General features: G+C 35.6%; 1 pseudogene; it reads right to left on the bottom strand.

Moving 5' to 3' along the window:
- Window positions 1-122,196: 122,196 nt before the first annotated feature.
- Window positions 122,197-233,177, bottom strand: LOC131860340 (caffeic acid 3-O-methyltransferase-like; annotated as a pseudogene).
- Window positions 233,178-288,358: the final 55,181 nt, after the last annotated feature.

Genomic DNA, 288,358 nt, shown 5'->3' with positions numbered 1-288,358 from the left:
CCTATTTGGGTTTCCACGTTAAATCTGGTGTTATGAGGTTTATGATGTTCATATGCTTTTGAGTTTGCATGTTTAATAGTTTTAGTTATATTACTGAAATATATGTTACCGAGGTTGAATCTGATGTTTTTATGGAAGATTAAGTTTGTATGATTCACCCCCCCTCTGATCTTGTTGGCTATTCGATCTGTACTTATATTAAGTATCAGAACTATCATCGGTAACCCATATAGTAACTCGGTAAACCCTTCTATTTACTCTGTTCTTTGACTATTCTCTGAAAACCTTCTCGGTGACCTCTGTGTCTCTGTAACAATCTTCTTACACACATACATACACACTTAACTCATGCTGTATAAACAGATCTCTTAAAATGGTGATCGAATTCATTGCTTTGATCTTACAAACAAGATTCCTCGAATGAATAACTAAACAAATTATTTCATTGGTTAGATTGACCTTAAAATCATACACAATCTTCTAGTGCAATTTCCAATGTAATAACGGTTTGATGTGCGTCGATCTTGTAACATGTTTTCATATGCATGTCTAGGTTCAATGTATCTAGTAACACGTTTCACTCGGTGTATGTCAACTTGGTGTGTCATCTTTACTGCTCGGTAGCCATGAAAAGATACTCAGTAGACAGCTCAGTGTGTACTGCATTCTGTGACTGCTTTCTTCTGTAACCGGCTAGACTATGCATACCGACTTCTCTATGTATACCGACTGCATGATTTGGTAGTGCTAAGTGACTAGAGTATATAGTATGACTTTGAATATAAGAACTAATGGCAACTTGATAAGTAGTAACAATCTCCCCTTTTGACATTAGTTGAGATGTTTGACAAAAACTACTTTCAAAGTCATAACTCAAAAATCTATATACATTGCAAAATGACTATACTTGACAATATATACAATATTCAATGAAATAGTATATTCAGATATACTCCCCTTATCATTATACTATACATAACTCTAATTTTGCATGCTCGGTTCTATGCTTGTGTGCTCTACTTATTGTTCTTGGATACTCTACATACTCTGCTCAGTATACTCCCCCTGTATACAATACTCTGAATACTATATCAAAACTATATCACCAAAACTATATCACTCCCTCAATATATTATATTACTCCCCTTATATAGTATCACTCCCCCTTTTTGACAAACATCAAAAACTTAATTTCCATTCGGGGGTGGTAAGTGATCAAAAATAGATTTATACTTTTTCCGGGTGTCGGTGAGTGCGACAGAGAGTGCATCCTTTACACTTTCCATTAAAGAAGTTTGTGCTTGAATATCAGCCAATAAGGATATTAAGCCATCAAGAGTGCTTCCCTCTTGTGTAGTAGATGGGCATGTAGCTCAGTTAATCTATTCTTGAACTGATGAAAGATGAGGAAGGAATAATGTCTTGAGTGTCATTATATCCATCCTGATCTTATGTTCTTCATTTCTTAGTTCTAATTGTTGAGCCATGAGCTGTTGAAGCTTTGTATAAAAATTCTAAACTGAATTGGGCTTGGTGGTCAACTTATTTGAGAGATCAGTGATCTCTTTCTCAATTGCATCAGTTTTATTCTTGATTTCTTTAATGAATATAGAAAATGTACAAAGTTTCTGAAATAAATAAAGAATATGCTTGAGTTGAGGGGACAACTGAGCAATGAGCTTGACAAGCTTGACTTTCCCAATAGCTAGAGCTTTTTGTACCTCTTCTATCATTTTTGCAGTAAGCTCCTTGTCTTTTAGCTTGCTCAAGTATTCAGATGCATCAACTCCAGATGTTTCTATTTGATTAAGGAGTTCATCCAGTTGAATGTGGATGGCTGCATCGATTGACACTGTAGCTGAAGGTAGCATATCTGTCAGTAGTGTCTTCACCTTCTGAAGTACTTTATTCTTCTTTTGAATGGCCATTTGTTTTTCTTGATCAACCTTTTCTTTGCATAGTTCACCAAAATCAATAAGTGCTCGCCCCTTTAATTTTGAGATATCCACATTGGGCAACACTATTGGTTTAGATAAATTAACTTTGAAACTATGCTTTTTCACCTTCTTCTCATTACCTTTGGTTGGGTGGACCAAGACAATAGCTTGAAAGGCTTGCTAACCCTCGGTAGGTTGCTCGGTAGAGGCAACACTTTGGTTGGTTCCTGTAGCCGCTATGGTGTCTTTTGGTGTCTCGGTACTGGGTGTCTCAGCTGCTATATTTTCAATGCTCGAGGGTGCTTGAGAGGTCTGTTCTTGATTTGTACCTTCTCCTATTTCAGACTGGTGACCTTCAGTGCCTTGTGCTGTACCCTGAGGAGCTTCAGTAGAGACAGGTTGATTGAGCGGTGGGTAAGGCTGAACTTGTTCTAAAACGGATTCACTAGATACAAGTTTTGCATATGTAGTGCCTTCTATCATTTCCTACTCCAGTGCTTCTGCATCCATGACATCTTCATCAATTTGAATAGTGTCAGCCAGGTCTTGCTTGGTAGCATCAGGACCTTGTTCAATGACATCAGGATCATGTTTGGTGACATCAACAATTTCAACTTTAGATTGTTCACCGACATCCTTGATTTTGAAGATTTCCTGCCATTTTTCTTTTGTCTCATTTTCTACATCAATATATAGCCCATTCATTAGTTTTAAGGCTCTTTGTTTGACAAGAAATTTTGAATTGTAGGTTGTCAAATGTTCCTTTATTTCTGCTACAGACATATCAGGAAATAGATGGACTAGACTTCTTTCTCTAATTTTTTTCTCTAAGTCCATTGCATATTTCCAGCTATTATCAATATGCAAGTAAAGTTCATTTGGAAGTGACTTTACTAGTTCTAATGGAGCTAGCTGAAACTTTAGAAGTGTGCAAATAACAGCTTCTTCAATTTGTCTCTTCTCATCATTATTCCTAGTCTCATACTTGACATATCTAAATCCTCCAAATCCACCATATTCTTTTAGATTGGCACAGAAGTTTTCAACACTATGTATATTTACCTTCTTGCTCTTTACAATCTGGAATTTGTTTGCATCTTCAGATTCTATATCACTAGACTCTTTTGCCAAAATGAGTCTCTGAGTAGATTTCTTGTAGGTCTTGGTTACCTTGGGAGCAGTAACACTCTTTTGTTTCTTACTCGGTGATGCAGCTGATGCTCTTGTATTAAGTCTCTTTATTGGAGGTGGAGTCGGTAGGGCCTTTGAAGTGTCCAGTTTCTTTCTTTTCAACACTTTACCCTTAGGCAATTCAGTGCTTAGTGTTATAGTTGCCTCTTGAGCTTCAGATTCCTCTTCGGTGATGGCAAGAGTGCCTTTGATAGGTGTAGAGGAGGAGTCTTCTCTGAATTTCTCAGATAATGCCTTAATCATCTTTGTAGCCTTTCTTGTAGCTTTGGGTACTACAATGCTCTTTTTTACCTTTTCCTTAACTTCTTCATAAGTTCCATATCTTAGCTCGGTAGCATGCCTTGGTAATGTAAGATATGCATCAATTTGCTATTGTGTGATATCAAAGTCAATCTCATAACCCATTGATGGCAAAGATTGAGTTCTTGGTTCCACAACATTCACATAACAATAATCAGTGTCTACCTCAAAGCATATATTATCCTTATATTTCTCCACTAGCTTGGGTGGAATCCGGTACCTGTTGTGCATTTTCTCTTGATATTTATTGAAATAATCATCCATTATATCATTGAAATTATCACCTAGTTTCTTGATAAGGTCATTAATTTGATGGGTGATTGGTCGGTGTAGCTCCCAAACTACTTTACCGACTGATGGAAAGAATTTCTCAAAGCAGAAAAACATGCATACAAGAAGTGAACCAAACTTTAGTGTATTTACTGAGTTGTTTTTCTTTGGCTTCCTTATTGTGTTCAAATTCTCAAACAGGTTCTTTAATAACACTTCACATAAGTCAACTTTCATTCCCTTTTTCACAATTTTATAGGCTAAGTCAACTACTGCACAGGGTACACTATTTTCCCTTGCTGATTGGAAAAAACAGTAACCAATTACTCTAATGGAAAACTTAAGTTCTGCATCAGTGACATTGTTCAGTTTCAGTCCTCTGTAATCAGATTCTACTCCGATTAAACTGATTAACTCCTTCTGTGATATCATCTTCTGAGCTCATGCATGATCATAGATAGGATAACTGATGATCACATGAATGATTTCCTTGGTTATTTTGAATGGTTGCTCTTCTAGCCACATGAAATCATCATGAACTCTACTCAAAACAAACTTAACCCAATGGGGCTTGAACACACAAGGGTAGGTTAGGGATTCAGTCAATCCCTTGATTTTGATGTGTTCATACTTGTTTAATACACCATCGGTACATAATTCATCATAGGTGTGTCTAATCTCAACATGACCGAGTTCTTCAACACGACATTTGGTGAAGAATCTCACATCTTCAACTAACAAGCCTTGATTCGAGATGAGTGAAAAGGCAGTTTTGTCATCCGGTTCAGAGGTGACTTTAGGAGTCAAAGTGTATTTCAGTGAGGGCTTCTCTACATTCTTGACAACTATGGGATCTTGGATCTTGGGCGCCATTATAGATTTTAGGTAAAAACTTAGCAAACTATCCTTAGGGTTTGACAGTTTACAAATGACAGACGCTTCACACTCAGTAGATAATAACAATTTGATAAGATCGGTAAGCTAGCTTAACAGTGTGATGAGATTTGATGTAAATACCTTGAATTCGCTTAGAATGAGGTTTTATCACCTTGGAATCACTCTGCTTTGCTCTTTCGAAAACTCGATAAGTGTAAATGATCATGAAAATGCTTTTAAGTACAAAAAAAATACCTTATCGGGCTCCATGCGGGTTAGGTCAAAGATATTAAATGCATTCCCTTCACCTTGTAACCGATTTACTCTCTTTTTTTTTGTTTTAACCGAGTAACCAAATTTCCTTCATTTACCAACTTGATAGGCTTCCTGTATTCACCGACTTGATAGGTTTCATGTAAAGTACTTTTGATAGAATTTCAAACTTACTAATGCATCTTAACTATGCAGATTTTGAATTTAGTACATAATAGAATAGGAACTATTATGATTTTATCCTTCAGAGAATGCAGTCCCTTCATACCTTTTCTGATTAATTTGGAATAGGTGCACCTAACTCGGTAGGTAAGGTGCTTTCTTCATTTGACACAATTTCCTTCTTTTTCCAAATCATCTTTAATTTCTCTTTTATTTCTTCAGTGTCTCTTCTAGGTTGATCTCTACAATCTCTAGCTAAATGTCCAACTTTGTGACAATGAAAACATGCCATACCAGGATTTCTCCATGATCTTTGGTTGTTCATTCCAAACCTTATAGAACAGTTGGCACTTATATGTCCATATCTTCCACAACATTCGCACCATATCCTTGTATTGTAATCCCATGGTATTGCTGCATATTGTCAGTAAGGATTTGTGTGAGTTTGGTAACCTCTAGTGTTTGCTCGGTGTGCAGACCACATGTAGTTCTTTTGCTTAGACCAACACTTCTCGGTACTATGTCCATATCTATTGCAGTTTCTACAAAACCCTTTGAATTTTTCTTTTTGATAGTTGATAACAGACTTTGTCCTACATTGGTTAAATGTGTGACCATATTTATTGCAATTGTAACAATAACCATTGGACTTAGTGATATACAGTTGCTTACCTTTTCTAATTTGGCACATGTTGGCAGTATGACCTTGATTTCCATAGTAGTAGCAAATAGGCTTCTTTCTTTTGATGTTATTCCTGTTTCCAACTTGCTTTGATGATTCTCCTCTCTCAGTAGTATGAATTCCTTTGTAATCGAGTCCTGCATCTTTGTTGGGTCTTCTTGTATTCAATTTCTCATCCAACATCTTTGATGCTTCATAACTCTTCTTCAATGTTTCTTTGGATTTCTTCTCTGTTTCAAGTTCATCGATCAACCTTGATACTTCGAGTTTCAATGCTTGATTTTCATCATTCTTCAGAATTGCTTCATGATGTGCATAACCTAGTTGATCTGTTATATTTTGTTGAATCCCAGTCAACCTTATGATTTCATCATTCTTATTAGATACTAAGACTTCAATTTGTTGTTTCTCTCTCTGTAGATCTCTTGCTTTATCCTCAGTTGTCCTCAATGCATTTAGATTTTCAGTCATCTGTGTACTGAAATGTTCATGTTCTCTTTTCATTGCTTTTAGTTGATCAGCCAATGCTTTGTTCTTTTCTTTCAATACCCCAATCATTTCTTCAGTCTCTTCAGATATACTCTTCTCAAATGATGTCTCAATTTGTTCCATTAACTCTTGAGAATCCTGCAAGTCATCAGATAATCTTCTTCTTACTTTCAAAGATTTTGCATTTTCCTTTGCATGTCTAAAATCACTTGATTAGCATGATCCAACTCTTCTTGCAGATATACAATCCTTTGAGATTGTTTATAGCCTTCTATTGATAAGATCTTTCTCTTTAGGTAGTTAAACCCTTTTCCAAGATTCAAGCTCTGATACCAATTGTTAGGCCCAATATGGAAAGCTAATGTACTGAGAGGGGAGGGGTGAATCAGTACTCCAAAAATTTTCTTGAATAATAACTTTACTATTATGCATAAACAGAATAGTGCAGTAACATAAAATAAAGTTAAAAAAAATAGATAACAATCATACATGATTCACTCCATAACACATATATTTTGGTTACGCAGGAACTCTTGGTTAGAGAGAAAAATTGCGGTGGGGATGGCACCCACAACTTCACTGCTGCAATAATAAAGAGTGCTCGGTTAGAGCTACAGTTTAGCTATTTCTGATAGCTTACCCTATTAGGAGTAACAAGATCTGTTAGATCTACCTTGCTAAAGGATTTTACAACATTTAATCTGAATGCTGCACCTGGTTAGAGGCTTTACAATTTATAGACTTGATTAGAGTCTTTTACCCTGTTAAAGGTTTCTCTTTCAACTTCACAATATTACAATAAAATCATTACAAATATCTGCAACTTTACATCTGAAATGTTATAGTAGATTCTATGTACTCAGAATAGATTACCTTGCTTATAGCATACCTTAGTAACCCATATAGTAACTCAGTAAACCCTTCTGTTTACTCTGATCTTCGACTGTTCTCTAAAACCTTTCTCGGTGACCTCTATGTCTCTATAACAGTCTTCTTACACACATACATACACACTTAATTCATGCTGTATAAATAGATCTCTTAAAACAGTGATCCAATTCATTGCTTCGATCTTACAAAAAAGATTCCTCGAATGAATAGCTAAACAAATTATTTCATTTGTTAGATTGACCTTAAAATCATACACAATCTTCTAGTGCAATTTCCAATGTAATAACGGTTCGATGTGCCTCGATCTTGTAACACGTTTTCATATGCATGTCCAGGTTCAATGTATCTCGTAACATGTTTCACTTGGTGTATGTCAACTCGGTGTGTCATCTTTACTGCTCGGTAGCCATGAAAATATACTCGGTAGACAGCTCGGTGTGTACTGTGTTTTGTGATTGCTTTCTTCTGTAACCGACTAGACTGTGCATAGTGACTTCTTTGTGTATATTGACTGCATGATTCGGTAGTGCTAACCGACTAGAGTATATATTATGACTTTGAATATAAAAACTAATGGCAACTTGATAAGTAGTAACAAAGGTAACCTTTAACAGGGTTTTAACCTCTAACTGGGTATTTAGCCATCCCTTAACTAGGTGATCCCTAGCAGGATTGGTTCCTAGCAGAACCAGTTGTAAAGTCTTTAACCGGACTAGGCTCCTAACAGAGCGAACTTCAGAAGAGTTCAAGAACAACTTGTGGGTATTCATCCCCACCGTTGTTTTTTCCAGTTGGGTTTTCACGTGAAAAAATATTGTGTTATGTGTGATGCTTTTTCATGTGATGTTTTATTATTTTCTATTGAGCAGTAATGCAAGCTGATCCAATGGTCATTGTATTTCTGATGTATTACGTGCTTAAGCATATGGGTGAAGTTGAGATGAGATATTAGGTTTTGAGAAGATCTAGATGTTACCAGTTTATGTCTTTTATAGTCATACTATGTTTTAACAGTAGTGCCTTGATTTAAATTGGTGATATTATTTACCAGTTAGTGCAATTTTTGCAGTTTAAGAAGTTTTTGTCTATATTGATTCACCCTCCCCCCATCTCAGTATCTGTTGGGTATTTACTATTCATCATTATTCATCAAGTCATGCTATGTTTTACTCATGACTAAGCTTACAAAATGTGAACCATCAAATGTTGAAGAGGCTTTAACATGTCAAGCTTGGAAAGATGCAATGATTGAGGAATACCAGTCTGTCTTAAAAAATGATGTCTGGGACATTGTACCTATACCAAAAGAAAAATCAATTGTCTCTTCAAAGTGGTTATTCAAAATAAAATATGCACAAAGGGTAGTATTGAAAAACACAAAACCAAAATCGTTGCCAGGGGGTTTTCTCAAAAGGCTGGAATTGACTACAAAGAGACATTTGCTCCAGTTGCTCGATATACTTCTGTAAGAACCATTATTGCCATTGCAGTGTCTAAAGGGTGGAAGGTACATCAAATGGATATAAAGAACATATTTTTGAATGGTGTTATTGAGGAAGAAGTATATATAGAACAACCTGAAGGCTTTTCTACACATGATAGAAATCTCTATGTGTGTAGACTAAAAAAAGCCCTCTACGACCTTAAGCAAGCTCGCAAGGTATGGTATGAAAAGGATAGATAGTTATGTCTCCAAGCTAGGATATTCCAAAAAAGAAGTAGATTCTAACATATACTTCAAAATATCGAACGGTGACATGTTAAGACTTGTTCTCTATGTTGATGACTTGTTGATAACAGGAGAAGATCATCTCATTGGTAAATGCAAACAAGATCTTGTGGCTGAATTCAATATGAAGGATCTAGGTCTACTATACTATTTTTTGGGTTTAGAAGTATGGAAAAAAGAGAATTATATTTTCCTAAATCAAGGAAAATACACCACTTATATCCTGACCAAATTTGGTATGATAGATTGTAAACCTCTATCTATTCCAATGGAAACAAATCTTCATAAGCTCAAAAGTGAAGTAGTAGATTCAGAATCTACAGATCCTACATACTATAGACAAATTATTGGATCCCTTATATACCTGGTAAAAACTCAGCTTGATATTTCTTATGCTACTAATGTGTTAAGTCAATTCATGTGCGAACCCAAGAAGATTCACCTAATGGCTGCTAAGTATATTCTAAGATACTTGTGTGGTACTATTGAACTTGGCCTGAAGTATAAAAATGTTGAGATACAACTCCAAGGGTACTTTGATTCCGACTAGGCACGCAGTTCCATTGATCATAAAAGTACAACGAGGTGTTGTTTTAGTCTTGGATCAACTATGATATCTTGGTTTAGCAGAAAACAATTAGCAATTGCTTAGAGTTCCATTGAAACCGAATATATGGCTGCCTCAATGGGAGCTCGTGAAGCAGTGTGGTTAGAGAAATTGCTAGTTGGACAATTTGGGAAGCTCCTAAACCCTACTGTGATTCACTGTGATAATCAAAGTTGCATCAAACATATAGAAATCCCTTACCTTTACATAAGAGATATGGTAGAAAGAGATGTTATAAAATTGACCTACATCAACACTGAAGAGAAAAGTGCCAACATATTCACCAAACCTCTTGCAAAGTTGAAAGTGGAGTACTTTAGAGGTAAACTTGGTATGACTAAATTATAATTGAAATTGAGTCATAATCATATGTAATTTGATATATTCATGAATATTTTGTATGCAATCTTGCATGTATGTGTTATGTCATGAAAGGTGAAGATCTTCCATGAGATGTATGTATTAGATCACTATTGTAAGGTGATGACCTCCATAATAGCTTGATTTGTTATCAAGATTGACTACATTAAGTTGTTGTCTCGGAATGTGCCAGAAATTTTGATACTAAATTTGTTATGTTGAGGTATTGATTTGTTGTCATTAAGTGTTGTTCCGAAATGTGTTAGAAATTATGATAACAATCATATCATGATTGACTACAATAATTTGTTGTCCTAGAATGTGCTGGATATCAAGAAAATAAAATTATTGCATCTGTGATAATGATAATTTTATAATTGTCACTAGGATCAAGGATGTTATCTGATAAGACCTTATGTAGTTGTTGTCCCAAAATGCTAGATATCAGATAATTCATCTCTCTAAGATATGAAAAATTTCCCTAGTAAACATTAGTGATTGAATGTGTGTGTGTGTGTGTTGTTCCTTAAACTTAATTCAATCATGTTTTACTAAGAGGGGGTGTTAAGAATGTACCCTCATTTGGATTAAAGAAAACAACATATAGTTTCTGTCAAAGTCTAAACATCATTAAATCCGAGCATCGTTAAGTGTTTTAATGCATAACTAAAATTACAACTCTTGCAATACGAAGAGTCATGTTCTTGTAGGGTCATGACTCTACGTGGAATAAGCCATGTAGAAGTCATTCCTCTATGTGGACATGACATTTCACATCCATACATATACCCAACTTCGATGCTTGCTAGTGATCGATATCAATTACAATGGAAATCTCGTGATCCAGTAAGCAATCGATAATATCAAAGATTAACTAACATAATTTATTCATATCGGAAATCTCATCAAAATTTTGTTCTTCTATATATAATTTTTAGACTATTGTTTCTCTATCTCTGATCTAGATTCCTTAACATCCTCTACCCAACATTCACTAGTATAGATATATAGTCAATGTCTAAGCCCATAAAAAACTCTGCAAACAATTCTTTGCAAAAGGAAAGTGGCAACTAATCCTTTTGTGGCCACATATGATGAGTTGTCAACCATCTAGGATATATGAATGGTGCCACAATTGGATCGGTGCATCGGGTAACTAACTATCCTCTAATCTTACATTGTCTCAGACTTTGATAATGGGGGAGCATAGTATGGACCTGTTTAGAAGATACATCCTTGCTCACGACTTCTCATTTCACCATAACGATTATATGTACAAATAGTGTCAATCATATGTAGCAACTCTTCCCTAATAATTTTTGCCCTTTCCTTATTAGGTCGGGTTGTGGAAAAATCTAATTTGGACGCAAGATTCTCTAGTGCATGCTATAGGGCCTAAGTGGTTTCCGAAAAAGGTCGATCCCTGACATCACTATCACTAGAAGGCATTCAACTAGACTGTCTAGATGTCTGGTTAGTGCCCTCTCAATGAAATCTACCATCTGGTGTCGGATCATCCATGTGGAAAATATATGTATGTACATAATTATAAAAGCAAAGAATTTTCAAAATAATTATTCAAAACTATTTTAAACAATTCAAACTAATTTTGAAAACTATTTTAAACTAATTCAAACATATTTCAAAATGATATACAATTGTAATTTAAAGTACAATTCGAAGTAATTGAAACATTTGATACAAATTACTTTAACGAAATATTAAAATTAAATACATGTGTACATACACATACACATATACAAATTAATTTAAAGAAACATTAAAATTAAATACATGTACATGATACACATACACATATACATACACATACACACATACATGTGTATACACACACATACTATACCTACATACATACATACACACATGCACACATAAATACACACGTATATACATATACATGTACACACATACATACACCCACATACACACATACACATACGTGTAGGTCTCGGGGACAACTGAGAGGGGGGGGTGAATAAGTTGTCTAATAAATTCAAACCAAAATCTTATTAACCAACTTAATGCTTAATAACGGTAAGATAGTTAAGTGTGTTGGTAAACAATGTTAACAGGAAATGCTGTACCAGTAAGAATTAATGCATGAAACATAAGCACAAAGTCAACCATAACACATGACACAAATATTTGTACGTGGAAACCCTGTAAGGGGAAAAAACACGGTGGGAAACCTTCCCCACAATCAGATGATACTACTGCAGATAGTAAGTGTACAATGAGGGGTCTGCACATGCAGAAAGGCCAACAACCTAGAGCTCACTGCTCAAACACAAATGGGAGTCACACTGACTACAGTTGGATGGTTAAATCCAATGAGAATGTACTGCACAAAATAGCATCTTCATATGCTGGATTCAGTACCGGTGTAATGCTGATATGCTTCTACAAAAACCTAGCTTCACCTTCAAATAATGTCTTCATGTATACCTTTGCTTAATCTCGCATATACCTTCTTACAATTCTTTTCCCATTCCACACTTTGATTTTACAAATAGGATCTTACATTTATACCATACCCTAAGACCAATTTTAGTAGGTCGGCTCTACAAGATATTACAATAAAACATTTTACAAATAATACAATATCTGATACAATAACCGATTGAACATGTCGGCTTAATGCTTTTATAACAATAATAAATCATCTCCATAGCGTGCCATGCTGATCTGGAAAAGATAAACCTGCCGGTGTAACCCTAGATAACTTGGACTTATTTGTTGGTAAAAGCAAATATGCAAATAAGAATATACCAATGATATTACTTCAAGGAAAAGTGTCCACATGATGTCTTCGACATTACCAAGTGTCTTCCATGTCATTGCAGGTACCGGTGAACATTATATCATGTCGATTAACCATATACCAGTGATTGTTGAATAGTTTACTGATTGTCGACGAATGTTGCTAGTTCTCCAAAGTAGGCGTATTTAGCAGGTGTTGACATCAATGACAAAACCATACCAAAATACCAACAATTTCCCCCTTTGGAATTAATGGAAACACAAGATGGAAAAACCATCAAAGTGCCAAAATAGAAATGCCAAGTTCAAAAACCAATTCTCCCCCTGGGAGTAATATGTGTTTATACAAAGATTTATTTACAATACCAATCTCTCCTCAAAAAGATAATGCATTTTTCATCTATTTTTCCTTAATGTTTTTCCATATATCTCTCCCCATTTGACATCAAATGCCAAAGTCACAAAAGGTTCAAGTTCATACAAAATACCAACCAATTCAATATACCAACTTCTCCCCCTGAGAAGTAGCTTCCTCATTAAATACCGGAATAAAAGATTTGTCCATTTAATTCTATCGGTTGATGACAATCATCAACTGTCTAAGTCTCTACCAGTGGAGGTAAGACTCCGAGTTGATCTTTGAGATACTCAAAAGTTTCCTTAGGCAAAGGTTTTGTAAAAATATTTGCAAGCTGTTCTTTAGTATTCACATAAACCAGTTTTATTTCCTTTTCTTCAACTTTTTCCCTTAGAAAATTCAGTTTGATAGAAACATGTTTTGTTTTAGAATGTAATACTAGATTCTTAGATATATCAATTGCTGCAGTGTTATCACAATATATAGTAATAGGTTCCTTGCATTTTACCTTTATGTCTTTCAACATTTGCTGAAGCCAAAGTACCTGTGTACAGTTTGTTGCTGCTGCAACATATTCTGATTCTGCTATTGATAAAGATGTACAACAAAGTTTCTTACTTAACCAAGAAACTAATCTCTTTCCAAGAAAGAATGCTCCTCCTGTGGTTCTCTTTCTATCATCCACATCTCCTGCCCAATTTGCATCTGTGTATGCATATAGATCAAAATTTTCATCTTTAGGATACCATAATCCAAGATTTGTTGTGCCTTGTAAGTACTGAAAAATCCTTTTTACTGCTGATTCATGATTTTCCTTGGGATTACTCTGAAATCTAGAAACTATACATACTACATTCATAATATCAGGTCTGGTTTGTGTCAAATACAGTAAACCTCCTATCATAGATTTGTATCTAGTTGGAATAACAGGTGTAGATTCATCCCTTTAAGATAATTTGTTATTTGTAGTCATAGGTGTGCTTACCGGTTTAGAGTTCTCCATCCCAAATTTCTTGAGTAGTTCTTTCAAGTACTTAGATTGACTCAAAAATATGTCTTTATCAGTCTGTAAAATCTGCAATCCTAAAAAGAATTTTATTTCTCCAATCATAGACATTTCAAATTCATGCTGCATTTTAAGAGAAAATTCTTTGCATAATCCATCTTCTCCTCCAAAGATTATATCATCAACAAATACTTCCATAATCAAAATGTCATCATTAGTTACTTTGTAATATAAATTGCTATCTGCATTTCCTTTAGTAAAACCAATTTTTAAAAGATACTTATCCAATCTTGCATACCAGGCTCTTGGAGCTTGTTTTAGTCCATACAAAGCCTTTCTTAATCTGCAAACCATATCATTGTTATCTATCAAAGAAAATCCATCAGGTTGTTCAATATAGACTTCCTCTTCAAGATCTCCATTCAAAAATGCACATTTAATATCCATTTGATAAACTTTGTAATCCTTGTGAGTTGCAAAGGCCAAGAATAATCTAACTACCTCAATTCTGGCTATCAGTGCAAAGGTTTCATTGTAATCAACTCCTTCTTTCTAAGAATATCCCTTACACACTAGTCTTGCTTTATTCCTGACAACCTTACCATCTTCATTGAGTTTGTTTCTAAATACCCATTTGGTTCCAATTACATTTTTATTTTCAGGCCGGGGAACTAATGCCCAAGTATTATTTTTCTCAATTTGTCCTAATTCTTCTTCCATAGTTTTAATCCAAAATTTATCTTCACATGCCTCATTGATAGATAATGGTTCAATTTGAGAAATAAGACATATTTCTTCATTTGCCAATCTTCCTCTTGTCATGACTCCTTTAAATTTGCTTCCAATTATCTGATCTTTAGAATGATTCAATCTTACATACCAGGGTGTCTTGGTCTGTTGTTGTTCTTCAATTACTAAGGTATCCTCTGATGATACCAGAGTAATTGGATCATCATTCTGTACCAGTCGATTTACTGTTGGTTCATTTGTCATAATTTCTGTTACCGGTACAGAGTCTATATACCTTGAAGTTACTCTAAATTGTTCATCAATCTTTACATTTGTACTCTCAACAATTTTCTGTAATCTTTTATTAAAGCATCTATAGGCTTTACTCTTAGCTGAATAACCAAGAAATATTCCTTCATCACTTCTAGGATCAAACTTGCCAATATACTCATCTCTTCTAATATAACATTTACTTCCAAAAATTCTGAAATACTTAAGAGTAGGAGTATTACCAAACCATAGTTCATGAGGGGTCTTACCGATTTCACCTTTGATGTGAACTTTGTTGAATGTATAGACAGCAGTGCTTGCTGCCTCTCCCCAGTACACATGTGGTAGATTTGCTTCTGATAACATACTTCTTGCTGCATCCAAGATAGTTCTATTCTTCCTTTCAACAACTCCATTTTGTTGTGGTGTCCGAGGTGCAAATAACTGTCTTTTGATTCCATTTACTTCACAGAATGTATTAAAATCTCTATATGTGAATTCTCCTCCTTGATCTAATTTTAAACATTTAATTTTCTTACCGGTTTCATTTTCAACCATTGCTTTGAATAGTTTGAACTTCCCAAGTGCTTTTGATTTTTCCCTGAGAAAAGTAACCCAACACATTCTAGAATAATCATCAATAATTAGCATGAAATATCTATCACCTTGTAAGCTTTTAGTTCTAGCCGGACCACATAAATTAGTGTGAATTAAATCAAGAGCATTATTGGATTTTTTTGGAATACTTTTGAAACTAGTTCTAACTTGTTTTCCAAATTGACATTCCTTGCAAATTGTATTATGAGGTTTCATAATTTTAGGTAGATCTCTAACTGCCTTAGAAGTACTGATTTTTACCATACAATCAAAATTTAAATGACATAGTCTTTTATGCCATAGCCAACTTTCATCTATATGTGCAATTAAGCATGCCTTTTCACTATTATTCAAATGAAATATATTACCTCTAGTTTGATTATCGGTTGCAATTTCCAAACCAGTTCTATTCATGATTTTGCATTTTCCATTTTTAAATTGTAACTGAAAACCTTTCTCAACTAATTGACCAACACTTACAAGATTATGTTTTAGTCCTTCAACATAGTAAACATTGTCACTGTTATGTTTACCATCAAGAGATATTGAACCCTTACCTTTGATTGAATAGGCTTTGTCATCTCCAAATCTTACTAAACCTCCATTGTATTCTTGAAAGTTCAAGAATTTGCCTTTGTCTCCAGTCATGTGATGTGAGCATCCTGAGTCAATAATCCATTCATCCTTTGATTCAAATTTAGCTGCTAGGGCTTGTTCTACTAGCTGAGCAATAGGTAATAGTTGATCTTCAGTTATAGCAACAAAGACCCATCCGTTGTCTGTTGGATCTTCATCAGAATCATCAGTCACACCTTCATCAGCAATGTAACAAGATTTATCTTTGTTTTTCTTAAATCTGTATCTCTGATATTCAGGATTAGGTTTGTATGTCCTTCTAGCTTCTTCTCTTAGTCTAGCATGTCTATTAGGGCATCTTGAAGCCATATGACCAATCTTATTGCAGTTGAAACATTTAAAGGGTGCTTTACCTTCATACTTACTTCCAATTGGACCTTTTGGCATTTTTCTTGCAAATAGTGCTCCAAGTTCTTCAAGTTCTTCATTCTCCTTCCTGGTTTTTTCAAGTTCTCTTGCATAAAAGGTTCTCCAGTCTGATTTGTCAAAAGATGGGGTAGATGATGTTGATGCTTTGAAGGCCAAATCAGTTTTTATTGTAGCAACAGGACCAAATTCCTCAATTTCAAAAGCTGAAAGTTTTCCAATCAATGTATCCCTAGTTACTGATGTATTAGGCATTGTTCTCAACTCATTAATAGCAGTAACCTTCATTTTATATGCCGGTGGCAAACCTCTTAAGATTTTTGAAACAATCTCATCTTCACTCAAGGTTCCTCCACAACATTTGATACCTAAAACAATTTCATTTACTCTTTCCATAAAAGCAAAAATTCTTTCATCTTCTTCCATTTTCAGATGTTCATACCTGACTCGGAAGCTTTCAAGTTTTGTAATTTTGACTATGGAATCCCCTTCATTCAGTGTTTCCAAATGATCCCAAATAGCTTTTGCAGTAGATCTATCTGATAATCCCATGATTTGTTGATCTGATAATGCGCTCAAAAGTGCTTCTGTTGCTTTGCAATCATTTTCTTCATCTTTACCTAAAGTAATAGGAGTAGGCTGACTAGCTACAATAGTAGTATAACCATTCTTAGTAACTTCCCAGATGTGTTTACCAATGCAATTCAGATGTGTCTCCATTCTGATTTTCCATATTCCATAGTTGGTTCCATCAAGTTTAGGACTATCCTTTCTGAAATAATTAGTAGACATTGGATCTCCTCAAGTTGTTAAACTTAAAAAAAGAGGACTAGGCTCTGATACCAATTGTAGGTCCTGGGGAGAACTGAGAGGGGGGGGGGGTGAATCAGTTGTCTAATAAATTCAAACCAAAATCTTATTAACCAACTTAATGCTTAATATCAGTAAGATAGTTAAGTGTGCCGGTAAACAATGTTAACAGGAAATGTTGTACCGGTAAAAATTAAATGCATGAAACATAAGCACAAAGTCAACCATAGCACATGACACAAATATTTGTACGTGGAAACCCTGTAAGGGGAAAAACCATGGTGGGAAACCTTACCCACAATCAGATGATACTACTATAGATAGTAAGAGTACAAAGAGGGGTCTGCACATGCAGAAAGGCCAACGGCCTAGAGCTCACTGCTCAAACACAAATGGGAGTCACACTGACTACAGTTGGATGGTTAAATCCAATGAGAATGTACTGCACAAAATAGCATCTTCATATGCTAGATTCAGTACTGGTATAATGTTGATATGCTTCTACAAAAACCTAGCTTCACCTTCAAATGATGTCTTCGTGTATACCTTTGCTTAATCTCGCATATACCTTCTTACAATTCTTTTCCCATTCCACACTTTGATTTTACAAATAGGATCTTACATTTATACCATACCCTAAGACCAATTTTAGTACGTCATCTCTACAAGATATTACAATAAAATATTTTACAAATAATACAATATCTGATGCAATAACTGATTGAACATGTCAGCTTAATGCTTTTATAACAATAATAAGTCATCTCCATAGCGTGCTATGTTGATCTGGAAAAGATAAACCTGCCGGTGTAACCCTAGATAACCTGGACCTATTTGCCGGTAACAGAAAATATGCAAATAAGAATATACCAATGATATTACTTCAAGGAAAAGTGTCCACATGATGTCTTCGACATTACCAAGTGTCTTCCATGTCATTGCAGGTATTGGTGAACATTATATCCTGCCGGTTAACCATATACCAGTGATTGTTGAATAGTTTACTGATAGCCGGTGAATGTTGCTGGTTCTGCAAAGTAGGTGTATTTAGTAGGTGTTGACATCAATGACAAAACCATACCAAAATACCAACAATACGTGCATGAATGTATGCATACATACACATACATACATACATGCACATACACATGCATGCACACATACTTGCATCCGTACATGTATGGGTGTATGTATGTTTGTACATATGTGTTTATGTGTGTGTACATGTGCACATATGTGTGTATGTGTATATATACACATGCATGCATGTGTATGTGGGTGTATGTGTGTGTGTATGTTTGTGTAAATGTATATGTATGTGTGTTTATGTGTGCATGTGTTTATGTATGTATGTAAGTGTATGTATTTATGTGTGTATGCATATGTACATGTATGTGTGTGCACATATGTGTATGCATGTATGTATGTCTGTATATATACATATCAATGTATGTATTTATGTATATATCATGTATGTGTGTATGTATGTATGTATGTGTGTATGTATGTTTATGTGTGTGTGTGTGTATGTATGTGTGTGTAAGTGTATGAATGTGTCTGTGTATACACACATAAACACACATACATACATACACATACACATGCATGCATACATACACACACACACATACACACACATATACACACATATACACACATACATACATATACACGTACATACATACATACACACAAACATACCTGCATATACCCATGCACACACATGTACATCTATGTATGCATGTGTATGTGTGTGTATATGTGTGTATGTGTATGTGTATTTGTATGTATGTGCACGTGATTTTTGTGTGGGTGTGGGTGTAAGTGAATGTGTCTATGTCTTTGTATGAGTACGAGGATTTATTTTTTATGTGTAGTGTATTAATTATAATTTTTTATGGTTTATATGTAAGGGTAATGAGAAAATGATATAATTTTTTAATTATTTAATAGGTATATGTGCATAGTTTTTTAATAGTTTCATAGTGTCGGTTTTCACATTTTGCTAGGTTTAATTTTTTTTTTAACATTTTTCTAATTTTTTCCTTCTAAATTTAAAAAAAAACAAAACTATTCAATAAATAAAATTATAGAAATAAATATATTAATTTTTAAATGACAAATACAAAACAAAAAAAAAAGGAAAAAAAAATGAACCTTCTTGGAAAAATGGGGGCTAGAAATAAGCTCCTTGTGAGTTCGGCCAAACTCCCAAAGCTCCTTAGGGTACAAATGGGGGTCGGTGGGGAAAATATCAGTTTATATAACCGATAGTCTGGTCAGACTCCTGGCACCATTTCAGTGCCACACAAGCGCCACGTGGCTTGGGTGTAGTCTGGTCAGACTAAGTTCGGTCGGACTACCCATAGTTGGCTTAACGTGTGACACAGGTTCATGCATTTACCCCCTACTCTTTGGACTCTATAATGCACTTGCTACTTTTCAACAAGCTATCTTGGCCATTTTTCTAGACTCGACAACATGTGTGAAAGTGTACATGGATGATTTCACTATCTATGGGAAAGATTATGAAGAGGCATTGAGTTGTCTAAACCAAATATTGAAGATATGTAAAGACCACAAATTATCCTTGAATCATGAAAATATTTTATTAATGATGATGGAGGGAATCATCTTGGGTAATCACATTTCTGAAGGAGTCATGATAGATTCTATAAAGGTAGAAGTTATTCAATGAATCCCAATATCCTAGAATGAAACTAATATAAGGAGTTTTTTGGGCCATGCAGGTTATTATAGAAGATTTATTTAAAGAAAGACACAAAATTCAGTTGGACAAAAGAGTATCGAGAGCCTTTCGAAGCCATTAAATAAGCCTTGACAATTTCTCTTGTTATAAATGTACCAATGTGGCAACAACCCTTTCATATTCACGTTGATGCATCCAATCCAACAATTGAAATTGTCCTCGGTCAAAAGGATGAGTCTAGAGAAATGCATGAAATCTACTACATCAATAAGAATCTCAATCCACCTAAAATGAACTACACAATAATTGAAAAATAATTATTGGCAATTATTTTATGCAATTAATAAATTTAGACATTACATTATATTGGTTACAAAAAAATTGTCAATATGGACCATGCAACTATCAGGTATCTAATGAACAAGGTTGTAATAGGAGAAAGTATTGTTAAATGGTTACTAATACTTCAAGAATTTGGCACAACCAATGTTGATAAACTAGGAAAAGACAATGTCATAGCTGATTTTCTATCAAGAATGATTCTATAACATAACGATGAACCAACCAAGGATACATTTCTAGATGAGAATTTGTTTCCCGTTTTTATCCAATCGCCTTGGTTGATATTGTAAATTATTTGGTGACGGGGAAGTGTCCTTCTCAATTTAGCTCAAAACAAAAAATGAAACTAATTTGTAAGAGTTGTAGGTTTAAATGGATTAATGGCATGTTGTTTAAAATGTGTCTTGTCCATCTTAGAAAGAACATTGAGATATAAATGAAAATTATATCACTAATATACATATACAATTTAGGATATGATGAATATACAATACTACAAGTTGACCTAACTCCATGTATAATGTATTATATGATGTAATGTTCATGTGAATATTCACAAATTATCAATTTTAGTTATATCTTCTTGTCTCAATGTATTTTAAATAAAATTTTCAAGAGACTCAAGCCCATATCCTTGACCTATACCTACTGTTTCCAAAATTTTGGTTCCAATGTCAAGACTTTAGTTAAGTGATAAAGGAAAGGTTGAATCAATACATAAAGGAAATGTCAAATGAATACTATCATTTGTGAATGCAAAATATATTAATAAAATATTATCTAAGACATGGAAAACAAATAATAGGTAGAAATAGAAATACTACACATATGTATCACACTTTTATAAAGAAAACAATCAATACTCATACAAATTTTCAAATTGAAACACCTAAATGTGAAATTTATTAATTAAATTTTAAAATTATGTTAACGCATTTAAAATGTAGTCTATAAGATACATTTAAAAATAGTTGGATTTATTATTTTTTTCTAAAATTTTAGGAAACAATGAGGTGGATGGCACATCACCAAAAAAAGAAAATCGTTTTTCTCCTCATAGATTACTTGAAATGTAGTGCATGAAAAAAAAGAAAAAAAATTCAATGACTTTTTTAATAATTTTTAAAGTTAAACTTAATCAAAACATTACAATTTTCATTAGATATCAATTTTCAATTAAATATTTTATGATTTAAAAAATGTAACCTTGGAGAGGATTCTCTCCTCTAATACACTATGTTTTTCAAAAAATCTAGACATATTTGATATATATTTACTAATAATTAAATAGAATATGTTGACCAAATGTGAACACAACGTGACTTCTTCATCTAATCAGAGGAAGAAAATTTTATGTGAATGAGTTTCTCATGATGAAAGGTGTGAAAAGAGATAGAGACACTTTGATCGACTATGAATCTAATGTAAGTAATTTACAAACAATTTTCATTCAGAGAATTAAATATGATCTTCCTCATTGAAGTCAATATGTTCCCAAGTTGAATCTGATTCCAAACATGGATTTTCGCCCACCAAAATATGTCCAACATCAACATTTTCTAACTCATGGACATCAATTGGAGATCCAATCTTAATGGGACTTTCAATCATTGCACCATCTTCAACAAAAATATTTTCCCAACTTGAATCTAATTGTGTGAGGCCCTACCCCGACCCATCCTATCTTTTCAGTTATTTTCATGTTGGAACTATTATGGATGCTTTATTTTGATACATTATGGATATAGAATTTTATATGGTGCCACGAATTTGGTAACATTGATATATATTGATGCTTCATTTCTATGCTTTGTGGATATAGAATTTTATATGATCCTAGAATAGGGTAACATTGTGATGATGTATGTCATTATCTGATTTGTAGGACCTTACTATGATGCTAGAAATATGTTTGCATATCTTATAAATGGATTAAATTATGAGGATTATGATGGATTTCTTATGTGAATTGCTTTGATATGTGGCAGTTGTATTGTATAATGTCAATTCGATGCAGAATGATTGTATTGTATTTTTAATTATGTGTTTTATATTATATGAGGCTATTGGAAAGTACTAAAGTTTAAATTGAGATGCACAGGAAATTATCCATGTGACCATCGAAATATTATGGAGAATCAAGCCTAGGCCTATGTACGTTCGTAAAACCAGGGGTTGTCTATTTGGAGAGACAACACCCCGTATGTATTGTATTTTATTCGTAAACGTTAAATGTTGCATGAGTGTAAATTGTATTTGTTGAATTGTTTAAATCAGTCAAGGGACAATTGCCATGTGTGTATTTGTGATGTGGAATTATTTTGTAGTGTCACTTGACACCTATGTTGTGTTGGCAATTTGTCATGTCACCTTTTTGGAGAGTTTAATTTTTGTTAATTGTTATATCTCCTAATTATCCTTGAAGGAACCAAGAAACCTAGGTTAGTGAGCCACAAGGAGGGTCAACTCAGAGTTGACCCGTAGGTTAACTTTAGGTGGACTTTCTAGGGGTTAAACCAACTCCTAGAGTCAATTTTAGAGCATTTTTATTAGGCCTCATGGGGTACCTGTGGGCGAAGGCCAAAATTGGCCATGTGTCTTTCCCTTAGGGCTTGTTTAACCACCCAAAAAAGTGGTTTTCCCAAGACGGACGAATTCCATCTATAGGAGTGTCATCCTTGGTAAGATAACCTTCTTGATAGGTGTAATCCCTCTTCCCCATTTCATTCACCTTCTCTAGGTGCCTTGGTTAGGGAGTGTGTAAGACCTAGGGAAGACCAACCAATGGGAGTCCCTCACTCTATCCAAGAGGTTGGAAGGAGTGAGAGAAGCCTTCTTAGGCTAGGAATTGAAGCTTAGTGAGCTAATCACCCACTCTCCATCTTTGGAGATTTTGGACAATTTTTGGAGGAAAACTAGTGGGGATAGAAAATCTGGGCTAAGTGTTGCAAAAAAGATTGTGGATTGGGCTGCACTTCATCAAACTTTCCCCTAGAATACCCTTTGCAGAGTCAAGGTTGGTGTTTTGTTTTCTTACTTGTGTACTTGAGAATCTATTGTAGAATGCTTGAATGGAAAATGTTGTATTTTTATTTGTGTTGTACTTGTGAAAGCTTTATGTGATTTCTTGCTTATTTTCTGTTTATGCATTGTTGTGTTTTGGGAGTGTCCAAGACCATCTTTCCCTTGGGAGGGCAGATTGGTCTTGGGGGTGGAAGAAGTTGGACAACCTTACAGTGAGAGGCTCTCTTCATGAGAGTGATCTCAAGGGTTTTTCCATTTGAACCTTGCTACATAGTTTTGTTTATGCATTCGGGGGTCATAAGGGGAGCAAGCAAGGCATGTTTACCTTTTGGGGGGTCATAAAGATATGGGGATTGAGATGAGCTTTGTTGTGTTTTCATGGATGTCATGAGTTGGTTGTGAGTTACTATCTAGCAGAATCTCCTCTAGGGTACTTGGTCCACTTCCACCCTAGTAAAACATCACATTATGTGATGAGCTTTCATCTTGGGAAGGGAAGGTGTTTGTTGTGTTTGGTTTTCGCCTTGTTTGTTTGTGTTTGCTTGAGTGTAACCTGTCTAGGACTTGGTTCTCCAAGCTCGGGGGTGGTTTCTAGTAAGCCTAGGCTGGGAGGTGAGCACCCCATGGTCACAACCCTAAATTTTAAATGCAGGTTGCTTGGAAGGGAAAGCTAGGAGCTGCAGAACTTTTTAGTTGAAGGCAAACAAAATAGGGAAAACAATATTGTATTTTGTAGCAGAAATGTAAATAAGGAGCTTTATGTTATTTTTTTTTGTTCTCCATAAAGAAATGTATTAATGTATTCAAGTCCTCATTATTAGGAATGAGAGACTAGTTGGGCTATTTCACCCATTGGTGGGCTATTGTATTTGAATATTCTATGAGAAAAGTGCATTTTATTTAAATTTTGTTATCTATAATTCTTATGTAAATTTTATTAAATTCTGTCTCATAATGAATTCTGTTATTTTGTTTATCTCTGCAAATTTTGTAAAGAAAAGAAAAGTAGAAAGGCTAAAGTAGGCAAGTGTAAATTTATCTGTTTTCTATAGTTAACTATGCTAAATTATTTTGAAAAAGAAATTGTTAGCTTAAAAAAAAAATCTATTACTAGAAAATGAAAGAAAAAAAAAGAAATGCAATGTGTTTTGAGTAATTTCCTACAATATTTAAATGTTGTTATTTCTGTCATTTTTATCTCTATTTAGGCATAGCTTAAAACTAATCTATAAACAAAAGAAATTTGTTGTAGATAAGCCTGTTAGTATAACTGTCATTATTCCTAAATGCTGCATATTAAAATAAATCATACCTTGGAAATGAAACATAAAATCACTGAAATGCTGCCATTATTTCATCCATTCCTGCAAGCTTTAAAAAAATAAAATTATATAGATATATGTATTGCTGTAAAAAAGAGAAGAAGAAGAATCCATGCTTATGTATAAATTTATTCAAAAAAAAATAGAGATTTCTAAGCCTAATAACTTGATATTTACATATATATTTATATATACATACATATATATAAATATATATATTCATGCATTTAAAAATATAAACAAATGGAAACATTAAAATATGTTTAGAACTGAATATATATAAATACATATTTATATATAGATGTATATATATATATATATAGATGTATATATATATATATATATATATATATATTTTAAAAAGAAAAAAATAATAATAAAACAAAATCGGGGGGGGCGGGGGGTGGGGCAGCGCGGGAGGTGCCGTACTGTGTGTAGACACAGTGGAATGGCCTGCGGTTGCCACTATGCTACACACAGTGGGTGGTGGCAACACCACCCGCCACTGTGTGTGCACATAGTGGGCGGCGCTGCCCTCCACTGTGTGTACACATAGTGGCGTCCGAGGGAGCCCGTGCCACCACCTCTGCCCACAACCCTCTTCTCCCTCCTTCGGCCTCCGCCTCTCCATGGCTACCGCTATGCCCTAGCTCAGCCCTATACCTACACGCACACAAACACACACACCACGAAACAAAAAAATATAATATATTAAACACTAACCCATTTAGCCCTTATTATAATTTTTATTTTAAACTTAGGGTTTGCATGTAAATTTGGGGGGCGGGGGGGGGGGAATTTGAATTAAGTTTTTAAATTATAACTAATATTTAAGGTTATATAATAGTTGAATTATATTATATCATGGAAATAGTTCGTCCTTTTTATTAAAAGATTTAAATTTTAATATAGTCTATTTTTATAATTTAAAATGGAGGATTAATTTCATTTACATTAATCGCATAGTTGATTTAAATTATTCAGCTAGGGAAATTATATAGTTATTTAAAATATTCGAATTATATATAGACATTAAGGTTAATATTGGGAAAAAAAAATTTATAATTGAAGATTATTAGATATTTTTAAGAATTCTTAGCCCTTGACGCCAATGTGGGCCTGATTAAATTTATCATCAAATTTTAAGGTTTGGGGAAATTAAAATTGACTTTAGCATTATATCGGATTTAGTTGACAATGACATTGTAGAATTTCGAACCCTTATCGGTTAGATTTGAATAATGAATTTGCATATGCTTCAATTAATTAATTTTTAAATAAGCATTATCATTATTTGGTCGGGGATGATTTAAATGCATTTGAGATAACTAATTATCCCTTGTTTTTAATTAGTGACAACTTAATTAAGATAATGGAACTAACTAACTAAATTGCGACATTAATTTATCTCCACTAATTAAAGTTGCTCATTTGGGTTGGTTAATTAATCCAACCTTAGAAAACAATTTTATTTTCATCCTAGTTAAGACAAAACTCTATTGAATTATTTTAATGTAGGATATGTTATGAGTTTATGTTATTTAAAAAAAAATTTGTTGTTCCGTTTTTTGCCCAAAAGTTTGGGCACAACACTTTGGTATCAGAGCAAGGTTTCCAACACTAGGAACCTTTCTCCATTATGTTTCGTTTTAATTATTTTATTAATTAAATTTTACCCGAAAATTATTTATTTATTTTATTTTTATTTTATTTTCTCATTAGGATGTCTTCGACTACACGACAAGCTCGCAAGCACGGAAGGGGTCCTAAGCATACACGTATGGCACGCGAGGATGTTGATAGAGAGGAACCTGTTCCAGAAGGGAACCTGAAAGCCCCTCCCAAAACACCAGTTGACCCAAACTGAGACATCTTACTAGCACTTCAGAACCTGATTGGGATAGTGCAGGATAGGCTTCCAGCAGTCGACCGTCATGCAGATAATCAGAACTTAGGGAGTCATAGGTTAGTAGATAGGGAAAAGAGTAGGAGTCCACCTCCTAATCCCATAAAGGGCAAGGCTGAGCATGAGCCCGAGTCCATTCACCTACCCAGACCACCTCCAGTAGTAGAACTTGTGTACTTTGAGAGAGCACGTTGGGAACCAAGAGATCTGATTAGAGAGGTTTTGCACCTCTAGCCACCATCTTTTGGGGGATCTACCAACGGGGTAGAAGCTGAGGCATGACTTTTGAGCCTAGATAGGTACTTCACATTGCATTCTTATGAAAGCAATCTTAAGGTATGAGTTACAGTCCACCTTCTGAGATCGACGGCCTCCACATGGTGGAAACAAGAGGAATTCAAGTGTGATCTAACTGCAGACACCCTCACATGGGAAATCTTCACAGAGAGGTTCAGGGAGAGGTACCTATTAGAGCACTTCTGGCAGCATAGGATTGATGAGTTCCACAACCTGCAGCAGAAGGGTCTCTTAGTGACCCAGTACGAGAGAAATTTTATTGAGCTCCTACCTTATGTAGACTACCTGAAGGACAATAAGCTTCTCGTTAACCATTTTATCAGAGGAATTAATGCCAGGATAGCAGGACTGGTGAGGATGGCCGCTCCAGGGAGCCTTTGGATTGCCATGGAGAAGGCCTTGATAGCTGAGGAGATTCAGGTCAAGCCATAGTACACGAGGGATTGGTTTCAGAACCGAAACCCAGCACCCTAGTCTTTCGGGTTTCAGAAACCCCAGTGGAAAGGCAACCACAGAAATGCATCGGGGTCATATAAACACCCTCTGCAGTAGCAGTCACAATAGAGTCAAAGACAGAGGCCCCCTCAAGGACAGCAAGGCTCTAGGCCCAAGCAGTGACAGTCACAGGGTCCTAGGCATGACCAGAGAGCACAGGGTACATACACACCTTCAGTATGGGCTCAGCAGTCCTTTAGGGGTGGGTACAGTGGTTCTAGTAGGACAGGTGGGTAGCCTTTCTCTAGGCCTCAGGGCGCGCAGTTTCAGGCACGTGGTGCTTGTTTCACATGTTGAGCCATGTGGCACATGGCGAGAGAGTGTTCGCAGGGTCAGATGATAGGTAATCAGAGGATGGCAGCATCAGAGCCTATAGTAGGAGATATGGGCAAGTCCCATAGAGTCTTCGCAGTGTTTGACAACTGCCAGGCAAAGCACCAGGCCACAGTTATTGAGGCTACAGGTAAGATCAAAGGTAGTGGTATTTCTATATTATTTGGCTCAGGAGCGACTAACTCCTTTATATCTTCATTGGTTGTGGAGCGTTGCGGGCTAGTGGTAGTTAGGCAAGGTGTCATTTGGGAAGTGGATTTACCATCAGGGGCAAGAGTGTCAGTGGATTCAAAAGTTAGCGGATGTCCACTCTAGATTGGTAATACCACCATCGTAGTAGACCTTAGAGTTATGCCAATCGGATCTTATGGCGTCGTACTTGGCATGGATTGGCTTTACACCCATAGAGCCAAGATGGATTGTCTCTTGAAAAAGATCGAGTGTGAGGATGATCATTGTTCTCCCATAGTAATCACTGGGATTTAGAGACCCGTGTCTCTTCGTATGATTTCTGCTATGCAGCTTAAGCGGAGCATGTGAAAGGGATGCCAGTTGTTTGCTATCACTATCAGTGATATAGAGGAAGAAAATGAGAAGGAGCCTTCCATATATGATCATCCCATCCTTGAGGCATGTGCAAATGTGTTTCCAGCCGAGCTACCGGGTATGCCACCTAGCAAGGAGATTGACTTCCACATAGATTTGGTACCAGGAGCTGAGCCAGTTTCAAGAGCACCTTATAGGATGACCACACATGAGCTTAATAAGCTCAAGATGCAGCTAGAGGAACTTTTAGAGAAGGGCCACTTTCATCCTAGCGTCTCCCCTTGGGGCTTACCAGTCATCTTCGTAAAGAAGAAGGATAGGTCCCTTCGGTTATGCATGGATTACAGGCAACTTAACAAAGTAACCATCAAGAACTATTATCCCTTGCCCAGGATCAATGATTTGTTTGATCAGCTTCAGGATGCTAAAGTTTTTTCCAAAATAGATCTGAAGTCAGGGTATCATCAGTTGAGGATTGTGGAAAGTGATATCCACAAGATCATATTTCGCACTAGATATGGCCACTATGAGTTCACTGTGGTCCCATTTGGTCTTACAAATGCTCCAGCTATATTCATGAGTCTCTGTTGGTATTTTGGTATGGTTTTTTCATTGATGTCAACACCTACTAAACACTTACCAACTCTGGCATTTTGGAGTATCAGCAACATTCACCAGCAAGCATGTGACTTTTGTACAGTCACCGATATATAGTACACCGACAGGATATAATGATCACTAGCACTTGGAATGGCATGGAAAACACTTGGTAGTGTCTAAGACATCATTTGGACATCTTGTCTTGGAGAATTGGTTATTGGTATATTCATATTTGCATTTTTGCTATTACTGGCAAATAGGTCCAGGTTATGCACCAGCAGGTTTATCTTTTCCAGATCAGCATGACACGCTATGGACAGGATTAATTATTGTTGTAAATGCATTAAGACGACATGTTGTATCGGTTATTGCATTGGATATTGTATTTTTTGTAAAATATTTTTATTGTAATATCTTGTAGAGCCGACCTACTAAAATTGGTCGTAGGTTATGGTATAAATGTAAGATCTTATTTGTAAGATCAGATATGGGATGTGAAAAGGAATTGTGAGAAGGTATATGCGAGATTAAGCAGAGCTATACACGTAGACATCATTCGAAGGTAAAGCTAGGTTTTTGTGAAGACAATCAGAACTACACCGGTACTGAATCTAGCATATGAAGATGCTATTTTGATCAATACATTCTTATTGGATTTAACCATCCAATTGTAGTCAGTATGACTCCCATTTTGTGATTAAGTAGTGAGCTCTAGGCACTTGGCCTTTCTGCATGTCCAGACCCCATTTGTATACAATTACTATCTGTAGTAGTATCATTTGATTGTGGGTAAGGTTTCCCACCATGGTTTTCCCCTTATAGAATTTCCACGTACAAATATTGGTGTTATGTCTTGTGGATGACTTTGTATTTATGTTTCATGCATTAATCCTTACCGGTTTGCAATTAACTATTAAAATTGTCTATCGAAATATTGGACTAGTTTACTGGCATTAAGCATAATGTTGGTTAAGTTGTTTTTGGTTTGAATTTATTTGACAACTGATTCACCCCCCCCCTCTTAGTTGTCTCTGGGACCTAACAATTGGTATCAAAGAATAGTCCTCTTTTGCAGAAGTTTAACAACTTGAGGAGATCCAATGTCTACTAACTATTTCAGGAAGGATAGCCCTAAACTTGATGGAACCAACTATGGCATATGGAAGATCAGAATGGAGACACATCTAAATTGCATTGGAAAGGACATCTAGGATGTTACGAAGAATGGTTATACTGCTCCTACTCATAGTCATCCCAATCCACCCAGCTTAACTAAAGATGAAGAAAATGATTGCAAAGCAAGAGAAGAACTTTTGAGCGCATTATCTGATCAACAAGTCATGGGACTATCAGATAGGTCTACTGCTAAAGCTATTTGGGATCATTTGGAAACACTGAATGAAGGAAATTCCATAGTCAAAATTGCAAAACTTGAAAGCTTCCGGGTCAGGTATGAACATCTGAAAACGAAAGAAGATGAAAGGATTTTTGCCTTTATGGAAAGAGTAAATGAGATTGTTTTGGGTATTAAATGTTGTGGAGGAACCTTAAGTGAGGATGAAATTGTTTCAAAAGTTTTAAGAGGATTGGCACCGGCATATAAAATAAAAGTCACTGCTATAAATGAGTTAAGAACAATGCCTAATACATCAGTAACTAGTGATACATTGATTGGAAAACTTTCATCTTTTGAAATTGAAGAATTTGGTCTTGTTGCAACTATTAAAACAGATTTAGCCTTTAAAGAATCAACATCATCTACAACATCATTTGACAAATCTGATTAGAAAGCCTTTTATGAAAGAGAACTTGAAGAAAGCAGGAAAGAAAATGAAGAACTTGAAGCACTATTTTCAAGGAAAATGCCTAAAGGTCTAGTTGAAAGTAAGTATGAAGGTAAAGCACCCTTTAAATGTTTTAACTGCAACAAGATTGGTCATATGGCTTCAAGATGCACTGATAGACATGCTAGACTAAGAGAATAAGCTAGAAGAATATACAAGCCTAATCCTGAATATCAGAGATACAAATTTAAGAAGAATAAGGACAAATCCTGTTACATTGCTGATGAAGGAGTGACTGATGATTCTGATGAGGATCCGGCAGACAACGGATGGGTTTTTGTTGCTATAACATAAGATCAACCGACACCTACTGCTCAACCGATATAACAGGCCTTGGCAGCTAAAGTTGAAGTAAATGATGAGTGGATCATTGATTCAGGATGCTCACATCATATGACAGGAGACAAAGGTAAATTTTTGAACTTTCAAGAATACAATGGAGGCTTAGTGAGATTTGGAGATGACAAAGCTTGTTTGATCAAAGGTAAGGGAACAATATCTCTTGATGATAAGCATAACACTAACAATGTTTACTATGTTGAAGGATTAAAGCATAATCTTCTGAGTGTTGGTCGATTAGTTGAGAAAGGATTTCGGTTACAATTCAAAAATGGAAAATGCAAAATCATGAATATAACTGGTTTGGAAATTGCAACCGGTAATTAGCCTAGAGGTAATATCTTTTATTTGAATAACAGTGAAAAGACATTCTTAATTGCACATATTGATGAAAGTTGGCTATGGCATAAGAGACTCTATCATGTAAACTTTGATTGCATGGTGAAAATCAGCACTATTAAGGTAGTTAGAGATTTAACTAAAATTGTCAAACCTCACAATACAATATGTAAGGAATGTCAATTTGGAAAACAAGTTAGAGCTAGTTTCAAAAGTATTCCAGAGAAATCCAATAATGCTCTTGATTTAATTCATACCGATTTATGTGGTCTAGCTAGAACTAAAAGCTTACAAGGTGATAGATATTTCATGCTAATCATTGATGACTATTCTGAAATGTGCTAGGTTACTTTTCTTAGAGAAAAATCAGAAGCACTTGAAAAGTTCAAATTGTTCAAAGAAATGGTAGAAAATGAAACCGGTAAGAAAATCAAATGTCTAAGATCAGATCAAGGAGGAGAATTTACATCCAAGGAATTTATTACATTCTGTGAAGTAAATGGAATCAGAAGACAACTATCAACACCTCAGACACCACAACAGAATGGAGTTGTTGAAAGGAAAAATAGAACTATCTTGGATGCAACAAAAAGTATGTTATCAGAAGAAAACCTACCACATGTATATTGGAGAGAGACAGTTAGTAAAGCAGTCTATACATTCAACAAAGTTCACATCAAAGGTGAAACCGGTAAGACCCATCATGAACTATGGTTTGGTATTACTCCTACTCTTAAATATTTCACAATTTTAGGAAGTAAATGTTACATCAGAAGAGATGAGTATATTGGCAAATTTGATCCTAGAAGAAATGAAGGAATATTTGTTGGTTATTCATCTAAGAGAAAGGCATATAGATGTTTTAACAAAAGATTGCAGAAAATTGCTGAAAAGACAAATGTAAAAAATTGATGAACAATTCAGAGGAACTTCTAGGTATGTAGACACTGAACTGGCAATAGAAATCTTGACAAATGAGCCTACTCTGAATCCACCAATACAGAATGAAGATCCAGTTACCTCGATATCATCTAAGAATTCCATAGTAACTGAGGAACAAAAACAAACAAAGACACCCCGGTATGTCAGACTGAATCACTCTGAAGATCAGATAATTGGAAACAAATATAAAGGAGTTATGACAAGAGGAAGATTGGAAAATGAAGAGGTATGTCTTATTTCTCAAATTGAACCATCATCAGTTAATGAGGCATGTGAAGATAAATTTTGGATCAAAGCTATGGAAGAAGAATTAGAATAAATTGAGAAGAATAACACTTGGACATTAGTTCCCCGGCCTAAAGATAAAAATATAATTGGAACCAAATGGGTATTCAGAAACAAACTTAATGAAGATGGTAAGGTTATCAGAAATAAAGAAAGACTAGTGTGTAAGGGATATTTTCTGAAAGAAGGAATTGATTACAATGAAACCTTTGCACCGGTAGCTAGAATTGAGGAAGTTAGATTATTTTTAGCTTTTGCAGCACATAAGAACTACAAAGTATATCAAATGGATATTACATGTGCATTTTTGAATGGAGATCTTGAAGAAGAAGTTTACATTGAATAACTTGATGGATTTTCTTTGACCGATAACAAAGATATGGTTTGCAGGTTAAGAAAAGCTTTTTATGGATTGAAGCAAGCTCCAAGAGCTTGGTATGCAAGATTGGATAAGTATCTTTTGAAGATTGGTTTTTCTAAAGGTAATGCAAACAACAAATTATATTATAAAGTGACTAATGATGACATCTTGGTTAAAGAAGTATTTGTTGATGATATAATCTTTGGAGGAGAAGATGGATTATGTAAAGAATTTTCTATTAAAATGCAGCAAGAATTTGAAATGTCTATGATTGGAGAAATAAAATTCTTTTTAGGATTGCAGATTTCATAGATTGATAAAGGTATATTCTTAAGTCAATCCAAGTACTTAAAAGAGTTACTAAAGAAATTTGGGATGGAGAACTCTAAACCAGTAAGCACACCTATAACTACAAATGAAAAATTATCACTAAGGGATGAATCTACACCTGTTAATCCAACTAGATACAAATCTATGATAGGAGGTTTACTGTATTTGACACAAACCAGACCTGATATTATGAATGCAGTATGTATTGTTTCAAGATTTCAGAGTAATCCTAGAGAAATCATGAATCAACAATAAAAAGGATTTTCCTGTACTTACAAGGTACTATAAATCTTGGATTATGGTGTCCTAGAGATGAAAACTTTGAATTATGTGCATACACAGATGCAAATTGGGAAGGAGATATGGATGATAGAAAAAGCACCACCAGTGGAGCATTCTTTCTTGGAAATAGACTATTTTCTTGGTTGAGTAAGAACAAAGTTGTACATCTTTATCAACAGCAGAATCAGAATATGTTGTAGCAACAACTAACTGTACATAGGTACTATGGCTTAAGCAAATGTTGAAAGACATAAAGGTAAAATGCAAGGAACCTATTACTATCTATTGTGATAACACTACAGCAATTGATATATCTAAGAATCCGGTATTACATTCTAAAACTAAACATGTTTCTATCAAACTAAATTTTCTAAGGGAAAATGTTGAAGCAAAGGAAATAAAACTGGTTTATGTGAATACTAAAGAGCAGATTGCAGATATCTTTACTAAACCTCTCCCTAAGGAGACTTTTGAATATCTCAGAGACCATCTTGGGGTCATACCCCCACCGGTAGAGACTTAGGAAGTTGATGATTGTCATCAACCGATAGAATTAACAGAGAAATCTTTTACTTCGGCTTTGATGGGAAGCTACTTCTTAGGGGGAGTAGTTGGTATACTAAATTGATTGGTATTTTGTATATGAACTTGGCTTGGTAAGAACTTTGGCATTTGATGTCAAAGGGGGAGAGATTGGTATGGAAAAACACAAGGAAAACACATGTTGCTCCCAGGGGGAGAGATTGTTGTTTGGGAGAGATTATTACTCTCTATATCTGTATTTTGATTTCTGGTTATGGTCTCTTTCAGAGATTGTTGGTTTTTTGGTATTTGGCATTTCTGTTTTGGCACTTTGATGGTTTTTCCATCTTGTGTTGCCATCAATGCCAAAGGGGGAGATTGTTGGTATTTTGGTATGGTTTTGTCATTGATGTCAACACCTACTAAACATTTATCAACTCTGGCATTTTGGAGTATCAACAACATTCACCGGCAAGCATGTACACCGGCAGGATATAATGATCACCGACACTTGGAATGGCATGGAAAACACTTGGTAATGTCGAAGACATCGTCTGGACATCTTGTCTTCGAGAATCAGTTATTGGTATATTCATATTTGCATATTTGTTGTTACTGACAAATAGGTCCAGGCTATGCACCAATAGGTTTATCTTTTCCAGATCAGCATGGCACGCTATGGAGATGATTAATTATTGTTGTAAATGCATTAAGACGACATGTTGAATGGGTTATTGCATCGGATATTGTATTGTTTGTAAAATATTTTTATTGTAATATCTTGTAGAGATGACCTACTAAAATTGGTCTTAGGTTATGGTATAAATGTAAGATCTTATTTGTAAGATCGGATATGGGATGTGAAAAGGAATTGTGAGAATGTATATGCAAGATTAAGCAGAGCTATACATGCAGACATCATTTGAAGGTAAAGCTATTTTTTTGTGAAGACAATTAGAACTACACAAGTATTGAATCCAACATATGAAGATGGTATTTGGAGCAGTACTTTCTTATTGGATTTAACCATCCAATTGTAGTCAGTGTGACTCCCATTTTGTGATTGAGTAGTGAGCTCTAGGCGCTTGGCCTTTCTGCATGTGCAGACCCCATTTGTATACACTTACTATCTGCAGTAGTATCATCTGATTGTGGGTAAGGTTTCCCACCGTGGTTTTTCTCCTTACAAGGTGTCCACATACAAATATTGGTGTTATGTGTTGTGGATGACTTTGTCTTTATGTTTCATGCATTAATCCTTACCGATATTGCAATTAACTATTAAAACTATCTACCGACATATTGGACTGGTTTACTAGTATTAAGCATAAAGTTGGTTAAGTTGTTTTTGGTTTGAATTTATTTGACAACTGATTAACCCCCCCCTCTCAGTTGTCTCTAGGACCTAACAGTCTCATGAATAGGGTATTCCACACCTTCCTCGACCGATTTGTGATTGTGTTCCTCGATGACATATTGATATATTCTTGGAACGAGAAGGAGGATTAGGAGCATTTGAGGCAGGTTTTGCAGTGTTTGAGGGACAACCAATTGTTTGATAGTTTGTCGAAGTGCGCTTTCTTTAGATCAGAGGTCAAGTACCTAGGGCATGTTATATTCAGTGATGGGATCTCAGTTGACCCATCAAAGATAAGAGCTATTATGGATTGGCCAACACCAACTAGTGTGACAGAGGTAAGGAGCTTCATGGGTTTAGCAGGATACTATAGACACTTTGTTGAGGGATTTTCCAGAGTTGCACACCCCATCACATCCCTCCAGCGAAAGGGAATGAAATTTGAGTAGACAAAGAAGTGTGAGAGGGATTTTTCAGGATCTGAAAAGGGCACTCACTAGTGCACCTATTCTTATTGTGCTAGACCCCACGACCGATTTCATGGTATGCACGAATGCTTCCTTAGATGGATTAGGAGCAGTCCTTATGTAGGAGGGTAGGGTTATAGCGTACGAGTCTAGGAAACTTAAGACTCGCAAGTTTAACTACCCTACGCATGACCTAGAGCTTGCAGCAGTAGTACATGCACTTGTGAGGTGGAGACACTTCCTTTTGGGTCATCACTTCGAGGTTCATTCAGACCATCAGAGTTTGTAGTACATCTTCACCCAGCCTAACCTTAATGTATGTCAGAGGAGATGGATGGAGTTCCTTTGTGAGTATGATTTTGATGTCCACTACATCAAAGGGAAGGAGAACGTAGTTGCTGATGCCTTGAGTAGGAGACGATATTAGGTATACACCATATCTATGAGCACAGATTTGAGAGATTGTATATTGTAGCGGTTGCCACAGGATGGATGGTACCTAGAGGTGTGTCAGAGGATCCGATCCCAAGAGATCTTGGAGGGGAAGTATGTGGATTACTCTTTAGAGTCCGATGGATTACTATGCCATAGAGGGCACATCTATGTACCTTCTCCCGGAGGATTGCAAGAGTTCATTATCATGGAAGATTATAGAGCTCCTTATGTAGCGCATCCCGGGGTTAAGAAGATGCATGCAGATTTGAGGCAGTTATATCATTGGCTAGGTATGCGGCAGCTTATCACTGAGTTAGTAGCCCAATACCTTGAGTGTCAGAGAGTCAAGGCGGAGCACCGCCATCCTAGTGGGTTGCTCCAATGTCATGCTATACCAGAGTGGAAGTGGGATACTATATCCATGGATTTCATCATTGGTCTTCCCATGTCATCTTATCACCATGATGCTATCTTGGTGACAGTTGACAAGTTGACCAAAGTAGCTCACTTCTCACCAATCTAGACTACCTTCATAGCTCCAACAGTGGCATAGGTGTTCTTGCGAGACATTGTTAGACTTCATGGTGTTCCATGCAAGATTTTTTCTGACAGGGATTCCCTCTTTACTTCTTCCTTTTGGAAGGCATTACAAGAAGCTATGGGTACCAAGCTCAATTTCGGCACAGCCTATCATCCGAAAATGGATGGGCAGACAGAGTGGGTTAACCAGGTGTTAGAGGATAAGCTCCGCATGTACGTCATGGATCATCAAACCAGATGGGAGGAGTACCTTCATTTAGTAGAATTTGCCTACAATAATGGGCATCACACTTCCTTGGGGATGCCACCTTTTCAGGCTTTGTATGACAGACCATGCAGGACACCTTTGAGTTCGGATCATATTGAGGATAGAGTAGCCATAGGCCCTGAGATGGTTCGTGATATGGAGCAACAGGTAGTTTTGATTAGACAGTGCCTTAGTGAGGCATAGGATAGGCAGAAGAAATATGCAAATGCAAAGACGATAGACCAGAGTTACATGGTTGGGGATAGATTCTATTTGAGAGTGCGGCCGCATAAGAGTCCAATCCATTATGGAAAGGGTTCTAAGCTTGCACCTCGCTTTGTTGGACCTTTTGAGATCCTTGAGAGGATAAGACTAGTTGCTTATCACCTAGCTTTGCCACCTAGCCTATCACACATCCACGATGTGTTTCATGTATCAGTTTTGAGGAAGCATATCTATGACGAGTCTCATATTTTAGATTGGGATACCTTACAGGTGGAGTCAGATGGGCAGCTAGCTTTGGAGCCCATTCACAATTTGGCTTGCCAGACGTTGGCCCTTCGAGGTTGAGAGCTGGACTAGGTTAGGGTCCAGTGGGATTGCTATGATGAGGTTACAGCTTCATGGGAGGATACAGCACATATGAGATCACAGTACCCTCATCTTTTTGATGAACTCCAGGAGGACGTTCATGCCTAGAGGGGAGGGTGTGAGGCCCTTCCTTGACCCATCCTATCTTTTCTGTTATTTTCATGTTGGAACTATTATGGATGCTTTATTTTGATACATTATGGATATAGAACTTTATATGGTCCGATGAATTTGGTAACATTGATATATATTGATGCTTCATTTCTATGCTTTATGGATATAGAATTTTATATGATCCTAGAATAGGGTAACATGGTGACGATGTATGCCATTATCTGATTTGCAAGACTTTACTATGATGCTAGAAATATGTTTGCATATCTTATAAATGGATTAAATTATGAGGATTATGATGGATTGCTTATGTGAATTGCTTTGATATGTGGCAATTGTATTGTATGATGTCAATTTGATGTAGAATGATTGTATTGTATTCTTAATTATGTGTTTTATATTATATGAGGCTAATTGAAAGTACCAATGTTTAAATTGAGATGCATAGGAAATTATCCATGTGACCATCGAAATATTATGGAGAATCAAGCCTAGGCCTATGTACGTTGGTAAAACCAGGGGTTGTCTATTTGGAGAGACAACACCCCGTATGTATTGTATTTTATTTGTAAACATAAAATGTTGTATGAGTGTAAATTATATTTATTGAATTGTTTAAATCAGTCAAGGGACAATTGCCATGTGTGTATTTGTGATGTGGAATAATTTTGTAGTGTCACTTGACACCTATGCTGTATGTTGTGTTGGCAATTTGTCATGTCAACTTTTTGGAGAGTTTTATTTTTGTTAATTGTTATATCTCCTAATTATCCTTGAAGGAACCAAGAAACCTAGGTTAGTGAGCCACAAGGAAGGTCAACTCAAAGTTGACCCATAGGTTAACTTTAGGTGGACTTTCTAAGGGTTAAACCAACTCCTAGAGTCAATTTTAGAGCATTTTTATTAGGCCTCATGGGGTACCTATGGGCGAAGGCCAAAATTGGCCATGTGTCTTTCCCTTAGGGCTTGTTTAACCACCCAAAAAAGTGGTTTTCCCAAGATGGACGAATTCCATCTGTAGGAGTGTCATCCTTGGTAAGATAACCTTCTTGATAGGTGTAATCCCTCTTCCCCATTTCATTCGCCTTCTCTAGGTGCCTTGGTTAGGGAGTGTGTAAGACCTAGGGAAGACCAACCAATGGGAGTCCCTCACTCTATCCAAGAGGTTGGAAGGAGTGAGAGAAGCCTTCTTAGGCTAGGAATTGAAGCTTAGTGAGCTAATCACCCACTCTCCATCTTTGGAGATTTTGGACAATTTTTGGAGGAAAACTAGTTGGGATAGAAAATTTGGGCTAAGTGTTGCAAAAAAGATTGTGGATTGGGTTGCACTTCATCAAACTTTCCCCTAGAATACCCTTGGCAGAGTCAAGGTTGGTGTTTTCTTTTCTTACTTGTGTACTTGAGAATCTGCTATAGAATGCTTGAATGGAAAATGTTGTATTTTTATTTGTGTTGTACTTGTGAAAGCTTTATGTGATTTATTGTTTATTTTTTGTTTATGCATTGTTGTGTTTTGGGAGTGTCCAAGATCATCTTTCCCTTGAGAGGGCAGATTGGTCTTGGGGGTGAAGAAGTTTGACAACCTTAGAGTGAGAGGCTCTCTTGATGAGAGTGATCTCAAGGGTTTGTCCATGTGAACCTTGCTGTATAGTTCTGTTTATGCATTCGAGGGTCGTAAGGGGAGCAAGTATGGCATGTTTGCCTTTTTGGGGGTCATAAGGATATGGGGATTGAGATGAGCTTTGTTGTGTTTTCATGGATGCCATGAGTTGGTTGCGAGTTACTATCTAGAAGAATCTCCTCTAGGGTACTTGGTCCACTTCCACCCTAGTAAAACATCACATTATGTGATGAAGTTTCAGCTTGGGAAGGGAAGGTGTTTGTTGTGTTTTGTTTTCCCTTTGCTTGTTTGTGTTTGCTTGAGTGTAACCTATCTAGGACTTGGTTCTCCAAGCTCGAGGGTGGCTTCTAGTAAGCATACGCTGGGAGGTGAGCACCCCATGGTCACAACCCTAAATTTTAAATGCAGGTTGCTTGGAAGGGAAAGCTAGGAGTTGCAAAACTTTTTAGTTGAAGGCAAACAGAATAGGGAAAGCAATATTGTATTTTGTAGGAGAAATGTAAATACGGAGCTTTATGTTTTGTTTTTTTAGTTCTGCATAAAGAAATGTATTAATGTATTCAAGTCCTCATTATTAGGAATGAGAGACCAGTTGGGTTATTTCACCCATTGTAATAGTGGGCTATTGTATTTGAATATTCTTTGAGAAAAGTGCATTTTATTTAAATTCTGTAATCTATAATGCTGCTGTAAATTTTATTAAATTTTGTCTCATAATGAATTCTATTATTTTGTTTATCTCTACAAATTTTGTAAAGAAAAGAAAAGTAGAAAAGATAAAGTAGGCAAGTCTAAATTTATCTCTTTTATGCAGTTAACTATGCTAAATTATTTTGAAATGGAAATGGTTAGCTTAAAAAATAAATCTGTTACTAGAAAATGAAAGAAAAAAAAAGAAATGCAGTGCATTTTGAGTAATTTCCTGCAATATTTAAATGTTGTTATTTCTGTCATTTTTATCGCTATTTAGGCATAGCTAAAAACTAATCTATAAACAAAAGAAATTTGTTGTAGATAAGCCTATTAGTATAACTGTCATTATTCCTAAATGTTGCATATTAAAATAAATCATACCTAGGAAATGAAACATAAAATCACTGAAATGCTACCATTATTTCATCCATTCATGCAACCTTTAAAACAAAAAAATGATATATATATATATATATATATATATATATATATATATATATATGTATTGCTCTAAAAACCAAAGAAGAAGACTACATGCTTATGTATAAATTTATTAAAAAAAAAAATGTTCAGAACTGAATATATATATATATATATATTTTAAAAAAGAAAAAAAATAATAAAACAAAATCGGGGGGGGGGGGGGGTGGTATTGGCCGAACCACTGTGTTTATACATAGTGGGGTGGTGTGGGAGGTGCCGCACTGTGTGTAGACACAATGGAATGGCCCGCGGCTGCCACTGTGCTACAGACAGTAGGTGACACCCCACTACTATGTGTATACATAGTGGGTGGCGGCGGCACCATCTGCCACTATATGTGCACACAGTGGGCAGCGCTGCCCACCACTGTGTGTATGCACAGTGGCATCCGAAGGATCCCACGCCACCACCTCCGCTCGCAGCCCTCTTCTCCCTCCTTCGGCCTCCGCCTCTCCATGGCCACTGTCGTGCCCTAGCTCGGCCTTGTACCTACACACACACACAAACACACACACCACGAAACAAAAAAATATAATATATTAAACCCTAACCCATTTCGGGTTAGGGTATGAGTTAATAGAAAAAGAAAAAGAAAGGGTTTTAATAATTACAAAAGGGGGAAAATGCAACCCTAACCCAGTTTCGGGTTAGGGTTACCATTTTATTAATAATAGGAGCATTTAGCCCTTATTATAATTTTAATTTTAAACTTAGGGTTTGCATGTAAATTTGGTGGGGGGGGGAATTTGAATTAAGTTTTTAAATTATAACTAATATTTAAGGTTATTTAATAGTTGAATTATATTATTTCATGGACATGGCCCTTTTTATTAAAAGAATTAAATTTTAGTATAGTCTATTTTTATATTTTAAAATGCAGGATTAATGTCATTTACATTAATTGCATAGTTGATTTAAATTAGTTATCTAGGGATATTATATAGTTATTTAATATATTCGAATTATATATAGACATTAAGGTTAATATTGGGAAAAAAATATTATAATTGAAGATTATTAATTATTTTTAAGAATTCTTAGCCCTTGAGGCCAATGTGGGTCAAATTAAATGTATCATCAAATTTTAAGGTTTGGGGAAATTAAAATTGACTTTAGCATTATATCGGATTTAGTTGACAATGACATTGTAGAATTTCGAACCCTTATCGGTTAGATTTGAATAATGAATTTGCGTATGCTTCAATTAATTAATTTTTAAATAAGCATTATCATTATTTGGTTTGGGATGATTTAAATGCATTTGAGATAACTAATTATCCCTCATTTTTAATTAGCGACAACTTAATTAAGATAATAGAACTAACTAACTAAATTGAGACATTAATTAATCTCCACTAAATAAAGTCGCTCATTTGGGTTGGTTAATTAATCCAACCTTAGAAAACAATTTTATTTTCATCCTAGCTAGGACAAAACTCTATTGAATTGATTTTAATGTAGGATATGTTATTCAAAAAAAAATTTGTTGTTTCATTTTTTTCCCAAAAGTTTGGGCATGACACTTTGGTATTAGAGCAAGGTTTCCAACACTAGGAACCTTTCTCTGTTATGTTTCACTTTAACTATTTTATTAATTAAATTTTCTTTGAAAATTATTTATTTATTTTATTTTATTTTATTTTCTCATTAGGATGCCTCCGACTACGCGACAAGCTCGCAAGCGCGGAAGGGGTCCTAAGTGTACATGTATGGCACGCAAGGATGTTGATAGGGAGGGACCCATTCCAGAAGGGAACCCGAAAGCCCCTCTAGAACCACCTGTTGCCCCAAACCTAGACATCTTACTAGCACTTCAGAACCTGATTGGAATAGCGTAGGATAGGCTTCTAGCAAACGACTGTCATGCAGATAATCAGAACTCGGGGAGTCATAGGTCAGTAGATAGGGAACAGAGTAGGAGTCCACCTCCTAATCCTATAGAGGGCAAGACTGAGCATGAGCTCAAGTCCGTTCACCTACCCAGACCACCTCCAATAGCAGCACCTATGTACTTTGAGAGAGCATGTCGGGAACCAAGAGATCTGATTAGAGAGGTTTTGCACCTCCAGCCACCATTTTTTGGGGTATCTACCGACAAGGTAGAAGCTGAGGCATGTCTTTTGAGCCTAGATCGGTGCTTCGCATTGCGTTCTTACAAAAGCAATCTGAAGGCACAAGTTGTAGTCCACCTTTTGAGATCGATGACCTCAACATGGTGGAAACAGGAGGAATTCAAGTGTGGTCTAACTGCAGACACCCTCAAATGGGAAATCTTCACAGAGAGGTTCAGGGAGAGGTACCTGTTAGAGCACTTCCGACAACATAGGATCGATGAGTTCCACAACCTCCAGCAGAAGGGTCTCTTAATGACCCAGTACAAGAGCAAGTTTATTGAGCTCCTACCTTATGTAGACTACCTGAAGGACGAGAAGCTTCTCGTCAACTAATTTATCAAAGGACTTAATGTCGAGATAGCAAGACCGGTGAGGATGTCCGCTGCAGGGAGCCTTTGGATTTCTGTGGAGAAGGCCTTGATAGCTGAGGAGATTCAGGTAAGGCCACAGGACACGAGGGATCGGTTTCAAAACTGAAACTCGACACCTCAATCTTTCGGGTTTCAGAAACCCCATTGGAAAGGCAACCACAGAAATGCATCAGAGTCCTATAAACTACCTCCTCCACAATAGTCACAGCAGAGTTACAGACAGAGGCCCCCTTAGGGACAGCAGGGCTCTAGGCCCAAGCATTGGCAGTCACAGGGTCATAGGCGTGACCAGAGAGCATAGGGTACATAAACCCTAGGAGCATTTAGCCCTTATTATAATTTTTATTCTAAACTTAGGGTTTGCATGTAAATTTTGGGGGGGGTGGAATTTGAATTAAGTTTTTAAATTATAAATAATATTTAAGGTTATTTAATAGTTGAATTATATTATTTTATGGACATAGTTGGTCCTTTTTATTAAAACAATTAAATTTTAATATATTCTATTTTTATAATTTAAAATGAAGGATTAATATCATTTACATTAATTGCATAGTTTATTTAAATTATTCAGCTAGGGATATTATATAGTTATTTAATATATTTGAATTATATATAGACATTAAGGTTAATATTGGGAAAAAAAAAAATTATAATTGAAGATTGTTAATTATTTTTAAGAATTCTTAGCCCTTGAGGCCAATGTGGGCCAGACTAAATGTATCGTCAAATTTAAAGGTTTGGGGAAATTAAAATTGACTTTAGCATTATATCGGATTTAGTTGACCATGACATTGTAGAATTTCGAACCCTTATCGGTTAGATTTGAATAATGAATTTGCGTATGCTTCAATTAATTAATTTTTAAATAAGCTTTATCATTATTTGGTCGAGGATGATTTAAATGCATTTGAGATAGCTAATTATTCCTCATTTTTAATTAGCGAAAACTTAATTAAGATAATGGAACTAACTAACTAAATTGCGACATTAATTAATCTCCACTAAATAAAGTCACTCATTTGGGTTGGTTAATTAATCCAACCTTAGAAAACAATTTTATTTTCATCCTAGTTAAGACAAAACTCTATTGAATTTATTTTAATGTATGATATGTTATGAGTTTATGTTATTCAAAAAAAATTTGTTGTTCCGTTTTTTGCCCAAAAGTTTGGGCATGACAAATTCAAAGCACGAATTTTCCTCCAATGCAAGCATGACATCAAAATTTTCTAATCCATCGACATAAATCGAAGATCCAATACTGATGGGATTTTAAGTCATTGCACAATTTTCTAGCAAAGGTTGGTAGTATAATCTAATTCACCACAACTCCTAGGTTCTTGTAAATCTCTAAATTGACCTTCAATTTTCTTGGTTTCTTCCTCTGCATTTGGTTGCCCTAGATTATGAGAAGCAGTATTCAAACTACTTTAATGAATAGGCTCCTCACTAATATTGGTTTGGGAAATAGCATCATCTTCATATTTCTTGATGTAAATTTCACCTATGTATAATCCATCATCCAAGTTACGACCCAAGTTCAACTCAGGTAGCCAATTACTTCTCTCCTGTAAAACAGGTGTAAAAGTGGACTCAAAGCCATTTTCATTTATAACTAAATTCACTTCTGGACAACTACAATTGTTTACATTATTCCTGTACGCTAAAGTTTCAATGTCTCCATTTTCATGTCTACCTAGTTACATAACAAAACAAGTTAATATAAATATTAAACAAAAAACTTGACAGAGGAGATAAATAATGTATTGTACCATGTCAAATTAAGGAATGACATTATGGATTGCAGAAGCTCGAAATCTTTTAACAGTAATAATGGGATCCTCTTGTTCAAGCACAAATCATGCTAATTGGTTCAGGGTGTTTTAAAGCAAATGAGGACCAAGAAAAGAATCATACCCATTACAGGTCGCTGGTCCAAATAGTAATTTTGATGGTTCTTGGGCTTCAACCGTGTGCCATTTTTCATTCTCTTGGTTGGACAAAATGATTCCCAATTTCTCTCCACAAAATAAGAAGATAAACTTAGATAATTTATTTATTTGATAATTTATAAAATAAGGCTGTAGCAGTCACACCCACAAGGGTAATGGACATATCGATTGGATCTATAAGTTAAAACGTAGTTTTCAATTTATAATTTTTTAAAATAAGGTTTTACTAATTATAGTGGCCACTGTAATGGATATATTAAACTCATTTTATATTAATCAGATATAGATACATATTAAAATCTTGTTAATAAATAGCAATCACATTTTAGTGTGCGATGTTGAAGAGGTGTGGAAAGTCAATTAGGAAGAAAGTATATTTTTTACATATATTTTCATAATCCATGTGGTCAATTAATAGATGACTTTTATGCACCAAAGTTGTTAAAACAGAATTGATATTTCCCATTCAACTATGCATGTGCTTAGAGAGATATGAACATGATTGAAATAAAGCATTTATATTAGGAAGATAATCAAGATCAATTACCAATAGGATCATGTTATGTTTGCGATAGGGAGTGAAGGAGAGAGGGGGATAGATAAGGATGGAAAGGAGAGATAGAGGGGGGAAGAGAGAGAGGGGGGTTAAGGAGATAGAAATAAGGGATGGAGGTAGAGAAGAGGCTAGAGATAAGATGGAGATAGAGATGGAGATGGAGGTGGAGAAGGATATAGCTCAGTAGAGAAGGAGGGGGAGAGATAAGGAGAGGTGGGACAACTAGATAGATAGAGATGGAAGCGATAAATATAAATACAAGGAGAGAGGGGGGATAATGTGAGAGAGATAGAAAGATCAAGATAGAGATAGGAAGCCACATAGAGAGAGGTAAAGAGATATAGTTGTAGAGAGAGAGGTAAAGAGATGCCAAGATAGAGATAGAGTGAGAGATGGAAGAAAAAATATAGAAAGATTAAGATAGAAAGGCAAAGAGATATAGGTGTAGAGATGTAGGAATAAGGAAAGGAGTGAGGGATATAGATGTAAAAGAGAGGGAGATATGTCTAGAGATAAAAGGTGAGAGAGGAAGATAGAGGTAGAGATTTAGATAAACGGGGAGATTAACAAGTTCGGAGAGAAGAGGGGGAGAGGAAGAGATATAGATAGAGGGTGATATAAAGAGATAAAGAGGAATATGGAAAGAGACTAAGAGATAGGGAGAGTGATAGAGAGATAAGGAGATAGAGAAAGCCACAAATAGAGATGGAGAAAGACAAAGAGAGAGATGAAGAAAAGGAGATATTGAGAGAGGTAGAGAAATAGAGAGCCCAAGAGGTAGAGGGTGAAAGAGAGATTAATATTAAAAGTGACATGTTTATGATTCCATACTATGCATGCATGTCTACCAATGTAGTTGTGATATATGTCATAACCTATTCTAGATCTCTCATTTTGGTACAAGAAAGGAGAAAGTAAGAAATAGTTGTAGAGATTCACTTTATATATTGCAAACGAATTGCTTAAAAGTTTATAAGTAATTTTCAACAAATCCATTTTGTGCAGTTTTTGCAATCATAGCAAGCCATAAGACGAAGATAGAAACTAGGTTCTTATTTGAAACTTTTGACCAATTATCTCATGATGTTAGACATCTTGCTAGCCAAACATTTGTTTTTGATGACTCTTTTGTACATTCTCCTGAATTCCAAGCATCTATGATTCTTGAGTATATAAGAAAACAAATAAGAGAACTAGTGAAGAACATTAACCCAGAAATGCATCCACAAGTGTTTAAGGAATTACAAGATGAAGTAGATAAGGAAATGAAAGAGATGATCCGTGAAAAGGGAAGAAGATTATTGTAAGAAGAAGGGGTCTAAATCCTACCTAGATGGGATATTAGCTCAGCCATAGATTTTCACAACTTAAGGAGCAATTAGAACATGAATGTTAAATTGAGTGTTGGAGCTGTAGATGAGATCTACACCAGATCAAGATTTTACCCTAATAATAATTCTTTGTATACTTAAGAGGTCTCTCAATATTGAGGATCCAAGTCAAATATATGGATATCTTGGTCATAGATTAGAAGACATGAACCTTGTTGAGGTTGCAGACCTGACACTTAATGGAACAAAATTTACAAAGGCTCATATTGAAAACCTGGTGAAAGAAAACACATGGTATAAGAGAGAAAATGAGCACTTGAGACAAGAAAATGTGAAGTTTGGAGATAAATTGCCAATAACTGATGCACTGGATCACGAGAAAATGTGAAGTTTGGAGATAGATTGCCATCTTATTTAGGGACTTATTGGAAACTAGAAGTAATAAAGTTAGAGAAAAGAAAGGAATGGATAGTTCAATAGTGGAAGGCTTCCAAAGCCAATGTTGTCATAGAGTTAATGAATGACATATTTGAAAAACTATTGCTACATGTTGATAGATTTTGGACTGTATTTGTTACAAGGAAGGTTAGAATCAAAAAGAGAGGAACACACAAGGCCATTAAAGAGCATGAGAGGTTACAAGGAAGGTTAGAATCAAAAAGAGAGGAAGTACATGGAAAGTTTAATAAGAAGTTTCAATCAAAGAATAAAATAGATATGATCAAATGAAAGACACTCATTTCCCCTCATTCCTTAAGGATACTGATAGTATTTTCAAAATTCTAGAAGAGTGGAAAATGAAGATTATCTAGATGTTACCACAGGCCACAAGTATTGTCCTTATTAATGACAAGTTGTTGAGAATGAAGCATGTCAATGACCTCAATGGTGTATATGCTAACCAAAAGTATATTGAACATTTGTCATAATTGAATTTATTTCTAACCTACACAAAATGAAGGAGAGAGCAGTTAAGGACTATACTCCACTTAAATAGAGCCTTGCCAGACCCAATGGCGACAGGTGTTTATTGAAGAGTGAGGAAAATGGGGTATCGTCTACATGCATTCAAATATGTCAATCTTCTCAATATATTACGTGTTATATTTTATTTAATTTGTTTTCTAATATTTTAGTTGGAATGTTCTGTGTCATCAAGTTGGTTAGATGAAATCAGCATCTTCAGGCTTTACAATTTTGTTTTCAAATTCCCTCTAGCATTGAGTAAATATTTGTGCTTTATGAGAAATATAAAGATTCTTTTAGCATATATTTAGTTACAAATGGAATCAAATAAAATTTTGCCAAGTGTGTCAATTGATTTGAAGCTTGTTGCTCCCTTGTATTATAAATGAGAAATCAAGAATATTGGCAAAGGTTCTAGAATAGACATTTGGATGGGTAGCTTGTATGTAGTCTAATCTTGTTGCTCCTTTGTATTAAAATTGAGAAATCAAGATCATTGGAAAACGTTCTAGAATAGACATTCGGATGGGTAGCTTGTATGTAGTCTAATTTTATTTTAGTAATGGAATGCAATTTGCAAAAAAAATTTATATCTATGATATTGTATCATTAATTTTGAAAAATTAATGAGTAGATGCTTTAGGATTATCTCTAACTTGTGTCATCTTATTCACATGAACTATTACATTAAGGATGTATTGGTTTGTCTTTGTTCTCTTTGTGTGAATGTGTAATGCATTTCGTAAGTTTCTTTCAAGAAGAGAATTCATCTCTAAGGACATTGTAGTGAATATAAGTATATGTGTTGTGATCATTGTGTATAATTGTGGGTGCATTGCTAATTAACATTTGTATAAAGCATAAGTGTTGGGATTAGATGGCTGGATTTAAATCACTTCTAGATATAAAATATATATGATATTTTACTCCATGGCCCTTGGAATCAAGCACCAATCTATCTTTGTTCCAAATTTGTTTTAAACGTCTCAACTATGAAGATCTCTTTTAAATTTATTTTGTAGGATTAGCTTTAGTTTAGGTTTTATTCCCAATTCTTAAGTTGATGATGATAAACCAAGAATGTAGCCACATTCTACGATAATTAATCATTTCCCTGGTATATTTTCATTGGAATATATCTGCTATATATGCAATATTTTCAAATTATCTGTATGGAAACTTTGAATATTGCAAGGTATAGTCACTTAGGTTTAGTCGAGCCTAATGATTAGGAGATTACTCAATCCTCTAATTGAAATCTCATTCATTGGCCACTAACCCAAGGGTTTGAAGATTGAAAATGACTATTCCGTAGGAAATTCTCAGGCAATCAGATGAAGTAACCAACGAGTAGTTTAGGGTTAGGAATTTCTATGAATTTGTAACCTAGTGATATATAGCTACCAAAACCATCTTCAGTAAGCCTTGAATGAATTCCTTTTATGTGGGTTACACCTGCATAGTCCTATGATCTATATAGGGGTTATTGAGTTACCAAACTATTTTTTGTTCAATGACATTCTTCGGGGCTAAGTCAACAAGTTGGGTTTGATTTTTGTTATAGTCTAATGGTCCATTTTGTTAAAATTTAATATTTGATAAGGTATTACTCTAGGAATACCTTTATGAATCTAAGTTGAATTCAAAATGTAGGAGATATAACCCACTCTCGTAGAGCTGGCCTCTAACCCTCCATGATCTATTAATGAGATGATTTCACTTGCATGAATACAACCCTAGAATTATGAGTTGATTTTAGTTCTAAGAAGTGGAGCAACAATTTTGGGATCCAATAGGATGGACAAAGGTATTAATATTGAGGTCACATTTAAATTTTTACATTGTAATATTTTTTTGTCAAGGATGTTAACAACAACAACTATGTTGTAGATTTTGCATAGTCCTATCTATATGGGTAGGGCCATGTCTAGTCAAGGGTACTAGCACCCTCATAGTACATTGGAGTCTTATACAATACAAATAATGTCTCTACAAGTTTTGTGGTATCTTTTATAAGTGCACCAACATCCTATATAAGTCTAGCATCATCATTTATGTTGTCTCAAAAAACTAACAAGTTTTTTTATTTACTCCTATACAAGCATGTTTAAAAAGAATGAATTTGGTGCCTAAGGCACATTTGGGGGATCTATAATAATCAATTCCTTGGGTTGATTCAACAATAATATATGGCAATATGTTGTAAGTGTATAAAAATACCTATAGGTGTAGGTGTAGGAGAGAGAGAGATAGAGAGAGAGAGAGAGCGAGAGAGAGAGAGAGAGAGATGTCTTTTAAGCTTCTTAGATCAATGGAGGTGAATTACGGTTTTGGGGTAGAAAAGGGAAATTGTTGTGGTGAGAAAGGAAAAGTTTGAATAGGGAGATGGTAAGATGTCCAATTGTGTCCATAAGAAGAGAGAGAGAGAGAGAGAGAGAGAGAGAGAGAGAAATATAAGTATTTAATGGTAGAAACATTGACGGTGAATGTAAGAAAACAATTCAAATGCGAAAAGGTTCATGTTCAAATGGGAGGAGACAAACTGGAGATGATTCACACTCTATGTTCATTAAAAACAATTAAAGTTATGCTTATTGAGAAAAAATGTCAAAAAAATAAAAAATTAAAGTGTTAATTATGTATTTTCCATCTTTATAATTACATAAGCTACTTCTAAATTAAAAAGAAATTTCTACCAAAAAACATATTTTTTTTCTTATATAATTTTTTATAGATTCAACCAAATTATATAAATAATAAGATCCGTATTCTTAAAAAGCTCAAATACACTTTCCCACAATCTATTTATAAGAAAATAATGATATTGCCTATTATCATACACACTAATTAAACTCATACAATATGCCAATTAGGCTCAACTACTTCAGTATTAATTACCATTTGGAAGCAAGAAGATAAATATTTAGGTATCAGGTGGGGCCATTTCACCTACTACCATTAGAGAACAACCACACAACTCATGCCTAATGGCCCACATACATAGTGGATAATAGAGTCACTTTTGATGGGGGCATTTTCAAAATAATGAGATCATTTCTGGAACTCAATAACCTAGACTCCAAATTAACACAACAAATTGGCTTCACACCTCCTGCAAATCATGTTTCTTTTGCAAGGTCTTTGAACTCCGTTGTACTCTCTTTTCCAACTGGGTTGAATGCCAACATGCAAATATCTACATGAAATGTTTTCTTAGCATAGGAAGAGGTCTTTGCAGCCACTGGCAAAATCGAATCCACTGGAATCACTTTTCCATTCTCTACAAAGGTCTTGTGACAATTCTTCAGAAGCTTTATACAATGATCATCACTCCACTCGTGCACAATCCACTATTTCTGCTTGAGCTTTGCACAAAATGAATCTTGAGGGCCCTTCATAGCCCATTTTAGTGAATCTTTCGGTTGTGAGGATCCTCTTTTTGAAAGCCAACCATGTAAAGGTTCCTTCTTTTGGGATAATATTTCTGCTCCAAAATAGTTTTAGTGGAATATCTTGTTTCTCTTGATACCCAAAGTTTGCTAGAACCCTATAGCCATCTTTAGCATTATATTTTCCTATCTTAGAACAAGCCTATATAAGAGAATCTTTCCCTCTTCTAGGATTAATATTTCTTTCTCTAATGAGGTTTTATAGTTGGTTGATTTCAACAGTAGGAATAGGCAATCCCTCCAATTGCTTCCTGCTCCATCCTTGCATTCTACTAGCCCTATCCAAATCCAAATAATCACTAACTCGAGATCCCCAATGTTGTTGAAGCAAATGCTTAGCTATTGAAATATTGAGAGAGTTATCAATGCTTGGATATCCTCCCCATGAGTCTTCCCAGAAAAGGCTAGAGGATCCATCATGGATATCCCAAGACAAAGAGTTTGCAATTAAATTTTTGCATGTGACAATGAAATTCTAGGTCCTAGATCCCTTTGGATGAGATTTAGTCTTAGAAGATTTTGAGGATCCCCATCTGTAAGGTATTTTCTGGCCATTATCCTTACCCATATTTCTTTAGGGTTTTTAATGAACTTTCAAACTAGTTTAGCTACCAAGGCTTTCTTCTACATGTGAAGATTTTTTATTCCTAGACCACCCGTGGACTTAGGTTTCATGATTTTATCCCATGCAATTAGAGCAATTTTATGTTTTTCGTTTGTATTTTGCCAGAAGAAGTTTCTCATCTTTTTAATGATGAAGGAATTCGTGCCAACAGTGAGGGAAAAAAGGATAAAAGGTAGATTGGTAGAGCATAAATAATTGCTTGGAGCATTACTAACCTACCAGCCCATCAGAGCCATTTCCCTTTCCAAGACTTAATATTCTGATCCATCTTTAACTTCAGAGGATCCCAAAGTTTTGAGTACCTCAATCCTCTGTCAAATTGGGATGCCCAGGTGGATATAGGGAAGAATGCATGTTTTACAGTTCCAAATTATTTGGATCTTAACCTCTAAGGGGGTAGGGGTGGAGAAGAATTTTTATTTTATTTTTCTTTGTTGATAATTTCGCCTGAGGCCTTCCCAAAGGATTCCAAGAGCATTTTCAGCTGAATTTCTTCCTTAATCTTTGCTACAGCCAACAAGAGGTTATCATTTGCAAATTCCGATGCCAGTCTATGAAACATCCAACGAGGATGTTATATGTCCTTTGGAATTCTCTCATCTGACGGGTGTCGGAATTCTGATGTCCACCCAGGAAACATCCAATGAGGATGTTGTATGCCTGACAACATTCTCTCGCCGGATGAGCGGTCATGGCTACCATCAAAAGAGTCTCAGGTGTAGTCACAATTTCAACATCCACCCAGGAAACATCTAACAAGGATGATGTATGCCTGATGACATTCTCCCGCCGGATGAGTGGTCATGGCCATTGTCGGAAGAGTCCTCAGTACCATTGGAAGAGTCCTGAGTACTATTGGAATTCTGAAACTAGTTAACGAAACATCCGATGAGGATTCTATATGTCTTATGGCATTCTCTCATCAGGCGGGTGTCAAAATTCCGATGTCCACCCTGGAAACATCTGACGAGAGAATTTTGTATGTCCTGTGGCATTCTATCGTCAGACGGGTGTCATAATTTTGACGTCCACCTAGGAAATATCCGACGAGGATCCTATATGTCCGACGGTATTCTCTCACAGGATGAGCAATCATGGCCGCTATCAAAAGAGTCCTGGGTGTCATACAAATTCTGACATCCACCCAAGAAAGATTTGACAAGGCTATTGTATCCCTGATGACATTCTCTTGTCGCATGAGCGATCATGGCCGCCATCAGAAGAGTCTTGGGTGACCTAGGAATTCCAACGCTAGTCAATGAAACATCCAACAAGGATGTTGTATGTCCTATGGCATTCTCAGTGTTATCTTTTATGGATGGTTGGTAAATATTTTGTGGTTTATATTTGTGCTTAACTATTATATCTATTGTTCCGGTATTTAGTTTATGTATTCTAGTAATAAGGTTTCAATGCTTAAATTTCTATAATCTGTTGACAACTGATTCACCCTTCCTCTTAGTTGTCCTTCGGTTATATGAGTTGTCTAACAACAATAACATGCTAAATATGGTCTAAAGTTTTTGTGGAACCTTTTTTAGAGTGGACATGGAAAAGGAGAGCATAATGGAGCAGGAGCTTTTGTGAAGCATGCACTTCGCCAATATAAACTTAGAGGTAACAGCATACGAAATTCAAGTGAGATAGTACAATGGTGCAAAAATCATTTTGGTGCACGTGACACAACATACAAAAAATGCTATTTTTGGGAAGTTAAAGATATTGATCAATTATAATTGCCAAACAATTAATGGCATTAGAAATTTGCATCAAGTGACGACTACAAGACATAACAAACCTCTTGTGATTTAGGTTAGATAAAAATCATGTTTTTGTGTTGATTGCATTGAAAACAATGCAAATATTCAACAATGTCAGAACATTAGAGATGGATTTGTTTCAAAATGGAAGATGAAACAATTTGTCACAGTGCCTCCTTTTGAAGATAGTGACATTGTAGATATTCATCATCCTAGATATATTCAGTTGATTATGAACGTGTTTCTGATTTAGTTGTGCTAGGTACACTTGCATTTTATTTAAATATAATTACGCTTTTTCATGTACTTTGTTTAAATTTTAATTCAATGTGAATTCTTTTTACATTCTACCATACACATTATAATTTAATTGTTTGTATTTTACCATGTATAGGTGATATTTTTGTTGGGCTTGTAGATCCTAACAATGTAGAAGGCGTTGACTATTACCCACTATGATGCACAAAACAAAAATTTAAATTGACAGAATCAGTGGAAGATGTTGATGGGGAATAATATCCCACTGGATTAGTCATTGGTGAAGGTACTTATTATCAACAAATGAAGATAGATAATAATGGTGTTACATTTACTGAATACATGCCCGGCCAAAAATTTTTGCATTATAGTCATTTAGTTATTTCAACAAGATTACATTTTGAAACTTTACAAAAAAGAGTTTGTGTCCCCCAAAAGTGGAGGTTGCCTATCAAAGATCATGAAAGGATATTAGAGATAGTAAAAGATAGAGGATCCATATTTAATATACCATGAGATCACTTACTTTATTAGAACAAGTGAACTCGTGTATTTTTTGGACCATGATACATGTCGATATTTGCATATATATGTAGACATACATGTATATATATGCATATATATGTATGTACTATTTTTTTGGATCGTCATACATATGTATGAATGTACATTCAAGCCCTTTTTTGGATCGCTATACATATGTACACATACGTACATTTGAGTTATTTTTTGCAACGTATGTACACATGTACATTTCACTTTATTTGTTGCAACTGCTTTGAAATCAAAATTTGCACAATTTGAGTTAATTTATTGAATGCTATCTTATATTGATTTAAATCACTTAGTTAAATTGAATTAATTAATTGATTTGATTAAATACTTTGATTTAATTTGATTAAATCATTGGATGTATTTGAATCACTTAATTGAATTGATTTAATTAATTCATTAGATTGATTTGAATCACTTAATTAATTCATTTATTCGGTGGATTGGTTAATTAATTGGATTGATTAAATCATTGAATTAATTCATTGAACTGATTAATTGATTTGAATTAGTTTTATTAATTTATTGAATTGGTTTGAATTGATTTGATTAGTTGATTAGAATTAATTTGATTAATTCATTGAATTGATTTGATTAATTTTCATTTTTTTGATAAAAGCGGAATATTCCACTAAATTTTTATTATTATATATATATATATATATATATATATTTATTTTTTTACACATGATTCAAAGAGCATACCAGAGGAAAGAACCCCGAAAAGAAAACCTCTGGTCACAGCTCATAAAATAAACCTATAAAACTATCATAATAATTTATACAATCTACCTCTTTCAAAATGCGGTCACCTATAATATTCAACATTATATAGAGGCCATATGGCACTTAGAAGACCCAATAGATAATTCTCAAAAAGTAAACTCCTCTGCTACTAACAATGGAAGAAAACAAATGATCTCAAATCCCTGTTCCAAACTTGAGAACCAAAATCTTTCTTCTAGATTTTGCTCTATAATTCCTTTACTCTACTGCAAAACCAAGAGTCTTTATGCCAAAGAATTCAAATACCATGTGCTAGACCCTTCCAATGGAGGAGAAGAAGGAGGCACCATCTGAATAGGAAAAACTGACACTGGTGAAGACTGAGCAACATGCACTGATTCTATGAGAAAGTGAATTCCTGCAAATATATTGACAGATGTAGCCAAACAATCCGGTGATACATGATCTAATAGAGCTACCATAGAAAACAACATATCATCATATGGGTTAGATATCAAACCATTCCTCAAAATTGGAAGAAGTTCCCCATGCCAACTAGAAGATAATAACTGAGAATGAGAAATAAAACCACCATACTCAAAATCACCAAATTCAAAATGGTAATTAGATAATGCACAATCCAAATCATCAGTAGTGTAGAAATGGGGGTTGAAATATGCATCAAAATTGCCCTGACCATAGCAGAATCCAGAAGCACATCCATACAGATAGTGAGAAAATGAGATGCAATATCAACAAGAACAACCTGAGCTTTCCGTCAGCCATCGCTTTCCCAAAACCTTGCGAAAAGCCAGAGAAATATCTAGCGAATAAACTTGAAACAGACGCCCAAGCTTTTCATCATCCAAAGCATAAGAGTCTTGGAAATCATAATGTTTGCGAGGAATCAAAATGTGGTATCCCACTGATTCCATCAAAAAGAAAATGCAAATCCAAGAGAAAACACAAGAGTATAAAGAGCTCAAATGTCATAATAAGAGAGCAACACAACCACCAAAGGATAGCACAATAAATATTAACTCAAGCAAGCCCAAAAAAATACAAGCAAAAATGCAACGACAAGCCGCCACCTTTATAAAAAATGATGACAATATCCACACGATGCTCATAGCCATAAACCAAAAACATGCCAATCAATAAACCAAGATATCCACACAAGTGAAATCTCCCATATGAAACGAGATAGATCAAATAATCTGCCACCACACAGTAAAATTGAAAGCATGCCATCCGGATAGAGTATAGTCATCGCAATATGAAAACATGAAATTTGTATAGTCATCAAGAATTAAAACAAGAAAATGCCATATGACAGTAATGATAATCGCAAGGCAAATTTTAATCGTGCAGAATATAATTGCCCCCGCTCACCACAAATCCCAGCTAATTTGCAAAAAAGGCAAACATGTACCAAGACTGAGATGACATAGTAATGCAGTCATAATGACATCAACATCACATTGTTGCATGCCTAAGTATAATCGTTATGCAAAGTACAAGGTCAATCTGTTGCAAATGAGATAAAACAAACAAACACAGAGTGAAAACTAAGTGTAGAGCATGATAATAAGATACTCCCACACACCACAAGTTCCAACCAAATGCAAGAAAGGCAAAAACCTGAACCCAACCTGAGATTACACACAGTAATGTAGACATAACGAAGTAATGAGCACCAAAAAGAACAACACCACCACATTAAGCTGCATGCCTGGATGTAATCACTAGGTAAAGCACAAGGTCATGCTTCTACAAATGACCTAGAAACATTTAAATCGGATGATGAGGTAAAGAAATAGAGGCCACCTCAACCAAGCTTTGAATATCCTCATCCAATGCTTTATTAAGCAGGAAGTCTGCCACCTTATTAGCTTCCCTAAAATAGTGAACCATAGTGAAGGAATCAAACAAATCGAGTTGATCAAGAATCCTATCCAACCAATACTTTAAATGCTAGGAGTGGGATGAGAAATTAGTGACCATGTAGAAAACTACCTAAGAATCACCCTCAATAACAATATCCAACAAGTGTAATGAAAGAAGCAAATCAAGACTTGTGGAAAGAGCATGAAGTTTAGCCACATTGTTAGTCCCAAAGGCAATACATTGACATTAAGCTTTTATGATACTAGCCTTGTCATCAAAGACCACAATACCAATGACAAATTTGTCAGGATTACCATGAAATGCTCCACCAAAGTTCAATTTAACATTTGAAGCTAGAGGCAGCAACCAAACCACCTCCGCTCTATTTATTAAAGGACACGGTTGAGAAATTGCCCCACTCAAAGGGAGTGATTGCAAGGTTACCCAATGTTTGGTCACCCAACAATCCCATGGTGTGAAAGTATTATGCAGACTATAACCTTTGTAGATGAATGCCAGGACAGTTTAAAAAATTGACTTCTCTATGCAAAAGAGCACATCTTATAGAGGAGAAGAGTGTTTCTTAAAAATAACATTATTCCTCTCAAACCAAATTTTCCAAATTAGAACAAAATGAGCAATTATCCAAAGATAAGCATAAAATGAAGATGGATATAACAAGGGCCAAATCATGAAGTGAGATCTAAGGTCCTTACTAAGAGTGGACCTCTAATTTAACTTATTAAAAAGCAAATTCCAGCAATGATGAGCAAAGGGACAATACAGGAAGAGATGATCCATCGATTCAAGGGACCCACCACACATGACACAAGGAAAAACCACAGTAATATCCAACCTCTCTAATCTCATGCCAGTAAGAATTCTATCTTGAACAGCCAACTAAGAAAACGCCCCTGCTTTGGGCAAATAGGCAGCTTGCCAAAATAGCTTGAAAGACAATTCATCCCTTTTAACATCTAAAGACAAATAATTGTATCCTTCTTTGACCGAGTATTCCCCTGATTTTGAATAAGTCCAAATGAGCTCATCATCCTTCTCAAAGAAGAGTAATGGGCATTTCTTAAGCTCATCCACAAATGTAGACTTAATATCTTGATCCAACGGAAGAGAATCAATTGACTACCATCTTGCCACAGGCAGGGAGCTTGAGGAATCTACAAAAAAATAATCCACCACAAAGATACCCCAAGAGGATTTAAGGATGGACATAAGAGACGACCAATCCTTAGGACTTGAGAATACAGGGAAGCCATTCCATACTTCATCCCAAAACCTAGCCTTACAACCATTATGGATAAGCCAGGACAATCCTGGAAAAATGATAGATCTACACTCAACCATGAAATTCCAGATAACAGACCTTTGGGAAGTGAAGAAGTAGTAAAGATAGCCTCCCTAGAATAATGATTTAGGTACTCAGACAAAATAGATTCCCATTTAGAGGCTGGCTACTTATAAAGTTTCCAAACTAACTTAGCACCAAGAGCCAAATTGTTCTTACCTAGATCCTTAACCCCAACACCTCTTTTTTCCCTAGGAGCACAAACCCTATCCCAAGCCAATGGGGAGATCCTATTTTTCTTATTAACATTATCATTCCATAAAAAATATCTTACAATTGATCAAAGAGAAACCACAAATTTTTTAGGAGCCTTCAAAATGGATAATAGATCGATAGGAACCGTATTTAAAACAACTCTAATAAGCACAATTTTACCAAAAAAAGTTAACCACTTGTGAGATCAAGAAAGAATCCTGGAGGAGATAACCCCTGAAACCCATTCCCAAAAATTATGCTTCTTTGAACCAGTATAAAATGACAGTCCTAAATACTTACAAGGAAATTGACCCACAGAGAAGCCCTAGAATCGAGACATTCTGGTTTGCACCAGAGGGGAAAAATTAAGGAAGAATTTTTTTTATTTAGTTTGATTAACCATTTGTCCAGAGAACAAAGAATAATAAAAAATGATCTTGTTAATGACCTGAGCTTCCCCCATGGTATCTTTGCCAAACAACAATGTGTCATCCATGAATAAGCAATGAGAATGACTCCTGACCATATGAGGGATGGAAATCCCCTTCCACAAGCCACTCTCCCTGGCACATGAAATTTCTCTATTGAAGGCTTCAGCTAGAATGATAAACAAAAAGGGTGACAATGGATCCCCTTGACTAAGTCCTCTAGACGAGGCAAAAAAACCACATGGAGAACCATTCAAGATTATTGAGAACCTAGCCATGCTAATACAAGCGTCAACCCGTTTGACCCATTTAATTCCAAACCCAAATTTCTTGAGCACAGTCAAGAGTGCCTGCCAATTTACCCTGTCGTAGGCCTTCATCATATCCAACTTGAGAATCATGACCAGAATAGATAACTAAGAGATGGAATGAAGAATCTCATGGGACACAATAGCCCCTTCTATCGTCTCCCTACCAGGGACAAAACCCCCCTGCTCACCTGAGATGATTTTAGGAATGATCTTAGCAAGCCTTAATGAAATAGCCTTATTAATAATTTTATATAAAGTGTTGCATAACACAATTGGGTGAAAATCTACAAAAGACTTAGGATTCTCGCATTTCGGAATAAGAGCAATTAAAGTTGAGTTAAGCTCTCTTAACATACTCCTATTACATCTGTCTTCTTCCAAACCCAAACAAGGATCTTCCCCAAGAAAAGACCAACATTTTTGAAAGAAGAGAGCATTAAAACCATCAAGACTAGGAGCCTTATTAGGTGACATTGAGAAGACAACATCTTTTACTTCTTGAATGGAAAAAGGAGCCATGACATTGCATTATCCTCATCAGTTATAAGCTTAGGAATGGAAGAGGCAAAATTATCATTAAAAATAGATGACTCTTCGGAAAGTAAAGACTTCAAAAACCGGACACCCTCAGTAATAATCTTTGATTCTTCAGTGAAAACAACCCCATCAGAATTCTAAATACAAGAGATCCTACAACGTTGGCATTTCATCTTGGCTGAAGTGTGGAAGAATTTGGTATTTCGATCCCCATCACTCGACCATAAATCTCTAGATTTTTGTTTCCAATATATTTCTTCTCTAGAAAGGATCTCTTCTAACTGAGAATTCAAAGACTTATGCTTATGAAAAGTAGCAGAATCCATGCCACCATTCATAACCCTAGCATTAAGAGCTTCAAGCTCTTCCTGAATCTTAAGCTTCTTAGAAAAAATATTTTTGAAATGCAAAACATTCCATTTCTTGATTTCTTGCTTAAGATAAGAGAGTTTTTTAGCAAACCAAAACATCCTAGTACCCTGAACATAAGGAGTCATAGACCACCAAGATTGTAAGAGTAAACAAAATGAAGGATCACGAAACCACATTGGCTCAAACTTAAAAGAAGTATGACCAAGGGCTTTGTCATCAAAGATGGATAACACAACCGGAAAATGATCTAAGCCAACATAAGGCAAGAATGAGGCCACCACATCCACATTAGAGGAGATCTAATTATCTGACACCAGAAAATGGTCGAGTCTCTTAGCAATCTGTGAGAAATCCTTCAAAGTTTTACAAATCCACCAGATCATTATTTAAAATGAAAGCAGAGAAATCCTCCAAGATATGCTTATTAGGTAGAATTCTCCCACACTTCTCATCATTAGAGGAAATGGCATTAAAGTATCCTCCAAAAACCACAAACTGACCATGAAGGGGGGAAAGAGTGAGGGATAAGGAATCCCAAAGAGCTTTCTTACCCCCAATTGACATTGGACCATAAACATTGAACAACCAGAGTTTAATATTTGAAACACGACTTCTGACCAAAGCCAACATCCAGAAGGGAGAACAAGAAAACAATTTCAAATCAATAGTCATATCCTTCCAAAGGAAGGAAAAACCCCCAGAAGCCCCATTGAGGGGGATACACAAAAATTCCAAGGCTTCCATTTGGAAAACAACAAATCAGCACCTTGGCAACTTAACTTAGTTTCTTGCAAAAGTAACACATCACACCTCATTAAATCCAACTGAAACTTAATGAGACATCTTTTGTTAGGGGCATTTAAGCCCCTAACATTCCAAGATACAAACTTCATTTCCCTCGAGGGGAGGCATCCTCTCCCCTCTTCTCAATTGCTAAATCAGTAGTCTCCAGCTCAAACTTCAGGCAACACTTAGAAGATATAGACCGAGTGAAAGGTTGACTAAAATTTGTTTTTTTCTTACCAGATCCTAATTTTGGGCTCAAGAGTGTAGACTGAATGCCAGCATCAATTTCTAACTGTGTGTAAAAGGTCTTCGGCTTCCTACCCCTCTTCACAGGAGAAGGAGATGGTAAAGTAGTGGATAAAGGAAATTGGACTAGAGGTTTATTAATCATAGGATCCAAGCCCACATTCCCAACTCCATCCCTAGATAAACCCAAAGCAACTTCAACATCCTGAATTTTATCAGATAAAATATCGAAAGGATAGCCAGTTGGGGGGATAACCAAAGAAGAATTTAAATTAACCAAATCCTAATCAATTGCGTCAACTATTTTATCCATATCATCTAAATTCAATGTAATGTTATTATCAAATACCACTTTCTGAACTTTAGAAGTTAAATCTGTTGGCATTATGTGAACTGGTATGAGGACATAATGACATTGTATGTTAACATTGATGTCAATATGTTGAAGAGGTGAGAACCGGCATATGTGAGAACTGGTATAACGCTGTGAACCAACATTTGTGCCAAAGTGAAGCAGTGTGTTTGTTCAAGGTGAACCAACATATGATTATGGGAACTGGCACATGGAAGCTTTGTATGACTACAAGTTGGTAGTCTCAACTTTAGGGTTTCTGGTTGAAGTGCTTCAAGCCTGTGTGGCTCAACTGGTGACTTTTTGTGATGAGTTAGCATTGTAAAGAAGAATAGATCATGGTGCCACGTCATCCTTGTGCGCATGAGGGAGATTTCTCCCTTCTACCTCGAGAAAGTGCAAAGTCTGTAAACGGTGATAACATGTGATGGGTTATCAGCCGCCAAGAAATCGGTAGAAAATAAACGATAGAGAATGTCTTGAGATTGGATCAAGACTGTTGCATTTAATGCAATATGCTTAATGGTCAGTATTGAACCATTTGAATTCCTTAACCTAACAGGTTTAGGGTTTAGGGTTTATGCTACCGACCTATCTATTTCCTATAAGGTCGATGTTGTGTTTCTTTATGAGGTTGTTGGCAAAAGTTGTGTGTGTGTATCCAAGAGAAGAGATACATAATTCTTGCTAGACCAGAAGAGAGAAGTGATACCTGCAGAGTGTAAGTGCAAAAGGTGAAGAGGAGCTAAAGTAGATCTGCATTGGCATTGAGTGTTGTTACCAGATCATTATAAAACTTGTTGATCTCTAACCATTTCAATAGTTGAGAAATCCCTTAACAAGGTAGCTTTAACCGACTTGCTGTAAATCCTTTAACAGGGCGACTCCAACCATTGAGTTCTTGAAATCCTCTAACAAGGTAACCTTTAAGAAGGTTTAACCCTTAACTAAGTATTCTAGCCATCCCTTGTTAGGTCCCAGAGACAACTGAAAGGGGGGGGGGGGGTGAATCAGTTGTCTAATAAATTCAAACCAAAAACCATTTAACCAAATTAATGCTTAATACCGGTAAACAAGTTAAGTATGTCGGTAGAAAATGTTAATAGTAAATTGCTATACTGGTAAGGATTAATGCATTAAACATAAACATAAAGTCATCCACAACACATAACACCAATATTTGTACGTGGAAACCCTGTACGCGGAAAAATCATGGTGGGAAACCTTACCCACAATCAAATGATACTAGTGCAGATAGTAAGTGTACATAAATGGGGTTTGCACATGCAAAAAGGCCAATAGCTTAGAGCTCACTGCTCAATCACAAATGGGAGTCACACTGACTACAGTTGGATGGTTAAATCCAATAAGAATGTACTGCACAAAATGGAATCTTCATATGTTGGATTCAGTACCGGTGTAATGCTCATATGCTTATACAAAAACCTAGCTTCACATTCAAATGATGTCTTCATGTATATCTCTGCTTGATCTTGCATATACCTTCACTTAATTCTTTTTCGCATTCCACACTTGATCTTACAAATAATATCTTACATTTATACCATACCCTAAGACCAATTTTAGTAGGTCGGCTCTACAAGATATTACAATAAAATCATTTTACAAACAATATAATATCTGATGCACTAACCAATTAAACATGTCGGATTAATGCATTTACATCAATAATAAATCATCTCCATAGTGTGCCATGCTGATCTGGAAAAGATAAACCTGCCGGTGTAACCCTAGATAACCTGGACCTATTTGCCGGTAAAAGCAAATATGCAAATATGAATATACCAATGATTAATTCTTCAAAACAAAGTGTCCACATGATGTCTTCGACATTACCAAGTGTCTTCCATATCATTCCAAATATTGGTGAACATTATACCTTGCCGGTGAACCATATACGAGTAACTGTACAATAGTTACTAGCTTGCCGGTGAATGTTGCTAGATCTCCAAAGTGCTTGTTTTCAGTAGGTGTTGACATCAATGACAAAACCATACCAAAATACCAACAATCTCCCCATTTGGCATTGATGGAAACATAAGATGGAAAAACCATCAAAGTGCCAAAACAGAAATGCCAAATACCAAAAACCAACAATCTCCATTTGTCCCCTTGGGAGCAACATGTGTTCATCGAAAGATTTATTTTCAATACCAATCTCTCCTCAAAAGATAATGTGTTTTTCCATAGATATCTCTCCCCCTTTGACATCAAATGCCAAAGCTACAAAATTCAAGTTCATACAAAATACCAACTACTCCCCTCGAGAAGTAGCTTCCTCATCAAATACCGGAATAAAGATTTGTATTTTTAATTTTGCCGGTGGATGACAATCATCAACTATCTAAGTCTCTACTAGTGGTGGTATGACTCCAAGCTGATCTCTGAGATATTCAAAAGTCTCCTTAGGCAAAGGTTTTGTGAAAATATCTGCAAGCTGTTCTTTAGTATTCACATAAACTAGTTTTATCTCCTTTTCTTCAACTTTTTCCCTTAGAAAATTCAGTTTGATAGAAACATGTTTTGTTTTAGAATGTAATTCCGGATTCTTAGATATATCAATTGCTGTAGTGTTATCACAATATATAGTAATGGGTGTGAGGCCTCACCTCGACTCAGTTTGACATTCAGTGGATTTTATATTTTAGACTACTATGGATACTTTGTTTTGATGCATTTTGAGACTTAGAAATTATATGATTTCAGGATATTGGATAACATTGCTATGAATTGATGTTTTACTTACATGCTTTATGAGATAGAACACTACATGATTATTAGATAGAATGATATTGCAATGATAGATGTCGTTAATGAAATTGCAGGACTTTACTTTGAATATAGAACTATGATGTATGTTTAGTTTATGTGAATTGGGATGAAAATTGTTTATGTGAATTTGCTTGACAAAAGATGTATTCAATCTGTGCAGATGAAAATTGTATGCAAGTAATGATGTGCATTGTTGTATTATTGAATTATATTTTACATGAATATTTGGGAGTACTAATGTGTAAATTGAGATGCGCAGGAAATTTACCATGTGACCATGGAAAATTACGGAGAATCAAACCTAGACTTATGTATGTTCGTAAAGCCAGGGTTTGTCTATTTGGAGAGACAACACCCCGTTTGTGTTGTATTTTATTCATATCAGTATATGCTGCATGTGTGTTATGTGTTATTTAAATTTATTGTGTAAAAACCTCAAGAGACAATTTCATGTTTATTTTTGTAAAAGTATTTTATTAGTGTCACTTGACACATGTGTGGATGTAAATTTAAATATTTTATCTTGTCTCTTGATGGGAAAGTGTTAATTATTATTAATTTTAAATAAAATAATGTGTTGTCAAAAAGATATTTTGAGAATATAATATTTGGAGTGGTCAACTTATGTTTGACCCGAAAATAAACTTCAGAGGGGTTTAAAATGGGTTAAATGAACACCTAGGGGTAGTTTATTAGGGTTTCCTAAAGCCCATAAGGTATACCTAGGGGTTAGGGGTAATTTTAGGCAAGTTTCTACTTTATAATGATCTTTTTAATGCTTTAAAAATTGGTTTTTTTGGGTTGAGCGAAAATGGAAAATTGAAGTGAAATCAAATCAAGATTTTTCCCTCTTGGAAGGAAAGTCTTTTTGCATTTTTGCTTTCTTCCTTCTTTTTGTTGATTTTTTTTTTGAATCCTGTGAGAACTCAGAGAGTGAGCTTCTTAAGGAAGATTTTTGGGAATAGCTGGTTAATCACCCACTCTCCATTTTTGGAGACAGAAGAAAATTTGGAAGAAAAATAATGTTATGGGATAAAGAAATTGATTAAGGAAAATAAAGAATTGTGGATTGGGCAGCTCTTCTTCAGATATCATTATAACCTTTGGGCAGATTAAGGTTGGTTTTAATTTTTACTTTTCTTGATTATTTCTGAAAGTTGTTGAATAAGAAAATCTGTATTCTTGAAAATGGATGTTTAAAAAAAAACAAAAAAACTTTTGGTGTTTTGTATTATGAATGAATGTGTTTTGGGAGTTTTCTCAAGATCTCTTTCTCTTGGGAGAGAAGAGGATCTTGAGGGTGGTAGCAGTGACAGCCCTCGAGTGAGAGACTCTCTTTTGAGAGCGATCACAAGGGATCTTTGTGTGACCCTTGCTGCATGGCCTGTTTGTGCAATGGGGGTCATAAGGAGGGTTATAAGGCTAGAATGCCTTTGGGGGGCATAAGGATTATGGGGATTGAGATTCTTGATATTTTATTTGTGCCATGAGGTGGCTTCTTGTTATTACATACTTGCAGATTCTCCTCAGGGTATTTGGTCCACTACCACCCTTTGAAAATGTTCACCACCAGAGTGTGGTGCTGTGAAAGCCAGGTTGGGAATGTGTCTGGAATATTTGTAGGTTTTGTGTTTCTTTGTGTTTGCTTGTTTGTACCCGTCTAGGAATTGGTTCTCCGAGCTCGGGGGTGGCTACCAGTTAGCCTAGGCTGGGAGGTGAGCACTCCGTGGTCAGTTTTGTGTTTTCTATTATGCAGGAAATCTAGAGCAAAGAGGATAGAAATTCATGAAAGTTATTCAGAAGATGAAATTTGAAGATATTTGAATTCAGTTGCAGATGTTGTTTTAAAGTTGTTGTGAATAAATGCCTCATTCAAAAGAAAGGAGAAGCAAGTTGTAATTTTGTAATAATAGATTTGAAGTCTTATTGTTGTGACTGTTCAGAGAAAACATTGCTGTAAATTTGGTAGTATGTATTAGAGATGATTTAAAGAAAGAGAAAAGGCTTGATTTTACTCTTAGAATAATTGAAAAAGAAAAGTAAATTAGTAATGCATGCAAAGCTTCTTGTTATATGAAAGAAATAAAAAGTCTGATTTCATTTAGATTTTTACCTATATTTTAATTGAGTCAAATTAGAAGTTTATTTAAGCTGAAAGCTTTATAAGTATTTTAGTTGGAAAGAAAAATTGTTTTATGTGAATAATCTAATTAAAACAAATATTAATGGATTTCTTATTACAAAAAAAGGAAACGTATAATGTATCTTTGTGAAATACTATGAATTGTATTTTTTGTTAAACATTGATTTAGAAGCTCGTTTTATAGATGCACTTAATATATATATATATATATATATATATATATATATATATATATATATATATATATATATATATATATATTATTGATTTAACTTAAGGTTATCTTTTCCTTTATTATATTAGCTTAAAAATTTGCATGTAATAATTCTCTTTTAAAATGTATATAAATTTTATTTGGAATTAAATTTATCTTTTTATCTATGCATGTTAATTTATGTAAATACCACATATATATATATATATACATATATATAAATATATATACTTATATATATATATATATATATATTATTAAATGTTATTGTTTTATAAAAAAAAAATAATAATAATAAATTGGGGACCCCGCGGGCTCCACTGTGTGTTCACACAGTGGACGACCGCGCGGTGCCCACTGTGTGCACACACAGTGGAGCCGCTTGCGGCTCCCACTGTGTGGGCACACAATGGACGGCCACGGCCGCCACTATGTGGCCACACAATGGTGCCGCCAGCGGCGCCCACTGTGTGGGCACACAGTGGTGCCGCGGCGCCACTGTGCGCTCACACAGTGGTGCGCGCGGCCAGCCGCCACATGAAAACCTCCGCGACCTGCTAGATAATATGGATATGGCCGCCGTAGAGCCTTCGGCCCGGCATGAATCTTCACCTATTAAAAAAAAAAAGGAAATGGGATAAACCCTAGCCCGATAGGGGCTAGGGAAGTTTAATTTTTAAAATATAAAAAAAAATAATATGTATTTTGGGTTTAGGTAATGGTTAAATAAGAATTTAGAACCCTAATTAGGGTTGAGGAATTAAGAGATGATATTTAGAAAGTTGCAATGGATTTAGGAGGTTAGGATTAAAATATTGGTATATAAGTAGAATATATATATATAAATATATATGTTTTCATATATATATATATGGGAATATATATATGTATATATATGTATGTTTTTGAGCTTTATTGATTTAATAAATTAAATTATTGATATTCAAAATATATGCATAATCTATATGTATATATGTACATTTTATATGTACACAATATTGATTTGAAAAATAAAAATTGTAAAGGAGAAATTAATTAAATTGCTAAGACTATATAGTCATAGTAGGAAATAAATTAAAATATCTCTCCTAATACTTTTAGTTTGTTTAATATAATAGAGCTATTAACTAAATATCTTTTGGAGATAGAATCTAAACCAGTAGGTTTTCCGCAATTAGAATAAAACAAATTGTCGATGCTTAGTTCGTTTCAGAATGAGCTCAAATTTAATAATGAAATTTCCTTTAACGCTTGTCGCAAGAGTGTACTTGTTAATTAAATTAGTATCTTTTAAAAAAAAAAAAATTTGTTTTGTTTTTGCCCTAAATTTTTGGGCATGACATTTTGGTATCAGAGCAAGGTTTCCACACTAGGAGCCTTACTCACTTACGTTTCGCCTTAGAATATTTTAAATTATTTTGTTAATGGAATTCTGAATTTAAATAAATTTAATTCTAAAAGAAATAAATTAATTGTTTTGTCTTATTTTCCTCTTAGGATGCCTCCGTTGACACGACAAGCTCACAAGCGTGGACGGGGTCCTAGACGTGAGCGCCTAGCTCGCGATGAGGAAGAGAGGGAGGCATCGGTTCCAGAGGAGAACCCAGGAGCACCCCCCGAACAGCCAAATGAACCTAACCGTGACCTTCTAGCAGCCATTCAGAATCTTATTGGCATTGTTCAGGAAAGGATTCCTACAGAGAACCCTCTGGTTAGGAGTCATGACTCTGGGAGTCATAGATCTGTTGATAGAGAACGGAGCAGGAGCCCGGCTCCGATTCCTGTAGAGAGCCAGGGTGGTAATGAGCCAGAGTCAGTGCATATGCCAGGACCACCTCCTGCGGTGGAACCAGTCTATTTTGAGAGAGGTCGTCGAGATCCAGGGGATCTCATCAGGGAGGTCATGCGCCTCCAACCACCATCCTTCGGAGGTTCTACAGATGGAGTAGAGGCCGAGGCATGGCTTCTGAGTCTTGAGAGGTGCTTTGCGTTGCGTTCTTATGAGAGCAACTTGAAAGCACGTGTTGCAGTTCATCTTCTGAGAGGGACAGCCTCCACCTGGTGGAGACAGGAAGAGTACAAATGCGGATTGGTACCTGATACACTCACTTGGGAGATATTCACCGAGAGGTTCCGTGAGAGGTACCTTTCAGAGCACTTCAGGCAGCGTCGTATAGATGAATTTCATGATCTCCAACAAAAAGGCTTGTCAGTAACCCAGTATGAGAGTAAATTCTTTGAGTTGTTGCCATATGTAGATTATCTTAAGGATGAGAAACTTCTTGTAAACCGCTTCATCAGGGGATTGAACGCCGGGATAGCCGGGCCTGTTAGGATGTCCGCTCCAGAGAGCCTTCGGGTTGCTGTAGAGAAGGCACTGATTGCCGAGGAAATTCAGGTTAGACCACAGGACAATAGGGATCGGTATCAAAATCGAAATCCCGCACCGCAGACTTATGGATTCCAGAAACCACATTAGAAGGGGAACAACCGAAATTCTCAGGGGTTCTCCAAACCCCCTCCTCCACAACAGACACCACAGAACCAGAAACAGAAGCCTCCACAGTATCAGCAGGGCTCCAAGCCCAAGCAGTGGCAGACTCAGGGACAGAAACGTGATCAGAGAGCACAGGGGCAGTACACACAGCCGGCGGGGACTCAGCAGTCCTCCAGGGGTGGGTACAGCGGATCCAGTAGGACAGGAGGTCAGGGATTTTCTAGGCCTCAGGGTGCCCAGTTCCAGGCACGGGGTGCTTGCTTTACTTGTGGAGCCATGGGGCACTTGGCGAGGGATTGCCCTCAGGGACAGGTAGCAGGGAGTCAGCGGATGGCCACTTCAGAGCCGACAGTTGGTGATATGGGCAGGTCCCATAGAGTATTCGCAGCGGTTGACAACCGCCAGGCCGATCATCAGGCCACGGTTATCGAATCTTCAGGTATAATCAGAGGTAACAATGTATCTATTTTGTTTGATTCAGGAGCTACTGACTCCTTTATATCTCCGTTGGTTGTGGAGCGTTGCGGGCTAGTGGCAACTAGGCAGGGTGTCAGTTGGGAAGTGGAATTAGCTTCAGGGGCTAGAGTGTCAGTGGAATCAGAGGTTAGGGCATGTCAGTTGCAGATTGGCAAGACCACCACTGTAGTAGACCTTAGAGTGACTCCACTTGGATCTTATGGAATCGTACTTGGCATGGATTGGCTTTATGCCCACAGAGCCAAGATGGATTGCCGTCTGAAAAAGATCGAGTGTGAGGATGATCATGGTTCGCCCATAGTTATCACCGGGATTCAGAGGCCTGTGTCTCTTCGTATGATCTCCGCAATGCAGCTCAAGCGGAGCATGCGGAAGGGATGTCAGCTTTTTGCTATCACTATCAGTGACAGAGGAGAAGAGGAGGAAAAAGAAACATCGCTCGATGACCATCCTATCCTTCAGGGATATTCAGATGTATTTCCTTCAGAGTTACCGGGAATGCCTCCCCGCAGAGAGATTGATTTTCATATAGACCTAGTACCAGGAGCCGAGCCAGTTTCCAGAGCACCTTATAGAATGACCACAAATGAGCTTAATGAACTTAAAATTCAGCTTGAGGAACTTCTTGAGAAGGGTCATATCCGTCCTAGCGTATCCCCGTGGGGTGCACCAGTTATCTTCGTTAAGAAGAAGGATGGATCTCTCCGATTGTGTATGGATTATCGACAGCTAAATAAAGTAACCATTAAGAATCGATATCCTTTGCCTAGAATTGATGATTTATTTGACCAGCTTCAGGGTGCCAAAGTCTTTTCCAAAATAGATCTGAAGTTAGGATACCATCAGTTGAGAATAGTGGAAAGTGATATCCACAAGACCGCTTTTCGCACTAGATATGGTCACTATGAGTTTACCGTAGTTCCCTTTGGACTTACGAATGCCCCAGCAGTTTTTATGAGTCTCATGAATGGGGTGTTCCGTACCTTTCTGGACCGTTTTGTTATTGTGTTCCTCGATGATACATTGATATATTCTCAGAATGAGAAGGAGCATGAGGAGCACCTGAAACAGGTATTGCAGTGTTTGCGAGATAACCAGTTGTTTGGCAGCCTATCGAAGTGTGCTTTCTTTCGATCTGAGGTCAAGTACCTTGGACACGTTATTTCCGGTGATGGGATCTCAGTTGACCCATCAAAGATTAGGGCTATTATGGATTGGCCAGCGCCTACCAGTGTGACAGAGGTCAGGAGTTTCATGGGTTTAGCAGGATATTACTGACGTTTTGTCGAAGGTTTCTCCAGAGTCGCACACCCTATTACCTCTCTTCAGCGTAAAGGGAAGAAATTTGAGTGGACAGAGAAGTGCGAGAAGGCCTTTCAGGAATTCAAGAAGGCACTTACTAGCGCTCCTATCCTTGTTGTACCAGATCCTTCAGCTGATTTCATGGTTTGTACCGATGCTTACTTAGAGGGTTTAGGGGCAGTTCTTATGCAAGGTGGTAGGGCCATAGCTTTTGAGTCTAGGAAACTTAAGACTCATGAACTTAATTATCCCACTCACGACCTTGAGCTCGCGGCAGTAGTGCATGCACTTGTGAGGTGGAGACACTTCCTTTTAGGACATCACTTTGAGTTGCATTCAGATCATCAGAGTCTTCAGTACATCTTCACTCAGTCGAACCTTAATGCACGTCAGAGGAGATGGATGGAGTTTTTGTGCGAATATGATTTTGACATTCACTACATCAAGGGAAAGGAAAATGTAGTTGCAGATGCCTTGAGTGGGAGACGTCATGAGGTTTAAACCATATCCATGGGCACAGACTTGAGGGACCGTATACTTCGGCACTTGTCAGAGGATGGATGGTATGCAGAGGTTTGTCAGGTGTTACGTTCTCAGGTTACTCTAGAAGGGAAATATGTGGATTATTCTTCGGAGTCCGATGGACTACTACGCCACAGAGGGCGCATTTATGTACCTTCCTCCGGAGGGTTGCGAGAGTTCATTGTCTCGGAAGCTCATAGAGCTCCTTATGCTGCGCATCCTGGGGTTAAGAAGTTGCATGCAGACTTGAGGCAGTTGTATCATTGGCCGGGAATGCGGTAGCTCATTGCTGAGATAGTAGCTCGGTGTCTCGAGTGTCAGAGGGTAAAGGCGGAGCACCGCCATCCAGGTGGGTTGCTTCAGTCTCATGCTATACCAGAGTGGAAGTGGGATACTATATCCATGGATTTCATCGTTGGTCTCCCTATGTCTTCTCGTCGCCATGATGCTATCTTGGTGACAGTTGACAAGCTGACCAAAGTAGCTCACTTTTCACCAGTCCGTACTACATTCACAGCTCCTGCAGTAGCACAGGTGTTCTTGCGAGACATTGTTAAACTTCATGGCGTACCCCGCAAGATTATTTCTGACAGGGATTCTCTTTTCACTTCTACCTTTTGGAAGTCATTACAGGGAGCTATGGGCACAAAGCTCAATTTCAGTACAGCTTATCACCTGGAGACAGATGGTCAGACAGAGAGAGTCAATCAAGATAGACAGAAGAAGTATGCCGATGCAAAGAGGATTGATCGTAGTTACTTGGTTGGAGACAGAGTTTTCTTGAGAGTGCGACCGCATAAGAGTCCGATCCGTTACGGAAAGGGTTCTAAGCTCGCACCTCGCTTTGTAGGACCTTTTGAGATTCTAGAGAGGATAGGCCCAGTTGCCTACCATTTAGCTTTGCCACGTAGCCTGTCACGCATCCACGATGTGTTTCATGTTTCAGTTTTGAGAAAATATATCTATGATGAGTCTCACATTTTAGATTGGGATGCCTTGCAGGTGGAGTCGGACGGGCAGCTAGCTTTGGAGCCCATTCGCATTTTGGCACGCCGGACATTGGCCCTTCGAGGTCGAGAGCTGGACCAGGTTAGGGTCCAGTGGGATTGTTATGATGAGGTTACGGCTTCATGGGAGGACGCAGCACGTATGAGATCAGAGTACCCTCACCTCTTTGATGAACTCCAGGAGGAAGTTCATGCCTAGAGGGGGAGGATGTGAGGCCTCACCTCGACTCAGTTTGACATTCAGTGGATTTTATATTTTAGACTACTATGGATACTTTGTTTTGATGCATTTTGAGACTTAGAAATTATATGATTTCAGGATATTGGATAACATTGCTATGAATTGATGTTTTACTTACATGCTTTATGAGATAGAACACTACATGATTATTAGATAGAATGATATTGCAATGATAGATGTCGTTAATGAAATTGCAGGACTTTACTTTGAATATAGAACTATGATGTATGTTTAGTTTATGTGAATTGGGATGAAAATTGTTTATGTGAATTTGCTTGACAAAAGATGTATTCAATCTGTGCAGATGAAAATTGTATGCAAGTAATGATGTGCATTGTTGTATTATTGAATTATATTTTATATGAATATTTGGGAGTACTAATGTGTAAATTGAGATGCGCAGGAAATTTACCATGTGACCATGGAAAATTACGGAGAATCAAACCTAGACTTATGTATGTTCGTAAAGCCAGGGTTTGTCTATTTGGAGAGACAACACCCCGTTTGTGTTGTATTTTATTCGTATCAGTATATGCTGCATGTGTGTTATGTGTTATTTAAATTTATTGTGTAAAAACCTCAAGAGACAATTTCATGTTTATTTTTGTAAAAGTATTTTATTAGTGTCACTTGACACATGTGTGGATGTAAATTTAAATATTTTATCTTGTCTCTTGATGGGAAAGTGTTAATTATTATTAATTTTAAATAAAATAATGTGTTGTCAAAAAGATATTTTGAGAATATAATATTTGGAGTGGTCAACTTATGTTTGACCCGAAAATAAACTTCAGAGGGGTTTAAAATGGGTTAAATGAACACCTAGGGGTAGTTTATTAGGGTTTCCTGAAGCCCATAAGGTATACCTAGGGGTTAGGGGTAATTTTAGGCAAGTTTCTACTTTATAATGATCTTTCTAACGCTTTAAAAATTGGTTTTTTTGGGTTGAGCGAAAATGGAAAATTGAAGTGAAATCAAATCAAGATTTTTCCCTCTTGGAAGGAAAGTCTTTTTGCATTTTTGCTTTCTTCCTTCTTTTTGTTGATTTTTTTTTTGAATCCTGTGAGAACTCAGAGAGTGAGCTTCTTAAGGAAGATTTTTGGGAATAGCTGGTTAATCACCCACTCTCCATTTTTGGAGACAGAAGAAAATTTGGAAGAAAAATAATGTTATGGGATAAAGAAATTGATTAAGGAAAATAAAGAATTGTGGATTGGGCAGCTCTTCTTCAGATATCATTATAACCTTTGGGCAGATTAAGGTTGGTTTTAATTTTTACTTTTCTTGATTATTTCTGAAAGTTGTTGAATAAGAAAATCTGTATTCTTGAAAATGGATGTTTAAAAAAAAAAAAAAAAACTTTTGGTGTTTTGTTTTATGAATGAATGTGTTTTGGGAGTTTTCTCAAGATCTCTTTCTCTTGGGAGAGAAGAGGATCTTGAGGGTGGTAGCAGTGACAACCCTCGAGTGAGAGACTCTCTTTTGAGAGCGATCACAAGGGATCTTTGTGTGACCCTTGCTGCATGGCCTGTTTGTGCAATGGGGGTCATAAGGAGGGTTATAAGGCTAGAATGCCTTTGGGGGGCATAAGGATTATGGGGATTGAGATTCTTGATATTTTATTTGTGCCATGAGGTGGCTTCTTGTTATTACATACTTGCAGATTCTCCTCAGGGTATTTGGTCCACTACCACCCTTTGAAAATGTTCACCACCAGAGTGTGGTGCTGTGAAAGCCAGGTTGGGAATGTGTCTGGAATATTTGTAGGTTTTGTGTTTCTTTGTGTTTGCCTGTTTGTACCCGTCTAGGAATTGGTTCTCCGAGCTCGGGGGTGGCTACCAGTTAGCCTAGGCTGGGAGGTGAGCACTCCGTGGTCAGTTTTGTGTTTTCTATTATGCAGGAAATCTAGAGCAAAGAGGATAGAAATTCATGAAAGTTATTCAGAAGATGAAATTTGAAGATATTTGAATTCAGTTGCAGATGTTGTTTTAAAGTTGTTGTGAATAAATGCCTCATTCAAAAGAAAGGAGAAGCAAGTTGTAATTTTGTAATAATAGATTTGAAGTCTTATTGTTGTGACTGTTCAGAGAAAACATTGCTGTAAATTTGGTAGTATGTATTAGAGATGATTTAAAGAAAGAGAAAAGGCTTGATTTTACTCCTAGAATAATTGAAAAAGAAAAGTAAATTAGTAATGCGTGCAAAGCTTCTTGTTATATGAAAGAAATAAAAAATCTGATTTCATTTAGATTTTTACCTATATTTTAATTAAGTCAAATTAGAAGTTTATTTAAGCTGAAAGCTTTATAAGTATTTTAGTTGGAAAGAAAAATTGTTTTATGTGAATAATCTAATTAAAACAAATATGAATGGATTTCTTATTACAAAAAAAGGAAACGTATAATGTATCTTTGTGAAATACTATGAATTGTATTTTTTGTTAAACATTGATTTAGAAGCTCGTTTTATATATGCACTTAAATATATATATATATATATATATATATATATATATATATATATATATATATATATATATATATATATATATATATTATTGATTTAACTTAAGGTTATCTTTTCCTTTATTATATTAGCTTAAAAATTTGCATGTAATAATTCTCTTTTAAAATGTATATAAATTTTATTTGGAATTAAATTTATCTTTTTATCTATGCATGTTAATTTATGTAAATACCACATATATATATATATATATACATATATATAAATATATATACTTATATATATATATATATATATATATATATATATATATATATATATATATATATATATATATATATATTATTAAATGTTATTGTTTTATAAAAAAATAATAATAATAATAAATTGGGGACCCCGCGGGCTCCACTGTGTTTTCACACAGTGGACGACCGCGCGGTGCCCACTGTGTGCACACACAGTGGAGCCGCTTGCGGTTCCCACTGTGTGGGCACACAGTGGACGGCCGCGGCCGCCACTGTGTGGCCACACAGTGGTGCCGCCAGCGGCGCCCACTGTGTGGGCACACAGTGGTGCCGCGGTGCCACTGTGCGCTCACACAGTGGTGCGCGCGGCCAACCGCCACATGAAAACCTCCGCGACCTGCTAGATAATATGGATATGGCCGCCGTAGAGCCTTTGGCCCAGCATGAATCTTCACCTGTTAAAAAAAAAAAGAAAATGGGATAAACCCTAGCCCGATAGGGGCTAGGGAATTTTATTTTTTAAAATATAAAAAAAAATAATATGTATTTTGGGTTTAGGTAATGGTTAAGTAAGAATTTAGAACCCTAATTAGGGTTGAGGAATTAAGAGATGATATTTAGAAAGTTGCAATGGATTTAGGAGGTTAGGATTAAAATATTGGTATATAAGTAGAATATATATATATAAATATATATGTTTTCATATATATATATATGGGAATATATATATGTATATATATGTATGTTTTTGAGCTTTATTGATTTAATAAATTAAATTATTGATATTCAAAATATATGCATAATCTATATGTATATATGTGCATTTTATATGTACACAATATTGATTTGAAAAAAAAAAATTGTAAAGGAGAAATTAATTAAATTGCTAAGACTATATAGTCATAGTGGGAAATAAATTAAAATATCTCTCCTAATACTTTTAGTTTGTTTAATATAATAGAGCTATTAACTAAATATCTTTTGGAGATAGAATCTAAACCAGTAGGTTTTCCGCAATTAGAATAAAACAAATTGTCGATGCTTAGTTCGTTTCAAAATGAGCTCGAATTTAATAATGAAATTTCCTTTAACGCTTGTTGCAAGAGTGTACTTGTTAATTAAATTAGTATCTTTTAAAAAAAAAAAAATTTGTTCCGTTTTTGCCCTAAATTTTTGGGCATGACAATGGGTTCCATAAATTTTACCTTTATGTCTTTCAACATTTGCTTAAGCCATAATACCTGTGTACAGTTAGTTGTTGCTGCAACATATTCTGATCCTGCTGTTGATAAAGATGTACAAATTTGTTTCTTACTCAACCAAGAATCTAATCTCTTTCCAAGAAAGAATGCTCCTCCAGTGGTGCTCTTTCTATCATCCACATCTCCTGCCCAATTTGCATCTATGTATGCACATAGGTCAAAATTTTCATCTTTAGGATAGCATAATCCAAGATTTGCTATGCCTTGTAAATACCGGAAAATCCTTTTCACTGCTGATTCATGATTTTCCTTAGGATTACTCTGAAATAGAGAAACAATACATACTGCATTCATAATATCAGGCCAGGTTTGTGTCAAATACAGTAAACCTCCTATCATAGTTTTGTATCTAGTTGGATTCACAGGAGTAGATCCATCCCTTTGAGATAATTTGTCATTTGTAGTCATAGGTGTGCTTACTAGTTTAGAGTTCTCCATCCCAAATTTCTTTAACAATTCTCTCAAGTACTTGGATTGACTCAAAAATATACCTTTATCAGTCTGTGAAATCTACAAACCTAAAAAGAATTTTATTTCTCCAATCATAGACATCTCAAATTCTTACTGCATTTTAATAGAAAATTCCTTACATAATCCATCTTCTCCTCCAAAGATTATATCATCAACAAATACTTCAATAATCAAGATGTCATCATTAGTTATTTTGTAATATAAATTGCTATCTGCATTTCCTATAGTAAAACCAATCTTTAAAAGATAGTTATCCAACCTTGCATGCCAAGCTCTTGGGGCTTGTTTCAATCCATACAGAGCTTTTCTTAACCTGTAAACCATATCATTGTCATTTGTCAAAGAAAATCCATCAGGTTGTTCAATATATACTTCTTCTTCAAGATCTAAATTCAAAAATGCACATTTAATATCCATTTGATAAACTTTGTAGTCCTTGTGAGCTGCAAAAGCCAAGAATAATCTAACTGCCTCAATTCTGGCTACTAGTGCAAAGGTTTTATTGTAATCAACTCCTTCGTTCTGAGAATATCCCTTATACACTAGTCTTTCTTTATTTCTAACAACCTTACCATCTTCATTTAGTTTGTTTCTAAATACCCATTTGATTCCAATTACATTTTTATCTTTAGGTCGGGGAACTAATGTCCAAGTATTATTTTTCTCAATTTGTCCTAATTCTTCTTACATAGCTTTAATCCAAAATTTATCTTCACATGCCTCATTTATAGATGATGGTTCAATTTGAGAAATAGAACATACCTCTTCATTTGCCAATCTTCCTCTTGTCATAACTCCTTTAAATTTGTTTCCAATTATCGGATCTTCAGAATGATTCAATCTTACATACCGGGGTGTCTTAGTTTGTTGTTGTTCTTCAATTACTGTGGAATCCTCTGATGATACCAGAGTAACTGGATCTTCATTCTATACTGGTGGATTCAGTATAGGTTCATTTGTCACAATTTTTGTTGCCGGTTCAGAGTCTATATACCTTGGAGTTCCTCTGAATTGTTCATCAATTTTTACATTTGTACTCTCAACAATTTTCTGCAATCTCTTATTAAAACATCTATATGGCTTGCTCTTAGATGAATAACCAAGAAATATTCCTTCATCACTTCTAGGATCAAATTTGCCAACATACTCATCTCTTCTAATATAACATTTACTTCCAAAAATTCTGAATACTTAAGAGTAGGAGTATTACCAAACCATAGTTCATGAGGGGTCTTACCGGTTTCACCTTTGATATGAACTTTGTTGAATGTATAGACAACAGTGCTAACTGCCTCTCTCCAATACACATGTGGTAGATTTGCTTTTGATAACATACTTCTTGCTGCATCCAAGATAGTTTTGTTTTTCCTTTCAACGACTCCATTCTGCTCTGGTGTCTGAGGTGCTGATAACTGTCTTCTGATTCCATTCACTTCACAGAATGTATTAAATTCCTTAGATGTGAATTCTCCTCCTTGATCTGATCTTAAACATTTGATTTTCTTACCGGTTTCATTTTCAACCATTGCTTTGAACAGTTTGAACTTCCCAAGTGCTTCTGATTTTTCTCTGAGAAAAGTAACCCAACACATTCTAGAATAATCATCAATAATTAGCATGAAATATCTATCACCTTGTAAGCTTCTAGTTCTAGCTGGACCACATAAATCAGTGTGAATTAAATCAAGAGCATTATTGGATTTTTTTGGAATACTTTTGAAACTAGCTCTAACTTGTTTTCCAAATTGATATTCCTTACAAATTGTATTATGAGGTTTCACAATTTTAGGTAGATCTCTAATTGCCTTAGAAGTACTAATTTTTACCATGCAATCAAAGTTTACATGACATAGTCTCTTATGCCATAGCCAACTTTCATCTATATGTGCAATCAAGCATGCCTTTTCACTATTATTCAAATGAAAGATATTGCCTCTAGTTTGATTACCGGTTACAATTTCCAAACCAATTCTATTCATGATTTTGCATTTTCCATTTTTAAATTGTAACTGAAATCCCTTCTCAACTAATTGACCAACACTTAAAAGATTATGCTTTAATCCTTCAACATAGTAGACATTGTCAGTGTTATGCTTACCATCAAGAGATATTGAACCCTTACCTTTGATTGAACACGCTTTGTCATCTCCAAATCTTACTAAACCTCCATTGTATTCTTGAAAGTTTAAGAATTTACCTTTGTCTCCAGTCATATGATGTGAGCATCCTGAATCAATGATCCATTCATCCTTTGCTTCAACTTTAGCTGCTAGGGCTTGTTCTACTGGTTGAGCAGTAAGTGCCAGTTGATCTTCTGTTATAGAAACAAAAACCCATCCATTGTCTGCTGGATCCTCATGAGAATCACCTGTCACACCTTCATCAGCAATGTAACAAGATTTGTCTTTGTTCTTCTTAAATTTGCATCTCTAATATTAAGGATTAGGCTTGTATGTTCTTCTAGCTTCTTCTCTTAGTCTAGCATGTCTATCAGGGCATCTTGAAGCCATATGACCAATCTTATTGCAGTTAAAACATTTAAAGGGTGCTTTACCTTCATACTTACTAGCAATTGGACCTTTTGGCATTTTTCTTGCAAATAGTGCTTCAAGTTCTTCAAGCTCTTCATTCTCCTTTCTGGATTCTTCAAGTTCTCTTGCATAAAAGGCTCTCCAGTCTGATTTGTCAAATGATGGAGCAGATGATGTTGATGCTTTAAAGGCTAAATCAGTTTTTATAGTAGCAATAGGACCAAATTCCTCAATTTCAAAGGCTAAAAGTTTTCCAATCAATGTATCCCTAGTTACTGATGTATTAGGCATTGTTCTCAACTCATTTATAGCAGTAACCTTCATTTTATATGCTGGTGGCAAACCTCTTAAGATTTTTGAAACAATTTCATCCTCACTCAAAGTTCCTCCACAACATTTAATACCCAAAACAATTTCATTTACTCTTTCCATAAAAACAGAAATCCTTTCATCTTCTTCCATTTTCAGATGTTCATACCTGACTCAGAAGCTTTCAAGTTTTGCAATCTTGCCTATAGAATCTCTATCATTCAGTGTTTCCAAATGATCCCAAATAGCTTTAGCAGTAGACCTATCTGATAATCCCATGATTTGTTGATCTGATAATGTGCTCAAAAGTGCTTCTCTTGCTTTGCAATCATTTTCTTCATCTTTAGCTAAGGTAGTTGGAGCAGTCTGACCAGCTATAGCAGTAGTATAACCATTCTTTGTAACTTCCCAGATGTTTTTACCAATGCAAATCAGATGTGTCTCCATTCTGATCTTCCATATCCCATAGCTGGTTCCATCAAGTTTAGGACTGTCCTTCTTGAAATAGTCTGTAGACATTGGATCTGCTCAAGTTGTTAAACTTCTGCAAAAGAGGACTAGGCTCTGATACCAATTGTTAGGTCCCGGAGACAATTGAGAGGGGGGGTGAATCAGTTGTCTAATAAATTCAAACCAAAAACCATTTAACCAAATTAATGCTTAATACCGGTAAACAAGTTAAGTATGCCGGTAGATAATGTTAATAGTAAATTGCCATACCGGTAAGGATTAATGCATTAAACATAAACATAAAGTCATCCACAACACATAACACCAATATTTGTACATGGAAACCCTGTAAGTGGAAAAATCATGGTGGGAAACCTTACCCACAATCAGATGATACTAGTGCAGATAGTAAGTGTACATAAATTGGGTTTGCACATGCAGAAAGGCCAATAGCTTAGATCTCACTGCTCAATCACAAATGGGAGTCACACTGACTATAGTTGGATGGTTAAATCCAATAAGAATGTACTGCACAAAATAGCATCTTCATATGCTCGATTCAGTACCGATGTAATGCTCATATGCTTATACAAAAACCTAGCTTCACCTTCAAATGATGTCTTCATGTATATCTCTGCTTGATCTCACATATACCTTCACTTAATTATTTTTCACATTCCACACTTGATCTTACAAATAAGATCTTACATTTATACCATACCCTAAAACCAATTTTAGTAGGTCAGCTCTACAAGATATTACAATAAAATCATTTTACAAACAATATAATATCCGATGCAATAACCGATTAAACATGTCAGCTTAATGCATTTACATCAATAATAAATCATCTTCATAGCATGTCATGTTGATCTAGAACAGATAAACCTATCGGTGTAACCCTAGATAACCTAGACCTATTTGCTGGTAAAAGAAAATATGCAAATATGAATATACCAATGATTAATTCTTCAAAACAAAGTGTTCACATGATGTCTTTGACATTACCAAGTGTCTTCCATATCATTCCAAATACCAGTGAACATTATATCCTACCGGTGAACCATATACCAGTAACTATGCAATAGTTACTAGCTTGCCGATGAATGTTGCTGGATCTCCAAAGTGCTTGTTTTCAGTAGGTGTTGACATCAATGACAAAACCATACCAAAATACCAACATCCCTTAACCGAGTGATCCCTAACAGGATCGGTTCCTAACAGAACCTATTGGATCAATCTTTAACTGGACAAGGCTCCTAACAGAGCGGACTTCTAAAGAGTTCAAAAACAAGCTTGTGGGTATTCATGCCCACCGTGGTTTTTCCTAGTTGGGTTTCCACGTGAAAAATATGTGTGTCATGTGTGATGTCTTCTTCATGTGATGCTATGTTTTTTCCTATCAAGTGGTGAATCATGTTGCTCTAGTTGCTTACATGGATATCTTTGATGGTAGATTACTTGTTCATGCATTAGGGTGAAATGGAAATGAAGTGTTAGATTGTATGTGAAGATAAGTGTCAACCGGTTTATGCTTGTGTCAGTTATTTTGGGTTTTGCTGGTTGTACTCTATTTAAGGACCGGTGTTACTATTTGTCTGTCAATGCATAGTGTCTGCTAACAAACCAGCTTAGGAGTGTGTTTTTGCCTATACTAATTCACCCCCTCCTTTCAGTACCAGTTTGGTACTATTCATTCATCATTGAGTTATCAAAATCATCATCAGGAAGAAAAGATTGTTAGGGGTCCCACAGATACTAAGAGGGGGGGTGAATCAGTATCTAACCGGTAATAAGAATTTCTTCGGTTAAAACATGCAAAACATAATATAACAATGTACTGGTATGCAAGAAATAATGGAATAAATAGAATTAAGAATATCCACATGAAAAGTACACCATAACACAAGATGTTAACAAGGAAACCCGGTGTGGGAAAAACCTCGGTGGCATTTGTGACCCACAATATTCACTCACTGGCCAATAAGAGAATATTACTTACAATAGGGGCCTGCACATGCAGAAAGGCCAACTGCCTAGAGCTCACTTCTCAATGGGAAGTCACATTGACTTACAATAAGGATTATACTAATCCAATAACTTGTACTGCTTTACAATAGCATCTTCAATGCCAGATTCAGTACCGGTTCCTGCCCTGTTCTTTACATATACCCTTGACCTATATTTCGCATATTAGGTCTGCCTAATATTTTCCTTTATGCTTTTCCATCATTATTACAAATGTCTACAATGATCTCCTTAATATATAAGAGTCATTTTACAATTTGCCAAGTCGGCTTACAATAATAAACAAAATATTGTATAACAAAAATCCTATCGGCCTCAGTGCCGGTATACTTTCTTTCTTCTATGCTGGTGCCGATGTAGAGTGATCTGCTAATGTCAGTGCACTATCTTGTCGGTGTAATGCTTTGCCATTATAATGTCTTGCCAGTGCCATAAGATTGCAAGGTTGCCATCAAATACAAAACCTTCAATCACATACAATGTCTCATTGGAGTGTGCATATGCCAACAATCTCCCCCTTTGGCATTGATGGCAACACTCATGAGAAATTTCAAAAAGTGTTCAAAAGTGTGCAGTCCAAAAACGTTACCAAATAAGTGAGAGCTCCCCTTGAGCATATGATTCCAGTGTTTTGAACTTTCTCATCCCACTACTCCCCCTTTGGCATCAATGATAAAGGTTGTCAAGATGTCAGTAGAGTTTGTAGGTTCAGCTATCCATAACCTCAACCTTGTAGCTGGGTGGTTATAATCTGAAAAAGATCTCCCAAAATTAAGTTTGTACTATCCATAAACTTCTTACTATCTTTTATTGTTGTCTTAGTTCTCTTCACTGTACCGGTGAGATGCTGCAAATGCTCTGCCGATGTTTTGCTTCCCTGTGTTAATGCCTCAGAAATTTCCTTCCATAGAGATGCTAAATAGTCCAATCTTGGACTTAGTTTAGATCTCAAATGTTTTGCCTTATTTATTGTTCTTTCTTTCTCCCTTTCCAATTTGAGTAGTTCTTCCTCAAATTTTGCTATCTTCTCTTCAAAAACTGATAGTGAATCAGGTGAGTTGACAAAGTTGTCTGCAAGTCTATTTATCTCATCCTGTGCCTTGATTATTTTCTTGTCAATATCTACAGTCAAAAAGTTTGTTTTACATGTATCCTTTTACAGATTTTTGTATTCTTTCAACAAACTACATAGTTCCTGTAGAAGTGTGTCAAAATCTCAGTTACACTTCTTTATTTCCTCATCAAAGAATTTTTGTTTTTCAATCTCTACCTTATCCTTCACTGAATCTTCCTTTATTTTCTCAATGTTTTCTGAGATGTATTAACACAATGTATCCAATTGTCCTAAAGAATATTTATTATCTATATTACAATTGGGAGCTATTACCTTCAAAATTGGTATAAAATCATCAGTTGCTTTGTAAGCCTGTGAGTTGCAATCAGTTATTTTCTTGATAGAATCATGTAATACCTCAATCACAGTTGTTGACTTGAATGTTGATGATGATCCAACAATCTAAGTACCGATGGTAGTAACCATGCTTGTATTGACCTCTGGTAGGTCAGTTTGTGTCTACATTTCTTTAAGCACTGGTTTTCCTACTTCACTAGTTACCGATGGCACTGTTTCCTTATGTACCTATTCTGGTTGATGTTATTCTGGAGCCTTTAGCTCTGTTGGTTTCTCTGTATGTTGTGTTGTCTCTATCTGTGACTCAGTCTCTACCTTTTTCTCTGTATCTTCTGTCGATTTCTCTGTTTCCCCTGCTACCAGAGGCTCATTAGCCATGTCTGACTTGTCAGTTGTATCCTTGTCCACTATTATGTTGATCTTCTGAGAATCAACATTTACAATATAAAGGACTTCAGAATTAGGATTGCTATCCTCTACATCCATATTTTCCACTGCCGGTTGATCTTCAGTAGTTGTTGTTTTCACTGGTGGGGGTAGGTTGTCTTTAACTTTGATGCTTGGTGGTCCACCAACTTTACCTTTCCCCTTGTCTCTATCTTTCTGATATACCTTTATAGGTTTAGGGTTCCTGTACTCTTCTTGTTTTTCTTTGTCAACCAGGAATATATCCCATCCATCTTCTATTTCCTCTATCACTTCATTAACTCTTCCTGCCATTAGTGAACTATGCCGGTGTGCGGTAGAGAATATTGACCGGTTTGCTTAAGCAATCAAGTCATCAATTTCCTTTGGAGAGTTTACCGGATATACAACAAGTAGTTTCTCAAATTTTATTTTCTTATCTAATTCTATCACTACTTGTCTTCTAGCCTCAAGTCTTTTGAATAAATCATCAAGAATTTCATTTGCTACTTCCATAAAAAATTTCTTGTACATGTCCATATGCAATATAACACCATTCTCAACTTGTTCTTTCTCGTCAGTAGCTAGAGTGTCATAGATTTTCTCTATGTTCTTCAGTTTTCCTTCCTCAGTGATTTCATTTAGCAGTACATCAAGAGGTGCCAAGTCTATGTTTGACCTTTTCTTCTTCTTAGGTGTCAGCTTCTTCTTTGGTGTGGCCTTTCTAATCGGAGATCTTACTGCTTGTTGTTTTTGCCTTGTTCTTCTAGGTGGAGGAGTGGTTGCCGGTGAGGGATCTCTTTTTCTTATAACTCTTTTAAAAGTTGCTGGCATGTCACCTTCCGAAGAGGTACCTACCAGTTATAGATGAGTTTCAGGTTGTGGAGCTGCCAACTCATCCTCTGTTATGTCAGTTTTCTTCAATACATCTTCCTTAATGGCTTTTGCTTGTCTGGACCCTTTCCTTACAAATGCCTCAACCTTCTTTACTCTTTTCTTTGATTTTATTTGGCTTTCTATAGTCTCAGCACTACCAAATACTTCTTCCTTAGGTTCATTGGGGGCTTCCAGAAGTGCTTTAGCATATGTTTCAACTATGTGGTCATCTGTTTCATAGCCCATCTCGGTTACCCAAATTGTCCTTGGGATGACCGCTTCCATCCAGATTTCATCTTTCTTAATGACAAAGCATATATCATCTTTGTATTCATCTACTATTTTATGAGATAACCTTACTCTTTTCTTCATTTTGGGCTTTAATGCTTGAAAGAATTCATTAATATTGTTCTCCTTGTTCTCACCCATGTTATTGAACAGTTCAGTCAATTGCTTTCCTATCGGTATGTCATATCCAAGTTCTTTATAGCCTATACCGAGAATCTATTTTGTTATGTGTAGCATTAGGCATACTAATATATTTCCAAATCTGAAAGTTCCTTTCTTGTCCTTCTTGATTTTTCCAAGGTTGTCAATTAGTTCATCCCTTAACCATTCACATATGTTGATTTTTGCATTGTCTATTACCATATCATAAGCACTCTTAATGCATAAACTTGAAACTGAGTTAAGTCTATTAGCATGAGTGGCTTTATAACCTAATATCATACTGATGAATCTCACATTGATATCTTTTACATCATTAACCCTTAGAGATCTCTTGTCAAATGTTGCACCAGTTAGTTTTGTAACTAGGTCATTAGAAATCTTCTTGGTTTTATCTGGTCTCTTACCAGTGGTCGGTAACCCTGTGACAGCTTTCATAGCTTCCTTGGTGATTTAATGGATTGCATCTAACCAAAAAAATTCTCCATGTACTCTGCTTAAAACTATCCTAATCACATCCTTAGGAAATTCAGGAATGCTAAGGATTTCTGTAAATCCTAGGGTTTCAATAATCTTGTGTTCATCTTTAATATTACGGTTTTATACATGGTTTTGATTTCCTCATCTCCTAACTCTTCAATGTTGTAGTGGATGTACATTCTGGGGTCTTCAGCATATACAACTCCCTTAGGAATTTGAGAAAATGCACCTAAGTTATCATCCTTCTTTGCTATCTCGGGAACTAACTAAAATACGGGCCTAGGTCTTTTTATTACTTCAACAACAGCAGGGTTTGCTATGTATTCAATTGCAGAGGTGGATGCCATGATTAAATACCTTTTACTGCCTTGGGTGGATGATTGCTTGGAGTGTGCTTGCTTCTTGCTCGAAATACCTTAGCTTGGAATCTTCGCGCTCTTTGAAAATTTGAAATCATGGTGAAATGAAATGGAGCCAAAACCTTACTTTATAGTGTCTTTTCCGCCATCTACCACATTAATTGCATGTTGGTTAAGTATTCACTTAACATTGTCTGCTAGTAATAAGTAATTTTCAACTTCTTATCTCTAACCGAGGGAATAATTAGCACATGTGTCATTTGATTGCCAAACCCTCAAGGAAATTTTCTTCAATTAGATGAAAAACTTCCTACCGGTGGAGCACTGCTCTGTCCTGCCGGTGAAGTATCACTTTGTCCTACCGGTGAAGCATTGGTTGGTTCTACTGGTGGAGAAGTATTCCCAATATTTAGATCAGCTTTTCTAATCCATTGTTTTGAGAATTCTTGCTTAACCTCTTCAACTTTATCTTTACCTTTCAAGCTAGCACTTTTGTTGTCTATCGGTGTCCCTTTACTTCTACAAAATTTAGCAATATGCCCAATCTTGTTACATGCATAACAAGTTACATTATTCTTCTGAATAGCTTTCCCATAACCTATGTCGGTTTGTGTTCTGCATTGATTTGATAAATGTCCAAATCTTCCACAAACATAACATCTCACATTCATTCTGCAGTTTTCAGAGTTGTGACCAACTTTGTTGCATTTTGAACATTGACCGGTGGGTGTGTTGATATTCTGATAATTTCTAGATCTACATTCATTTTCTCTATGACCATACTTATTATAGTTAAAGCATTTTCCATTGAATTTATAAGTATTAGGTTGTCTTACCGGTTTGCTGTGATCCTGAGTATTTGTAGTACCAGAGCTTTCACCAACTTCAAAGCCAATTCCAAAAGTGTCACCTTTAGGTTTTTGATTCTTCAGCAAGGTGCCAAGTTCCTCTGAGCTTTTCTTGAATTTTTCTTTGTGTTGGTTTGCAGTTTCCAATTCTCTTTCCAAGATTTCTTTTTGTCTCATCAGTTCATTTGAGTCATTCTGAGTATGCATTAGATCTATCTTCAACATGTCATTTTCATAGCTAAGTCTTGTGTTCTCATTTGCTGCATCACTTAGTCTTCTGGTCAATTCTTCTTCATTCTTCTTCCTATCCTCAATCTCTTTGCAAAATCTCATAGTCATATCCTGCATTTCATTTTTTGTTGTCATGATCTCTTGTTTCAACTTGCTTATCATATCATTGAGTGATTCCTTTTCATCATTCTCATTTTGCAATTTTTCACAAAGTTCTCTTCTCTTATTTCTTGCAACAGTAAAATTTTCTTGAAGTGCCTGAATGATATCCTGAGCTGCCTTTAAATCATCTTCTAATTTGATATTTTTCAATTTTTGTACATCATAGTCTGTAAGAGCTCCTCCAGGTTGCTTCATCAGATTTTCCATCTTTACTGGTGTCAAGATCTTCCTCAAGTTGTTAGGATTCTAAAAATAGAGGACAAGGCTCTGATACCTATTGTTAGGGGTCCCACAGATACTGAGAGGGGGGGGCGAATCGGTATCTAACCAGTAATAAGAAATTCTTAGGTTCAAACATGCAGAACGTAATATAAAAGTCTACCAGTATGCAAGAAATAATGCAATAAACATAATCAAGAATATCCACATGAAAAGTACACCATAACACAAGATGTTAACAAGGAAACCCGGTGTGGAAAAACCTCGGTGGGATTTGTGACCCACAATATTCACTCACTGGCCAATAAGAGAATATTACTTACAATAGGGGCCTACACATGCAGGAAGGCCAACTGCCTAGAGCTCACTGCTCAATGGGAAGTCACACTGACTTACAATAAGGATTATACTAATACAATAACTTGTACTGCTTTACAATAGCATCTTCAATGCTAGATTCAGTACCAGTTCCTGCCCTGTTCTTTACATATACCCTTGACCTATATTTCGCACATTAGGTCTGCCTAATATTTTCCTTTATGCTTTTCCATCATTATTACAAATGTCTACAATGATCTACTTTATATATAAGAGTCATTTTACAATTTTCCAAGTCATCTTACAATAATAAACAAAATATTGTATAACAAAAATCCTATCAACCTCAGTGCTGGTATACTTTCTTTCTTCTATGTCGGTGCTAGTGTAGAGTGATCTGCTAATGCCGGTGTAATGCTTTGCCGGTATAATGTCTTGTCCATGCCATAGGATTGCAAGGTTGCCATCAATGACAAAACCTTCAATCACATACAATGTCTCATTGGAGTATGCATATGCCATCAAAAATTCTATACAATTAGCCGTTGGGCCAACATCTATTGGTGAATTGATGAGCGGGCCATCTTTCAAAGATGAAGGGAAACCTAGCATTGTCACACCTTCCCCATCCATCTATAAAATTGAAGGGTTATTGCCATCAACTTGCAGAGGAGGAGGATTAGTTCGACAAACCTCATCAAACTTAGAAGTGAGATGAACAGATTTAGATTTTGAAACATTAAGCACAGGCCGCGAGACCTTATCTACAAAAGATAAACCCCTAAGAGAAGCAAAAGGGTCGACATCCATGATTACAGAAGCCTTAGAAAACCATGTAGAATCATAGACAATACTCTGACGCCAAATACCATCAATTGACTTCAAATTACAGTTAGAAGGAATCACAGTAGATGAAGCAATCAAAACACAAATTTGTACCAACAAAACCCCATCCTCGAAAACTGAATGTGAATGGATGAATTTCCCAAATGAATCCCCTATTTTTTGTAAAATATCTAAATCCAAAAATTCATAGGGAAGGCCAGGTAACGAAAATCAAGTGGGTGTTTTTTTAACAATATCTTGTGATACAGAAAAGAGAGGTTTCCAATCTTCTACAAAAATTAAATTACGCCCTACCCACAAATATGATTTTTCCAAAGCCTTCTATTTAGCCTCCACAAAATCAAAAATAACAAGGAAAGTGCTTGCAGAGAGAACCTAAAAGTATAGCGTGCCATACCAGAGAGAATGAATTTCATGATGGAGCATAGAAATAAAAACATTATCTCCCCAAACCTGAATAAGAACTGCCAAGGAATTCAAATCCCGTGCTTTCTTATCAAATGGGGTGTCAGTTGCAGAAATAAACAGCATTGGCGACTAAACCATCTTTGGTGAGGAACCTTTATCTAAAGGTTTATTCCTCATAGCATGGGAAACAAATTTTGGTCGAGCCAAGCGAGCATGGTTTCTTTGAGGGCTATGGTGAGGATTTAGCCGAGGATTTTTTCCAGACCCTCCAATCCTACGGGACTTAGCATGCCTTAGAAAATTCTACCATGGCCCAAAGAAACCCTTAAAATATGAAGAACGCAGTCTTCCCGGATGCCCTCGATGCCATTTCGAATGAACCCTTGATAAAACACTCACTCAAACGCCATTCTAAAATACCCACTACGGGACATGACTAGAGTGATTCCCGAAATGATCACGAGGTGGCAGAGGGTCCTAGAGAGCCTCCTCACCCCAGCGCTGCTTATCCTTAGAAACCCTAAAGTGCAAAACTGCGAATTTTCGTCCATTTTTTACCCTAACTTCATATATTAATGATCTAGATCTCTTAATTCGGTGAATTAATTTGATTAATTCAATGAATTTAATTGATTTGATTTGATGAATTGATTTGAATCACTTTTTGATTTGAATTGATTTGATTAATTTAATAATTAAATCAACAATTCAACTAACTAAATCAAATCAACAATTAACAATTCAACTAACTAATTATTTTGTTAATTCATTGGCTTGAATTTATTTGATAAATTGATTTGAATTAATTTGATTAATTCATTGAATTTAATTGATTTGATTTGATTAATTGATTCGAATCACTTTTTTATTTGAATTGATTTGATTTGATTAATTGGTTTGAAACACTTTTTTATTTGAATTGATTTGAATTAATTTGATTAATTGATTTTATTAATTGGTTTGAATCACTTTTTGATTTAAATTGATTTGATTAATTAAATAATTAAATCAATAATTCAACTAACTAAATCCAATGAAAAAATTAATAATTCAACAAACTAAATATCAAGATTTATCATCTAAAATAACATGATCAATTGTCCCCCTAATGAGTGGTTCAAGGCCAACTTTTATGGGGCGGGTAAAGGAAACCCATGCCTGGTTGGTTTTGGTGGCATCATTCATAATGGGGCTGGCTTTTTTATAGGAGTGGTCGCCTTTCCTTTAGGCATTCAAACCAATCACTTAGCAGAAGCTATGGGGGCACTTCAAGCTATTAAATTAGCCTCCAAGTTAGGGGTTAATTTGCTTTGGTTGGAAGGTGACTCTAAAAACATAATTAACTACCTTATTGACAATAATAAACCCTTGTGGACCATCAAGAACATCATAGACTCTACCAGAGATCTACCAAAAGGGTTTAAGAAATTCCACATCACACATGTCTTTAGAGAGGCTAATCGAAGTGCAGACTGGGCGGCCAATGCAATAGTATAGAGTGAAACCATAATTACCTAGAATGGCAAAAGTGATCTAGCATGTGCGACACGTGATATAGTTATTTATGAAAGATTACATGGTAAGTAGGGACAAATTTAGTATCATTTCCCAAAGCGAAAGACAATGTCGTGGCAACAGGAATTGGCTATGCAGGTTACTAAGGAGGAAGTACAGTCATCATTGTAGTGTAATCTCGCATGCTTTATGGGAAATTTTTACCCTCCCCAAAAATGACATTAGAAAGTTTTGTAGTAATCGAAGTGGCTCTCACAGAGACTCTAGCAAGAAGAAAGTTATCAGTTTGAAGCTTCAGATTGAATTTAACAGAACCCTGAGAGGTAAAAGGAAGAAAACGGAGGTGACTACCACTAAGAAATGGAAGAGTCATCTGCAGGTCTGGAGCATCCTCCATGCTACCAAGATGACGGAATTTATAAAGAAAATGCAGGAGAAACGACCTGAAATCACCAAGATTTTCAAGAAGGGCTGGAACGAAGGGAGTCTCATCATCGAAAATAGGAAAATTAAAGTGATTGAGACAATGATAGCGAAGGCCACTGGCATTCCAATGGAGGGCATCAAGTTTTACACGGACAAAAAAATCTCCGATGCTGCTGTGAAGAAGTTCCTGAAGAATGAGGAGGAAAGGGCTAAGCTGGTGAAGGGCAGCCACACCTACTTTTTACCTAAGGTAATCAAAGTAATTTGGCAAAAGGTTTTACTTGCTATTATGGATTTTATCATGCTTGATGAGAGATATACTATGGTTTATAGCTACCACTTTGTTTTGCTAAATCATTTTAGGCACAAGGATAAGATTTCTCTTCCCTACTACCTTTTTTGCTCCCATAACGCAGGGATTAAGGATGCCATTTCCAATCCCCACATTAAGCCAACAATACATGAAGGCTTGATGGTGATCCTATATAATCACATCAAGAACACAGTCGTCTTGATGAATATTGCAGATATTTTTGACTTGGATGAATATTTTGACGAGTCGAAAGAGGAAGAAGGTGATGGCTATGATACGGAAGCAGAGACTAAAGATGACCCCCAAATGGCCAAAACAAGTAGATGAAAGAAAAAATCAGAACAGGGGAGAAAAAATAGAGGGTTTACTAAAAATAAACAGAGAGGGGAGGATGATAGTTAGAATGAGGAGGAGGAAGGGACTAACAATGGCATGGACACTAGAAGTGAGGAGGCTCAAACCTAGGTGAGCCTGAAACAGAAAAGGAAGAATTCAAAAGGCAGGGAGGTGGAACAAAGGTCGCCTCTTAGGTCTTATTTGAAGTAGAAGAGCATCATGGAGGAGGGCATGGAAATGACAAATGATCAAAACACTAAGGATAGAGAATTTAGTCTAGAGGTCAATCTTAATACCATGGATGTCAAGAACCGGGAAGAGCATCAAGTGGACATAGGCCTTTGTATAAATAACGGGATGAAGAAATTCAAACAAGAATTCAACTGGATTCAAAAGGAAATCAATGGTATAAAAGTCAAGAAAGCCCATGAAGCTAGGAATATCAAAACCTTAAAGGCCCTAGGTTCCAGAAAATTCAACTCCCTCCTAGAATGTCTTAGTGAGATAACCAAGGTGATTGGCAATGTGGAGGAGATTATAAATTCCAACCACAATAGTTTTAATTGCTTGAAAAACAGAGTAGATGCTACTGATCACAGACTGGATGGTATTGAGAATGCATTTAAAAAATTTGGGGAGCAGAGCCACAAGATATTGAAGGCTGCCTCGGTGAGCATAAAAACCCTCATCCGCAAACTGGAGAGATACCAAGGGGAAAAGGTTGCGGACGGTATTATTGAGGTCAAGGATGACACCCTTGAGGATAAGGAAACTAGGGTCAAAAGAAGAACCAGAGCCAGTACTAAAAGGATGCAGAACCAAAGCAAAGAAATAGAGGACATCAAGCGAGCTGCAGAAACTATGGATCAACTAGAGCTGGAAGTGACAAAAATGCTTCAAAATTTGACCTAAGACCGGGCTTCTGTCATTTATTTTTGGGTTTTAGTCCTTTCTGATCTTTTACTTGCTAGCATTTTGTACACCAATTGTCTTTTGTTTAGTTGTGCGTTAATGCTTATTTTTTTATCTTCCTTCTGTACTGGGTTTCAAGGACCCATCAAAACTCTTTTTTCCTTTATCAAAAACATTATCAATTCTACTTGAACTAATTATAAAAATATAACATAGACACATAGATACATGTAATAAACAAACAAGTAATCTCATCAAACAAGTGTGTTTGATATGTACAAGTGTTAGATACATAAACAAACATGTACAAGTGTCTGATATGTATATAGTCAGCTCAAACAAGTGTCAAAGACATATGTTAAAAAAAAGTACATGCATTGTACATATATTCTCATCAAACAATGATAATGTATAAACTAAGTCGGTCGACCCTCCACTGATCCATGTCCTAAATGTTGTCCCTGTAAAAGAAAGTACACGCAAGAACATGTACATATAAGAACATGTAAATATTATCTAACTATAAGTATGCAAATTTTACTTTAACATAAGTACATGAAAATTTTACCTGGTCTGATACATCATCTGCATCAGCAGAGTGTACATTGGCCAAAGGTATCCAAGGAAGAACTCAAAAGTGGTTTAGGAACCTGGATCATATATAATTCAAAATTAAAATTGTGTTAACTAATAATTTTGAAGTTGAAATCCACTATTTAAAATCAATTAAGTAATATGACCTTACATAAAAAAAAACAATGTGTACCTGACTATGACCATGTGCAGTTGTAGAAGGAGGCTAAAAATCTACTAATATCTCCAATGTAATAGGACACTATATATAATTCAAAATTTGAACTATGTTAATAATTTTTCAAGTTGAAATCCACTATTTAAAAACAAATAAATAATATGATCTTACAGAAAAAATAATGTGTACCTAGCGAGACTCAAAGGCTCTTCGGATCCTCCTGATCTCGAATGAAAGGAAGGACACATGGTCAACATCTATATCCAATAATGTATCCTCTGAACTCTCAATAAGAAGACTGGTGTAGTGACCATGAGCTCGAGAAGGAGCTTTAAAAGTAATAGGTAGTAGCAGTGTACGTCCTGGTGGCTTAGGTGTCAGATTGCTTGGTGTAGGCTAAGGAGGAGGTGTGGGATCAATTGATGTATGTGGTGGAGGGGTTGTAGGATGCATCAAAATTCTCTCATCTCTCTCGATATCACCATGAGTTGCTCTACCACCATGGATCCTAGATCCACCTCCGTGTACATGTTGTCTCACCCGTGTTGGTACATCTTCGAGTGAGATCTCAAGAATCAAAGAAAGAAGTGTATATATGAATCCAATAAATCACTAAACAAAAATGCACTCATCTGTTGCAAAGGATCAACCTCTATCTATCGTGCAATGTCAAGTGGAGATGGTATATCTACACAAGCATAAGGATCAATGCTACTACTAGATGTCGCATTTGTAGCCTACAGAATAGTACCATGCGATCACAACAAATATCTCCCAACATGATTAGATGTCATCTAGTCAACTTGAGTGGCAATTTGTGCAATACTAGAGTAGATATGTTGCCTAGCATTATATGTTGTTGCATTTGATGCCTGTGATAACTCCAAACGTTTTGGTAGAACCAAAAGTTTTGGACCAACTAATACTCGTTTATTAATGAGAATTGTTACATCAAGTCATCTAAATTTATCATTGAGCTTCCCTCTCTCCTACCTAGCATTCACTGGTATAGATGTATAAAAAATAAAGTGGCCACTCATCCTTTTGTGGCCACATATGATGAGTTGCCAACCATCTAGGATATATGAATGGTGCCACAAATGGATCAATGCATCTTGTAACTAAATATCCTCTAATCTTACATTGTATCGGACTTTGATAATAGGGGAACATAGTATGGAACTGTGTAGAAGATACATCCCTTCTCACGGCTTCTCATTTCACCGTAAGGAGCATATATCCAAATATTGTCAATCATATGTAGCAGCTCTTCCCTAATAATCTCCGCCCTTTCCTTATTAGGCTAGGTTGGGGAAAAATCTAATTTGGATGGAAGATGGTCTAGTGCATGCTATAGGGCCTAAGTGGTTTCAAAAAAAAGTCAAGCGCTGATCTCACTATCATTAGAATGCATTCGACCAGACTGTCAAGATGTCTGGTTAGTGCCCTCATGATGAACTCTACCATTTGATGCCTGATCGGCTATATGGAAAATATCTGTATGTGCATAACTTTAAAAGCAAATAACTTAAAAAAAAATTATTCAAAATAATTTTAAACAATTCAAACTAATTCTGAAAACTATTTTAAACTAATTCAAACATATTTCAAAATTATATACAATCGTAATTTAAAGTACAATTCGAAGTAATTGAAACATTTGATACAAATTACTTTAAAGAAACATTAAAATTAAATACTGTGAAATCATAGGACGAGATTTTTAAACAATATGATTCACAATTTCACTCCACAAAATAAGAAGATAAACTTAGAGAATTGTGAACAAATATTTTGCTCCGAGCTCTATTATTTATTTGATAGTTTCTAAAATAAGGTTGTAGTAGTCAAACCCACAAGGGTGATGGATGCATCGATTGGATCTATAAGTTAAAACGTAGTTTTCAATTTATATTTTTTTTAAATAACGTTTTGCAAATTATAGTGGCCACTGCAATGGATATATTAACCTACTTTTAAATTAATCACATAAAGATACATATTAAACTCTTGTTAATAAGTAGCTATCACATTTTAGTGTGCGATGTCGAAGAGGTGTGGAATGTCAATTAGGAAGAAAGTATACTTTTTACATAAATTTTCATAATCCATGTGGTCAATTAATAGATGAATTTTATACAACAAACATGTTAATAGAGAAGTGATATCTCCCATTCAACTATGCATATGCTTATAGGGATATGAACATGATTGAAATAGAGTCTTTAAATTAGGAAGATAATCAAGATCTATTACCAACAAGATCATGTTATGTTTGCAATAGGGAGTGAAGGAGAGAGAGGGATAGATAAGGATGGAAAGGAGAGATAGAGAGGGAACAAAGAGAGGAGGGTTAAGGAGATAGAAATACGGGATGGAGGTAGAGAGAAGGCTAGAGATAAGATGGAGATAGAGATGGAGGTGGAGGTGGAGAAGGATATAGCTATGCAGAGAAGGAGGGGGAGAGACAAGGAGAGGGGGGACAACTAGATAGATAGAGATAGAAGAGATAAATATAAATGGAGGGAGAGAGGGGGGGACAATGTGACAGAGATAGAAAGATCAAGATAGAGATGGGAAGAAACATAAAGAGAGGTAAAGAGATATAGTTGTAGACAGAGGTGGAGAGATACCAAGATAGAGATAGAGGAAGAGATGGAAGAAAAACTATACAAAGATTAAGATAGAAAGGCAAAGAGATATAGGTGTAGAGATGTAGGAATAAGGAGAGGGGTGGGGGATATAGATGTAAAAGAGAGGGAGATATGTCTAGAGATAAAGGGTGAGAGAGGAAGATAGAGGCAGAGATGAAGATAACGGGAGATATTAACAAGGATGGATAGAAGAGTGGGAGAGGAAGAGATATAGATAGAGGGTGATATAAAGAGATATAAAGGGATATGGAAAGAGATTGAGAGATAGGGAGATAGAGAAAGTCACAAATACAAATGGAGAAAGACAAAGATTGAGATGAAGAAAAAGATATATTTAGATAGGTAGAGAAATAGAGATCCCAAGAGGTAGAGGGGGAAGGAGAGACTGATAGTAAAGGTGACATGTTTATGATTCCATATTATGCATGCATGTCTACCAATGTAATTGTGATATATGTCATAACCTATTCTAGATCTATTATTTTGGTACAAGCAAGGAGAAAGTAAGAAAAAGTTGTAGAGATTCACTTTATATATGTCAAATGCATTTGCTTAAAAGTTTATAAGTAATTTTTCACAAATCAATTTTGTGCAGTTTTTGCAATCATAGCAAGCCATGAGACGAAGATAGAAACTAGTTTGTTATTTGAAACTTCTAACCAACTATCTCATGATTTGAGACATCTTTCTAGACAAACATTTGTTTTTTATGACTCTTTTGTACATTCTCCTGAATTCCAAGCATGTATGATTGTTTAGTATATAGGAAAATAAATAAGAGAACTAGTGAACAACATTAACCTAGAAATGCATCCACAAGTGTTTAAGGAATTACAAGATCAAGTAGATAAGGAAATGAAAGAGATTATCCCTAAAAAGGGAAGAAGATTATTGTAAGAAGGGGTCCTAATCCTACCTAGATGGGATATGAGCTCAACCATAGGTTTTGACAACTTAAGGAGCAATTAGAACATGAAAGTTAAATTGAGTGTTGGAGCTGCAGATAAGATCTACACTGGATCAAGATTTCACCCTAATAATAAGTCTTCGTATACTTTGGTCTTATATCCACCAGGTAAGAGGTCCCTCAATATTGAGGATCCAAGTCAAATATAAGGATATCTTGTTCATAGATTAGAAGACATGGACCTTGTTGAAGGTACAGACCTGACACTTAATGCAACAAAATTTATGAAGGCTCATATTTAAAAACTGGTGAAAGAAAACACATGGTATAAGAGAGAAAATGAGAACTTGACAGAAGAAAATGTGAAGTTTGGAGATAGATTGCTATCTTATTCAGGGAATGCTCCGTTGCCAATAACTAATGCACTGGATCATGAGAAAAGACTAATGAAGGTTACTTCAAAGGGGTCTTATTGGAAACTAGAAGTAATAAAGTTAGAGAAAAGAAAGGAATGTATAGTTCAATAGTGGAAGGCTTTAAAAGCCAATGTTGTCACAGAGTTAATGAATGACATATTTGAAAATCTATTGCTACATGTTGATAGATTTTGGACTGTATTTGTTGGAACATACAAGGCCATTAAAGAGAATGAGAGGTTACAAGGAAGGTTAGAATAAAAAAGAGAGGAATTCACACAAGATCCTTTTCAGGAGAAGTTAGAATATGCAGTGAAACAAGTTGATAAATGGATAAAAGTACATAGAAAGTTTAATAAGAAGTTTCAATGAAAGAATAAAAAAGATATGATCAAATGAAAGACACTCATTTCCCCTCATTCCTTAAAGATAATGATAGTAGTTTGAAAATTCTAGAAGAGTGGAAAATGGATATTATCTAGATGTTACCATAGACCACCAGTATTGTCCTTAATAATGACAAGTTGTTGAGAATACAAGTGTTTAATTGAATAAAATGTTTTCACTAGAATTTTGAATGAAGCATGTCAATGGCCTAAATGGTGTATATGCTAACCAAAAGTATATTGAACATTTGGCACAACTAAATTTATTTCTAACCTACACAAAATGAAGGAGAGAGCACTTAGAGATTGTACTCCACTTAAATAGAGCCTCGCCACACCCAATGGCCATGGGTGTGTAATAAAGAGTGAGGAAAATGGGGTATCCTTTACGTGCATTCAAATATGTCAATCTTCTCAATATATTATGTGTTATGTTTTATTTTCTTTGTTTTCTAATATTTTAGTTGTAATGTTCCATGACATCAAGTTGGTTAGATGAAATCAGCATCATTAGGCTTTGGAGTTTTGTTTTCAAATTCCATCTAGCACTAAGTAAATATTTGTGATTTATGAGAAATGTAAAGATTCTTTTAGCATATATTTAGTTACAAAGGGAATCAGATAAAAGTTTGCCCAGTGTGCCAATTGATCTGAAGCTTGTTGCTCCCTTGTATTATAAATGAGAAATCAAGATCATTGGCAAAGGTTATAGAATAGACATTTGGATGGGTAGCTTGTATGTAGTCTAATTTTGTTTTAGTAATGAAAAGCAATTTGAAAAAAAAGTTTATGTCTCTGATATTGTATCAACCATTTTGGAAAATTAATGAGAAAATTCTTTAGGATTATCTCTAACTTGTGTCATCTTATTCACATGAACTAGTACATTAAGGATGTATTGGTTTGTCTTTGCTCTCTTTGTGTGAATGTGCAATGCATTTCATAAGTTTCTTTCAAGAAGAGAATTCGTCTCTAAGAACATTGTAGTGAATATGAGTATATGTGTTGTGATCACTGAGTAGAATTGTGGGTGCATATCTAATTAACATTTGTTTTCAAATTCCCTCTAACACTAAGTAAATATTTGTGCTTTATGAGAAATGTAAATATTTTTTTAGCATATATTTAGTTACAAAGAGAATCAAATAACATTTTGCCTAGTGTGCCAATTGATCTGAAGCTTGTTTCTCCCTTGTATTATAAATGAGAAATCAAGATCATTGGCAAAGGTTCTAGAATAGACATTTGGATGGGTAGCTTGTATGTAGTCTAATTTTGTTTTATTAATGAAATGCAATTTGCAAAAAAAAATTATGTCTTTGATATTGTATCAACCATTTTGAAAAATTAATGAGAAAATTCTTTAGGATTATCTCTAACTTGTGTCATCTTATTCACATTAACTAGTACATTAAGGATGTATTGGTTTGTCTTTTTTCTCTTTGTGTGAATGTGTAACGCATTTCATAAGTTTCTTTCAAGAAGAGAATTCGTCTCTAAGAACATTGTAGTGAATATGAGTATATGTGTTGTGGTCACTGAGTAGAATTGTGGGTGCATATCTTATTCACATGAACTAGTACATTAAGGATGTATTGGTTTGTCTTTGTTCTCTTTGTGTGAATGTGTAACGCATTTCATAAGTTTCTTTTGAGAAGAGAATTCGTCTCTAAGAATATTGTAGTGAATATGAGTATATGTGTTGTGAACACTGAGTAGAATTCTTTAGGAATATTTAGGGAAGCTAAGTGCACCTCTCAGGTGGTCTTTGAAAAAGTTTGCGGGGCTATAAAAGAAAACATAAATATTCCTCACAGGAACAATAAACAATGGTTTCTTACTGATATGAATGAAATTGAAAAAGGAATCCTTACTGAATGGAACTTAATCCACAAAATTTGCAGATCTGACAATAAGACTAGGAGAGATAATATTGTTTGGCGATTTCCTGATCATGAATGGATAAAGGTGAATTTTGATGGGGTGGCTAAAGGAAACCGTGGGAAGTCCGGTGGTGGAGGAGTCATTAGAAATTCTTAAGGTGTCTGTATTGCTGTTATTGGTTCTCCTTTTGGGATCCAAAATAATAATGTGGTTGAAGCTCAAGCTATGCTAAAAAGCCTCTAGCTTGCTCAGGTATTCAAATTTAAAAAAATTTGGCTGGAAGGGGACTCCCTCAACATCATCCAGGCTCTTAAAGGTACTAGTTTTGTATCTTGAAATATTACTAATTTAGTTGAAAGTGCTAAAAAGTTATTAAATGACTATGTTAGTATTCTCAAAACTCATACTCTAAGTGAAGGCAATAAGGTTGCGGACCTCTTAGCTAATGAAGGGGTCAATTTAGAGGTGGAGGTTAAATATATCAGAGAGACCCATTGTAAAAGGGATGTTAGAGAGCAATTATTACTTGACCGCATCAATGGGTCAATTTAAAATCATGATTATCTTTTGGGGTCCAGAAATCAAAGACAAAATTTGGGGGCAAATGAACTGTCAATTAATGATTGCTTTTAGGCATCGGTTTTATGATCATATGTGTGATGGGGTTTATAATAATAAGTGCCAGTTTTGTGCGGCCATTATTATTATCGTTAAAACCACGAATGGGACTTTGTTCTGTTATTCCAAAATTTTGTTTAAGAACTTGTGGTTAAATCTACAGATTGTGAGATACACCTTTGGGTACTTCGACTTTCTATTCAATATGGGAGGTAACTTAAACAGGAATGAGCCCTCTAGTTGCAAAAACTGGAAGAGTGAGCGGAAAGTGTGGAGGAGGCTTCATAGATATAGATTCATCGACTATATGGAAAAGCTACATGGAAGCAGAAATTTGGTGTCTCATGGCTTTGCTAGGGGTTGGAACAACAATAGAGTCACCATGTTTGGGGAGACCTGGAATACTGATGAGGATCTGGTTGCGGAGGTCACGGGTCTTCAGAAGGAGGGCACTAAATTCTATAGAGACCGGAAGTATGCTGCTAAAGTAATTAAAAACTTCCCAAAATATAAGGATGAGAAGGCTCAGCTTGCCAAGAAAGACAAGATCTCCTCCTACCTCCCCCAGTAGGTAAAGTCTTTTTGACAAGAAGTGTTAAGGGTTTTGATGGAATTCCTTACTGTTGATGGTAGATTTACTAAAATCTACAATTATCATTTTGCAATTCTTAATCATTTCCACCATGGGGTTAAGATTTCCCTGCCCTTTTACTTAGCTTCTTCTCTGAATGAGAGTTTGGCTGACCACACTAAAAAGCCCAATTCTTACCCCATAGCCCATTAGGGGCTTATTTTGCTCATTTATGAATACCTAAAGGAAAACACTAGGGATAGCAAGGATGATTACCTAGTAACTAATGCACATGTTTCTGAGAGCTGTAATGATTATGAGTCTGTTAATGACCAGTCTAATGCCCCTACCCATAAAAAACAAAGAGTTGATATTGATACTATGGAAACAGAGGTACATTATGATTTGGAGGAGGAAAACAGGAAGGATATTGAGACAAAAATGGAGTGAGAAGGAAGACAACGCTGGAGAAGAGGAGGAAGGAAAAAAAGATGCTAATTCTAAAAACCCTTATTCTAACCCTCTAGGTTCGGATAGCAGGAATGTCAGCCCAAACTCTATGGAGGAAGACAACCCTAAATCTGTGAGCACTAAGCAGGGTAGGGAGTTGGCAAATACTATTTTGAATATTGCTCGAAATTGCACACTAGAGTCTTTCAATCTCCAAAAGTGGGTTATTGACAACATAACAAGCATTCAGAGCAAACAGAGGGACCTGAAAAATAAGATACACAATTTGATTAAGGAAACAAAATCGGGGAAAAAGAGTGAGGAGATCGAAACTAGTGAAGGTGAGGAGGAAATTGAGATGCAGGATTGGTTAGAAAAAGACCTGATAAAAGGGGATTTGAAACATCTGGAGGATGTTATTAGAATTGTAAAAGAAAAGGCTGAGGCAGAAAAAAGATGACATCATCACTCGGGTTGCTCAAACTGAGAAGGATTTGAAAAGCTTCATGTACCATAGTCTTGAGGTCTTAAGAGTTTCGTCACATAATATGAATGCCTTGGTGGATCACTTAAAGAGGAAAAATCAGGATAAGAACTTGGTAATCATTGAAGATGCACCAACCTCCAACTCCACTCATGAAATCTCTAGGCAAAAGACCAGGCAGACCACCAATGACATGGAGAACAAAACGAAAGACATCCAACTGAAACAGGAGAGCAATGATCTGAGCAAAGCTGCTAAGGCCATGATGCTTTTGGTTCAAAACGCTAAGGAGTCTATAAAAGTTTTCATTTGAAATGTAATGCTGGGTTTTGGATGCCAACTTCTCATTGGCTCCTTGTTGTCCTTTAGTCCTAGCTGCTGGTTTTTATGTTGGTCTTTTCTTCTCTTGTTTCTTTCTTGCTCATCTTTCGTATTGTAAGTGGGTTTCGGGTCCCTTAAAACCTGATTTTCCTTAATCAAAAACATTTGTATAATACATAAGTATTCGGATTAGATGATTGGATTTAAATCAATTCTGGATATAAAATATATATGCTATTTGACTCCATGGCCCTAGGAATCAAGCACCAATCTATCTTTGTTCCAAATTTGTTTCAGAAACATCTCAAATATGAAGACCTCTTTTAAATTTATTTTGTAGGATTACCTTTAGTTTAGGTTTTATTCTAATTATTTAAGTTGATGATGATAAACCAAGAATGCAACCACATTCTAAGATAATTAATCATTTCATTGGTATATTTTCATTGGAATATATCTACTATATATGCAATATTTGTAAATTATCTATATGGAAACTCTGAATATTGCAAGGTATACTCAATTAGGTTTAGTAGAGCCTAAAGAGTAGGAGTTTACTCAATCCTCTACCTCAAATCTCATTCGTCGGCCACGAATCCAAGGGTTTGAAGATTGAAATTGATTATTTTGTAGGAAACCTTCAGGCAATCAGATGAAGTAACCAATGAGTAGTTTAGGGTTACAACTTTCTATGAATTTGTAACCTAGTGATATATAGGGGTTATTGAGGTAGCAAACTATTTTTTTTTCAATGAAATTCTTCAAAGCTAAGTCAACTAGTGGAATGGTCCATTTTGTTCAAATTTAATATCTATTAAGGTATTACTCTAGGAATACCCTCATGAATCTAAGTTGAATTCAAAATGTAGGAGATATAACCTACTCTCATAGACTTGGCCTCTAACCCTTCATTATCTGTTGATGACATGATATCACTTGCATGAATACAACCCTAGCCTTACGAGTTGATTTTAGTTCTAAGAAGTGGAGCAGAATGTTTGGGATCCAATAGGATGGACAAAGGTATTAATATTAGGGTCACATTTAAATTTTTACATTGTAATACTTTTTGGTCAATGATGTTAGCAAGAGAAATTATGTTGTAGATTTTGCATGGTCCTATCTATATGGGTAGGGTCATGTCTACTCAAGGGTACTAGCACCCTCATAGTACATTGGATTCTTGTACAATATAAATAATGTCTCTAAAAGTTTTGTGGTATCTTTTATAAGTGCACGAATATCCTATATAAGTCTAGAATCATCATTTATGTTGTCTCGAAAAACTAACAAGTATTTTTATTTACTCCTATACCAACATGTTCAAAAAGGACAAATTTGGTGCCGAAGGAACATTTGGGGGATCTATAATAATCAATTCCCTGGGTTGATTCAACAATAATATATGGCAATATGTTGTAAGTGTCTAAAAATACCTATAGGTGCAGGTGTAGGTTGGTTCAAAATAATGGTGAATTGTGATGTGTTCTCTTGGAGGATATCTCATATGCTCACATGTGGTATTATATTTATGTGTGTGTGCATGAGTGAGAGAGAGAGAGAGAGAGAGAGAGAGAGAGAGAGAGAGAGAGAGAGAGAGAGAGAGAGAGAGAGAGAGAGAGAGAGAGAGAGAGAGAGAGAGAGAGAGAGAGGTGTAATAATTTGATGGTAGAAACATTGACGGTGAATGCAAGAAAGCAATTCAAATGTGACAAAGTTCATGTTCAAATGGGAGGAGACAAATTGGTGATGATTCACACCCTATGTTCATTAAAAACAATTAAAGTTATGCTTTTTGAAAAAAATGTCAAAAATAAATAAATTAAAAGTTTTAAGTATGTATTTTCCATCTTTATAATTGCATAACCTACTTCTAAATTACAAAGAAAATTCTTTAAAAAAATAAAAAAATTCTTATATAAATTTTATAGATTCAACCAATTTATATAAATAATAAGATCCCTATTCTTAAAAAGACCAAATACACTTTAGTACAATCTATTTATAAGAAAATAGTGATATTGCATGTTATCATACACACTAATTAAACTCAACCCTTTCCATGTTGATAATATCTTATAATTAATTGCAATATACAATATGCCAATCAGGCTCAACTACTTCAGTAATAATTACCATTTGGAAGCCAGAAGATAAATCTTTAGGTATCAGGTGGGGCCATTTCACCTACTACCATTAGAAAACAACCACACAACTCATGCCTAATGGCCCACATACATAGTCGATAACATAGTTACTTTTGATGGGGGTGTTTTTAAAATAATAAGATCATTTCTAGAACTCAATAACCTAGACTCCATTAACACAACAAATTGGCTTCACACCACCTGCAAATCATGTTGCTTTTGCAAGGTCTTTGAACTCCTCCTCTATACACTCTTTTCAAACTGGGTTGAATGCCAACATGCAAAGATCTAGATGAAATTTTTTCTTGGCATAGGAAGAGGTCTCTATAGCCACTAGAAAAATGGAATCCACTCCAATCATGTTTCCATTCTTTGGCAAGGCCTTGTGACAATTCTTTAGATGCTTTATACAATGATCATCACTCCACTCGTGCAAAATCCAATATTTATGCTTGAGCTTTGCACAAAATGCATCTTCAGGGCCCTTCATAGGCCATTTTAGTCAAATATTTCTACTGCAACGATCCTCTTTTTGAAATCCAACCATGCAAATATTCCTATGTTTGGGATAATCTTGCTACTCCAAAACAATTTTAGTGGAATATCTTGTTCCTCTTGATTCCCAAAGTTTGCTAGAACTCTATAGTCATCTTTAGCATTATATTGTCCTGGTTTAGAACAATCCCATATAAGAGAATCTTTCCCTCTTCTGGGATTAATATTTCTTTCTCTAATGAGGTCTGATAGCTGGTTGATTTCAGCAGTAGGAATAGGAAATCCCTCCAATTACTTCCAACTCCATCCTTGCATTCTAGTACGCCTGTCCAAAACCAAATAATCACTAACTCGATATCCCCAATGTTGTTGAAGACAATGCTTAGCTTTTTCAATATTGAGAGAGTTGTCAATGGTTGGATATCCTCCCCATGATTCTTCCCAGAAAAGGCTAGAGGATCCATCCTGGATATCCCAAGACAAAGAGTTTGCAATTAAATTTTTGCATGTGACAATGAAATTACAAGTCCTAGAACCCTTTGGATGAGAATTACATCTTAGAAGATTTTGAGGATCCACATCTATGAGGTATTTTGTTGCCATTATCCTTACCCATATTTCTTTAGGGTCTTTAATGAACTTCCAAACTAGTTTAGCTCCCAAGGCTTTGTTCTGCAAGTGAACATTTTTTATTCCTAGACCCCCCATGGCCTTGGGTTTGATGATTTTATCCCATGCAATTAGAGAAATTTATGTTTTTCTTCAGTGTTTTTCCAGAAGACGTTTCTCATCTTTTTAATGATGAAGGAAGTTGCACCAGCAGTGAGGGATAAAAAGGATGCAAGGTAGATGGGTAGAGCAGAAAATAACTGCTTGGAGCATTACCAGCCTACCAAAGAGTTTGCAATTAGAATTTTGGATGTGACAATGAAATTCCAGGTCCTAGATCCCTTTGGATGAGAATTAGATCTTATAAGATTTTGAGGATCCCCATCTATAAGCTATTTTGTTGCCATTATCCTTACCCATATTGCTTTAGGGTCTTTAATGAACTTCCAAACTAGTTTAGCTCCCAAGGCTTTATTCTGCAAGTGAAGATTTTTTATTCCTAGAGCCCCAATGGACTTGGGTTTGATGATTTTATCCCATGCAATTAGAGAAATTTAATGTTTTTCTTCAGTGTTTTGCCAGAAGAAGTTTCTCATCTTTTTAATGATGAAGGAATTTGCACTAGTAGTGAGGGATAAAAAGGATAAAAGGTAGATTGGTAGAGCATAAATAACTGCTTGGAGCATTACCACTCTACCAGCCCATGAGAGCCATTTCCTTTTGTAGGAGTTAATATTTTGATCTATCTTTAACTTCAGAGGATCCCAAAGTTTTGAGTTCCTCAATCCTTTCTCAATTGGGATGCCTGAGTGAATATAGGGAAGAATGCATGTTTTATTGTTCAAAATTATTTGGATCTTAACCTCTAAGGGGGCAAGGGTGGAGAAAAAATATTTTTATAATTTTTCTTTGTTGATAATTTGGCTTGAGGCCTTTGTAAAGGATTCGAGGAGAATTTTCAGCTAAATTACTTCCTTGATCTTTGCTACACCCACCAAGAGGTTATCATTTGCAAATTTTGTCACCAATCAATGAAACATCCGATGAGGATGTTGTATGTCCTGTGACATTCTCTTGTCGAACGAGTGTCAGAACTCCAACGTCCACCCAGGAAACATCCAATGAGGATGTTTTATGCTCAATGACATTCTCTCATCGGAGGAGCTATCATGGCCATCATCGGAAGAGTCCCGGGTGTCTTCGGAATTCTGATGTCCACCCAGGAAACATCCGACAAGGATGTTGTATGCCCAATGATATTCTCTTGCTGGATGAGCAATCATGCCACTATTGAAAGAGTCCTAGGTACCATCGGAATTCTGATGCTAGTCAACGAAACATCTGACAAGGATGTTGTATGTCCTATGGAATTCTCTCATCAGACAGGTGTCATAATTCTGACATCCACCGAGGAAACATCCGATGAGGATGTTGTATCCTTGACAACATTCTCTTGCTGGATGATCGGTCATGGCCGCTGTGGGAAGAGTCCTGGGTGTCGTTGGAATTCCGATGCCAGTCAATGAAACATCCAATGAGGATGTTGTATGTCCTATGGCATTCTCTCATCGAACGAGTGTTGGAATTCTAACGTCCACCCAGGGAACATCTGACGAGGATCATGTATGCCCGATAGCATTCTCTCACCATGTCATCTTAAGACCAAAAAAACAATAATAAATCTGTAAAATGTCTTGAAATATCTTGGTAATGTGTAGAGTACACGTTAACATGATACCAGCCCATAACCTAGATAGGCATCAGACCTATTCTGGGTCCACCATGCTAAATGAATGTCTTGAAGTAGTTGGAGCACCATTAAAGAACATCTTCAGCATCCTAAAATCCATGTAAAGGCTGCACCAACACCAATTATGTGTCATGTCAAGATTCCTCAGTGAAAGCTTTGCTGGTAAAGACTTAAACCAATGTCGATAAGGGTTTACCAAAGTGTATGATAGCATCCGATTACCAAGTCAATACCAATTGACCAAAACATTCTCCAAGAGCTCGTGCCACATATAACCAAACATATTCCATAGATCCAAACATGTCAGAAATGTCCAACAGATGGTCTCTTCTGCCAGTAACACTAGATCTTCTGCCGCTAACCAAAACCTATCTACCAATAACCAACCATAACATCTAGTGTTGACATCAATGGAAAAATATCAATGAAACACATAATCAATTCATCCAATAATACCAACATTATGTTGTCTCCAAAAACTAACAAAAGTTTTGTTATTTACTCCTATACCAACATGTTTAAAAAGGACAAATTTGGTGCCTAAGGCACATTTGGGGGATCTATAATAATCAATTCGTTGGGTTGTTTCAAAAATATAATATGGCAATATGTTGAAAGTGTCTAAAACTACCTATAGATATAGGTGAAGGTTGTTTCAAAACAATGGTGAATTGTGATGTGTTCTCTTGGAGGATATCTCATATGCTCACATATGGTCTTAGATTCATGTGTGTGTGCACACGAGAGAGAGAGAGAGAGAGAGAGAGAGAGAGAGAGAGAGAGAGAGAGATCAATGTCTTTTAAGCTTCTTAGATCATTGGAGGTGAACTAAGGTTTTGGGGTAGAAAAGGGAAAGTGTTGTGGTGAGAAAGGAAAAGTGTTGTGGTGAGAAAGGAAAAGTTTGAATTGGGAGATGGTAAGATGTTTAATTGTGTCCATAAGAAGAGAGAGAGAGAGAGAGAGAGAGAGAGAAAGAGAGAGAGAGAGAGAGAGAGAGAGAGAGAGAGAGAGAGAGAGAGAGAGAGAGAGATGTAAGTATTTGATGGTATAAACATTGACGATGAATGGAAGAAAGCAATTCAAATGTGAAAAGGTTCATGTTCAAATGGGAGGAGGCAAATTGGAGATGATTCACACTCTATGTTCATTATAAACAATTAAAGTCATTTTTATTGAGAAAAAATGTCAAAAAGAAAAATTGAAAAGTGTTAAGTATGTATTTTCCATCTTTATAATTACATAAGCTACTTCTAAATTAATGTAGCATCCTAAAATTGTGACACTTGCAATTTCGACTGCATTTGGGTCTTCATGATGGCGGCACAACGTTGAACCTGAATGGAGATCCCGAGAGGTGGGACCATGGTGCCCAGTGCCCTGGTCCTTCAGGACCATGGCGTCTAGCGCCTTGGTCCCCCAGGACCATGGCGCCCAGCGCCCTGGTCACTGGCCCTATTTTGGGCCCGGTCTCCTTTTGGGCATCGGGTCTTTAAGTTTGCAAATTGGAAAATAATGTTTCCTGGTCGGCCCAAGGTCAAAAAAATCAGTCTATCAACCCTAATTGACAAGTATATAAACTACATTTCCCCTCTCAAAAGGGAGGAGGACATATGTGTGCAAAAGGTGGAAGCGATATTCAAACATTCAAACATTCAAGCATTCAAGCATTCCTTCAAGCAATTGAGCATTCTAAGTCTCCATTCAAGGCTAGGTGTTGCATTCAAGACAAGGATTCAACCATTGAAGAGGAGATCACATACAACATACAACATACTACATACATTACACCTTCGCATGTAAGAATACAAACATTCTTACAACAAGGTATCAGTACTTGTTTACATTACAAACATTTACATTTACAACATTCTCATTTCTTGGTTAATTCCAAAACTAGGGTTTGACCTAAAGGCAAACCCCTCATCCCTAACCCCCCAATCGTCCTCTCTTTTCTGTGTGTAGGTTGCAGGTACGCGGCTGTAATTGAAGATCTGGAATCCTTGTGCAGAGACGAACAGATCCACCTTCGTTTCGCGGATTTTTTGGAGGACCGTGTGCACGCCGGGTGCCATCGTCCTGTCAACTTTCGCTCAAATTTGGAGAACAGCACCGTCTCGACATTTTACTGCTAATTCCAGGTCCGCAGCTTCATCCCATATCCCTATCTCTGTTTATAAGCGAATCTTTCCTACTTTACATGCAGTCTTAGTCCAATCATCCTATCTACATTCTTTACAAAAGAGGGTATCCTTGATGTCTTAACCCTTGAAACTCATTTAGAATCCAATCTTACATTGCGTGGGATTGGATCTTGTGGGTTTCAACCCCTCTTTTGAATGTAAAGTCTCTCCTAAGTGAAAACCATCAACCCTAGTGACCTCCCTTCTCTCTCCTCAGAGTTGGGGAGGGGAGAACGACTAGGGTTCAATTTTTCCACTTTACATTTTGGTGAACCCGACGTGAACATTCTCATTCTGATTATTCATGGTTAGATCTGAAAATTTTGTTTCCTTAATTACATTTCCATGTTTGATCTTTTGGCAAATTTTAGAGGCTAATTGCATAAAAACCCTAAAATTTTCTTTTTAGTAATTAAACTTGTGAAATGTTTAATTGTTAATGCTTGTTTCAGATCTACCCTTCTATTGCAAATTGCCAATTCATATTTGTGCTTTAATTCTGAAAATTAAGTGGTTAAATGTCAAAACCCTAATTTTTAAAACCTTCTTGATTCAACCTTTGACTGATAATTTCACTAATCAAAACACCTCCAAATCGGCTGTAACTTTGGATTCCGCAATAAAATCACTATATCTCTCATCCCTGAAAATTTGGAAAAAAGTTGCGAGGACCGTGTGCACCCCAAGCGCCATTGTCCTCGACATTTTTTCCGAAATTTTGGGAGCTAGATCTTACTGTATTTTTCTGCTAAAATCCAGAATCTTGGCTGATTTCATCAATTCTAACACTTTCAAAATTAAAGTCAAAGTTGGTCTAGTGATTGCTTGGATTAAGGCTTATAATCATTCAAAAATTGTTGAAATTGCAATTTGTGTTAAAATTGTATTTCTTACTCTCCTAGATCTGAAAAGTGTGTTAGCATTCATTCGAAATTTTAGTGTTTTATTCAAATTCTTGCAGTTTGTGACTTTTGAAATTAAGTGTTTAATTGCATCAACTTTGATTTCCACTTTCAAATTTGGATTTTGCATGAAATCGAGTCAACTTTTAAATTTTAAAGCTTGCATTGCTTTCAGTATTCCCTCTAAAATCTTAAAATTCAAAATTTCAGTTTCCCTCTCTATGTCAAAATTCAAATTTTGCATTTTTCAACAATCTTGGTAGGGTTCAATTTTGAGATTGCAACTTTAATTTGGCCTATATACAGATCGTAAAATCACTCAATTTTTTCAGATTAGCTTTAAAATCATCATAACTTTCATCCCTGAAAATTTCAAAAGAAGTTGCCAGGACCGTGTGCACTCCGTTCACCACGGTCCCAGACATTTTTTCCGAAATTTCGGGAGATTGTCCTAATTGTATTTAAAAGCTTAAATCTAGGAGATTGGCTGATTTTATTGAAATTTGCTACCTATAAAATTCAAAATCTTCTCTCTCTCTTTAGTGCATGAGTTTTACAACAATAAGCCCTACTTACACTATTCCCGTTAGATGAAGCCTTAGAATTAAGTCTTTCCAAGGTTTAATTACTGAGGAGATGGAACCTAATTCGAATGGCCTTTTTAACGAGGACATGGGTAATTCCTCTAATCCTCTTAATGATGAAGAAGCTCTCCATGAGGTTTCTGTAGAACAACTTTCGAAATTGGATAACCAATTTGATGATTTTCGACAATGGATGTCTCAAGAATACCCCGATAGCGAAGCTCTTTCATTAATTGAGGGTCTAAAACGTATGGTTCAAAGTAATAAGAATGGAATTGATATTTTGCATGGTATTGCACACATTGTGGATTCGAATGTGATGCCTATTAAGAGTTGTGCCGAAACTTTAGGTTATACACAACCTCCTACCCAAGTTAATCATTCTATTCCTTTGACAACTCCTATTGCTTGTATACCTACTTTTACATCAAGCATAATGACTACTTCAACACAAGACATTCCGCCTATGATCACCAATCATGGGGGCAATCCCTCTTCTTCAATCAACCCTCTTCCTTCATTCAATCCAACTTCTTCATTCATTCCTTCAATGAGTGTTCCTATTATATCACCACAAATGAACATGACGCAAGGGGGCAATTCGTTTAATCATTCTATTCCTCCTTGTAGTGTTCCTCCTTTCCAATCATCTCCTATGACTAACTATCATAGTGTCCCACCACCTTACTCTCTACCTTCTTTCAATAACATAATACCTCCATCACAATCTAACATGTCTAATATGAACTCTTCGACTGAAGCAACCATTAATAATCTTGCACAAACTGTCTCTTCTTTACAACAACAAATTGCCTCTATGAATCAATCTAAGACTAGTGTGCCCACATTTGATGTTGCGAGCCCACTTTCTCTTGACATTGTTTGAGCTATTCCCCCTAAACATGTTGAAATTCCGCATTTGGAGCTTTATAATGGTAAGGGTGATCCTCTAACACATGTTAAGACCTTTCAAACAATATGTACCGATTTTGCTTATGACCAAAGGTTGCTTGCAAAACTGTTTACTAGAACGTTAAGAGATAAAGCCCTACAATGGTATTGCTCGTTGCCTTCTTATTCTATTTCTTCTTTCGAACAACTTGCAAATTCTTTTATTCAACAATTTAAAAACAATATAAGTCCTAAAGTTACTTTGATTGATTTAATGCATTGTAAACAAGGTGTTAAAGAAAAAGTGACTGATTTCATTGGTAGATATAAGCATTTGTATGCTCAAATTTCCTTTCCAGTGCCTGACAATGATATTCAAAGAATCTTTATTTCTAATTTACAAAAAGATATTAGAGAAAAACTTTTGTTTTCTGAGTTTACTTCTTTCCAACAGTTGTGCGCAACTCTTCACAATTATCAACTGACTGTGAGTCAAATGGAACAAGCAAATCCTATGGCTCCGAGTGATAAGGGTGATAGTAGTCAACAAACATTTGGGAAGTTTAAACCGAACAGAGAGTCTATTAAATTCAATGAAAACATCATCAACAACAATGTGAATGCAGCATCAGGTGTGCCTCCTATTTCTAAGTTTTTCAAGAAAGAAAGAAAGTTTACTCCTTTGAATGAATCATTGCATAGTATTATGAATAAGTTATTGGAACAAAATGTGCTTACTCTTCCTCCTATAAAGAAAATAGATCCTGCAAAGATTAATTCACCCTATTTTGATAACAAATCTTTTTGTCAATTTCATCGTCATCCTTGGCATGATACTGAAAAATATTTTGCTTTAAAGGGTAAAATTCAAGATTTGATCGATAATAATACTATCTCTGTTTCTAGTGTGAATGATAAAGGCAACACATCTATAGCTCCTCCTAACCAAAATCTTAAGATTTTTACTGATCCATTTCCTTCTCATACCTCTAATGCGATTGATACTACTGATTCCTCTGTCTCACCTGATGATCTCGTGTCTATGACTCCGAATGTGATTAACTTTGTGGAACAGCAGAAAATCCCTAAAGAACCTTCCATCACATTTGATTCCAGTGAAACTATCAGGGCACCTGATGGTCCTTTATATATAGTTGCAAAGGTCAAGAATACACCTTGCCGTGGAGTGCTTATTGATCCTTCTTGTATGGTTAATATCATTACTGAAAAATTTATTTTTACTTTGCAATTGAATCAAGTGATCTATGACAAAACAAATGTGGTTGTGAAATTATTTGATGCATTTTCTTCTCCTGCAATTGGTTCTATTACATTATCTATTAAGGTCCATAACAAATCCCTTAATGTGAGCTTTGCTATTATTCCATCATCCGAACAATTTCATGTGAAGCTAGGCTATCCTTGGCTATCTTCCATGAAAGCTATTGCTTCTCCTATTCACAAGTGCTTGAAATTTCCCCATAATGGTGAAGTTGTTACTATCAATCATAGCCTCTTTAAACCTACTGAAAGAACTTCTAGCGTTCCTATTGATTACTTTTGGCCTAAACAATTCCAATCTCTTCCTCCGCGAAGTGATCATCTTTTCAAATCTTATCAAAGGTGGAAAAAAGATATGATCCTATCTCTAAGTGAACCTAGAACACCCAAACTTGACATTCCTATCGTTCTTGAGAAGGAAGTTCTTCCATTGAAAGATAAAACTAATGTCTTTCCTCAAGAAGATTCCCAACCCATCCCTATGAATGTGACTATGCCTATATCTAATAAACTTCCTAAAAGTAGACCTATACCTCCTCGTCATGATGGACTTGGTCTCCTTCCTAAACCAAATTCCTCCTTTATATGGAGCAGTTCCTCCTCCTTCCTCTTATGGAGAGAAGATACCTTCCTCTTCTCCTATTATTCAACCTAAGAGACCACAACCTAAACACCCAAATGATAAGGATGAGAACATTCCTCCTCCTCAATCTCCTCAGCTTCCTACTAAGACTAGACAAAATCGTTCTGCACGTGAATGCCGATGAAAGCGTCGTCTTAGAGCTCAGGTAGCTACTTCTCAAACTTTGCAATCCCCAAAAACACCTTCAGCCAATATTATTCCATTTTCTCCTCAGCCAAAAATTGAGCCAAAATCTCCTAAACATAAGATGTATGATTGTCTTGATCCTGTGCGAGTTAAAGATCCTATTTTTATAAATCTTGATGATGATATAGATGAAAATGTTATTCATGATGAAAATGTTACTCCTGTTCATTCTGATAGTGAATATGAATATGTTGATGTTGATAACCATTTATCTAACGAATTTTCTAAAGCACTTATCCTAGCTCCTAGACAAGAACAACGTGGCTTGGAACATGAACATAGCCCTTGTTTTGATCTTGTGATAGCTCCATCTGTTGTGTTGGATGTTCCTCCTCTAGCGTGTTTCCTACCTTCCTGAAATATTGATCAGCAAGATTGGGGGGTAGATGACGTGCTAGACTAGTTCATTAGCATAGCAGACTCTCTCCTCCTCTCTTGATCTCTTTTGTTACTTCTTCTATGTGTTATTTTCATTCTTCTATTTATTGTCCTTAGTGTTTTCTACTTGAGGACGATGCAAAGCATTGAGATCTCTTTTGGTCTCTCTCATGTTGACTCAAAAGACACATGTGTTCCCTTCTTCTAGGTGACCTTCTGTGATTGGGGAATGAAGAACAATTATGCATACATACATATGATATACATGAATTATCATACAGCATACTGACCCTGAGGAAAGCGAAGTCACCTTGTGCTTTGTGTTTTGTGTCTATTATCCTTGGGCTTATCTCACACTTGGGGGCTAAATCCTTGTGATAACATGCTCCTTTCCCTTCTCATTCCTTATATGTATCACTACCTTAAAGCAATCACCCCCGGTGAGGTGTGTGCTATCGCTTTAACGTAGGGGGGCATACATCCCGTTCATATCTTTTCAAGATACTTGAAAATTTCTTGACAAATTTAGCTTTGCCTTGAAAATTTTTGATATCTTTCTTGCATGACTCATAGTGAGGGAACCTTACTACTGACAGTCATGGTTCTCCCTCGTGATCTTCCCTTTTACTTTTTCAATCGAATTCGTAAGATCCTTAGTCCACCGGGGGCTTGGTGTATCTTGCCTCCTTGACGTGGTGAAAGTTTTTCAATGTTGTTTCCTTGTACTTTACCGGAAGTATGAGCGTACGCTTATACTCCCGCTAAAGTGGGAGCTAAATGTAGCATCCTAAAATTGTGACACTTGCAATTTTGACTGCATTTGGGTCTTCACGATGGTGGCACAATGTTGAACCTGAATGGAGATCCCGAAACCTGCTTATGACACCAAAAACTGCATTTTTCTGCACCTTGGCATGATCCCTCCTTGCACCCTGTTGTCCCAGGAGGTGGGACCATGGCGCCTAGCACCCTGGTCCTTCAGGACCATGGCGCCCAGCGCCCTGGTCCCCCAGGACCATGGTGCCTAGCGCCCTGGACCCTAGCCCTATTTTGGGCCCGGTCTCCTTTTGGGCATCGGGTCTTTAAGTTTGCAAATTGGAAAATAATGTTTCCTGGTCAGCCCAAGGTCAGAAAAATCAGTCTATCAACCCTAATTGACAAGTATATAAACTAAATTTCCCCTCTCAAAAGGGAGGAGAACATATGTGTGCAAAAGGCGGAAGCGATATTCAAACATTCAAACATTCAAGCATTCAAGCATTCCTTCAAGCAATTGAGCATTCTAAGTCTCCATTCAAGGCTAGGTGTTGCATTCAAGACAAGGATTCAACCATTGAAGAGGAGATCACATACAACATACAACATACTACATACATTACACCTTTGCATGTAAGAATACAAACATTCTTACAACAAGGTATCAGTACTTGTTTACATTACAAACATTTACATTTACAACATTCTCATTTCTTGGTTAATTTCAAAACCAGGGTTTGAACTAAAGGCAAACCCCTCATCCCTAACCCCCCAATCATCCTCTCTTTTCTGTGTGTAGGTTGCAGGTACATGGCTGTAATTGAAGATCTTGAATCCTTGTGCAGAGACGAACAGATCCACCTTCGTTTCGCGGATTTTTCGGAGGACCGTGTGCACGCCGGGCGCCATCGTCCCGTCAACTTTTGCTCAAATTTGCAGAACAACACCGTCTCGACATTTTACTGCTAATTCCAGGTCTGCAACTTCATCCCATATCCCTATCTCTATTTATAAGCGAATCTTTCCTACTTTACATGCATTCTTAGTCCAATCATCCTATCTACATTCTTTACAAAAGAGGGTATCCTTGATGTCTTAACCCTTGAAACTCATTTAGAATCCAATCTTGCATCGCATGGGATTGGATCTTGTGGGTTTCAACCCCTCTTTTGAATGTAAAGTCTCTCCTAAGTGAAAACCATCAACCCTAGTGACCTCCCTTCTCTCTCCTCGGAGTTGGGGAGGGGAGAACGACTAGGGTTCGATTTTTCCGCTTTACAATTAAAAAGAAATTTCTACGAAAAAAAATAAAATTTTTTGTTATATAAATTTTATAGATTCAAGCAAATTATATAAATAATAGGATCCCTATTCTTAAAATGACCAAATACACTTTAGCACAATCTATTTATAAGAAAATAATGATATTGCCTATTTTCATACACACTAATTAAACTAAACCCCTTCCATGTTTTTTTTTTTTGAACATAAGAGCTATCATTAAAGGGGATAGCACCCTTGTATTAATTTCAAAAAGTTACAAAAAAACATCAAAGCCTGATAGCACGACCATAGTTTCTTTCTACCCATCCATCCCCCTGTAAACAAAGTCTGAATAGACAATTACCAACTAACAACCCTACAGTCTACCTTACTACCCATTCGACCTCCTGCATACCTATTCCCGAAGCTTGAACCAGACACAATCCTGATACAAATTATGCACCGCCATTAAGAGTCTGCGTGATGACCCCTGCAAACTCTCCAATATTGATCACAATCTCTATTGCTCCAACCGAGAACCACTAATTTTCTGAGTTTGTCACTCTCCGGAATGGAGCCATATTCCCATTCCGCACAGCACACCTGAAGACTTCTAAAGAATTCTCACCAAATGTCCTCATCAATTCCTTTAATTCTTCCTTCTCCAATCGCCTGCATTCTGCCCTGCTTCTTTTACTATCATCAGACTCCTCACTCTCTTCATTCTCACTTTCCTCCTCATTGTCCTCAGAATCAGAGGCTAGGAATACATTCGGCTGAAAGTATGTCTTTAGGATACTAATCCATTCATTCTGCGACAGACTTAAAATGGACTTGGCGATGCAGTTCCCATTAACAGGCTTAATAAAACAGCACAACATCTCCATGGCTCTCTCCCTATACTCGATGACATCCACCAGAGGAATAACAAGAACTTCATAGACATTGGAATCTCACCAATGATGCTCAAAGTTGAGAGTTATCTCGACGAGACCCTTAATCACTTCATAGGTGTCCTCTTCTATGATAAATAGGCTGTGGAGTTGGGCATCAAGTGTTTCCTCACAATTCATGCACCCAATGTTGCTGAAGTATGCCATTGGCTAAGATAATATCAGACTCTCTCACACTCAAAGATTTGTGACCAGTACTCAACTTTTCCAGACCATGAGACCAAGCCCTAGAGAAGCAAATTAATAGGCTCTAAGATATCTTGAAGGTCCCATATGTATCTCCATATGCCAGAATGGGCAAGATCATGCAGACGGCACAAATCTGTCCTGCTTGCACTTCTTGTCGATCACATACAACTCAGGTCGCCAACACTACAAGTTTGTGTAGCCAGTCTGCTAAGGTTGGGCGAGTCCACTACCACCTATTCTATATTCACAGATCTAGTTGCAGGAGGCATCATCCAACCCCATCACATCTTCTTTCCAATAAAACTTTTTTGCCTAGTTCCATAATCTCCTTGCTTGATGATTTAGGACCTACTAACACCTCTGCCACATTCGAATTGACACCAAGATTAGCATAAAGATCTACCAATCAATTACCTTCTTGATGGATATGAGACATTTTGTAAGGTCTGATTACTTGAAGTAGAGTGTGTATGCATGGAAGCCATTTAGCTAGTTTCCAATTTAGAAATCTAGAGTTGGTCACTCCATTTATAACTATCTAAGAATCTCCCTTGATCTGCACATTAGAGAAGCCCTTTTGTTTGCAAAGCAGCAAACCTACCTCAAGGGCTCTTAGTTCTGCTTCGTTATTTGTGGCACATCTAATATGTCTGAAGCTTCCTGACAAAATGCTCCCCTCCTCATCCCGAATGACTGCACCATATCCAGCCTACCTAGGGTTACCTCTAGAGGCACCGTCAAACTTAAGTTTTACCCAGTTCCTAGGAGGCTTAGCCCACCTGACTTCTTTTCTGTCAATTTTATTTTTGGGATAATGGAAGATAGCATTCTTGAAAGACCAATTCTTCTCCATTTCCAAATCCCAATCCTTGAATCTGAACTTTCTAGTATTCCTTGATTTACCACAGATAGCTTCTTCAATGGTTGCTTTTAAATTATTAATGACTATATCGATTGGCTTAGATGTTTCTTTGAATATTCATTTATTTCTTTCTTTGCATATAAGCCAAACAATCATTGCAGGGCCCACCAGCCACAGTGATCCCCATTTAGTCTACTTGAACATTGGCCTTGAGACAAGGAAATCCTTAAGGGATGCATTCCTAACTATGAACAGGTTCACCATACTTAGAAACCAATCCCAGCACCTTTGAGCAAATGTGCAGTTGAAAAGTAAGTGGTTTGTCAATTCTTCCTCCCCATTGCATAACACACAGCAGCTTGGTCGATGAATGCCAATGGTCTTGAGTATGTCGCCAGTGAGGACTCACCCATTCAAGGCTATCCACAAAAACGCCCCTGCTTTAGGCAACACCTAGCTATTCCAACATAACTTGCTAGGCTAGTTCGGATTGATAGCTCTATGCCTCTGGACTTCATATCCTAATTGAACACTATACTCTCCTAACTTAGCAACACACCTGAATATACAATCCTCCTCATCTTAGGATAAAATCGCTCTATTTCTCAAAAGACTTTCTAGCCTTTTACATAACTTTGGGTTACCTATTGTTATCTATTTCCAAATTCTTATGCCATGATGATCAACATCCTCAAAATAATTAGCAACCTGCACACCTATGGCTGATTCAATGGTGTTAATCCAATCATGATCTTCGAAGATTTCTAACAGGGGCAACTCACCATCCCAAGAGTCCTGCCAAAACTTTGCCCTACACCCGTTGCCAACTTTCTAGGATATATGGTTCATAATGATGTCCCAACTTTTCCAAAGAAAGTTCAAGCTGGGAGAGCCCTTCACTGTATTAGCAATTGTAAAAATTCAATCAAAGGCCGTGTTTTGGATATTCATTTTTCTTAGCCCTGCACCCCCATCTTCTTTCAGCATACACATGGTATCCCAGTTTATCAATGGATTCCTCTTTTGGTCCTTAGCCCCTTCCCAAATGAATTCTTTAAAAGGCCATCTAGTTTTGTACCAACGAGATTTGACATATGGAAGCATTGCTTAGTATAGATTGGAACCACTACTAACACAACTTATCATTAAAAGTCGACCTGCCTAAGTAATCCATCTATTCTTTCATTGCTTTGATTTAGCCATGCATGAATTTAGAGCATCATCCCATATATGTGATTGTCTACTTCCCATGTCAATTCTGATCCCAAGGTATTTAAGAGGCAGATTAGCAATACTGAAACCCAAGATATGAGCAATGCGATTATGAAATATTCTACTTGTGTTAAAAAAGAATATATGTGATTTGTCCTTATTCATTTCCTAGCCCGACATCAGAAAATATTCCTCTAATACTTCCAAAACTCCTCTAGCTTCCCTTACCAAAGCTTCTCCAAACAGAATCGTGTCATCAGTGAACTACAAATGAGTAATGGGCTCTAGTGCCCTATGAACTCAAATTCCATTAAATTGCCTGGCAGCTTGTTTTACTTTAATTAAGTTTCCAAGAACCTCTGCCATTAGAACAAAGAGAGAAGGGGATAGAGGGTCCCCTTGCCTTAGTCCATTGGTTGCCTTGAGGAAGTCGTCGATCGCACCATTCACTAGCAGAGAAAAATTGACTCTGGAAATACATAAAGAAACACAATCTACCCATTTTTCTAGAAAACCATATTATTTTAATACCTTAACCAAGAATTGCCACATCACCTTATCATATGCCTTTGCAACATCGACCTTTATGATCTTGCCATTTAATTTCTCCTTGTGAATGGAGTGCATGACTTCAGACACAAGAATAATGTTGTCCGCTAGTTCCCTTCTAGGAGTAAAGCCATTCTGATTTTCTAAGATTAGGTGAGGTAAAATCTTCTTCAGTCTAATGACCATAGCTTTCGAGATGATCTTGTATATGGTATTACAAAGCAATATGGGCCTGAAATCATTCATTGAGGTGCATTCCTATTTTTTGGGAATTAAAGCAATGAGTGTGTTGTTCAATTCCTTTACAAACTTCCCTTTTATCTTGAATTCTTCCACAACCATCCAGATGTCATGTCCCAAAAACTCCCAACATCTCTGATAGAATTTCGCAGTCATTCCATCCAGACCTAGGGCCTTGTGTGGGTGAAGCTCAAATGTAGCACATTTAATTTCTTCCATAGTATAAGGTTCACAAAGCATTGATGCCTCATCCTCTAAGACCAATTTGTGTAGGGTTTCAGATAGCCTACCATCTGATGCATTCCAAGACTGATTATTGCTCCCCAAGATTCTCTTGAAATATTCCAGTGCATCTTGATCAATTTCAGCCTCTGTGACTCTCAATGCCCCATTGTCATCTAGCAATGACGTGATTTTATTCTTTTTCCTTCTACCCTTTGAAGAGGTATGGAAAAACTTTGTGTTCCGGTCTCCTTCTGCAATCTATAATTCCCTTGATTTATCTCTCAAATAGACTTCTTCTCTGTTTAGCAGCTCTGTATATTGTTCCTTAAGTACTTTTTCTTTTAGATAATCTTTGCAGTCCATCCCTATAGCCATAACTCTATTATTGATATCCTCCAATTCCTCTTCAATTCTTAGCTTTTCAGTGAAGATGTTTTTGAACGAAAGCTTATTCCAATGCTTGATTTTGTTTTTGATATATTGAATTCTTTTAACAAATCAAAAACTAGGGGAACCCAAATATGTGTTGCTCTCCAACCACTAGTTCTTCAGTAGTTTTGTGAATGAAGGGTCCCTCCACCACATGCTTTGAAATTTAAAATAATTCTTGTTATTGGGAGATTCATGATTAATAGATAGCGTAATCAGTAGATGATCCGAGCTAGCTTGAGGCATGCTGTTAGTATCCATGGAAAAGATGCCATTCACCCACCATTCCCTCACAAAGAAATGATTCAATCATTAAGAGATTTTTGAAAAATTGAGTCCTTTGTTAGTCCAAATGAACTTACCATTTTTGTGGATGACATCCATAACCTGACATTTCGAGATGAAGTTCCTGAAGTCCTCCATTACTTTTGTGTTTTTTTCCAAGACCTCCAACTTTATCATCTATATAAAGAATCATATTGAAGTCCCTGGCCACAACCCCTTCCATGTTGATAATATCTTATAATTAATTGCAATATACAATATGTCAATTAGGCTCAACTACTTCAGCATTAATTACCATTTGGAAGCAACAAGATAAATCTTTAGGTATCAAGTGGGGCCATTTCACCTACTATCATTACAAAACAACCACACAACTCATGCCTAATGGCCCACATACATAGTGGATAACATAGTCGCTTTTGATGGGGGTGTTTTTGAAATAATGAGATCATTTATGGAGCTCAAGAACCTAGACTCCATTAATACAAAAAATTGGCTTCACACCTCTTGCAAATCCTATTGCTTTTGCAAGGTCTTTTAACTCCTCCTCTGTACGCTCTCTTCCAACTGGGTTGAATGCCAACATGCAAAGATCTACATAAAATGTTTGCTTGGCCTAGGAAGAGGTCTCTATAGCCACTGGCAAAATAGAATCCACTGCAATTACTTTTCTGTTCTCTGGCAAGGCCTTGTGAGAATTCTTCAGAAGCTTTATACAATAATCATCATTCCAGTTGTGCAAAATCCACTATTTTTGCTTGAGCTTTGCACAAAATGCATCTTAAGGGCCCTTCATAGCCCATTTTAGTGAATCTTTCTGCTGTGAGGATCCTCTTTTTGAAAGCCAAGAAGCAAATATTCCTGCTTTTGGGATAATCTTGCTGCTCCAAAATAGTTTTAGTGGAATATCTTGTTCCTCTTGATTCCCAAAGTTTTCTAGAACCCTATAGCCATCTTTAACATTATATTGTCCTGTTTTAGAACAAGCCCATATAAAATAATATTCCCGTCTTCTAGTATTAGTATTTATTTCTCTAATGAGGTCTGATAGCTAGTTGATTTCAACAGTAGGAATAGGCAATCCCTCCAATTTTTTCTAGCTTCATCCTTGCATTCTAGTAGCCCTATCCAAAACCAAATAATCACTAACTCAAGATCCCCAATGTTGTAGAAGCCAATGCTTAGCTGTTAGAATATTGAGAGAGTTGTCAATGCTTGGATATCCTCCCCATGAGTCTTCCTAGAAAATTCTAGAGGATCCATCGTGGATATCCCAGGACAAAGAGTTTGCAATTAAATTTTTGCATGTGACAATGAAATTCGAGGTCCTAGATCCCTTTGGATGAGAATTAGATCTTAGAATATTTAGAGGATCCCCATCTATACGGTATTTTGTTGCCATTATCCTTACCCACATTGCTTTAGGGTCTTAATGAACTTCCATACTAGTTTAGCTCCCAGGCTTTGTTCTGCAAGTGAAGCTTTTTTATTCCTAGACACCCCATGGACTTGGGTTTGATGATTTTATCCCATGCAATTAGAGAGATTTTATGTTTTTCTTCAGTGTTTTTTCAGAAGAAGGTTCTTATCTTTTTAATGATGAAGGAATTTGTACCAGCAGTGAGGGATAAAAAGGAGAAAAGGTAGATGGGTAGAGTAGAAATAACTGCTTGGAGCATTACCCACCTACCAGCCCATGAGATCCATTTCCCTCTCGAGGAGTTAATATTTTGATCCATCTTTAACTTTAGAGGATCACAAAGTTTTAAGTTTCTCAATCCTTTGTCAATTGGGATACCTAGGTGAATAAAGAGAAGAATGCCTATTTTATAGTTCAAAATTATTTGGATCTTAATCTCTAAGGGGGTAGGAGTGGAGAAGAATTTTTTTTTCTTTGTTGATAATTTGACCTGAGGTCTTCCCAAAGGATTCCAGGAGCATTTTTAGCTGAATTGCTTCCTTGATCTTTGCTACACCCAACAAGAGGTTATCATTTGCAAATTTAAATGCCAATCAATGAAACATCCGACAAGGATGTTGTATGTCCTATGGAATTCTCTTGTCGGACGGGTGTCAGAATTCCAACGTCCACCCAAGAAACATCCAATGAGGATGTTGTATGTCTAACAACATTCTTTCACCAAATGAGCCATCATGGCCGCTATCGTAAGAGTCCTAGGTGTTGTCTGAATTCCAAATTCCACCTAGGAAACATCCGATGAGGATGCTGTATGCCCGACGACATTCTCTCACCGGATGAGTAGTCATGATCATCATCGGAAGAGTCCTAGGTGCCGTTGAAATGCTGACTCCAGTAAACAAAACATTTGTCGAGGATGTTGTATGTCCTATGGAATTCTCTTACTGGATGGGTGCCCGAATTCTAATGTCCACCCAAGAAACATCCAACAAGGATGTTGTATGCCCGACAACATTCTCTTGTCAGATGAGCAGTCATGGCCACTGTTGAAAGAGTCCTGGGTGCGGTTGGAATTTCGACGCCAGTCAACAAAATATCCGATGAGGATTTTGTATGTCCTATGGCATTCTATTGTTGGATGGGTGTCAAAATTTTGATGTCCACACAAAGAACATCCGTCGAGGATGTTGTATGGCTGACGACATTCTCTCGTCGGATGAGTGGTCATGGCCGTGTCAGAAGAGTCCTGGGTGCCATTGGAATTCTGACATCCACCCAAGAATCATCCAACGAGGATACTGTATGCTCGACGATATTCTCTCACCGGATGAGCGGTCATGGTTGTTGTCAAAAGAGTCCCAGGTACCCTCGGAATTCCGACGCTAGTCAACGAAATATCTGATGAGGATGTTGTATGTCGTATAGCATTATCAGTGTTATCTTTTGTGGATGGTTGGTAAATATTCAGTGGTTTATATTTGTGCTTAACTATTATATCTATTATTCTGGTATTCGGTTTATGTATTCTAGTAATAAGGTTTCAATGCTTAAAGTTCTATAATCTATTGACAATTGATTCACCCCCCTCTTAGTTGTCCTCTAGTTATCTTAGTTGTCTACCAACAACAGCATGCTAAATTTGGTCTAAAGTTTTTGGGGAAGTTTTTTTAGAGTGGACATGAAAAAGGAGAGCATGATGGAGCAGGATCTTGTGTGAAGCGTGCAATTTGCCAATATAAACTTGGAGGTAACAACATACACAGTTCAAGTGAGATAGTAGAATGGTGCAAAAATCATTTTTGTGCAGGTGACACAACATAGAAAACCTCTTGTGATTCAGGTTAGATAAAAATCATGTTTTTGTGTTGATTGCATTGAAAACAATGCAAATATTGAACAATGTCAGAACGTTAGAGATGGATTTGTTTCAGAATGGAAGATGAAACAATTTGTCATAGTGCCTCCCTTTGAAGATAGTGACATTATAGATATTCATGATCATATATATTCACCTAATTATGAGCATGTTTATGTTTTAGTTGTCTCAGGTACACTTGCATTTTATTTAAATATACTTACACATTTTCATGTACTTTGTTTAAATTTTAATTCAATGTGAATTATTTTTACATTCTACTATACACTTTATAATTTAATTGTTTGTATTTTGTCGCATATAGGTGATATTTTTGTTGTGCTTGCAAATCCTAACAATGTACAAGGTGTTGAATATTACCTACTATGATGCACAAAACCAAAAAGTAAATTGTGAGAATCAATTGAATATGTTGATGGGGAACAATATCCCATTGGATCAGTCATTGTTGAAGGTACTTATTATCAACAAACAAAGATAGAAAACAATGGTGTTATATTTACTGAATACATGCCCGACCAAAAAGTTTTGCATTATAGTCATTTAGTTATAGCAACAAGATTACATTTTGAAACTTTACAAAAAAGAGTTTGTGTCCCCCAAAAGTGGAGGCTGCCTATCGAAGATCATGAAAGGATATTAGAGATAGTAAAAGATAGAGGATCCATATTTTATGTACCATGAGCTCACTTAAATTATTAAAACAAGTGAACTCGTGTATTTTTTTGACCATGATACATGTCTATATATGCATATATATGTATATACTATTTTTTTTTATCGTTATACATATTTGCGTAAGTACATTCGAGCTCTTTTCCGGATCACTATAGATATGTACACACTTGTACATTTGAGTTATTTTTTGCAACATATGTACACATGTACATTTGAGTTTATTTGTTGCAAGTGCTCTGAAATTAAAATTTACACAATTTGATTTAATTTGTTGCATGCTATCTTATATTGATTTGAAGCACTTAGTTGAATTGAATTAATTGATTGATTTGATTAAATAATTTGATTTAATTTGATTAAATCATTGGATGTAATTGAATCACTTAATTGAATTGATTGAATTAATTCATTGGATTGATTTGAATCACTTAATTAATTGATTCGTTCATTGGATTGGTTAATTAATTGGATTGATTAATTCATTGAACTGATTAATTGATTTGAATTAGTTTGATTAATTTATTGAATTGGTTTGAATTGATTTGAATTAATTTGATTAATTCATTGAATTGATTCGATTAATTGATTTTAATTAGTTTGATTAATTCTTTGAATTGGTTTGATTAATTGATTTTAATTATTTTGATTAATTCTTTAAATTGGTTTGAATTTATTTGAATTGATTTGATTAATTGATTTAAATAAGTTTGCTAATTCATTCAATTGGTTTGAATTGATTTGATTACTTGATTTGAATTAGTTTGAATAATTCATTTAATTGGTTTGAATTGATTTGATTAATTGTTTTGATTAATTCATTGAATTGAAGCGATTTGATTAATTCAGTGAATTAATTTGATTAATTCATTGAATTAAATTGATTTTTTTGATTAATTCATTTGAATTAATTTGATTAATTCATTGAATTGAATTTATTTAATTTGATTAGTTGATTTGAATCACTTTTTTATTTGAATTGATTTGATTAAATGAATAATTAAATTAACAATTTAATTAACTAAATCAAATCAACAATTAACAATTCAAGTAACTAATTAATTTAATAATTCATTGCCTTGAATTGATTTGATTAATTGATTTGAATTAATTTGATTCTAGTGAATTCATTTGATTAATTTATTTGAATTAATTTGATTAATTCATTAAATTGAATTGGTTTGATTTGATTTATTGATTTGAATCACTTTTTTATTTGAATTGATTTGATTTGATTAATTGACGTGAATCACTTTTTGATTTGAATTGATTTGAATTAATTTGATTAATTCATTGAATTGAATTGATTTGAATCACTTTTTGATTTAAATTGATTTAATTAATTTAATAATTAAATCAATAATTCAACTAACTAAATCAAATCAACAATTAAAAATTCAACATGCTAAATATCAAGATTTATCATCTAAAATAACATGATCAATTCTACTTGAACTAATTATGAAAATATAACATAGACAGATAGACACATGTAATAAACAAACAAGTAATCTCATCAAGCAAGTGTGTCCGATATGTAAAAGTGTTAGATACATAAACAAACATGTACACGTGTCATATATATATATATATATATATAAAGTACATGCATTGTACATATAATCTCATCAAACAATGATAATGTATAAACTATGTTAGTCGATCATCCCCTGATCCATGTCCTGAATGTTGTCCCTGCAAAAGAAAGCACACACAAGAACACTTATATATAAGAACATGCAAATATTATCTAACTATAAGTATGCAAATTTTACTTCAACATAGGTACATGCAAATTTTACCTGGTTTGATCCACCATCTGCACCACCAGAGTCTACATGGGCCATAGGTATCCAAGATGAAGAACTCAAATGTGGTCCAGGAACCTGGATCATATATAATTCAAAATAAAAATTGTGTTAACTAATAATTTTGAAGTTGAAATCCACTATTTAAAATCAATTAAATAATATGACCTTACAGAAAAAAAAAATGTGTACCTGACTGTGACCATGTGCAGGAGCAGAAGGAGGCTGCAAATCTACTAATGTCTCCAATGTAATAGGATGCTATATATAATTCAAAATTAGAATTGTGTTAATAATTTTTCAAGTTGAAATCCACTATTTAAAATCAAATAAATAATATGACCTTAGAGAAAAAATAATGTGTACCTCACAAGACTCGAAGGCTCTCCCGATCCTGCTGACCTCGAATGAATGGAAGTACACATGGTCAAAATCTATATCCAACGATATATCCTCTAAACTGTCAATAAGAAGACTGGTATAGTGACCATGAGCTCAAGCAAGAGGCGTAAAAGTAATAGGCGGTAGCAATGTAGGTTATGGTGGCTCAGGTGTCAGATTGCCTGGTGTAGGCTGAGGAGGAGGTGTGGGATCAACTGATGTATGTGGTGGAGGGATTGTAGTATGCACCAAAATTCCCTCCTCTCTTCCCATATCACCGTGATATTCTCTACCACCATGGCTCCTAGATCCACCTCCATGTACATGTTGTCTCACCCATGTTGGTACATCCTCGAGTGTGATCTCAAGAATCAAAGAAAGAAGTGTATATCAATCCAATAAATCACTAAACAACAGTGAACTCATCCACTGCAAAGGATCAACCTCTATCTACTGTGTAGCATTAAGTAGAGATGGTATATCTAAATGGGCATAAGGATCAACGTCACTACTAGATGTCGCATCTGTAGCTTGCGGAATGGTACCCTACAATCACAACAAATATCTCACAACATGATCAGATGTCATCTAGTCAACCTGAGTGGCAATATGTGCAATGATGGAGTAGATATGTCTCCTGACATTATCAGTTGTTGCATCTGATGTCTGTGATAAGTACAAACATTTGGGTAGAATGAAAACATTTGGACCAACCAATGCTTGTTTATTAATGGGCACTGGTGCATCAAGTCGTCTATATTTATCATTGAGCCTCCCTCTCCCCTAACCATTATTCATTGGTATAGATGTATAATCGATGTCTAAGCCCATATGAAACTCTACAAACAATTGTTTGCAAAAATAAAGTGGCAACTCATCCTTTTGTGGCCACATATGATGAGTTGTCACCCATCTAGGATATATGAATGGTACCACAATTGGATCGGTGCATCTGGTAACTAACTATCCTCTAATATTATGTTGTCTCAAACTTTGATAATGAGGGAACACAATATGGACCTATGTAGAAGATACATCCCTGCTCACGACTTCTCATTTCATCGTAAGGAGTATATGTCCGAATAGTGTCAATCATATGTAGCAACTTCTCCCTAATAATCTTTTCCCTTTCCTTATTAGGTCAGGTTGTGGAAAAATCTAATTTTGACGCAAGATGGTCTAGTGCATGCTATAGGGCCTAAGTGGTTTCGGAAAAAAGTCAATCCCTGACATCACTATCACTAGAAGGCATTCGACCAGACTGTCTAGATATCTGGTTAGTTCCCTCGCGATAAACTCTACCATCTGATGCCTAATAGGCCATGTGGAAAATATTTGTATGTACATAATAATTAAAGAAAAGAATTTTAAAAATAATTATTCAAAACTATTTTAAACAATGAAAACTAAATCTGAAAACTATTTTAAACTAATTCAAACATATTTCAAAATGATATACAATTATAATTTAAAGTACAATTCGAAGTAATTGAAAAATTTGATACAAATTAATTTAAAGAAACATTAAAATTAAATACATGTGTACATACACATACATATACACATACACATACACTTACACATATAAAAATTACTCTAAAGAAACATTAAAATTAAATACATGTACATGACACACATACACATATACATACACATATGCACATACATGTGTATACACACACATACTGTACGTATATACATACATACACACATGCATACATAAATACACATGTATATACATATACATGTACACACACATACACCCACATACACACATACATTCACCTAGACACACATACACGCATATGTACACACATGCATACACATGTACATGTATACATGTATGTATGTCTATACATATGCGTGTATGTGTGTCTACATGTGCACATATGTGTGTATGTGTATTTGTGTATGTGTCTATGTGGGTGTATGTGTGTGTGTATGTATATATGTGTATATGTATATATATTTATGTTTATGTGTGCATGTGTGTATGTATGTATGTGTGTATGTGTATGTACATGTATGTGTGTGCACATGTGTGTATGAATGTATGTATTTCTATATATATGGATGTTGATGTATGTATGTATGTATGTATGTATATATGTATGTATGTATGTATGTATGTATGTATGTGTGTGTGTGTGTATGTATGTTTATGTGTGTGTGTATATATGTATGTATGTGTGTGTATGTGTATGTATGTGTCTGTGTATACACACATACATACACTCACATTCACACATACTCCCATACACACATAAACATACACATGCATGCATACGTACATACACACACATACACACACATATACACACATACATACATATACACATATGTACATACATACACACAAACATACCCACACATACCCATGCACACACATGTACATCTATGTATTCATGTGTATGTGTATTTGTATGGATGTGCACGTGAGTCTGTGTGGGTGTGGATGTAGGTGTATGTGTCTATGTCTCTGTATGAGTACGCAGATTTATTTTTTATGTGTAGTGTATTGATTATAATTTTTTATGGTTTATATGTAAGGGTAATGAGAAAATGAATTTTTTTAAATTATTTAATAGGTATATGTGCATATGTTTTCAATAGTTTCATAGTGTCGGTTTTCACATTTTCCAGGGTTTAATTTTTTTTAACATTTTTCTAATGTTTTCCTTCTAATTTTTTTTTTAAAATTGATAAATTATTAAATAAAACTAATTATAGCAATAAACATATTAATTTTTTAATTTACATATACAAAACCAAAAAAACAACGAAAAAAAGTTAACCTACTTGGAAAAATGGGAGCTAGAAATAAGCTCCTTGTGAGTTCGGCCAAACTCCCAAAGCTCCTTAGGGTGCAAATGAGGGCTGGTGGGAAAAATATCAGTTTACATAACCAATAGTCCAGTCGGACTCCTAGCACCATTTCAATGCCACAAAAGCGCCACGCTGCCTAGGTGTAGTCTGTGCTGACTGAGTCCGATCAGACTACCCATAGTTGGCTTTAAGTGTGATACAGGTTCATGCATTTACCCCCTACTCTTTGGACTCTATAATGTACCCACTATTTTTCAACAAGCTATCCTGGCCATTTTTCTTGACTCGACAACATGTGTGGAAGTGTACATGGATTATTTCACTATCTATGGGAGAGCTTATGAAGAGGCATTGAGTTGTCTAAACCAAATATTGAAGATATGATGATGGAGGGCATGGTCTTGGGTCATCACATCCCAATACCCTAGAATCAAACTAATATAACGAGTTTTTGGGGTCATGCGGGTTATTATAGGAGATATATTTAAAGAAAAATACAAAATTCACTTGGACAAAAGACTATCGAGAGTCTTTTAAAGCCATTAAACAAGCCTTGACAATTTCTCTTGTTAGAAATGTACCAATGTGGCAACAACCATTTCATATTCACATTGACGCATCCAATCCAACAATTCAAATTGTTCTCGATCAAAAGGATAAGTCTAGAGAAATGCATGAAATCTACTACATCAATAAGAATCTCAATCCAGCTAAAATGAACACCACAATTGAAAAATAATTTTTGGCAATTGTTTTATGCAATTAATAAATTTAGACATTACATTATATTGGTTAGAAATATTTTGTCAATACAGACCATGCAACTATCAGGTATCTAATTAACAAGGTTGTAATAGGAGAATGTATTATTAAATGGTTACTAATACTTCAAGAATTTGGCATAGACATTGTTGATAAACTAGGAAAAGATAATGCCATGGCTGATTTTCTATCAAGAATGATTCTATAAGGTAACGATGAACCAATCAAGGATAGATTTCTACATGAGCATTTGTTTCCTATTTCTATCTAATTGCGTTGGTTGATATTGTAATTTATTTGGTGATGGGGAAGTGTCCTTCTCAATTTAGCTCAAAACAAAAAAAGAAAATAATTTGTAAGAGTTGTAGTTTAAAATGGATTAATCGCATGTTGTTTAAAATGTGTCTTGGCCATATTAGAAAGAACATTGAGATATAAGTGAAAATTCTATCACTAATATACATATACAATTTAGGATGCGATGAATATACAATACTGCAAGTTGACCTAACTCAATGTATAATGTATTATATGATGTAATGTTCATGTGAATATTCTCAAATTATCAATTTTACTTATATCTTCTTGTCTCAATGCTTTTTAACTCAAATTTTCAAGAGACTCAATCCCAAATCCTTGACCTATACCTACTGTTTCAAACATTTTGGTTCCAATGTCAAGACTTTAGTAAAGTGATAAAGGAAAGGTCGAATCAATACATAAAGGAAATCTCAAATCAATACTATCATTTGTGATGGTAAAATACACTAATAAAAGATCATTTAAGACATGGAAAGAAAATAATGGGTAGAAATAGAAATACTACACATGTATCACACTTTTATAAACAAAACAATCAATACACACACAAATTTTCAAAATCAAACACCTAAACGTGACATTTATTATTTGAATTTTAAAATAATGTAAACGAATTTAAATTTAGTTTATAAGACACATTTACAAATAGTTGGATTTGTCAGTTTTTCTAAAATTTTAGAAAACAGTGAGGTGGATGGGACATCACCAAAAAAACAAAATCAGTTGTCTCCTCATAGATTACTTGAAAACTAGTGCATGAAAAAAAAGAAAAAAATTCAATGATTTTTTTAATAATTTTTCACGTTAAACTTAATCAAAACATTACAATTTTCATGAGATGTCAATTTTAATTTTTTATGATTTAAAAAATGTAACCTTGGAGAGGATTCTCTCCTCTAATACACTCTATTGTTTTCAAAAAATCTAGATATATTTTATATATATTTACCAATAATTAAATAGAATATGTTGGTCAAACATGAACATAGCGTGACTTCTTCATCTAATCAAAGGATGAAAATATGATGTACATATTGCTTTTAATAAGGACACCAAAGAATGAGTTTCTTATGATGAAAGGTGTGAAAAGAGATAGAGACACTTTGATCAACTGTGAATCTAATGTAAGAAATTTACAAATAATTTTTATTTAGAGAATTAAATATGATCTTCCTCATTGAAGTCAATATGTTCCCAAGTTGAATCTGATTCCAAACATGGATTTTCGCCCACCAAAATATGTCCACCATCAACATTTTCTAAGTCATTGACATCAATTGGAGATCCAATCTTAGTGGGACTTTGAATCATTGCGCCATCTACAAGTAAAATATGTTCCCAACTTGATTCAAATTCAAACCACAGATTTTCCTCCAATGCAAGCATGGCATCAACATTTTCTAGTCCATCGACATAACTCGAAGATCCAATACTAATGGGACTTTCGGTCATTGCACCATCTTCTAGCAAAGTGTTGGCATTATAATCTGATTCACAACAACTCCTAGGTTCTTGTAAATCTCTAAATTGACCTTCAATTTGCTTGGTTTTTGCCTGTGCATTTGGTTGCCCTAGATTATGAGAAGTAGTATTCAAACTACTTTTATGAATAGGCTCCTCACTAATATTGATTTGGGAAATAACATCATCTTCATATTTCTTGACGTAAATTTCACCTATGTATAATCCATCATCCAAGTTTGGACCCAAGTTCAACTCAGGTAGCCAATTACTTCTCTCCTGTAAATCTAGTGCAAAAGTGGAGTCAAAGCCATTTTCATTTATAACTAAATTCACTTTTGGACAACTACAATTGTTTACATCATTCCTGTATGCTAAACTTTCAATGTCTCCATTTTCATGTGTAGCTGGTTATATATAACAAAACAAGTTAATATCAATATCAAACAGAAAACTTCATAGAGGCCACAAATAAAGTATTGTACCATTTTAAATTAAGGAACGAGAGCTTTTAGTACAGGGTAGAGCACCATAGCATCCGGCCAGTCTTAAACCATACACACTAAGCAACATATGAAGTCTAGAGAATGTTAGTCAACTTTGAGTGTTTAACACTTTTAAGTCTAGAAATGTATTAAGCCTAAAAAATGTCAGTCAACTCTCAATGTTTAACACTTTTAAGCCTAAAAGTGTAAGCTTAATGTGTATGATTTAAGCCGTTACCCAGCACCCTAACAAGCTAATGGACAATGCTTGAATCTAATTTGATCCTCTGGTTTGGCCAGAAAATATGTAGTACCGATTGTAGATTGTTTAAAACTTGTGTACCCAATTTATCAGAAGATGTAAACCTAACATTATGGATTGCAGAAGCTTGAAATATTTCAACAGTAATAATGGGCTCCTCTTGTTGAAGCAGAAAACATGCTAATTACTACATCGAAGCTTTGTAAAATGACAGTGTTCTGGTTCAGGGTGTTTTAAAGAAAATGAGGACCAAGAAAAGAATCATACCCATTACGGGTCGCTGGTCCAAATAGTAATTTTGTTGGTTCTTGGGCTTGAACTGTGCACCATTCTTCATTCTCTTGGTTGGGCAATCCCATATTAAATGATCCTATCCATAATCATTCTGTGAAATCAGCCTCTTTTCCTGTATATGAGCCTCCATTCCCGACTTGACCAGATTTTTAAACAAAATGATTCCCAATTTCGTTACACAAAATAAGAAGATAAACTTAGAGAATTGTGAACAAATATTTTGCTCCGAGCTCGGTTATTTATTTGATAATTTCAAAAATAAGGCTGTAGCAGTCACACCCACAAGGGTAATTGACGCATCGATTGGATCTAAGTTAATAATTGACGCATCGATTGGATCTAAGTTAAAACGTAGTTTTCAATTTATAATTTTTTCAAATAAGGTATAGATATAGATATAGATATAGATATATATTAAAATCTTGTTAATTAGATATAGATATTTATTAAAATCTTGTTAATAAGTAGCAATCTCACTTTACTATGCGATGTCGAAGAGGTGTGGAAAGTCAATTAGGAAGAAAGTATATTTTTTACATATATTTTCATAGTCCATGTCGTCAATTAAGAGATGAGTTTTATGCAACAAAGGTCTTAATATAGAAGTGATATCTCCCATTCAACTATGCATATGCTTACAGGGATATGAACATGAGTGAAATAAAGCCTTTAAATTAGAAAGATAATCAAGATCGATTACCAATAGGATCATGTTATGTTTGCAATAGGGAGTGAAGGAGAAAGAGAGATAGATAAGGATGGAAAGGAGAGATAGAGGGGGGACGAGAGAGGGGGGTTAAGGAGATAGAAATAAGGGATGGAGGTAGAGAGGAGGCTAGAGATAAGATGGAGATAGAGATGGAGATGGAGGTGGAGAATGATATAGCTATGTAGAGAAGGAGGGGGAGAGATAAGCAGAGGAGGGACAACTAGATACATAGAGATAAAAGAAATACATATAAATAGAGGGAGAGAGGGGGAGACGATGTGAGAGAGATAAAAAACATCAAGATAGAGATGGGAAGCGACATAGAGAGAGGTAAACATATATAGTGGTAGAGAGTGGTGGAGAGATACCAAGATAGAGATAGAGGGAGAGATGGTAGAAAAAATATAGAAAGATTAAGATAGAAAGGCAAAGAGATATAGGTGTAGAGATGTAGGAATAAGGAGAGGGGTGGAGGATATAAATGTAAAAGAGAGGGAGATATGCCTAGAGATAAACGGTGAGAGAGAAAGATAGAGGCTGAGATGAAGATAAAGGGAGAGATTAACAAGGATGGAGAGAAGAGGGGGAGAGGAAAAGATATAGATAGAGGGTGATATTAAGAGATAAAGAGGGATATGGAAAGAGATTGAGAGATAGGGAGAGTGATAGAGAGATAGGGAGATAGAGAAGGACACAAATAGAGATGGAGAAAGACAAAGAGAAAGATGAAGAAAAAGAGATATTGAGAGAGGTAGAGAAATAGAGAGCCCAAGAGGTAGAGGGGGAAAGAGAGACTAATAGTAAAGGTGACATGTTTATGATTCCATATTATGCATGCATGTCTACGAATGCAGTTGTGATATATGTCATAACCTATTCTAGATCTCTCATTTTGGTACAAGCAAGGAGAAAGTATGAAAAAGTTGTAGACATTCACTTTACATATGTCAAATGCATTTTCTTAAAAGTTTATAAGTAATTTTCAACAAATCCATTTTGTGCAGTTTTTGCAATCATAGCAAGCCATGAGACGAAGATAGAAACTAGGTTGTTATTTGAAAGTTTTGACGAACTATCTCATGATGTGAGACATCTTGCTAGCCAAACATTTGTTTTTGATGACTCTTTTGTAGATTCTCCTGAATGGCTACCTCCCTTCAACAACATCATCCTTAAGATAATGCCAACTGTCTATGAACACCTTGTCCTGGTTCACCAAGGTCAGTGGTGCGAAGGACAGGCCATCCTTGTTCTGTACAATGTATTTGCAAAGAGGAGTTAGACCATAGAGCCTCTCAGGCTTTCTATTCTTATGGTTACAGAACAATTGAGGAGGGAATGACTTGCTAGAACCCTCAGAATCTTATCTAGAGTAATTGCTACATCTGGGTTTATTTTTTCTTGGTCAATAAAAGGAAGAGCTAGAATAATATGTTGATTTTAAAGAGAATTTACATCAAGAAACCACAGATTTCTAAAATGGCTCAGTAGGGCATAAACATTGTGAAAAATAACACTATGTCCATGAGTATGCACAGAAAGAGAAAACCACATCCAAAACCCTGAAATTCTCTGAATTAGAGTGGGATTTGAGTGTTGATTACAATTAATTTATCCTTTTCATAAAATCTATTAAAGTTTTTTCAAAATTTACAAGTCTAATGCTACGTTAAAGTTTCTTTGTAATTTTAAAATTAACAGAGAAATGTAAAAGAGCCAACTATGTGCTCTGTAGCAGCCTAAAAAAAGAATAGACCAACTGAAAACCTATCTGTTTAATCCTCTCCTTGAGGCATGGGCGGAGGCATTGTGGCACAACCTCTTTCAAGACCCCTTCATGGAGGATGACCCCTTCCTCAACCAGAAGAATGACTAGTACCTTGGGCTACCTCGGCCACCACCTCGCTTACTTTGTTCCACTTGGGGACCCTCTGCTTCTATGAATTCTTCTTCCCTGCCCATGTCCTCTGGATTGTCCCCCAGAAACCTCCTTTTTAGAAACCTAAGGGCCATGTAAACAAAGGATTTGTGCTTTTGTAAGTCCTTTCCTGTCAGGTCTAGTGGAAAAGGATAGAATTTAATCAGCTCTCCCGATACATTGAAGAGGATTCTCTCAATTGGAAATGGAGTGCTAGAATCATGTCACACTTTGTTTAGGACTTCTTGCAATTCAAGCAATATGTCACTTGGGAAGAGTTGTCTGGTGAGGTTCTAGACTTCCTATTTATCAAGCTTGAGGTCCATCAGGGAGGTGACAAACTGGAGTGAAACATTTTTATTGTCTCGAGGGTATTCATCTCTGCTGATAAGCCTACTACCAAGAATGAGCTTAACGGCTAGGATGTATGTTGGCTCAAGAACTAAGAGGAGCCTCTTCAATCTCAAGTCTATGATTTGTCTGAAAGAGACTTGGCGGGTTGAGGCAGAGAGAGATGGGGGTATCCACTCAAAGCATGAGATTGGTGTTGGGAAGACACTAATTATGCCATCGCTTAAAAACCTGTAGTAGCTCTAGCTTCTGTGAAGATGGTTGTAGAGAGAATCTGGTTGATAGTCTTGCAGAGGAAGCCAAATAAAAGCTAATAAACTTTGTCTTCAACATGCATTTAATGCAAAATGCCTTGCAATGAATTCACCTACAAAGGTGGCAAGGGATAATTGTCTAGCATCATGCCAAATCTTGAGGCAAAAAAATTTAGCTTGTTACAATGGATAGCACATGCCTCGTACTTGCAATGATGACGGATCACAGGCTATCTTTTCAGGATGAAAGTGGGAAAAATCAATTTTATAAAGGCCAAAATAAGATGACGTTATAGTTGACATGACAATTTCACTTTTGATAAGCTGGCGGAAAAGTTTGAATTTGAAAAGATAGCCTTTTAGACGAAGCTGGTAGAAATTTTTTATGTCTGATGTATGAAAACAAGAATCCACTACTGAGAAATGTTGATATACTCTTTGTAGCATTAACCATTATTAATGTTGTCCTTCTCCCACCAATGTAAAGAAAGGCCTTCTACTGCAGTTTTTGAGAGAGAGACTGCTTCCATGTTAGCCTCTTTGTAGACATGTTTAGCCTCATATTGCTCTAATTTGATTAAAGTCTCAGTTATGTTGTCCAAAATTGCCTGTAGCCACAAATTTTGGGTTATTCTTGATATAATTGCATTTATTTATATCTCTAAGTCTCCCTCTACTATGAGGTTTCTTATCCCAAGTTTGTGCCAATCAAGTAAGCCTAGGAAAAAAGATTTGTATTCTGCTATATTGTTAGTATCTGGTGGCAATGGCATGGCCTTCTTTCCAATTACTGTTCCTATATGATGTCTAACCACATATATCCTATACCTGAAGCACCTGGGTTTCCTTTGGAGGCTACATCAAATTTTAGGTTTAACCAACCCTATTTAAGGGGAGACCATATAGCATCCTTTCTTGCACTAGGTTTTCTCCCAAAGGAAGGAGGAATCTTGATCCCTTGCCAATTGTTTCTTATAGTGTCATCCCAAGAAGAAATGTTTTTGCTAGAATCTATTGAGAAGGCTTGTTTTCAATTTAGTACCTCAATAATTGATGTTTCAATTGAGGATAAAACTTATTCAAATCTTCTTGCTTTGTCATAAAATAGTCTTGGATGAACCTTTCTTTCCAAATTTCCCAAACAAGGCAAGGAGAGATTTCCAAAATCTGACTTAAAGTGCTTTCCATAGAAGGAAGTGGCCAGCACTGAAAAACAGTGACTATATCATTAGGGAGGGTTGTTATACACCCAAGTTTTTCACAAAACCATCACCAACATTTTGAGGCAAATGGGCAATTTAAAAGGATATTGTCTACTATTTCTTCTTGAGCTTTGCACAACATGCATCTTGAGGGCCCTTCATAGCCCATTTTAGTGAATCTTTTTGCTATGAGGATCCTATTTTTGAAAGACAACCATGCAAAGATTCCTGCTTTTGGGATAATCTTGCTACTCCAAAACAGTTTTAGTAGAATATCTTGTTCCTCTTGATTCCCAAAGTTTGCTAGAACCCTATAGGCAACTTTAGCATTATATTGTCCTATTTTAGAACTAGCCCATATAAGAGAATCTTTCCCTCTTCTGGGATTAATATTTCTTTCTCTAATGACGTCTGATAGCTGGTTGATTTCAACAGTAGGAATATGCAATCCCTCCAATTGCTTCCAGCTTCATCCTTGCATTCTAGTAGCCATGTCCAAAACCAAATAATCACTAACTCGAGAACCCCAATGTTGTTTAAGCCAATGCTTAGCTGTTGGAATATTGAGAGAGTTGTCAATGCTTGGATATCCTCCCCATGAGTCTTCCCAGAAAAGGTTCGAGGATCCATCATGGATATCCTAAGACAAAGAGTGCAATTAAATTTTTGCATGTAACAATGTAATTCCAGGTCCTAGATCCCTTTGGATGAGAATAAGATCTTAGAATATTTTGAGGATCCCCATCTATAAGGTATTTTGTTGCCATTATCCTTACCCATTTTTCTTTAGGGTCTTTAATGTAGTTCCAAACTAGTTTAGCTTCCAAGGCTTTGTTCTACAAGTCAAGATTTTTTATTCCTATACCCCCAATGGACTTGGCTTTGGTGATTTTATTCCATGCAATTAGAGCAATTTTATATTTTTATTCAATATTTTGTCAGAAGAAGTTTCTCATCTTTTCAATGATGAAGGAATTTGCACTATTAGTGAGGGATAAATAGGATAAAAGGTACATGGGTAGAGCAAAAATAACTACTTGGAGCATTACCAGCCTACCAGCCCATGAGAGCCATCTCCCTTTCTAGGAGTTAATATTCTGATCTAGCTTTAACTTTAGAGGATCCGAAAGTTTTGAGTTCCTCAATCCTCTGTCAATTGGGATGACCAATTGAATATTGGGAAGAATGTCTATTTTACAGTTCTAAATTCTTTGGATCTTAACCTCTAAGGGGGCAGGGGTGGAGAAGAATTTTTATTTTTTAGTTTTCTTTATTGATAATTTCGCCTGAGGCCTTCCCAAAGGCTTCCAGGAGCATTTTCAGATAAATTTCTTCCTTGATCTTTTCTACACTTAGCAAGAGGTTATCATTTGCGAATTTTGATGCCAGTCAATGAAACATTTAATGAGGATATTTTATGTCCTATGGAATTCTCTCATTGGACAGGTGTCAAAATTCCAACGTCCACACAGGAAACATCCAACGAGGATGCTATATGCTCGACAAAATTCTCTCACCGGATGAGCAATCATGGCCACCGTCGGAAGAGTCTTAGGTGTCCTCAGAATTTTGATGTCCACCCAGGAAATATTTGACGAGGATGTTGTATGCCCAACGACATTCTCCCGCCGGATGAGCGCTCATGGCCGCCGTTGGAAGAGTCACGTGTGTCCTTGGAATTCCGACATCTACCCAAGAAAAATTCAATGAAGATGTTGTATGCTTGATGGCATTCTCTCACCGAATGAACAATCATGGCCATCATCGGAAGATTCCTGGGTGCCTATCAGAATTTTGACGCAAGTCAACGAAACATCTGACAAGAATGATGTATGTCCTATGGCATTCTCTCATCGGATAGGTCTCAGAATTTTGATGTCCACCAAGGAAACATCCAACGAGGATGTTGTATGCTTGACAGAATTATGCTGTCAGATGAGTGGTCATGGCCACCATCGGAAGAGTCCTAGCTGCCTTTATAATTTTGACGCCAATCAACGAAACATCCAACGAGGATGTTGTATGTCGTATGACATTCCCTCCTCGGATAGTTGTCCAAATTCTGACATCTACAGAGGAAACATCCACTGAGGATGTTGTATGCCTGACGTCATTCTCTCATGGGATGAGTGGTCATGGCCACCATCAGAAGAGTTCCTGGTGTTGTCAGAATTCTGATGTCCACCCCGGAAACATCTGACGAGGATTTTGTATGACCAACAACATTCTCTCGCCCGATGAGTAGTCATGGCTACCATTGGAAGAGTCCTGGGTGCCTTCGGAAGTCCGATGCTAGTCAACAAAACATCCAATGAGGATGCTATATGTCCTATGGCATTTTCGGTTTTATCTTTCATGGATGGTTGGTAAATGTTTCGTGGTTTATATTTATGTTTAATTAATATATCTATTGTCCCGGTATTTAGTTTATGTATTCTAGTAATAAGGTTTTAATGCTTAAAGTTCTATAATCTATTGACAATTGATTCACCCCCCCTCTTAGTTGTCCTTTGGCTATCTATGTTGTCTAACAACAACAACATGCTAAGTATGGTCTAAAGTTTTTGTGGAATTTTTTTTAGAGTGGACATGGAAAAGGAGAGCATGATGGAGGAGGAGCTTGTGTGAAGCATGTACTTCACCAATATAAACTTGGAGGTAACAACATATGAAATTCAAGTGAGATAGTGGAATGGTGCAAATATCATTTTGGTGCACGTGACAAAACATACAAAAAATACTATTTTTGGGAAGTTAAAGATATTGATCGATCATAATTTCCAAACAATTAAGGGCATTAGAAGTTTGCATCAAGTGATGACTACAGGAAATAGAAAACCTCTTGTGATTCAGGTTAGATAAAAATCATGTTTTTGTGTTGATGGAATTGAAAGCAATGCAAATATTCAACAATATCAGAATATTAGAGATGGATTTGTTTCAGAATGGAAGATGAAACAATTTGTCATAGTGCCTCCTTTTGAACATAGTGACATTGTAGATATTCATGATCCTATATATTTAGCTGATTATGAACGTGTTTTTGATTTAGTTGTGTCAGATACACTTACATTTTATTTAAATATACTTACGTTTTTTCATGTACTTTGTTTAAATTTTAATTGAATATGAATTCTTTTTACATTCTACCATACACTTTATAATTTAATTGTTTGTATTTTACCATGTACAGGTGATATTTTTGTTGTGCTTGTAGATCCTAACAATGTAGAAGGTGTTGACTATTACCTACTTTGATGCACAAAACCAAAATGTAAATTATCAGAATCAGTGGAAGATGTTGATGGGGAACAATATCCCACTAGATCAGTCATTGTTGAAGGTACTTATTATCAACAAACGAAGATAGATATAAATGGTGTTATATTTATTGAATACATGCCTGGCCAAAACAATTTTGCATTATAGTCATTTAGTTATAGCAACAAGATTACATTTTGAAACTTTACAAAAAAGAGTTTGTGTTCCCCAAAAGTGGAGGTTTCCTATCGAAGATAATGAAAGGATATTAGAGATAGTAAAAGATAGAGAGGATCCAGATTTTATGTACCATGAGCTCACTTCATTTATTACAACAAGTGAACTCGTGTATTATTTTGACCATGATACATGTCTATATATGCATATATATGTATACATACATGTATATATATGCATATATATGTATGTACTATTTTTTGGATTGTCATACATATGTATGTATGCATGTACATTCGAGCTCTTTTTTGGATCGCTATACATATATACAGACATGTACATTTGAGTTATTTTTAGCAACATATATACGCATGTACATTTGAGTTTATTTGTTAAAACTGCTTTGAAATCAAAATTTGCACAATTTTAGTTAATTTGTTGCATGCTATCTTTTATTGATTTGAATCACTTAGTTGAGTTGAATTAATTAATTGATTTGATTAAATAAATTGATTTAATTTGATTAAATCATTGGATGTATTTGAATCACTTAATTGAATTGATTTAATTAATTCATTGGATTGATTTGAATCACTTAATTAATTGAGTCATTCGTTGGATTGGTTAATTTATTGGATTGATTAACTCATTGCATTAATTTATTAGAGTGATTAATTGATTTGAATTAGTTTGATTAATTTATTGAATTGGTTTGAATTGATTTGATTAATTGATTTGAATTAATTTGATTAATTCATTGAATTGATTTGATTAATTGATTTCAATTAGTTTGACTAATTCATTGAATTGGTTGGAATTCATTTGATTAATTGATTTCAATTAGTTTGATTAATTCATTAAATTAGTTTGAATTCATTTGATTAATTGCTTTGATTAATTCATTGAATTGAATTGATTTGATTAATTCATTGAAATCATCTGATTAATTGATTTGAATTAATTTTGTTTTGTTTTGCATATAAGTAGTAAACTGATACAAATAAAATTGTCTTTACTTGTAACTAACTGATTACAATTGTGTGTAGATATGGATCGTTGCTCCAGAAACTATTAGTGCCTATTTATAATTCTATTAAGAAAACACTAGTCTGTAATATGAATTAGCCAGATCACATCTACTCATGGTCCTGAAAGGCCTCCATCCAAGTCGTCCACCCCAAAGGGCCTTCCATCCATACTACCTACTTTCCCTCTAGTAACTGGCTAAGCATTTGAATGTGCTCCATCATTGGGTCTCTAGTTTCCCCAATCTCAATCCCAAGATTCTCCAATGCTAAATCAACAGACTGGTGTTCCCCTCTGGCCTGCCTCCATTTATACCCATTCTCTAACTCATGTATGAACATATTGGCTTGTCCATCTTTAAGGAATGTAAGGAATTTGTTCTTCTCTATCTTCATTGTAACAGATACCTACAAAAAGATGTGATTTAGATTGAGTTCACGAAATGACTCAGTAAGGGCCCTAGCTTTACCTTGGAACTTATCTTCATTTCTAATTTTCCAGATATGCCATAAAATTTCAGTAGATAGAATATGCCAAAATAGGTTAGTACCCTTTTCATTATTTATCTTACAACTTTTAGGCACTTGCAGAACTGCACACTCATGCTTCACCATATTGTAGGTTCTTTTTTGGGAAATTTGCAGATCATATCGAACTCTAAGGGTATCCCAGTTAATAACCCTATCATTCTCAATAATGTATTTAAAGAAGTGAATACCTTTAATGGCCTAGGTTTTAGGAGAGCACCCTTGAGTAAGTGCGATAGGTTTAGTAGAGTGGAAAAGGTTCCACTAGATAGACCTCTCTCCATGAATGTGGTCGCTGCTGCTGGCTCTACTATTGGCGATGTAAGGTCTAATACTTTCCCAGGCTTTCCAAAGAGACTTAAAGACACATGAACCCTGCATTGAGACTTCAAATCCTCTAGCCACTAGGTCACAAAAGGGTAAAGATTTCCAAGCTTTAGCTTTCTTAGGAATGACTCTCATGATGTTGTTTCTAACTATAACTTTCCATGGTTCACTATTGTCAAATGCCTGGAAGATCCATTTTGTAGCAAGAGAAACCCCTCAATGTATTCTCAAGTCTTTTAGCCTAAGCCCTCCCAGACTCTTCTCTATGTGGCACCACCCCCACTTAACAGGGTGTATCTTCTTATTTCCTTTCACATCAGATCATAGGAATTTCCTTATAGCTTTTTGTATCTCTAGGATTTGATAGTTGGAGAACATCTAAACAGAAGAGTAGTAAATGTTGTATGAGGATAATTTTTTTGGAAAACTTGCATCTACCAGCAAGTGATAGATATCAGCTATTTTATTTATTGAGGTTCTTGTCAATTTTGTCTCTAACCCATATCCACATCTCCTTGAGAGAGTGGGAGATGGCGAAGGGTATCCCCAAGTATCTGACTATCTTGTTAGGGCCCCCCCCACTAGATTTCAAACTGGTGTAACCATTCAAGAGGTTGCTCTCTCCACCCAAGTAGTGTAGATTTACCATCAGAGATTTTTGCCCATGAAATCTCACCTAAGAACTTTATTTTGCACATTAGGGCTTCCATCTTTTGCTTGGTAAGTTCAACAAAAAGTGCAGTTTCATCAGCAAATTGAGTATTAATCAGTTCAGACCCATCAGGAAGCATAACACCTCCTATTTTAGGGGATATGGTGCAGTCTCTTAATATATAGTATAGGGCATAAGAAGCAATAACGAATAGTGCAAGGGCAAGAGGCCATCCTTGTCTAATAGACCTACCAAGTTTAATTACTTGAGTGAGAGAGTCATTAATCTCCACCTATGCTGACACATATTTAAGGAGAATCTTCACCCATTTATAATATTCCACCGGAAATCCAAAGGCTTCTAGCATCATCAAAATAATACCCCATTCAATCCTATCACAGGCCTTCTCAAAATCTAAAAGAAACATGGCCACATTCTGCCTGAAAACATTTGCCCAATCCATCGCCTCACAAATAGTAATTATATTCTCCAGGATGAATCTCCCCTTAATGAACCTTGTTTGTGTGGGACATACGAATTTGGGCAGCACGCTCTCAAGCCTAAGAGCAAGAACTTTGCCCAAAATTTTATAAGACACATTGAGGATAGTAATGGGTCTCAATTTTTTTATGAGTGACTTGTCCCCTTCTTTGAGTAATAGCTTAATAGTCCCCTTATTGATAAATTCTCCTAGGGAACCATTCTCATAGGCCTTAGTATATATCTCATTGAATTAATGAGATTAATTCATTGAATTGAATTGAATTTATTTGATTAATTGATTTGAATTAATTCAGTGAACTCGTTTGATTAATTGATTGAATTAATTTGATTAATTCATTGGATTGAATTGATTTAATTTGATTAGTTGATTTGAATTAATTTGATTTATCATTTTTTTCTAAAATTTGAGAAAACAGTGAGGTGGATGGGACATCACCAAAAAACCAAAATTATTTTTCTCCTCATAGATTACTTGAAATCTAGTGCATGAAAAAAAAAACATAATCAAAACGTTACAATTTTCATGAGATGTCAATTTCAATTTCAATTTTTCATGATTAAAAAAATGTAACCTTAGAGAGGATTCTCTCCTCTAATAAACTCTACGTTTTTCAAAAAAACTAGATATATTTGATATATATTTACTAATAATTAAATAGAATATGTTGGCCAAACGTGAACACAAAGTGACTTCTTCATCTAATTAGAGGAGGAAAATTTGATGTACTTATTGCTTTTAAGAAGGACACAAAAGAATGATTTTATTATGATGAAAGATGTGAAAAGAGATAGACGCTTTGATCGACTGTGAATCTAATGTAAGAGATTTATAAATAATTTTTATTCAGAGAATTAAACATGATCTTCCTCATTGAAGTCAATATGTTCCCAAGTTGAATCTCATTCCAAACATGGATTTTCGCACACCAAAATATGTCCAACGTCAACATTTTCTAAGTCATGGACATCAATTGGAGATCCAATCTTAGTGGGACTTTCAATCATCGCACCATCTTCAAGCAAAATATGTTCCCAACTTGAATCTAATTCAAAGCACAGATTTTCCTCCAATGCAAGCATGACATCAACATTTTCTAGTCCATTGACATAAATCGGAGATCCAATACTAATGGGACTTTCAGTCATTGCACCATCTTCTAACAAAGTGTTGGCAGTATAATCTGATTCACAACAACTCCTAGGTTCTTGTAAATCACTAAATTGACCTTCAATTTGCTTGGTTTTCGCCTCTGCATTTGGTTGCCCTAGATTATGAGAAGTAGTATTCAAACAACTTTTATGAATAGGCTCCTCACTAATATTAGTTTAGGAAATAACATCATCAACATATTTCTTGACATAAATTTCACCTATGTATAATCCATCATCCAAGTTTGGACCCAAGTTAAACTCAGGTAGCCAATTACTTCTCTCATGTAAAACTGGTGCAAAAGTGGAATCAAAGCCATTTTCATTTATAATTAAATTCACTTCTGGACAACTACAATTGTTTACATCATTCTTGTATGCTAAAGTTTCAATGTCTCCATTTTCATGTGTACCTGGTTACATATAACAAAACAAGTTAATATCAATATTAAACAAAAAACATGACAGAGGGCACAAATAAAGTATTGTACCATGTCAAATTAAGGAAGGAGAGCTTTTAATTCAGGGTAGAGCATGCCAGCATCCAGCCAGTATTAAACCATACACATTAAGCAACATATGAAGTCTAGAGAATGTTAGTCAACTTTGAGTGTTTAACACTTTTAAGTCTAGAAGTCTATTAAGCCTAAAAAATATCAGTCAGCTCTCAATATTTAACACTTTTAAACCTAAAAGTGTAAGTTTCATGTGTATGATTTAAGCCATTACCCAGCACCCTAACAAGCTAATGGACAATGCTTAGATCTAATTTGATCCTACTGTTGGGCCACAAAATATGTAGTACTGATTGTAGATTGTTTAATACTTGTGTACCAAGTTTTATGGTGGGAAACTTTTGTATCCAATTTATCAGGAAGATGTAAACCTATCATTAAAATGACAGTGTTCTGGTTCAGGGTGATTTAAAGCAAATGAGGACCAAGAAAAGAATCATACCCATTACAGGTCGCTAGTCCAAATAGTAATTTTGTTGGTTCTTGGTCTTGAACTGTGCACCATTCTTCATTCTCTTGGTTGGGCAATCCCATATTAAATGATCCAGCTTGCCACAACAATAACAAGTTCTCTTTCAAATTCAGTATCTCTGTCCATAATCATGAGCCTACACAAAATAAGAAGATAAACTTAGAGAATTGTGAACAAATATTTTGCTCCGTGCTCAGATATTTATTTGAGAATTTCTAAAATAAGGCTATAGCAGTCACAACCACAAGGGTAATGGATGCATCGATTGGATCTATAAGGTAAAACGCAGTTTTCAATTTATAATTTTTTAAAATAAGGTTTTACTAAGTATAGTGGTAACTGTAATGGATATATTAACCTCATTTTAAATTAATCAGAAATAGATACATATTAAAATCTTCTTTTTTTTTTCAATAAAAGTGGATTATTCCACTAAACTTTTTTATTAATATTTTTCATTTTTTACACAGGATTCAAAGAGCATACCAAAGGAAAGAACCGTGAGAAGAAAACCTCTGGTCACAGCTCATAAAATAAGTCTATAGTATCTAACGGATCAATATATACACCCTGCCCAAAACCACATACAAAATGCGGTCACAACACATATAATATCAGTTTTGCATAGAGTGCATATGACAATTTGCCAAAAAAAAAACAAAAAAAAAAACCCCATTGGATAATTTTCAAATGTAGACTCCATAGCTGCTATCAATGGAAGAAGACAAAATTTTCCAAAGTCCTGTGCCAAGTCCCATGAGCCAAAAACGTTCCTGCAAAAAAAGAAAGTATCAAAAAACCTTTGGAAAAACACTATTATATCAAATACCATGACCTCGAACACTTCTTCAGACAATGAACATGAATACTTGAAATGAAAGGGGAAAGTGTGAATAATTATCATCATAAAATTTTACATCGACGTTACTCAAGAAAATCATATGACTATTGCTGCAAACCATCCCATACCCTAGAAAGAATTTCCTCAAAACCCACCTCTCGTTGATTAGCATTGCTATCAATGGCTAAATTTGCCAAATAATCTGCAATCTTATTAACTTCTCTGTAACAATGGGATACCAAGAAAGATTCAAACAATTCTAATTTTTTTAAAATGGGATCAAGTATATACTACAGATTCCAACAATTCGATTTCTTTTTCGTAACACATTGAATAATCACCATAGAATCACCTTCAATTATTAAGTCCTTAATACCCAAAGAGATTGCCATATCCAATCCAAAAGACAAAGCATGAAATTCTGCATAATTGTTAGTTTTAAAACCAATAGCATGACACTTAGCTCGAATAAAATTTGCATTGTGATCATAAATTACCATGCCTACCCCAGCCAGCCCAGGGTTACCACGAGAGGCCCCATAAAAATTCAGTTTAAAGTGCCCCTACGGAGGAGGTTTCCATCTAGCAGAGCATCTCTTACCTATTGCATCATTCTTTTTTAAAATTGAACCATGAGAGGGTAAAACTGATAGCAACTTCCAAACTCTAGTAACTCTACTATCCCAGTGCGAAAAAGAAGTAAGATTTTCCAAGTTCTTATAAATAAATGACAAAGCAACCTTAGAGATTGAAGACTCAATTTTTAATAGAACCTCAGACACAGGAGACCTTGTTTTTTTAAATATCTCGTTGTTTCTCTCTAGCCAAACATTCCAAATCACAATAGATAGAGATATGATCCAAAGGCATGCATAAAAAGATGAAGCAAACATAAAGGGCTAAGATCTAAAATGGGAAATGAGATCCTTACCAATAACAAAGGATATATTTAACTTCTCAAACAAACACTGCCAACATTCATAAGCATAATCACAATGTGGGAATAGGTGTGAAGAAGATTCCAACTTTTTGTTACAAAGGACACAAGGGAAAACAACAGTAATACCAAGTCTGTCTAGTCTCATACTTGTAAGGACTCTATCTTGAACTGCCAACCAAGAAAAGGCTCCAGCTTTGGGAAAACAAGCTGAAAGCCAAAACAACTTATAAGGCCAAGAAGATAAATCTTTAGCAACTATAAGAGAGTTGTAACCATCTTTAACAGTGTACTTACCCAAAATATTCTTTGTCCAAATAAGTTCATCCTCAGAATCAGAAAGAAATACAATTCTATCCCCCAAAATCTTTTCAAAATCTAATTTCATGCTTTGATCAACATCTAAGAAATCAATCGACTTCCATCTAGCTAGCTTAAGGGGACCACTAGTCACAATTTCAAAATAATCTGCTACAAAAACACCCCAAAGAGAGGAAAGAACAGTGATCAGAGGAGACCAATCCCTAATATTCACCAAAGGTGTGTGTCCATTCCATACTTCATCCCAAAATCTGACCTTTCTACCATTATGAACAATCCATGAGAGATGAGGCAAAATAATTGATCTACATTTACAAAGGAAATTCCAAATAGCAGAACCCAAAGGCAAATTTGAGACTTTAAAAATGTACTCTCTCGGTCCATTATTTAAATATTTGGCAAACATAATTTGTTCCCATAAGGAGCTAGGCTTGTCATATAATTTCCAAACCAACTTAGCCCCCAAGGCTAAATTCTGATTCTCTAGACTCCGAATTCCTGTTCCCCCAAGTTCCTTAGGCAAACATACTTTATCCCATGCAACTAAAGGGAGTTTCTTCTTGGCATCTTTATTATTGTTCCAAAGAAAATCTCTAAGAGTATTTTGTAAACTAACAATGGCTGCTTTTGGAGACTTCAAAACAGACATGAGATATATGGGAACAACATTCAAAACAGACTTGATGAGAACAATTTTACCCACCAAAGTTAACCATCTATGATTCCATGAGAGAATTCTTTTAGAAATGACTGAAATAATCTTATCCCGAAAACCAATCTTATCCTATTTAACAAAGAAAGGAATCCCAAGGTAAGTACATGGAAGATTTCAAGTCTCAAATCCCCAAAAGGATTGCAACCTATGTTGAACCAGTTGTGATGTATTAAGGAAAAAAATCTTTGATTTATCACCATTCACTTTCTGACCAGAAAATGATGCATAATTTTGTATTATTCCTTTAATTACTTTTGCCTCAACTAATGAAGCATGTCCAAATAATAGAGTATCATCTGCAAAGAGACAATGAGAAATACTTTGGGGAATATTCTAAATCCTTATACCTTTCCAAAGCCCCCCCACTTTAGCAGCCCTAATAGCCCAACTAAAGGTTTCAGCTAGGAGAATAAACAAAAAGGGAGAAAGGGGATCTCCCTGTCTCAAACCCCTAGAGGAAGTGAAAAAACCACAAGGAGAACCATTAATTAAAACCTAACTCTTCAAGTACATGCACGAACCCATTTGACCCAGGCCTTGGAAAAACCTAACTCTTCAAGTACAACACATAAAGCTCCCCACTTTACTCTATCATAAGCCTTCATCATGTCTAGTTTAAGTATCATGGTTGGGGTTCTTTGGGTGGAAATAGAATGCAACACCTCATGTGCTAAAATTGCACCCTCTGTCGTCTCCCTTCTAGGAACAAAACCACCTTGCTCCAATGAAATGATCCTAGGTAGAATTTTTGCCAACCTAAGGGAAATTGCCTTCGTAAATATCTTATACAAAGTGTTACATAAAGAAATGGGGCAGAAGTCAGCAAAAGTTTTAGTATCCTCTTTTTTAGGAATAATTGCAATCATTGTAGTATTAAGTTCTTTTAAAATGGACCTATTTCTCCTAGATTCCTTGAGAGCCAATAAAACATCATTTCCCACAAAATCCCAACATTTCTGAAAAAATAAAGGAGTAAAACCATCTGGTCCCAGGGCTTTATCTGGATTCATAGCAAAGACAACACTCTTAACTTCTTCTAAGGAAAAGGGAGACATCAACATCTTATTGTCTTCCAAAGATACTAAAGGAGGAATATTAGATATAATATCATTGCTGAGATTTTCATTTTCCAAAAATAATAATGACTTAAAAAACCTAACTGCCTCTGAAGCAATGTCCTCTAGCTCTGTAAATAAATTCCCATTATGACACTAAATACAAGATATCCTATTCTTACATCTTTTAATCTTAGTTGAAGAATGAAAAAATTTTGTGTTCCTGTTACCATATGAAAGCCATAACTTGTTAATAAGTAGCAATCACACTTTAGTGTGCGATGTCAAAGAGGTGTGGAAAGTCAATTATGAAGGAAGTATATTTTCTACATATATTTTCATAGTCCATGTGGTCAATTAATAGATGACTTTTATTGAATGAAGGTCTTAATAGAGAAGTGATATCTCCCATTCAACTATGCATATTCTTACAGGGATATGAACATGATTGAAATAAAGCCTTTAAATTAGGAAGATAATCAAGATCAATTAACAATAGTATCATGTTATGTTTGCAATAGGGAGTGAAGGAGAGAGAGGGGTAGCTAAGGATGGAAAGGAGAGATAGAGGGGGGAAGAGAGAGAGGGGGGTAAGGAGATAGAAATAAGGGATGGAGGTAGAGAGGAGGTTAGAGATAAGATGTAGATGGAGATGGAGATGGAGGTGGAGAAGGATATAGCTATGTACAAAAGGAGATATAAATAGAGGGAGAGAGGGGGGGACGATATGAGAGAGATAGATAGATTTTATGTGCATTCTTGCTAGCCAAACATTTAGTTTTGATGACTCTTTTGTACATTCTCCTGAATTCCAAGCATGTATGATTCTTGAATATATAGGAAAACAAATAAGAGAACCAATGAAGAACATTAACCCAGAAATGCATCCACAAGTGTTTAAGGAATTACAAGATGAAGTAGATAAGGAAATGAAAGAGATGATCCCTCAAAAGGGAAGAAGATTATTGTAAGAAGAAGGGGTCCTAATCCTACCTAATGGGATATTAGCTCAGCCATAGGTTTTGACAACTTAAGGAGAAATTAGAAAATGAAAGTTAAATTGAGTGTTGGAGCTGCAGATAAGATCTACACTTGATCAAGATTTCAGCCTAATAATAAGTCTTCGTATACTTGGGCCTTATATCCACCACGTAAGAGGTCTCTTAATATTGAGGATCCAAGTCAAATATATGGATATCTTGTTCATAGATTAGAAGACATGAAACTTGTTGAGGTTGTAGACCTGACACTTAATGGAACAAAATTTACGAAGGCTCATATTGAAAAACTGGTGAAAGAAAATACATGGTATATGAGAGAAAATGAGCACTTGAGAGAAGAAAATGTGAAGTTTGGAGATAGATTGCCATCTTATTCAGGAATTGCTCTGTTGCCAATAACTAATGCACCAGATCATGGACTGTATTTGTTAGAACACACAAGGCCATTAAAGAGCATGAGAGGTTACAAGGAAGGTTAGAATAAAAAAGAGAGGAAGTCACACAAGATCCTGTTCAGGAGAAGTTTAATAAAAAGTTTCAATCAAAGAATTAAATAGATATGATCAAATGAAAGACACTCATTTGCCCTCATTCCTTAAGGATAATGATAGTAGTTTGAAAATTCTAAAAGAACGGAAAATGGAGATTATCTAGATGTTACCACAGGCCATAAGTATTGTCCTTATTAATGACAAGTTGTTGAGAATACAAGTGTTAAATTGAATAAAATGATTTCACTAGAATTTGGAATGAAGCAAGTCAATGACCTCAATGGTGTATATGCTAACCAAAAGTATATTGAACATTTGTCACAACTGAATTTATTTCTAACCTGCACAAAATGAAGTAGAGCCTTGCCAGACCCTTGGCGACAGGTGTTTATTGAAGATTGAGGAAAATGGGGTATCCTCTACGTGCATTCAAATATATCAATCTTCTCAATATATTACGTGTTATATTTTATTTTATTTGTTTTCTAATATTTTAGTTTGAATGTTCTGTGTCATCAAGTTGGTTAGATGAAATCAGTATCATCAGGTTTTACAATTTTGTTTTCAGATTCCCTCTAGCACTGAGTAAATATTTGTGCTTTATGAGAAATGTAAAGATTCTTTTAGCATATATTTAGTTACAAAGGGAATCAAATAAAATTTTGCCAAGCGTGTCAATTGATCTGAAGCTTGTTGATCCCTTGTATTATAAATAAGAAATCAAGATCATTGGCAAAGGTTCTAGAATAGACATTTGGATGGGTAGATTGTATGAAGTCTAATTTTGTTTTAATAATAGAATGAAATTTGCAAAAAAAGTTTATATTTATGATATTGTATCAATCATTTTGAAAAATTAAATTAGAAGATTGTTTAGGATTATCTCTAACTTGTGTCATCTTATTCACATGAACTAGCACATTAAGGATGTCTTCGTTTGTCTTTGTTCTCTTTGTGTGAATGTGTAATGCATTTCCTAAGTTTATTTCAAGAAGAGAATTTGTCTCTAAGGATATTGCAATGAATATGAGTATATGTGTTGTGATCATTGAGTAGAATTGTGGGTGCATATCTAATTAACATTTATATAATGCATAAGTGTATTAGATGGTTGGATTTAAATCAATTCTGGATATAAAATAATACCAACATTATAATGTCTCAAAAAACTAACAAAAGTTTTTTTATTTAATCCTATACAACCATGTTTAAAAATGACGAATTTGGTGCCTAAGGCACATTTGGGGGATCTATAATAATCAATTCCTTTGGTTGATTCAACAATAATATATGGCAATATGTTGTAAGTGTCTAAAAATACCTATAGGTGCAGGTGTAGGTTGTTTCAAAACAATGGTGAATTGTGATGTGTTCTCTTGGAAGATATATCATATGCTCACATGTGGTCTTAGATTCATGTGTGTGTGTACGAGAGAGAGAGAGAGAGAAAGAGAGAGAGAGAGAGAGAGAGAGAGAGAGAGAGAGAGAGAGAGAGAGAGAGAGAGAGAGAGAGAGAGAGAGAGAGAGAGAGAGAGAGAGAGAGAGAGAGAGAGAGAGATCAATGTCTTTTAAGCTTCTTAGATCATTGGAGGTGAATTAAGGTTTTGGGGTAGAAAAGGGAAAGTGTTGTGGTGAGAAAGGAAATGTTTGAATTGGGAGATGGTAAGATGTGCAATTGTATCCATAAGAAGAAAGAGAGAGAGAGAGAGGGAGAGAGAGAGAGAGGTAAGTATTTGATGGTAGAAACATTGACGGTGAATGGAAGAAAGCAATTCAAATGTGGCAAGGTTCATGTTCAAATGGGAGGAGACAAATTGGAGATGATTCACACTCTATGTTCATTAAAAACAATTAAAGTTATTCTTATTGAGAAAAAATGTCAAAAAAAATAAATTTAAAAGTTTTATGTATTTTCCATCTTTATAATTACATAAGCTACTTCTAAATTAAAAAGAAATTTCTACCAATTTTTTTTTTTTCTTATATAAATTTTATAGATTCAACCAAATTATATAAATAATAAGATCCCTATTCTTAAAAAGTTGGATTACACTTTAGCAGAATCTACTTATAAGAAACTAATGATAATGCCTCTTATCATACACACTAATTAAACTCATACAATATACCAATTAGGCTCAACTACTTCAGTATTAATTACCATTTGGAAGCAAGAAGATAAATCTTTAGGTATCAGTTGGGGCCATTTCACCTACTACAATTAGCAAACAACCACACAACTCATGCCTAATGGCCCACATACATAGTGGATGACACAGTCACTTTTGATGGGGGTGTTTTCAAAATAATGAGATCATTTCTAGAACTCAATAACCTAAACTCTCCATTAACATAGAAAATTGGCTTCACACCTCATGTAAATCCTATTGCTTTTGCAAGGTCTTTGAACTCCTCCTTTGTACACTCTTTTCCAACAGGGTTGAATGCCAACATGCAAAGATCTACATGAAATGTTTGCTTTGCATAGGAAGAGGTCTCTGCAGCCACTGGCAAAATGGAATCCACTACAATCACTTTTCCATTCTCTAGCAAGGCCTTGTGACAATTCTACAGAATCTTTATATAATGATCATTACTCCACTCATGCAAAATCCACTATTTTGGCTTGAACTTTGCAAAAAATTCATCTTGAGGGCCCTTCATAGCCCATTTGAGTGAATCTTTTTGGTGTGAGGATCCTCTCTTTGAAAGCCAACCATGCAAAGATTCTTTCTTTTGGGATAAGCTTGCTTCTCCAAAACCATATAGCCATCTTTAGCATTATATTGTCCTATTTTAGAACAAGCCCATATAAGAGAATATTTCCCCCATTTTGGGATTAAGATTTATTGCTCTAATGAGGTCTGATAGAAGGTTGATTTCAATAGTAGGAATACGCAATCCCTCCAATTGCTTCCAACTTCATCCTTGCATTCTAGTAGCCCTATCCAAAACCAAATAATCACTAACTCGAGATCCCGAATATTGTTGAAGCCAATGCTTAGTTGTTGGAATATTAAGAGAGCAGTCAATGATTGGATATCCTCCCCATGAGCCTTCCCAAAAAAGGCTAGAGGATCCATCATGGATATCCCAAGACAAAGAGTTTGCAATTAAATTTTTGCATGTTGCAATGAAATTCTAGGTCCTAGATCCCTTTGGATGAGAATTACATCTTAGAAGATTTTGAGGATCCCTAGCTTTAACCTATTTTGTTGCCATTATCCTTCCCCATATTGTTTTAGGGTCTTTAATGAACTTCCAAACTAGTTTAGCTTCCAAGGCTTTGTTCTGCAAGTGAAGATTTTTTATTCCTAGATTTTTTCTTCAGTGTTTTGCCAGAAGAATTTTCACATCTTTCTAATGATGAAAGAATCTACACTAGAAGTGAGGGATAAAAATGATAAAAGGTAGATGGGTATTGCATAAATAACTGCTTGGAGCATTACCAACCTACCAGCCCATGAGAGCCATTTCCTTTTCGAGGAGTTAATAATCTGATCCATCTTTAACATCAGAGGATCCAAAAGTTTTGAGTTCCTGAATCCTTTGTCAATTGGGATGCCCAGGTGAATATAGGGAAGAATGCATGTTCTACAGTTCAAAATTATTTGGATCTTAACCTCTAAGGGGGAAGGGGTGGATAAGAATTTTTTATTTTATTTTTTTTTATTGATAATTTGACCTGAGGCCTTCCCAAAGGATTCTAGGAGCATTTTCAGCTTAATTGCTTCCTTGATCTTTGCTACACCCAGCAAGAGGTTATCATCTGCAAATTCCAACACTAGTCAATGAAACATTCGATGAGGATGTTGTATGTCCTATGGCATTCTCTTGTCGGATAGGTGTCGGAATTCCGATGTCCACCCACGAAACATCCAACGAGGATAATGTATTTCCGATGATATTTTCTCACCGGATGAGCAGTCATGGCCACTGTCGGAAGAGTCCTATCATCATAATTCTGACGTCCACCCCAAAAACATCCGATGAGGATACTACATGCCTGATGACATTCTCTCACCGGATGAGCAGTCATGGCTGTCGTTAGAAGAGTCCTGGGTACCATCAAAATTCTGATGCTAGTCAATGAAACATTCAACGGGGATGTTGTATGTCTTATGGAATTCTCTCATCAGATAGGTGTCAGAATTCTGATGTCCACCCAGGAAACATCCGATGAGGATTCTATATGCCCAATGATATTCTCTTGCCAGATGAGTGGTCATGGCCATTGTTGGAAGAGTCCTGGATGCCATTAGAATTCTGATGCTAGTCAATGAAACATCTGACGAGGATGTTGTATGTCCTATGGAATTCTCTTGTCGAACGGGTGTCGGAATTCCAATGTTCACCAAGGAAACATCCGACGAGGATCCTGTATGCCCAATGACATTCTCTCATCAGATGAGAAGTCATGGCCGCTGTCGGAAGAGCCTCGGGCATCATTGGAATTCCGACGTCCACCCAAGAAACATCTGATGAGGATGATGTATGCCCAATGAAATTCTCTCACTAGATGAGTGGTCATCTCCGCCATCGGAAGAGTCCTGGGTGCCCTCAAAATTCCGATGCTAGTCAACAAAACATATAATGAGGATTTTGTATATCCTATGGCATTCTCGGTGTTATCTTTTGTGGATGGTTGGTAAATGTTTTGTGTTTTATATTCGTGCTTAACTATTATATCTATTGTTCCAGTATTCGGTTTATGTATTCTACTAATAAGGTTTCAATGCATAAGGTTCTATAATCTGTTGACAACTGATTCACTCGCACTCTTAGTTTTCCTCTGGTTATCTAAGTTGTCTAACAACAATAGCATGCTAAATGTGGTCTAAAGTTTTTGTGGAACTTTTTTCATAGTGGACATGGAAAAGGAGATCATTATGGAGTAGGAGCTTGTGTGAAGAGTGCACTTCACCAATATAAACTTGGAGGTAACAACATATGAAATTAAAGTGAGATAGTAGAACGGTGCAAAATTCATTTTGGTGCACGAGACACAACATACAAAAAATGCTATTTTCGGTAAGTTAAAGATATTGATCAATCATAATTGCCAAATAATTAATGGCATTAGAATTTTACATGAAGTGATGACTCTAGGACATAGAAAACCTCTTGTGATTGAGGTTAGATAAAAATCATGTTTTTCTGTTGATTGCATTGAAAACAATGCAAATATTCAACAATGTCAAAACATTAGAGATGGATTGAGTTCAGAATGCAAGATGAAACAATTTGTCAGAGTGCCTCCTTTTGAAGATAGTGACATTGTAGATATTCATGATCCTATATATTCAGTTGATTATGAACATGTTTCTGATTTAGCTATGCCAGGTACACTTGCATTTTCTTTAAATATAATCACGCTTTTTCATGTACTTTGTTTAAATTTTATTTCAATGTGAATTCATTTTACATTGTACCATACACTTTATAGTTTAATTGTTTGTATTTTTCTGTGTATAGGGCATATTTTTGTGGTGCTTCTAGATCCTAACAATGTAGAAGGTGTTGACTATTACCTACTATGATGCACAAAACCAAAATGTAAATTGTCAGAATCAGTGGAAGATGTTGATGGGGAACAATATCCCACTAGATCAGTCATTGTTGAAGGTACTTCTTATCAACAAACGAAGATAGATAACAATGGTGTTACATTTACTGAATACATGTCGGACCAAAAAGTTTTGCATTATAGTCATTTATTTATAGCAACAAGATTACATTTTGAAACTTTACAAATAAGATTTTTTGTCCCCCAAAAGTGGAGGTTGCCTATCGAAGATCATGAAAGGATATTAGAAATAGTAAAAGATAGAGGATCCATATTTTATGTACCATGAGCTCACTTAATTTATTAGAACAAGTGAATTCAGAACCAGTATTCATTGATTATGTGATGAGTTATCACAAGTCGTGATGAGTTATCCCTACCGACAAGATTTGGCGGTATTTTTGTCATGAGTTATGATCACTTGACCAGGTACACTACACCTAGGTAATTGTGTTATGATTTCTAGAGACTGACATGAAATCTAAATGCCTATATATTGACATCATAATGCATTATTTTGTATGAGCAAATTGATATGTTATGTGAAAAGGCAGAAGTGTTAAGTCACAGAGTATGTTGGTAAAGAAGTGTTAAGTGCGCAAAAGAGGATCTATACAAGAAATTCATGCTACTACTAGATCACATCACCTGTTGTTTTCTAATCACTGCAACAGTCAAATCCCCTAACCGGGTAATCTCTAACAAGCTTCATTGTTCAAATCCTCTAACCAGGTGATCCATTAGTTTGGATTTAGAAATCCTCCACCGAGGTTACTCCTTACAAGAGACTACCTTTTAAAGGGTATAGCATTTAACTAAGCTCTGTGATCTTTAACAGGATTCGCATCTAGCAGGGCATTTTGTAGACCCTAACAGGTCAGTTATCTATTACTATAGATAGTTAACTTGTGAGTCCCATCTCACCATGGTTTTTACCTATTTGGGTTTCTGACGTATGAACACTTGTGTTATGGTGGATGTTTTACATATTGTGGATGTTGTTATATCATTTTTTATTGCATGCATATTGTTTAACAAACTTGTTAAGTTTATCTGCCAACCAGTGTTTAACATAGTACTATTTTTGGTGTCACTGAGTCACCCCCCCCTCTCAGTGCTTTATAAGTCCATCAATTGGTATCAGAGCCTAACTTCTTTATAGCCTAATTGCTTGGAAGGGAAACCTAAAGCTACCATGGGGGATATGAGCTACTTTGAGATGGCTAGAGAGATTGAGGCTAGTAGGAATGAGCTTGGAACCCTAAGGGTCAAACTGAAAGCTTCTCAAGTGAAAAGAAGAGAGCTAACTGAACAACTGGTAGAAATATTTGTTAACAGTTCTTCAGATGAGGCCAATATTGATGCTTTAGCTGATGAACTGAAAAACTAAACAATGAAAATCTAAATCTAAGGAGAGAGCTATAAGTTCTTACTATCCGCATGAGTCAAGAACTGGAAGCCAGGAGAACTGCTGAAGATCTCACCAAAAAAAAAGATCATGAGATTGCCAATATAAAGTGAGAGAATGCTACTTTACATGAGCATTTGAATGCAGAAAGAGAAGTAAAAGAGAACCTAAAACTAGATCTTGAATTAGCATCATCTCTAAGTGAGAAACTGCCAAAACATAATGAAGATTTCACCAGATAGCTCACTGAAGCGAATGGGAAATTGGAAAAGTTCAACAAAAGTTCCACCTTGCTAGAAGAGAAAATGCAATCACAAAGGAAGAATGGTGATACTTTTGGACTTGGTTTTCACACATTTGAAAAAGATGAATCCTCCAGTACCAAGAGCAACACTCTTAAGAATAAATCTTCTCCTAAGGTCAAAAATCCTATCAATAAGAAGGTCTTTAAACCTGTTTGTTTTGTTTGCCATAAACATGGTCAGACTGTAAATGTTTTGCTGGCATTGTGTTGTCATTGATGTCAAAAAGTATGGGATGACTACCAGTAGAAGAGATGTATGTGCAACACTAATATGGAGAAATATAGGATGTGATATCTTTGATATCACCATGTGTTGCAGAACACCGATAAGGTAAGGAAGATGACCACAGGAGTCACCAGTACATGAGTTAGTGCCTGACTTGTGTGATGAGATAGAAAGATGTCTGAGAGGTTGTTTGTGATGAAGAGGCAGAATATTATCTGAATAACATCAACACTAGACAAGAAGATCAAAAGTATGTTGTGAGAATGCAAAACAATAGGAAGCCCACCTGATGAAGATGCAATCATCATGAGAAGCAATGACTGACAGTGAAAGTACCATCACCAGATCACATGTGTCTATTTGAAGAAATGTTGCACAAATAGGAAAGTCACATGAGTACACTACAGGATGCAGAAGGCAAGATGCCACTCCACTGATAAAAGGAAATTATCGCAAGGTAGGCATGGTGTGAATCACGACTCTTTGAGGTAAGAGAGAAGAGGTAAACGCATGTTGAAATGCTGGTACAGATGAAGTGTGATTTGTTTGTCACTTTGACAAACTAGTAGAGATAAGATCAAAGTTGATCAAGGAAAAGGCATAGCTGAGCAGATGCAGAAAGAGGAAGAGTGAATTGACTGAAGAAGGAGTCTAGTGTAGGTTGATGACTTGTGTCATCAAGAGTGCTTAGCGGTGTGTATGTTTACCGGTAATTTGGACAAGGTGTAGATGAAGAAGTCTTCCCACTTGATGGGAATGTGCATGCATAGGTCAGTCATGTCTGAAGACCAGTTTAGGTATTCCATCGACAGTATAGCAAAGAGAAAACACGAGGAGGTAACTGGTAGAATGTGAGATACTGACAGCGTTAGTAAACTGGCAGGGAAGAGGAACCGGTAGAGTGGTTGGTCAGTGATCCTATCTAGACTGAATCGAAGAGCCAAGTTAATAGTTGGTTGATGTGGATGCCACATGGAGTCAAGGTGGCAAGCTCGTAGATGTTGGTGAAGTGTCATGTAGAGTTAGGTATCTATAGAGGTGTACATTTAATAAGGATCCCCTAATTTGTGGATCAGGTTAGAAGCATGTGGCTTGAGGAAGAATGGACAAAAGGGAAGAATCATGGAGTTGTTGGTGCCTAGATCAAAGCAAGGTAAGATTGTCAGAAGACCTCGAGAAAGAAACAGGAGAAGTATTAATGATGGTTTGACAGATGCAGGTTGAGGTAAAGGATCGTGTTTCCTATATTTGGAAAACATGTATTGGAAGCCATGACAATGGAGGAGATGAATAGTTGGCTATCAGGGAGATCAGATCGACTAAGATCTAATTGGATTTGGTTTGCCTTGACGATGGTGAGGAAACCCTAATTGCCTAGATTTTGAAGTGGGCTTTGGTGGGAAAACCTAGTTATAAATATGAAGGCCAAAGACATAGTTAGGTGTTGTTGTAGAAAAGAATATTGTGCTACTATAAAGTGTGTCACTTTTGCATGTGAGATTAAATTAGCCAAGTGCTTAGAAAGTATCTGAGACAAGAGGCAGAGTGAAGAGATGAATCGGTAGTGGTTATATCGACAGAGAAAGAGGGAAGACAACTGTGGAGAAGGTAGAACATGGACCGGTAGAGTTCATCACTGTTAAAGTGCACAGCAGTGAGGAGAAGATTCTTTAGAGAAGAAAAGTGGAAGAGGTTTACCGGTAGATTTTACCGGCAGTTAAGCAGCAGAAGAGTGATTCGGTGTATTAGAGAAGGCATCTCACCAACAGGGTAAGGTATTTTGAAATGGTTGCAAGATTCACTTGTAACAGAGTAACCACTTATGTATTTGATGTTTTCATTATGATCACTAAGTTGTAGCTCGGTGCAGGGGTTGTAGCTCCTTGGGTTGGTGCCCTAAATAAGGAGTTGGTTCTCCTTGGGTTGGTGTCCTAAACATTGTAATGGTTTTCATTGTGAGGCTAGATTGGAGCAGTAGACTCTAGCAACATTGCTCACCTAGGATTTTCCCATCTTGGGTTTTCCTCGTATATGCTGGTGCTATGTGATGTCACCTTATGTATGTTTGCATTTGATTTAGTCTCTTCACTAACCAGTAGGTTTGTTCATAGTTAGATCTAATAACCAAATGCTCACATAGGATAGATAAAGGGAAAAGTTTGAGAACCATTGATTCATCCCCTCTCCCTCTCAATGGTGAATTGTGCCTAAACATTGTTATTAGAGCGTAGGTTCCCAGTCAAACGGTCTTTCTCCAGCTTGGGTAGATTGTGTCTTAAGGACATAATGGTTTGTTTAGTTTCAATCCCTGCTCCAGTGTTTGATTGATCAAACTATTCTATTTGGGGTTGCAGAAATGGAAGTATTCCTATCCTCTCTAGGGTTTGATGTATGGATGTTGGTTATCAATGGTCTCCCTAAGAATGTCAGTCCTCCCACTAGATCTGAAGAAGAAAGAAGTTGCTTGTGCAATGAAGAAGCCATGAGGGCTATATTCAGTGGGATCACTATTGATGTCTCATAGGTGGACCAGATGGAAAATAGCAAAAAGCTTATGCGAGAGTTTGAAGAAGCTCTATGGAAATGAGCCTACAACTCTAGGATCGGCTTGTGATGATAGGATGAGAAATATATCTCATACCTCTACAGATGATGAAGGTAGATCAGCCAGTAGTTGCAACATTGATGAAGAAGGAACCCACCTCTTCATGACTCAAGAATCTGAATATGAGGTGCAGACATTTGGGAGTGTTAAGGAAAATAGATCCCACCGGCAAGATGTTTTTGGGAGTGATAGTGAAGTTGAAGATGAAGAGGAAGCAAAATTTGATCTTGAAGGAGAGCTTATAAATGCACTTAAAGAACTCAATAGAGTAAGAAAGGAATACAAGCTATTCAAGAATTCTACTATACTAGAGCAGAACCGGTTGACAAAATGCCTTGAGGAATATGAGAAATACTTCTTAAAGATGAAGTCTCAAGCAGAGGACACCAAGGAGTGCCAGTGTGATGATCTAGTATCTAGACTAGAAGTTAAAAATGAATAAAATCAGAACCTTCTTGGAGAAATGGAGATTCTCTGAAACGACCTTAAGAAGTGTCAGGATGAGCTAAAGGTGAGAATCATGTTTGATGGCAACAGGGATGCCTTGGAAAAGATATTAAAGAAGCAGAAGCATGCCAAGGACACTGAAGGGTTAGGTAGTGGTGTCAGTGAATTCTCCACCAGCAAGAATGTACCCCACAATGACATTCAGTTTGTCTCCTCAAATGGAGAGAACAAGGGATAGATCTTCACACTCAGAAATGCTCCTCGTAAGAAGGTTTACCTAAGAAAAACTAGTTAAGACTTTTAGACAAGAATGAAGATTAGTGCTGCAAGAAGAAGGAACAATGCACATCCCAAAGGAAAGGGGAAGATGGAAGAAGACAACTTCACCGGAAGCAAGAAAATGAGAAAGTAGCAAAGAAGAGCTCCTACTGGTAGAGGACAAAGAAATGCTACCACCCACAAGGAAAAACAAGTGTGGCAGAAGAAGAGACCGGATGGAAGAGCTGCATAGAATGGACAACCAAGGATCCATTCTCAAAGAAGAAGAAATAGAGATACAAAATCGGTAATATCTCCCCATGCATGGCAAAATAAATTTGTAAGTCATATGCTATCCTTTACCAGTTACAGCTTTGCATGTAATTCTTACGGCCATAGGGAAGGGGAATGTAGAAAGAGATATAGAAAGGATAATTTAGGATCTCATAGAAATCATACATACGAAAAAAATGTATCCAGAAGTAGATACATGCATGTCCCCTCTCTCGGTTATGTATTTTTTGTTTGTCTTAATTGCAATGGTTTTGGCCATAGGATGTTTGAATGCAAGAAAAGGAACCTGCAGTCACATGGAGGCTGGTATAATAACTATGCTCTACAGAAAAGTGGATGTAGAGCATATGGTAGATAGAGACCTGCATGGAACCAAAGGAGAAATGTCCTTGTAGGAGCAAGAGGCCCACTAGTTTTGGTTGCCAGTCACAACAACATGACGAGGAGAAGATGGTCAAACCGGTATGTCAAGAGATTCCCCAAACATGAAGTTGGGATGGATGTTGTATGCTACTATAGTACTACTTATGGCTATGATGGAGAATTAGGAAATGAAAGGACTCATCAACAGAAGAAGGAAAGACTTGCTCCCAAGCCTAAAAATGGGAAGAAGAATGAGACCAGGCAGGTATGGACGAAGAAGACCATGGACCGACACTGTACATCCAATGCATATGTGATATCTCCTAATTCCTAAAGGAGATACATGGTCTTAGGGGGACTACCACATTGAATTTACCATTCACCCACTCAGTAAAGATGGCAACATGGAAAAACATGTTGTTGCCCATGTGAAGAGAGAACAGGAGAAGATAAGTTTGTATAGAAGCTGCCTTGACTACACACCTACAAATCAGTGATGGATCACTATTGCATGTGTCAATAAGTGGAGGTCAACAATTATTATCAGATGTTAACCAGTATGTATAGGATGTCACCGACATGTATGCTAAGATTTTCACGCATGTTATCCAAGACAATGAAGTTGGAAGATCATTGCAATAGTCCCGGTAGCATGGAGTGAAGCTATGTCTCAGGTGGTGTTGATGAAGACCTGAACGACATGAGTGGGCCCAGTTGCTGATCATGCAGGCTTGCATATCTTTGGGTTTACCGATATATGGAGGAGATTTGAGTACCGGTATTGTACCTAATTGGAGTTGAGAACCTGAGATGTATGACTCAAGGGGAGTTCAAGTGCTCATAATAAAGAGCCTCATAATGATGAGCCAGCCTTCTTGACCTTGTAAGGATATTGATTTCCCAAACTATAGGGTCAGTGCAAGAAGATGAGTCCACTTTTTGGCCAAAAAGTGGAAGTGTTTTCCCTATTTTTCAGATTTTGTCTCACTTGAGCTTAAATTTTGAAACACTTAGAGATTGAATCTTGGAAAAAGTCAGTAATATAAAAGATAGCTCTCTGAGTGTACTTTTCAAATATGTAATTTATTTTAATACCCACATAATAAAAAATAACTTTTTGAATGGAGTTCTAAAAACTATGTTTTAAAAATGCCTATTTCAGGACCATACCATGCATGTGTATGACCCACACTTTTTCACACAATTAAAATTATTTTCTCAAACCATTTTGGGAAATGGTTTGTAACACACTGAAGATTGATGAACATATTTTTCTGTATTTTTTTTTCAAATACCTTTTTTTAAATTAATTTCTTAATGGCCGTAATTATCTTTTTAAAAATTTGACGTGTACGACCCACATAATTTGATGTAAACTTAGCCTTTTTTGAATTTTTTTTTTTAAATTGAAAAGAATTTTGTGTAGATTGATGACATGTAATTGTTTTTTCAAAATTCATTAAAATAAAAAAGTTATTAAATTAAGAAAATTAGTTAATATTTCAAAGTTATGGACCTAATTTAGTATAAATTAAGTGAAAAATAGTTAAAATAATCAATTTTTAAATTAATTTACATATTTAGAATCTAGATAGTATAATCTAAAAAGGGTTTCAATTTCGTATAAAAATTCTCTGATTAGAGGCACGTAAACTATTTCATTTCATCATATTTGTGCTTTCATTCATGGAGCTTTGAATTTGCAGGTTCATGTCTCAGGTGTGGCCATCCTAGGCCTAATCCCAAGGCAAGTGGCGGTTTGTGAATTCAAATTTTACATAACAGGCCCCCGTTTTATAAACGGAGGCCCGTTTCTAAAACGGGGGCCCGTTTCATTTTTTTCCCGTTGGATTTAATAACGGGCCCCCGTTTCTAAATAACCGTTACTGTTAAAAAAAAGATAGATTGCATCGATTTACCACACTATCTTTGAAATCTGTACTGACAAAGATTTTTTACATCATTTGGCAGTAGTTTTTAATATTTTTTACATGATTTTTTGAAGAACTCAGTAAAAAGATATTATTTTTTGAAGACGAGTTTGTAAAAATGGGTTCTAAACAACGTCAAAAGAAAAAAAAGAGGACAATGACAGTGGACGAAATTCAAGCACAAAGAGAGAAGGAGGTGAAACGCCAAAGAGATCGAAGATCACAACAACAATAATTGAATAACACTTCTGAAGCATCTAGTTCAGTGCCCATTGTAGATGAGACCATTGAAGACATCATGATGGATGCAAGAAATGTAGAACCACACACGGGTATGATTGTTGATGCAAATTTTGATGTGGATGCGAATCCTGGTATGTTTTTAAATCCCGATGACTATGATGCCAATCAAATTGCTGATTTAAATGAAGCTGGATATAAATTTCATGCACCAATACGAAAAGAAATAAAAATTGAAAATATTACACCACCCTCTCTAAAAGAAAATGTCTATAATTTGTTTACTATTGATAGAAATGTGCTAGATAATCTTAATGGGTTAGTTTCTTGGAGACAAATCAGAACACATGCGAATAGACTATATAAACAATTTTTCTATAATAAAAAGTTAGGATTCCAATGTCAATTAATGCTACAATTAATAAAAATGTTAAAAATGCGTAAAGTCATGAAAAAAATAGGTATTTATGCAAAACCAAAAAGAAAAGATGAATCATATAAGAAAGTTGTATATACTGTTGCCAGTGCCATCGATTCTATAGGAAAAACAAGTTGATCTAAAGATAAGAATGCAGCACGTAGAGTTAGAACGACTGCTATAGTTGACAAAATGATTGTTAGTAAAAGAATGTTAAGTGATATAAGTGGCTATTTGAACTTACATCGTAGAACCTTGTCAAGAGCGGCCAAAAGAAGAGACACAATTGAAATTGATCCACTAAACCATTCTTGGAGTTTTAGTGGTAGACTTCAAAGGTCAGACATGAAATTAAATGATGAAGCTAAACAATTAATTGCAAAATTTTGGCATGATAACACTAGAGTTTCATCAAATGCTAGAGATGTTTTAAAGTTGAGGGTGGGATCAAAAATTCATGATCCTCATCCAAAACATCTTCTTGACATGACTCAAACTGAATTCTTTAAAAAATTTAGTGATGAATCTGTGTTAATGAATTTACGAACTAGTCAAAGATCATTTGAAAAATGCAAACCCTGGTATGCTAAAATCAATAAACAAAGAATATCTTGTTGTTGTAAAACTCATGTCCAGTTTCGTTACTATTATGATGTTTTTCGATATATACACTGTATGTTGCATGGTAATGATCTTGTGCAGGATTGTGGTGTTTATGTTCCACCTGAAATTATAAAAGATTTTATTGGAAGTTTATTTTGTAAACCACCTAATGAACAATTATTTCTTTCCAGTTCATGCATTTATGGCCTTTGCAATCTATGTGGGAACTATTCTTCGATAGGTGAATGTTTGCATGAACATGTTTCATCTGAGTTTGGACAAAAAATGGTTGATGTTAGGAGATTTAAAAATATAGAATACCCTCTAAAGGATGGAAAGATGGGGAAATGTTTAGAATTGATTACAGAACAGAATAGTGTGAATGCATTTATTAGTGAGTTTAAAACTCATATTGTTCCAAAATATGTGAAACATTCCCAACATGCCCGATGGCTTGATGGACAGTTTCGCATATGCAAGAACACATTTCCAGTTGGAACAATAGTATCAGTTGTGGATTTTGCAGAAAATTATACTCTAAAACCACAAGAGGAAACTCAATCACAATACTACAACTCAGTGCAAGTGGCCATATTTGTGCACATTATATATATACATGACCATGACAGTACAGAAGATAACAAATTTTTTTTGAGGGAGTATCATTTCTATGTTAGCGATAATCGATTACACTTTTTAGAGTTTGTTCAACATTGCTTCGAGGTATTTTATGATAATCTTAAGGAAAGAGAAATTGACATGAAACAACATATGATATGGTCAGATAACTGCACAATAAAAAAATAATATTAAAATATTACTTGAAATTAACTATTAAAAGAATCATTTATCAAATATAGTAGAATTCATAAATTAAGTTACAAACTCTCTTGTCCCTGGGACATGGTCCAGATCCACATGTCTCATGCTGTACAATAAAAAAATAATATTAAAATATTACTTGAAATTAACTATTAAAAGAATCATTTATCAAATATAGTAGAATTCGTAAATTAAGTTACAAACTTACCATATGCTCATCAGATCCTCTAGCAGTATCTCTCTTGTCCCCGGGATGTGGTCCAGATCCACCTGTCTCATGCTGTACAATAAAAAAATAATATTAAAATATTACTTGAAATTAACTATTAAAAGAATCATTTATCAAATATAGTAGAATTTGTAAATTAAGTTACAAACTTACCATATGCTCATCAGATCCTCTAGCAGTATCTCTCTTGTCCCCGAGACGTGGTCCAGATCCACCTGTCTCATGTTGTACAATAAAAAAATAATATTAAAATATTACTTGAAATTAACTATTAAAAGAATCATTTATCAAATATAGTAGAATTCTTAAATTAAGTTACAAACTTACCATATGCTCATCAGATCCTCTAGCAGTATCTCTCTTGTCCCCGGGACGTGGTCCAAATCCACCTGTCTCATGCTGTACAATAAAAAAATAATATTAAAATATTACTTGAAATTAACTATTAAAAGAATTATTTATCAAATATAGTAGAATTCAAAAATTAAGTTACAAACTTACCATATGCTCATCAGATCCTCTAGCAGTATCTCCTCTAGCAGTATCTTGTGCAATATCAACACCAAATGTAGTGCTAGCTAACTCCTCTACAAGGTCAAATTCAAAGTGTCCAATTAAATCTTAAATTAAGAGTCAAAATAAGATCAAATTAAGTATTACATATTAATACCTCAAAGGATGTCGATGTGCGTTCAAATTGGCTCTGATCAAAATTATGAGGATAACCCATCCTAATGGTAGTGTCCACCTGCATACATGCATTTAATGAAATCATATTTAGTGAACATATATATGTGTACTAAATAATTTCAAGTTAAGTTACAATATTGTAAGAGTTCATATTTAATTTAAGAATTATAAGATACATACCATAGATGGTGTCACAATAGTCAGACCCTCTTCTCGATGTGATGTAGAGGGTCCCTCATGACCTGAATCCTAGAGAAAGAAGCATTCAATGTATCAACATGAAAATTTATATAGTATATGATGATAACATATTAACTTAACAAGATAGTATAATGTCTAGATAGAAATTTATACTATACCCCATAAGGTGTGCCGAGTTGTGTTCCAGTAGATGCAATATTGACTCTAATATTAGGTGTTGTTCTTATCTACATAAACAAAATTTATTTAATGAAGTATTAGATTTTATAAAAAAAGAGATGCACTTAGTTTATACCTATATTTAATGAAGTATAAAAAGATTGACATGTACATGTATATATATCTATACCTGGTCAAGATGAACATCCGAGCAAAGAAAATCCATATAAGATGTCATCATACTATCATCTGCTGCATCATGATCAGCTGGAACTGAAGTAGATCCTGCAGCAGCAGTAGGACCTACACACGTCTCATGACAACTCGAACACATATGTGGCATCCATCAAGGAGCAGATGCCATGTGAGTAGCTTACTCACTCAGGTTACCTGTGAGGGAAGTCAAAGCATCTAATGTCGAAATGAATGATGTATTTTGGACATTTGTAGGAATCGATGGAGCAACAAGTGGAACTATGGGTGGATCCGGTAGGGGATTATTACTCCGTACCCCTAATCTATGCTATGGCATTCCACGACCAACACCCTAGAATGACTTAATGTCAAAATAATTTGGTTTTTGGTTCATTACAAACTCATAGTATAATTTCTTCAAAAAATAAAAAGGGACCTCATAATTATGATGTGGTGGATAATCAAAAACCATCCACCATCTATCCCAAAAGTATCTAGCCATTTCTGGATGCACGCACCACCTAATTGAAATTCTTTTCTGGTTAGGTTGCATTGGTTCTCTTGTTTTTGGGTTGGTAAAATATGGACATAAATGAGCTTTGGTTATTTTCAAATCAGTGATTTGCCTATAAGTTAAACCATCGGCATAAAAATCACGCAACTCTTGTCGTCGTCTATGAAATTGATCTAATTGAGAATCAATAGATCTAACTGGCGACAACAGTTTGCATTGATTTTGCAAACTCTACAAGATGGGGTGGCGTGATTTGCTCATTTTGGATAGCAGCAATGTTTTGTTCAATCACTTGTAGGTTTTCATTAATTCATTCTCTTAAACGAATTTCATCCAATCTAGGGGGTTGTTGTGGTGGTGGTGGTGGTGGTGGAGGTGGAGGAGGAGGAGGAGGGGGTTGTGGTGGGGGATTTTCACCTAATAGTTCATCTATGTCAAAGACATCCATGATAACAAAGAACTTCTGCATATATAAAGATATACATGAATTATATACAACTCTATGTCAAAGAAGAATCTATTTTACTAAATTAAAAAAAAAACATTTATAAATATTAACATTTCTATGTTGTTGAATGAGATACACATGAAATATATAATATAATATTGAACTTAAAAAAATATACATGTACATACTATTGAATCTTGAAATATAAAATTTGCGCACAAAACTTAATAAAAACTTTCAATGAAACATCATAAATCTATTATATATTCAATTTAATAAATTCATTTCTTGTAAAATGCATCAACTATTAAAATCAATATAAAATATTTCATACATAAGATCAATAAAGAAGTGAGAAATAAGATGATCTTCCTTCTAGTGTAAGAATATATAGCATGGAAACAATATTACTAAGACAACATAATATTTTGTTAACTTTAACTTAAAGTTATTTTGAAACTAAATTATAATGAGATACAACACAATAATATTAATAAATCTAGAAAAATGCACATGTGTGTTTGGATGCTCCATATTTCTAGTGTTTTAGTGTACATGATAATTTATTAGAATTCAATTACATAGTTTTGAGATAATTGCCATCAATTCATATTACATTGATTAGTCTTCAGACAATCTTAAAAAAAAACTAATCTCCCATGACTATAAATGACCTACTTAAAACATATTATATTCTAAGTGGTTGTCATGTAAAGACAAAACATCAAAACTTTTGAAGAGTTAAGCATATTTCACCATTAAATTTCTCCCATAATCAAATCTACACAAGATTATAATTTACAAAACCTTCAAAAAATATTATTTCCTATAAATCATTTATTATAAAACTCCGCAATCATTTGTTTTCATATATAATCTTTCTATAAAATTTAAGATATCAATTCATACACAAATTCTCTTACAAAGTTGAATAAGAAATGAAACTCTTACATAAAAATCAACACAACATGCCAACAATTAAAAAAAAAATTAACATTGCAATATTTACTTTTAAAATAATCAATTTCAACAATATTTTACACATGCATTTATAATTATCAACTAGAATATTATTTTGACTAACATTCCAAATAAAATTCCTAACATACTATATGATCCTCATTAATACCCATCCATAGTATTTCTTTAACGGATACATCTCCTTCAAATCATCACATCGTAATGCTTTTTATTTTAATAATTGAAAGCTTTAGGGATGCGCTCACGCACAAAGGGGTCCACTATCATACTTGCAAGCACTTAATTATTAAGTCAATGAACAAACTACAACTCAATGAAGCTAAAAAAGTGATGCAAGCCTATTTTTAAATATCCCAATTCCTTTCGCTGACCTAATACTTTTAGTGGCAACCATTTTAAAATTTCGTATTAATCAAAGAGAATATTTTAGGGAAAAAATGCAGTGTTGGCCCTATATGAAAATAAAGGTTTTTAAGACTCTAGAGACTTGTTCATCACAATATTTTATTGTTTAATATGCAAAATTTTGAAAGATTTTGATATGTACAGACAAATTAAATTTTTCATATAATTAGAGGTGAAATCAATTTTGAATTCTACCTCAATGATTGAGGGGATCTTACAATTTTGACTTTAAATATAGCTTCATTTATACTCTTTCATAAATAAACTAAAATAGAAGCTATAAAGAATTGCTAAATTCTGGCAATATATGTGTATGCAAGCAAGCATAAAAAATCAATAAAGGACTTAAACTATGAATTTCAAACCATTATGCTATGCATAAGTACCACCTTTAGATCGCGTTAAAGGATAATGTATAAAAGATGAAAGACAATAGTATCTCAGAAAGAAAACTCTTGTTGTAGCTAAAGGTTGATGGCTTCAAGATGGATTTGTGACCAAGATAGGATGTAAGGTGCTTAAATTGGCAACATAACATTGCATTACAAAAGTTCTTGAAAATAGCTCATATAATGATTTATTTATAGTCATGAAGGATAGAGGATTAAAGACTAAGGTTGTTTTGAGAGATGAATGGAGTAGATTGATTGAAAGGATTGTGTGCATTAGAAGCTTCCAAGTGGCAACTTATGTTTGGTGCACATGAGGAGTTCATGATCCAAGAAATTTTTGAGGAAAAGGTCTTCTTAGGGGCGTATACACCAAGATGTTGTAAAAAAAGGTAGCCAAATGACCAAAAAAGATAAACACGAGTGCATTATTGGGAAATTCATTTAACGCATTTGAGGTCTTTTTTGTAGTGATTTTTTCTTACACTATCCTAGGCTCATTTACACTATCCTAGGTTCATTAGGATTGTCCTATAATCATTAGGACTATCCTAGGTTCATTAGGATTGTCCCAAGTTCATTATGGCTTTCTTAGGCTCATTAGGACTTTCTTAGGTTCATTAAGACTGCCCTACATTCATTAGGATCATTTGAGGCTCATTGGGACTATCATATGTTCATTGTGATTGTCCTAGGTTCATTAATTTAATTCGTGTGCTCATTAGGACTATCTCACGTTCTCAAATAGCTTCAACTAATATCTTAAATTAACTATTTTAAAAAAAATAGCTCCTTAACAATTTAATATTATATACAATCGAATATGATTTCTGTGCACCTTTTAAAACCAAAAGATGTTGTTAAAACCATTCTTCTAATATTAGCTTAATCATAACATAATCTAATAAATCTTCCTCAAAATATCTACCAACTTCAAATCATATATCAAATCTTTTATAATATAAATTACATTCTAGATATACAAATATACTTCTAAAGATATTCAAAATACTTCTTGGGAATTATATTTTTCAAATCTTTTGGATGTATATATAATTAGCACCCCATTTAGAAAACTCATTATCAATCAACATTATAAATCAAGAATATTTTTTATTTTGTATTAATGAATTATATATTTGGCATATTAGCTTCCTTTATGAACCTATGTAAACCAAACTCCAATTTTAGTAACTTATCTAGCTTTGCTCTAAAATTGTGTCCATAATTGATACTTTTATACCATCACATGACATAATAGGACCATAATAGGACCTTTATGCCATGACATGGCATAAACCTAAGCCTAAAATTTGATATCTAAAATTTGAAGAGTAATGTTAATTACTTTTAAGGTTATACTAATTTAGTGGTAACTTTTGTATTGCCTAATGAGGATTAAGAACAATTTAGGTCCATATGTTCGGTTTTATTTCAATTTCATTTTGGAACGTTTTTGTTTTTGTTTCCATTTCATTTTCATTTTTTTGTTTGTGTCGATTTCGTTTTGTTAATTATCTAAGTTTGGTTTTGATTTCTAAATTTGTTGATTACGGTTTAGGGTTAACTATTCAAAAATATTTTAGATCAAAATCAAGAATTTACAAATATAAAAAATAATTTATTTATATGCTACTATAAAAACACACTAAAATAATTTTAAAAAAACTAAATAATACACAAAAAAACAAGAAAAATATACAAGAAAATTATGAAATGTGAAAATAGATGACTGAATGTGTACCGGGATAGTGGTGGAGGCTTGAAGTGGAAACCACAGCACGGGGGCCCATTTTTTATCTCTTCTTGTCAATTAACTGTGATGGTGAAAACGAAAAATTTGCCCAATAAAATGGTAAAAATAGAATTTCAAAACGGGGGCCCGTTTTTAAAAAATGGGCCCCCATTTTGTTTATAAACGGGGACCCGTTTTGTCTATAAATAGGGGCCCATTTTATTTACCTTCGGCACCCCGTGACCTTTCGGCTCTGGAGGCCGAACCATTAACGGACCCCCCTTTTTTAGAACGGGCCCCCATTTTTTGAAAACGGGGGCCCATTTTGCAGAGCGCTTTTTCCAATGCACAGACTTCCGTGAATTTGTGACTCATTAGCTTGCACATACCCTATAGAAGATGGAGAGTGCAATAAGCATACCCAAGATGGTTATGGGTATCTACCTATCTTCTCGTTGATTGGATTCATGGTACAATTACAATTGATTAATTCGGAATCAAATAGGAGGTGTTGTAGGTTGACTGACAGGTAAGTAGTCTTCACTGACACATTAACAATTGGTATCAGTCCTTCTGCAATTGTATTCTCTATCAAATAGGGTTAGACCTGCATACTCAATTGGTGTCAATTGAAGGTTAAGACCCTCATCCCAACTGCTATGACTTGAGAGGATGTAATATTTGGTGACTAGATAACAAGTGGTATCAAAAGAGGAATTGCATCCAATAAAGACAAAGGGGGAGAAAGTATCCTATTAGTGATCGGTACATACAAAGAGAAATAATATCTCGACAGTGCCCTTTGCCATTGTTGTCAAAGGGGGAGAAAGATTCTGTAGTATACCACATAATTCATGTGTGTGAATCCATGGATTATAGTAAGAGAGAGAAAGACTATGTAGTTTGCCGGATACTACATGTGTTGATATCAACGCAAAAGAGGGATATTGTTGGTATTGTGTTGTCATTGATGTCAACCGGTATGGGATGACTACCGATAGAATATTTGTATGTGCAACACTACTATGCGCGAATATAGGATGTGATATCTTGGATATCACCTTGTGTTGTAGAACACTGATAAGGTAAGGAAGAAGACCTCAGGAGACTAGTACACGAGTTAGTGCCCAACTTGTGTGATGAGATAAAAAGATGTTTGAGCGGTTGTTTGTGATGAAGAGGCAAAATGTTATCTTAATCACATCAATACTGAATGAGAAGATCACAAGTATGTTGTGAGGATGCAAAACAATAGGACTCCTACCTAATGAAGATGCAGTCATCATGAGAAGCAATGAGTGATAGTGAAAGTGCCATCCCCGGATTACATGTGCCTATTTGAAGAAATGTTGCACAAACAAGAAAATCACATGAGTACACTACAAGATGCAGAAGGCAAGATGCCACTCTATTGGTAAGAGGAACTTATCTCCAAGTATGGATGGTGTGAATCATGATTGTTTGAGATAAGAGAGAAGAGGTAAAGAGATATTGAAATGCTGGTACAAATGAAGTGTGATGTGTTTGTCACTTTGACAAACCGACGAAGATATGATCAGAGCTGATCAAGAAAAAGGCATAACTGAGAAGATGCAGAAAGAGGAAGAATGGCCTGACTAAAGTAGGAGTCTAGTGAAAGTTGATGACTTGTGTCATCAAGAGTGCTTACCAGTATATATGTTTACCAATAATTTAGACAAGGTGTGGATACAAAAGTCTTTCCACTTGATGAGAATGTGCATGCTTAAGCCAGTCATGTCTGAAGACCAGTTTAGGTGTTCCATCAATAGTATAGCAAAAAGAAGACATGAGGAGGTAACTAGTAGAATGTGAGATACCGACAAGGTTAGTAAACTGGCATGAAAGAGGAAGTGATAGAGTGGTTGGTTAGTGATCCTATCTAGACTGACTCAAAGATCCAAGTTAATAGTTGGTTGATGTGAAAGCCACATGGAGTCAAGGTGGTAAGCTCGTAGAGGTTGGTGAAGTGTCATGTAGTGTTACTAATCTCTACAGGTGTGCATTGAATATGGATCAGGTCAGAAGCATGTGGCTCAAGGAAGAGTGAACAACAGAGAAGAATCAGGGAGTTGTTGGTGCCTGGATCAAAGCAAGAAGATCAGATTGTTATAAAACCTTGAAAAGGAAACAACAGAGACATTAATGATGGTTTGATAGATGCAGGTCGAGGTAAAGGATCATTTTTCCTATATTTGGAAAACATGTATTGGAAGGCGTGACAATAGTGGAGATTAACAGTTGGCTATCAACGAGATCAAATTGATCAAGATCTGATTGGATTTGTTTTGCCTCAAGGATGGTGAGGAAACCCTAATCGCCTAGATTTTGAAGTGGGCTTTGGTGGGAAATCCTGGCTATAAATATGAAGGCCAAAGACATTGTTAGGTACTATTGTATAGAATAATATTGTGCTACTGTGAAGTGTGTCACTTCTGCATGTGAGAGAAAATCAACCAAGTGCTTAGAAAGTGTTTGAGACAAGAGGGAGAGTGAAGAGAAGAACTGGTAGTGGTTATACCCCTAGAGCAAGAAGGAAGAGAGTTGTGGAGAAGGAAGACTGTGGACCAATAGAGTTTAGCACTGGTAAAGTGCAGAGTAGTGAGGAGAAGATTCTGCAGAGAAGAAGAGTGGAAGAGGTGTATAAGTAGAGTTTACCAAAAGTTAAGTAGCAGAAGAGAGCAACAAAAGAGTGAGTGGGTGTAGGATAGAAGGCATCTCACCCGTAGGGTAAGCTATTTTGAAATGGTTTCAAGATTCACTTGTAACAGAGTAACCACTTATGTATTTGATATTTTCATTGTGATCATTGAGTTGTAGCTCCTTTGTGTTGTAGCCCATAAATTAGGTAGGGGTTGTAGCTCCTTGGGTTGGTGCCCTAAATCATGGGTTGGTGCTCCTTGGGTTGGTGCTCTAAACATTGTAACAATTTTCATTGTGAGGTTGGATTGGAGTAGTAGACTCTAGCAACATTTCTCACCAAGGTTTTTCCCATCTTGGGTTTTCCTCATATATGTCAGTGTTATGTGATGTCCCCTTATCTATGTTTACATTTGAGTTAGTCCCCTCACTAATTGGTAAGTGTGTTCATAGTTAAATCTAATAACCAACATGTGCACATAAGATAGATAAATGGAAAATTTTGAGAACCACTAATTCACCCCTCTCCCTCTTAGTGGTGCATTGTGTCTAACACGTTTGTAGAGACAAACCTAATAGAAATGCAAGCTACAATACTAATTCTAGGTATGTGTCCAAGAAATTTGAAGATCATTGCTTCACATGTAAAATGTATGGACATAGATCAGTTGAATGTAGATATGCAACGAATAATCTTGTACCACATATGCATTCAAGACCCAATGGAAACTAGATGAGAAATTTTGACAACTAGGTCAACATGAACTGGCAAAGACCCTACGGAAACCGGTTTAGTCCATTTGAGATGGAAAAGGTAACAAACGTCATTTGCACCATCTGTAACAACTTTGGTCATGTGGCTATGAATTATAGAAGAAGAACTGGGAGAGGTAATCCAAGACCTTGGAGATCATCTGGTATGGCCTGCTATCACTGTCATAAACTAGGACACATGGCAAAATTCTCTAGATCTACAAAGAGCAAATTAGTCAATCCTTCTAAGAATCAGAAAGGAAAGCAGAAAGTTAATGTTGAAGAAACCAGAGAAGAAATGAATTGAATATGGAAGAAGAAGAGTGATGACTCACTTGGAGAAGAAACTATTCCTTCACCAAGTGTGGAGAATCCCATACCGGTGAACTAAGCTTTTTCATATGGATAAGCGAAACTTAACGATAAATCCACATTCGAACCCCTTGAGATAAATGAGCGGTAAGAGAATTTGAATGCATGAAATTTTGACAACGTTTTGTCAATCTGTTATCAACCGGTTTTACATCTATGTATCATTAAGCGGTGTAATTAGGGTTTTTAACCTTAACGGGTGAGCATTTAATGCAGTAGGTAAAAAGGATAAAAGCGAGTTTTCACTTTGTTATTTTTACACTAACACATACGAGAAAGAATTTTTGAGCAGTTGTAGAGGTAAGAAAGGATTGTTAGCTAATGTTAGTCGAAGTTGCATTGTGATTTGAGTAACCAAGTTGATTTGAAGGTTGGTGAAGACTAAACTAGTGTGCACTTGAGAATTCAACCGGTTAAAGAGGCAACGTGAGTGAAATAAGGTATTTCTTTAAAAAATCTTGCTTCAAATCTAGTTTATCTGGAATGGCATCATCTTCTAAAATAGTAGAGATATTGATGATTACATCTGAACCTTTGGAAGTTGTAAAAGCGGAATGAATTGTGTCTTATAATAATTTATCACAAGTTCGTAAAGGTGTTATAGTGAAAGGAGATTTGTCCAGCTACATTGATTGCAAGTTTGAGGATTTAGGATCATTGTCGGTATATTCTCAGTTAAAATCCCTTTGTGATGAAAAAAGAAAGATTCAAACAAAATATATTAGGGTTTATGAAAAAGATTTTCATAACGTAGCTTACTTTCTTAAATATTTTGAAGACGAATATATCGGAATTATTTTGAGTCGATTTCATGGGGAAAACATGTATTTAGAAAGGACTCATACTATAACCAAGAAAGCTATTCAAGCTGTAACTGGTTTTTACTAAATCGGTGAAGTACCTAAGCTGAGGCGTATTTCAAAAGAGACAGTAAACACTCTAACCAGATCAACATTTCATGGGCGTGCCTTTTCTATCAATAACGTCAGGGACCCATCGGTAAAGCTGGTAGCTATGGTTATAGCCTATCGGGTATTTTATTCTAGTAGATTAAATAGTGGCCCATCAATAGTGGTGCATACTGCTTACAAGATGATAACTGAAAAATGCTAATTATGACTTATATAAGGCCATAAGGAGCCAATTATTGTTAATTCTCATGTCTATAAAGAAGGACATCAGTCTAAAGTTTAAATTTGGATAGTTATTGATTAGGCTATTCTTTTATTACTAGAATTTCCTACTGGGAATGGGTGATCTTGAATGGTCTAAGGATATACTGGTATCTGCCCAGATTAAGAACAATATCAAGGCTGTGAGGAACACCTTCTCTACTACAATGAACAAATACTTCCATGAATTTCAAAAGAAAATGAGCATGAGAGTAAGATTTCCTGAGGATGTGGTAAAACACTTTGCTAAGGACATTGTTTTCATAGTTACCACTGATTTCTGTGTGATGGAGGCAATTGAGCCTAGAGAAGAAAAAATGGAAGATATGAGTTATGAGGTCAACTATGACTTACTGATTGGTTATGCTAATAAGTTGTTGGCATCTCCAAAGGATAAAAAGAAGGAAAAATTGGATATTGTTGTAGTTCAGACGGCACAAGCTGAGACCATTATTGTTCCTGCCACGAGTGGTAAAGGTAAGAAGATGAAGGCTGAGAAAGAACCTCCGGTGATGAAAAGTAAAAGAGTGACATGAAGTGTCCAAATCAAAAATGAACTAGAACCTAAAGTTTATGCAAAGAAGAAGAAGGTTGAGAAAGAGCCTCCGATGATGAAAAGTACGAGTGACATGAAGTGTCCAAATAAAAAAGGAACAACCTAAAGTTTATACAAAGAAGGAGAGTGCATCTAAGAAAAGAGGTCATAAACTAATTCTCCAAGAAGAATCTGAAGGTACTGACACTGAGGAAGAAACCAAGAAAATGAAAGCAAACGGTAGAGTAGCTAAGCAAGTGAAGGAAGTGCCAAAGGCAACCATGCCTTTTGATATTTCAACTTACAAGCCCGAGACTAACTTTGAGAGGACAATGAAGACATTAGGAAGAAACGGATTTGATAATGTCAAAGATCATTTTGATTCGTTCAATGAAGATGAAAATGAACAAATTATTCAACAGGTAATCAATTATTTGTGTCACTACAATAGTTTACCTCATGATCTTGAAAATGATATCTCTAATTGCTTGCATATTATTCTTTTGATTAAATGGGAGGAAGAAATAAAGAAAGAAAAAGAAATCATAGATGATGTATTTACACAATATTTTTTTGAGATGTCAAAGGATGAGCTGAATGAATTTGTTGACAAGTACAAAGTTCATTTTGCTTACAAAAAAAATAGATTGAAGCTGATCAGTGGAAAAGTGCAACCTCTGGAGACTATGACTCATCAGATTGCTTGTAATATCAAACACAAGGAAGATCTTATACATTCCTCTAGGAATGAGCAAGATATTGTTGATCGACTTGAAATGGACGAGGAAGAAATTGTACAAGTTGATGATGTATATCCTGTCAAGAGAAAAGATGACACTATTGTCCAACAAGTCATACTTGTTGATGATACTCATGATAAAATTGATCTATCTAGAAATATTATTGTACCAGATATGCAACCACCTGAAATCACTGACTTATAGGTTACTTCAGTTGAGAAACTGACAACTCAACCAAGAGTGGATATTCCACCAGCAAAGGAACAACCTGAGAAACCCCAATCCCCAACAATTTCAAAGGACATTTAGAAGGAATCTAATGAAAACATTGATACTCAGATCTCTAAACAAGAAATAGAGAAAGGACAAGAGAAAGCAATTATTAAGGTAACATCTTTAGAACCGAAAAAACATTAGTCATACAAAAGAATGGAGGCTAACACCATTCAGAATGTTGTAGATATTCTATCAAGTATACTACCAGAAACTGCTACAGGACACCTGACAACTATTATTAGCAAACTTGGTCAGTTGGTTGTTGATGAATCTAACCAAATTAAGTCACTTGAAGAAGCAACACAAACTTATGCTGAGAAGAGTTATAAGAAGATGCATGGAGAGCAACTTATAAAAGAAATTGATATCGGGAAACTTGCTCTATCTTTTAATAACGGTTTGTTAAGAAAAGCTATTGAAATAGGAGGAAAATATCTTGCTTCTACTTCTAATGTTTTATTCTTTTATTCTAATATCAATAAGAGGCAAATTGGAACAGAGCAAGAGCTAGAAAAGATATGCAATGCATGTGTACCACTTCAAGATTCTATTTTTGCTTTTAGCAAATCTGTGGATGATTTGCAGAATAGGTTGGATAACTATGATCTTGAGAAAGAAAAAAGACTCCAGTCACTGAAGGAATTGAAGGGTCTACTCACATCCCAAGAGGACAAATTGCAGAGAGCCTACAAGAATGCAGAAGCTATTTTAGCTAATCCAGAAACCTGTACACTTGATTCCATGGAAGAGTCCCATACACAAATTATGTCTACACTTGAGTACACTAAGAACGTGTCGGAGACATGGAAACATGCCTTATCATAGTTGAGGAGGAACTTTAATTTTATTTTCATGAGACTTGCAAATGCATGAATCTTGATTCAGTTTTTTCAATTTTTTATATGTAAAGCATTTTGATACACACGTTTCTATATATATATATATATATATTCTTTTCTTTTCAATTTGGTGGTTTTTTTGTGATGAGTTATGATCACTTGACCATATACACTGCACCTAGGTAATTATGTAATGATTTCTAGAGGCCGACATGAAATCTAAATGTCTATATATTGACATTACAATGAATTATTTTGTATGAGCGAAGTGATATGTTATGTGAAAAGGTAGAAGTGTTAAGTTGCAAAGTATGTTGGTAAAGAAGTGTTAAGTGCGTAAAAGAGGATCTATACAAGCAATTTGTGCTACTACTAGATAACATCACATGTTGTTTTCTAATCACTCCAACAGTCAAATCTCCTAACCGGGTAAGCTCTAACAAGCTTCAATGTTCAAATCCTCTAGCCAGGTGATCCATTAGTTTGGATTCAGAAATCCTCCACTGAGGTTACTCCTTACAGGGTACTACCTTTTACAGGGTATAGCTTTTAACTAAGATTTGGGATCTTTAACAGGATTTGCTCCTAGCAAATCATTTTGTAGATCCTAACCAATCACTTATCTATTACTATAGATAGTTAACTTGTGAGTCCCATCTCGCCGTGGTTTTTACCTATTTGGGTTTTCCACATATAAACACCTATGTTATGGTGGATGTTGTTATATCATTTTTTATTACATGCATATTGTTTAAAAACATTGTTAAGTTTATCTACCGGTCAGTGTTTAAAGTAGTAGTATTTTTTGTGTCACTGATTCACCCCCCCTCTTAGTGCTTTATAAGTCCATCATATACATGTACACACACACATATAACCATATACACACATACACACACATTCACGCATATGTACACACATACATACATGCATACATGTATGTGTGTATGTTTGTCTATACATATGTGTGTATGTGTGTTTACATGTGCATGTATGTGTGTATGTGTATGTATACACATGCATGCATGTGTATGTGTATGTATGTATGTGTGTATGTGGGTGTATCTGTGTGTGTATGTATGTATGTGTATATGTATATGTATGTGTGTTTATGTGTGCATGTATGTATGTATGTATGTGTGTATGTGTATATACATGTATGTGTGTGCACATGTGCGTATGAATGTATGTGTGTCTGTATGTATGCATGTTGATGTATGTATGTATGTATGTGTGTTTATGTAGTTTTATGTGTTTCTGTGTATATATGTATGTATGTGTGTGTATGTGTATGTATGTGTCTATGTATACACACATAAACACACATACATACATAAACACATACATACACTCACATACATACATACACACATACACACATATACACACATACGTACATATAGACGTATGTACATACATACAAACAAACATACCTGCACATACCCATGCACACACATGTACATATGTGTATGCATGTGTATGTGTGTATGTGTATTTGTATGTATGTGCAAGTGAGTCTCTATGTGGGTGTGGGTGTAGGTGTATGTGTCTGTGTCTTTGTATGAGTATGAGGATTTATTTTTTATGTGTTGTGTATTAATTATAATTTTTTATGGTTTATATATAAGGATAATGAGAATTTTTTTTTAAATTATTTAATAGGTATATGTGCATTTTTTTTAATAGTTTCATAGTGTCAGTTTTCACATTTTGCTATGTTTTCCTTCTAAAATTTAAAAAAATTTGAAAAACTATTCAATAATAATAATAGCAACAAATATATTAATTTTTTAAATTACAAATATAAAACCAAAAAAAAAGGAAAAAAATGAACCTTCCTGGAAAAATGGGGGCTGGAAATAAGCTCCTTGTGAGTTTAGCCAAACTCTCCAATCTCGTTAGGGTGCAAATGGGTGTCAGTGGGGAAAATATCAGTTTATATAACAGATAGTCCGGTTGGACTCCTGGCACCATTTCAACACCACACAAGCACCACGCGGCCTGCGTGTAGTCTATTCGGATTGAGTCTGATAAAAATACCCATAGTTGGCTTAAAGTGTGACACAAGTTCATGCATTTACCCCCTACTCTTTGGACTCTATAATGCACATGCTACTTTTCAACAAGCTATCCTGGCCATTTTTCCAGACTCGATAGCATGGATGATGTCACTATCTATGGGAAAGATTATGAAGAGGAATTGAGCTGTCTAAACAAAGTATTGAAGATATGTAAAGACCACAAATTATCCTTGAATCATGAAAATGTTTTATTAATGATGATGGAGGGCATTGTCTTGGGTCATCACATCTCTAAAGGAGGCCCGATAGACTCTATAAAGGTAGAAGTTATTCAACGAATCCCAATACCCTAGAATCAAACTAATATAATTAGTTTTTTGGGCCATGTAGGTTATTATAGGAGATTCATTTAAAGAAAGATACAAAATTCACTTGGACAAAAGACTATCAAGATTCTTTTGAAGCCATTAAACAAGCCTTGACAATTTCTCTTGTTATAAATGTACCAATGTGGCAACAACCATTTCATATTCACGTTGATGCATCCGATCCAACAATTGAAATTGTCCTCGGTCAAAAGGATGAGTCTAGAGTGATGCATGAAATCTACTACATCAATAAGAATCTCAATCCAGCTAAAATGAACTACACCACAATTGAAAAATAATTATTGGCAATTCTTTTATGCAATTAATAAATTTAGACATTACATTATATTGGTTACATATTTTTTGTCAATACAGACCATGCAACTATCAGGTATCTAATGAACAAGGTTGTAATAGGAGAACGTATTATTAAATGGTTACTAATACTTCAAGAATTTGGCATAGCCATTGTTTATAAACTAGGAAAAGATAATACCATAGCTGATTTTCTATCAAGAATGATTCTATAAGGTAACGATGAACCAATCAAGGATACATTTCTAAATGAGCATTTGTTTCCCATTTCTATCCAATCACCTTGGTTGATATTGTTAATTATTTCATGACGGGGAAGTGTCCTTCTCAATTTAGCTCAAAACAAAAAAAGAAACTAATTTGTTGTAGGTTTAAATGGATTAATGGCATGTTGTTTAATATGTGTCTTGGCCATATTAGAAAGAACATTGAGATATAAGTGAAAATTATATCACTAATATACATATACAATTTAGGGTGGTGTGATAAATATACAATACTACAAGTTGACCTAACTCCATGTATGTATTATATGATGTAATGTTCATGTGAATATTCACAAATTATCAATTTTACTTATATCTTTTTGTCTCAATTCTTTTTAACTCAAATTTTCAAGAGACTCAAGCCCATATCCTTGACCTATACCTACTATTTCCAACATCTTGGTTCCAATGTCAAGACTTTAGTAAAGTGATAAAGGAAAGGTCGAATCAATACATAAAGAGATGCCAAATCAATACTATCATTTGTGATGGTAAAATACATTAATTAAAGATTATTTAAGACATGGAAAAATAATAAAGGGTACAAATAGAAATACTACACATATGTATCACACTTTTATAAAGAAAACAATCAATACACATACAAATTTCCAAATTCAAACACCTAAACGTGACATTTATTATTTGAATTTTAAAATGATGTAAACAAATTTATAATGTAGTTTATAAGATATATTTAAAAATAGTTGGATTTATCATTTTTTTCTAAAATTTTAGAAAACAATGAGGTGGATGGGACGTCACCAAAAAAACAAAACTCATTTTTCTCCTCATAGATTACTTGAAATCTAGTGCATGAAAATAAAGAAAAAAAATGCAATGGTTTTTTTAATAATTTTTCAAAGTTAAACTTAATCAAAACGTTACAATTTTCATGAGATATCAATTTTCATTTAAATTTTTTATGATTTAAAACATATAACCTTGGAGATGATTCTCTCCTCTAATACACTCTATGTTTTTCAAAAAATCTAGATATATTTGGTATATATTTACTAATAATTAAATAGAATATGTTGGCCAAACCTGAACACAACGTGACTTCTTCATCTAATTAGAGGAAGAAAATTTGATGTACTTAGTTCTTTTAAAGCTATGAGATTTCCACAATCCATATTGTATACTAGTTTATTTTTCTAGATTCGATTATGTGTATTTTTCTCCCATCAATGTTTCGAATCATACTTCGTGATTCATCATCAAGATGAAAAGAATTCCAAAGATATGAAAGATGTTGAGTTGCAGATTTGAGACAAAATATAAAGAGTGGGGTGGGGGAGGGCACGAGGAACAAGGAGAAAGGAAAAGAAAAAGAAAAAGGACCACCTGAAGGATGGGAGACCAAAAAACTCCTAGGAATAACCACCCAAGCAAAAGAAAATGGAAAGCCAAGCAACATGAACAAACCACTAAAAAACAAAAAAGAAAAAGAGAAATAAAGTCAAAAAAATATAAATAAATCAAAATGTATATATCTATATATATATATATATATATATATATATATAAACGCATACCTATACCAAAAGGCAGAGACACAAAACCATATATGTATATTAGCATTAACATATACCAATAGCCATATGCAAATATAAATATACATATGTAAATATCAATATACGTATATATAAATGAAAATATACAAATATGCAAATAAACCAAAGGGGGGGACACTCAAATATTGTGTAGGGAGAACAATTTTTTCAGCCTTAGCTGAGCATTCGTCTACTACCAAGCACCATATTTGTTTGGAGGACACTCAAATATTGTGCAGGGAGAACAATTTTTTCAAGAGAAAAGTTAAAGAGGCCATTGCTATTATTCATCACCCCTCCAATCTTAATCGTGACGATGGGTTAAACCTCAGTATCTCATGGCACCCTCTGCTTTTGGTCCTCCAGTACCATCCCCGCCCCCCACCTTGACTTCTCCCCATCTTTCTTTTTCCTTTATGCGTCTCCCTCCCCCCCTTTGTTTTATTTGCATATTTGTATATTTTCATTTATATATACATATATTGATATTTACATATGTATATTTATATTTGCATATGGCTATTGGTTTATGTTCATGCTAATATACATATATGGTTTTGTGTCTCTGCATTTTGTTATAGGTATGCATTTATACACATATATGTAATTGTATATATATATATATATATATATATATTTACATTTTGATTTATTTATATTTTTTTGACTTTATTTCTCTTTTTCTTTTTTCTTTTTTGGTGGTTTGTTTGTGTTGCTTGGCTTTCCATTTTCTTTTCCTTGGGTGGTTATTCCTAGGAGTTTTTTGGTCTCCCATCCTTCAGGTGGTCCTTTTTCTTTTTCTTTTCCTTTCTCCTTGTTCCTCGTGCCCTCCCCCACCCCACTCCTCTATATATTTTGTCTCAAATCTGCAACTCAACATCTTTCATATCTTTGGAATTCTTTTCATCCTGATGATGAATCACAGAGTGTGATTCGAAACGTTGATGGGAAAAAAATACACACAATCGAATCCAGAAAAATAAACTAGTGTACTTAGTTCTTTTAATAAGGATACAAAAGAATGAGTTTCTTATGATGAAAGGTGTGAAAAGAGACAATGACACTTTGATGGACTATGAATCTAATGTAAGAGATTTATAAACATTTTTTATTCAAAGAATTAAATATGATCTTCCTCATTGAACTCAACATGTTCCCAAGTTGAATCTAATTCCAAACTTAGATTTTCGCCCACCACAATATGTCCAACATCAAAATTTTCTAAATCATGTACATCAATTGCAGATCGAATCTTAGTGGGACTTTCAATCATTGCACCATCTTCAAGTAAAATATTTTCCCAACTTGAATCTAATTCAAAGCACGGATTTTCCTTCAATGCAAGCATGTCATCAACTTTTTCTAGTCCATTGACATAAATCGAAGATACAATACTAATGGGACTTTCAGTCATTGCACCATCTTCTAGCAAAGTGTTGGGAGTATAATTTGATTCACAAGAGCTCCTATGTTCTTGTAAATCTCTAAATTGATCTTCAATTTGCCTGGTTTATGCCTCTGCATCTGGTTGCCCTAGATTATGAGAAGTAGTATTCAAACCACTTTTATGAATAGGCTCCTCACTAATATTTGTTTGGGAAATGACATCATCTTCATATTTCTTGACGTAAATTTCACCTATGTATAATCCATCATCCAAGTTTGGACCCAAGTTCAACTCAGGTAGCCAATTACTTCTCTCCTGTAAAACTGGTGCAAAAGTGGTGTCAAAGCCATTTTCATTTATAATTAAATTCACTTCTGGACAACTACAATTGTTTACATCATTCCTATATGCTAAAGTTTCAATGTCTCCATTTTCATGTGTACGTGGTTACATATAATAAAACAAGATAATATCAATATTATACAAAAAAACTTGACAGAGGTCACAAATAAAGAATTGTACTATGTCAAATTAAGGAATGAGAGCTTTTAGTTCAGGGTAGAGCACCCCAGCATCCGGTCAATCTTAAACCATACACACTAAGAAACATATGAAGTCTACAGAATGTTAGTCAACTTTGAGAGTTTAACACTTTGAAGTTTACAAATGTAAGCCTAAAAATGTCAGTCAACTCTCAATGTTTAACACTTTTAAGCCTAAAAGTGTAAACTTCATGTGTATATGATTAACGCCGTTACCCAGCACCCTAAAAGATGCTAATTGCTACATCGAAGCTTTGTAAAACGACAGTGTTCTGGTTCAGGGTGTTTTAAAGCAAATGAGGACCAAGAAAAGAATCATACCCATTACAGGTCGCTGGTCCAAATACTAATTCTGTTGGTTCTTGGGCTTGAACTGTGCACCATTCTTCATTCTCTTGGTTGGGCAATCCCATATTAAATGATCCCCCTTGCCACAACAATAACAAGTTCTCTTTCGAATTCGGTAGCTCTGTCCATAATCATTCTGCGATATCACCCTCTCTTTTCCTGATATATGAGCCTCCATTCCCGACTTGACCGGATTTTTAAACAAAATGATTCGCAATTTCGCTCCACAAAATAAGAAGATAAACTTAGAGAATTGTGAACAAATATTTTGCTCCGAGCTCGGCTATTTATTTGATAATTTCTAAAATAAGGCTGTAGCAGTCACACCGACAAGGGTAATGGACGCATCGATTGGATCTATAAGTTAAAACGTAGTTTTCAATTTATAATTTTTTAAAATAAGGTTTTACTAATTATAGTGGCCACTGTAATAGATATATTAACTTCATTTTAAATTGATCAGATATATATACATATTAAAATCTGGTTAATAAGTAGCAATCGCACTTAAGTGTGCGATGTCAAAAAGGTGTGGAAAGTGAATTAGGAAGAAAGTATATTTTTTACATATATTTTCTTAGTCCATGTGGTCAATTAATAGATGACTTTTATGCAACAATGGTCTTAATAGAGAAGTGATATCTGTTAAGGAATTTAGATCAAAGATAGAGAATACAATAGTCTGGTAATATGTAGTGAGGATAGACTTTAATAAGATCACAGCAAGTGTTGATGCCTATAAATAAAAGGATGAAGAGTCATGTCGATGTAGGGGCATGACTTCTACATGGCTTATGCCACATAGAGTCATGACCCTACGGGGACATGATGCTTCATTCAATGTTTTTATATATTACTTGCTTAAATCAGAATGAAGCTATATCCTTAACGCTCCCTCTTAGCAAAAGAGGATTGAATTTCATAATTAAGTTTTAAGGAACAACATTCTAGATATACACATTTATTTGACATGATCATTTACTTAGTAACACTTACTAGTGAAATACTTCATATCTCACAGAGATATGGATTATCTGATATCCAGCACTTTGGGACAACAACTACTTGAAGTCTTATCAGATTACAACCTTGATTCTAGTGACAATTGTAACATTGTCATTATCATAGGTGAAATAATTTTAGTATCGTGATATCTGGCACATTCTGGGACAACAAATTAATGTAGTCAATCATGATATGATTGTTATCATAATTTCTAACATATCTTGGAACAATCAATTAATAATAACATTTCAATAACTCATGATAGCAAATTTAGTATCAAGATTTATGGCGCATTCTGAGACAACAACTTAATGTAGTCAATCTTGATAACAGATTAGTCTATTGTGAAAGTCGTCACCCTACAATAGCGATCGTACACTTACATCACATGAAAGATCGTCACCTTCCATGACATAACGCATACATGCAATATTGCATTCAAGATATTCATGAATATATCAATTACATATGATTAAGATTAATATCGGAAATTTCCATTATAATTTAGTCATACCAAGTTTACCTCTAAAGTACTCCACTTTCAACTTTGCAAGAGGTTTGGTGAATATGTCAGCACTTTGCTCTTCAGTGCTGATGTAGGTCGATTTGATGACATCTCTATCTACCATATCTCTTATGTAATTAATGATATGGGATTTCTATATGCTTGGATCGATTATGAAAAACTAGATTTACAGAAAGTTTGATGCATCTTTGATTATCATAGTGAATCACAGTGGGGTTTAGGGGCTTTCCAAATACTCCAACTAGCAATTACCTTAACCATACTGCCTCATGTGCTCCCATGGAGGCAGCCATATATTCAGCTTCAGTGGAACTCTGAGCAACTACTGACTGTTTTTTGCTAAACTAGGATATCATAGCTGATCCAAGACTAAAGCAACACCCTATTGTACTTGTACGATCAATGGAACTTCCTACCTAGTCGGAATCAAAATAACCTTGGAGTTGTATCTCAACACTTTTATACTTCAGGCCAAGTCCAATAGTGCCACACAAGTATCTCAGAATATGCTTAGCAGCCATTAGGTGAATCTTCTTAGGTTTTCACATGAAATGACTTAACACATTGGTAGCATAACAAATATCAGGGCGAGTGTTTACCAAGTACATAAGAGATCCAATAATTTGTCGATAGTTTGTAGGATCTGTAGGTTCTGAATCTACTGCTTCATTTTGAGCTTATGAAGATTTGTTTCTGTTGGAATGGATAGAGGCTTACAATCTATCATACCAAATTTGGTCAGGATATCAGTGGTGTATTTTCCTTGATTTAGGAAAATATAATTCTCTTTTTTTCCATACTTCTAGGCCCAAAAAATAGTGTAATAGACATAGATCCTTCATATCGAATTCAACCACTAGATCTTGTTTGCATTTTGCAATGAAGTGATCTTCTTCTATTATCAACAACTTATCAGCATAGAGAAAAAGTATTAACATTTCACCATCCGATATTTTGAAGTATATGTTAGAGTCTCCCTCATTTTTGGAATATCCTAGTTTGGAGAGATAACTATCTATCCTTTTGTACCATGCCATGAGAGCTTGCTTAAGGTTGTAGAGAGCTTTTTTTAGTCTACACACATAGAGATTTCTATCATGTGTAGCGAAGCCTTCAGGTTGTTTTATATATACTTCTTCTTCAATAACACCATTAAAAAATGTGGTCTTCACATCCATTTGGTGTATCTTCCACCCTTTGGAAGCTGCAATGGCAATGATGGTTCTTACGGAAGTATATCGAGCAACTAGAGCAAATGTCTGTTCCTAAACAATTGCATCTTTTTGAGAGAACCCCCTAGCAACGAATCTGGCTTTATGTTTTTCAATACTACCATCTGATGCATATTTTAATTTGAATAACCACTTTGATGACACAATTGATTTTTATTTTGGTCTAGGTACAATGTCCCAGACATCATTTTTTAAGATAGATTGGTATCCCTTAATCATTGCATTTTTCCAAGCTTGACATGTTAAAGCCTTTCAACATTTGATGGTTTAGATTTTGTAAGTTTGGTCATGAGGGTAACATAGCATGATTATCTTCTTGTTTTCTTATTCTCTTTGAAGATTTCATCGGGTTCCACACTATTTTCTTCAATCATCTTTCTTTCCCATAGTGGTCTTTTCTTGTTGTTAGTATTTTTCGCATTCTCAAAATTAGGTTATTGAAATTCATGATTTTCTATGCTATTCTCCCTCTTATTTTCAATTGTAGGATTTTCATCTGATTCTACGGTTAGATCATCTTCTGCACTTAGAGATAGTTTATAAGCAACATCTTCTTCAAATTTGACATCTCTACTAATTTCAATGGATCTTCGTCCTCGAATATAGACTCGGTATCATTTAGTTGTTTCACTATAACCAACAAATATGCCTTTCTTCCCGGAGGGTTCTAGTTTGGTTCTCTTTTCTTTAAGAACGTGAATATACACGTGGCAACCAAAGATTCTTAGATGCCTTAAATCTGGTTTATTTCCTATAAAGGCTTCTTCAGGTATTATAATCTCTAGGATTGAATGAGAGGGCATCTGTTTTGAATGTACACAATTGTATTTGAGGCTTCAACCTAAAATGAGATATGTAGATTTTGATCATGCATCATGGCTTTAGCAGCTTCCATGATGGTTCTGTTTTTTCTTTCTGCAAATCCATTTTGTTGAGGATTATAAGTTACAGTACACTCCCTCTTAATCCCAACAGAAATGAAGAATTATTTAAAAAAATTCAGAGATATATTCACCCCCATTAACTGATCGTAGAGTCTTTATTTTCTTCCCAGTTTGATTTTCCACTAGGGCCTTAAATTCTTTAAATTTCAATAACACTTCATTTGATTCTTTGAGTTTTATGAAATAGATCCAAGTTTTCCTAGAGTAATCATCAACAAATATCACGTAATACAAGAATCCCCCTAGTGATGGTAATGACATTGGACCACACAAATCAATGTGGACAAGTTCTAGTACAACTTTTGATTTGTGTTCACTTGAGGGAAAGGACCCTTTTGAGTTCTTCCCTAGAGCACATCCTTTACAAGTTCCAACATGATCATATTTTAGATTGGGTAATCCTATGGTAATTTTTCCTATAGAAGGTAGGGTGCTAAATCGATGATGTCCTAATCTTCTATGTCAAATTTCATTAGAGTGATACTTCATGATTTAGTGCTTGTTTTTGAGTATTATATAATTTGTATAAACTACCATCTCTAGATCCTATAGGAATAGCATTCTTTATGTTAGAGTTTCTAGGCCAGAGTAGAACTTTATCTTCATGGAAGGTGACACGATATCCTTGATTAGCTAGTCCTGAAATAGAGACCAAATTCCTTTTGATACCTAGTACAAAGAGAACATCTTTCAATTGTAATGTAACTCCTGTTATTAATTGAATTGAGCAGGTCCCAATTCCTTTCACTAGATAGGTAGAATTGTCTCCTATTGTAACTTTTCCAGTTGAGTAGCCTTCAAAGGTTTCAAATTGATCTCTAAAACTGATTATGTGTCGAAGTGATCCACTGTCGATTATCCACATATGTTTGTTTGAGTTTAGTTCGCTTGATATGGCTAATAAAAATAGAGGATTCTCTACTTCCTTGATTTCAGCTATGGTTGCTTGAGCTTTCTTTTTTTCTGGGTAAAACCTATGAGTGTATCCAAATTTATCACTCTTGTAGCATTGAATCTTGGAGAATTCTTTGCTTTTGTAATTATTTCCTCTCTTCCGTTTGAACTTCCTTTTCTTCCCTTTGTTGCTTGTGTTAGCATGTAGTGCTTGAATTTATCCCCCTTTGTTTGGACCCAATCCTCTTGTGATTAGTCGAGATTCTTCTTGAGTACAATCATTCTTGCGTTGATCAAATTTTGGTAGTGTCGGACGAGCACTAATGCCTTGAATAAAGGATTCCCAATTGGATGGTAATCCTTTAAGTGCTATTAGAGATAGATCTATATCATCTATATTATTCCCAATAGTTGACAATTGGTCTTTTAATTCTGAAATCCTCATGAAATAGGATGTGATTGTTTCTCCTTTGTTCATGTAGATATGCATTAATTTATGTTTTAAAGTGAGTAATCTTCTTGCATTATTTATTTCATATGAGTTTTGAATGTTCTTGAACATATCATAAGTTGTAGTTAGTTTTGAGATGGCTTGGAGAATGTGATCTTTAATAGCATCAATTATTATTTTCTTAGCCTTGTTGTGTCTTTTCCAGGTTATTTTCTCTGGCCCATCTTTGAGCATCTTAGTATCTTCTTCTATGTATGCATCTAGTTTGAGTTATTGAAGAATTGTTTTTATTCAAATTCTCCATGAGACAAAGTTGGATGCACCTTCGAGTCTATCCTCCACTCTAAAATTGTTCACCATTATTGGTTTTCCTTTGATTCTGAGTGCAAGCCTGATTTTTTTTAGAAAAGAGGTGTCACTATTTTATTATTTCTCTACCAATGTGGCTCTGATACCATGTTAAGGAATTGAGATCAGAGATAGAGAATACAATAGTCTCATAATATGTAGTTAGGATAGACTTTAATAAAATCACTACAATGAATATGTTTTACCTTTGATGTGTATATATATATAACTCTAACTATAAATCTTCTACGATCATATCGACAGCTTGTTGGTTCATGAAATTGCCACAGTTATTGGTTTCTATTCACAGCAAGTGTCGATGCCTATAAATAAAAGGATGAAGATTCATGTCCACATAGGGGCATGACTTCTACATGGCTTATGCCACGTAGAGTCACGACCCTTCATTCAATGTTGTTATATATTACTTGCTTCAATCTGAATGAAGCTATATCCTTAACAATATCTACCATTCAACTATGTATATGCTTATAGGGATATGAATATGATTGAAATAAAGCCTTTAAATTAGGAAAATAATCAAGATCAATTACCAATAGGATCATGTTATGTTTGCAATAGGGAGTGAAGGAGAGAGAGGGATAGATAAGGATAGATAAGGATGGAAAGGAGAGATGGAGGGGGGAAGAGAGAGAGGGGGGTTAAGGAGATAGAAATAAGGGATGGAGTTAGAGAGGAGGCTAGAGATAAGATGGAGATAGAGATGGCGATAGAGGTGAAGAAGGATATAGCTATGTAGAGAAGGAGGGGGAGAGATAAGGAGAGGGGGGACAACTAGATAGATAGAGATGGAAGAGATAAATATAAATAGAGGGAGAGAGGGGGGACGATGTGAGAGATATAGAAAGAGACGGTAATAGTAAAAGTAATATGTTTATCATTCCATATTCTAGATCTCTCGTTTTGGTACAAGAAAGGAGACAGTAAGAAAAAGTTGTAGAGATTCACTTTATATATGTCAAATGCATTTGCTTAAAGTTTATAAGTAATTTTTAACAAATCCATTTTGTGCAGTTTTTTGCAATCATAGCAAGCCATGAGACGAAGATAGAAACTAGGTTCTTATTTGAAACTTATGACCAACTATGTCATGATGTTAGACATGTTGCTAGCCAAACATTTGGTTTTGATGACTCTTTTGTACATTCTCCTAAATTCCAAGAATGTATGATTCTTGAGTATATAGGAAAACAAATAAATGAATTAGTGAAGAACATTAACCCATAATTGCATCCAGAAGTGTTTAAGGAATTACAAGATGAAGTAGATAAGGAAATGAAAGATATGATCCCTAAAAAGGGAAGAAGAATTTGGATAAAATGATATCACGAGAATTTGGAATGAAGCATGTCAATGACCTCAATGGTGTATATGCTAGCCAAAAGTAAGTTGAACATTTGTCACACTTGAATTTATTTCTAACCTACAGAAAATGAAGGAGAGAGCACTTAGAGACTATACTCCACTTAAATAGAGCCTCACCACACCCAATGGCCACGGGTGTTTATTGAAGAGTGGGGAAAATGGGGTATCCTCTACGTGCATTCAAATATGTCAATATTCTCAATATATTACGTGCTATGTTTTATTTTATTTGTTTTCTAATATTTTAGTTGCAATGTTCTGTGTCATCAAGTTGGTTAAATGAAATCAATATCATTAGGCTTTACAGTATTGTTTTCAAATTCCCTCTAGCACCGAGTAAATATTAGTGCTTTATGAGAAATGTAAAGATTCTTTTAGCATATTGTTGGCATATGTGCAAAAAATGATAACATGATGATTTTGTATGTTGTCATTAATGTCAATATGCTGAAGTATGAACTGGGATGTTGTTGTAAGCAAACTGGCAAGAGAAGCGGTATGGTGATGTAAACCGGTATTTGTGAAATGGTGAAGTGGTATTTTTGTTCAAGGTGAACCGGTATGTTGGGATGAGAACCGGTATATGGAAGTTTTGTATCGGGGTTTCATTTGGCATGACTACCAATTGGTAGTCTCACCCTTAGGGTTTCTGGTTGATGCATTCCAAGCTTGGGCGATTCAATCGATGACATCTTATGATGAGTTAGCATTATATGAAGACCAGTTAAGTGTTTCCACGTCAATATTGTGTGCGTGAAGGATTTCCTTGAGGATCTTGCATGGAGAGTGATCCTATCTACCTCAGGAATGTGCGAAGCCTGTGTAAACGGTGGAGAGTGCTTTATGAGTTATCAGCTTCTTGTAGCGGCAAAGAGTGAATGTTGGAGAATGTCTTGAGATCTATTCAAGACTGTTGTATTCGATGTAGTGTGATTAACGGTCAGGATTGAACTGACTGGATTGTAAAACCTAAATGTTTAGAGTTTAGGGTTTATGCTATCGACCTATTTGTTTCCTATAAAGTCGATGATGTTTTACACTTTGAAGTTGTTGGCAAATGTTATGTGTGTATCCAAGTGAAGAGATACTCGATTCTTGCTAGACTAGAGAAGTGTGTTGATACCTACAGAGTGTGATTGCAAAAGAGGAGGAGCTAAAGTGGATATGCCTTGGCATTAAGTGCTATTATCATATTAGTGTACTACCTATTGACTTCTAGCCATTTCAGTAGTCGGAAAATCCCTTAACCAGGTAGCTTTAACAGGCTTTTGTATAAATCCTTTAACAGGGTGACTCAACTCAATGATTTCTTCAAATCCTCTTGCGAGGTGACCTTTAATAGGGTTCTAACCTTTAACCTGGTATTTACCCATCCCTTAACTGGGTGATCCCTAGAAGGATTAGTTTCTAGTAAAACCTATTGTAAAAGTCTCTAACTGGACTAGGCTCCTAACAGAGTGGATTTCCAAAGAGTTCAAGAATAGCTTGTGGGTATTCATGCCCACCGTGGTTTTTCCCAATTGGGTTTCCACGTGAAAAATCAGCGTGTCATGTGTGATGTCTTTCATGTAATGGTTTAGTGTTTTATATCAATGTGGTAAAACATGTTGAATTAGCAGTCATTATATTTCTGATGATAGATTACTTCTTTTTACATAAGGGTGAAGTGGAAATGAGGTATTAGATTGCATGGAAAGCTAAGGGCTAACAGTTTATGTATTTCACATTCTCACTATGTTTTTTTGATAGTAATCTGATTTAGATCGGTGTTAGTGCTTTCCAGTCAAGTGGTGTGTTTACAGTCAAACCGGTTTAGGAAAACTATTTTTGCCTGTACTGATTCACCCCCCTCTCAGTACCGGTTTGGTACTAATTGTTCATCATTAACTTATCAATTGGTATCATAGTGTCTTCCATGTCCTCTATGTTGTAAGCTTAACTGCTTGAGGAAAAGATCCTATTCTAATGATGAAGAGGGAAGGTCCAAAGTTCAAGAGAGACAACTTTAAAATATGGAAGGACAAAATGAAGATATACATTAGAAGCATGGGTGCTCAACACTGGAGCTATGTTGAGAATGCTTATGTTAGCCCTACCCGTACTCTCAACGATGATCAAAAGAGAGAGATTCAGGAGAATGGGCAAGTCATGGAAGCCCTAATCAGCAGTTTAACTGACATTGAGTTTATTGATATTCAGGATAAAGAGAATCTCAAAGAAGTATTGGATGCTCTTGAGAATATCTATGGTGGTGATGAGCATGTGAAACAAGCACAGGAAGAGAGCCTTAGGGGAAAGTTTGAAGATATGCGGATGGTTGAAGGAGAGACCATTCAAAAATATGCAATAAGAATCAAAACTGTTGTTGGAGATATCAAGAGTGCAGGTGGTAAAATAGAAGATTCCACTATTGTTAGCAAAGTTTTGAGATCCTTATTACCGGTCTATGCAATAAGGGTTGCTGCTATTCAGGAGTTGAGGTCTATAGACAAGACAAAGTTATCCCTATACTCCGTCATTGCAAAGTCGACCGCATATGAGCTAAATAATTATGATGGCAGTATTCAGAAGATTGAATCAACCTTTAGAGCATTTGTTGCACCATCTAGAAAGGGCAAAGAAGCTAGTACCAGTGGTGAACCAAGACAAAGCAGAGAAATGGATGATGATAGGATCTTGATGGAATTTGAAGCTCTTCTTGCTAAGAGACTTCCTAAGGGAACTAGTAAATACAGAGGTAAGCTCCCTTTGAAATGTTTTTCTTGCAATAGGATAGGACACATTGTTGTAAACTATCCTAATGGTGATAATAAGGACAAACCAAAGAAGTTCAAGAAGTTCAAAGGAGGAAACAAGAGAAATTGTTTTGTAGCAGTAGATGAAGGTGTCACTGATGAGGAATCAGAAGATGAAGAAAGTGAAGACATTGTGTTTGTAGTAGTTAAGGAAGATGTGTCAGACAAGAAGGCTTGTTGTTCACCAAAAGTGATAACCCAAGAACACCTGCAAATCTTTCTATGAAAGGCCAATTTCAGTCTACAAAACACATCAGGGCTTGGACAACATAACATAGGACCCTAATTGATCCTCCTGCACTTCAGGTTCTGCTAGACCTAGGGGGGGACACCCTTTTGATGCACTAAATACAACAACTACAAACACATAACTGCATCAACATTAAGTAGATAGATCATTTCACAAGCTCAACAGGTTAGGAAACATTACAGATTGGCTAGATCTGTACAAACAATAGGATGAAATAGAGCTTGGAAAGAATGGAACACACACCCCTAAACATAAAGGGAAATAGATTTGTCTTTTAAAATGTTGATCTGAAACCATCCCCAAATCTGTCAAAGACCAGTGCCTTGTTCATTGGGCAACAGAGTCACACACACAGAACTACAAAATGTTAATCACAGCTGCAAATTGGTTTTCCTTACAACATATCCCTGCATTAATACCTTGTACTAATGCATTACTCAATCCATTCATAAAATTATTAGATCTGGGACACATTCCATTGTTTATCACTGATTATAGAATTTAAACTCTTCATTAAAGAATGCCTACAAACAGTCATACAATCTCCTTGAGATGACAAATTATAAGCCTCCTTGAGGATTCAATTCATAACAATTAAATGCATACACAGAGACAATATCATGGGATTTACTCATGCCTGACACAAGTAAGACCTGCAACTAGAAAAACAATCTGTCATCCTGCAATGTAGCCTCTATACCCTGAATAGATCCATAGAACTTTACAAGTTTGGGTCAAGAATTTCAGAAAATGGAAGCCATGAAAACTGGAGCACTTCCTCATAGAATTCTGGAACCCTTCCAACTGAGAAGAATTTGGAATAAAAAGAGGAGGGAAGAAAATCAAATCTGCAACTGAAATGCTAAGTGTCTCCTCTCTAACTGAATTTTGTTCCCGTGGAAACTGCCTCCAAAATATCCCACATTTGTCATTAACCTCATAATCAAATTCCTCACTCCGAGAGCTTTCCGGCGATATATAATACTTTATATTTTTGCCAAAATTTAGACCCTGGGCGAATTAATTCCCATTTGTGCTCAGTCATTTAAATATTTTGAATTTTAATATAGTCAGAACTATATCATTTATTCATTTTAATTTTGATTTTTGCCTCCATTTGTGCTCTGACGCCTTGCCACATGGTGGCCTCTGATTGGTCGATGGGGTTGATCAGACGCCACCTGGGATGACAACTCATCACCGCCACGTCATCTGCTTCATCACTACCACTTGGCTGCCACGTCATCGCCTCTGGACTGCCACCTGTGCGCCAACTGTGTGCCACCTCACCAGGACCCGCCTACTGGACTGCCACCTATCACGACACATGGATGGCTCTCATTCACTTTCGCTATTTCGCGGGGTTTAAACTACGTGCATCTTCCCTTCGCGAAATAGCGCGCACCGTTGATGCATCTCGAACCTGCTCACTCGTTAACCTGACCTTCCTTTGCAAAATTTTGCCTATCTGCTTCGAGAAGCATGCCTGCATGGGGTCCACTTGGTCTTCGTCGACTCACATCCTCCGTCACCTCAAGAAGCGTGCTCACACGTGGGCCCGCCTTGGGCGCCCATAGGCACCTTGTGTCAAAAGCCTTTATGGCTTAGACATATTAGTATTGTGCGTTCTTGCTTATAAACATCAAAATAGTCCACTTCCCAGCCAATGTGGGATATTGTGGTTTTGCCTGTAGCTTCATTTTTTTGCTTTCCCTGAGTGCTTTCATGGTGATTTTTTTTATTTGCCTGGCATTCAATGGTCTTTCTTCTCAACCACATCATACTGGGACATATTATCAACTCACAACACTTAGAAGATGCTTGAGTTCGTGGCATTTGGAAGATGGTGGATTTCATGGAGTTTTTTCTTTGAATGCCCATGCCATCACACAACAGCAGATACACGCCATACCAAATGGAGAATAGGAAGACATCACACCAGAAAACCTTATCCACCACGCACAGGGAAGACTTGGCAACTTCTGAAATCTTTTCACTAGCCACGTGAAGGGAGGTTTATGGCTTTTAGCAGCCAATTGCATTTGCTTATGTTTTTATGGCCTTTTCACATGCCACGTGAACTCTGGGAGGAAGATGGGAGGGTGCGTGAGGAGAAAGAGGAGGCTGCCATATCAATTTTTTTGAAAACTTAAAAAAAAACTCCTCCCCAATCCATGCTAACAGCCTCTGCACCTTCCAGCACACCACGCATGGGGGAAGGGAGATACCATACTTGCTTTAGTGGTTTTAAATGGTGCTCCTAGACTCCACGCAGGGAAAGGGAGAATACTGTTTTGCCTTTGATTTCAAAGGTCCAACGCAGCCCACTCACCATCCTCCATATCACGCAAGGGGAAAAGAAGACAGGAGACCACAAAATGGAGGATATCACTTGAAATTTGGAGCATTTCTTTTGGAACTCCCTGTAGCACGTGAGAAGAGGAAAATTTGATGCAGTTTATGAACACTGGCTGGGACTCTAAACACCACGTGGGAGTCAACCTATTTGCATTCCATTCCCCTTTCTTAGCCATGCCATGTGAGGGAGAATGCTGGTCTTCAATCATCCACTGGAGATATTTGCCAAAATAAACCTATGTGGAAGGAGGTCTCTTTGTTTGATTGGCATTTAATTTGCCAAAAGTCTGCATTCTCTTGTGCTTTCAACGCTCCTCACCTCTAGTTAATACTTCTCAATGAAAATGTGTGTGCCTTTGCAATTGCATATAAATAACTACCAGCATACCCAGCAGTCAAAATATTATGCATAATGTGCTTATATTTCATGTCTGTCTTTATTTGCTGAAGGAACATTTGACATTACATTTGTCAATTTGAATTTTCCATTTGCTTAAGCTGCTGAAAGTCTTCTCAATTTCGTGAGTGACAAAGAACAATTAATTGACATGAATCATTCTTCTTCTGTTATGGTCTCTTTGTCAGTAGGATCTAAAACCATTTCCATATCAACAACTTCTTTCTCTACTTCATCATTTGTCAAAAGGGAAATTGCATACCATGAAAATTGAACAATTCGCCACAAAAATTAGTGCACAAGCATGGGCTAGGTCGGGCCCCAAAGTGGGTCCGACTAAAAAAAATTTTGTTTTCAAGTGACTGGCCTACGAAATGCTTTAGGAACTTTAAACACACCTCTGGAAACAATCGGCATCATTTTCGGATCATCCGACTGAAATTTGCAACCTCCAGGCGATTACGCCACAATTTTCGCATTTAATCACGAAGACGTAATTTTCAAACCTGTCAAAACACCTTTCTGGAGCTCTCCATCTGACAGGCGTCTACTCTGATATACAAGGATGACTTCTACCAAACGGTTTCTCAAGATGAGTCCCGAGCGAAGAGATATTAATTTCCGAAAATGCCCAACTGGCTTTGTCGACACTGCGGACCTAATGAAGTCAATGTATTGGCAACACATGACGCCTTTCTCAAAAATATCAAACGACCTCCGTGGGTCCTCAAATTCATAACATAGGTACCTTTAAGTACATATTAAATCTTTGAATTCTCAGTTCGATCACCAGACTGATAGGATGCAAATGGCACGCACACAAAAATGGCTACATTATCTAATCTAACACTTGAGTGCGGATAACTGAATTTGATGGCAAAATGAGCTCTTTTGAAAACCGATCAAACAGATTGGTAGAGCCTTGAAATTTGAAAAATAGCTCATAATTTATACCAAAATCAGCCTAGAACAAACATTATGGCATGACGCTTAATGAGGCAACTTTTACACTTATGCGAAACAAGGCTCCGACTAGCTGTCGAAACAGGGACTTGCCAAAACACACAAACTACAAACGGATTCGGCTTTGAAAACTGAGCAAATGGATTCATCAATACTAGAAATTTTGTAGGGTAACTCACTTTTATGCATATAATTGAATCCATTTTGAAATTCTCCATGAAAATCAATAGGGCAAAAGATGTAATCGCTCAAAGAAGGCTACTCAATAAAATCTGCATTTGTGCCTAGAATGCACTTTCAGCTCACCCCTCAAACTGGGTACCTCACAAACTTATCCAAACTGAATTCTTAAAGTTTCAAATCACTGAATAGGCCAAATGAAAGGTTTGGGACATGAATCCCGAGCCTTACCCTCTGAAAATCAACCAGCTCCATTTTACCACCTTGCTAACTAGGCCATTCAAACTGACTCATTCGGGTACTTTTCTGACATGTAGGGAAAAATTTTGAAATGGGCCTCTAAACTTGATTCAATTTTAATTAGTCCCAACAAGGCTCTTGTCTCCCACTTTGATAATTACAATGAGTGGATTATTGACAGTGGTTGCTCTCACCATATGACTAGTGACTGGAGTAAGTTTCTATCTCTGGAAGAGTATGATGGTGGTGTGGTTCTTTTTGGTAATGATTCACCATGTATGGTTAAAGGAAGAGGGTCCATCTCTCTTAATGGAAAAAGCAGTGTTGATAATGTATATTGGGTAGAAGGTCTCAGGTACAACCTTTTGAGTGTTGCCCAACTGAATGATAATGGACTCACTCTGGAATTCAGAGATAGAGTGTGTAAAATAAAAGGTAAGAGTGGTGAACTGATGGCCACCGGTATGCCGACCAAAGTTAACCTATTTTAGTTGAATGCAAACATCAGTACATGTCTAATGGCTAAGTTTGATGATAGCTAGATATGGCATAGGAGACTCTACCATATAAACTTTGATAATATTGTGAAGGCCAATAAGATCAAGGCAGTTAGAGGATTGCCTATGCTAAGCAAACCGGAGAATCCTTTGTGTAGAGAGTGTCACCTAGGGAAAATGTCTTTCTCAACCTTCAAAGGTAAATCTTTCACTGTAGACAATTTACTTGATCTTGTACATACTGATTTGTGTGGTCCTATGAAAACTAGGAGTGTGCAGGGAGATAGGTACTTTATGATTCTTACTGATGATTTCTCAAGAATGATGTGGGTCACATTCTTGAAGGACAAGTCTGAAACCTTTGGAAAGTTCAAAGCCTTCATAGCACTGGTTGAAAAAGAAAGCGGTAAGAGGATTAAGTGCCTAAGAACTCATCAAGGAAGTGAATTCACTTTCGATGAATTCAACAAGTACTGTGAAGAGAATGACATCAAGAGGTAAATGTCTACCCCACGGACTCCACAACAAAATGGCCTAGCAGAGAGGAACAACCGAACTGTAGTTGAAGTATCCAGAACAATGCTGATCCAAGGAAAAGTTGGTCACACTTTTTGGAGAGAAGCGGTGAGCATTGCAGTCTACACTATGAACCGGGCACTCATCAAGAGAGGTAAGGATAAAACTCCTTATGAGTATTGGACCGGTAAGACACCAATGGTAAGCTACTTTAGAGTGTTTGATAGCAAATTTTATATCAAGAGGAGTGAACATTAGAGCAAGTTTGATCCAAAATGTGATGAAGGAATATTCCTAGGGTATTCCACAAAGAGAAAAGCTCTCAAATGTTTCAACAATAGGACTCAGAGAATTGTTGAAAGCTGCAATGTTAGAGTTGATGAAACCTCTGAGAAACCTGAGGAAACCGACAGTGAGCAAGTAGGAGAGGAACCAATAGTAACCTTTTGGGAACCGGTTGCAAAATAGTCTAGCACTAGTAACAGTGTTCCTACACCGGTAGATGCTGATGCCGATGAAGATGAGGGTAAAGAAAAAAAGAAAGAGGAAACAACCAAGATCATTCCTGGGTATGTAAAGTTTTATCATGATCCAAAGAAGATCATAGGAGATAAGGATGCAGGAATTCTTACGAGAAGAAAGGTTAGAGAAAATTCCTGCATGATCTCTGAATTTGAGCCTAAAACATTTAAAGAGGCACATAAAGATGAAGACTGGATCAAGGTAATGGAAGAGGAACTTGACCAGATAGAAAAGAATGGTACATGGTCTTTGGCACCCAGACCTGAGCATTAAAATGTCATAGGCACCAAATGGGTTTTCAGAAATAAGCTGAATGAAGATGGCATAGTGGTAAGATGTTGGCATTTGTGCCAAAGTGAAGCGGTGTGCTTGTTCAAGGTGAACCGATATATGGTTATGGGAACTGGCACATGGAAGTGTTGTATGACTACTGGTTGATAGTCTCAACTTCAGGGTTCCGGTTGAAGTGCTTCAAGCCTGTATGGCTCAACTGGTGATCTTTGTGTAATGAGTAAGCAGTTTAACAAAGAAGAGATCGTGTTGCCATGTCAGCCTTGTGCGCGTGAAGGATATTGCATGAAGAAGACTATCCCTATCTACCTCGGGAATGTGCAAAGTTTGTAAACGATGAAAACGCATGATGGATTATCAGCCACCATGAAATCGGTGAATAATGAACGATGGAGAATGTCTTGAGATTTATTCAAGATTTGCTACATTTAATACAATATGATCAACGGTCAGGATTGAACTGTTTGAATTCCTTAACCTAACAGGTCTAGGGTTTAGGATTTATGCTACCAACCTGTCTGTTGTCCTATAAGGTCGATGGTGTGATTCTTTCAGAGGTTGTTGGCAAAAGCTGTGTGTGAGTATCCAAGAGATGGGATACGAGATCCTTGCCAGACCAGAGGAGAGAAGTGATACCTGCAGAGTGTAAGCGTAGAAGGTGAAGAGGAGCTTAAGCAAATCTGCATTGGCATTGAGTGTTGTTACCAGATCATTGTAATACTTGTTGATCTCTAACCACCTCAACATTTGGAAAATCCCCTAACAGGGTAGCCTTAACTGGCTTGTTGTAAATCCCTTAACAGGGTAACTCAAAGTTATTGAGATCTAGAAAGCTAGAGAGCTCTGGAAATCCTTTAGCTATTGAGTTCTTGAAATCCTCTAACAAGGTACCCTTAACAAGGTTTAACCCTTAACCGGGTATTGTAGCCATCCCTTAACCGGGTGATCTCTAACAAGATCGGTTGCTAGCAGAACCTATTGTAAAAGTCTCTAACTGGACTAGGCTTCTAACAAAGCGGACTTCCAAAGAGTTCAACAACAAGCTTGTGGGTATTCATCCCCATCGCGGTTTTTCCTAGTTGGGTTTCCACATGAAAAATCAGCATGTCATGTGTGATGTCTTTCATGTAATGGTTTAGTGTTTTATATCAATGTTGTAAAACATGTTCAATTAGTAGTCATTATATTTCTGATGATAGATTACTTCTTTTTACATAAGGGTGAAGTGGAAATGAGGTATTAGATTGCATGGAAAGCTAAGGGCTACCAGTTTATGTCCTTCGCATTCTCACTATGTTTTTCTGATAGTAATCTAATTTAGACCGGTGTTAGTGCTTTCCAGTCAAGTGGTGTGTTTACAGTCAAACCGGTTTAGGGAAAGTGTTTTTGCCGGTACTGATTCACCCCCCTCTCAGTACCAGTTTGGTACTAATTGTTCATCATTAACTTATCAATTGGTATCATAGTGTCTTCCAGGTCCTCTATGTTGTAAGCTTAACTACTTGAGGAAAAGATCCTATTCTAATGATGAAGAGGGAAGGTCCAAAGTTCAACAGAGACAACTTTAAAATATGGAAGGACAAAATGAAGATATACATTAGAAGCATGGGTGCTCAACACTGGAGCTATGTTGTGAATGCTTATGTTAGCCCTGCCAGTACTCTCAACGATGATCAAAAGAGAGAGATTTGGGAGAATGGGCAAGTCATGGAAGCCCTAATCAGCAGTTTATCTGACATTGAGTTTATTGATATTTAGGATAAAGAGAATCTCAAAGAAGTATTGGATGCTCTTGAGAATATCTATGGTGGTGATGAGCATGTGAAGCAAGCCAAGGAAGAGAGCCTTAGGGGAAAGTTTGAAGATATGCGGATGGTTGAAGGAGAGACCATTCAAAAATATGCAATAAGAGTCAAAACTGTTGTTGGAGATATCAAGAGTGCAGGTGGTAAAATAGAAGATTCCACTATTGTTAGAAAAGTTTTGAGATCCTTATTACCGGTCTATGCAATAAGGGTTGATGCTATTCAGGAGTTGAGGTCTATAGACAAGACAAAGTTATCCCTAGACTCCGTCATTGCAAAGTCGACCGCATATGAGCTAAATAATTATGATGGCAGTATTCAGAAGACTGAATCAACCTTTAGAGCATCTGTTGCACCATCTAGAAATACCTATTGAGTGTTGTTACCAGATCATTGTAATACCTATTGATCTCTAACCACCTCAACATTTGGAAAATCCCCTAATAGGGTAGCCTTAACTGGCTTGCTATAAATCCCTTAACAGGGTAACTCAAAGTTAATGAGATCTGGAAAGCTAGAGAGCTCTGGAAATCCTTTAGCTATTGAGTTCTTGAAATCCTCTAACAAGGTTTAACCCTTAACTGAGTATTGTAGCCATCCCTTAACCGGGTGATCTCTAATAGGATCGGTTCCTAGCAGAACCTTTTGTAATGTCTTTAACTGGACAAGGCTTCTAACAGAGCGAACTTCCAAAGAGTTCAACAACAAGCTTGTGGGTATTCATCCCCATCATGGTTTTTCCCAATTGGGTTTCCACGTAAAAAATATGTGTGTCATATGTGATGCTTTTATCTTGTGATGCTTTGTTATTGCCTGTTAAGCATATGATGGTTCTGTGTGTTATGCCTGTCAATAAAACATGTTGATCTAGCTATTGTGAAGATATGATGATAGATTACCTATTCATGCATAAGGGTGAAATGGTAGTGTAGTTTTGAGTTCAGTGGGAAACTCAGTAAGTAACCGGTTTATGATTGTTTTCAGTTGTTCTGAGTTTTACCGGTTGCACTCTATTTCAAACCGGTGTCACTATTTGCCAGTCATTTAGAGTAATTGCTATTGAACCGGTTTAGGTCTATATTTTGTCTGTACAAATAAAAGATGGAATCTTTATCACTTAGTCCAAGTATGTCAAAGAGGTGTTGAAGACCTTTGGCAGAGATGATAGTAAACCGGTTGGTACACCGATGGTGACCGATTTTAAACTATCAAAGGAGGATGAATCAGCATTGGTAATGAGAAGGAATACCGATCAATGATTGATAAGTTGCACTATGTAGTACATAGCAGACTGAACATTACACATGCAGTGGGCATTACTACACAATTCCAGAAAAGCCCAAGAGAATCCCACTTTGTAGCAGTCAATCAGATTCTGAGATATCTGAAGGGAACTATTCACTATGGATTATGGTATCCATACAGTAATGATTTCAACCTGAAAGTGTTTACAGATGCTAATTGGGCTAGTAATGTAGATGACCGGAAGAGCACAACCGGTGGTATATTCTTTCTTGGTGGTAGACTAGTCTGATGGATGAGTAAGAAGTAGAGTTGTATCTCTCAGTCTACAGTAGAAGTGGAGTATGTTGCAGCATTTATGAACTACACCCAGACAATTTGGATGAAACATGTATTAAATGGCTTCAAAGTTCCTGTATCTAAACCGGTAAGTATATTTTGTGACAACACAAGTGCAATTAACATTTCCAAGAATCCAGTCTTGCATGCTAGAACCAAGCACTTTGAGCTCAAGTATCATTTCTTGAGGGAGAAGGTTTAGAACAAAGAAGTTGTATTGGAACATGTTTCCAGTAAGGAGCAGTTAGCAGACATATTCACGAAGCCTCTACCAAAGGCTATCTTTACCTATTTGAGAGGTGAACTAGGGGTGTTGCCCCTTCAAGAGGTGAACTAATGGTGTGTGCTCCACATCAGTCAAGTCTTCCTTTTATATATTTTTCTTGGATTGGTGTGTTGAAGGATGCTACTCCTTAGGGGGAGCAGAATAGTGGGACATAGATGAGTATGCCTCCACTTTGGCATTGTTGTCAAAGGAGGAGAAGATGTGAAGTGGAAAAGATATCTACCGTATTGGGGAGAAGATGTGAAGCAGAAGCAGAAAGATGTCTTTATATATTGCCATCAATTCCAAAGGGGGAGATTGTTGGCATATGTGCAGAGCATGATGACATGATGATTTTGTATGAACCGGTATGTTGTTGTAAGAGAACTGGCAAGAGAACCGGTATGGTGATGTAAACTGGTATTTGTAAAAAGGTGAAGTGATATGCTTGTTCAAGGTGAATCGATATGTTGGGGTGAGAACCGGTATATGGAAGTTTTATATCGGGGTTTCATTTGGCATGACTACCGGTTGGTAGTCTCAACCTCAGGGTTTCCAGTTGATGCATTCCAAGCTTGTGCGATTCAACCGATGACATCTTATGATGAGTTAGCATTGTATGAAGACTAGTTAAGTGTTTCCATGTCAGTCTTGTGCATGTGAAGGATTTCCTTGAGGATCTTGCATGGAGAGTGATCATATCTACCTCGGGAATGTGCGAAGTCTCCATAAATGGTGGAGAGCACGTGATGAGTTATCAACTTTCTGAAGCGGCAAAGAATGAATGTTGGAGAACATCTTGAGATCTGTTCAAGACTGTTGTATTAGATGCAGTGTGATTAATAGATAGGATTGAACTGACTAGATTGTAAAACATAAATGTTTAGGGTTTATGGTTTATGCTACTGACCTATCTATTTCCTATAAGGTCGATGATGTTTTACACTTTTAAGTTGTTGGCAAATGTTATGTGTGTAGCCAAGTGAAAAGATATTTGATTCTTGCCAGACTAGAGAAGTGTGTTGATACCTACAGAGTGTGAATGCAGAAGAGGAGGAGATAAAGTGGATCTGCCTTAGCATTAAGTGCTATTATCAGATCAGTGTACTACTTGTTGACTTCTAACCATTTCAGCAGTTGGAAAATACCTTAACCAGGTAGCTTTAACAGGGTTTTGTATAAATCCTTTAACTGGTTGACTCAACTCAATGAGTTCTTCAAATCCTCTTGCGAGGTAACCTTTAACTGGGTATTTAGCCATCTCTTAACCGAGTATGCCTAGCAAGATCAGTTTCTAGCAAAAATTATTGTAAAAGTCTCTAACTGGACTAGGCTCCTAACAGAGCGGACTTCCAAAGAGTTCAAGAAAATATTGTGGGTATTTATTCCCACCATGGTTTTTCCTAGTTGGGTTTCCACATGAAAAATTAATGTGTCGTGTGATGTCTTTCATGTGATGGCTTAGTATTCTATATCAATGTGGTAAAACATGTTGAACTAGAAGTCATTATATTTTTGATGATACATTACTTGTTTTTGCATAAGGGTGAAGTTGAAATGAGGTATTAGATTGCATGGAAAGCTAAGGGCTACCTGTTTATGTCTTTCACATTCTCACTGTGTTTTTCCGATAGTAATCTAATTTAGACTGGTGTTAGTGCTTGCCAGTCAAGTGGTGTGTTTACAGTCAAACCGGTTCAAGGAAAGTGTTTTTGTTTGTACTGATTCACCCCCCCCCCCCCTCTTAGTACCGGTTTGGTACTAACTATTCATCATTAACTTATAAATATTTAGTTACAAATGGAATCAAATAAATGTTTTCCAAGTGTGCCAATTGATCTGAAGCTCCCTTGTATTAAAAATGAGAAATCAAGATCATTGACAAAGGTTCTAGAATAGACATCTGGATGGGTAGCTTGTATGTAGTCTAAGCTTGTTGATCCCTTGTATTAAAATTTAGAAATCAAGATCATTGGAAAAGGTTCTAGAATAGACATTTGGATGAGTATCTTGTATGTAGTCTAATTTTGTTTTAATAATGGAATGTAATTTGCAAAAAAGTTCATATCTATGATATTGTATCAATCATTTTGAAAAATTAATGAGAAGATGCTTTAGGATTGTTTATAACTTATCTCATCTTATTCGCATGAAGTAGTACATTAAGGATGTATTGGTTTGTCTTTGTACTCTTTGTGTGAATGTGTAATGCATTTCATAAGTTTCTTTCAAGAAGAGAATTTGTCTCTAAGGAAATTATAGTGAATATGAGTATATGTGTTGTGATCATTGCTTAGAATTGTGGGTGTACATCTAATTAAAATTCGTATAATGAATAAGTGTTGGGATTAAATGGTTGGATTCAAATCAATTCTGGATATAAAATATATATGTTATTTTACTCCATGGCCCTAGGAATCAAGCACCGATCTATCTTTGTTTCAGAAACGTCTCAACTATGAACATCTCTTTTAAATTTATTTTGTAGGATTAACATTAGTTTAGGTTTTATTCCCAATTGTTAAGTTGATGATGATAAACCAAGAATGCAACCACATTCTAAGATAATTAATCATTTCCTTGGTATATTTTCATTGGAATATATCTGCTATATATGCAATATTTGCAAATTATCTATATGGAAACTTTGAATATTGCAATTTATAGTCACTTAGGTTTACTAGAGCCTAAAGAGTAGGAGATTATTGAATCCTCTAATTGAAATCTCATTCGTTGGCCACTAACCCAAGTGTTTGAAGATTGAAATTGACAATTTCGTATGAAATCCTCAGGCAAACAGATGAAGTAACCAACGAGTAGTTTAGGGTTAGGAATTTCTATGAATTTGTAACCTAGTGATATATAGCTAGCAAAACCATCTTTAGTAAGCCTCAAATGAATTCATTTTATGTGGGTTACACCTGCATATTCGTATGATTTATATAGGGGTTATTGAGGTAGCAAACTATTTTTTGTTCAATGACATTCTTTGGGGCTAAGTCAACAAGTTGGGTTTGATTTTTGTTATAGCCTAATGATCCATTTTGTTCAAATTTAATATCTAATAAGGTATTAATCTAGGAATACCCTTATGAATCTAAGTTGAATTCAAAATGTAGGAGATATAACCCACTCTTATAGAGTTGGCCTCTAACCCTCCATGATCTATTGATGAGATGATTTCACTTGCATGAATACAACGCTAAACTTACAAGTTGATTTTAGTTCTAAGAAGTGGAGCAACAATTTTGGGATCCAATAGGATGGACAAAGGTATTGATATTGGGGTCACATTTAAATTTTTATATTGTAATCTTTTTTTGTCAAGGATGTTAGCAAGAGAAATTATGTTGTATATTTTGCAAGGTCCTATCTATATGTGTAGGGTCCTATCTACTTAAGGGTACAAGCACCCTCCTAGTACATTGGAGTCTTGTACAATATAAACTATGTCTCTACACATTTTGTGGTATCTTTTATAAGTACACCAACATCCTATATAAGTTTAGCATCATCATTTATGTTGTCTCGAAAAACTAACAAAAGTATTTTTTATTTACTCCTATACCAACATGTTTAAAAAGAACAAATTTGGTACCTAAGGCATGTTTGGGGGATATATAGTAATCAATTCCTTGGGTTGATTCAATAATAATATATATGGAAATCTTTTGTAAGTGTCTAAAAATACCTTTAGGTGCAGGTGTAGGTTGTTTCAAAATAATGGCGAATTGTGATGTGTTCTCTTGGAGGATATCTCATATGCTCACATCTCGTCTTAGATTCATGTGTGTGTGCACGACAGAGAGAGAGAGAGAGAGAGAGAGAGAGAGAGAGAGAGAGAGAGAGAGAGAGAGAGAGAGAGAGAGAGAGACGTCTTTAAAGCTTATTAGATCATTGGAGGTGAATTAAGGTTTCGGGGAAGAAAAGGGAAAGTGTTGTGGTAATGGAAGAAATAAATTCAAATGTGAGTTCAAATGGGAGGAGACAAATTGGAGATGATTCACACTCTATCTTCCTTAAAAACAATTAAAGTTATGCTTATTGAGAAAAAATGTGAAAAAAATCTTTTAAAAATGTTAGGTATGTATTTTCCATCTTCATAATCTGGATGGGTAGCTTGTATGTAGTCTAATTTTGTTTTAGTAATGGAATGCAATTTGCAAAAAAAAATTATATCTATGATATTGTATCAACCATTTTGAAAAATTAATGAGAATATGCTTTTGGATTATCTCTAACTTGTGACATCTTATTCACATGAACTAGTACATTAAGGATATATTGGTTTGTCCTTGTTCTCTTTGTGTGAATATGTAATGCATTTCATAAGTTTCTTTCAAGAAGAGAATTCGTCTCTAAGGACATTGTAGTGAATATGAGTATATGTGTTGTGATCATTGAGTAGATGTGTGGGTGCATATCTAATTAATATTTGTATAATGCATAAGTGTTGGGATTAGATTATTGAATTTAAATCAATTCTGGATATAAAATATATATGTTATTTGACTCCATGGCTCTAGGAATCAAGCACCAATCTATCTTTGTTCCAAATTTGTTTCAGAAATGTCTCAACTATGAAGATCTCTTTTATATTTATTTTGTAGGATTAGCTTTAGTTTAGGTTTTATTCCCAATTGTTTAGTTGATGATGATAAACCAAGAATGCAGCCACATTCTAAGATAATTAATCATTTCCTTTGTATATTTTCATTGGAATATATCTGCTATATATGCAATATTTGAAAATTATCTATATGGAAACTTTGAATATTGCAAAGTATACTCACTTAGGTTTATTAGAGCCTGAAGAGTAGGAGATTACTCAATCCTCATTTGTTGGACACTAATCCAAGGGTTTGAAGATTGAAATTGGCTATTTCATAAGAAATCCTCAGGCAATTAGATGAAGTAACCAACGAGTAGTTTAGGGTTAGGACTATATGAATTTGTAATCTAGTCATATATAGCTAGCAAAACCATCTTCAGTAAGCCTCAAATGAATTCATTCTATGTGTGTTACACCTGCATAGTCCTGTGATCTATATAGGGGTTATTGAGGTAGAAAACTATTTTTTGTTCAATGACATTCTTCAGGGCTAAGTCAACAAGTTGGATTTAAATTTTTTTATAGTGTAATGGTCTATTTTATTCAAATTTAATATCTATTAAGGTATTACTCTAGGAATACCCTCATGAATCTAAGTTGAATTCAAAATGTAGGAGATATAACCTACTCTCGTAGAGTTGGCCTTTAACCCTCCATGACTGTTGATGAGATGATTTCACTTGCATGAATACAACACTAGCCTTACGAGTTGATTTTAGTTCTAGGAAGTGGAGCAACAATTTTGGGATCCACTGGGATGGACAAAGGTATTAATATTGGGGTCACATTTTAATTTTTACATTGTAATATTTTTTTGTCAAGGATGTTAGCAAGAACAATTATGTTGTAGATTTTGTATGGTCCTATCTATATGGATAGGGTCATGTCTACTCAAGGGTACTAGCAGCCTCATAGTACATTTGAGTCTTGTACAATACAAATAATGTTTCTACAAGTTTTGTGGTATCATTTAGAAATTCACCAACATCCTATATAAGTCTAGTGCCATCATTTATGCTGTCTTGAAAAAATGAAAAAATGTTTGTTTGGCATAAGAAGAGGTCTCTGAGCCACTAGCAAAATGGAATCCACTACAAGAACTATGATTAGTCTCTGCCTTCAGCTGATCGGGGTTTTCCAACAATATTGCATAATCGCAGGCATAATTTCCAGTTTTCTATTTGATTCTAAGATTTTCTTAAGTTTTGGGTCAAATTTCATAATCCATTATGAAGAAGTAGAAAGAAAAAGAAAAAAAAATGTCAGAAATCAAACTATAGATCATAAAATTTTCTCTAAAACATAAAAAAATTAACACAATCAAATCTCAGACAATATAAAGAAAAGATGAACCAAAAATGTATGATTCATAGAAGATTTCCTGCCAAACTGCATCTGAAGAGAATTATAAAGCAGAATCACTGGGATAGCTAAGAAAACTTTTTTCCACAAACGGACAAGTTCAATAAACATAATAAAAATAAATAAATAAATGGAAAAAATATTAATGATCTATTTAAACAAGTAGATTGACTATCTAGGTAATGAAATTGAGGAGTAGCTACCACAACATGAGGCTGATCAAAATTCACTCCCCTTATACGGGGTACTTGGAAACTATAAGATTGAGAGTAGACCCAACTCCACCACCTACATCCACCAGCTCCTCCAAATCCTTGAAACTCTCATATGTCTCTAGAATCCTCCCCATCACAAGTGTAGAGTTCTCAGCCATAGCCCTATTAAAAACCCTATTGAATATCTGGTCTTTGGCAGGGTATTAAAATGTATTCACCCCACATGCCTTGGTGAATGGCTGCCTCCCTTCAACAACATCATCCTTAAGATAATGCCAACTGTCTATGAACACCTTGTCTTGGTTCACCAAGGTTAGTGGTGCAAAGGACAGGCCATCCTTGTTGTGCAGAATGTATTTGCAAAGAAGAGTCAGACCATAGAGCCTCTCATGCTTTCTATTCTTATGGTTATAGAACAATTGAGGAGGGAATGACTTGCTATAACTCTCAGAATCTTATCTAGAGTAATTGTTGCATCTGGGTTTATTTTTTCTTGGTCAATAAAAGGAAGAGCTAGAATAATATGTTGATTTTAAAGAGAATTTACATCAAGAAACCACATATTTCTAAAATGGCCCAGTTGGGCATAAACATTGTGAAAATAATACTATGTCCATGAGTATGCACAAGAAGAGAGAAAACCACATCCAAAACCCTGAAATTGTCTGAATTAGAGTGGGATTTGAGTGCTGATTACAATTAATTTGTCCTTTTCATAAAATCTATTAAAGTTTTTTCAAAATTTATAAGTCTAATGCTATGTTAAAGTTTCTTTGTAAGTTTAAAATTAACAGAGAAATGTAAACGAGCCAACTATGTGCTCTAAAGCAGCCTAAAAAAAGAACAGACCAACTAAAAACCTATCTATTTAATCCTCTCCTTGAGGCATGGATGGAGGCATTGTGGCACAACCTCTTTTGAGACCCCTTCATGGAGGATGACCCCTTCCTCAACCAGAAGAATGAATAGTACCTTGGCCTACCTCGGCCACCACCTCGCCTACTCTATTCCACTTGGGGACCCTTTGCTTCTATTTTGGGAGGCAGAACACTATTAAGTCTAGCAAAGTCTAGGAATTCTTCTTCCCTGCCCATGTCCTCCGGATTGTCCCCCAGAAACCTCCATTTTAGAAACCTGAGGGCCATGTAAACAAAGGATTTGTGCTTTTTTAAGTCCTTTCCTATCAGGTCTAGTGGAAAAGGATAGAATTTAATCAGCTCTCCTGAGACATTGAAGAGGATTCTCTCACTCAGAAATGTAGCGCTAGAATCATGTCACACTTTGTTTAGGACTTCTTGCAATTCAAGCAATATGTCACTTGGGAAGAATTCTCCGGTGAGGTTCTAGAATTCCTATTTATCAAGCTTGAGGTCCATCAGGGAGGTGACAAACTGAAACAAAACATTTTTATTGTCTTGAGGGTATTCATCTCTGCTAATAAGCCTACTACCAAGAATGAACTTAACAGCTAGGATGTATGTTGGCTCAAGAACTAAGAGGAGCCTCTTCAATCTCAGGTCTATGATTTATCTGAAAGAGACTTGGCGGGTTGAGGCAGAGAGAGAGATGGGGCTATCTGCTCTAAAGCATGAGATTGGTGTTGGGAAGACACTCATTATGCCATCACTTAGAAACCTGTAGTAGCTCTAGCTTCTGTGAGGATGGTTGTAGAGAGAATCTGGTTGATAGTCTTGCGGAGGAAGCCAAATAAAAGATAATAAACTTTGTCTTCAACATGCATTTAATGCAAAATGCCTTGCAATGAATTCACCTACAAAGGTGGCAAGGGATATTTGTCTAGCATCATTGCAAATCTTGAGGCTAAAAAATTCAGCTCATTCCAACGGATAACACATGCCTCGTACTTGCAATGATGACGGATCGTAGGTTATCTTTTTGGGATGAAAGTGGGAAAAACCACTTTTAGAAAGGCCAAAATAAGATGATGTTATAGTTGACATGACAATTTCACTTTTGATAAGCTGGCGGAAAAGTTTGAATTTGAAAAGATAGCCTTTTAGACCAAGCTGGCAGAAATTTTTTATGTCTGATGTATGAAAACAAGAATCCACTACTGAGAAATGTTGATATACTCTTTGTAGCTTTAACCATTATTAATGTTGTCCTTCTCCCACCAATGTAAAGAAAGGCCTTCTACTGTAGTTTTTGAGAGAGAGTCTGCTTTCATGTTAGCCTCTTTGTACACATGTTTAGCCTCATATTGCTCTAATTTGATTAAAGTCTCAGTTATGCTGTCCAAAATTGCCTGTAGCCACAAATTTTGGGTTATTCTTGATTTAATTGCATTGATTTCTATCTCTGAGTCTCCCTCTACTATGAGGTTTCTTATCCCAAGTTTGTGGCAATCAAGTAAGCCTAGGAAAAAAGATTTGTATTTTGCTATATTTTTAGTATCTGGTGGCAGTGGCATGGCCATCTTTCCAATTACTATTCCTATATGATGTCTAACCACATATATCCTATACCTGAAGCACCTAGGTTTCCTTTGGAGGCTACATCAAATTTTAGGTTGAACCAACCCTTTTTAGGGGGAGACCATATATAATCCTTTCTTGCACTAGGTTTTCTCCCAAAGGAAGGAGGAATCTTGATCCCTTGCCAATTGTTTCTTATAGTGTCATCCCAAGAAGAAATGTTTTTGGTAGAATCTGTTGAGAAGCCTAGTTTTCAATTTAGTACCTCAATAATTGATGTTTCAATTGAGGATAAAACTGATTCAAATCTTCTTGCTTTGTCATAAAATAGTCTTCGATGAACCTTTCTTTCCAAATTTCCCAAACAAGGCAAGGAGAGATTTCCAAAATTTGACTTCAAGTGCTTTCCATAGAAGGAAGTGGTTAGCATTGAAAAAGAGTGACTATATCATTAGGGAGGGTTGCTATACACCCAAGTTTTTCACAAAGCCATCAGCAACATTTTGAGGCAAATGGGCAGTTTAAAAGGATATTGTCTACTATTTCTTCTTGAGCTTTACACAAAATGCATCTTGAGGGCCCTTCATAGCCCATTTTAGTGAATCTTTTTGCTGTGAGGATCCTATTTTTAAAAGCCAACCATGCAAAGATTCCTGCTTTTGGGATAATCTTGCTGCTCCAAAATAGTTTTAGTGGAATATCTTGTTCCTCTTGATTCCCAAAGTTTGCTAGAACCCTATAGGCATCTTTAGCATTATATTGTCCTATTTTAGAACTAGCCCATCTAAGAGAAACTTTCCCTCTTCTGGGATTAATATTTCTTTCTCTAATGACGTCCGATAGCTGGTTGATTTTAACAATAGGAATATGCAATCCCTCCAATTGCTTCCAGCTTCATCCTTGCCTTCTAGTAGCCGTGTTCAAAACCAAATAATCACTAACTCGAGATCCCCAATGTTGTTTAAGCCAATGCTTAGCTATTGGAATATTGAGAGAGTTGTCAATTCTTGGATATCCTCCCCATGAGTCTTCCCAGAAAAGGTTAGAGGATCCATCGTGGATATCCTAAGACAAAGAGTGCAATTAAATTTTTGCATGTAACAATGAAATTCCAATTCCTATATCCCTTTGGATGAGAATAAGATCTTAGAATATTTTGAGGATCCCCATCTATAAGGTATTTTGTTGCCATTATCCTTATCCATTTTTCTTTAGGGTCTTTAATGTAGTTCCAAACTAGTTTAGCTCCCAAGGCTTTGTTCTACAAGTCAATATTTTTTATTCCTATACCCCCCATGGACTTGGCTTTGGTGATTTTATCCCATGCAATTAGAGCAATTTTATATTTTTATTCAATATTTTGTTAGAAGAAGTTTCTCATCTTTTCAATGATGAAGGAATTTGCACTAGTAGTGAGGGATAAACAGGATAAAAGGTACATGGGTAGAGCAAAAATAACTACTTGGAGCATTACCAGCCTACCAGCCCATGAGAGCCATTTCCCTTTCCAGGAGTTAATATTCTGATCTATCTTTAACTTTAGAGGATCCCAAAGTTTTGAGTTCCTCAATCCTCTGTCAATTGGGATGACCAATTGAATATAGGGAAGAATGTATGTTTTACAGTTCTAAATTCTTTGGATCTTAACCTCTAAGGGGGCAGGGGTGGAGAAGAATTTTTATTTTTATTTTTCTTTACTGATAATTTCGCCTGAGGCCTTCCCAAAGGCTTCTAGGAGCATTTTCAGCTAAATTGCTTCCTTGATCTTTTCTAAACTTAGCAAGAGGTTATCATTTGCAAAATTCGATGCCTGTCAATGAAACATTTGGTGAGGATGTTTTATGTCCTATGGAATTCTCTCGTCGGACAGGTGTCAAAATTCTGACATCCACACAGGAAACATCCATCGAGGATGTTGTATGCTCGACAAAATTCTCTCACTGGATGAGCGGTCATGGCCACTGTCAGAAGAGTCCTGGGTGTCCTCAGAATTTTGACGTCCACCCAGGAAATATTTGACGAGGATGTTGTATGCCCAATGATATTCTCCCACTGGATGAGCGCTCATGGCTGCCGTTGGAAGAGTCTCGTGTGTCCTTGGAATTCCGACATCCACCCAGGAAACATTCAATGAAGATGTTGTATGCCTGATGGCATTCTCTCACCGAATGAACAGTCATGGCCATCATCGGAAGATTCCTGGGTGCCTATCAGAATTCTGACGCCAGTCAACGAAACATCTGACAAGAATGATGTATGTCCTATGGCATTCTCTCATCGGACGGGTCTCAGAATTTTGATGTCCACCAAGGAAACATCCAATGAGGATGTTGTATGCTCGACAAAATTATGTTGTCGGATGAGCGGTCATGGCCACCATCAGAAGAGTCCTGGGTGCCTTTATAATTTTGATGCCAGTCAACAAAACATCCGACGAGGATGTTGTATGTTGTATGACATTCTCTCCTCGAACAGTTGTCCAAATTCCGATGTCTGCCGAGGAAACATCCATTGAGGATGTTGTATGCCCGACGTCATTCTCTCATGGGATGAGTGGTCATGGCCACCATCAGAAGAGTTCAGGGTGTTGTCCGAATTCTGACGTCCACCCAGGAAACGTCCGACAAGGATGTTGTATGACCAACAACATTGTCTCGCCCAATGAGTAGTCATGGCCACCATTGGAAGAGTCTTGGGTGCCCTCGGAATTCCGATGCTAGTCAAAAAAACATCTGACGAGGATGCTATATGTCCTATGGCATTCTCGGTTTTATCTTTCATGGATGGTTGGTAAATATTTCGTGGTTTATATTTGTGTTTAATTATTATATCTATTGTTCAGGTATTCAGTTTATGTATTCTAGTAATAGGGTTTTAATGCTTAAAGTTCTATAATCTATTGACAATTGATTCACCCCCCCTCTTAGTTGTCCTTTGGCTATCTAAGTTGTCTAACAAAAACAACATGCTAAATATGGTCTAAAGTTTTTGTGGAATTTTTTTTAGAGTGGACATGGAAAAGGAGAGCATGATGGAGAAGGAGCTTGTGTGAAGCATGTACTTCGCCAATATAAACTTGGAGGTAACAACATATGAAATTCAAGTGAGATAGTAGAATGGTGCAAATATCATTTTGGTGCATGTGACACAACATACAAAAAATACTATTTTTGGGAAGTTAAAGATATTGATCGATCATAATTTCCAAACAATTAAGGGCATTAGAAGTTTGCATCAAGTGATGACTACAGGAAATAGAAAACCTCTTGTGATTCAAGTTAGATAAAAATCATGTTTTTGTGTTGATGGAATTGAAAACAATGCAAATATTCAACAATGTCAAAATATTAGAGATGGATTTGTTTCAAAATGGAAGATGAAACAATTTGTCATAGTGCCTCCTTTTGAACATAGTGACATTGTAGATATTCATGATCCTATATATTCAGCTGATTATGAATGTGTTTTTGATTTAGTTGTGTCAAGTACACTTGCATTTTATTTAAATATACTTACGTTTTTTCATGTACTTTGTTTAAATTTTAATTCAATATGAATTCTTTTTACATTCTACCATACACTTTATAATTTAATTGTTTGTATTTTACCATGTACAGGTGATATTTTTGTTGTGCTTGTAGATCCTAATAATGTAGAAGGTGTTGACTATTACCTACTATGATGCACAAAACCAAAATGTAAATTATTAGAATCAGTGGAAGATGTTGATGGGGATCAGTATCCCACTAGATCAGTTGTTGTTGAAGGTACTTATTATCAACAAACGAAGATAGATATAAATGGTGTTATATTTACTGAATACATGCCTAACCAAAACAATTTTGCATTATAGTCATTTAGTTATAGCAACAAGATTACATTTTGAAACTTTACAAAAAAGATTTTGTGTTCCCCAAAAGTGGAGGTTGCCTATCGAAGATAATGAAAGGATATTAGAGATAGTAAAAGATAGAGAGGATCCAGATTTTATGTACCATGAGCTCACTTAATTTATTAGAACAAGTGAACTCGTGTATTTTTTTAACCATGATACATATCTATATATGCATACATATGTATACATACATGTATATATATGCATATATATGTATGTACTATTTTTTTGGATTGTCATACATATGTATGTATGCATGTACATTCGAGCTCTTTTTGGATCGCTATACATATATACAGACATGTACATTTGAGTTATTTTTAGCAGCATATATACACATGTACATTTGAGTTTATTTGTTAAAACTGCTTTGAAATCAAAATTTGCACAATTTGAGTTAATTTGTGGCATGCTATCTTTTATTGATTTGACTCACTTAGTTGAGTTGAATTAATTAATTGATTTGATTAAATAAATTGATTTAATTTGATTAAATCATTGGATGTATTTGAATCACTTAATTGAATTGATTTAGTTAATTCATTGGATTGATTTGAATCACTTAATTAATTGAGTCATTCGTTGGATTGTTTAATTAATTGGATTGATTAACTCATTGCATTAATTTATTAGACTGATTAATTGATTTGAATTAGTTTGATTAATTTATTGAATTGGTTTGAATTGATTTGATTAATTGATTTGAATTGATTTGGTTAATTCATTGAATTGATTTGATTAATTTATTTCAATTAGTTTGACTAATTCATTGAATTGGTTGGAATTGATTTGATTAATTGATTCAATTAGTTTGATTAATTCATTAAATTAGTTTGAATTGATTTGATTAATTGCTTTGATTAATTCATTTAATTGAATTGATTTGATTAATTCATTAAAATCATTTGATTAATTGATTTGAATTAATTTTGTTTTGTTTTGCATATAAGGAGTAAACTGATACAAATAAAATTGTCTTTACTTGTAACTAACTGATTACAGTTGTGTGTACATATGGATCGTTGATCCAGAAAGTATTAGTGCCTATTTATAAATCTATAAAGAAAACACTAGTCTGTAATATGAATTAGCTAGATCACATCTGCTCATTGTCCTAAAAGGCCTCCATCCAAGTCGTCCACCACAAAGGGCCTTCCATCCATACTACCTGCTTTCCCTCTAGTAACTGGCTAAGCATCTGAGTGTGCTCCATCACTAGGTCTTAGGTTTCCCCAATCTCAGTCCCAAGACTCTCCAATGCTAAATCAATAGACTGGTGTTCCCCTGTGGCCTGCCTCCATTTATACCCATTCTCTAACTCATGTATGAACATATTGGCTTGTCTGTCTTTAAGGAATGTAAGGAATTTGTTCTTCTCTATCTTCATTGTAACAGATACCTACAAAAATATGCGATTTAGATTAAGTTCACGAAATTACTCAGTAAGGGCCCTAGCTTTACCTTGGAACTTATCTTCATTTCTAATTTTCCAGATATGCCATAAAATTTCAGTAGATAGAATATGCCAAAATAGGTTAGTACCCTTTTTCAAGTGCTTAATGTACCTCGTGAGAACATCTAAAATAAGAATCTGATTAGGAATAGAAATACCAAACAACAACTAGATTTCTCTAGCAATATTACACTCAAAGAAAATATGCCTAACAGACTCAGGCACTCTACACACATTGTAGATATCACTATTAATATGATCTTTTCTGAAGGGCATCCTGTTAATAATCATCAGCCATTTAAAACATTTTTTCTTACATGTAGTAGGGCTGCTCCAAAGTCATATGAATATCTTCTGCCACTGTTTTAGAGAGAAGTCTGCATACTAAAAAGTGTTAGTATAATTTATAATAGATTCATCATTCGGGAGGGTATTATAGACATTAATAGCTTTGATATTGGAAAGATAAATAGCATTATTCCACATAAGATCAGTACACCTTTCATTATTTATCTTACAACTTTTAGGCACTTGTAGAACTACACACTCATGTTTCACCATATTGTAGGTTCTTTTTTGGGAAATTTGCAGATCATATCGAACTCTAAGGGTATCCTAGTTAATAACCCTATCATTCTCAATAATGTATTTAAAGAAGTGAATACCTTTAATGGCCTAGGTTTTAGGAGAGAACCCTTGAGTAAGCGTGATAGGTTTAGAAGAGTGGAAAAGGTTCCACTAGATAGACCTCTCTCCATGAATGTGGTCACTGCTGCTGGCTCTACTATTGGCGATGTAAGGTCTAATACTTTGCCAGGCTTTCCAAAGAGACTTAAAGACACACGAACCCTGCATTGAGACTTCAAATCCTCTAGCCACTAGGTCACAAAAGGGTAAAGATTTCCAAGCTTTATCTTTCTTAGGAATGACTCTCATGATGTTGTTTCTGACTAGAACTTTCCATGGTTCACTGTTGTCAAATGGCTAGAAGATCCATTTTGCAGCAAGAGCAACCCCTCAATGTATTCTCAAGTCTTTTAGCCTAAGCCCTCCCAGACTCTTCTCTATGTGGCACCACCCCCACTTAACAGAGTGTATCTTCTTATTTCCTTTCCCATCAGATCATAGGAATTTCCTTATAGCTTTTTGTATCTCCAGGATTTGATAGTTGGAGAACATCCAAACAGAGGAGTAGTAAATGTTGTATGAGGATAATTGTTTTGGAAAACTTGCACTCTACTAGCAAGTGATAGATATCAGCTATTTTATTTATTGAGCTTCTTGTCAATTTTGTCTCTAACCCATATCCACATCTCCTTGAGAGAGGGGGAGATGGAGAAGGGTATCCCCAAGTATCTGACTATCTTGTTAGGCCCCCCCCACTGGATTTCAAACTGGTGTAACCACTCCAGAGGTTGCTCTCTCCACCCAAGCAGTGTAGATTTACCATCTGAGATTTTTGCCCATGAAATCTCACCTAAGAACTTTATTTTGCACTCTAGGGCTTCCATATTTTTCTTGGTAAGTTCAACAAAAAGTGCAGTTTCGTTAGCAAATTGAGTATTAATCTGTTCAGACCCATCAGGAAGCATAACACCTCCTATTTTAGGGGATGTGGTGCAGTCTCTTAATATATAGTATATGGCATAAGAAGCAATAATGAATAGCGCAAGGGCAATAGGGCATCCTTGTCTAATAGACCTACTGAGTTTAATTACTTGAGTGAGAGAGTCATTAATCTCCACTTGTGCTGACACATATTTAAGGAGAAACTTCACCCATTTATAATATTCCACTAAAAATCCAAAGGCTTCTAGCATCATCAAAATAATACCCCATTCGATCCTATCATACGCGTTCTCAAAATCTAAAAGAAACATGGCCAAATTCTGCCTGAAAACATTTGCCCAATCCATCACCTCGCAACTAGTAATTATATTCTCCAGGATGAATCTCCCCTTAATGAACCTTGTTTGTGTGGGACATACAAATTTGGGCAGCACGCTCTCAAGTCTGAGAGCAAGAACTTTGCCCAAAATTTTATAAGACACATTGAGGACAGTAATGGGTCTCAATTTTTTTATGAGTGACTTGTCCCCTTCTTCGAGTAATAGCTTAATAGTCCCTTTATTCATAAATTGTCCTAGGGAACCGTTCTCATAGGCCTTAGTATATATCTCATTGAATTAATGAGATTAATTCATTGAATTGAATTGATTTTATTTGATTAATTGATTTGAATTAATTCAGTGAACTCGTTTGATTAATTGATTGAATTAATTTGATTAATTCATTGGATTGAATTGATTTAATTTGATTAATTGATTTAAATTAATTTGATTTAATATATTTTTCTAAAATTTGAGAAAACAGTTAGGTGGATGGGACATCACCAAGAAAACAAAATCATTTTTCTCCTCATAGATTACTTGAAATCTAGTGCATGAAAAAAAAGAAAAAAAATTCAATGATTTTTTAAAATTTTTTTTTAGTTAAACATAATCAAAACGTTACAATTTTCATGAGATGTCAATTTCAATTTAAATTTTTCATGATAAAAAAATGTAACCTTGGAGAGGATTCTCTCCTCTAATAAACTCTATGTTTTTCAAAAAAACTAGATATATTTGATATATATTTACTAATAATTAAATAGAATATGTTGGCCAAACATAAACACAAAGTGACTTCTTCATCTAATTAGAGGAAGAAAATTTGATGTACTTATTGCTTTTAAGAAGGACACAAAAGAATGAGTTTATTATGATGAAAGATGTGAAAAGAGATAGAGACACTTTGATCGACTGTGAATCTAATGTAAGAGATTTATAAATAATTTTTATTCAGAGAATTAAATATGATCTTCCCCATTGAAGTCAATATGTTCCCAAGTTGAATCTCATTCCAAACATGGATTTTTGCCCACCAAAATATGTCCAACATCAACATTTTCTAAGTCATGGACATCAATTGGAGATCCAATCTTAGTGGGACTTTCAATCATCACACCATCTTCAAGCAAAATATGTTCCCCTGCGGAGGAGGTTTCCATCTAGCAGAGCATCTCTTACCTATTGCATCATTCTTTTTTAAAATTGAACCATGAGAGGGTAAAACTAACAGCAGCTTCCACACTCTAGTAACTCTACTATGCTAGTGCAAAAAAGAAGTAAGATTTTCCAATTTCTTATAAATAAATGACAAAGCAACCTCAGAGATTGAAGACTCAATTTTTAATAGAACCTCAGACATAGGAGACCTTGTTTTTTTAAATATCCTATAGTTTCTCTCTAGCCAAACATTCCAAATCACAATAGATGGAGATATGATCCAAAGGCATGCATAAAAAGATGAGGCAAACATAAACGGCCAAGATCTAAAATGGGAAATGAGATCCTTACCAATAAAAAAGGATACATTTAGCTTCTCAAACAACCACTGCCAACATTCATAAGCATAATCACATTGTAGGAATAGGTGTGAAGAAGATTCCAAATTTTTGTTACAAAGGACACAAGGGAAAACAACAGTAATACCAAGTCTGTCTAGTCTCATACCTGTAAGGACTCTATCCTGAACTGCCAACCAATCAAGGCTCCAGCTTTGGGAAGACAAGCCGAATGCCAAAACAACTTATAAGGCCAAGAAGATAAATCTTTAGCAACCATAAGAGAGTTGTAACCATCTTTAACAGTGTACTTACCTGAAATATTCTTTGTCCAAATAAGTTCATCCTCAGAATCAGAAACAAATACAATTCTATCCCCCAAAATCTTTTCAAAATCTCATTTCATGCTTTGATCAACATCTAAGAAATCAATCGACTTCCATCTAGCTAGCTTAAGGGGACCACTAGTCACAATTTCAAAATAATCTTCTACAAAAACACCCCAAAGGGAGGAAAGAACAGTGATCAGAGGAGACCAATCCCTAATATTCACCAAAGGTGTGTGTCCATTCCATACTTCATCCTAGAATCTAACCTTTCTGCCATTATGAACAATCCATGAGAGATGCAAAATAATTGATCTACATTTACAAAGGAAATTCCAAATAGCAGAACCCAAAGGCAAATTTGAGACTTTAAAAATGTACTCTCTCGGTCCATTATTTAAATATTTGGCAAATATAATCTGTTCCCATAAGGAGCTAGGCTTGTCATATAATTTCCAAACCAACTTAGCACCCATGGCTAAATTCTGATTCACTAGACTCTGAATTCCTGTTCCCCCAAGTTCCTTAGGCAAACATACCTTATCCCATACAACTAAAGGGAGTTTCTTCTTGCCATCTTTATTATTCTTCCAAAGAAAATCTCTAAGAGTATCCTGTAAACTAACAATGGCTGCTTTTGGAGACTTCAAAATGGACATGAGATATATGGGAACAACATTCAAAACAGACTTGATGAGAACAATTTTACTCACCAAAGTTAACCATCTATGATTCCATGAGAGAATTCTTTTAGAAATGACCGAAATAATCTTATCCCAAAATCCAATCTTATCCTATTTAACAAAGAAAGGAATTCCAAGGTAAGTACATGGAAGATTTCGAGTCTCAAATCCCCAAAATGATTGCAACCTATGCTGAACCAGTTGTGATGTATTAAGGAAAAAAATCTTTGATTTATCACCATTCACTTTCTGACTAGAAAATGATGCATAATTTTGTATTATTCCTTTAATCACTTTTGCCTCAACTAACGAAGCATGTCCAAATAATAGAGTATCATCTGCAAAGAGACAATGAGAAATACTTTGGGGAATATTCTGAATCCTTATACCTTTCCAAAGCCCCCCCACTTTAGCGGCCCTAATAGCCCAACTAAAGGTTTCAACTAGGAGAATAAACAAAAAGGGAGAAAGGGGATCTCCCTGTCTCAAACCCCTAGAGGAAGTGAAAAAACCACAAGGAGAACCATTAATTAAAACTGAGAATATTGCAAAAGAAATACATGCATGAATCCATTTGACCCAGGCCTTGGAAAAACCTAACTTTTCAAGAACAACACATAAAGCCCCCCACTCTACTCTATCATAAGCCTTCATCATGTCTAGTTTAAGTATCATGGCTAGGGTTCTTTGGGTGGAAACAGAATGCAACACCTCATGTGCTAAAATTGCACCCCCTGTCGTCTCCCTTCCAGGAACAAAACCACCTTGCTGCAATGAAATGATCCTAGGTAGAATTTTTTCCAACCTAAGGGAAATTGTCTTCGTAAATATCTTATACAAAGTGTTACATAAAGAAATGGGACGAAAGTCAGCAAAAGTCTTAGTATCCTCTTTTTTAGGAATAATTGCAATCATTGTAGTATTAAGTTCTTTTAAAATGGACCTATTTCTCCTAGATTCCTTGAGAGCCAATAAAACATCATTTCCCACAAAATCTCAACATTTCTGAAAAAATAAATGAGTAAAACCATGTGGTCCCGAGGCTTTATCCAGATTCATGGCAAAGACAACATTCTTAACTTCTTCTAAGGAAAAGGGAGACATCAACATCTTATTGTCTTCTAAAGATACTAAAGGAGGAATATTAGATATAATATCATTGCTGAGATTTTCATTTTCTGAAGATAATAATGACTTAAAAAACCTAACTAGCTCTGAAGCAATGTCCTTTAGCTCTATCAATAAATTCCCATTCTAACACTGAATACAAGATATCCTATTCTTACATCTTTTAATCTTAGTTGAAGAATGAAAAAATTTTGTGTTCTTGTCACCATCTGAAAACCATAACTTGTTAATAAGTAGCAATCACACTTTAGTGTGCGATGTCAAAGAGGTGTGGAAAGTCAATTATGAAGAAAGTATATTTTCTACATATATTTTCATAGTCCATGTGGTCAATTAATAGATGAGTTTTATGCAACGAAGGTCTTAATAGAGAAGTGATATCTCCCATTCAACTATGCACATGCTTACAGGGATATGAACATGATTGAAATAAAGCCTTTAAATTAGGAAGATAATCAAGATCAATTAACAATAGTATCATGTTATGTTTGCAATAGGGAGTGAAGGAGAGAGAGGGGTAGCTAAGGATGGAAAGGAGAGATAGAGGGGGGAAGAGAGAGAGGGGGCTAAAGGAAATAGAAATAAGGGATGGAGGAAGAGAGGAGGTTAGAGATAAGATGTAGGTGGAGATGGACATTGAGGTGGAAAAGGATATAGCTATGTACAAATGGAGGTGGAGAGATAAGGAGAGGGGGAACAACTAGATAGATAGAGATGGAAGATATAAATATAAATAGAGGGAGATAGGGGGGGACGATGTGAGAGAGATAGAAATATTTTATGTGCATTCTTGCTAGCCAAACATTTAGTTTTGATGACTCTTTTGTACATTCTCCTGAATTCCAAGCATGTATGATTCTTGAGTATATAGGAAAACAAATAAGAGAACCAGTGAAGAACATTAACCCAGAAATGAATCCACAAGTGTTTAAGGAATTACAAGATGAAGTAGATAAGGAAATGAAAGAGATGATCGCTCAAAAGGGAAGAAGATTATTCTAAGAAGAAGGGGTCCTAATCCTACCTAGATGGGATATTAGCTCAGCCATAGGTTTTGACAACTTAAGGAGAAATTAGAACATGAAAGTTAAATTGACTGTTGGAGCTACAGATAAGATCTACACTTGATCAAGATTTCACCCTAATAATAAGTCTTCGTATACTTGGGCCTTATATCCACCACGTAAGAGGTCTCTCAATATTGAGGATCCAAGTCAAATATATGGATCTCTTGTTCATAGATTAGAAGACATGAAACTTGTTGAGGTTGCAGACCTGACACTTAATGGAACAAAATTTACGAAGGCTCATCTTGAAAAACTGGTGAAAGAAAATACATGGTATAGGAGAGAAAATGAGCACTTGAGAGAAGAAAATGTGAAGTTTGGAGATAGATTGCCATCTTATTCAGGAACTGCTCCGTTGCCAATAACCGATGCACCAGATCATGGACTGTATTTGTTGGAACACACAAGGCCATTAAAGAGCATGAGAGGTTACAAGGAAGGTTAGAATCAAAAAGAGAGCAAGTCACACAAGATCCTATTTAGGAGAAGTCAGAATATGCAGTGAAACAAGTTGATAAATGGATAAAAGTCCACAAAAAGTTTAATAAGAAGTTTCAATCAAAGAATTCAATAGATATGATCAAATGAAAGACACTCATTTCCCCTCATTCCTTAAGGATAATGATAGTAGTTTGAAAATTCTAGAAGAATGGAAAATGGAGATTATCTAGATGTTACCATAGGCCATTAGTATTGTCCTTATTAATGATAAGTTGTTGAGAATACATGTGTTAAATTGAATAAAATGATTTCACTAGAATTTGGAATGAAGCACGTCAATGACCTCAATGGTTTATATGCTAACCAAAAGTATATTGAACATTTGTCACAACTGAATTTATTTCTAACCTGCACAAAATGAAGTAGAGCCTTGCCAGACCCAATGGCGATGGGTGTTTATTGAAGAGTGAGGGAAATGGGGTATCCTCAACGTGCATTCAAATATATCAATCTTCTCAATATATTACGTGTTATGTTTTATTTTATTTGTTTTCTAATATTTTAGTTTGAATGTTCTGTGTCATCAAGTTGGTTAGATGAAATCAGCATCATCAGGCTTTACAATTTTGTTTTCAAATTCCCTCTAGCACTGACTAAATATTTGTGCTTTATGAGAAATGTAAAGATTCTTTTAGCATATATTTAGTTACAAAGGGAATCAAATAAAATTTTGCCAAGTGTGTCAATTGATCTGAAGCTTGTTGATCCCTTGTATTATAAATAAGAAATCAAGATCATTGGCAAAGGTTCTAGAATAGACATTTGGATGGGTAGATTGTATGTAGTCTAATTTTGTTTTAATAATGGAATGAAATTTGCAAAAAACGTTTATATCTATGATATTGTATCAATCATTTTGAAAAATTAATTAAAAGATTGTTTAGGATTATCTCTAACTTGTGTCATCTTATTCACATGAACTAGTACATTAAGGATGTATTCATTTGTCTTTGTTCTCTTTGTGTGAATGTGTAATGCATTTCCTAAGTTTCTTTCAAGAACAGAATTTGTCTCTAAGGATATTGTAATGAATATGAGTATATGTGTTGTGATCATTGAGTAGAATTGTGGGTGCATATCTAATTAACATTTATATAATGCATAAGTGTTGGGATTAGATGGTTGGATTTAAATCAATTTTGGATATAAAATAATACCAACATTATGTTGTCTCAAAAAACTAACAAAAGTTTTTTTATTTAATCCTATACAACCATGTTTAAAAATGACGAATTTGGTGCCTAAGGGACATTTGGGGGATCTATAATAATCAATTACTTGGGTTGATTCAACAATATATATGGCAATATGTTGTAAGTGTCTAAAAATACCTATAGGTGCAGGTGTAGGTTGTTTTAAAACAATGGTGAATTGTGATATGTTCTCTTGGTTCAGATATATCATATGCTCACATGTGGTCTTAGATTCATGTGTGTGTGTACGAGAGAGAGAGAGAGAGAGAGAGAGAGAGAGAGAGAGAGAGAGAGAGAGAGAGAGATCAATGTCTTTTAAGCTTCTTAGATCATTGGAGGTGAATTAAGGTTTTGGGGTAGAAAAGGGAAAGTGTTGTGGTGAGAAAGGAAATGTTTGAATTGGGAGATGGTAAGATGTGCAATTGTATCCATAAGAAGAGAGAGAGAGAGAGAGAGAGAGAGAGAGAGAGAGAGAGAGAGAGAGAGAGAGAGAGAGAGAGAGAGAGAGAGAGAGAGAGAGAGAGAGAGAGAGAGAGGTCTTTTAAGCTTCTTAGATCATTGAAGGTGAATTAAGGTTTTGGGGTAGAAAAGGGAAAGTGTTGTGGTCAGAAAGAAAAAGTTTGAATTGGGAGATGGTAAGATGTCCAATTATGTCCATAAGAAGAAAGAGAGAGAGAGAGAGAGAGAGAGAGAGAGAGAGAGAGAGAGAGAGAGAGAGAGAGAGAGAGAGAGAGAGAGAGAGAGAGATGTAAGTATTTGATGGTAGAAACATTGACGGTGAATGGAAGAAAGTAATTCAAATGTGACAAGGTTCATGTTCAAATGGGAGGAGACAAATTGGTGATTATTCACACTCTATGTTCATTAAAAACAATTAAAGTTATGCTTACTGAGAAAAAATGTCAAAAAAAATAAATTTAAAAGTGTTATGTATTTTCCATCTTTATAATTACATAAGCTACTTCTAAATTAAAAAGAAATTTCTACCAATTTTATTTTTTTTCTTATATAAATTTTATAGATTCAACCAAATTATATAAATAATAAGATCCCTATTCTTAAAAAGTTGGAATACACTTTAGCACAATCTATTTATAAGAAACTAATGATATTGCCTGTTATCATACACACTAATTAAACTCATACAATATACCAATTAGGCTCAACTACTTCAGTATTAATTACCATTTGGAAGCAAAAAGATAAATCATTAGGTATCAGTTTGGGCCATTTCACCTACTACCATTAGAAAACAACCACACAACTCAAGCCTAATGGCCCACATACATAGTGCATGACACAGTCACTTTTGATGGGGGCGTTTTCAAAATAATGAGATCGTTTCTGGAACTCAATAACCTAAACTCCATTAACATAGAAAATTGGCTTCACACCTCATGCAAATCCTATTGCTTTTGCAAGGTCTTTGAACTCCTCCTTCGTACACTCTTTTCCAACAGGGTTGAATGCCAACATGCAAAGATCTACATGAAATGTTTGCTTGGCATAGGAAGAGGTCTCTGCAGCCACTGGAAAAATGGAATCCGCTACAATCACTTTTCAATTCTCTAGCAAAGCCTTGTGACAATTCTACAGAAGCTTTATATAATGATCATTACTCGACTCATGCAAAATCCACTATTTTCGCTTGAACTTTGCACAAAATTCATCTTGAGGGCCCTTCATAGCCCATTTGAGTGAATCTTTTTGGTGTGAGGATCCTCTCTTTGAAAGCCAACCATGCAAAGATTCTTGCTTTTGGGATAAGCTTGCTTCTCCAAAATAGTTTTAGTGGAATATCTTGTTCCTCTTGATTCCCAAACTTTGCTAGAACCATATAGCCATCTTTAGCATTATATTGTCCTATTTTAGAACAAGCCCATATAAGATAATATTTCCCTCATTTTGGGATTAATATTTATTTCTCTAATGAGGTCTTATAGAAGGTTGATTTCAACAGTAGGAATACGCAATCCCTCCAATTGCTTCCAGCTTCATCCTTGCATTCTAGTAGCCCTGTCCAAAACCAAATAATCACTAACTCGAGATCCTGAATATTGTTGAAGCCAATGCTTAGCTATTGGAATATTAAGAGAGCAGTCAATGCTTGGATATCCTCCCCATGAGCCTTCCCAAAAGAGGCTAGAGGATCCATCATCGATATCCCAAGACAAAGAGTTTCCAATTAAATTTTTGCATGTTGCAATGAAATTCTAGGTCCTAGATCCCTTTGGATGAGAATTACATCTTAGAAGATTTTGAGGATCCCCATCTTTAATGTATTTTGATGCCATTATCCTTCCCCATATTTTTTTAGGGTCTTTAATGAACTTCCAAACTAGTTTAGCCTCCAAGGCTTTGTTCTGCAAGTAAAGATTTTTTATTCCTAGACCCCCCATAGACTTGGGTTTGATGATTTTATCCCATGCAATTAGAGAAATTTTATGTTATTCTTCAGTGTTTTGCCAGAAGAAGTTTCACATCTTTCTAATGATGAAAGAATTTGCACTAGAAGTGAGGGATAAAAATGATAAAAGGTAGATGGGTATTGCATAAATAACTGCTTGGAGCATTACCAACCTACCAGCCCATGAGAGACATTTCCTTTTCGAGGAGTTAATAATCTGATCCATCTTTAACATCAGAGGATCCAAAAGTTTTGAGTTCCCGAATCCTTTGTCAATTGGGATACCCAGGTGAATACAGGGTAGAATGCATGTTTTACAGTTCAAAATTATTTGGATCTTAACCTCTAAGGGGGAAGGGGTGGATAAGAATTTTTTATTTTATTTTTCTTTATTGATAATTTGACCTGAGGCCTTCCCAAAGGATTCCAGGAGCATTTTCAGCTGAATTGCTTCCTTGATCTTTGCTACACCCAGCAAGAGGTTATCATCTGCAAATTCCAACACCAATCAATGAAACATCTGACGAGGATGTTGTATGTCCTATGGCATTCTCTTCTCAGACAGGTGTCAGAATTCCGATTTCCACCCATGAAACATCCAATGAGGACAATGTATTTCCGATGATATTCTCTCACCGGATGAGCGGTCATGGCTGTCGTCGGAAGAGTCCTGGGTGTCATCATAATTCTGACATCCATCCCAGAAACATCCGATGAGGATGCTATATGCCCGATGACATTCTCTCGCCGGATGAGCGGTCATGGCCGCCGTTAGAAGAGTCCTAGGTACCATCAAAATTCCGATGCTAGTCAATGAAACATCTGATGTTGTATGTCTTATGGAATTCTCTCATCAGACAGGTGTTGGAATTCCGACGTCCACCCAAGAAACATCCAATGAGGATTCTATATTCCCAACAACATTCTCTCGCCAGATGAGCGGTCATGGCCGTCGTTGGAAGAGTCCTGGATGCCATTAGAATTCCAACTCTAGTCAATGAAACATCCCAAGAGGATGTTTTATGTCTTATGGCATTCTCTTGTCGGATGGGTGTCGGAATTCCAATATTCACCAAGGAAACATCCGACGAGGATCCCTTATGCCCAATGACATTCTCTCGTCAGATGAGAAGTCATGGCCGCCATTAGAAGAGTCTCGGGTGTCATTAGAATTCTGACATCCACCCAAGAAACATCTGATGAGGATGATGTATGCCCGATGAAATTCTCTCACCGGATGAGCAGTCATGTCCGCCATCGGAAGAGTCCTGGGTGCCCTCGGAATTCAGATGCTAGTCAACGAAACATCTGATGAGGATGTTGTATATCCTATGGCATTCTTGGTGTTATCTTTTGTGGATGGTTGGTAAATGTTTTGTGTTTTATATTTGTGCTTAACTATTATAGCTATTGTTCCAGTATTCGGTTTATGTATTCTAGTAATAAGATTTCAATTCATAAGGTTCTATAATCTGTTGACAACTAATTCACTCGCACTCTTAGTTTTCCTCCGGTTATCTGAGTTGTCTAACAACAATAGCATGCTAAATGTGGTCTAAAGTTTTTGTGGAACTTTTTTCATAGTGGACATGGAAAAGGAGATCGTTATGGAGTAGGAGCTTGTGTGAAGAGTGCACTTCACCAATATAAACTTGGAGGTAACAACATATGAAATTAAAGTGAGATAGTAGAACGGTGCAAAAGTCATTTTGGTGCATGTGACACAACATACAAAAAATGCTATTTTTGGTAAGTTAAAGATCTTGATCAATCATAATTGCTAAACAATTAATGGCATTAGAATTTTACATGAAGTGATGACTATAGGACATAGAAAACCTCTTGTGATTGAGGTTAGATAAAAATCATGTTTTTGTGTTGATTGCATTGAAAACAATGCAAATATTCAACAATGTCAAAACATTAGAGATGGATTGAGTTCAGAATGGAAGATGAAACAATTTGTCAGAGTGCCTCCTTTTGAAGATAGTGACATTGTAGATATTCATGATCCTATATATTCAGTTGATTATGAACATGTTTCTGATTTAGCTATGCCAGGTACACTTGCATTTTCTTTAAATATAATTACGCTTTTTCATGTACTTTGTTTAAATTTTATTTCAATGTGAATTCATTTTACATTGTACCATACACTTTATAATTTAATTGTTTGTATTTTTCTGTGTATAGGGCATATTTTTGTGGTGCTTGCAGATCCTAACAATGTAGAAGGTGTTGACTATTACCTACTATGATGCACAAAACCAAAATGTAAATTGTCAGAATCAGTGGAAGATGTTGATGGGGAACAATATCCCACTAGATCAGTCATTGTTGAAGGTACTTCTTATCAACAAACGAAGATAGATAACAATGGTGTTACATTTACTGAATACATGCCCGACCAAAAAGTTTTGCATTATAGTCATTTGGTTATAGCAACAAGATTACATTTTGAAACTTTACAAACAAGAGATTTTGTCCCCCAAAAGTGGAGGTTGCCTATCGAAGATCATGAAAGGATATTAGAGATAGTAAAAGATAGAGGATCCATATTTTATGTACCATGAGCTCACTTAATTTATTAGAACAAGTGAATTCAAAACCGGTATTCATTGATTATGTGATGAGTTATCACAAGTTGTGATGAGTTATCCCTATCGACAAGATTTGGCAGTATTTTTGTCATGATTTATGATCACTTGACCAGATACACTGCACCTAGGTAATTGTGTTATGATTTCTAGAGACCGACATGAAATCTAAATGTCTATATATTGACATCATAATGCATTATTTTGTATGAGCGAAGTAATATGTTATGTGAAAAGGCAAAAGTGTTAAGTCACAGAGTATGTTGGTAAAGAAGTGTTAAGTGCGTAGAAGAGGATCTATACAAGAAATTTGTGCTACTACTAGATCACATCACCTGTTGTTTTCTAATCACTACAACAGTCAAATCCCCTAATAGGGTAATCTCTAACAAGCTTCATTGTTCAAATCCTCTAACCAGGTGATCCATTAGTTTGGATTTAGAAATCCTCCACCGAGGTTACTCCTTACAAGAGCCTACCTTTTACAGGGTATAGGATTTAACTAAGCTCTGGGATCTTTAACAGGATTCGCATCTAGCGAAGCATTTTGTAGACCCTAACTGGTCAGTTATCTATTACTATAGATAGCTAACTTGTGAGTCCCTTCTCACCATGGTTTTTACCTATTTGTGTTTCCCATGTATGAACACTTGTGTTATGGTGGATGTTTTACATATTGTGGATGTTGTTATATCATTTTTGATTGCATGCATATTGTTTAACAAACTTGTTAAGTTTATCTGTCAACCAATGTTTAATGTAGTACTATTTTTGGTGTCACTGAGTCACCCCCCCCCCTCTCAGTGCTTTATAAGTCCATCAATTGGTATCAGAGCCTAACTTCTTTAAAGCCTAATCGCTTGGAAGGGAAACCTAAAGCTACCATTGGGGATATGAGCTACTTTGAGATGGCTAGAGAGATTGAGGCTAGCAGGAATGAGCTTGGAACCCTAAGGGTCAAACTAAAAGCTTCTCAAGTCACAAGAAGAGAGCTAACTAAACAACTAGTAGAAATATTTGTTAACAGTTCTTCAGATGAGGCCAATATTGATGCTTTAGCTAATGAATTGAAAAACTAAACAGTGAAAAGCTAAATCTAAGGAGAGAGCTAAAAGGTCTTACTATCCGCATGAGTCAGGAACTGGAAGCCAGGAGAACTACTGAAGATCTCACCAAAGAAAGAGATCATGAGATTGCCAATATCAAGCAAGAGAATGCTACTTTACATGAGCATTTGAATGCAAAAAGAGAAGTAAAAAGAGAACCTAAAACTAGATCTTGAATTAGCATCATCTCTAATTGATAAATTGCCAAAACATAATGAAGATTTCACCAAAGAGCTCACTGAAGCGAATGGGAAATTGGAAAGTTTTCCATAAAAGTTCTACCTTGATAGAAGAGAAAATTCAATCACAAAGGAAGAATGGTGATACTTTTGGACTTGGTTTTCACACATCTGAAAAAGATGAATCCTCCAATACCAAGAGCAACTCTCTTAAGAATAAATCTTCTCCTAAGGTCGAAAATTCTATCGATAAGAAGGTCTTTAAACCTGTTTGTTTTGTTTGCCATAAACATGGTCACACTGTAAATGTTTTGCTAGCATTGTGTTGTCATTGATGTCAAAAAGTATGGGATGACTACCAATAGAAGAGATGTATGTGCAACACTACTATGGAGGAATATAGGATGTGATATCTTCGATATCACCATGTGTTGCAGAACACCGATAAGGTAAGGAAGATGACCTCAGGAGTCACCAGTACACGAGTTAGTGCCTGACTTCTGTGATGAGATAGAAAGATGTCTGAGAGGTTGTTTGTGATGAAGAGGTAGAATATTATCTGAATAACATCAACACTAGACAAGAAGATCAAAATTATGTTGTGAGGATGCAGAACAACATGAATCCCACCTGATGAAGATGCAATCATCATGAGAAGCAATGACTAACAGTGAAAGTGCCATCACCAGATCACGTGTTTGTTTGAAGAAATGTTGCACAAACAGGAAAGTGACATGAGTACACTGCAGGATGCAGAAGGCAAGATGACACTCCACTGATAAAAGGAAATGATCCCTAGGTATGCATGGTGTGAATCATGACTCTTTGAGGTAAGAGAGAAGAGGCAAACACATGTTGAAATGCTGGTATTTGTCACTTTGACACACTAGCGGAGATATGGTCAAATTTGATCAAGGAAAAGGCATAACTGAGCAGATGCAGAAAGAGGAAGAATGAATTGACTGAAGAAGGAGTCTAGTGAAGGTTGATGACTTGTGTCATCAAGAGTGCTTAGCGGTGTGTATGTTTACCAGTAATTTGGACAAGGTGTAGATGAAGAATTCTTCCCACTGGATGGGAATGTGCATGCTTAGATCAGTCATGTCTAAAGACTGGTTTAGGTATTCCATCGACAGTATAGCAAAGAGAAGACATGAGGAGGTAACTGGTAGAATGTGAGATACCGACAGGGTTAGTAAACTGGCAGGGAAGAGGAACTGGTAGAGTGGTTGGTTAGTGATCCTATCTAGACTGAATCGAAGAGCCAAGTTAATATTTCGTTGATGTGGATGCCACATGGAGTCAAGGTGGCAAGTTCGTAGATGTTGGTGAAGTGTCGTGTAGAGTTAGGTATCTATAGAGGTGTGCATTGAATATGGATCCCATGATTTGTGGATCAGGTTAGAAGCACGTGTCGTGAGGAAGAATGAACAAAAGAGAAGAATCAAGGAGTTGTTGGTGTCTAGATCAAAGCAAGATAAGATTGTCAGAAGACCTCGAGAAGGAAACAACAGAGGTATTAATGATGGTTTGACAGATGTAGGTTGAGGTAAAGGATCATGTTTCCTATATTTGGAAAACATGTATTGGAAGCCACAACAATGGAGGAGATGAATAGTTGGCTGTCAGGGAGATCAGATCGAGCAAGATCTAATTGGATTTGGTTTTCCTCGAGGATGGTGAGGAAACCCTAATTGCCGAGATTTTGAAGTGGGCTTTGGTGGGAAAACCTGGTTATAAATATGAAGGCCAAAGACATAGTTAGGTGTTGTCATATAAAACAATATTGTGCTACTATGAAGTGTGTCACTTTTGCATGTGAGATTAAATCAGCCAAGTGCTTAGAAAGTATCTGAGACACGAGGCAGAGTGAAGAGATGAATCGGTAGTGGTTATACCGACAAAGAAAGAGGGAAGACAACTGCGGAGAAGGCAGAACATGGACCGGTAGAGTTCATTACTGGTAAAGTGCAGAGCAATGAGGAGAAGATTTTGTAGAGAAGAAGAGTGGAAGAGGTTTACTGGTAGAGTTTACCAATAGTGAAGCAGCAAAAGAGTGAGTTGGTGTAGGAGAGAAGGCATCTCACCAACAGGGTAAGGTATTTTGAAATGGTTACAGGATTCACTTGTAACAGAGTAACCACTTATATATTTGATGTTTTCATTATGATCACTAAGTTGTAGCTCGGTGTAGGGGTTGTAGCTCCTCTAGGTTGTAGCTCCTCGAGTTGGTGCCCTAAATAAGGAGTTGGTGCTCCTTGGGTTGGTGCCCTAAACATTGTAATGGTTTTCATTGTGAGGCTAGATTGGAGTAGTAGACTCTAGCAACATTGCTCACCTAGGATTTTCGCATCTTGGGTTTTCCTCGTATATGTTGGTGTTATGTGATGTCCCCTTATGTATGTTTGCATTTGATTTAGTCTCCTCACTAACCGGTAAGTTTGTTCATAGTTAGATCTAATAACCAAATGCTCACATAGGATAGATAAAGGGAAAAGTTTGAGAACCACTGATTCATCCCCTCCCCCTCTCAGTGGTGAATTGTGCCTAACCATTGTTATCAGAGCATAGGTTCCCAGTCAGACAATGTTTTTCCAGATTGGGTAGATTATGTCTTAATGACATAATGGTTTGTTTAGTTTCAATCCCTACTCCAGTGTTTGATGGATCAAACTATTCTATTTGGGGTTGCGAAAATTGAAGTATTCCTATCCTCTCTAGGGTTTGATGTACAGATGTTGGTTATCAATGGTCTCCCTAAGAATGTCAGTCCTCCCACTAGATCTGAAGAAGAAAGAAGTTGCTTGTGCAATGAAGAAGCCATGAGGGCTATATTCAGTGGGATCATTATTAATGTCTCACAGGTTGACAGATGGAAAATAGCAAAAAGATTATACAAGAGATTGAAGAAGCTCTATGGAAATGAGCCTACAACTCTAGGATTGGCTTGTGATGATAGGATGATAAATATATCTCATACCTCTGCAGATGATGAAGGTAGATCAACCAATAGTTGCAGCATTGATGAAGAAAGAACCCACCTCTTCATGACTCAAGAATCTGAAGATGAGGTGCACACATCTGGGAGTGTTAAGGAAAATATATCCCACCGGCAACATGTTTTTGGGAGTGATAGTGAAGGTGAAGATGAAGAGGAAGTAGAATTTGATCTTGAAGGAGAGCTTGTAAATGCACTTGAAGAACTCAATAGAGTAAGAAAGGAATACAAGCTATTCAAGAATTCTGCTATAGTAGAGCAGAACCGGTTGACAAAATGTCTTGAGGAATCTGAGAAATACTTCTCAAAGATGAAGTCTCAAGAAGAGGACACCAAGGAGTGCCAGTGTGATGATCTAGCATCTAGACTAGAAGTTAAAAATGAATTAAATCAGAAGCTTCTTGGAGAAATGGAGATTCTTCGAAACGACCTTAAGAAGTGTCAGGATGAGCTCAAGGTGAGAATGAGGTTTGATAGCAACAGGGATGCCTTGGAAAAGATATTAAAGAAGAAGAAGCATGCCAAGGACACTGAAGGGTTAGGTAGTGGTGTCGGTGAATTCTCCACCAACAAGAATATACGCCACAATGACATTCAGTTTGTCTCCTCAAATGGAGAGAACAAGGGATATATCTTCACACTCAGAAATGCTCCTCGAAAGAGTGAGCCCAATTGCTGATCATGCAGGCTTGCATATCTTTGGGTTTACCGATATATGGAGGAGATTTGAGTACTGATATTGTACCTAATTGGAGTTGAGGACCTGAGATGTATGACTCAAGGGGAGTTCAAGTGCTCATAATAAAGAGCCTCATAATGATGAGCCAACCTTCTTGACCTTGTAAGGATATTGATTTAGCAAACTATAGAAGATGGAGAGTGCAATAAGCATACCCAAGATGGCTATGGGTATCTACCTATCTTCTAGTTGATTGGATTCATGGTACAATTACAATTGATTAATTGGGAATCAAATAGGAGGTGTTGTAGGTTGACCGACAGGTAAGTAGTCTTCACTGACACATTAACAATTGGTATCAGTCCTTCTACAATTGAGTTCTCTATCAAATAGGGTTAGACCTGCATATTCAATTGGTGTTAATTGAAGGTTAAGACCCTCATCCCAACTGCTGTGACTTCAGAGGATGTAATATTTGGTGACTAGATAACGAGTGGTATCAAAAGAGGAGTTGCATCCAATAAAGACAAAGGGGGAGAAAGTATCCTATTAGTGATCAGTACATACAAAGAGAAATAATATCCTGATAGTGCCCTTTGCCATTGTTGTCAAAGGGGGAGAAGGATTCTATAGTATACCGCATAATATATGTGTGTGAATCCATGGACTACAATAAGAGAGAGAAAGACTATGTAGTTTTCCAGATACTACATGTGTTGATATCAATGCAAAAGAGGGATATTGTTGGTATTGTGTTGTCATTGATGTCAACTAGTATGGGATGACTACCGATAGAAGAGATGTATGTGCAACACTACTATGTGTGAATATAGGATGTGATATCTTGGATATCACCTTGTGTTGCAAAACACCGATATGGTAAGGAAGAAGATCTCAGGAGTCACTAGTACACGAGTTAGTGCCTGACTTGTGTGATGAGATAGAAAGATGTTTGAGCAGTTGTTTGTGATGAAGAGGCAAAATGTTATCTTAATCACATCAATACTAGATGAGAAGATCACAAGTATGTTGTGAGGATGTAGAACAATAGGACTCCTACTTGATGTAGATGCAGTCATCATGAGAAGCAATGAGTGATAGTGAAAGTGCCATCCCCGGATCACATGTCCCTGTTTGAAGAAATGTTGCACAAACAGGAAAATCACATGAGTACACTGCAAGATGCAGAAGGCAAGATGCCACTCTATCGGTAAGAGGAACTCATCTCCAAGTATGCATGGTGTGAATCATGATTGTTTGAGATAAGAGAGAAGAGGTAAAGAGATATTGAAATGCCGGTACAGATGAAGTGTGATGTGTTTGTCACTTTGACAAACCAACGAAGATATGATCAGAGCTGATCAAGGAAAAGGCATAACTGAGAAGATGCAGAAAGAGGAAGAACGGCCTAACTGAAGTAGGAGTCTATTGAAAGTTGATGACTTGTGTCATCAAGAGTGCTTACCGGTATATATGTTTACCAATAATTTGGACAAGATGCGGATACAAAAGTCTTTCCACTTGATGTGAATGTGCATGCTTAAGCCAGTCATGTCTGAAGACCAGTTTAGGTGTTCCATCGATAGTATAGCAAAGAGAAGACATGAGGAAGTAACTGGTAGAATGTGAGATACCGACAGGGTTAGTAAACTGGCATGAAAGAGGAAGCGATAGAGTGGTTGGTTAGTGATCCTATCTAGACTGACTCAAAAATCCAAGTTAACACTTGGTTGATGTGAATGCCACATGGAGTCAAGGTGGTAAGCTCGTAGAGGTTGGTGAAGTGTCGTGTAGAGTTACGAATCTGTATAGGTGTGCATTGCATATGGATCCCATGATTTATGGATCGGGTCAGAAGCGTGTGGCTCGAGGAAGAATGAACAACAGAGAAGAATCAGGGACTTTTTGGTGCATGGATCAAAGAAAGAAGATCAGATTGTTAGAAAACCTCGAGAAGGAAACAACAAAGACATTAATGATGGTTTGATAGATGCAGGTCGAGGTAAAAGATCATTTTTTCTATATTTGGAAAATGTGTATTGGAAGGCATGACAATAGTGGAGATGAACAGTTGGCTATCAGCGAGATCAGATTGATCAAGATCTAATTGGATTTGTTTTGCCTCAAGCATGGTGAGGAAACCCTAATCGCCTAGATTTTGAAGTGGGCTTTGGTGAGAAATCCTGGCTATAAATATGAAGGCCAAAGACATTGTTAGGTACTTTTGTATAGAAGAATATTGTGCTACTGTGAAGTGTGTCACTTTTGCATGTGAGAGAAAATCAACCAAGTGCTTAGAAAGTGTTTGAGACAAGAGGGAGAGTGAAGAGAAGAACCGGTAGTGGTTATACCCGTAGAGCAAGAAGGAAGAGAGTTGTGGAGAAGGAAGACTGTGGACCGCTAGAGTTTAGCACTGGTAAAGTGCGGAGTAGTGAGGAGAAGATTTTGCAGAGAAGAAGAGTGGAAGAGGTGTACAGGTAGAGTTTACCAATAGTTGAGTAGCAGAAGAGAGCAACAAAAGAGTGAGTTGGTGTAGGAGAGAAGGCATCTCACTGGTAGGGTAAGCTATTTTGAAATGGTTTCAAGATTCACTTGTAACAGAGTAACCACTTATGTATTTGATATTTTCATTGTGATCACTGAGTTGTAGGTCGGTGCAGATGTTGTAGCTCCTTTGTGTTGTAGCCCATAAATCAAGTAGGGGTTGTAGCTCCTTGGGTTGGTTCCCTAAATCATGGGTTGGTGCTCCTTGGGTTGGTGCCCTAAACATTGTAACAATTTTCATTGTGAGGTTGGATTGGAGTAGTAGACTCTAGCAACATTTCTCACCAAGGTTTTTCCCATCTTGGGTTTTCCTCGTATATGTCAGTGTTATGTGATGTCCCCTTATCTATGTTTGCATTTGAGTTAGTCTCCTCACTAATCGGTAAGTGTGTTTATAGTTAAATCTAATAACCGACATGTGCACATAAGATAGATAAAGGGAAAAGTTTGAGAGCCACTAATTCACCCCCTCTCCCTCTTAGTGGTGCATTGTGTCTAACACATTTGTAGAGACAAACCTAATAGAAATGCAAGCTACAATACTAATTCTAGGTATGTATCCAAGAAATTTGAAGATCATTGCTTCACATGTAAAATGTATGGACATAGATCAGTTGAATGTAGATATGCAATGAATAATCCTGTACCACATATGCATTCAAGACCAAATGGAAACTAGATGAGAAATTTTGACAACCAGGTCAACATGAACTGAGAAAGACCCTCTGGAAACCGATTTAGTCCATTTGAGATGGAAAAGGTAACAAACGTCATTTACACCATCTGTAACAACTTTGGTCATGTGGCTATGAATTATAGAAGAAGAACTGGGAGAGGTAATCCTAGACCTTGGAGATCATCTGGTATGGCTTGCTATCACTATCATAAACTAGGACACATGGAAAAATTCTCTAGATCCAGAAAGAGCAAATTGGTCAATCCTTCTAAGAATCAGAAAGGAAAGCAGAAAGTTAATGTTGAAGAAACCAGAGAAGAAATGAATTGAATATGGAAGAAGAAGAGTGATGACTCACTTGGAGAAGAAACTATTCCTTCACCAAGTGTGGAGAATCCCGCACCAGTGAACTAAGCTTTTTCATATGGCTAAGCAGAACTTAATAGTAAATCCACTTTCGAACCCCTTTAGATAAATGAGCAGTAAGAGAATTTGAATGCATGAAATTTTGATAACATTTTGTCAATCTGTTATCAATCAGTTTTACATCTATGTATCATTAAGTAGTGTAATGAGGGTTTGTAACCTTAACCAACGAGCATTTATTGCAGTAGGTAAAAAGGATAAAAGCGAGTTTTCACTTTGTTATTTTTACACTAACACATATGAGAAAGAATTTTTGAGCAGTTGTAGAGGTAACAAAGGATTGTTAGCTAATTTTAGTCGAAATGAAGGTTGGTGAAGACTGAACTGGTGTGCACTTGAGAATTCAACCGGTTAAAGAGGCAACGTGAGTGAAATAAGGTATTTCTTTAAAAAATCCTGCTTCAAATCTAGTTTATCTAGAATGCAATCATCTTCTAAAATAGTAGAGAAATTGATGATTACATCTGAACCTTTGGAAGTTGTAAAAGCGGAATGAATTGTGCCTTATAATGCTTTATCACAAGTTCCTAAAGATGTTATAGTGAAACGGGATTTGTCCAGCTACATTGATTGCAAGTTTGAGGCTTTAGGATCATTATCGATATATTCTCAGTTAAAATCCCTTTGCGATGAAAAAAGAAAGATTCAAACAAAATATATTAGGGTTTATGAAATAGATTTTCATAACACAACTTACTTTCTTAAATATTTTGAAGAACATATTGGAATTATTTTGAGTCAATTTCATGGGGAAAACATGTATTTAGAAAGGACTCATACTATAACCAAGGAAGCTATTCAAGCTGTAATTGGTTTTTACTAAATCGGTGAAGTACCTAAGCTGAGGCGTATTTCAAAAGAGATAGTAAACACTCTAACCAGATCAACATCTGATGGGCATGCTTTTTCTGTCAATAACATCAGGGACCCATCGGTAAAGTTGGCAGCTATGGTTATAGCCTACCGGGTATTTTATTCTAGCAGATTAAATAGTGGCCCATCAACAGCGGTGCATACTGCTTACAAGATGATAACTAAAAAATGCTAATTATGACCTATATAAGGCCATCACTCTAAAGTTTAAATTTGGACAGTTATTGATTAGGCTATTCTTTTATTACTAGAATTTCCTACTAGGAATGGGTGATCTTGAATGGTCTAAGGATATACCGGTATCTGCCCAAATTAAGAATAGTATCAAGGCTATGAGGAACACCTTATCTGCTGCAATGAACAAATACTTCAAATAATTTCAAAATAAAATGAGCATGAGAGTAAGATTTCCTGAGGATGTGGTAAAACACTTTGCTAAGGACATTGTTTTCATAGTTACCACTGATTTCTATTTGATGGAGGCAGTTGAGCCTAGAGAAGGAAAAATGGAAGATATGAGTTATGAGGTCAACTATGACCTACTGATTGGTTATGCTAATAACCTGTTGGCATCTCCAAAGGATAAAAAGAAGGAAAAATTGGATATTGTTGTAGTTCAGACGACACAAGATGAGACCAGTATTGATCCTAACACGAGTGGTAAAGGTAAGAACATGAAGGCTGAGAAAAAACCTCCGGTGCTGAAAAGTAAAAGAGTGACATGAAGTGTCCAAATCAAAAATGAACTAGAACCTAAAGTTTATGCAAAGAAGAAGAAGGTTGAGAAAGAACCTCCAGTGATGAAAAGTACAAGAGTGACATGAAGTGTCCAAATCAAAAAGGAACAACCTAAAGTTTATGCAAAGAAGGAGAGTGCATCTAAGAAAAGAGGTCAGAAACTAATTCTCCAAGAAGAATATGAAGGTACTGACACTGAGGAAGAAACCAAGAAAATGAAAGCAAACGGTAGAGTAGCTAAGCAAGTGAAGGAAGTGCCAAAGGCTATTTCAACTTACAAGCCTGAGACTAACTTTGAGAGGACAATGAAGACATTAGGAAGAAATGGATTTGATAATGTCAAAGATCATTTTGATTCGTTCAATGAAGATGAAAAGCAACAAATTATTCAACAGGTAATCAATTATTTGTGTCACTACAATAGATTACCTCATGATCTTGAAAATGATATCTGTAATTGCTTGTATATTATTCTTTTGATTAAATGGGAGGAAGAAATAAAGAAAGAAAAAGAAATCATAGATGATGTATTTACACAATATTTTCTTGAGATGTCAAAGGATGAGTTGAATGAACTGGTTGATAAGTACAAAGTTCATTTTGCTTACAAAACAAAAAGATTGAAGCTGATCAGTGGAAAAGTGCAACCTCTGGAGACTATGATTCATCAGATTGCTCATAATATCAAACACAGGAAAGATCTTATACATTCCTCTAAGAATGAGCAAGATATTGTTGATCAACTTGAAATGGATGAGGAAGAAATTGTACAAGCTGATGATGTATATCTTGTCAAGAAAAAAGATGACACTATTGTCCAACAAGTCATACTTGTTGATGATACTAATGATAAAATTGATCTATCTGGAAATATTATTGTACCAGATATGCAACCACCTGAAATCGCTGACTTATAGGTTACTTCAGTTGAGAAACTGACAACTCAACCAAGAGTGGATATTCCACCAGCAAAGGAACAACCTGAGAAACCCCAATCCCTAGCAGTTTCAAAGGACATTTAGAAGGAATCTAATGAAAACATTGATACTCATATCTTTGAACAAGAAACAGAGAAAGGACAAGAGAAAGCAATTGTTAAGGTACCATCTTTCGAACTGAAAAAACATTAGTCATACAGAAGACTAATGAAAATGATGATGACTCATTAGGCATCTCGAGGCCTATAATTGTTAATAATATGAGTGCATCTAAAATGATGAAGATTGCAACTAACATGAAATCTAGAGCACATTAGAAGAGACTTAAAGAGGAAAGAATGGAGGCTGACACCATTCAGAATGTTGTAGATATTCAATCAAGTATACTACCAAAAACTGCTACAGGACACCTGACACCTCTTATTAGCAAACTTAGTCAGCTGGTTGCTGATGAATCTAACCAAATTAAGTCACTTGAAGAAGCAACACAAACTTATGCTGAGAGGAGTTATAACAAGATGCATGGAGAGCAACTTATAAAAGAAATTGATAGAGGGAAACTTGCTCTATCTTTTAATAATGATTTGTTAGGAAAAGCTATTGAAACAGGAGGAAAATATCTTGCTTCTACTTCTAATGTTTTATTCTTTTATTCTGATATCAATAAGAAGCGAACTGAAACAGAGCAAGAGCTAGAAAAGATATGCAATGCATGTGTACCACTTCAAGATTCTATTTTTGCTTTTAGCAAATCTGTGGATGATTTGCAGAATAGGCTGGATAACTATGATCTTGAGAAAGAAAAACGACTCTGGTCACTGAAGGAATTGAAGGGTCTACTCACATCCCAAGCGGACAAATTGCATAGAGCCTACAAGAATGCATAAACTATTTTAGCTAATCCAGAAACTTGCACACTTGATTCCATGGAAGAGTTCCATACACAAATTATGTCTACACTTGAGTACACTAAGAACGTGTCGGAGACATGGAAACATGCCTTATCACAGTTGAGGAGGAACTTTAATTTTATTTTCATGAGACTTGCGAATGCATGAATCTTGATTCAATTTTTTGAATTTTTTATATGTAAAACATTTTGATTCACATGTTTCTATATATATATATATATATATATATATATAAATGTGTGTATCAAAATGTTTTACATATAAAAAATTCAATTTATATATATATATATATATATATATATATATATTTTCTTTTCTTTCAATTTGGTGGTATTTTTGTGATGAGTTATGATCACTTGACCATATACACTGCACCTAGGTAATTGTGTTATGATTTCTAGAGTCCGACATGAAATCTAAATGTCTATATATTGACATTACAATGAATTATTTTGTATGAGCGAAGTGATATGTTATGTGAAAAGGCAGAAGTGTTAAGTTGCAAAGTATGTTGGTAAAGAAGTGTTAAGTGCGTAGAAGAGGATCTATACAAGAAATTTGTGCTACTACTAGATCACATCACATGTTGTTTTCTAATCACTCCAATAGTCAAATCCCCTAATCGGGTAAGCTCTAACAAGATTCATTGTTCAAATCCTCTAGCCAGGTGATCCATTAGTTTGGATTTAGAAATCCTCCACTGAGGTTACTCCTTACAAGGTACTACCTTTTACAGGGTATAGCTTTTAACTAAGATTTGGGATCTTTAATAGGATTCGCTCCTAGTAGAGCATTTTGTAGATCCTAACCAATCACTTATCTATTACTGCAGATAGTTAACTTGTGAGTCCCATCTCACTGTGGTTTTTACCTATTTGGGTTTTCCACATATAAACACCTATGTTATGGTGGATGTTTTACTTATTGTGGATGTTGTTATATCATTTTTGATTACATGCATATTGTTTAACAAAATTGTTAAGTTTATCTACCGGTCAGTGTTTAAAGTAGTAGTATTTTTGGTGTCACTGATTCACCCCCCCTCTCAGTGCTTTATAAGTCCACCATATACATGTACACACACACATACAACCATATAAACACATACACACACATTCACGCATATGTACACACATACATACATACATACATGTATGTGTGTATGTTTGTCTGTACATATGTGTGTATGTGTGTTTACATGTGCACGTATGTGTGTATGTGTATGTATACACATGCATGCATGTGTATGTGTATGTGTGTATGTGTGTATGTGGGTGTATCTGTGTGTGCATGTATGTATGTGTATATGTATATGTATATGTATGTGTGTGCATGTGTGCATGTGTGTATGTATGTATGTAAGTGTATGTATGTATGTGTGTATGTGTATATACATGTATGTGTGTGCACATGTGTGTATGAATGTATGTGTGTCTGTATATATGCATGTTGATGTATGTATGTATGTATATAATATGTATGTATAAATGTATGTATGTATGTATGTATGTATGTATGTATGTATGTATGTGTGTGTGTGTGTGTGTAGTTTTATGTGTGTGTGTATATATGTATGTATGTGTGTGTATGTGTATGTATGTGTCTATGTATACACACATAAACACACATACATACATAAAACACATACATACACTCACATACATACATACACACATACACACATATACACACATACATACATATACACGTATGTACATACATACAAATAAACATACCTGCACATACCCATGCACACACATGTACATCTGTGTATGCATGTGTATGTCTGTATGTCTATTTGTTGTATGTCTATTTATATGTATGTCTCTGTGTGGGTGTGGGTGTAGGTGTATGTGTCTATGTTTTTGTATGACTATGAGGATTTATTTTTTATGTGTTGTGTATTAATTATAATTGTTTATGGTTTACATGTAAGGATAATGAGAATTATTATTTTTTAATTATTTAATAGGTATATGTGCATTTTTTTTAATAGTTTCATAGTGTCGGTTTTCACATTTTGCTATGTTTAATATTTTTTTAACATTTTTCTAATGTTTTCCTTCTAAATTTTTTTAAAAAATTGATAAACTATTCAATAAAAATAATTATAGCAACAAATATATTAATTTTTTAAATTACAAATATAAAACCAAAAAAAAAGGAAAAAAATGAACCTCCCTGGAAAAATGGGGGCTGGAAATAAGCTCCTTGTGAGTTCAGCCAAACTCCCCAATCTCCTTAGGGTGCAAATGGGTGTCGGTGGGGAAAATATCAGTTTATATAACCGATAGTCTGGTTGGACTCCTAGCACCATTTCAACACCACACAAGCACCACGCGGCCTGCGTGTAGTCTATTCAGATTGAGTCCGATCAAACTACCCATAGTTGGCTTAAAGTGTGACAGAAGTTCATGCATTTACCCCCTACTCTATGGACTCTATAATGCACATGCTACTTTTCAACAAGCTATCATGGCCATTTTTCCAGACTCGATAGCATGTGTGGAAGTGTACATGGATGATGTCACTATCTATGGGAAAGGTTATGAAGAGGAATTGAGTTGTCTAAGCAAAGTATTGAAGATATGTAAAGACCACAAATTATCCTTGAATCATGAAAATATTTTATTAATGATGATGGAGGGCATCGTCTTGGGTCATCACATCTCTAAAGGAGTCCCGATAGACTCTATAAAGGTAGAAGTTATTCAATGAATCCCAATACCCTAGAATCAAACTAATATAATTATTTTTTTGGGCCATGCAAGTTATTATAGGAGATTTATTTAAAGAAAGATACAAAATTCACTTGGACAAAAGACTATCAAGATTCTTTTGAAGCCATTAAACAAGCCTTGACAATTTCTCTTGTTATAAATGTACCAATGTGCCAACAACCATTTCATATTCACGTTGATGAATCCAATCCAACAATTGAAATTGTCCTCGGTCAAAAGGACGAGTCTAGAGCAATGCATGAAATCTACTACATCAATAAGAATCTCAATCCAGCTAAACTGAACTACACCACAATTGAAAAATAATTATTGGCAATTCTTTTATGCAATTAATAAATTTAGACATTACATTATATTGGTTACATTTTTTTTTTCAATACGGACCATGCAACTACTAGGTATCTAATGAACAAGGTTGTAATAGGAGAACGTATTATTAAATGGTTACTAATACTTCAAGAATTTGGCATAGACATTGTTGATAAACTAGGAAAAGATAATACCATAGCTGATTTTCTATCAAGAATGATTCTATAAGGTAATGATGAACCAATCAAGGATACATTTCTGAATGAGCATTTGTTTCCCATTTCTATCCAATCACCTTGGTTGATATTGTTAATTATTTCTTCACGGAGAATTGTCCTTCTCAATTTAGCTCGAAACAAAAAAAGAAACTAATTTGTAAGAGTTGTATGTTTAAATGGATTAATGGCATGTTGTTTAATATGTGTCTTGGCCATATTAGAAAGAACATTGAGATATAAGTGAAAATTATATCACTAATATACATATACAATTTAGGGTGGTGTGATAAATATACAATAGTGCAAGTTGACCTAACTCCATGTATGTATTATATGATGTAATGTTCATGTGAATATTCACAAATTATCAATTTTACTTATATCTTTTTGTCTCAATGCTTTTTAACTCAAATTTTCAAGAGACTCAAGCCCATATCCTTGACCTATACCTACTGTTTCCAACATTTTGGTTCCAATGTCAAGACTTTAGTAAAGTGATAAAGGAAAGGTCGAATCAATACATAAAGGGAATGTCAAATCAATACTATCATTTGTGCTGGTAAAATACATTAATTAAAGATTATTTAAGAAATGGAAAAATAATAAAGGGTAGAAAGAGAAATACTACACATGTGTATCACACTTTTATAAAGAAAACAATCAATACACATACAAATTTCCAAATTCAAACACCTAAATGTGATATTTATTATTTGAATTTTAAAATGATGTAAACAAATTTAAAATGTAGTTTATAAGATATATTTAAAAATAGTTGGATTTATCATTTTTTTCTAAAATTTTAGAAAACAATGAGGTGGATGGGATGTCACCAAAAAAACAAAACTCATTTTTCTCCTCATAGATTACTTGAAATCTAGTGCATGAAAATAAAGAAAAAAAATTCAATGGTTTTTTTAATAATTTTTCAAAGTTAAACTTAATCAAAACGTTACAATTTTCATGAGATATCAATTTTCATTTAAATTTTTTATGATTTAAAAAATATAACCTTGGAGATGATTCTCTCCTCTAATACACTCTATGTTTTTCAAAAAATCTAGATATATTTGGTATATATTTACTAATAATTAAATAGAATATGTTGGCCAAACCTGAACACAACGTGACTTCTTCATCTAATTAGAGGAAGAAAATTTGATGTACTTAGTTCTTTTAAAGCTGTGAGATTTCCACAATCCATATTGTATACTAGTTTATTTTTCTAGATTCGATTATGTGTATTTTTCTCCCATCAATGTTTCGAATCATACTTCGTGATTCATCATCAAGATGAAAAGAATTCCAAAGATATGAAAGATGTTGAGTTGCAGATTTGAGACAAAATATAAAGAGTGGGGTGGGGGAGGGCACGAGGAACAAGGAGAAAGGAAAAGAAAAAGAAAAAGGACCACCTGAAGGATGGGAGACCAAAAAACTCCTAGGAATAACCACCCAAGCAAAAGAAAATGGAAAGCCAAGCAACATGAACAAACCACTAAAAACCAAAAAAGAAAAAGTGACATAAAGTCAAAAAAATATAAATAAATCAAAATGTATGTATATATATATATATATATATATATATATATAAACGCATACCTATAACAAAAGGCAGAGACACAAAACCATATATGTATATTAGCATTAACATATACCAATAGCCATATGCAAATATAAATATACATATGTAAATATCAATATACGCATATATAAATGAAAATATACAAATATGCAAATAAACCAAAGGGGGGGACACTCAAATATTGTGTAGGGAGAACAATTTTTTCAGCCTTAGTTGAGCATTCGTCTACTACCAAGCACCATATTTGTTTGGAGGACACTCAAATATTGTATAGGGAGAACAATTTTTTCAAGAGAAAAGTTAAAGAGGCCACTGCTATTATTCATCACCCCTCCAATCTTAATCATGACAATAGGTTAAACCTCAATATCTCGTGGCACCCTTTGCTTTCTGTCCTCCAGTAGCATCCCCGCCCCCCACCTTGACTTCTCCCCCTCTTTCTTTTTCCTTTATGCGTCTCCCTCCCCCCCTTTGGTTTATTTGCATATTTGTATATTTTCATTGATATATACATATATTGATATTTACATATGTATATTTATATTATGGCTATTGGTATATGTTCATGCTAATATACATATATGGTTTTGTGTCTTTGCCTTTTGTTATAGGTATGTGTTTATACACATATATGTAATTGTACATATATATATATATATATATATATATATATTTACATTTTGATTTATTTATATTTTTTTGACTTTATTTCTCTTTTTCTTTTTTGTTTTTCAGTGGTTTGTTTGTGTTGGTTGGCTTTCCATTTTCTTTTCCTTGGGTGGTTATTCCTAGGAGTTTTTTGGTCTCCCATCCTTCAGGTGGTCCAATTTCTTTTTCTTTTCCTTTCTCCTTGTTCGTTGTGCCCTCCCCCACCCCACTCCTCTTTATATTTTGTCTCAAATCTGAAAATCAACATCTTTCATATCTTTGGAATTCTTTTCATCTCGATGATGCATTACAGAGTGTGATTCGAAACATTGATGGGAAAAAAATACACACAATCGAATCCAAAAAAATAAACTAGTGTACTTAGTTCTTTTAATAAGGATACAAAAGAATGAGTTTCTTATGATGAAAGGTGTGAAAAGACACAGGGACACTTTGATGGACTATGAATCTAATGTAAGAGATTTACAAACAATTTTTATTCAAAGAATTAAATATGATCTTCCTCATTGAACTCAACATGTTCCCAAGTTGAATCTAATTCCAAACTTAGATTTTCGCCCACCACAATATGTTCAACATCAAAATTTTCTAAATCATGGACATCAATTGGAGATCCAATCTTAGTGGGACTTTCAATCATTGCACCATCTTCAAGTAAAATATTTTCCCAACTTGAATCTAATTCAAAGCACGCATTTTCCTCCAATGCAAGCATGCCATCAACTTTTTCTAGTCCATCGACATAAATCGAAGATCCAATACTAATGGGACTTTCAGTCATTGCACCATCTTCTAGCAAAGTGTTGTAGCAAAGTGTTGGGAGTATAATTTGATTCACAAGAGCTCCTACGTTCCTGTAAATCTCTAAATTGATCTTCAATTTGCTTGGTTTCTGCCTCTGCATCTGGTTGCCCTAGATTATGAGAAGTAGTATTCAAACCACTTTTATGAATAGGCTCCTCACTAATATTTGTTTGGGAAATGACATCATCTTCATATTTCTTGACGTAAATTTCACCTAGGTATAATCCATCATCCAAGTTTCGACCCAAGTTCAACTCAGGCAGCCAATTACTTCTCTCCTGTAAAACTGGTGCAAAAGTGGTGTCAAAGCCATTTTCATTTATAATTAAATTCACTTCTGGACAACTACAATTGTTTACATCATTCCTGTATGCTAAAGTTTCAATGTCTCCATTTTCATGTGTACGTGGTTACATATAACAAAACAAGATAATATCAATATTAAACAAAAAAACTTGACAGAGGCCACAAATAAAGAATTGTACTATGTCAAATTAAGGAATGAGAGCTTTTAGTTCAGCGTAGAGCACCCCAGCATCCGGTCAATCTTAAACCATACACACTAAGCAACATATGAAGTCTACAGAATGTTAGTCAGCTTTGAGAGTTTAACACTTTGAAGTCTACAAATGTAAGCCTAAAAATGTCAGTCAACTCTCAATGTTTAACACTTTTAAGCCTAAAAGTGTAAACTTCATGTATATATGATTAAAGCCGTTACCCAGCACACTAAAACATGCTAATTGCTACATCGAAGCTTTGTAAAATAACAGTGTTCTGGTTCAGGGTGTTTTAAAGCAAATGAGCACCAAGAAAAGAATCATACCCATTACAGGTCGCTGGTCCAAATAGTAATTTTGTTGGTTCTTGGGCTTGAAATGTGCACCATTCTTCATTCTCTTGGTTGGGCAATCCCATATTAAATGATCCCCCTTGCCACAACAATAACAAGTTCTCTTTCGAATTCGGTAGCTCTGTCCAGAATCATTCTGCGATATCACCCTCTCTTTTCCTGATATATGAGCCTCCATTCCCGACTTGACCGGATTTTTAAACAAAATGATTTGCAATTTCGCTCCACAAAATAAGAAGATAAACTTAGAGAATTGTGAAAAAATATTTTGCTCCGAGCTCGGTTATTTATTTGATAATTTCTAAAATGAGGCTGTAGCAGTCACACCGACAAGGGTAATGGACGCATCGATTGGATCAATAAGTTAAAACGTAGTTTTTAATTTATAATTTTTTAAAATAAGGTTTTACTAATTATAGTGGCCACTGTAATGGATATATTAACTTCATTTTAAATTGATCAGATATATATACATATTAAAATCTGGTTAATAAGTAGCAATCGCACTTAAGTGTGCGATGTCGAAAAGATGTGGAAAGTCAATTAGGAAGAAAGTATATTTTTTACATATATTTTCTTAGTGTATGTGGTCAATTAATAGATGACTTTTATGCAACAATGGTCTTAATAGAGAAGTGATTTCTGTTAAGGAATTTAGATCAAAAATAGAGAATACAATAGTCTGGTAATATGTAGTGAGGATAGACTTTAATAAGATCACAGCAAGTGTCGATGCCTATAAATAAAAGGATGAAAAGTCATATCGACGTAGGGGCATGACTTCTACATGGCTTATGCCACATAGAGTCATGACCCTACGGGGACATGACGCTTCATTCAATGTTTTTATATATTACTTGCTTAAATCAGAATGAAGCTATATCCTTAACACTCCCTCTTAGCAAAAGAGGATTGAATTTCATAATTAAGTTTTAAGGAACAACATTCTAGATATACACATTTATTTGACATGATCATTTACTTAGTAACACTTACTAGTGAAATACTTCATATCTCACAGAGATATGGATTATCTGATATCCAACACTATGGGACAACAACTACTTGAAGTCTTATCAGATTACAACCTTGATTCTAGTGACAATTGTAACATTGTCATTATTATAGGTGAAATAATTTTAGTATCGTGATATCCGGCACATTCCGGGACAACAAATTAATGTAGTCAATCATGATATGCTTGTTATCATAATTTCTGACATATCTTGGAACAATCATTTAATAATAACAATTCAATAACTCATGATAGCAAATTTAGTGTCAAGATTTATGGCGCATTCCAAGACAACAACTTAATATAGTCAATCTTGATAATAGATTAGTCTATTGTGAAAGTCGTCACCCTACAATAGCGATCGTACACTTACATCACATGAAAGATCGTCACCTTCCATGACATAACGCATACATGCAATATTGCATTCAAGATATTCATGAATATATCAATTACATATGATTAAGATTAATATCAGAAATTTCCATTATAATTTAGTCATACCAAGTTTACCTCTAAAGTACTCCACTTTCAACTTTGCAAGAGGTTTGGTGAATATGTCGGCACTTTGCTCTTCATTGCTGATGTAGGTCAATTTGATGACATCTTTGTCTACCATATCTCTTATGTAATGGTATGGGATTTCTATATGCTTGGATCGATTATGAAAAACTAGATTTATAGAAAGTTTGATGCATCTTTGATTATCACAGTGAATCACAGTGGGGTTTAGGGGCTTTCCAAATACTCCAACTAGCAATTTCCTTAACCATACTGCCTCACGTGCACCTATGGAGGCAGCCGTATATTCGGCTTCAGTGGAACTTTGAGCAACTACTGACTATTTTTTGCTAAACTAGGATATCATAGCTGATCCAAGACTGAAGCAACACCCCGTTGTACTTGTACGATCAACGGAACTTCCTACCTAGTCGAAATCAAAATAACCTTGGAGTTGTATCTCAACACTTTTATACTTCAGGCCAAGTCCAATAGTGCCACGCAAGTATCTTAGAATATGCTTAGCAAGCATTAGGTGAATCTTCTTAGGTTCGCACATGAATTGACTTAACACATTGGTAGCATAACAAATATCAGGGCGAGTGTTTACCAGGTACATAAGAGATCCAATAATTTGTCGATAGTTTGTAGGATCTGTAGGTTCTGAATCTACTGCTTCATTTTGAGCTTATGAAGATTTGTTTCTGTTGGAATTGATAGAGGCTTACAATCTATCATACCAAATCTAGTCAGGATATCAGTGGTGTATTTTCCTTGATTTAGGAAAATATAATTCTCTTTCTTCCATACTTCTAGGCCTAGAAAATAGTGAAATAGACATAGATCCTTCATATCGAATTCAACCACTAGATCTTGTTTGCATTTTGCAATGAAGTGATCTTCTCCTATTATCAACAAGTTATCAATAAAGAGAACAAGTATTAACATTTCACCATCCAATATTTTGAAGTATATGTTAGAGTCTCCTTCATTTTTGGAATATCCTAGTTTGGAGAGATAACTATCTATCATTTCATACCATACCCTGGGAGCTTGCTTAAGGTTGTAGAGAGATTTTTTTAGTCTACACACATAGAGATTTCTATCATGTGTAGCAAAGCCTTCAGGTTGTTCTATATATACTTCTTCCTCAATAACACCATTAAAAAATGTGGTCTTCACATCCATTTGGTGTATCTTCCACCCTTTGGAAGCTGCAATGGCAATGATGGTTCTTACGGAAGTATATCGGGAAACTTGAGAAAATGTCTCTTCGTAATCAATTGCAGCTTTTTGAGAGAACCCCATGGCAACGAATCTGGCTTTATGGTTTTCAATACTACCATCTACTACATATTTTAGTTTGAATAACCACTTTGATGATGCAATTGATTTTTATTTTGGTCTAGGTACAATGTCCAAGACATCATTTTTTAAGATAGATTGGTATCCCTCAATCATTGCATTTTTCCAAGCTTGACATGTTAAAGCCTTTCAACATTTGATGGTTCTGATTTTGTAAGTTCGGTCATGAGGGTAACATAGCATGATTATCTTCTTGTTTTCTTATTCTCTTTGAAGATTTTCTATGCTATTCTCCCTCGTATTTTCCGCATTCTCAAAATTAGGTGATTGAAATTCATGATTTTCTATGCTATTCTCCCTCTTATTTTCAGTTGTAGGATTTTCATCTGATTCTATGGTTAGATCATTTTCTGCACTTAGAGATAGTTTATAAGCAACATCTTCTTCAAATTTGACATCTCTACTGATTTCAATGGATCTTCATCCTCGAATATAGACTCTGTATTATTTAGTTGTTTCACTGTAACCAACAAATATGCCTTTCTTCCTGGAGGGTTCTAGTTTGGTTCTCTTTTCTTTAAGAATGTGAATATACACGTGGAAACCAAAGATTCTTAGATGGCTTAAATTTGGTTTATTTCCTGTGAAGGCTTCTTCAGGTATTATATTTTCTAGGATTGAATGAGGGCATCCATTTTGAATGTACACAATTGTATTTGAGGCTTCAACCCAAAATGAGATATGTAGATTTCGATCATGCATCGTGGCTTTAGCAGCTTCGATGATGGTTCTGTTTTTTCTTTCTGCAAATCCATTTTGTTGAGGATTATAAGGTACAGTACACTCCCTCTTAATCCCAACAGAAATGAAGAATTATTTCAAAAAATTCAGAGATATATTCACCCCCATTATCTGATCGTAGAGTCTTTATTTTCTTCCCAGTTTGATTTTCCACTAGGGCCTTAAATTATTTAAATTTCAATAACACTTCATTTGATTCTTTGAGTTTTATGAAATAGATCCAAGTTTTCCTAGAGTAATCATCAACAAATATCACGTAATACAAGAATCCCCCTACTGATGGTAATGACATTGGACCACACAAATCAATGTGGACAAGTTCTAGTACAACTTTTGATTTGTGTTCACTTGAGGGAAAGGACCCTTTTGAGTTCTTCCCTAGAGCACATCCTTTACAAGTTCCAACATGATCATATTTTAGATTGGGTAATCCTGTGGTAATTTTTCCTATAGAAGGTAGGGTGCTAAATCGATGATGTCCTAATCTTCTATGTCAAATTTCATTAGAGTGATACTTCATGATTTAGTGCTTGTTTTTGAGTATTATATAATTTGTATAAACTACCATCTCTAGATCCTATAGGAATAGCATTATTTATGTTAGAGTTTCTAGGCTAGAGTAGAACTTTATCTTCATGGAAGGTGACAAGATATCCTTGATTAGCTAGTCCTGAAATAGAGACCAAATTCCTTTTGATACCTAGTACAAAGAGAACATCTTTCAATTGTAATTTGACTCCTGTTATTAATTAAATTGAGCAGGTCCCAATTCCTTTCACTAGATAGGTAGAATTGTCTCGTATTGTAACTTCTTCAATTGAGTGGCCTCCAAATGTTTCAAATTGATCTCTAAAACTGGTTATGTGTCGACATGATCCACTATCGATTATCCACATATGTATGTTTGAGTTTAGTTCGCCTGATATGGCTAAGAAAAATAGAGGATTCTCTACTTCGTTGATTTCAGCTAAGGTTGCTTTAACTTTCTTTTTTTATGGGCAAAACCTATGAGTGTATCCAAATTTATCACTCTTGTAGCATTGAATCTTGGAGAATTCTTTGCTTTTGTAATTATTTCCTCTCTTCCGTTTGAACTTCCTTTTCTTCCCTTTGTTGCTTGTGTTAGCATGTAGTGCTTGAATTTATCCCCCTTTGTTTCGACCCAATCCTCTTGTGATTAGTCGAGATTCTTCTTGAGTACAATCATTATTGTGTTGATTAAATTTTGGTAGTGTCAGACGAGCACTAATGCCTTGAATAAAGGATTCCCAACTGGATGGTAATCCCTTAAGTGCTATTAGAGATAACTCTATATCATCTATATTATTCCCAATAGTTGACAATTGGTCTTTTAATTCTGAAATCCTCATGAAATAGGATGTGATTGTTTCTCCTTTGTTCATGTAGATATGCATTAATTTATGTTTTAAAGTGAGTAATCTTCTTGCATTATTTATTTCATATGAGTTTTGAATGTTCTTGAACATATCATAAGTTGTAGTTAGTTTTGAGATGGTTGGGAGAATGTGATCTTTAATAGCATCAATTATGATTTTCTTAGCCTTGTTGTGTCTTTTCCAAGTTATTTTCTCTGGCCCGTCTTCGGGCATCTTAGTATCTTCTTTTATGTATGCATCTAGTGTAAGTTATTGAAGAATTGTTGTTATTCAAATTCTCCATGAGATGAAGTTGGATGCGCCTTCGAGTCTATCCTCCACTCTAAAACTTTTCACCATTATTGATTTTCCTTTGATTCTGAGTACAAGTCTGATTTTTTTTAGAAAAGAGGTGTCACTATTTTATTATTTCTCTACCAACGTGGCCCTAATACCATGTTAAGGAATTTAGATCAGAGATAGAGAATACAATAGTCTGGTAGTATGTAGTTAGGATAGACTTTAATAAAATCACTGCAATGAATATGTTTTACCTCTGATGTGTATATATATATAACTCTAACTATAAATCTTCTATGATCATATCAACAGCTTGTTGGTTCATGAAATTACCATAGTTATTGGTTTCTGTTCACAGCAAGTGTCGATGCCTATAAATAAAAGGATGAAGATTCATGTCCACGTAGGGGCATGACTTCTACATGGCTTATGCCACGTAGAGTCACGACCCTTCATTCAATGTTGTTATATATTACTTGCTTGAATCCGAATGAAGCTATATCCTTAACAATATCTACCATTCAACTATGTATATGCTTACAGGGATATGAACATGATTGAAATAAAGCCTTTAAATTAGGAAAATAATAAAGATCAATTACCAATAGGATCATGTTATGTTTGCAATAGGGAGTGAAGGAGAGAGAGGGATAGATAAGGATGGAAAGGAGAGATGGAGGGGGGAAGAGAGAGAGGGGGGTTAAGGAGATAGAAATAAGGGATGGAGGTAGAGAGGAGGCTAGAGATAAGATGGAGATAGAGATGGTGATAGAGGTGAAGAAGGATATAGCTATGTAGAGAAGGAGGGGGAGAGATAAGGAGAGGAGGGACAACTAGATAGATAGAGATGGAAGAGATAAATATAAATAGAGGGAGAGAAAGGGGGACTATGTGAGAGATATAGAAAGAGACAGTAATAGTAAAAGTAACATGTTTATCATTCCATATTCTAGATCTCTCGTTTTGGTACAAGAAAGGATAAAGTAAGAAAAATTTGTAGAGATTCACTTTATATATGTCAAATACATTTTCTTAAAAGTTTATAAGTAATTTTCAACAAATCCATTTTGTGCAGTTTTTGCAATCATAGCAAGCCATGAGACGAAGATAGAAACTAGGTTCTTATTTGAAACTTCTGACCAACTATCTCATGATGTTAGACATGTTTCTAGCCAAATATTTGTTTTTCATGACTCTTTTGTTTATTCTCCTAAATTCCAAGCATGTATGATTCTTGAGTATATATGAAAACAAATAAGAGAACTAGTGAAGAACATTAACCTAGAAATGCATCCACAAGTGTTTAAGGAATTACAAGACAAAGTAGATAAGGAAATGAAAGAGATGATCCCTCGAAAGGGAAGAAGATTATTGTAAGAAGAAGGGGTCCTAATCCTACCTAGATGGGATATTAGCTCAGCCATAGGTTTTGACAACTTAAGGAGAAATTAGAACACAAAAGTTAAATTGGGCCTTATATCCACCCTAATAATAAGTCTCCGTATACTTGGGCCTTATATCCACCATGTTAGAGGTCTCTCAATATTGTGGATCAAAGTCAAATATATGGATATCTTGTTCATAGATTAGAAGACATGAACCTTGTTGAGGCTGCACATGTGACACTTGATGAAACAAAATTTACAAAGGCTCATATTGAAAAACTGGTGAAAGAAAACACATGGTATAAGAGAGAAAATGAGCACTTGAGAGAAGAAAATGTGAAGTTTGGAGATAGATTGCCATCTTATTCAGGGAATTCTCCGTTGCCAATAACTGATGCACCAGATCATGAGAAAAGACTAATGACGGTTACTTCAAAGAGGTCTTATTGTGTGCCAAGTATTGTCCTTATTAATGGAAAGCTAGTGAGAATGCAAGTGTTAAATTGAATAAAATGATTTCACGAGAATTTGGAATGAAGCATGTCAATGACCTCAATGGTGTATATGCTACCCAGAAGTAATTTGAACATTTGTCACAATTGAATTTATTTCTAACCTGCATGAAATGAAGGAGAGAGCACTTAGAGACTATACTCCACTTAAATAGAGCCTCGCCACACCCAAGGGCCACGGGTTTTTATTGAAGAGTTAGAAAAATGGGGTATCCTCTACGTGCATTCAAATATGTCAATCTTCTCAATATATATATATATATATATATATATATATATATATATATATATATATATATATATATATATATATATTTATATTTATATATATATATATATATATATATATATATATATATATATATATATATTATCGATAAAAGGCCGAGGCCAAAGAATTTTATTAATTTAAAAATAGATAGATTTACATTTACACCTCCATTCGGTGTGGGCACCGGTAGGAAATAATATGCTATGTTTTATTTTATTTGTTTTCTAATATTTTAGTTGCAATGTTTCGTGTCATCAAGTTGGTTAAATGAAATCCATATCATCAGGCTTTACAGTTTTGTTTTCAAATTCCCTCTAGCACTGAGTAAATATTTGTGCTTTATGAGAAATGTAAAGATTCTTTTAGCATATATTTAGTTACAAATAGAATCAAATAAAATTTTGCCAAGTGTGCCAATTGATCTGAAGCTTGTTGCTCCCTTGTATTATAAATAAGAAATCAAGATCATTGGCAAAGGTTCTAGAATAGACATTTGGATGGGTAGCTTGTATGTAGTCTAAGCTTGTTGCTCTCTTGTATTAAAATTGAGAAATTAAGATCATTGGCAAAGGTTCTAGGATAGACATTTGGATGGGTAGCTTGTATGTAGTCTAATATTGTTTTAATAATGGAATGAAATTTGCAAAAAAAGTTCATATCTATGATATTGTATCAATCATTTTGAAAAATTAATAAGAAGATGCTTTAGGATTATCTCTAACTTGTCTCATCTTATTTACATGAAGTAGTACATTAAGGATGTATTGGTTTGTCTTTGTACTCTTTGTGTGAATGTGTAATGCATTTCATAAGTTTCTTTAATAAGGAGAATTCATCTCTAAGGACATTGTAGTGAATATGAGTATATGTGTTGTGATCACTGAGTAGAATTGTGGGTGCATATCTAATTAAAATTTGTATAATGAATAAGTGTTGGGATTAGACGGTTGGATTTAAATCAATTCCGGATATAAAATATATATGTTATTTTACTCCATGGCCCTAGGAATCAAGCACCAATCTATCTTTGTTTCAAAAACATCTCAACTATGAAGATCTCTTTTAAATTTATTTTGTAGGATTAAATTTAGTTTAGGTTTTATTCCCAATTGTTAAGTTGTTGATGATAAACCAAGAATGCAACCACATTCTAAGATAATTAATCATTTCCTTGGTATAAGTTCATTGGAATATATCTGCTATATATGCAATACTGGTAAATTATCTGTATGGAAACTTTGAATATTGCAAGTTATAGTCACTTAGGTTTAGTAGAGCCTAAAGAGTAGGAGATTACTCAATCCTCTAATTGAAATCTCATTCGTTGGCCACTAACCCAAGTGTTTGAAGATTGAAATTGACTATTTCGTAGGAAATCCTCAGGCAAACAGATGAAGTAACCAACGAGTAGTTTAGGGTTAGGACTTTCTATGAAATTGTAACCTAGTGATATATAGCTAGAAAAACCATCTTTAGTAAGCCTCGAATGAATTCATTTTATGTGGGTTACACTTGCATAGTCTTATGATCTATATAGGGGTTATTGAGGTAGCAAACTATTTTTTGTTCAATGACATTCTTCGGGGATAAGTCAACAAGTTGGGTTTGATTTTTGTTATAGTGTAATGATCCATTTTGTTCAAATTTAATATCTAATAAGGTATTAGTCTAGGAATACCCTTATGAATCTAAGTTTAATTCAAAATGTAGGAGATATAACCCACTCTTATAGAGTTGGCCTCTAACCCTCCATGATCTATTGATGAGATGATTTCTTTTGTATGAATACAACCCTAAACTTACGAGCTGATTTTAGTTCGAAGAAGTGGACCATTAATTTTGGGATCCAATAGGATGGACAAAGGCATTGATATTGGGGTCACATTTAAAATTTTATATTGTAATATTTTTTTGTCAAGGATGTTAGCAAGAGCAATTATGTTGTAGATTTTGCATGGTCCTATCTATATGGGTAGGGTTCTATCTACTCAAGGGTACTAGCCCTAATTTTTTTGCCGTTTTTCGTTGATGAAAACCGACATTGTAATAAAACCCTAAAAAGGTCGACTTTGTTTGTTTCCCTAAAAATGCATGTTATAAGCGGCTGGGATGCTTAAGGCATTGTAAGGTTGATGTACTATTTTTGCTGGATAATAAGAAAGATTGGACGACTGTGTATGGTGGACGTAACCCATTCTGGGTGAACCACGTTAAATCTCTGTGTTATCTGTGTCCTGTTTTATTTCTTTATCTTTTGTATTTAAATCTGCATATAATTGTTAGTTCATATTTGCTTCGGATCTACTTGAAACCCTAACAATTGGTATCAGAGCGAGGTTTTTTGTAAATTGGCAGGACTTTTAGATCTGAGTGGGAGCAATGGAGGATTCCAAATTCAAGGTCGAAAAGTTTAACGGCCAGAATTATTAGTTATGGAAAATGCAGATGGAGGATTACCTGTATCAAAAGGATTTGTGGCGGCCATTGGAAGGAAAGGCAAAGAAACTGACCACAATATCAGATGAAGAGTGGGACATTTTAGATAGAAAGGCACTGGGATCCATTCGATTGTGCCTGGCGTCGTCTATAGCATTCAATATAACAGAAGCAAAAATGACTGTAGATTTGATGGCAACATTGGCTAAGCTGTATGAGAAACCCTCGGCTTCGAATAAGGTATTTCTTATGAAGCGTTTGTTTAATTTGAAAATGAGGGAGGGAGGATCTGTAGCGGAGCACTTAAATGAATTTAATACAATTACCAGTCAATTTTCTTCGGTAAAAATTACCTTTGCAGAAGAGGTTAGGGCTCTCTTGATTTTATGTTCTTTGCCAGAAAGTTGGAATAGCTTGGTTATGGCTGTAAGTAACTCTGTCTCTGGTAAAAATACTTTGGTATTTGATGATAATGTTGGTGTTATCCTAAGCGAGGAAATGCGAAGGAAAAGCACAGGTGAGACTCCAACATCATCGGGTAGTGTTTTGAATGTGGAGAAGAGAGGAAGATCAAAGGAAAGAGGAAAAGGCCCTGGGAATGAGAAGTCACGAGGGAAGTCAAAGAAAGGATGCTCTCAATCTAGAGGAAAGAAAGATTGCTGGTACTAGCGGAAAGCCTGGTCATCTAAAGAAAGACTGTTGGTCTTGGAAAAACAAAGAAGGAGACAAAAATGAAAATGACAGTAAGGAAGCTAATATTGCGAGTAATACTTTACAAGATTCTTTAATCTTATGTTTGGATAATGTTAATGATTCCTGGGTAATAGATTCTGGGGCTTCATTTCATGCTACACCCCATAGAAAATATTTTCTAGATTATGTTCAAGGTGATTTTGGAGAGGTATATTTGGGTGATGATGAGCCCTGTCAAATTGTTGGAAAAGGAAAGATAAAGATCAAGTTGCAAAATGGTAATGACTGGTTTCTGCAGGAGGTAAGACATGTTCCTAATTTAAGAAGAAATTTAATTTCTGCAGGGCAACTAGGTAGTGAAGGTTGCATAGTTACCTTCTCAGACAGTATGTGGAAGGTCACTAAAGGATCGTTAGTAGTAGCTAAAGGTGCGAAGGTAGGCACATTATATCTGTGTACTGGTAACACTTACTCTACCTTAGCTGCTACAGATAAAGTTACTGCAGGGAAAACAACAATAAATGTTGCAAGAACAGATTCGATAATGTGGCACCATAGGCTTGGGCACCTGAGTGAGAAAGGGATGAAAATCCTTCACTCCAAAAATCTATTGCCAGGACTAAAGAAGATTGATTTAGAGTTCTGTGAAAACTGTGTTTATGGTAAACAGAAAAGAGTCAGATTTCTCAAGGTTGGGAAAGAGAAGAAGAGTGAGAAGTTAGAGCTTGTACATTCAGATGTATGGGGACCGGCTCAGGTATCATCTCTTGGTGGCTCTTGTTATTATGTTATTTTTATTGATGACTCAACCAGAAAAACATGGGTATATTTCCTAAAGCAAAAATCAAATGTATTTGAAACTTTTAAGAAATGGAAAGCTTTGGTTGAGAATGAGACAGGAAAAAAGTTGAAGTGTCTCAGATCGGATAATGGAGGTGAGTATTGCAGCAAAGCATTTGAAGATTACTGTTCCTTAAATGGGATTCGAAAGCAGAAGACAGTTCCAGGAACTCCACAGGAAAATGGTGTGTCAGAGAGAATGAATAGGACTATCATGGAACGTGCGAGGAGCATGAGATTGCATGCTGGATTGCCCTTACATTTTTGGGCAGATGCTGTACATACTGCTGTCTATTTGATAAATAGAGGACCCTCAACCCCTTTGGATGGTGGTATTCCACAGGAGGCATGGACTGGTAAAAAGGTAAATTATTCTTTTCTAAAAACTTTTGGTTGCGAAGCTTTTGTCCATGTTGATAAAGAAAATAGAACCAAGCTTGATGCTAAATCTCAGAAATGTACCTTCATTAGATATGGGATAGATGAATATGGCTATCGGTTATGGGATTTTGAAAATAAGAAAATAATTAGAAGTAAAGATGTTATATTCAATGAGAAGGTTATGTATAAAGAACAGATGCAGGAAAAGAAGCATGAACAGAACAAACAAGAATATGTGGTGTTGGATGAGATTCCTGAAAATGAAATGCCACAGGTACCTGATGCTCAGCAACAACAGATTGTCCCACAAACTCTTGCAAGTGTTAGATGTTCTACGAGAACAAGTAGACCCTCTGAAAGATTTTCTCCTTCTTTGTATTCTATTTTATTAACAGATTCTGGTGAACCAGAAGAATATGAAGAAGCAATGCAGGTAGATGCCAAACAACAGTGGGAGCTAGGAATGAAAGAGGAGATGGACTCCTTGATGAAAAATAAGACTTGGGACTTAGTCCCTTTACCTGTAGAAAAAAGAGCCTTGCCTAACAAATGGGTTTATCGACTGAAGGAGGAGGAAGGAGGTCAGAAAAGATATAAGGCCAGACTTGTGGTAAAAGGTTTTGCACAGAAAAAGGGTATAGATTATGATGAAATATTCTCTCCAGTTGTAAAAATGACTTCAATTAGAACTGTACTTAGTCTTGTGGCTGCAGATGATTTACATCTTGAACAATTAGATGTCAAAACAGCTTTTCTCCATGGAGTTTTGGAGGAGGAAATTTACATGTTCCAACCACAGGGATATGAGGTCAAAGGTAAGGAGAAATTGGTGTGCAGGTTGAAGAAAAGTCTGTATGGCCTAAAGCAAGCACCCCGACAATGGTATTTAAAATTTGATAGTTTCATGGCTGAACACAGTTATCATAGATGTCATTCTGATCATTGTGTATATTTTAAGAGATTTGACAATGGCAGTTATATTATCTTGTTGCTTTATGTTGATGACATGCTTGTTGCTGAGTCTAACATGCAACATATAAATGATCTTAAATAGAAATTAGCCAGGTCATTTGCTATGAAGGATTTGGGTGCAGCTAAGCAAATTATCGGTATGAGGATTACACGGGACAGGAAAAATAGAACCTTGAATTTGTCCCAAAGTGAGTATATAAAGAAGGTGTTGAAAAGATTTAACATGCAGGATGCAAAAGCAGTTAGTACACCTTTGGCTAGTCATTTCAAATTGACTAAGGAGATGTGCCCAAAGGCACAGGAAGAGGTTAATAAAATGTCTAACATCCCGTATTCATCAGCTGTTGGCAGTCTGATGTATGCAATGGTATGCACCAGGCCAGATATTGCACATGCAGTGGGAGTTGTGAGCAGGTTTATGAGTAATCCAGGTATGGAACATTGGAATGCTGTGAAATGGATTCTTCGGTATTTGAAAGGAACTACTATGAAGGCATTATGTTTCAAAGGATCTAATGCTGCTCTAAGTGGATTTGTTGACTCTGATCTGGTAGGTGATATTGATTCACGGAGGAGTACTACAGGGTATGTTTTTACTATAGGGGGAACTGCAGTCAGTTGGATTTCTAGGCTGCAAAAGGTTGTTGCACTTTCAACCACTGAAGCTGAGTATGTTGCTGCTACAGAAGCCAGCAAAGAGATGATTTGGTTGCAATGTTTTTTGAAGGAATTGGGTTAGACACAAGAGGATAGCCCATTGTATACTGATAGCCAGAGTGCCATTCATCTTGCGAAGAACTCTGCTTTTCATTCAAGGACAAAGCACATTCAGCTCAGGTACCACTTCATCCGGACTATTTTGGAGGAGGGTCAGTTACGGCTTGAGAAGATTCACACAAGTGAGAATCCTGCCGATATGTTCACAAAGGTAGTTCCACAGGAGAAGCTGATTTCTTCATCAGTTTATGTTGGTCTTCTTGATTGATAATTGTGGAATTTATACCAGTCAAGTACTAGTGTTTTATCCAGCGGATGTTGCATGTACAGTGGTGTCGTGTAGTATCAATCTCCAAGTGGGAGATTGTTCGGTGTGGAGCCTGATCAGTCTCCAAGTGGGAGATTGTTGAAATGTTCGTTGATGAAAACCGACATTGTTCGTTGATGAAAACCGATATTGTAATAAAACCCTAAAAAGGTCGACTTTGTTTGTTGCCCTCAAAACGTATGTTATAAGCAGTTGGGATGCTTAAGGCATTGTAAGGTTGATGTACTATTTTTGCTGGATAATAAGAAAGATTGGACGGTTGTGTATGGTGGACGTAACCCATTCTGGGTGAACCACGTTAAATCTCTGTGTTATCTGTGTCCTGTTTTATTTCTTTATCTTTTGTATTTAAATCTGCATATAATTGTTAGTTCATATTTTCTTCGGATCTTCTTGAAACCCTAACAACTCAGTGACACCAAAAATAGTACTACATTAAACATTGGCTGACAGATAAACTTAACAAGTTTGTTAAACAATATGCATGCAATCAAAAATGATATAACAACATCCACAATATGTAAAACATCCACCATAACACAAGTGTTCATACATGGGAAACACAAATAGGTAAAAACCATGGTGAGATGGGACTCACAAGTTAGCTATCTATAGTAATAGATAACTGACCAGTTAGGGTCTACAAAATGCTTCACTAGACGCGAATCCTGTTAAAGATCCCAGAGCTTAGTTAAATCCTATACCCTGTAAAAGGTAGGCTCTTGTAAGGAGTAACCTCGGTGGAGGATTTCTAAATCCAAACTAATGGATCACCTGGTTAGAGGATTTGAACAATGAAGCTTGTTAGAGATTACCCTATTAGGGGATTTGACTGTTGTAGTGATTAGAAAACAACAGGTGATGTGATCTAGTAGTAGCACAAATTTCTTGTATAGATCCTCTTCTACGCACTTAACACTTCTTTACCAACATACTCTGTGACTTAACACTTTTGCCTTTTCACATAACATATTACTTCGCTCATACAAAATAATGTATTATGATGTCAATATATAGACATTTCGATTTCATGTCGGTCTCTAGAAATCATAACAAAATTACCTAGGTGCAGTGTATCTGGTCAAGTGATCATAAATCATGACAAAAATACTGCCAAATCTTGTCGGTAGGGATAACTCTTCACAACTTATGATAACTCATCACATAATCAATGAATACCGGTTTTGAATTCACTTGTTCTAATAAATTAAGTGAGCTCATGGTACATAAAATATGGATCCTCTATCTTTTACTATCTCTAATATCCTTTCATGATCTTCGATAGGCAACCTCCACTTTTGGGGGACAAAATCTCTTGTTTGTAAAGTTTCAAAATGTAATCTTGTTGCTATAACCAAATGACCATAATGCAAAACTTTTTGGTCGGGCATGTATTCAGTAAATGTAACACCATTGTTATCTATCTTCATTTGTTGATAAGAAGTACCTTCAACAATGACTGATCTAGTGGGATATTGTTCCCCATCAACATCTTCCACTGATTCTGACAATTTACATTTTGGTTTTGTGCATCATAGTAGGTAATAGTCAACACCTTCTACATTGTTAGGATCTGCAAGCACCACAAAAATATGCCCTATAGACAGAAAAATACAAACAATTAAATTATAAAGTGTATGGTACAATGTAAAATGAATTCACACTTAAATAAAATTTAAACAAAGTACATGAAAAAGTGTAATTATATTTAAAGAAATTACAGGTGTACCTGGCACAGCTAAATCAGAAACATGTTCGTAATCAACTGAATATATAGGATCATGAATATCTACAATGTCACTATCTTCAAAAGGAGGCACTCTGACAAATTGTTTCATCTTCCATTTTGAACTCAATCCATCTCTAATGTTTTGACATTGTTGAATATTTGCATTGTTTTCAATGCAATCAACACAAAAACATGATTTTTATCTAACCTCAATCACAAGAGGTTTTCTATGTCCTATAGTCATCACTTCATGTAAACTTCTAATGCCATTAATTATTTGGCAATTATGATTGATCAATATCTTTAACTTACCGAAAATAGCATTTTTTGTATGTTGTGTCTCGTGCACCAAAATGAATTTTGCACCGTTCTACTATCTCACTTTAATTTCATATGTTGTTACCTCCAAGTTTATATTGGCGAAGTGCACTCTTCACACAAGCTCCTACTCCATAATGATCTCCTTTTCCATGTCCACTATGAAAAAAGTTCCACAAAAACTTTAGACCACATTTAGCATGCTATTGTTGTTAGACAACTCAGATAACCGGAGGAAAACTAAGAGTGCAAGTGAATCAGTTGTCAATACATTATAGAACCTTATGAATTGAAATCTTATTACTAGAATACATAAACCGAATACTGGAACAATAGCTATAATAGGTAAGCACAAATATAAAACACAAAACATTTACCAACCATCCACAAAAGATAACACCAAGAATGCCATAGGATATACAACATCCTCATCAGATGTTTCGTTGACTAGCATCAGAATTTCGAGGGCACCCAGGACTCTTCCGATGGCGGACATGACTGCTCATCCGATGAGAGAATTTCATCGGGCATACATCATCCTCATCAGATGTTTCTTGGGTGGACGTCGGAATTCTAATGACACCCAAGACTCTTCTGATGGCGGCCATGACTTCTCATCTAACGAGAGAATGTCATTGGGCATAAGGGATCCTCGTCGGATGTTTCCTTGGTGAATATTGGAATTCCGACACCCATCTGACAAGAGAATGCCATAAGACATAAAACATCCTCGTGGGATGTTTCATTGACTAGCGTTGGAATTCTAATGGCATCCAGGACTCTTCCAACGACGGCCATGACCGCTCATCTGGCGAGAGAATGTTGTTGGGAATATAGAATCCTCATTGGATGTTTCCTGGGTGGATGTCAGAATTCCAACACCTGTCTGATGAGAGAATTCCATAAGACATACAACATCGGATGTTTCATTGACTAGCATCGGAATTTTGATGGTACCTAGGACTCTTCTGACGGCGGCCATGACTGGTCATCTGGTGAGAGAATGTCATTGGGCATATAGCATCCTCATCGGATGTTTCCGAGATGGACGTCAGAATTATGATGACACCCAAGACTCTTCCGACGGCAGCCATGACCGCTCATCCAGTGAGAGAATATCATCGGAAATACAGTGCCCTCGTTGGATGTTTCATGGGTGGACATCGGAATTCTGACACCTGTCTGAGAAGAGAATGCCATAGGACATACAACATCCTTGTCAGATGTTTCATTGATTGGTGTTGGAATTTGCAGATGATAACCTCTTGCTCGGTGTAGCAAAGATCAAGGAAGCAATTCAGCTGAAAATGCTCCTGGAATCCTTTGGGAAGGCCTTAGGTCAAATTATCAATAAAGAAAAATAAAATAAAAAATTCTTATCCACCCCTTCCCCCTTAGAGATTAAGATCCAAATAATTTTGAACTGTAAAACATGCATTCTACCCTGTATTCACCTGGGTATCCCAATTGACAAAGGATTCAAGAACTCAAAACTTTTGGATCCTCTGATGTTAAAGATGGATCAGATTATTAACTCCTTGAAAAGGAAATGTCTCTCATGGGCTGGTAGGTTGGTAATGCTCCGAGCAGTTATTTATGCAATACCCATCTACCTTTTATCATTTTTATCCCTCACTTCTAGTGCAAATTCTTTCATCATTAGAAAGATGTGAAACTTCTTCTAGCAAAACACTGAAGAATAACATAAAATTTCTCTAATTGCATGGGATAAAATCATCAAACCCAAGTCTATGGGGGGTCTAGGAATAAAAAATCTTTACTTGCAGAACAAAGCCTTGGAGGCTAAACTAGTTTGGAAGTTCATTAAAGACCCTACAAAAATATGGGGAAGGATAATGGCAACAAAATATATTAAAGATGGGGATCCTCAAAATCTTCTAAGATGTAATTCTCATCCAAAGGGATCTAGGACCTAGAATTTCATTGCAACATCAAAAATTTAATTGGAAACTCTTTGTCTTGGGATATTGATGATGGATCCTCTAGCCTCTTTTGGGAAGGCTCATGGGGAGGATATCCAAGCATTGACTGCTCTCTTAATATTCCAACAGCTAAGCATTGGCTTCAACAATATTCAGGATCTCGAGTTAGTGATTATTTGGTTTTGGACAGGGCTACTAGAATGCAAGGATGAAGCTGGAAGCAATTGGAGGGATTGCGTATTCCTACTGTTGAAATCAACCTTCTATAAGACCTCATTAGAGCAATAAATATTAATCCCAAAATGAGGGAAATATTATCTTATATGGGCTTGTTCTAAAATAGGACAATATAATGCTAAAGATGGCTATATGGTTCTAGCAAAGTTTGGGAATCAAGAGGAACAAGATATTCCACTAAAACTATTTTGGAGAAGCAAGCTTATCCCAAAAGCAAGAATATTTGCATGGTTGGCTTTCAAAGAGAGGATCCTCACACCAAAAAGATTCCCTCAAATGGGCTATGAAGGGCCCTCAAGATGAATTTTGTGCAAAGTTCAAGCAAAAATAGTGGATTTTGCATGAGTTGAGTAATGATCATTATATAAAGCTTCTGTAGAATTGTCACAAGGCCTTGCTAGAGAATGGAAAAGTGATTGTAGTGGATTCCATTTTTCCAGTGGCTATAGAGACCTCTTCCTATGCCAAGCAAACATTTCATGTAGATCTTTGCATGTTGGCATTCAACCCTGTTGGAAAAGAGTGTACAAAGGAGGAGTTCAAAGACCTTGCAAAAGCAATAGGATTTGCATGAGGTGTGAAGCCAATTTTCTATGTTAATGGAGTTTAGGTTATTGAGTTCCAGAAACGATCTCATTATTTCGAAAACGCCCCCATCAAAAGTGACTGTGTCATGCACTATGTATGTGGGCCATTAGGCATGAGTTGTGTGGTTGTTTTCTAATGGTAGTAGGTGAAATGGCCCCAACTAATACCTAAAGATTTATCTTTTTGCTTCCAAATGGTAATTAATACTGAAGTAGTTGAGCCTAATTGGTATATTGTATGAGTTTAATTAGTGTGTATGATAACAGGCAATATCATTAGTTTCTTATAAATAGATTGTGCTAAAGTGTATTCCAACTTTTTAAGAATAGGGATCTTATTATTTATATAATTTGGTTGAATCTATAAAATTTATATAAGAAAAAAAATAAAATTGGTAGAAATTTCTTTTTAATTTAGAAGTAGCTTATGTAATTATAAAGATGGAAAATACATAACACTTTTAAATTTATTTTTTTTGACATTTTTTCTCAATAAGCATAACTTTAATTGTTTTTAATGAACATAGAGTGTGAATAATATCCAATTTGTCTCCTCCCATTTGAACATGAACCTTGTCACATTTGAATTGCTTTCTTCCATTCACCGTCAATGTTTCTACCATCAAATAATTACATCTCTCTCTCTCTCTCTCTCTCTCTCTCTCTCTCTCTCTCTCTCTCTCTCTCTCTCTCTCTCTCTCTCTCTCTCTCTCTCTCTCTCTCTCTCTCTCTCTCTCTCTCTCTCTCTCTCTCTCTCTCTCTCTCTCTCTCTCTCTCCCTTCTTATGGACATAATTGGACATCTTACCATCTCCCAATTCAAACTTTTTCTTTCTCACCACAACACTTTCCCTTTTCTATCCCAAAACCTTAATTCACCTTCAATGATCTAAGAAGCTTAAAAGACCTCTCTCTCTCTCTCTCTCTCTCTCTCTCTCTCTCTCTCTTTTTTCTTATGGATACAATTGCACATCTTACCATCTCCCAATTCAAACAATTCCTTTCTCACCACAACACTTTCCCTTTTCTACCCCAAAACCTTAATTCACCTCCAATGATCTAAGAAGCTTAAAAGACATTGATCTCTCTCTCTCTCTCTCTCTCTCTCACGTACACACACACATGAATCTAAGACCACATGTGAGCATATGATATATCTTCCAAGAGAACACATCACAATTCACCATTGTTTTAAAACAACCTACACTTGCACCTATAGGTATTTTTAGACACTTACAACATATTACCATATATTATTGTTGAATCAACCCAAGGAATTGATTATTATAGATCCCCCAAATGTCCCTTAGGCACCAAATTCATCATTTTTAAACATGGTTGTATAGGATTAAATAAAAAAACTTTTGTTAGTTTTTTGAGACAACATAATGTTGGTATTATTTTATATCCAAAATTGATTTAAATCCAACCATCTAATCCCAACACTTATGCATTATATAAATGTTAATTACATATGCACCCACAATTCTACTCAATGATCACAACACATATACTCATATTCATTACAATATCCTTAGAGACAAATTCTCTTCTTGCAAGAAACTTAGGAAATGCATTACACATTCACACAAAGAGAACAAAGACAAATGAATACATCCTTAATGTACTAGTTCATGTGAATAAGATGACACAAGTTAGAGATAATCCTAAACAATCTTCTAATTAATTTTTCAAAATGATTGATACAATATCATAGATATAAATGTTTTCTACAAATTTCATTCCATTATTAAAACAAAATTAGACTACATACAATCTACCCATCCAAATGTCTATTCTAGAACCTTTGCCAATGATCTTGATTTCTTATTTATAATACAAGGGATCAACAAGCTTCAGATCAATTGACACACTTGGCAAAATTTTATTTGATTCCCTTTGTAACTAAATATATGCTAAAAGAATCTTTACATTTCTCATAAAGCACAAATATTTACTCAGTTCTAGAGGGAATTTGAAAACAAAATTGTAAAGCCTGATGATGCTGATTTCATCTAACCAACTTGATGACATAGAACATTCAAACTAAAATATTAGAAAACAAATAAAATAAAACATAACACGTAATATATTGAGAAGATTGATATATTTGAATGCACCTAGAGGATACCCCATTTCCCTCACTCTTCAATAAACACCCATCGCCATTGGGTCTGCAAGGCTCTACTTCATTTTGTGCAGGTTAGAAATAAATTCAGTTGTGACAAATGTTCAATACTTTAGTCTTTTTTTTTTTATTTTTTTATTTTTAAATTTATTTTTAAATTTAATTTAAGCTTTTTTTTTATTTTATTTTTGTTAGCATATAAACCATTGAGGTCATTGACGTGCTTCATTCCAAATTCTAGTGAAATCATTTTATTCAATTTAACACATGTAATCTCAACAACTTGTCATTAATAAGGACAATACTTATGGCCTATGGTAACATCTAGATAATCTCCATTTTCCATTCTTCTAGAATTTTCAAACTACTATCATTATCCTTAAGGAATGAGGGGAAATGAGTGTCTTTCATTTGATCATATCTATTGAATTCTTTGATTGAAACTTCTTATTAAACTTTTTGTGGACTTTTATCCATTTATCAACTTGTTTCGCTGCATATTCTGACTTCTCCTAAATAGTATCTTGTGTGACTTCCTCTCTTTTTGATTCTAACCTTCCTTGTAACCTCTCATGCTCTTTAATGGCCTTGTGTGTTCCAACAAATACAGCCCATGATCTGGTGCATCGGTTATTGGCAACGGAGCAGTTCCTGAATAAGATGGCAATCTATCTCCAAACTTCACATTTTCTTCTCTCAAGTGCTCATTTTCTCTCCTATACCATGTATTTTCTTTCACCAGTTTTTCAATATGAGCCTTCGTAAATTTTGTTCCATTAAGTGTCAGGTCTGCAACCTCAACAAGTTTCATGTCTTCTAATCTATGAACAAGATATCCATATATTTGACTTGGATCCTCAATATTGAGAGACCTCTTACGTGGTGGATATAAGGCCCAAGTATACGAAGACTTATTATTAGGGTGAAATCTTGATCAAGTGTAGATCTTATCTGCAGCTCGAACAGTCAATTTAACTTTCGTGTTTTAATTTCTCCTTAAGTTGTCAAAACCTATGGCTGAGCTAATATCCCATCTAGGTAGGATTAGGACCCCTTCTTCTTAGAATAATCTTCTTCCCTTTCGAGGGATCATCTCTTTCATTTCCTTATCTACTTCATCTTGTAATTCCTTAAACACTTGTGGATGCATTTCTGGGTTAATGTTCTTCACTGGTTCTCTTATTTGTTTTCCTATATACTCAAGAATCATACATGCTTGGAATTCAGGAAAATGTACAAAAGAGTCATCAAAACTAAATGTTTGGCTAGCAAGAATGCACATAAAATCTTTCTATCTCTCTCACATCGTCCCCCCCTGTCTCCCTCTATTTATATTTATATCTTCCATCTCTATCTATCTAGTTGTCCCCCCTCTCCTTATCTCTCCACCTCCATTTGTACATAGCTATATCCTTTTCCACCTCCATGTCCATCTCCACCTACATCTTATCTCTAACCTCCTCTCTTCCTCCATCCCTTATTTCTATCTCCTTTACCCCCCTCTCTCTCTTCCCCCCTCTATCTCTCCTTTCCATCCTTAGCTACCCCTCTCTCTCCTTCACTCCCTATTGCAAACATAACATGATACTATTGTTAATTGATCTTGATTATCTTCCTAATCTAAAGGCTTTATTTCAATCATGTTCATATCCCTGTAAGCATGTGCATAGTTGAATGGGAGATATCACTTCTCTATTAAGACCTTCGTTGCATAAAACTCATCTATTAATTGACCACATGGACTATGAAAATATATGTAGAAAATATACTTTCTTCATAATTGACTTTCCACACCTCTTTGACATCGCACACTAAAGTGTGATTGCTACTTATTAACAAGTTATGGTTTTCAGATGGTGACAGGAACACAAAAATTTTTCATTCTTCAACTAAGATTAAAAGATGTAAGAATAGGATATCTTGTATTTAGTGTCAGAATGGGAATTTATTGACAGAGCTAAAGGACATTGCTTTAGAGCCAATTAGGTTTTTTAAGTCATTATTATCTTCGGAAAATGAAAATCTCAGCAATGATATTATATCTAATATTCCTCCTTTAGTATCTTTAGAAGACAATAAGATGTTGATGTCTCCCTTTTCGTTAGAAGAAGTTAAGAGTGTTGTCTTTGCCATGAATCCGGATAAAGCCTCGGGACCACATGGTTTTACTCGTTTATTTTTTCAGAAATGTTGTTATTTTGTGGGAAATGATGTTTTATTGGCTCTCAAGGAATCTAGGAGAAATAGGTCCATTTTAAAAGAACTTAATACTACAATGATTGCAATTATTCCTAAAAAAGAGGATACTGAGACTTTTGCTGACTTCCGTCCCATTTCTTTATGTAACACTTTGTATAAGATATTTACAAAGGCAATTTCCCTTAGGTTGGCAAAAATTCTACCTAGGATCATTTCATTGGAGCAAGGTTGTTTTGTTCCTGGAAGGGAGACGACAGGGGGTGCAATTTTAGCACATGAGGTGTTGCATTATGTTTCCACCCAAAGAACCCTAGCCATGATACTTAAACTAGACATGATGAAGGCTTATGATAGAGTAGAGTGGGGGCCTTTATGTGTTGTTCTTGAAAAGTTAGGTTCTTCCAAGGCCTGGGTCAAATGGATTCGTGCATGTATTTATTCTGCAAGATTCTCGGTTTTAATTAATGGTTCTCCTTGTGGTTTTTTCACTTCCTCTAGGGGGTTTGAGATAGGGAGATCCCCTTTCTCCCTTTTTGTTTATTCTCCTAGCTGAAACCTTTAGTTGGGCTATTAGGGCCGCTAAAGTGGGGGGGCTTTGGAAAGGTATAAGGATTCAAAATATTCCCCAAAGTATTTCTCATTGTCTCTTTGCAGATGATACTCTATTATTTGGACATGCTTCGTTAGTTGAGGCAAAAGTGATTAAAGGAATAATACAAAATTATGCATCATTTTCTGGTCAGAAAGTGAATGGTGATAAATCAAAGATTTTTTTCCTTAATACATCACAACTGGTTCAACATAGGTTGCAATCGTTTTCGGGATTTGAGACTCGAAATCTTCCATGTACTTACTTTGGGATTCCTTTCTTTGTTAAATAGGATAAGATTGGATTTTGGGATAAGATTATTTCGGTCATTTCTAAAAGAATTCTCTCATGGAATCATAGATGGTTAACTTTGGCGAGTAAAATTGTTCTCATCAAGTCTGTTTTGAATGTTGTTCCCATATATCTCATGTCTATTTTGAAGTCTCCAAAAGCAGCCATTGTTAGTTTACCGGATACTCTTAGAGATTTTCTTTGGAAGAATAATAAAGATGGCAAGAAGAAACTCCCTTTAGTTGTATGGGATAAGGTATGTTTGCCTAAGGAACTTGGGGGAACAGGAATTCAGAGTCTAGTGAATTAGAATTTAGCCTTGGGTGCTAAGTTGGTTTGGAAATTATATGACAAGCCTAGCTCCTTATGGGAACAGATTATATTTGCCAAATATTTAAATAATGGACCGAGAGAGTACATTTTTAAAGTCTCAAATTTGCCTTCGGGTTCTGCTATTTGGAATTTCCTTTGTAAATGTAGATCAATTATTTTGCCTCATCTCTCATGGATTGTTCATAATGGCAGAAAGGTTAGATTCTGGGATGAAGTATGGAATGGACACACACCTTTGGTGAATATTAGGGATTGGTCTCCTCTGATCACTGTTCTTTCCTCCCTTTGGGGTGTTTCTGTAGCAGATTATTTTGAAATTGTGACTAGTGGTCCCCTTAAGCTAGCTAGATGGAAGTCGATTGATTTCTTAGATGTTGATCAAAGCATGAAATTAGATTTTGAAAAGATTTTGGGGGATAGAATTGTATTTGTTTCTGATTCTGAGGATGAACTTATTTGGACAAAGAATATTTCAGGTAAGTACACTGTTAAAGATGGTTACAACTCTCTTATGGTTTCTAAAGATTTATCTTCTTGGCCTTATAAGTTGTTTTGGCATTCAGCTTGTCTTCCCAAAGCTGGAGCCTTGATTGGTTGGCAGTTCAGGATAGAGTTCTTATAGGTATGAGACTAGACAGACTTGGTATTACTGTTGTTTTCCCTTGTGTCCTTTGTAACAAAAATTTGGAATCTTCTTCACACCTATTACTACAATGTGATTATGCTTATGAATGTTGGCAATGGTTGTTTGAGAAGCTAAATGTATCCTTTGTTATTGGTAAGGATCTCATTTCCCATTTTAGATCTTGGCCGTTTATGTTTGCCTCATCTTTTTATGCATGCCTTTGGATCATATCTCCATCTATTGTGATTTGGAATGTTTGACTAGAGAGAAACAATAGGATATTTAAAAAAACAAGGTCTCCTGTGTCTGAGGTTCTATTAAAAATTGAGTCTTCAATCTCTGAGGTTGCTTTGTCATTTATTTATAAGAAATTGGAAAATCTTACTTCTTTTTCGCTCTAGGATAGTAGAGTTACTAGAGTGTGGAAGTTGTTGTTAGTTTTACCCTCTCATGGTTCAATTTTTAAAAAGAATGATGCAATAGGTAAGAGATGCTCTACTAGATGGAAACCTCCTCCGCAGGGGAACATATTTTTCTTGAAGATGGTGCGATGATTGAAAGTCCCACTAAGATTGGATCTCCAATTGATGTCCATGACTTAGAAAATGTTGATGTTGGACATATTTTGGTGGGCAAAAATCCATGTTTGGAATGAGATTCAACTTGGGAACATATTGACTTCAATGGGGAAGATCATATTTAATTCTCTGAATAAAAATTATTTATACATCTCTTACATTAGATTCACAGTCGATCAAAGTGTCTCTATCTCTTTTCACATCTTTCATCATAATAAACTCATTCTTTTGTGTCCTTCTTAAAAGCAATAAGTACATCAAATTTTCTTCCTCTAATTAGATGAAGAAGTCACTTTGTGTTCACATTTGGCCAACATATTCTATTTAATTATTAGTAAATATATATCAAATATATCTAGTTTTTTTGAAAAACATAGAGTTTATTAGAGGAGAGAATCCTCTCCAAGGTTACATTTTTTTATCATGAAAAATTTAAATTGAAATTGACATCTCATGAAAATTGTAACGTTTTGATTATGTTTAACTTAAAAAAAATTTAAAAAAATCATTAAATTTTTTTTCTTTTTTTTCATGCACTAGATTTCAAGTAATCTATGAGGAGAAAAATGATTTTGTTTTCTTGGTGATGTCCCATCCACCTAACTGTTTTCTCAAATTTTAGAAAAATATATTAAATCAAATTAATTCAAATCAATTAATCAAATTAAATCAATTCAATCCAATGAATTAATCAAATTAATTCAATCAATTAATCAAACGAGTTCACTGAATTAATTCAAATCAATTAATCAAATAAAATCAATTCAATTCAATGAATTAATCTCATTAATTCAATGAGATATATACTAAGGCCTATGAGAACGGTTCCCTAGGACAATTTATGAATAAAGGGACTATTAAGCTATTACTCGAAGAAGGGGACAAGTCACTCATAAAAAAATTGAGACCCATTACTGTCCTCAATGTGTCTTATAAAATTTTGGGCAAAGTTCTTGCTCTCAGGCTTGAGAGCGTGCTGCCCAAATTTGTATGTCCCACACAAACAAGGTTCATTAAGGGGAGATTCATCCTGGAGAATATAATTACTAGTTGCGAGGTGATGGATTGGGCAAATGTTTTCAGGCAGAATTTGGCCATGTTTCTTTTAGATTTTGAGAAGGCGTATGACAGGATTGAATGGGGTATTATTTTGATGCTGCTAGAAGCCTTTGGATTTCCAGTGGAATATTATAAATGGGTGAAGTTTCTCCTTAAATATGTGTCAGCACAGGTGGAGATTAATGACTCTCTCACTCAAGTAATTAAACTCAATAGGTCTATTAGACAAGGATGCCCTATTGCCCTTGCGCTATTCATTATTGCTTCTTATGCCATATACTATATATTAAGAGACTGCACCATATCCCCTAAAATAGGAGGTTTTATGCTTCCTGATGGGTCTGAACTGATTAATACTCAATTTGCTAACGAAACTGCACTTTTTGTTGAACTTACCAAGAAAAAGATGGAAGTCGTAGAGTGCAAAATAAAGTTCTTAGGTGAGATTTCATGGGCAAAAATCTTAGATGGTAAATCTACACTGCTTGGGTGGAGAGAGCAACCTCTGGAATGGTTACACCAGTTTGAAATCCAGTGGGGGGGGGCTAACAAGATAGTCAGATACTTGGGGATACCCTTCTCCATCTCCCCCTCTCTCAAGGAGATGTGGATATGGGTTAGAGACAAAATTGACAAGAAGCTCAATAAATAAAATAGCTGATATCTATCACTTGCTGGTAGAGTGCAAGTTTTCCAAAAAAATTATCCTCATACAACATTTACTACTCCTCTGTTTGGATGTTCTCCAACTATCAAATCCTGGAGATACAAAAAGCTATAAGGAAATTCCTATGATCTGATGGGAAAGGAAATAAGAAGATACACTCTGTTAAGTGGGGGTGGTGCCACATAGAGAAGAGTCTGGGAGGGCTTAGGCTAAAAGACTTGAGTATACATTGAGGGGTTGCTCTTGCTGCAAAATGGATCTTCTAGCCATTTGACAACAGTGAACCAGGGAAAGTTCTAGTCAGAAACAACATCATGAGAGTCATTCCTAAGAAAGCTAAAGCTTGGAAATCTTTACCCTTTTGTGACCTAGTGGCTAGAGGATTTGAAGTCTCAATGCAGGGTTCGTGTGTCTTTAAGTCTCTTTGGAAAGCCTGGAAAAGTATTAGACCTTACATCGCCAATAGTAGAGCCAGCAGTAGTGACCACATTCATGGAGAGAGGTCTATCTAGTGGAAGCTTTTCCACTCTTCTAAACCTATCGCACTTACTCAAGGGTTCTCTCCTAAAACCTAGGCCATTAAAGGTATTCACTTCTTTAAATACATTATTGAGAATGATAGGGTTATTAACTAGGATACCCTTAGAGTTCGATATGATCTGCAAATTTCCCAAAAAAGAACCTACAATATGGTGAAGCATGAGTGTGCAGTTCTACAAGTGCCTAAAAGTTGTAAGATAAATAATGAAAGGTGTACTGATCTTATGTGGAATAATGCTATTTATCTTTCCAATATCAAAGCTATTAATGTCTATAATACCCTCCCGAATGATGAATCTATTATAAATTATACTAACACTTTTTAGTATGCAGACTTCTCTCTAAAACAGTGGCAGAAGATAGTCATATGACTTTGGAGCAGCCCTACTACATGTAAGAAAAAATGTTTTAAATGGCTGATGATTATTAACAGGATGCCCTTCAGAAAAGATCATATTAATAGTGATATCTACAATGTGTGTAGAGTGCCTGAGTCTGTTAGGCATATTTTCTTTGAGTGTAATATTGCTAGAGAAATCTAGTTGTTGTTTGGTATTTCTATTCCTAATCATATTCTTATTTTAGATGTTCTCACGGGGTACATTAAGGGCTTGAAAAAGGGTACTAACCTATTTTGGCATATTCTATCTACTGAAATTTTACGGCATATCTGGAAAATTAGAAATGAAGATAAGTTCCAAGGTAAAGCTAGGGCCCTTATTGAGTAATTTCGTGAACTTAATCTAAATCGCATATTTTTGTAGGTATCTGTTACAATGAAGATAGAGAAGAACAAATTCCTTACATTCCTTAAAGACAGACAAGCCAATATGTTCATACATGAGTTAGAGAATGGGTATAAATGGAGGCAGGCCACAGGGGAACACCAGTCTGTTGATTTAGCATTGGAGAGTCTTGGGATTGAGATTGGGGAAACCTGAGACCCAGTGATGGAGCACATTCAGATGCTTAGCCAGTTACTAGAGGGAAAGTAGGTAGTATGGATGGAAGGCCCTTTGTGGTGGATGACTTGGATGGAGGCCTTTCAGGACCATGAGCAGATGTGATCTAGCTAATTCATATTACAGACTAGTGTTTTCTTTATAGATTTATAAATAGGCACTAATACTTTCTGGATCAACGATCCATATGTACACACAACTGTAATCAGTTAGTTACAAGTAAAGACAATTTTATTTGTATTAGTTTACTCGTTATATGTAAAACAAAACAAAATTAATTCAAATCAATTAATCAAATGATTTCAATGAATTAATCAAATCAATTCAATTCAATGAATTAATCAAAGCAATTAATCAAATCAATTCAAACTAATTTAATGAATTAATCAAACTAATTGAAATCAATTAATCAAATCAATTCCAACCAATTCAATGAATTAGTCAAACTAATTGAAATAAATTAATCAAATCAATTCAATGAATTAACCAAACTAATTCAAATCAATTAATCAAATCAATTCAAACCAATTCAATAAATTAATCAAACTAATTCAAATCAATTAATCAGTCTAATAAATTAATGCAATGAGTTAATCAATCCAATTAATTAAACAATCCAACGAATGACTCAATTAATTAAGTGATTCAAATCAATCCAATGAATTAACTAAATCAATTCAATTAAGTGATTCAAATACATCCAATGATTTAATCAAATTAAATCAATTTATTTAATCAAATCAATTAATTAATTCAACTCAACTAAGTGAGTCAAATCAATAAAAGATAGCATGCCACAAATTAACTCAAATTGTGCAAATTTTGATTTCAAAGCAGTTTTAACAAATAAACTCAAATGTACATGTGTATATATGTTGCTAAAAATAACTCAAATGTACATGTCTGTATATATGTATAGCGATCCAAAAAAGAGCTCGAATGTACATGCATACATACATATGTATGACAATCCAAAAAAATAGTACATACATATATATGCATATATATACATGTATGTATACATATGTATGCATATATAGATATGTATCATGGTCAAAAAAATACACGAGTTCACTTGTTCTAATAAATTAAGTGAGCTCATGGTACATAAAATCTGGATCCTCTCTATCTTTTACTATCTCTAATATCCTTTCATTATCTTCAATAGGCAACCTCCACTTTTGGGGAACACAAACTCTTTTTTGTAAAGTTTCAAAATGTAATCTTGTTGCTATAACTAAATGACTATAATGCAAAATTGTTTTGGTCAGGCATGTATTCAGTAAATATAACACCATTTATATCTATCTTCGTTTGTTGATAATAAGTACCTTCAACAACAACTGATCTAGTGGGATATTGATCCCCATCAACATCTTCCACTGATTCTAATAATTTACATTTTGGTTTTGTGCATCATAGTAGGTAATAGTCAACACCTTCTACATTATTAGGATCTACAAGCACAACAAAAATATCACCTGTACATGGTAAAATACAAACAATTAAATTATAAAGTGTATGGTAGAATGTAAAAAGAATTCATATTGAATTAAAATTTAAACAAAGTACATGAAAAATCTAAGTATATTTAAATAAAATGCAAGTGTACCTAACACAACTAAATCAAAAACACATTCATAATTAGCTGAATATATAGGATCATGAATATCTACAATGTCACTATGTTCAAAAGGAGGCACTATGACAAATTGTTTCATCTTCCATTCTGAAACAAATCCATCTCTAATATTTTGACATTGTTGAATATTTGCATTGTTTTCAATTCCATCAACACAAAAACATGATTTTTATCTAACCTGAATCACAAGAAGTTTTCTATTTCCTGTAGTCATCACTTGATGCAAACTTCTAATGCCCTTAATTGTTTGGAAATTATGATCGATCAATATCTTTAACTTCCCAAAAATAGTATTTTTTGTATGTTGTGTCACATGCACCAAAATGATATTTGCACCATTCTACTATCTCACTTGAATTTCATATGTTGTTACCTCCAAGTTTATATTGGCGAAGTACATGCTTCACACAAGCTCCTTCTCCATCATGCTCTCCTTTTCCATGTCCACTCTAAAAAAAATTCCACAAAAACATTAGACCATATTTAGCATGTTGTTTTTGTTAGACAACTTAGATAGCCAAAGGACAACTAAGAGGGGGGGTGAATCAATTGTCAATAGATTATAGAACTTTAAGCATTAAAACCTTATTACTAGAATACATAAACTGAATACCCAAACAATAGATATAATAATTAAACACAAATATAAACCACGAAATATTTACCAACCATCCATGAAAGATAAAACTGAGAATGCCATAGGACATATAGCATCCTCGTCGGATGTTTTTTTGACTAGCATCGGAATTCCGAGGGCACCCAGGACTCTTCCAATGGCAGCCATGACTACTCATCGGGCAAGACAATGTTGTTGGTCATACAACATCCTTGTCGGATGTTTCCTGGGTGAATGTCAGAATTCGGACAACACCCGGAACTCTTCTGATGGTGGCCATGACCACTCATCCCATGAGAGAATGATGTCGGGCATACAACATCCTCAATGGATGTTTCCTCGGCAGACATCGGAATTTGGACAACTGTTCGAGGAGAGAATGTCATACGACATACAACATCCTCTTCGGATGTTTTGTTGACTGGCGTCAAAATTATAAAGAGGCAACCAGGACTCTTCTGATGGTGGCCATGACCGCTCATCCGACAACATAATTTTGTCGAGCATACAACATCCTCATTGGATGTTTCCTTGGTGGACATCAAAATTCTGAGACCCGTCCGATGAGAGAATGCCATAGGACATACATCATTCTTGTCAGATGTTTCGTTGACTGGCGTCAAAATTCTGATAGGCACACAGGAATCTTCCGACGATGGCGATGACCGTTCATCCGGCAAGAGAATGCCATCAAGCATACAACATCTTCATTGAATGTTTCCTGGGTGGATGTCAGAATTCCAAGGACACAGGAGACTCTTCCAACAGCGGCCGTGAGCACTCATCCAGCGGGAGAATGTTGTTGGGCATACAACATCCTCATCAAATATTTCCTAGGTGGACGTCAAAATTTCGAGGACACCTAGGACTCTTCCGACGGTGGCCATGACCGCTCATCCAGTGAGAGAATTTTGTCGGGCATACAGCATCCTTGTTGGATGTTTCCTGTGTGGATGTCAGAATATTGACACTTGTCCGACGAGAGAATTCCATAGGACATAAAACATCCTCATCAAATGTTTCATTGACTCGAATCGAAATTTGCAAATGATAACCTCTTGCTAAGTTTAGAAAAGATCAAGGAAGCAATTTAGTTGAAAATGCTCCTAGAAGCCTTTGGGAAGGCCTAAGGTGAAATTATCAAAAAAGAAAAATAAAAATAAAAATTCTTCTCCACCCCTGCCCCCTTAGAGCTTAAGATCCAAAGAATTTAGAACTGTAAAACAGACATTCTTCCCTATATTCAATTGGTCATCCCAATTGATAGAAGATTGAGGAACTCAAAACTTTGAGATCCTCTAAAGTTAAAGCTAGATCAGAATATTAACTCCTGGAAAGGGAAATGGCCCTCATGGGCTGGTAGGCTGGTAATGCTCCAAGTAGTTATTTTTTCTCTACCCATGTACCTTTTATCCTGTTTATCCCTCACTACTGGTGCAAATTCCTTCATCATTGAAAAGATGAGAAACTTCTTCTGACAAAATATTGAATAAAAATATAAAAGTGCTCTAATTGCATGGGATGAAATCACCAAAGCCAAGTCCATGGGGGGTATAGGAATAAAAAATCTTGACTTGTAGAACAAAGCCTTGGGAGCTAAACTAGTTTGGAACTACATTAAAGACCCTAAAGAAAAATGGGTAAGGATAATGGGAACAAAATACCCTATAGATGGGGATCCTCAAAATATTCTAAGATCTTATTCTCATCCAAAGGGATCTAGGACTTGGAATTTCATTGTTACATGCAAAAATTTAATTGCACTCTTTGTCTTAGGATATCCATGATGGATCCTCTAACCTTTTCTGGGAAGACTCATGGGGAGGATATCCAAGCATTGACAACTCTCTTAATATTCCAACAGCTAAGCATTGGCTTAAACAACATTGGCGATCTCGAGTTAGTGATTATTTGGTTTTGGACATGGCTACTAGAAGGCAAGGATGAAGCTGGAAGCAATTGGAGGGATTGCATATTCCTACTATTGAAATCAACCAGATATTAGACGTCATTAGAGAAAGAAATATTAATCCCAGAAGAGGGAAAGATTCTCTTATATGGGCTAGTTCTAAAATAGGACAATATAATGCTAAAGATGCCTATAGGGTTCTAGCAAACTTTGGGAATCAAGAGGAACAAGATATTCCACTAAAACTATTTTGGAGAAGCAAGATTATCCCAAAAGCAAGAATCTTTGCATGGTTGGCTTTTAAAAATAGGATCCTCATAGCAAAAAGATTCACTAAAATGGGCTATGAAGGGCCCTCAAGATGCATATTGTGCAAAGCTCAAGAAGAAATAGTAGACAATATCCTTTTAAACTACCCATTTGCCTCAAAAAGTTGGCGATGGTTTTGTGAAAAACTTGGGTGTATAACAACCCTCCCTAATGATATAGTCACTCTTTTTCAATGCTGGCCACTTCCTTCTATGGAAAGCACTTTAAGTCAGATTTTGGAAATCTCTCCTTGCCTTGTTTGGGAAATTTGGAAAGAAAGGTTCATCGAAGACTATTTTATGACAAAGCAAGAAGATTTGAATCATTTTTATCCTCAATTGAAACATCAATTATTGAGGTACTAAATTGAAAACTAGCCTTCTCAACAGATTCTAGCAAAAACATTTCTTCTTGGGATGACACTTTAAGAAACAATTGGCAAGGGATCAAGATTCCTCCTTCCTTTGGGAGAAAACCTAGTGCAAGAAAGGATGCTATATGGTCTCCCCCTAGACAGGGTTGGTTCAACCTAAAATTTGATGTAGCCTCCAAAGGAAACCTAGGTGCTTCAGGTATAGGATATATGTGGTTAGACATCATATAAGAACAGTAATTGGAAAGATGGCCATGCCACTGCCACCAGATACTAACAATATAGCAGAATACAAATCTTTTTTCCTAGGCTTACTTGATTGCCACAAACTTGGGATAAGAAACCTCATAGTAGAGGGAGACTCAGAGATAGAAATCAATGCAATTAAATTGAGAATAACCCAAAATTTGTGGCTACAGGCAATTTTGGACAGCATAACTGAGAATTTAATCAAATTAGAGCAATATGAGGCTAAACATGTCTACAAAGAGGCTAAAATGATAGCAGACTCTCTCTTAGTAGAAGGCCTTTCTTTACATTGGTGGGAGAAGGACAACATTAATAATGGTTAAAGCTACAAAGAGTATATCAACATTTCTCAGTAGTGGATTCTTGTTTTCATACATCAGACATA

The sequence above is a fragment of the Cryptomeria japonica genome, chromosome 11 (genome assembly GCF_030272615.1).
Source record: "Cryptomeria japonica chromosome 11, Sugi_1.0, whole genome shotgun sequence".
Lineage (NCBI taxonomy): Eukaryota > Viridiplantae > Streptophyta > Pinopsida > Cupressales > Cupressaceae > Cryptomeria > Cryptomeria japonica.
Note: the sequence above shows the minus strand (reverse complement) of the source record. Positions and strands in the feature narration are given on the sequence as shown.